We start from the raw sequence: 266,887 nt of genomic DNA, 5'->3' as shown, positions 1-266,887 counted from the left end.
TATTAATTTTAGTGTCTCTATTCTTATAAATAATGCTTTATGGAATTTTTGGGAAAACTCAAACTGTATTAGAAAACAAAGGATACTATTTAGGAATTTTAAGCTATATTTTAATTAGGAAAGAATATACATTTGAATGTTAGAGCAACTAGAGCATAATATAGATAAAAGTATATGTTCCTATTTTAAATTTTATAGCAAAAGACCATATGTACTTAATGAACCAGTGACTCTGCACAGGGTAGAGTCACTTAAAATAATCCATAATTTTGATACAGCTATAAAACACATTTTATTAATTACTTTGATTTCCAGTCAAAGTTGTTGTGAATTACTTCAGGAGAGAATTGTGTTTTATAGGCTATGCTTACTGCAGATTCTTTAACATGCATATGTATGTGAGATTATGGTTTATAGTGCTTGAATAAATAAAATATGTACTGTGATAAAATGTAGTCACGACTAGGTTGTCCAGCAAGGACAAACATCTGTAGTGAAAGTGCTTAAAGAAGTAGAAGGAATTGAACCAACCTAACAAGCCGAGCAAGAGAAGAGCAAAGAGAATTCGGTGGGTTGATAGGGAAGGGTTAGAATCTGATAATGAGGAAAAGCTCTTGTTATAGCCTTCCATTTTTATTTTATGGTTATACGGACTTCTAAGGAAAACATATTTCTTGAATGCCTTCATATATAAGTGCCTCATAGTGTAGTCATTGTTCATTTGATCATGATTTCATTTAACCAGTCATGTAGAAGGTTGACCATTAAGCAACACAGAGGGTAAGGGTGCTGATCCCCTGTTTGGTTGAAAATCCACCTATAACTTTTGACTCCCCCAAAACTTAAGTACTAATAGCCTACTGTTGACCAGAACCCTCACCGATAACATATATAGTCGACTAACCCTTATTTTGTATGTTACATTATATACTGCATTCTTAAAGTATGCTAGAGAAAAGAAAAAGTTGTTAAAATCATTTTCAATACTGTATCAAAAAAAAATTCTAGTGTAGGCGGACCTGCACAGATCAAACCCATATTGTTCAAGGGTCAGCGGTATTTACTGTGTGGCACTATTCCATGCAATTTCCAAGGCTCTCGATAGTCTAGATTTTTCTCACACGCTGTATATCCACTTTGTCTCAAGTCCTTTGGTTTCTTACTGTTGAATCCATCCTTTTCACTGTTCTCAATGCCTATTCCTTTGCTCAAGCTCTTACCACCTTTCATGTGTATTACCCCCACATCAACTCTGCTTCCTCCCCAATCCTACTTTAACCCATCCTACACATTGCTGTTAGAATGATCTTTCTAAAATGTACTTCCATGATTTAAGTCCTTTCATGGTATCCTATACCTTTAAGAGAAGTTCAGACTCCTCACCTTAACACATAAAACCTAAATAGCCTGGTCTCCCTAAGCTCAACTCCCTCTCCACACTCCACTCTCCTTGTCCCCCCAGCCATTTTGAGCTACTTATAGTTTTTAAACTGGATTGTGAGGCGTCAAACCTCTGTGACTTCAGAACTGCTCTGCTGCTTTTGTCTAAAATGGTTTCCTCCATTAGTGCATCGAAGTTAACTCACACTGATTTTCTAATACTACTTCAAGAACCATCTCTTCTGGAAAGCTAAAGCAGAGAAACTCTTGAGTCTGATATAGTTGTCCTTCTTGGGATCTCAGAGGCAGCCTGTATGAGCCCTTCATCCAGCATTTATCACTTCATACAATAGTTATTACTTCACTTGTTTTCCCACTGATTTGTAAGCTTCTCGAGGGTAAGAACCATATCTTATTTCACTTTATGAGCCTGGCATGTGGTAGGTGTTCAACCAAAATTTGCTAACTGGGTAAGTGTGATTTTGAGCAACAATTGTTATGGTTCTTACATTTTAACACTGTTGCTTTAAAATACTGTAGCATAGACTATTGAATAGTACGAATGTGCACTTTAGTGTAAGCTTCAATTATGGGGGCAGTAAGTTTCCCTAATAAAGAATGCACAGACTGGAGGTGGCTCAGTTAGCACTTTATCAACAAGACCTCACTACTCCAGGGGCTACCATATTCACTGCAACTAGCTGGAATTCAGTCAGTATTTGATGCCTATAGAACTAGCCTCCTAAGCACAATGGGTTTAATCCATAAAAACAGGGCATCATTGAATCCCTAAATGGTCTTGTGTCCACCTGTGGATTAGAACTTCTGGTTGCCCACCTATAATAGTACGGTAACCAGATGCCTCCCCTTGCATGTGCTGTTGCTGCTTCTGGGGAGCTTTTGTGCGCTGGGATGGTTGCGGCTCCCAATGGGACAAACTACTGGGATTTCAGTGAGTTTACAGATTAGGTCGTGTCATCTCCTCATGCCTCCTTGCTAAGAAATGCTCGTTTGTTTGTTAAAGATTTTATTTATTTGAGAGAGAGAGAAAAAGAGCATGCGCACGGGAATGTGAGCAGGGGGATGGGCAGAGAGAGAGAGAGAGAGAGAATCCTAAGCAGACTCCATGCTGAGCATGGAGCCCAATGCGGGCTGAATCCCATGACCCTGAGATTATGACCTGAGTGGAAATCAAGAGTTGGAAGCTCAACTGACAACCACCCAGGTGCCCCAGAAATGCTTGTTTAATAAATGTCTGTATGTGTGGCAGAATTTGGTCTGATTTCATCATAGTTGGGTAGGAGGAGTAGCTAATTCTCACCAATCTCCAAGATTTTTGGCTGGGGGCCTCTGGGGGGAGGTATCACAGTTAACTACCATAAAAAACCCTATTGTACACAACTAAATTAGCTATTCCTAATACAGTTGTCAGTTTGCAGCTACAGTTCTCTATCAGACACCACATCACAGGTCCAAATAGAGCATGGCACAATGCCTGAGGGAATAGACTTAAAACTTTAAATACCCCTAGTTCATGATTGTTATAACACAGACATAAAGTAGGCATAGTGGAACATGGAAGAACTTTTTGTGTCATCTCGGGGAGGTAATAATAATAATTCATCCCTCTGAAACCATATGATATATTAAGATATTATTGAGATGGCATTTCGAATGTCCTATAAAAAAGCCGAAATGGTAAAAATTTTGGAGATTTGATTGTATAGATTATAAAAATGTATTAGCAGATACACATTATCAGACTTCTTTCTTCAGTAACCTATGTGAGCTAATTTGTGTAGTTTTTGGATATCTTAGCAAGGCAAAGTTATTTGGAAGGATTTGAATAAAAAAATTACCCATCTGGTGACAAATTTTATGCAAGGAGAAAACAGTCAAGGTCTCTTGTGTTTACGTATTCCTTTTATCAAGTTAGGATGGGATTTCTGAGCTATGGCTGAATAAGTTTAGATATAAATGAAAAGATTTTCACCTTTGCAACTGTATGTTGAGTTTCCTGGGATTTTCAGATGATGAGAAAGCCAATATGGAACAGGTGACTGCAATTCAAGGAAATCATTATATGTCACTTATGAAAGTTGCACACTTATCCAGTAGTTGAAGAGATTCATGTAGAAGAACTTAAGAAAATATATGTTGTCAAGGAAAGGTAATTTTGAGGATATATTCAGATGACCATTACATCTAGAAAAAGCATGTACTTTAATAATATTTTAACATAAATGATGTGGAAAGGGCACAAGCTTTGAAGTAACTGAATAATGATTTCAAAAGTTGAACTCTGCTACAAATTAGGTATGACTTTGGGAAGCTACTGAATGTCACTGTCTCTACTGAAGGACTGACTGACTATAGGTGTAAGTATGGATATACTTAGAGATGTAGATATAGATATATATCTAGGTATAGTGCTTAGCACAATCTAGCAGACAAATGTAACTCAGTATACATTTATTTCCTTTGTGTTTTTTTGCATGAAATAAAAAATTAATGAAGAGTTTTATTTTTTTTCTGATTAATCCCAAATGGCCATCATTAGAAACATTATTTTATAAAGAGAGATCAGTTCTCTTCCTTCATCAGAGCGCATGCAGGAAATCAAAATCTTATATGAAGGCTATCAGTTCTTTTCCTTTAAAGCTTATAGCAAGGTGACAGGTTGAAAGAGTAATTAGTAACGGAATTTAGGAATTAATTGGAAGATGATATATGTGGAAGACTAATTTTATAACTATAGAGACGTAAGGCAACATTCCTAATATCTTTGGTGTCTACACTAAGACAGTCGATTGCCTTGAATCCAATAAGAGATTGTGTTTTCCAAAGATGGCTGGAACAGTATCTCATCCCATAAAGTGTTGTTACATAGTGAACTTGACCTCACATCAAGAGGTGGGGTGTATGTCTTCTCTAGTTGGGTAAAGTGATTTGTTAATTGATTGTTACAATAGATTGGGGCTGCAGTGAGGCTGTGTGACTTCTCAAACTAAGCAAGAAAAAGCCATAAAGTGTCTTCATTGCTTGTTGCAAGACTTGAGCCACCAAGTAAGAAGTCAGACTATATGAGACTGCCAAACTGGAGGGGCTATTTGAGGTGTTCTGCTCAACAGCCAGATCTGAGCTTCCAGCTGGTACCTAGCTAATATGAATTGTCTACCATGTGAGTGAGTCATCTTGAGTTGATTACAGCCCCAGCTAACATCTCATTATATTCATGGGACAGACCCCAAGTGAGAACCACCTCGCTTTAGGCTGCTAAGTTTTGGGGCTATTTTTTAATATAAATATAGTAAGTATAACAAATTCTTAATTAGAATTTGAATAAAGCAAGGATATTAAAAACATTTTGTCAAATATTCAGGAGATTTAGTTAATATGGCCACAGTTTATAAAATCCTTTTGAGACATTAAAGGAAGTGGGCACAATAAGTCTATGATCTGAGCTGGGTGGACGAAAGTGATCTGATGGAATGAGTGATACACAGAATCCAAAAGTTACACTTTATTAAAGATAAATGAAATTGGACTGTCATATAAAGTCAAAGCTTTGCAGAACATATATTTTACCCTTGCAACAGTTACTCATTATATTGTTTTAGTTCTGGCAATTAGTGGGTTTATTTATCACTGTCTTAGGTTAAGTATCATATACTTTTCTTGCTGAAAGACTTTGTCCATTCCCTCTGTTTCACCAAGGACTCTGATGAATATGGCAAGATAATTTGTAGAGATAATCATTTATGTTTGGTTCCTATAGCTATAAGACTCAGAAAAGAATAAATGATCCCTCCAGCCTCATTCCAAGAAGACAGGCCTGCTTTCTGTTTTTACGGTGCCAGGGTTGGAAGCAGAAATGCCAAGAACTTAACTCAGGATCTGAACCTCACCTGTCTTTGAGTGGTGTGTGTGTGTGTGTGTGTGTGTGTGTGTGTGTGTGTTAGAGGGTGTGTGTGTGTGTTTAAGTAGATGGTAATGGATATAGGCCCACCTGAAGTGGAAAAGGGGACTTTAGAGAGTTTCTACTGAAACAGAGAAGAGAGGGGTTTTCCCTGGCCCTGATGGTCCAAAGTAGAATAAAACATGCTTTCTTTCCTCAAGAAGCCTTTTGGGTCCCAGAAACTGCAGTCATAGAAGTCAGTGACTGTTAAGTATGAGAAGTGGAATAGGAGTGGAAATGGAAGTGTAGGAGTGGAAAGGCTGTTGGAAATTGGCATCTCTAGAAGCTCCCATAGCCACCATGTGATAGGGACAGCTTGAGGGCAGAGCAGCCTCGGGCCACACACTTTCTCTGTCAGACTTTTGGACATGTCACTCCACTGTCTGGTAGTCTGAAGCACTCTTGACTTCGGTTTCCTGATAGTAATCTGTTTACTTTCCTTCTGCTTTTGAAGTGTAGAGAATTCTTGATTATTTCTTGAAACTTAAGGCTTTTATTAGGACATATCCCAGTATTGACTTCAGCTTGTTCATTTGATACCACTTTATATTATGTTGATTATCAATTTTGCTCTATGTAATTCAGGTGTTTTCTTCATGTGTTTTAAGGTTTGATTTCAGTGGTATAATATCCATTCTATATTCTCTTAAATTATTGCTGTTCTCCATATTTTTCTTGAATCTTGATCTTCTGTCTTATAAATGGCATATTTATATGTCATTCTATCCTTTCCTTGTATTAAAGATTTTTTTTTCTCAATGGAGCCAGGTTAATGTTTCTCCATTTTCCTCTGTTACCTTGCAAGCTCCCCTCTCCCATCCTCAAGGTAGGACTTATCGATTGTATTTCCTGAGACATCTTTTCCTCAGAACTCAGTAAGAAGAAGTTATCTTCTTCTTAAATGGAAGAAAAGAATCTGTGCTATGTGTGCCCTGGAAACAATTATTTTTTCCAGTCCCTGTTTCAGTATTATTTTCCAATTAGATGAATGAATTCTAGTTTCTTCATTAGGAGTCTCACTGGTGTTCCTTATGGTTGGTTAATTCTGAAGCTAGAGATAAACACTAATCTTAATTGAAAGTATTTAGCCTAATTGCTTTTTACCCTTAAGCAAGCCCGTAGTTCTCCTTTGTTCTTTCCTTCAACAAATACATATTGAGTACTTACTATATGTCAGGCACCGTGCCAGACACCGAGAGGATGCAAACATGAATGACAGACTCATTACACTCGTGTGATGATTTGTCTAATGTAGGAAACAGTCATATTATAAAAATATAAGCCAAATTATAAAATATAAGGAACTATGGAAGTCCCAGCAATTTTTGGTGGTGGCTAATCAGAGGAAAATGCTTCTCAGAGTTGAAGCCAGAGATGGCCTTAAAGGATGAGGGGGAGAGGGGCCTGGGCAGCACAGTTGGTAGAGCCGCCGACTTTTGGTTTCGGCTCAGGTCATGATCTCAGGGTCCTCGGATCGAGCCTCATGTCGGGCTCCTTCTATAAAAGACAGGCATGGAAGGAAGTTAAGAGGCTGGTGAGCAGGCTTAACTCCCTTCCTTAATTGTCATTAAGGTGACAAATGAACGTTAGGTCAGATTTATATCTGGAGAGGAAACTGAAAGCCTTGTTGTCCAATATTTTAGAAATATCAACAGTTAACTATTGAGCCCTTCCAGTTAAACTTGGCAGATTAACCATCCTTGTGCCTCAGTTCTACCTCTAAAAATTTCATTAAAATAATCAGTGAAGAATAGTGGATGAAAGAATTTTTTTTAAGTTAGACAACAAGCTGATGGAGGAAATTTAATGGTCTTAGCAGACTAGAAAAATAGGATTCCAAATGCCTACAAGAAATGGAGTACCTCTAAGAATTGATCTGATTTGCCTTACAGAATGCTTAGAACATGGGGTGAGGTATGGTTGGCAACATGATTGGTTGAAAATCTGTATACCAATAGATTGAACTTCCCTGGTCCTTTAAACTTTCTGAGCAGTCAGGAAACCACCCCACCCACATCTGTCATAGGTAATAATACGCTTAGTCTGGAGAAACTGAGCCAAGCTGCTTCTGGGTCCAGAGACAACAGGCACAGGATAAGGTGGGGAGCTAAACACAGTAGGAGCTAAACATAGTAGGATGCAAAAATCTGCATACTGAAATGCAAGACCAGCAGGCTGCTTCTCCTGCCTAGCTCCTAGAATTCTAGACAGCCAGGTTTATACTCTCCACCCACCAACACACACCAGTGCACTTCTTCCAGTTAGCTTCTCACTTATACAAATGAAAGGAAAGCCAAGAATCACTAGACAGTTAAAACAGTTTAGAAGAGACAAAAACAGGGAAAGAAAACTTACACGAAAACAGAGACCATCAGTGGAACAGAAGAAATAAAACAAAGTGTAGTTAATATCATCAAGGATATGAGAAAAGATATCTGCCAATGAAACAAAAATGGGGTCCTATAAAAAAAATCAGAGAACAGTTTTTAACTTCAGATATTAAAAATATGATGAACCAAAAGGGGTTTGCTTCAGCCTCTGCTGATGGCATAGCATGGCCCCCGAGGGGCTAGGAGACCTGCAGCCCCAGAGTCTGCAGGAGAAGATGCGGCCAGCAGGAGGGTAGGCATGGGCAGAGGCATGAGGCTGAGGCGGAGATGTCAGCGCCAGTGGAGAGTTGGATGCCTGTTGGGGGCACTGCTAGACTGGTGGATACCTGAACCAGGGTGGAGTCCATCAGGCTCCTCTGTGCTCAGCCATCTCAAGGCCAGAGGCTGCATCTCCTATCTAGTGAAGGACCTGGGGGCATAGGTCTTGGCAGTCTGGAGTGAGTCCAGCTATCTGAGCTGTTGAAAGTCTACCTGGAATAAGAACAGAAATCCCAACCACAAGAAAAAAGGGCCGAGCCTGAGGAAAGTTACCCTTGAGAATGATAACATTTTGTGCTGAAGACAGGAAAACGTCAAGATCTACGGGATTTAACCAACATTTTGGGGGGAACTTGCACATAAACTTTTATCCTAGCTGCCAGTATTTTGGACAGATCCTTCATTTTTTATGAAGGTGAACCTAAAATTTGCCTCACATTGGAGTCTGTTGTTTTTGCTGGCTTGCCAGAATAGTTGAAGAAGGATGCATTTCCCACTCATGAAGTAATCCAGATTAGTCAATGTAAATGCACTGCTTCTGACAGAAAATGAAGGGAAAATACAATTTTGGAAAAAAAATTCAGAACTATGAAATGGAACACAGTGCTGTCTTAAAATTTTTCTACTTATATAAGGCTGTTGTACTTCATATTTCAGAAAGGAAAGAAATATTGAGGCTTGGTAAACTGGAAGCTCAGCTGAAAGCTTGCAGTTTTCAACTAGTCTTTTCAAAAGCAAAGCCATCTGCATTAGCTTTGTGCCTTCTCAATCTGGAAGTACAAACATAATTCATTAAATTATCACAGGTTCTCCTGCTTGTGATAAAGCACTTGAAGATTAATGACACTGAGTTCTTTCATTGGAGAGAGGTAATTTCAAATGTCTAGCTGACTATTTTCTCTCGAATGTTATAAGAAGTTGGTTTGGATTGTTTCTAGGTGCAGAGCCCAGACCGCCAACACAGCAACTGTGGTGTTCCTGAGTTGTAAATGATACCAGCAGACAGTGCTTTGATGAAAGTGAGGACTCTGAAGAGGTGAATTCTAAAGAATGAGGTCTCAGCAGCTCTCTCTCCATTGCAGTGATCAAAGATGCACTGTCTTTTTCAACTTGAAAGTGGCACAGTCTCTGAGCTTCCCATTTTAGAACTCTAATTGTACTGTGTCAGAATTTTAAGTATGTGGTTTATAAGCAATAAATGGAGGACTGGGTAATATTTCATCTAGCTCCCATTGAGGCAGGAATACATAGACTAGAGCACCTGTTGTCTATAATTACTCAGACCAGATCTGGTCTGTTTTAATATTCTAAGCTATCAAATGGGTTAGGACCTCTCAAATGATTGAGAATAACTTAAATATAGGCACTTTGTTTTTCACTTTAAATAAAAATGATCTTGAGCTATTTGTTAATATGATAATAAATTTTGTGAGAAAGGATGTAGGAAGTTGAAGGAGAGAACATTTGTTTTCTTGATTGAAGTATGAAGTAGGAGGCTGAAATCTACTGAAATAAAAAGAGTCCTGTCTGAGGGGAGAAGAGGTTTGATGGGAGCATGTGCTGAATGGGTTTTGAGGGGAAGCTGGAGGGAACTGAGTAGGACAAGTAAGATTACTGACATGAGGCTGAGGTCCTAGCTAAGGTTGGAAACCATGAATTCATAGTCATGCAAGATCAAAGAACTACGGGCTTTTTCTCTAGTATTTTCAACTTCCAAAATGCAGAAACAGAAAAGAGTAGCTCTTACTGCTCAAGGATTTGGGTTTAGCAGGTGGCTTGTGATGTCGAACTTCAGATGAAAGACCTCGTCAGTGAGAAATGAAGTAGACTAGGTTGAAACTGATAAATTCAAAGACAATGGGAGAACTGGGACTGGAGGGTTTGTTGTGATTCTTGTGCATATCTGGTGGGAAGGATAGGATGAGAGAGGTGAAAAACCAAGAATTTGTTTACAATATATGGAATGCAGAACTTTGAGGTTTCGAGTGACCTCTTAAAGGCATGTCCCTTGGAAAAGGGCTACAGTGCAGAGGAGGAAAGGGTAAGGTGATAGAGGTCTGGGGAGTTTGAAATTAGAATGTGATTTTTTTGTTGTTTATATAAACACCGAAATCTCCCAGAATTGTGGTAGAAGTCTGGTAGAAAAAGACTGAGCCATGTCTGAAAGTCCACATTGAATAAAGTGAGCTTAACAAGCATGATATGAGATAAATAGTCTTAAATGAAGATCAAATTTTATAGGCAGATGGAAAAGTAGAGGTCAGGAAGTAGAATTAGGGAATGAGGGGGGAATGTCACCTCTACAATCTCTCAATATATACATGTACGTTCCCCTGGACAGGAGGAAAAGAAATAGCTTCAAGAAAGAGGCTTATGGGAATACTGAAAGTCATAATTAATCAAAGCCTATCTTCCAGTAGCATCAATTTTCAATGGTTGGTAAACAATTTCATACATCTTAGATTCATACAAACTCAGATACAATTGACGTAGGAAGCAAAATTTATGCACATGCTAATGATAACACAGCAAATGTGAAAGAAAATTTACACTTCTGAAATGCTGCTTTGGGCTAGTCCTCTGGCTCCTTTGGAAGACTGTCTTTCCACTGTCATCTGTGTGGGAAAACTTTGAAGAGGTCCTGGGAGAAAGCTTAGGGACACAGAACAGTTCATTATCCATTGGAAAGAGTCTTGCATGACAATGGATAAGGTGGGGGGAGGGGGTTGGGTTGTTCAATAGAGAAAAAGGTCAGGAAGAGAATTCTGAAAACAGTACAAGTCAGGTGCCCTGGCAAAGAAAGGAGGAGGACGTGTGGGATGTTGAAGACTTTCAGTGATTGAAACAGGAATGAAGAGTGTTCATAAGCGATCACCCTCAGATATTTCCTATTCTAAATTTTGCACACATCATTTTTGTGCAGGCAGTACTGTACTCTGCCTGTCTCAGGGAAGCAGTCAGGATCACGTGTGAGGAGATTTTCAGCAAGAGCTCTTGTTCTGGTAGATTCTGGGCTTTTCCATGGTGCTGGAAGCAGTGACAAGTTGTTGGTCCCCTCGTCGTAACCCTCCCGGTAGCTTATAATTAATTCAAACAGTGACAAGATAGTCTTACCTTATGGCTCTGTAACTCTTTCTTCCAGGTCAGAGACAACCAATGAAGACCCCAAAACGGGAGTTTACTTTTTCTCTATTTGGTTTCCATGATGCTTGTCTTTTCGACCTTTTGACAACAGCAAATACGTGTGAACTGCTGAACAGCACTGGGCACCTCAGCACACTTGACTTTTAAGTCCCCAAATGTTTTGGTCTTCCACTCACAGTGTCTTAGATCCTGGTTCTTTTGTTAGAACTATTTATTTTTTATCAACAATTACAGTAACACTGGTTTTCCCCCCACCTAGGGCTTTTCTCCCTCAGGGAGATCTCTAAAAATGCATCCGAGGAAAGACATAGCCCAGAATCCTTGAAGCTCGTTTCCTCTGTTGCCAAAATGATTCTGTTATTTTGAAATTATACAGCACTTTTTACCCAGAAAGCTTTGTGAAAAAATACTTCCTTCTTCAAATGTTATTGGATATTGAATTACAGTCCCTGCTTTCCCTGTCAGTGAAAGTGATCACATTATCTTCAGATAAACTAATATCATGATTTATTAATGATCATGTAGCAGTAATTTGGCCTGCTATGGCCATGAATGGTGAAATAAAAGAAACTTTTTATGAGAAATTCTGGAATTTAAAGAATTATATTTTTGGTGTAGCCTGAAAGACCTGTAGTCATTTCCGGAAGAAACTGAACACAAGCCAGTTGGAAAAGACTGAGTTTGGAGGAATTGAAAAAGGAATTTTTCTAAAAAGACAGGCAGTGGCCTCAGGAAAGGAGGTTTGCTAAAGGCTCTGGGTACGGGCAGATGATAATAGGAATTGCCAAATTGGGTTTTTGAGGATATCAAGATGAGGCTTAACCTGGCAATTATTGAGTTTAAATCCAGCAGGAAAGGACAGAATAACACCCGGCGCTGTTCTCAGTGGTTTGCTAGTGTGGGCGGGGATGGGAAGGGGGCGGTAATAACAAAGTAATACTAACCCTAGGATGAACTGTTTAATTTTTACTTTTAAGAGATACTGTTCTCTCCTAGGTACAATAAAGCCTGTGTATCTACTAAACAAGATCTGAATTTATTCAGTCATTTAAGCATCAAATATTTACTGAATTTTTAAAAAGATGGATTAAATTGTCTTAGGAAATTTCACAACTGTTTTGAGAGGGGATGGGAGTTTGTGGTGGATACTTAAAGATGATGTGACTTAGTTTGAAAAAGAACATTTGTGACATAAGAACTAGGATAACGGTACAGGTAAGATGCTAAACCAAGATGACTTGGTTTGAGTACATGCAAGATACCTGGTGGGGAACCCTAGAAGGGTTTGGAAGGAAAAGGATTTTGTAGGGGATTGGTCCTAAATTATGAAATATGGAGAAAAGCAAAAAAAGGGGGGTGATATTTGAATTGATATGGATTGAATTTTGTGGTGGGTAGAATAATGGGTCCACAAACATGTTCAAATCCTAATCCTCAGAACCTGTGAATGTTCATGGCAAGGAGAAATTAGGGTCGAGGATCTAATCAGCTGTTCCAGGAAATTATTCTGGATTATCCAGGTGGGTTCAGTATATGCATAAGGGTCATCGAGGAAGAGGGAGACAGACAAAAAAGAGAACCAGAGAAATGGCACCATAAAAAAGACACCAACCACTGTGGGCTTTGAAGATGGAAAGGGACCATAAACCTAGGAATGTGGGCACCCTCTAGAAGACAGGAAAGGAAGGGAGGAGAGGAGAGGAGAGGAGAGGAGAGGAGAGGAGAGGAGAGGAGAGGAGAAGAGAGGAGAGGAGGGAAAGGAAAGAAAAAAGGAAGGACGGAAGGAAGGAAGGAAGGATTGATTTTTCCCTAGAATAAGTAAGGAATGCAGCCTCACTGACACCTTGATTTTAGCCCAGTGAGACCCATTTCAGACTTCTGTCCTCCAGATCCATAAGATAATAAATTTATATTGTTTTAAGCCAGTTAGTAGTGATTTGTTACAATAGCAATAAGAAACTAATATGGATTTATGGGGAATTGATATCAATGTCCAGATGAAAAAAATAGATTTGGATTTGCAAACTGACAAGATGAAGAAACCATGAGAATAGAGGATTAATCTAAAGAGTATTTTAGGCAAAAATAGAATGGTTTAGTTTTGGTGATTTTGAGGTTTAGGGGTAGATTAAAATTAAAAAAAAATAATGGAGCAATCAGAGAAGTGGAAGGGTTATCAACACAGGACAGGGATAAATTCTAAGAGAGTTTGTGGTATGTAATTAGAGTTCAGTAAACATCTGCTGAATGAATAAAACAGAAATATCTTAGAAACTAGACAAAGACTAAGATGGAGGTGGTTAAAAGTGGCCTTGCTAGTCAAGAGTGGTAAAACTGCTCCTATCCATTATTATATCTTCGGGAACTGACTAGGTTATTATATATTCCAAAAACACAGATTGGAGTTTAGGTCCTGAAAAGTATCATCTGACAGTCATACACATGAATGCTTGTTTCACTATGGCCTCACCCATGCTGAATGTTACAATTTGAGGAGGATCTCAAGGACACTGATTAAACTGAGGTGTATTTCTTGGTACATTATCAGTCAATGTCTGATAAATATTCATTTTTATAATTTTATGTCCTTCATCTCCCTATATGGTCCCATTCTCATATGCTTTTTGTCTACTTTGTGCTTGCTTTATATCCTTCCAATCCACACCCTCCATAAATTTCTTATGGGTGTCAGTGTAAAATATATAGTACTATTTCGCATAATGCATACATATTTGTATATATGTATGAATTGCATAAGTCTCATATAAATATCAGATTCATATATAACTACATGTGTTGCATTGTATTTCTTACTATTTTCACTCAAACTATATAGAACTGGAAATTTTATTTTGATAAATATTGGAATTATCCTTTTCAGTACCCCCCGCCAAGTTATCGAGTCTTCTGTTGACTGATATCTGGAATGCTTTCAACCTTTTACTACTATTGTACTTCAGTGAGCACTTTTATCGATGCCTTTTTGTGTACCTGAGCAAGGATTTCCCTAGAATTTTTTTTCTGATTATAGGACATGTGCATACCCTTATTCAACTAACCAATAGATTTTATTTCCAAAATGAATGCCACTGATTCCATCCAATAGCAATGCATCAGGGTTTTGTTTCCCTGCATCTGCATCAAAACTTGACATTATTTGAATTTTTCGCAATATGATGATCATGCAGCATATATCATTATTTTTATTTGCGCGTCTATAATTACTACTGTTAATGGTTTTCTCTCGTTATATACATGGTGTTGGCATGTATAAATTGCCTATTCATATCATTTCCCAATTCTTTCTGGTTTCCCCATTTCCTGATAACTTATAAGACTTCTTAGTATGTTCCAGGTCTTAATCCTTTGTCAGTTTTGGATGTTGCAAATAACTTCTTACTGCTAACTTCATCTGAGAGGCCTTTGCCTCAGAAAATCTTTACTTTTGATGTAATACTATAGATGATTTTCTTTTATATCATTAATGCCTTTTGTTCTTATTAAAAAATTATTCTCCATAGAGAGAGATAAAAGATACTAGGATACACTTTCTACTAATTCTGTGTTTTTTCTTTTCACAATATCTCTTCATTCCATGGAGCTTATTTCTCTGACATACGGTCCTAATTTCATTGTGTTTTCCATATTGCAAACCAATTATTTCAACATTATTTACAACAGAGTCCGTAATTCATCCACTGTAGGATATGCTCGTCTTTTATCTTTTTACGTCTCATGTTGTTTAGAAACCTTAGGTCAGTGATTCAAATTTAAGCTTACTTTTTTCACTCTAGAGGTGTTGAGAATTTCTCTTTGTGTTCGATGCTTTTAAATACTTCTGAACTACATATAAATATGGATTGCTTTATTTTTTCTACCCTGCTCTGTACTTTATGAGGCTTCTTAACTGAGGGTATGCATCTTTCTTTTCTTTTTTTAAAGATTTTTATTTATCTATTTATTTGACAGAGAGAGAGAGACAGTGAGAGAAGGAACACAAGCAGCGGGAGTGAGAGAGGGAGAAGCAGACTCCCTGCGGAGCAGGAAGCCTGATGTGGGGCTCCATCCCAGGACCCTAGGATCACGACCTGAGCCAAAGGCAGACGCTCAATGACTGAGCCACCCAGGCGCCCTGCATCTTTCTTTAGTTACAAAAAATTTATGACTGCTGTATCTTCAGTTCTTCCCTGTGTTCTTATTTATTTTTCTCTTTTTGGGATTTCTATCAGATGGAAATGGGTACTTCAACCTTTAGTTTTTGCATCTTGTAACTTCCATTTTTATAGAGTTAGGGTTAGGGTTTGTACAAGTTCATCTCATTCATTTCAGTAGCCATGTAATACGCTACAATATTATTATAATTATAATAATTATTATTATTTTAGAGAAGGTGGGGGGATAGTGGGGAGGGACAGAGGGAGAGAGAGAAATTTAAGCATGCTCCATGCCCAGTGTGGAGCCCAGTGTGGGGCTTGATCTCACGACCCTGAGATCATGACCTGAGGTGAAATCAAGAGTCAGACGCTTAACCCACTGAGCCATCCAGGTGCTCCAATATAAATAATTTATTGATGGATATTTAGGTTTCCAATTTTCACTACCACAACAAAGAAATCATTCTACTATGTGTATTTTGGTGCTCATCTGTGAATAGTTCTTTTGAATTGTTTTTTAGAAGTAGACTGCTGAGTCAATGGAGATGCGTGATTTTATTTTGATATACTGTCAACTCATTCTCCAGAATGGTTTCTACAATTTGTACTCCCACTAAGAATGTACAAAAGTACTGTTCTTCAGCTCTATGCCAAGGCTTAATATTATCATTATAATTCTTGTCAAACTTATGAGAAATAATTCCTTTTAATTTGCTTTTTTTCTCATAACTAGTCAGGTAGAACATATTTTTTTAATATATTTATGTAGATATTTGTGATTATCCTTTGAGACTTGTCTGCATATATCCTGTCCATTATTTCTATTGTTTTTTTTTTAATTGACTTTAGGATCTGTGTGTGTGTGTGCATGTGTGTTTGTATTGTGCATAATAATCTTGGCAAGTAATACATGGTGCAAGATTTTTCCCAGAACCTGTATGAAATTTTAACTTTATTTATGATTTATTTTGTTTTAGGGAGTCTTTAGTTTGTAAGACATAGTATCTGTCAATCTTTTTCTTTGGTTTTGTGTTTTACTTAGGAAATATCCCTACCAGTATTAACTTATAATTTCTTCTACTTTTGTAATATTAATTCACTTGCAATTTATACACACACACACACGTGTATTCTATTTTTCTTTGATGTGTAAACCCAATTGTTCAAATACTAGTGACTGAATAGTCCACATTTTCATTTTTATTTACAATGCTGTCTTCACCACAAACTAAATTAAAATAAATACATGGATCTGTTTATGGATACTCTTTGTAACATATTTTAACTTCTGTTATTCATGTCCTTCTTCACTAATTTCATTAAAAAATTTTATAGCTATATTTTCCATAGCATCCTTAGTTTATTCTTTTAATGAACTTTCGAATTCATTTCTTTAATTAGTCATCGATTGAGGTTATATTAATATATAGATTTATTTAATTGTTCCTCTGTTGCTCACAATCCATCTATCCCTTTTCCAGCTCTTCTTTTAGATCTGCCAGTAAACTTTCATAGTTTATTTTTGCACCCCAGTATTTGGTTTTTATGTGTTTTTTATTATAATCCTTGTTTATTTGTGTTTTCAAATGTTCTGATTCTTCTTTTTTTAAATTTTATTTTATTATGTTAGTCATCATACATTACATCATTAGTTTTTTTTTCTTTTTTTTTATTATGTTATGTTAATCACCATACATTACATCATTAGTTTTTGATGTGGTGTTCCATGATTCATTGTTTGTGTATAACACCTAGTGCTCCATGGAAAACATGCCCTCTTTAATACCCATCACCAGGCTAACCATCCCCCCATGCCCCTCCCCTCTAGAACCCTCAATTTGTTTCTCAGAGTCCATAGTCTCTCATGGTTCGTCTCCCCCTCCGATTTCCCCCCCTTCATTTTTCCCTTCCTGCTATCTTCTTCTTCTTTTTTTTTTTTTTAACATATAATGTATTATTTGTTTCAGAGGTACAAGTCTGTGATTCAAGAGAGAGCCTAAAGGTAACATAGACCAGAAAGGAGCACAGACAATATACAGTAACAGTCACCTTACAGGCAATACAATGGCACTAAATCCATATCTTTCAATAGTTACCCTGAATGTAAATGGGCTAAATGCCCCAATCAAAAGACACAGGGTATCAGATTGGATAAAAAAACAAGACCCATCGATATGCTGTCTGCAAGAGACTCATTTTAGACCCAAAGACACCTCCAGATTGAAAGTGAGGAGGTGGAAAAAATTTACCATGCTAATGGACACCAAAAGAAAGCTGGGGTGGCAATCCTTATATCAGACAAATTAGATTTTAAACCAAAGACTGTAATAAGAGGTGAGGAAGGACACTATATCCTACTTAAAGGGTCTATCCAATGAGAAGATCTAACAATTGTAAATATCTATACCCCTAACATGGGAGCAGCCAATTATATAAGCAATTAATAACAAAATCAAAGAAACACATTGACAACAATACAATAATTGTAGGGGACTTTAACACCCCCCTCACTGAAATGGACAGATCATCTAAGCAAAAGATCAACAAGGAAATAAAGACTTTAAATGAGACACTGGACCAAATGGACTTTACAGATATATTCAGAACATTACATCCCAAAGCAACAGAATAAACACTCTTCTCTAGTGCACATGGAACATTCTCCAGAATAGATCACATCCTAGTTCTGATTCTTCTTTAGAAACATTTGATAATTAAATGGAAATTTTTTTTCTTTTCATATTTATTGGCATGAAAAATGTACAATGTATTTCCTATAATTTTTATCTCCTCAGTGTATTTATTTTCTTTCTTATTTTATTTATGCTTGTTTCTCTCTCTCTCTTTTTCTTTTTTTGGCAAGGTTTATCATTGCATTTTTCACTTCCCTGTTATTGACTCAAAGAATCAGCTCTTGATCTTAGTCAATTATATTATTTCCCCTTTATTTTATGTTAACAGACTTATTTATGTTTTGTGTTTACTTTTTATTATTCTTTGTTAAGGTCTACTTTATAGTGAATTTAGAACAGGACATAAATATGTTTTTGAATTATTTTTATTATATATTTTAAACTGACTGAAGGGGTTCAAGACAGACCAGAATGTGACACTTCGGTATCTGGATTATCTTGAGCTGAAGACACTTGAGACTCTGAGGGCACAGGAAAACTTTTGTCCCTCCCTTAGTCACACAGAAGAACCTAAATTGGGGGTCTTTCCCAGAATAAGGGTTATTAACAGAGATAAATTTTATCTGAGTGACCCATCTGTATGGTAGGGCAAATATCTAATTACCAAACATCTGCTTTTTTTATTGCGCTGTGAAGTACATTCCTTTCTTCTGAAGTCCCAGACCCTACCCCGTTCTCTTCAGTTCAGAATGACATATATACCTCATTTTCCCTGTCTTTGGAATTTCCATGTCCATGTGGATTCCCCATACATACATCTATTACATTTGATTTTCTCCTGTTAATCTGTGTCATGTCAATTTTTTCTTTTCCAGCTAGAAGGACTTTTGAGGGGACAAGAATTCTTGCTCGCCAACATAACAAAAACTCTGAAATTCACACTTCTGTTTCAGTTTTAACTTCCTCCTATATAATTTGATATATGTTTTATTATCTTTAAGATGTATTCCTCTTATTTAAATTATAAGTGTATAATTTAGTATTCAATATTATTTAATTTAAGATGTGGACGCTTTAAATTAAACAAACATTATTTTATTCATTTGCTGACTATTTGAGGTTCTACTATAGGAAAAGTGTTGGTATATCAACTTATATGACTTTTGTAATAAATGAACTCATATGAAAGGGGAAAAATTATATCTCACTATGATTTAAAATTGCATTTCTTTGATTACTAAAGGAGTTTACCATTTTTCATGTACTTTGTTGCCATTTTAATTTATTATTTGGAAAAATACATCTTTTTATTATTTTTCCTTAATTTTCTACTAAGATGGCATCTTTTCCCTATTGATTCCCCAAATTCTGTTCAATAGTTAAGATTTTGACCTATTCATAGGTTACAATTTTTTTCAATTTGTTTTATTTTTTTTTTCTTTTTAACTATTTTTCTTTAGTGCGGATAGTTTTCATAACATTTTAAAATTGAGCTATAATTTACCTAGAGTAAAATGCACAGATGTCAAGAGTACCATTCGCTCATGGAAAATATGTAAATCCATGTGACCAACATCGCAATTATTGTATAGTTCAATTACATCATCAAAGAAAGTCCCTTTCTACTCCTTTCTTGTTGATCACCTGTCCTATGCTTCATGCTGACCAGTACTGTTCTGATTTTTATTGCCATAAATTAGTTTTCTGTGTTCTATAGATGCATATAAATAGTCATACTATATTTACCCTGCCTATATTTACTCCGAATGATGTCTGACTCCATTCACTCAACATAATATCTGTGAAATTCTTCTTTGTTTTTGTTCCCTTTTCTTACCAAATGGTATTTTGTTGAATAAATATACAAAAATTGTATTATCTATTTGGATTTTCAGCTTTTGGCTACTATGATTAATTGGCTCTGATAACGTTTTGTTAAAGACTTTTAGGGGACATATTGGAATTGAATTTTTTTTTAATGTAGAAAGAATTTTAATCAATAGAAACAACTCAGAAATTATGGAGATGAAGGAATTTGCAGACAAAGATATTACAATAGCTATTTTAATTATGATTCATATGAACAAGAAGGTAGAAAAAACATGATCATGAAAAGGAGAGAGCTGGGAGATATAAAGACTCAAATTGAACTTTTTGAGGTAAAAAAAAATACAATATCTGAGATGAAAAATAAAGTGGATCAAACTACAGACTGAATGCCTTGTGCCCCCACAACTCATATGTTGAAAGCTAATCCTCAATTTGTGGTATTTGGAGGTGGGGTCTTTAGAAGGTGATTAAGTCATGAAAGTGGAGACTTCATGAATGGAATTCGTGCCCTTATAAAAGAGATACCAGGGAGCCTCCTTGCCCCTTTTGCCATGTAAGGACACAATGGGAAGGTGGCCATCTGTGGACTTGGAAGTGTGCCCTGACTAGACATCAGATCTTCTGTGTCTTCATCTTGGACTTCCCAGCCTTCAGAACTGTGAGAAATAAATGTTTTTGAAGCCACTCAGTCTTTGACATTTTTGTTCTATCAACCTGAATAGACTAAGACAACGTTCACATTAAATTGGACCCAGGAGCAAAAAAGATCAATGAACTTGAACACAAGCTGTAGAAATTATACAAATTATTTGTAGACACAAATATGGTGGAAAGAATGAAAAGAGTATTAGTACCTGTTGGATAATATGAGGCAGTGTAATATGCATGCAACTGCCATCTCAAAAGGAAAGAACAGAGAGAGAAGGGATGAGAGAAAAAAACATTTGAAGAAATAATGGCAAATTATTTTGCATGTTTGAAGGAAACTATAAATCTCCAGACCCAAGAATCTCAACAAACTTCAGAGTAAACCTTATGAAAACTACACTAAGGTACATCTTAATCAAATTGCTGAAAACCCGTGGTAAAGAGAAAATCTCAAAAATATCCAGAGATAATAAAGACAAAGGACTTCACTGTGGTACAATTTAGATGAATATAATATTTGTGATCAGTACTATTTAGTTGACTTAACACATTCAATATAGATTATAATAAAATGATAGAATATTAATCCTCACTTTTGAAGTGCTTTACCATTAATCTCTCATAAGATCATCATTAAATTATCAAGGAAATTTAATAATAGTGAAAAATCTGTATCAACAATGAAAATTAGAAAAGAGTGTGGATCTTGTTTCAAAGATTTGAGGAGTCTCCAGGCTCTAGAAGAGGGGACAATGTATTGGGGAAACCATGTTATCCTTTAACTCACCTGCATATAAAACTATAGCCTAATTCAGAAAGAATTGAAAAAAACTATCACTGCCCCTAATTTTGAATGGCAAGAGCTGGATAAAAGTGTGGGTTGCACAGCATTTGGTAATTAAATCTTACCACCAGAAATTTTCTGGATGCCAGGGTTAATGCAGTGGAGGGAGCCTGCTGTACAGATTATTCTCATATTACACTTGTAGCTAAATCAGGGAGACAGCTGAGGGTAGTTCCCAGTGAGAGCTGTCAAGCCAATGAGAATACTTTTATAGAAAGCATTGGGACTACTCCATAATTACAGACAAGAAAATCTTCAGTAAAGAAGAGAAAACCCATGCTTTTATTTCATTTAAGTGCAGTGTCCTTGACCATTAACTTTCCAAAGTAAAATCATAGTAAATCTAAGTTTTTCTCTTCTTGCTTTTGTGACTTACATAGGACCTCATTCTATTTCTTACAATCCATCTTAACCCTACTACTGTTCAAATATAAGCTTCCTTCTCTAAGGTTAAGAAAACCAAAAAGTTGACCAATGTATTGAAAATGGTACACTTTTAAATGAGACTACTATGAGGAATTAAAACAAATGCCCACCTGTAAAACAAACTTACTATAAGAAAGTAGAGAAACTTTAAAAAAATCCATGATCTGTAAATGTATTAAAGTTCAAGAAAACCAGAGTAGAGAGTCATTAAAGATCCATGAAAGATACTTAGAGATTAAAAATAAAACTGCTAGGTTTTGAAAATGCAATTAAGGAAAATTGTACAGAATACTGATTGGATTGTACCAAACACTGAAAAATGAGTTAGTACTTTTATCTTCCCAAATTAAACAGAAAAGAATGTGATGATAATTGGGACAATGAGATTACATGAGAAGACAGATGAGTAAATTTATACTGCCAATTCTTTTCTACGTGTCTGTTGCAGTTTGATGTTTTAAGATAATACCTCAGTGTTTCACTATGTTAGTGATGATAGGTTGAAACTTCCCAAACTGAAATGCACAGAGAAAAAGATTGACAAAAAGAGACCAGAATATTCAAGACTGTGGGGGTACTTCAAAAGATATAACATACATATAGTTGAAATACCAGAAAGAGAAGAAGGAAGACAGCAGAAGAAATACTTGAAATAATAATCTCTGAGAACTTTTCAAAATTAATGACAAACATCAAAGATCCAAGAAGTTCATAGAACACAAAACAGGGTAAATACCCAAAATCCACATCTAGGTGTATTATACTTAAACTGCAGAAAACCAGAACAAAGAGAGAGTCATGCAAATAGCCAGAAGGGATGGATGGGGGAATCTTAACATAGAGCAATAAGTATAAGAATTACGGCTGACTTCTTGTCAGAAATTATGCAGGCAAAAGTGATGTTAGCAAGAAGACCAAAGAAGACATACCTAACTCATATCCACCTCCCCAACAACAACAATAATTTGGCATCCATCCACAGACAAAAGTGCCTTTGTGGGAGCTTTGGGAATCCAAATAAGACATTGTGAAACCTTTCTGCCATCTAAGGCCAGGAGGAACTGTTTTGAGAATTCAGGCTAACAACGAGGCAGCTGACTCACCAACCATGGCCCCACCATAGATCCAGAAGCAGTTCCATAAACCCTGAGAATTTGGCTACTGACCCACCTGGCTTTGGTTCTGTCACCAGCACCACATGTCAAGGGACCTGGGGACAGTCACGTTCACTTGTGTGTTGCATAACAGGCATGCAGGACTCAGTGCTGGCTGTGGACCCTGAAGTGGTCTGTAAACCAGCTCCAGCCTCTCTTGGCTACAATCTAGAAGGCTGTAGATTCTAAAAGGGCCCTGTAACTGGAATTTACCCTATCCTAGCCATAGTCCATGAATAGACCTACTGGGACAGGGACCCAGCAAGAGATATATCTATAGCCCTATATGGGGCTCCAGCTCCTCATAGCTGCAGGCTACCTGCAGACCTGAGAGTCTAGGATCTCAGCAAGAGACATGTCCATTTGCACCCCCCAGAGATCCTGAAAGGGCCCTTTATTGGACTCCAGTCTCCTCCCAGCCACAATCCATGAAAAAGCCTGCTGGCAAAGGGAATGGGCAGGAGAAATTCCCAGGAGATCTATAATTTGCCTGACAAAGAATTCTAAATAATTATCTTAAAGAAACTCAATGAAATGTAAGACAGATAAACAATGAAAAAATTTTGGATGACAAAGTGTTAACAAAATGAGAGATTTATTTATTTATTTATTTTAAAATTTTTATTTTTTTATTTTAGAGAGAGTGACAGCAAGAGATCACAGAGGGAGAGGGAGAAGCAGACTCGCTGTGGAGGGGAGAGCCTGACTCAGGCTTTGATCCCAGGACCCCTAGATCACAACCTGAGCCAAAGGCAGATGCTCAACCAACTGAGCCACCCAGGTGCCCCCCTTTTTTTTTTTAAGATTTTATTTATTTATCTGACAGAGAGATAACATAAGCAGATAGAGTCACAGGCAGAGGGAGAGGGAGAAGCAGGCTCCCTGTTGAGCAGAGACCTGACATGGGCCTTGATCCCAGGACCCTGGGATCATGACCTGAGCTGAAGGCAGACGCTTAACCAACTGAACCACCCAGGCGTCCCAAAATGAGAGTGTTAATTATAAAATAGAAACCATAAAAAAAAAAAAGAACCAAACAGTAATCCAAGAGCTGAAGAATACAATGATAGAACTGAAAAATTCAGTAGAGAGATTCAACAAGACTTGGTCATGCAGAAAAAACAATCCGTGAACTCAAAGACAGATTGCTTGAAATTAGCCAGTTAGAGGGAAAAAAAGCAAACAGCAAAAAGAATGAAGAAAGTCTACATAATTATGGGAACATTATAAACATTATAAACATAGGGATCAGAAAGAGAGAGAAGAGGCAGAAGATTACTGAAAGAAGTAATAGCCAAAAACTCCCCAAATTGAGGGAGAGATATGGACATCCAGGTACAGGAAGCTCAAGGAACCCAAACAAGATCAACTCAAAGAACATCACTATATTCAAAATATTAAAGACAAGGAAAAGATTTTGAAAGTAGCAAGAGAAAAAGAGCTATCATATGCAAGGGAACTGGCAGAATGCTATCAGTGATTTCTCTGCAGAAACTTTTTTGGCCAGGAGATGGAGGGATCCTAGAATAGAATGCAGAAGGTGACAAAAGATCTGTCTGTGCTTCCAGTGTATGAAATAATCTCACTGAAGAGGATGGGGAAATACCTGTTGACCTAAGTAAATAAGTAGAATCTATAGGACTAAAGGCAAAGCAACCTTTAGGTAAGCATTGTGATCTGCTCCAGTGGTAACATTGTTTCCCACGTGTATGAGTTAACAGTTCTGAACCACTATACCTGTATACTGGGTTGAACAATTAAGTAAACAAATGGTGACCAGTGGGAGCCAGGTTTCTCACTGTTGGATTAGGAAGTTAAAGATAATCGATGTTAAAATAATTCATGTGGTAATGGGTTAGACTTGGAGACCTCAGTGTGAACTCATATTTAGCTTAATATAGTACAGATGGTTACATATAAAAGTGTTTATAGATATGTGCATGTATATGGGTTAATATACATACATATATTTCCTTATTCTGTCAGCTGAGGGAGCTTTGAAGCAGTAACATCCAAGTAGCAATGAACACACCTAGATCTTTGTTTCAAATACCATTCTCCATTAAAAGAAACCAGGCCTTCTTGGGGGAAATGACTGATTCCAGGATTAAGGCAGGGAATATTAAAAAATGAGCTTGGGGTATCTTATAGTACCAGAAAGTCCTACAAAAGTAAGGAAGCAAAGGGTTCAAAAGCAAAGCAAAACAAAACAAACCTCCAAACCCCAATGATCAATACTGGTTCTTTAATTGTGACAAATGTACCATAATAACGTATGATGTTATTAATAATGGAAGCTGGGTATGGGTGTATGGAAACTCTCTTTACCACCTTTCAATTTTTCTATATATCTAAAACTATTCTAAAGTAAATATTTATTTAAAAAATCTGTTCCAGGGGTAAATTTTTTTCTTTTCTTCCCCCACAGTAAAATGTTTTCTTTGATGTGTAATTCTCTCCTGCATGTCATTTATATAGTAGCCTAAAATAGAAAAGCCACTAAGATAGACTTTTACTAATGTAGTTTGTAACTGAATATGCCCAAGAGAAGAAGATCAATGGGAGAAAGAATGTCCTTGTGATATTACAGTCAGAGACCCTGCAGAAAATCACAAAATTCTTGGAAAAATTTCCTATAGGGAGAGCACAGAGAACCTCATGAACCCAAACAGCTGGGAGTGGGGCCCTGAGTTTATCCTTTTTGGCAAGTACAAAGGTAATTCTTATTCACACTAAAGATAATGAATCACTGTTTTATCATGTGATGTACTACTGGGCACATAATATATACTGTCTCTCTAGATTCTCTTTAATCTCTATCCCTGGGAAATAGTCATTTAATCCAAGGTTGCTGTTCAATCTAACTGAACCATGACCAGCTCATATTTCTCCATCTTTTCTTAGAGGTTTCTATAAAAGACCTTGCCTATACCCACAAACTGTCTTACAAAGAACTTATGACCAATAAATTTCCCTGACCTGAATGCTTAGAGTATAGAGATAAACAAAACAGACATATTCTTCATCCTGATAGAAGTTACAGTCTGGTGAGAAAGAGAAATATTAAATAAATAATTATATAGACAACTAATCGATTGTAAATGTGGCGAGTGCTACGAAAGACTAAGGATATAATGGGACAATCTGTCCAGTGTTTGTGTTTCTGGGTGGAGGGGTGTCAGGAAAGGATTCCATAATGAAATGGTTTTGAATCTGAGACATGAAGGATGAATTGAGTTAGCTGGATTAAAGCTGTGGAGTGTGGAGTTTAAGTAAGTGTCAGTCAAGAGAAGGAGAGGTTTACAGGCAGAGGGAATAGCATGTACAATAGCCCTGCGTGGGAAAATCCATCGGATGATACCGTGTTAGAGACATCAATAAATGAGAATTGGATTATCCATTCAACAAAAGCTTATGGGATTTCTATTATGTGCCAGGTTTTTGGATGAAAGGGAGCCCTCTGTGGCTGGAGCACAGACAGCAAGAAGAGAAGGAAAAATATACTAGGATTAAGTCTCTTAAAAATTCCTTTCATAAAGTTCAAAAATTATACCATTATAATCTTTTGTGGAAGTGTTCTTCACATGAGACCATCTTTAGGATTTTTCACTTTTTTTTCTGCCTTTTTGAATATTAGAGATCTTAGATTCTCTACAGGCTTGTAGTGGCTCATGTATTCACAAAAATTTCTCAAAGATTAATGTCTATCATATATCTTCAGCAAACTCATTGGCAAGTTATTTTACCATTCTTGGGATGATTCACCTGGTCTCAGAGAACTGGCCTCGTTTTGAGATGTTACTGTGTCTCTTTAAATATCTTCTGCTCTGGCTTTCCACTCCCTCTTTTTGGTGTGTTTATTCTATAGTAATTCACCTTGCAGGAGAATACAAATGCAAAATAGTTAAGTTTAATTTTCTTCTCGTAATACATGAACATATTGGCAAGCTGCCCCATCCTTGGTTGTCTTTTTGCTCCAAAAGTGAGCAAAAAGTTTTTAAGTAGTTTTTAAAAATATTTTTATAACTTTAAATGCATTGTGAACAAGACTTCCTGAAAACATTCTTAAGTGCTACTATTTTGTCATTGTCATGAGTTTGTCTTTTTAAATCAAGTGTATCAGAAAGCTTCCTTTGTGGAAATATCAGCTTTATTATTTCTGCCCCCATATTCTTCCTCATCAGAATCTCTTCCATAATGATGTAAGCAGAATTACATTTTTAGGGGCATTTTGAAAACTCTTGAGGTCTTCCCTCTTAGGTTCTGACTGCCTGAATCCATTCTCACTTTGTTCTTAAAATAATAAAAAATACTTCCTTCTAAAACGTAAAGAATGTTGGCTGAATGTGCCATAATTTTCTTTTGCTGTTATTTTAAAACCGTAAGTCAACATTTTTTCCTGTCTCCAAGGTTCTTGTCACTTCTACTTTACTAACCGATTTTTCCTTCTTGGTCATCATTAAGTTCAGAGTAGCAATTTCCCACAATGCTCCTACAACCTTTTAAGAAGTAAAATTGTCAGTAGAAACCATCTAGTCACTAACTATTTTGATAGTCCAGGCACTCTTACCAGCTTAGTAGCCTGAGAGCATTTTTTTTAAAGATTTTTATTTATTTATTTGATAGAGAGAGAGAGAGAGAGCACAAGTAGGCAGAGTGGCAGGCAGAGGAAGAGGGAGAAGCAGGCTCCCCCCTGAGCAGGGAGTCCAACGTGGGGCTCCATCTCAGACCCTGGGATCATGACCTGAGCAGAAGGCAGACGCTTAACTGACTGAGCCACCCAGGAGCCCCTGAGAGCATCTTTTGGTAGCCACTTGGGTAGAAGTATTATGGCAGTTAACTTAGCTATAGTTCAGCACCATAATTAATATTGTATTTTATTTTAAAAAGTTACAGAACAAAAATGAGTTATTGTTACTACAGCCCACAAGGTTCTACATGATTCTGATATTGTGTTCCTCTCAAATTTCAACTCATACTAATAATACCCAGCTCACACTCTGCACAGGGATTTCCTTCTGAATCTTTAAGTTTCAGCCTACCATTTCATTTCTATAACAACCTATTTCCCTTCATATCACTTATTATAACCTGAAATTGTAATACTTATTTATGTTTGCTTACTATATTATACCAATGAGAAAATAAATGCTAAGAGGTAAGAAACTTTTGTATCTTTTCATTATGATATGCTCATGTATACGTGTGCTCGTTCATAGTAAATCTTTGACAAATAATTGTTAATAGGTGAGTAAAAGGTATCCTGAAATGTGAAGTTCTTTGCAAAAATGAATTAAATAAAATTGTTGAGCAGTTCTTCGCCATATACAATTACTAAATCAGAATAAGCAATACATACTTCTGGGGCGCCTGGGTGTGTCAGCTGGTTAAGCTACTGCCTTCGGCTGGGGTCATGATCTCAGGGTCCTAGGATTGAGCCTCCCCATCAGGCTCCCTGCTCAGCCTGAGATCGAGCCCACGTCGGGCTCCCTGCTCGGCGGGAGACCTGCTTCTCCCTCTCCCACTCCGCCTGCTTGTGTTTCCTCTCTCGCTGTGTCTCTGTCAAATAAATAAATAAAATCTCAAAAAAAAAAAAAGCAATTCATACTTCTTTTGAGTAACCTCTAGTAAAAGGTCATAGAAAAGTGATTCTGGTAATGAGAGGTGAAGAAATACAGACCATTTAGATCATCTAGAAAAGTGGACAAAATGTTATATATCTCTGTACATGTAATGCATGACAACAATATCATTTAAATCTAGAGAAATAGATTTAAAATATTCTAAAATCCTTGCATTTTCAAGAAGAGGCTAAAAATATTAATTATCTTAGATACTCATAAGTCAAGAATACCTGTGGTGATTTCCATGGTAAACACCTTCTCAACTGACAGAAGAAAAATATGAAATATTGAGATATGCTAATTCATAAAATAGCAATAAAAAGGAGAAAATGAACATAGAATAAGTTTGACCAAAAGAAAATAAATAAAATACAAATAAAAATATGTGGTAAAGACATTAAAAGTAAAAAGAACAAATGTTTCAATCAAAAGATTATTAGAAATTAATGAATGAAAGTATCAAGAGAAACAGGTTAATTACCTTGTTTCAAGATATCTCCCTGCAAGGTATCTATTAATAACAAAGAAAAAAACTAGAAAATATCCAACGGCAAACACCACTTAACAAGTGATCCGAGTTTGTGGTGCCTGGGTGGCTCAGTTGGTTAAGCATCTGCCTTCGGCTTAGGTCATGGTCTCAGGGTCTGGGGCTCGAGCCTGGAGTTAGGCTCCCTCCTCAGTGGAGAGTCTACTTGTCCCTCTCCTTCTCCCTCTGCCCCTCCTCCTACTCATGCTCTGTCTCTCTTTCAAATGAATAAATAAAATCTTTTTTAAAAACCCCAAAAAACAAGTGATCGGAGTTCATATCACAGGTAATAAGAAAAATTGACTTCTTGCGCTTTCTACATGGTGCAATGGGAAGGTCACAGCACCAATTTATGGGATTACTGTCAAAATCATCTGATCATCTCAGTAGATGTAAAGAAAGCATTTGTAATACTTAGTATCAATTTATGATTTAAAAACCCTCTTAGGTAGCTAGGTATAGACAAATTCTTTTTTAATGTGCTAAAGGGTGTTTTGAGACACCTACAAAAAATATCATACTCACTGGCTAAATGTTGAAACCTTAACCCCTCAGAAGCAGAACAAGATAAGGAGGGCTCCTATCTCAACTTCCCTTGGACATTGTATAGAGTATTTGTGAAATTGCAATAAATAAAATGGTAAGCAAAATGTATAAAAATTTGGGGAAAGTAATAAAACTACCATTATTCACAAATTAATACTAAATTGTAGTCATTCTATGTAATAACTACTAAAAAGCAATGAATGAGTCACTAATCCCATCTTTTTTTTTTTTTTTTAAAGATTTTATTTATTTGATAGAGAGAGACACAGCGAGAGAGGGAACACAAGCAGGGGGAGTGGAAGAGGGAGAAGCAGGCTTCCTGCAGAGCAGGGAGCCCAAGGCGGGGCTCGATCCCAGGACTCTGGGATCATGACCTGAGCTGAAGGCAGACGCTTAACAACTGAGCCACCCAAGTGCCCCTCACCAATCCCATCTTAACAACAAGTAAAAAGCTGAACACAGACTGAAAAATCAACTCTTCTTGGGTCCATAAGAGAGGGGAGGACACAGGGCAGATTGTTGCCCTCAAGGTTGGAGAGACAGACAGGTGAATACAGGGAGCTGTGGCTTGGTGGAGAGGAGACTCAAAGTCAGAAACCACCACAGGATCCAGTCTGGGTGTAGGAAAAACTCACTATATATTGTTTAATATGTAATTTAAATTATACATACATTTATGTATGCTTACATGTAAGTGAAATTAATGAATGACAGCTATATACTATATCATGTTTTGGAAAAGACAAAACTATGGAGACAATAAAAAAATCAGTGATTGTCATGTGGGGTAGAGGGGAGATGAATAGGCAGAGCACAGAGAATGTTTAGGGCAATAAAATACACTGTATGATATTATAATGGTGGACATATACCATTATACTTTTGTCCAAACCCATAGAATGGACAACACCAAGAGTGAACCCAAAGGTAAAGTATGGACGTTAGGTGTTTAATGATATTCTTTCAAGGCAATAAAGTCATTTTTTGGGCAACTATTGTGTACAGCTTGAAAAAGCATGCTTATTTGTTAGGATGTCATATCATCTTGCTGCTCACCAGTATGAACACTTAAACTTATACATGATTATGTTATCCAGAACAGTACATATTATTATAAATATAAATAAATAAATAAATAAATAAATAAATACCAAACCAACCTGATATGTGAATGTCCCACAGGCTTTTTAATCTCATAATTTTATAATTTTCATAATTTCTGGATCATAGGAATTCAGGTAAAAGACAAGCATTTAAAAATATAAGATATTGGTTTTATTATATATTAGTAATGAACATTTACTGGTATGTTGTTGGTTTGCAACCTTGGGAGTTTCCTAAGTGAAATCTAAACCGGCCCCATATATGGAAAGAGGTAGACCACTCCCTACTGGTAGGTGGCAGTATTAACAAGCAAGGAAACTTAGGAGGCTTGTCTTGGGCGGTGCAAGACGAGTAGATCTCTGCACCCACCTGCCAGAATCTTGAAAGTTTTTTTTTTTTTTTTTTAAGATTTTATTTATTTATTTATTTGAGAGAGAGCGCGCAGTAGCACAAGGTGGGGGCGGGGAGGGGCAGAGGGAGAGGAAAAAGCAGACCTGAGCCAGCAGCAGATGCTTAACTGACTGAGCTGCCCAGGCACCTCGGAGAATCATGAAAGTTTATATAGAGGCCTTAAGTGGGTTCTGTCAGGTATAGGGTTAGATGGTCTCAACAACGCATTGCTTATTCAAGGCTGTGTCCTTGAAAATGGCTCCCACTGTTGGAATGGTGGGCAGAAGCATGTTCCAAAGATGGGAGGGAGTGAGGGGCATCAGATTGCCTGGATCCAGCTAGTCCTATCCACGACCTCCTCTGACATGGTAACAATCTCTATATCCACATTTTATGTCAGTTATTTCATTTATTACTCACAAAAACACCACAAGCCAGTGCTAATATTTAACTCACTTAACAGATGGAGAGATTAATAGAGCGGTCAATTGACTTTCCCAAGGCTATACAAATAATGAAAGAGATGAGATTGAAACAAGTATATATGAATGGAGAATATGTTTTAATCAGTAGGCTACATTTTCTTTAATACTCTAAAAATTGCTTTTATTTTTCCACCTGTTGTTTCTTTCTTTCTTTTTATCCCTGGCTTCATTAATCAAGTATTTAAAATTTTTTCCCCATTTTTCCTTCTATTAACTTTTAGTTAAAAATCACTTTACTGTTAAATTTAGTGGTTACCTAGGAGATTACAGTATACATCTTTGATGTATTTTAGTATAAATTAGTAACTTTTTTAAAGATTTTATCTATTTGGGAGAGAGAGAGAAAGAGAGCACAAGCAGTGGGAGGGGCAGAGGGAGAGCAGACTCCTCACTGAGCGAGGAGCTGATGCCACCGAGGGGCTCCATCCCAGGACTCTGAGATCATGACCTGAGCCAAAGACAGCCACTTAATCAACTGAGCCACCCAGGCACCCCACAAATTAGTAACTTTTTAACCATATACCAAACAACCAAGAGACATTAGAACATGTAAATTCTCTATATTTCTGTTTTATAGTATTTTTATTTTGTTTTTAATTTTATATACATTTTAGACAGCATATGATATTATTAGTTTATGCAGTCAACATTCATTTGGATTTAGTTACATATTTATCTTTCTCATTGCTCTAGATTTACTTCTTTCATCCCATTTTTCCATCTGGGATCCATTTACTTATGCCCAAATAACTTCCTTTATTATCTCTTTTAGGAGGATCTGCTAGTGACAAATACTTTCAGGTGTGTATATACCTATGTGTGAAAACGTATTTGTTTCATCTTCATTTTTGGAGAGTATTTCTGCTGTATATAGAATTCTAGGTTGGCAGTTATTTTCTTTTAATACTTGGAGTTGCTATATTTTATTTTTATAACATTCATTGTTTCTATTTATAACTCAGATTTTGGTTCTTATAATGACTCATTTGAAGAGATTGTGCCTCTTTTTGGCTATATTTAAATATTTACTTTGTCTCTATTCTTTAGCAGTTTTACTTTGATGTGCCGAGGTGTGTGTATGAGTGTGTGTGTATAGTGAATGTGTAGATGTATAAATGAAATTAAACATGTATTTAATTAGTGAGTTAAATTCACCAATAATCAAATGAATAAAAAGTAATACAGCAATAATAAAGTATTTTCCTTCTATTTTAATAGACAACATAAATTATGCTTCTTACTACATTCAAAGGCAGAAAATGTGAAATACATTTTAGACAGCTTTTCATAAAATATTGAAAAGTAAATATTTGAAATCTAAAGGAATGACTGGTACATATATTGAAAATGTGAATAATCAGAACATATACCAGCTAGCCTAGATATTAGAAAAAAATCTTAATGCACTTATATGCTAAATAAGAGGTGCTACATTTTTCTGGAAGTAAAATGTCCAACCCTGTGGGGTCCTCTTATCTCTTCCAGGGTAGCATATGTGTAGTGGACATGTTATAGTATCATTCAGCAAATTTTATTTCCAGTTGTCCTTTATGGCCAGAGTTTCTTCATTTCATTTTCCTTGCAAGTATTTTTGCTCCAATATAGTAATTTTATCTTCACAGGAAGAGATTCAAGACTTTTATTCTGTTAGCCTGAGAATGGGGCTTCTGGGTACTCTTCCTTAATGAGTTGTGCAAGTTACCAGCCTTGCCTATGCTTTTTTAGTCCAGCAATGGCACAAAGATATTTCTGTATTGCTTTTTTTCACTGCATAATAGAATCTAGTAAGATTCCCATGAGTTAGAGTCTGTGGAAGCATTTTCCTTACTAAGAAAAAATGCATGTGAAATTCGTTTGCTTCTAAATCCTACTGGAAGTGATGAAACTTGATGTTCCCTTGCGATTTGGACTGCACATTTCTAAGACTGGGACAAGACTACAATTAAATTTCTAGTTTTCCTTATTGCCTAGAGGGAGAGTTCATCCAAGCCAATCCAGGCATTGCTTTCTAATAATTTCTTTTGCATCTTCTATGACAACACAACACATTTTGTTCTCTTACAACCATTGAAGTCAGAACTTTCTCCCTATGTCTAACAAAAATTCCTAAACTTACAATTTCATTTGGTATTCTGTTGTTCAGATGAGAAATGAGAGTTTGAGACACATTTTGAATGAATAAAAAATGAAGAAGCATTTGTTTTATACTGGACATTTTCTCTGTCCTCTATTTATTGCTACTGTTACTCAGAGCATGGAAGTAAAACATAACGGGAAGATGGATTAGGTAGGGATGATTGACACAGTTGATGGGAGAAGGGTTGAAGGATTCTAAGGCTGGTGATTCTGCTCTCTGATCTTAACATTTTAAAGCATGGAACCTAACTTATTTCTTCTGTTTAAAATTATACATTCTCCAGACCTATAGGTGAAAAACAAGAAAGAAGATAGATATGAATTAGATTGTGAATAACTTTGCTTTTCATAAAATCACGAAGATTCAAGAGAGGAAAAATGTCAGGAAAAAAAAATTGAGCCATAAGTAGTTGCAGTAGCTCAGCATATGCCAAGGAGGGTTCTCTCTGTTTCCTCTTGATCTCTCCACTGCACACCCTGCATTTCATTAAGGAAAGTGGTATGCCTCCCTGGATTCTGGGTGACTGATGCAGGAGATAACTATGTCAGGACAGTCACTACGCAATGATGAGTCTGAGCAGAGACTGAATGACATGAAGAGCCATCCAGGAAAAGATCCATAAGAATAGCAATTTAGGCAAAGGAAAGAGTAAATGAAATGGTCCCAAGGCAGGAGTTAGTTTAATACATTAGGGACTAGAAGTAAAACCACTGGTTGGAGCTTAAGGTTATATTTGCAGCATCATAGGAATCCTTGTAGTTTCTACCATGATCTATAGGATCTATTGCCTTCGAAGCCCTGAGCTTCAGTGGAGAGTGCTTTCCCTGGCCCGCCCTACTGGAGAAACTATGTTGAAACATCCCATAGAAAGATCCTGAAACTATGGAAATGGCAAATTATCAGTCAGCCTCAGCTGATCGAGCCCACAGCCATTTCAGTCTTTCCATCTAAGGCCACAGATATCATGGAGTTGAGGATGAGCCTTCTTTGTCATGTTCTGCCTAAGTACCTGAACGACAGATTTGTTAGAAATAATCATAATATGTTGTGGTTTTAAGCCGCAGAGTTTTGGAGTAGTTTGTGAGACAGCTATACGCAGAACAGAATTTGGTTCTAGGAGCAGAGTGCCGCTATAATAAAAACCCAGAACATTTGCCATTGACTTTGGAACCCAGTGGTAGATCAGAGCTGAAAGAATCTCAAGTAGACTGTTAGAAGCTGGAAATACCTTGGGGAAACTGTTTCTAAGTGCTTGGAGGAAAGTGAGAAAACTATTACTGGAGGATAAAAAGAGCATCTTGTTATGTAGTGGCAGAAAGTTTGACCATACTGTTGTCTATAATCGTGTGAAAAATACAAAAGGAACCCAATAAACTCATGAATCGGCAGAGGAGCTTTTCAGGCAGAATGTACAAAGAACAACTAGCTTCTTTTTGCTGCCTGTAATAAAATATGAGAAGAGATGCACCAAAGAAGAAATCTCTTAAGTTTTTGAGCAGAGTTTAGAGAAATTTTGTAAGCCGGAATTTGCTGGATTTGAAAATAAAACTCTCTTTTCTCAATCTCTCCTAGCAAAAGAATGAAAGTATGAAGAAATCAAATTCAGATGGGGCTGTAAAATTCTTTATTAAAATCCCCACAAAGGTATAGTTGGTGTGTTTTGCAGACATTTTCAGTTAGACAAAAGACACCTAAAACATGTAAAGGCATGCCTCCTAGACCTTCCCTGTTAAAGCAATGGAACTCCTCAGTCCACCAAAGGTTTTGTATCACAACAGCCTCACAGAGGACCCAAGGTTTAGATGGACTTTGAGAAAAGATTTGGGAATGTATCTTTTGTTTAATGGAATATATTATTTGATACACAAAGATATTAAAGGAATTATATTAGCTTGGACTGAAAGGGGCAGAGAACGTACAAAATGAAGCGAGGCTTTTGGACTCTACCTACTTCAGATAAGAAGCAGACTAAGAAGCTTCCTTATTTTTAGGAAGACGTTTTCTTCTTATTTTTTAAGTATAGATGACTAATATTAGAACAGGGTATTAACTGAAAAATAGTGTCACTAAATTAATTTAAAAATTAGGAGGACATTGATCTAACCCTCCAAATACTCTTTAAAAACCTTTTAGCTTTTCAAACTTATTGTATATTATGGGTTTTGTAATTACCCAAGGAAATACCACATTTAGAAGTCTTAAGAAAAGGAAGCAGAGATGAAAGCATTAGAATTACATTGTGAATAAGGTTGAAACCTCAGAAATCCAATAAAATAAGAATCCAATACCTAAAATTCTAGTTATAGAAACTCAGACTCATAAAGAACAATTTCTTCCACATTGCCTACAATATTCAACAAAATTCAGTACAAATATTATTGAAAAAGACAACCTTTGCAGGCAAAACACCTGGATTCAAGTCTTATTTACTCCAATTACTACGGTCTTGATTTCAGGCAATTTAAGTAACTTCTCTATATGTACATGCCCTTATCTATAAAATGCAAATGATCATAGTACATATACTAAAGCGTAGTTGTGAGAATCAAATGGAAGAATACATAGGAATCATTTAGCACAGAACCTGGAAGATGGTAGGTACAAATAATGATAACTAGGATCACCATTTGCAATATAATCACCACTGCAATTATTTTATCATCGTCATCATCTTCTTTATTATTATCATCACAGATCATTGGAAACTGGACACTAAACTGGACATTGGGGGATATAATTGTTGCCAAAATAATCTTATAGTCTAGATGGGAGACAAACAATTAAACAAGGAACTGGGTTCTCAGTGCCCTGATGATGGAAATAAAGGATGCTATGTGCATGCACACAGTACTGAGTACATGGAGTACAATAGATTTTAGTGCATGAAGGAAGCTTTCGAGGAGGTAATCATGTTTAAATTGAGATTTGAAGGTTGACTAGCAGTTTACATGTGAGGAGGGGGCAGAGGGCTCCAGAAAAGGAACAGCATATGGGAATGTCCCCAGGTGGTTTAAGGAAGAAGAAAGCATCAGGAAGACATGACCCAGGTGAGATGGACAGGAACATTTTAAGGAATTTGGATTTACTGTGAGTGCAAGAGATAGCCATTGATAGGTAATCAATCAAAACGGCAAGGACACCTTAAATATCTCTATTCTCTGAAAGACCATTCTGACCGTGCCTTGCAGAATAGATTTTGTGGCATCATACTGAAGGCAGAGAGCTCTGTTATGGAGCTGTGGATAGATATCTTGCAGGTGAGAGATGTTGACTGCTTGGACAATTAAGAATGGAAAAAAAAAAAAGAAAAGACTTGAAAGATGCTTAGGAGAAAGAACTTTCTGAGCTTGGTAACAGAGTTGACTTTGGAGAGGAAGCAGAAAAAAGTCTGTCATTAAAGTCTTCCAAATTTTTAGCTTGAGCATTTTGCTGCCGCTCAATAGATTTCAGGAAGACTTGGAGAAGGCTGAACTGGAGATTGAAGTGATGGATGATGAGCTTAGTTCTAGGCATTCTGTTTGCTCTGCTGGAACAATTTAGTTACAGTGCTCAATTATGCTTTTTAACTTGCCTCTACTACCTAATACATATGTTTGGTCATTGCCTAAAAGGGGACAAAACTATCTGTTGAAATGATTACTAGTAAAAGAAGGAAGTATTATGTTTAGGATTAGGGAGGAATGTGTATTGTGAGTATTCTTTTGGCTTATATTTCATTAATAAATTGTATCACCCATCACGGTAATGAAATGAAATCAACCAATGCTGCTCTCAAATCAGTTTAACTAAATGTTCAAATTTAATTATGGCAATAAAAAGATTCAAGACATTCAGAGAATACTGGATTCTTTTTAAGATTATGTATCTAAAGAAGGCATTGAAACTGATGTTTTTCCTCTAACAAGAATTCAAATAATGTTTTATATCTCTTGAAAACAATTAACTGTGTGTTTTGGTGTGAGGTATAATATTTTTCTTGAGAGATTGATTTTGTCATGGTAATCCATACTGTAGTTTTATATTGTTTTTCACTTCTTTCTCACAAATTACATGATATTCTCTGTTATCCCATAGTTCTATTTCTTTAAAAAAATAAATAAAAATAAAAATGAAAAGCAGGTTTCCACGGTCTGGTTAAAGGAGAAGAATTTTAATGTTTTCCTCTGTCTGTATCCTCTTTAGAATTGCTCCTTTGCCCTGACTGTTATTTTTACTTGCCTCAGTTCCGTTTGAAACCTGCATACAGTAGCTTTTCAGAAGCCTGCTTTTCCACCTGTCTAGATGTTTTTCTAATAATGAAGCTAAACTGGTGTGCCTATATCTGCTTTAGTTTTATTGCAAGTTTCTTTCAACTTCCTTATTTCTTGAGCTCTTACTTTTTATTTCTTGGGGAAACCAACCTGATTATTTCCAATCTTTTACAGAACAATATTTGTGACTCATGGTTTCCATTCTTCTCCTTTTATATCAAACAAACACAGAGTCATTTTAAAATAGCTGCCTTACTTACCTATTTTGATTATGCTTTTATCATATGCTGTTTTTTTAACAGAAGGAAGAGATATAGCCCTGAGATATTTTGATAATGGGTTTTCAATTCACTAAACAATTGGTATCTTTCAAGTTTGTTTATTTGTTTGTCATGTCTGCAATCTTCTATTTCCTATTCAAATCATGGTTCTACATATATTCAAATCATGGCTCTACCATTTACTCTCTGGGACACAGGCAATGGAATTAAACACCTGTGGGTTTGAATGTTACCAGCTGTCTCTTATTAGCTGTGTGATATTGGGCAAGTTATTATAACATTTCAGAGTCTCAGTCTCCTCATTAGTATAATGCTGGTAAAATCACAGGCTGAGGATCAAATGAGTTATATTTAAAGCTCTTGGCATTTTATTTTGTGCTTAAGTACTTAAGAAAGTTTTGACTACTGCAATTACTAATAATTCTTTTTCCTTAATCACTGTAACAATTCCTTGCCTAATATGAAGAAAATGAGTATTTCAACACTTGCTTGTTAGACTTATTGTAATGAATAATAAAATTATATATAAGTATACCTATAGTTTATCTTTAATAAATGTTAGTTCTCTTCCTGTCCCATCCCTCCTTGAAATAGTCTGCAGATACAATGTTCAGCTAATTTCTTGTCATATTTTTATAAAAATTCACTTCAATATAGCTTCCCATGGACATTTCATAAGGTGAAAGATGTTTCTTAAAAACACGGATTTCCAATTGCAGAAATTGGTGCAGAACAAACCAACTGAATCAGAATCCCAGGGTGGAGACTTGCATTTTAAAAATTTTCTCAAGGGAGTCTGATATACTTCAAAGCATAGAACTCTTCCAAGGCTGGGAAGTTATAAAGAAAATGTAAAGACAGGAAATCTGGTAATGTATATAATGTGATAGAGTAAGTCATACAAGTGTGAAATAATTATCAATAGAAGGCAGGAAAGTACTAAAAATACAGATTATAAAATTTTAATGAAATGTCTTATCTAGCATCCATGACCTATTGAGGAACAAGAACATTAGAAAGTAAAGTGCACTTTATTGATATCTGTCAATAATTTAACCCTGAGTGGTAGAGCAGTCATTCTAGAAAAAAACTACTGCTTATTGCCCCTTATGTAAGTTACTTACAATGACTTCAAGTAGTATGGTGGATAATGCGTTGCTCCATTTACTAAGGTTATCTATCTATCTATCTATCTATCTATCTATCTATCTAATCTATCATTATCATCCATCTATCATCATCATCTATTAAAATGAATGGCTGGTGCAGAGGACTATGACCCATAATTTTTCAAAACAAGAAGGTTATTTTCAACTCTTGCTTTTAATGCTCATCAGTCAACATCATCCTATATTCGTGGAAAATTTTTCTCTTCCTTCAACCTAAAATGCCTTTCTCAGCACTCTTGCACATTAATTTTCTAAGTATACAGTAAGCTCAAATTGGCTGTCTATGTTGTTATGCTGGGTATTTATACAGAGACTCTTGCTCTTGACAAGCAATGCAAATATATATTTCTGGCAAATCAAATGACCAAGTTGTAAAATTAGTAATCCATGAATTTGTCATGTGTACATCTATCTTATCATAATTGTCATAAGTAACTATGCTGGGTAGTTAAAAAAAAAAGTGTATTGCCTAAATTAGGTCATTAAAAATGGTTAATACATACATTTTCAAGTTAAAATAATTTGAGAAGGATGCAGACTTACTGCAAGGATTCTAGGGTTTTCACTTCATTACATCTCTAGGGACTATCCAGCATTTGACCTACTTTTGACCTCTGTACAAAGCAGGATGGTAGAATAGATAGGGCTTAGGATTGTCATCAGAGGATATGGTTATGGCCCTGCTTCTGTCAATTATTAATCATGTTATTTTGGTGTGAGACTTCGTCATTTGGCAATAAAAGTTACTATTAGTAGATGCCTAAAATATTCCAGAAACTTTCTTAAGTGTTTATTGGCCTTATGTCATTTAATCCTCATATTAAGTATGGTGTCATTCTCCCCATTCTGTAGAAGAACAAATTGAGGTCCAAGGAGTTGTGCAATTTTCTCAAGGTCAGACCTCTGGTGAGTAACACTCAGATGATGAACTCCAGTTTACCTGTCTCCATGGCCCGTGGACTTAACCACTGTGAAATACTGCCTCTCAAAATGTATGGAATAAGGAAAATATATCTCATATATTTTCTTTTAGAATTTGCAATACCTGATATAAATGTTATTGTTAAGAGGATAGGTAAGTAAGCTCAATTTTTTTTCTTTTTTTTTTTATACTTTTCAGATAAAGGGAACTTAGAGGATGAATCAACTTGGTAACAAACAACTCCAAAACTTACTAGCCTAGATATAGTCTTGTTTTAGCTCATAATCTTGTGGGTCAGTGCATTTGGGCTAGGTTCAGCTGGACAGTTCTTCTGGACACATACATAAGAGCAAGGCAGTTCTGCTCCTGGGAATTAGCCGTGATTCATCTGGGGCAGAGATAAGAAGTTTTAGCTGTCAGGGTCACTCTATTTCTTTTAGGTATTTATTTCTTTTAAATCCTTGCTCTATTATATCCTCTGACTTGTTTCCTAATACTGGTTCTCTTTGTAGCAAATCTGTGTGTGTGTGTGTGTGTGTGTGTGTGTGTGTGTGTGAGAGAGAGAGAGACAGAGAGAGAGACAGAGAGAGAGAGAGAGAGACAGAGATTGAGAGATACTGGCATATATGTCTCTCATCATCAAGCAGGCCAGTTAAGACTTATTCTCATAGCACCAGGGTAAGGTTCCAAAAAAGAGAGAGGACAGAAGTATGCAAGACCTTTTGAAGCCAAGGCTTTAAACTGGTACAAGATCACTTCCACCTCATTCTGTTGGCTAAGGCAAGTTACAAAGCCAGTGCAGATTCAGAGGTTAGAGAAAGAGATTTGATGGGAGAAGATGCAAAGTCACATTATAAAGGGGGCATATCTATAGGGTGGGATGGGCAATTGTGGCCATTTTTTAATCTGCAGAGGAATTGTGTCCATGAATATATGGCTCTTTGAAGGTGAAGAATATTTTTAAAATCCTTATACTGAACTTTAAAAGAGTTAATTTGTTCAACTGTTAAACTTTCACAAGTATGTCCTCCTGACTGTCACAATGTGGCTTAATGAGATCAATCCACGTTTCTGGTGGTGATGTAGTGCTCCCTGTCGGTAGTCCTTCTGTGATGCTGACTGGAGGACATAAAGAAAGCAGCATTTCAATTACTTCTCAGCCAGGGGTAATGTCCATGGGGTCTTTTAAATCCTTGCTCCTCACAGGCCAACAAAGGAGATCACAACTGTTTGTTCCACCTCAGTTTTCCATTGCCATCTTTCAAAAATTTGCTTTCTTTTCACTTTTATCTGTCTTTTACAGAAGCATCAGGGAGTTAGTTAGCTGGAGGGGTTTTCTGTTCTCTCCTGTCTTATATAATGAAGCCTGGATATTTGTCTTAGGATTTTCCCCTCTTATACTGACCAGAAAAAAAAAAAAAAAAAAAAGAGAGAGAGAGGGAGAGACTGTATTTCATTCACTGCTTTGTTTATCAAATCTCCATGGGTATGCACATCTCTTCCTTCTATCTTTCCACGTTCTTATTTTCAAACTTATCTGAAATGTTCTCTAGTTTCACATCTAGTGCTTTGTGAATCACAAGAAAAGTCTGAATTCTTCTAAAAGATGATCCTCTTGTCGATGTGATTATTTCTAGATAGCTTATATAACCTTAGGCTCAAATTGATTCATTAGACCTTTGTTTTCTCATTTCCCTTCCATGAGTCTTTTGCAGCATTCCCCACCCCCCCCCTTTGGTTTCTCTGTAGATCCCTCATAATACAAATTTAATTTTATCAAGCTAAAGGCTTCCATTATTGATTTCTGCCATCTGTATGAGTTATCTTTCTGGAAGTCTTATAATTTAATGTGAATATTTCCTCCATTTAAATTAAAAGGGGTAATTCATGTAAAACATTTTGCACATAGTAAGATCTCAGTAAATGTTATCTATTATTATAAATGCTTCTGTTACTACACTTACTATTGCTAATTTATTTTAAAGCAAACCATATGCCTTTTTCTCCCTATTGAATTTACATTAAGCTATATAAGGAACCATCTAGATAATATGAGAATGTATGTTATAATTTGAATATAATTTTTCTTTGGAAATTTTCTGGCAGTTGAAATTTACTATCACTTATTTTAAGAAATGCCTCAGAGATTGATAATAGTACTAAACTAGAATCACTCCCTCAGCAGTTAAGCTTTACACTTGTGTGTGTGTGTGTGTGTGTGTGTGTGTGTGTGTGTTAGTAAAGGCAAATTTCTGTTGTCACAAGGCTGGGTCCATATAGCTGTTCCTGAGGTTATTACCACACATGGACTGACATACTGTTAGTAAATTTCTTATGAGTGGATACATATCGTATTTTCTTACATTGGTTTCCTAGACATTAATAACCTTCCAGACACTTTTTAGTTCTTTACTTTGTTTAATGATCTACTGTCATAATAGATAGGTGTTCTCTTAAGGAACTGTTTATATTTAACTGTCCACCCTACAGTCCTATATATTGTGAAAACTTTCTTATATAGTAATTCATAACTCTTGCACTTTCTCAATCGCGGTGTCAATATCGATATGTTTTTCAAAGAGACTTCTCCCCACGTACAACCTGGTGTTTTACCTACTCCACAGATTTCAATCCTTTCAAGCTATACCTGTGGAATAGAGTCTCTCACTCTCTCTCTCTCTCTCAATATACACACAGACACAAAAACACACGCTCTGTTTGGTGGTGTGAAATGGTATGGGTTGAACTGTGTCCCAGCACCATCCCCCTCCCCCCACCAAAACAGAAAGATGTTGGAGTCCTAGCCTCCAGTGCCTCAGGGTGTGACCTTATTTTGGAGATAGGGTCTTTACAGAGGTGATCAAGTCAAAATGAAGTCATTAAGGTGGGCCCTAATTTGTTATGACAAGTGTTCTTACATAAAAAGGGATACACTGACATGCATAGAGGGAAAATGATGTGAAGAGACACAGGGCTAAGAGAGCCATCTGCAAGCCAAGGAGAGGGGCCTGGAATAGGTCCAGTTCTCACAGCCCTCAGAAGGAACCAACCCTGACCACACCTTAATTTCTACCTTTTGCCTCCAGAACTGTGAGATCATAAATTTCTGCTGTTTAAACAGTCCAGTTTGTGGTACTTTGTTATGGTAGCCCTAACAAACTAATACAAGGCCCAATAAAAATTTGAGAGGAAGAAATTGGCTAATTAGATAATTGCTTTGGTACTTGGATATCTGTAGCTCGCCTCTGTTGCTTCTGATAAAGAAACCTGAATTTTCACTTGCTAGAGCATTATGTTCCTGGAATAAACTTTTTAAACTTGTTTTGTTTTATATAACCATGATGTGGTGACTGGAGACCTACATTTGACTGGAAAGAGCAAGCCAGAGCCATGTGTAAGACGCGAGAAACAAGACTCACTTGTCACCTGTAAGTAGATCTCTCTCTCCCATCAGCTGTCATTAAGGAAAAAAAAAAAAAGGAATTGGTCTTAGAGATGCTCTCTCACTTGTTGGGAGGGGTGGGGCAGTGGGAAGAGAAAGGGTGTGGAGAGTGGGGTGTAAACAAGGCAGGCAGAAGCTCCAGAGAGGGTGGGGATAGAGCTTCACGGAAGAAAAATATATGAACCTGGTTGGTACAAGAGAGCTTCCCCAGACCCACCCACCCACCCACCCTTTCCTGAGCTCTGTGCTCTGGCGCGGGTGGTTGACGGCGAGTGGTGCGGAAGGGACAGCTCTAGCAGCGGCTGCTTTCGGGGGAGAAACAAAACCTGCAGGTCCGGGTCGGAGCCGGGGGACTTCCCCTTCAAGTGGGTGAGCCCTCCTGACCTCCGGTCAGCTCCGCTGTGGCCGCGGCCAGCCGCTGTGCCGGCTCCCGGCGGGGTCGCGGAGCGCCGGCTGGACCCGCCCCGAGCTCCATGGTTTGCCCAGCCCTGCGCGATGGTGACTCGGGGCGCGGAGGTTGGCGCGGGGCGAGCCGGCAGCTCGCAGAATGAAGGCGGGGAGCGCGGCCGGCGGCCGGCGGGGGCTGGCTCCGCGACCCCAGCGCCCCGAGAAGCGGCCCAACCACCTGAACCCGGAAAACGCCAACAAGTAGTTTCTCGTTGGAGAAGGGCGGCTCGGCTGGGTGTCAGGACTCAGTCCGGCTGCCCGGAGAACCTCGTCCACTCGGAAACCAAAGCAGAACCACTTTTCTGTCGGTCTCGTTAAGGTATCTGGGGGCGGGAGGGAAAGGGGGTGATGTGCCGGGAAGGGCATGCTGACCCTGCAGACAGGCATCCCCCCCACCCCCCTCCCGTTCCGCAATGGGAATGTGGAGGTGAAGCCCTGGGGAGAGGTGGCTGGGAGACTGGAAACGGGGACACTGTCAGCTCAGGGATCCGGGGGGGTGTGCCTCCAGCGGCTTTTCCCAGGGCCTCGCCCCTCCTAGAAAGCAACCCCCCCCACTCTGCATCCCCCAGGCGTTTGTTTTTCTTGGGAAGGGGGATGGGGTGGGATGCACTGATCATTCGTATTCTCAAAAATGGAACCTAGTTAGTGGTTTCCTTTCCCAAGTAATAATAATATTAACAACAGCAACAACAACAGTAATAATGTGAAAAGGAAATTGGATCAGGAAATTAGTCACAGGTCTCCTTGGTGAAAGGCAACAGCAGGGAGCGTTCAGTCTTTTTGCCTGGTCCGTGAGGGAGAGTGGGAGTGAACCGAGAACAGGGCACGCAAAGGGCACTCCCCGAGTGCCAGGGCGCTGCGAGCCGTCCCGAGTACCGAGGGTACGCGTGGAATGGGGGCTCTCCGGCCCGACTGGGGGCTCTCACCCAACACTGCCAAGTTGCCTCAGCGGAGAAACTCCTTGGCTAAGGGAACTGCCTCCAGGCCAAGGAAGGAGGAAAGAGGGTTTAGGGGAGGGGAGCAGAGGGGCCAGGGCAGGGGGAGAGTAAGGAGCAAGAGAGGAGGAGAAAGGGTCTAGGAAGTAGAGATAAGGGCTTTGGGGAGAGGAGAGGAGAGGAGTGGGGGTTCGGGCCTAGAAGCAGGTTCTCTGTGAGAGGGGACGGAGGGGAGGGAGGGTGAAGGGTGAAAAGATGAAGTAGGAGAGATCAGAGGAAGGGGAGAAAGGTGTGAGGCAGGAAAGAAGGTGTCCTGGAAGGTCAGGGAGGCTGGGACCACTTTCCTTGGTGTTCTGGAAGCCTGGGGAAGGTGTGCTGCTTGAGGCGGGGACAGGGCTGGGCGCGCATCTCCTTCTGGGAGGGTCAGTTGCCCCTCGCCTGTCTCCAAGCCTGCATCCTGGGACTCGGGCTCGGCGTGGGGGTGGGGGTCATGGTGCGGCTCTGACGGCCGAGATCTTTAACTTGGCGCTGTGTTCGCCTCCCCCCAGTCATGTCTGAGCCACAGAGATGGGCAAGATCGAGAACAACGAGAGGGTGATCCTCAATGTCGGGGGCACCCGGCACGAAACCTACCGCAGCACCCTCAAGACCCTGCCTGGGACGCGCCTGGCCCTTCTCGCCGCCTCGGAGCCCCAGGGCGACTGCCTGACGGCGGCGGGCGACAAGCTGCAGCCGTCGCCCCCTTCGCTCTCGCCGCCGCCGCGACCGCCCCCACTGTCCCCCGGGCCGGGCGGCTGCTTTGAGGGCGGCGCGGGCAACTGCAGTCCCCGAGGCGGCGGCGGCGGCGGCGGCGGCGGCGGCGACCACCCCGGGGGCGGCCGCGAGTTCTTCTTCGACCGGCACCCGGGCGTCTTCGCTTATGTGCTCAACTACTACCGCACCGGCAAGCTGCACTGCCCCGCCGACGTGTGCGGGCCGCTCTTCGAGGAGGAGCTGGCCTTCTGGGGCATCGACGAGACGGACGTGGAGCCCTGCTGCTGGATGACCTACCGGCAGCACCGCGACGCCGAGGAGGCGCTCGACATCTTCGAGACCCCCGACCTCATCGGCGGCGACCCCGGCGACGACGACGACCTGGCGGCCAAGAGGTTGGGCATCGAGGACGCCGCGGGCCTGGGGGGCCCCGACGGCAAGTCTGGCCGCTGGAAGAGGCTGCAGCCCCGCATGTGGGCCCTCTTCGAGGACCCCTACTCATCCAGAGCCGCCAGGGTAAGGCCAGAACCGCCCCCTTCCCTGCTGCTCCAGCCCCTCCAACTCCTTCCCCAATTTTCTGTTCTTTTCCATCAAAGGCCTCTGGGACGCGGGAGGGGGTGGGCGGGAGAAGAGAACAGGGCTCCCTAAGGAGGAGATTAGAAGCCCATCTGGTGTCAGGTAAACTCAGGGACCCTGGCTGCCATCCTCCCGGTCCGTCCCCTTCATCCTCCTCTTCTCCTCCTCCACTCAAACTGAGATTTACTTTAGCAGATGGGAGCTAAAGGGCAAATATCGACCTCTCGGGGAGCAAGTCTGTCTGGAACCTTGTCCTGAAACTGGTATCGTGCTTCGTCCTGATTCTTTTTTTCCTGACTCTTTTGTTCCAACTTTTCCTTTAGTTTGGATGTTTCTTCAGGTCATCACGATTTGACATTTTCAGTGAGGCCTGACACTCCTTCACATCTGACTCAAAGCAGTGGCTCCAATTAGGGATCTAATCTGAAGACAGAGGTGGGGAAATGGAATCTAGTAGGTGGCTGGGTGGGGAGAGGGTGTGCCGGGGGGGGGGGGGGGGGGTCATTTTGTGAAGAGAATCTCCTTTGGTCCTGTCTCCTTCCAAAGGAGAAGACTGCTGAATTGTTTGTCCCAGTGAGTTGACCAGAGAGCCCACCTGCACATTGAATTGTGGAGTCTGGTCCTTTCCGCCTTGGGCTGTATCTATGTTTCTTACAGGTTGAATGTGAATCGGTCACTTTGATGCTAGTTTAATCCAGTTGTCTAAATCTGGGTAATTTAGATTGTTGCAAACTTTATTTTACTCTTTAGATTGTGACTCTGTCCTCAATTTTTCTTTTCAGTTTCTAGCTTGAATGACAGTTTAAATTTAGTCCTTGACACTCCCAATTAATTCTTCAGAATCCCATGAAGGGACTGTAAAAGTTACCAATAATAGTTTCTCCAGTTTAAAGGAAATAAAAGAAATATAAATAACCAAAAATTATACAGTATGTGAATGGTTTTTAATTATACCCAAGAATGGAGTAGTGTATTTAGTTAAATCTTTGCGACTGCATGTTTCTGGTTTGCTTCTGACACCCAGAAAAAATAACCCCTAGGCAGCCTCACTTTGGCTCCATCCTCATTATTGTCTTCTTCTGTATGTCAGACGTCTCTGCATCTGAGATATCGTGCAGCTGTCAATCTAATAACTTCTCAGAAGATGTGTTCTTGATACCACTTTAGAAGGCTGAGGATATGTTTTGTTTTCAGTTTGAAATAGAATATATGAAAGAGACAATTTCAAGCATTGCTCCTCTGTTGGATCTGGCATTTAAATGCATACATAAATTTTAGTATATCCACATTATTATATTTGAATATAGAATCAATAACTTCAACTCTGATATCTTCCTTTTAAGACCATTCTATAAATTCAGCAACAGTTGGATTTAAAGCAAAAACAAAAACAAGTGTGTATTTACTTAAGTTAAATCACAGACTCATGACAATTACATCTGTGTTTTTTTCAATTCCAGCTGAGTGCCACAGTGCTCTTTCCACTTGGTGGCTAAAAAGATAATCTGAATTTGTTTTCAGGCTCATCATGTGATTTTTTTTTTCCAGATAGCGCGCTATAAAAGAGACAGAACGTTTTATTATCTTTCCTCATGATAATATAATGTCTTTTATTGTAGGCTAGATTGCATAGCAAAAACTTTATGATGGTATTCAATTTTTATTATTGCTATGGAAATTGATTTTATCGATTATTGGTCAAAGGGTAGATTATTAACTTGAAAATAGTTTTTAAAAAATCTTACTAAGATTTCATTTTAACAATATTCAGGGTTTGATATGCATCCATTTCAGGTGAGGAAAGAACACAGATATATTAGAGATTAACACAAGGTCAAAGAGCCATTAGAAGCAGAATCAGCTGAGAATCACAGACCTGGAAAATTTCCTTGAGGTCACTTCATGAAGACCCTTTATTTTATAGATGAGGAAAATGAGGACTGCAGATGCTAAGTGATGGCCAAGGTCATACAGCAAGTTAATAGCAGATCCAAAATTATGCTGGAGGTCTCATGACATCCTCCCCAGGTCCTTCTTTACCACAACCACTGATTATAACTGACTGGCTTATGAAATCTCCGCAGATCATGTTGCTCTTGAGATTTAATGCAGCATAAGACAATTCCTAGAATTTGAACTTTGAAAGGTCATCTATGACTTTTTAAAAAATATATGTATTCCAGGACTTTGACTGGTAGAATTTTTACCCTTCACTGCCCAACATTAGAGTGAAAATATGGAATTCAAATTGACTTCTTGAACGCTGTTTGAACTTTGCATTTTTATTGACCAGTCGATGTGTAGTGTTTTTCTTTCTTTTAGACTGGCTAACATTTATGGGACTTGTCTTCAGGGAAATCCCTTTTCAAATTATTAGGGGTTGCCTAAAAAAGAGTAACCAGAAGTTGCCGTTCTACTTAAATGTGATTTAATATTTTTATATGAACTCTTAGTTCAGACTTAATGTTATCTGACTAGTTTGATAAATAGAATTACATTGGGAGGTCACAGAATGAAATTATATTTTCCATGGACATGATTCTAGAAGACATAAATCAATTATCAAGTGTGGTAATTTATAGGTAACTTCAGCTGTGGTCTTACTGCCACAAGTCTCGTTCTTAATAGAAGTTAAGTATTTAACTTTTATAAACCCTCTTTACTTTTTTTTACATTAGTTCATCTTTTATTGATATACTTGAGATGAACATTTTTAACTGTCTGAATTCCTTTTTCAGTTTGTTATACCTGTCATCATCATCTTTATCTTTTCCCAGTATTGAGGATATTGACTCAATTATATAGTAGAAGTGTTTTATTTCTAACTTTTATGATCTTAAGTGCCACACTGAAACAACAGTGATAGGAACGGGATAATTAATTTAATTTTATAACATTGTATTTTTGCTTTCTGTTTTGGTTGGCATTTCCCTCTTCTATTGCTTTATATTTATGATGTAAATACATATTTGAAAGGTCAAGATTGTCCAGGTTAACTTGGTAAGTAAGTTTATATTTATACTTAGATGAATTCTTATCCTTAAGAATAGTATTCCAAAATAGAAATTTATAAAAAAAATCACATATAAGTTGTCATGGAAACCTGTTCTGGAGAAAATGAGATCAGGAAAGAAAAGGAGAGATTATGCTGTTGATGCCATTGAGTGATATTTACAAATAGCAAAAATCAAGGATGCCTAGATGTATTTGTGAAAATGTTATGCATTGTATCTTTCCAATTTAATATCTAAGTTTAAGAGGGAAATGAAGCTTGTATGTGCTTTCCTCTGAAAACATTAGATCATAGGTAAGTAGACGGGTGTCAAGGAGAAATTCTTTGATAGAACTTCTAGATTATTTAGAAGTTAAAAAAATAAGATAAAGGCAAAATACTAGAATCAAATTATTTTAAATAATTTCCTCCCTATATTAAAGAGCTGAGAGCTGTTATAAGTTCTCCTTATCTCTCTTCTTTTTACTTATTTTTTGGGAGGAGTGAAGGTGATTGAATTAGGTTCTACTTTACAGGGTGGCTCTTCCTTGGTGACTTGTATATAGTTGGTTAGCTGATAGGACGTTTTTTTAATTTAAAAGAGCATTTTATTTTATTTTATTATTTATTTATTTATTTATTTAGAATTTTATTTATTTATTTAAGAGAGAGGGAGAGAGTGAGTCGGAGGGAGAGAGAGAGAATCTGAGGTAGACTCCCTGATGAGCACAGAGCCCTATACTGGGGCTCGATCCCATGACCATAAGATCATGACCTGAGCTGAAACCAAAAGTCAGATCCTCAACCGACCGAGGCACTCAGGTGCCCCCAAACAGTAAAAAGAATAACTGCTATGGAACCACATTTAAGATGTTGGCTTTTTGGTCTTTGGGTCTAGATCATTTTATATACATTCTCTGGATCTTTATCTAATGTATCATTACGTGCAGATCATCCTGAATCATACATGGGTTGTGATAGTGAATCCATCATTTTTTTAATCTTGAAAATCTTCACTTCATTAGCATTTTAAATTGGTTTATTTCCACAGCATTATTAAAATATACTCCTCAAAACTATTAAAATTCAAATTTCAACATATAGAATTGGATTCAGAATTGCACATACTTTATTTACTTTTTACAGATCATTTTTTCCTCTTCCTCAAACCACAAAACAAAATAGTAAAGAAGTGATCTAAATAACCACTTGCTAGCTTAAAATGTAACATTTAATTTAAAAAAATTAAAGTAAGGATAATTGAGGCATATTTTAAGATTAAAGAAAAAAAGTATTAATTTTTCTTTTGTAACTATTGCTCCAATTCAAAGAATTATTGGCCAAATACAGCTTGTTCATATAATATTGTTGTCAGTTATTACAAATTTTAGAATATTTATTTAGTCAACAAATATTGGTTATGCAGTCACTCAACTATGGAAGTTACTGGGAATGAATGGAGAAGATATAGTCCTTTGCCCTCAGTAAGCTCACCACCCTATTTATAATAAAACATTTCTTAAAAACATTATCTATTAAATTAAGAAATGCAAAAAAATTCCAGAGATGTTAAAGATAAATTTTCCTCAAAAAACAAACAACGAAAAAAACAACTCAAATGGGAATATTGCCTGACACATTAAGGAAAACATTCTATTTAGAAATGATGATAAGATATTGTTAGTCTTTTTCTTATTATGAAAGTGTTAGGCTGTTTTAATCTTGATTTTTCTGTTTGTAAGGTGATTTATAGGCTCTGTCTTTGCAATATTATTGGAGAATGTGATGAAGGCTGTACTTATACAAAACAACCAAACTATTTAGGGTGTGGTCACGTGTCTTCATACCTTCCATTTTAATTAGAGGTCATGGCCAGTTATATGGCAGTGCAAATCCAAACTTCGGATCTCTGAAAAAAGTCTGCTATAAGTAGTATGGTGTTTTTGCATTTGCGCATATAAATATCTAAGTAACTTTTGACCCTTTTCAGGCCACTAATTGTACAGATCACAGATTAATTTAATTTTTGCTTATATTCTGAGTATTGGATAGGTTCAGAGAGTACCTAATTAAATACGTCATTAAAAGAATCAAGGAAGTTCATTAGAAAATTGTATTTTGAGTTGTGTATTTGGTCGCAAACTAGGTGATTTGATCCATTGCTGGGCATTAGGTATGCCAAAAGTGAATGTAGTTGGACAGATCAGGTATGATCTTTTTTCTGTGATATTTTGTTAAGTGCTCATTTGTAGACTTGGGTTGACAAAACTAATCAGAGTCAAGGAAATTCTCTGTCAAGAAGCTTATTTTCAAAGCAACTGAAAATAAAGAATGTGTAGGCTTATATAGAAATGCAGGTCAACCTTTCCTGTTTGAAAATGTATATCATTATCACTTATTTTTACTACTACTACAAAAAAAAAGTAAATGCAGTAAAGTCTCATATTTTTTGAACTTCTGAGTCATATACTTTTATTATGGCAACCTTTAAAAATATGTCCAAATTGGGGCGCCTGGGTGGCTCAGTCGTTAAGTGTCTGCCTTCCGCTCAGGTCGTGATCCCGGGGTCCTGGGATCGAGCCCCGCATCGGGCTCCCTGCTCAGCGGGAAGCCTGCTTCTCCCTCTCCCACTCCCCCTGCTTGTGTTCCCTCTCTCGCTGTGTCTCTCTCTGTCAAATAAATAAAATCTTTAAAAATAAATAAATAAATAAATAAAATAAAAATATGTCCAAATGAAATGGTAAGGGCTCTAAAGGACTAATAAAAGCAACACGGATCTCCAGAAGGAAATACATAGTGGCAGCATAGTCTCAACAATAACCATCAATATATTATACAAACTTAATTCAATTCTTTTTGAAATATGAAGGGGCTTTTTTTTTAGAAGACCAGTCTCTCCTCCCCATATATATAAAAACAGTGCTATCTTTTCTGTTGTGTGTATATATGTATATCTTACAGGTTGAACGGTGGTGATTAATTTTAATATTATGTAGTCAATAGTTTCACAGAAAGTGACTAAAATGTGGGTGTTTGGGAGGACGAGAGAGCAAGAGTTGAGAATATATGGAAGTAGCATTGGAAAACTGTCTGGGGTGGGATATATGAGACGTATACACTAACCTAGATTTTACAAACCAGCTGTGTGACCTTGGAGAATTTACTTAATTTCCTTGAGTCTTGATTTCCTTTGATTTATTCTGAAAAAAAGAAAATGGGAATGACACATTGACTAGCTAGTATCCAAACTTCTTTCCAGCTCTTAGATTTTGAGGTTTGGAGGAAAAATAATGATACTAATTGCTAAAAACCCCTGGTAGTGGGGTGGTTGAGGAACAAAATGTCTGCCCTCATTGTGATTGTACTCTAAGGACCATTACACTAATGAGGTAAACCAGTATTGATTTTTTTTGTGTTTGTTTTTTTTACGCTTATAACTTTCTGCCCTTTTTTTCCTACAGCTGTTGGGTAGCTGCTGCTCTGGTTACCATAGAAACAGGTTAGCTCCTAGCTTCCTGTTTCCATTGAAAACAGCTTTCCCTCAACCACATATTGATCTCAGGAAATCATTTTGCTGTGGCTCTGTCATGAAACCCATAAAGATGATTGGCTCTGTCATTTCCTAAATCTAAGTTTCAGTGCAGGTGTATATCCATCCACCACAAGGATAACTGATTAGATAATCTCAGTTTTATTTCCATTTGAAAAGTGCCTTGTCAAAGACCCCATCCTTTTCCCTTTCCTGTATCTTATACAGAAGGGAAAGTCTTACTCACTTGAGGATTTACAGATATGCCTAACACATCTAAGTGTTTACAAAATAATGTCAAATTATTCAGCTCTAATCTCTTTCATAACTCATTCTATCAGAATGAGCACAGAGAACTGTATGCTGTCTAGCACACTTCAAATAAATTTATATTTTAATGTACTCATTAATGAAGAATATTTCAAGGTAAATGTATATATGTATTATAGTATTCCATATTTCTCTTTTGGGAAGATAGTTTTTCTATTTCAAGATATACATATTTACATAAAAAGATATACATATTTACATTCACTGTCATTAATACATACACTGTCATAGATACATACTCAGGGAATATGTTTGTAAAATTTTACTATGGTTAAGCCATGGAGGAGATTTGTAGGAATATGGCTTAAAATTTTGATTTGAGAATATTAGTGTGTGTGTGCATGTGTGTGTGTATTATGCATATCCATCCAAAATATATGCTCTTTTAATGAGATTGATTACTGGCATATATGACAGACTTCTGGTATTCATGAGGCATAGAACTGGGAGGAAACTGGTGATTACCTGGCACAACTGCCTTAATTCACTGGTGAGACAGCTTACTTGTTCATAGCTGTGGCTAGCTGTGATGGTAGCAGGGCTAGAATTTAGATCTTCTGACTTATGCTATTCTTCCCATTCAATCTCAGTTGCTTAGTCTGGACTGTGTTTAACATCAGATGCACAAAGTTTAGTTCTTAGGAAGCAGCAAGCATGTTAGGAATAGTATGGGGAGGGTCTGCCCTCTTCTATGTCCTATTGTTCAATAATAGCAGGGAAATTGTTACTGTTTTATGTATTCACTTTATTTCCAGATCCCAAGTCAGATGCAGCCTTCCATTGCTGCCTTCTCTACCAGTTCTAGATCTCACTGTTCTGCTACCTTTCAAGCCTCATAACTAACCTGTTTATGCATTTACCTCCTATTATTTCCCTTTATCCCTTTGTGTGTCTGTGTGTGTGTGTCTTTTATAATATGTTTTCTACTCTTACTTGATTTATCGTCTTTGGAATTTGTCAGTGCAAACCTAGTTCAGTCTATTGGTAGTGGTTAATGTATTTTATAGAGCATTGTCTTCTCACATGTAATTAACCAGATTATGGTGATTTCACACGGGGTAACTGGTGAATCAGTGGAGTGAAAGATATTTGGAGCTGTTGTTAAGATCTGCAAATGAGATTGGATGTTGTTGTGAGGTCAGTAAATACAGAACAGAAGAACTTTTTCAATGGATACTTAAGTCATTGGTGGTGCTTACTGGACTGTGATGAAATGTAAACAACATTAAAATTTGGGGGAGTGTTTGGGAGAATGCATTTTACAGGAATCAAAATGAAGGACTTGGGCCAAAATGTCACTGGTAGTATTGGGAAAAAGACACTCCATAATTTCTTAATCACTTGATTGACATTTTCTTTTGAAAGTTCATAATAAAAGGACATCTTTGTAATCTGACATTTCCTTAGTATTCCATGTATTAAGAAAATTCTATGCAGACACCTCAGTAATGTCTTCTTTGTTGCTTGTTTGAAGACCCTGGTGATTTGTTATCAGATCTTAGAGCTTTGCCATTCTTTATGTATCTTACAACATTGCTGACATCTTTGAAAATTGAAGCAAAGGTCAATATCGCCTTTCTTGGCTAGTGTTCTGTGATTTCGTCTCAGCAATGGAAGTGTTCTCTCCTTTTAGATGTCTCTATGGAGAGAGTCCCAGAGATGAAAATATGCCACCTTTTGGCCAAGACATTCTTTTACTTTACACCAATAATTTGTCCAGAATTTTTAAGTTGTTCACTAAATGATAAAATACAAACACATTTTAAAATAAAATAAAGTGATTCTAAGTAATTTTGTCAATATATCCAAATAATATTATTAACTCTAAATTTAAGACAACCTGTTTAAGCAAAAACTATTTGGACCAATATAAAATTTTTTTTGAGTAGTTTGTCAGATTGCGTTCAATGAAAACACAGAAACTATTCAGAAATTATGTAAAATTTGTGTCTGTGTTTGCAAATTATACAATAGAAATTCAGGCATAGTGTTGCTTAATTTGGTATTTTTATGTTTATTGATAAAAAGCTGTTTGCTGAAACTGAATATTGTGGAATAATTGTATTGGAAACAATAGCAGAGTAATCATAGCAAGAGTAATGTGGATAAAATTAATAAAATTTATATTTAGGAAAACAGAACAATACAGTTATTATAGTTTGATTTATCATTCAAATTATCATGCTTCTCTCTTGAGATAAGCAATGAGAGGGCCATTATGAATGTTATTAAAATATCTTTAATGAAACCTGTGTTTCATATAAATTGACTAGCAAGTGGACAGAATAGAGCCTTAGCTGTCCCCTTCTTTGTGCAAACAGAATGTAAAGTAGCAAGTATCCTTTTTTTTTTTCTTTTTTAAGCTATTGGAACTTTATTATCAGACCTTAGTGAACTTATCACAGTCATATAAAATGATTAGTGGGTGTATGAAAGTTGAAGAACTATAACATTTGTATCATGATTGGTAAACATTTATGAGCTTATGCTTAATTTCCAGGTTTGTAATGGTGTTGACTGTGCTTTGATATTTAGAGTAAAATGTTAGAGGTATAAAATTCAAGAAAATTAATGAAATCAAACATATTTTAATGCACTAATGAGCTTCAATGACATTCAAAATTGATTAGTCTCAATGCAAAAACAGGGTTCTTTATCTGAGTGCCTCAATTTCTTCTGTGAGTGTGCTGTTCAATTTTTATTTGTAATGTGCCTAGTCTCAGCTCCTCAGTTTTGAGTAGTTGACTGTGGGCTTCAGTGCTGGGTTTTTTCATCAACAATCTTTTGTGTTTCCTCTACCTTGGCTTATGTTGATTGGTGGATGAAAGAGCATGTTGTCACCAGGCATTATTACATTTCTCTTTTAACTAAACAAACTGGAATAGAACCAAGAACCAAAGACAAAAGCTTTAAAATGCTTTTGAATCTCTCACCTGACAATTATTGAGCTTCAACTATTGGCCAGGACTAGTTTGTACTGAAAATGCAAGATGTGTTAAAATTTGACATTTACCTTTAAGACAGTTGTATTCTGTTGAAAAGACCATAGATCCATAGTTATAATATGATATATTAAACACTATAATAGAGATACTAGTATAGTGTGAACACACAGACTGGGGAGGGACCCACTTTCCTACACAGAGGAGATGACATTTTAGTTAACTTCCAAAAGATAAATATTCTCCAGCAATCAGGGGAAGGTCAACAGAGTAGTTTGCAAACATGGAGAAATACCATGCCATGTGATATGAGGTAACAGAGAGACCACAGGGCAGGAGTAGAGGCTTGAGAGGTAGGGTAGATTGAAACTTGGAGTGACAAGACCTCTGGGCTTATAAAGGAGATTTCCTGATGAGATGTAAGATGCTCAGTCCAGGGCAAGACTGAACACTATTACTTCAGTTTATTCCAAAGTAGTGGTTCTGAGACTTAGATGTGCCTAGAAATAATGTAAGTTGATGACTAAAATTTTGCTTCTTGGGTCTCACTCCAGAGCCTCAACTTCAGTGGGACATAGATAAGATTCAGATCAGGTGAATATCTTTGGGGCTGTAGTTGGCTCCTGGAGAACTTTGATGTAACTGCTGCAAAAGCAAATACAATTTAACAGTGAATTAGGAGAATCATCATGCTTAGACCGGTATTTCCCAAAGTGCATTTTAAAGATCTGTAGTCCTTCAGAATGTTGATGAGCGTTGCTCCTCAAAAGAGTTCCAAGGACAGATGTATTTGGAAACCTGTTTGTTTATTTATTTATTAAAAGATTTTATTTCTAAATAATCTCTTCACTCAACGTGGGGCTTGAACTCACAACCCTGAGATCAAGAGTCTCATGCTCTACTGACTGAGCCAGCCAGGTGCCCCTGAAAACCAGTTTAAAACAAAGTTAACTAGGTTTTTATTTTTGAATTTAATTTATTATTATTATTATTATTATTATTTTACTACAGATATTTTTAGGGTCAAAGAGTTGAGAGACTGGCTGAGTGCCTGACATTTGGTTTTGAAATGGGAATGAATGCTAAGGGCTAGACTCAGTTGGCTGAGTTTGCATCCTGACTCCATCACTTGCCTGCTGTATAACTTTCACCAAGTTGCTTCTCTAAGCCTTCTTCTTTTCATCTGGACTGGGTAGTAATAGTATCTGACTCAAAGGATTGTTATGAGAGTGAACTGAGTATATTCATGTTAAGAATCCAGCATAGTACCTGGTTCTATGAATGTCAGTCCTATCATCATCATCATCATCATCATCTATTATCATTCCTTAGGGCAAGCATTAGTTTTTTTTGGGAGGGGTATGGTGTGGTTGCAATATCACAATTTAAGGAAGCTTTCTGGCATTTAGAAAGTCCATGAAAATATAAGTTATCTGTTCCTGAGATTTTTCTTTTTTTTTAAAGATTTTATTTATTTATTCGGGAGAGAGAGAGCAAGGCAGAGAGAGAAAGATTGAGAAAGTGAGTGGGGGAGGGGTGAGGGAGAAGCAGACTCCCCACTGAGCAAGGAGCTCTACACAGGACTCGATCCTAGGACCCTGGGGTCATGACCTGAGCCGAAGGCAGACGCTTAACCGACCGAGCCACCCAGGCGCCCAGTTCCTGAGATTTTTCATGTGGATACTGGATAACTGTCTGGGAAATTGTAGTACTTAGTTTTATCCCTCATGAGTAAGTAGTGATTAATTAGAACAATGTCTAACACATATCTATTATATACTAGACACATTTTGCGACTGGCAAGGTGAAAGTATATTTCCTGCTTTTTAAGAAGTTTGTGGTCTCCTGGAAGAGAACAACAAAAGGGAAGGGACAGTGCAAGTCATGAGATCTCTAGGAGAAGCATGCACGGGGTACTTTGGAGGTTAACATAGTCTTGCTAAGGTTGGAAAAAACTTCCTGGGGGAAATATGTCTCCCTTGGTACCAGAGGATGAAGAGGAGATAGCCAGACTTTTCAGATGGAGAGAAAGCCTTCATGAAGTTCTAAAAGGGAAAGAAGGCGTGGTGCAAGATACTATGAGTAACTCAGGACACCTGCAGCACTGTGTAAGGGATGGGGAGATGTGGCAGGAGACAGAATCTGAGATTGGATGAAAGATTTGGTAAGCCCTGTTGAGAAGGTCTGGCCTTCCTCTGGTGGTAATGGGGGAGCTTTTGCAGGAATTTTAGCAAAGCAATGGCATGCAGATTTGTAACTGGGAATATCATTCTGAAGCTTTTGTATCTGAAAAGGGGATTGGGCTGGCAAAGATGAGTGCAAGTTTGTTAGGAGGGCTATAGTTTAGCATGTTATTGTAATAATCCAGGTAAGAGATAATGGTGACCTGAGTTTAAGGCAGTGGCCAGGCGGATGAACTAAAAGCAACATAGTTAAAGTGGAATTGTTGATTGATTAGGTGCAGTGAATGAGGCAGAGAGGGAAATCAAGAATGTCTTCCTAGTTTCTGTTTGCACAATGAGACAAGAAAACCTTTATGGCTCTTCTAATTCAAGCTTCTGTGGTTATATGATTTCAGAATCTGGTTTATCAGTAGTTATTGTTTCATGAGATTTAACACTATAATATTTTGTATTATGTTTTGTGAATTCTCTTTTATATTTCAGTACCAATTACCCAATTACAGACAGCCATTTCATAGATTTTATGGTTGTGAAATTAGATGCAAGTATGTCCCTTAAAATTTTTGGTTACAGTAATTCATCACCATAAAAAGGTGGTGAGGAATAAAAAGTCCTCCACAAGAAATGTTAGCTTTGCATTGTTATTATTTTGTTTGAAGCCCAAGAAAATATTAATTTTTGCATAATTTCTATGAAATGGAACTGACTATCCAATGTAGACTCCAAAGCTAGAAGCTCAAATTGAACTGGGGATTAAAAAAATACTAATGAGATTCTGTGGCTCTAAATACTCCTTGGAAAATTGCTTCAGATAACTATTTCCTTTAAAAAAAGTCTAGGAAGGAGCAAATACAGTGAGGAAGCAAAACAAAAATGAAAGCAGGGAAGAAGATGGTGACTTCAGATCCAAGGCAGAATAATTCCTTCTAAAGCATAATATACCATGCCACTTTCTTGCTTAAAATTCCTTTATTTCTTTGGCTACCATATTATGATATTCTTTGTTTTACCTGGCTCTTCAGAATCTGTCCACTGCCTATGCTTCTAATAATACCTCTTATAATCACCAGTAAAATACCACTGAAGTCATAGCACATATTTTGTCATTCCTGAATATAAAAGATGTGTTCACATTGTTGTGTATTTGCATACACTATTTTCATGGCCTGGAATACTTTCTCCTCCTGGCTTTAATAGGTTGATTTAATCATCTTTCAATAACCTGTATGATTATCAAGTCTTACTTGGCACCTTCTAAACTCTCTCAAAAGCAGTTAGTTTCTTCCTCCAAGTTTCCATATCACTTTGCAGACACAGTATTATAGCACTTAACTGACCAGATTAGTTTCCCAGAGTTACTCTAGCAAATTACCACAAGCCTGATGTTTTGAAACAACAGAAATTTATTCTCTTACATTTCTGGAGGCTAGAAATGTGAAATTCAGCTGTCAGCAGGATTGGTTTCTTTTGGAGTTTCTGAGGGAAATTCTGTTCCTTGGCTCTCTCCTAGCTTCTGGTGGTTGCTGGCAATTTTCAGGGTCCCTTGGCTTGTAGACACATCACTCCAATCTGTATTTTCACATGCCCATCTTCCTTTGTGTTGCTGTGCCTCATTTTTCTCTTCTTATAGAGACACCAATCATTGGGTTATAGCCCATAATATTTCCAACATGACCCCATCTTAAATTAGCTAATTAACTCTGCAAAGATAATTTTTCAAAATAAAGTCATGTTTTGAGGTTTGGGGCAGACATGAATTTTGGGGAGATACTATTCAAACTGGTACATGGCCCTCACCATTTTGGCAACACATTTGTAATGTCCAATAAATCTTTTATTTTCTGATTTCTCCTTTTCCATATCAGTGTGCTCTCATTTCATGGGCACAATATAATAATGTCTTTATGAATCTTTCTGAAGATACTAGTTAGACAATTTTTAAAGTTCTATTACATTTCTGGTGTTAACTCTGGTCCCTCGATGGATTTTTTTTCCTATTCTTTCACCTTTGTTCTTTTTTATAGTATTGATTTCCTTCACATATATTTTTCTTTGAAAGAGGGTGCGGGTACTATAGTGTTATGTGGGTATATAGGCAGGATCATGTAGAAACATAAGATTCCCTTCAGAGTGGGTGGGTAGGAACAGGTGGGCAAACTAGGAACCTTCTCAAGGTCTGAGAAAAGAAGCTCTATTTGGAGACAGGACTTTACTGTATTTCAGTTAATGGGGAGTGATCTTTCCCTCTCTCTTTCTCCATGCAATTTGAGCAAATCCGAGGTACTTAGAAGTTTGCTTCACTTTTCTCTATCACATCAACACATCAACACACCTAATCAGGAACGTCTTCTTTGTTGATTCTCCACTTAGAGAGCTGCTCTTGCTTGCTATATCCTGTGGGCAAATTCTGTAGCCAGCCAACTAAAGGAAATGGGGGACTTCCAGGTTGCTCCACAGCCAGCTTCTTGTCCTAGTGCCTGTTGCCTCTGACTTTGAAGTTCTTCTGAATTCTGGATTCCTTGTGAAGAATTGGACCAACCCCAAGAAATGCTCTCTCTTACATTTATATTGAATTCCATTCTCCTCCTCTCCTCAACCTGCATTTCCACTATTCCAATGCTGTTTTCCTTATTTTAGTATTTCTGGTTAAAAAATAGCAAGGTTTTCTGTTTTCCATCCCTGTGATTTTTTTCATCATTTTTAATGGGACTTGGCTAAGGAGATGAGGTGTACTGTCTTCTACTAGAATTTAATTATATGTATATAGGCTTCTTGTGCTTACTAGTTATGAACATGTGCCATTTCTTCTTGTTGTTGTCCAGAGTTATGAACAGCATCTGGTAGTTTTCTCAGTGAGTTTTTATCACCATCTAAATAATTCATAAGTTTCCTTGTCTACAAGGATGCATTTCTGTATGATTCTTCTCTACGAAGTCAATGTTTCTTCTTATCCTCTTTGAGCCCACCTTCTTTATCTACTTTTTATCTATTACGGTGTCTGAATATTTAACTTAGTAAAGAAATTCAAAGCCTAAATGTAAGATATATTTTTTACCTTTGCTCTAAGAAGCTTATTAGACTAACATTAATACAAAATCCTAGAAAATTATCCCTTGGAGAACAGTGACCCTTTAATTTGTTATCTGCCCACTGAGAATACATTTGTAAGAACGTGAACTTTGATGGTTTAACAGATGTTTGTGGTACTTAAAGTCCCCAAATAAAGTAACAGCATTTAGCTGAAATAATATTTACATATTAGGGTGCTTTAATTTTTTACACAAAGCCTTTGCCGGTGGGACCAAATGCCTGGTCCCTATTATGTAGAGAAGCATCTGACGGATGATAATAGATGGCACTAATTGTCCCACTAATTACATGGAAATGTGGCCTTCAGTGAAGGCTGCTGTGTCCTAACAAAAGATACTGAAGAATGGATGTTGTGGCAGCAAGGAAATTAGCCAAGGAGCGGAGAAAAAAAAAAAAAAAAAGATTCCTATTCATGACAGTATTGTTATCTCATTTCATTTAATAAAATAGAAATATCCAAAGGTGAAATTTCCCCTATTGTATCTAGAATACACTTTACCAAACTAATGCAGTAATGAAGACCATCATATTTAAACCTAATTTTGTCCAGTTATTTCCTCTGAGCTGTGGCAAATAGAAGGACTGAAAAAGACATTTAAAGAAACATATATATGCTCTAATGATCATGGAAATAGAAGGAACAGAAAAGACTATTTATACAAATATACTCTATATATTATAGAGATCAGGTAAAACTGTATTGTTTTTTAGGAAAAACCATTGTAAAATAATAAAGAAAAATTATAAAATACATTAATAATATTCAAAACAGCAATATTAGAACAAGTTTACATTTTTAAGATAAGGGATCATTGTAGTTTATTTATTATTATTTTTCCCTTTTTTTCTTTCAAGTTTATTTAAATTCCAGTTAGTTAACATACAATGTAATATTGGTTTCAGGTGTAGAATTTAGCGATTCATCACTTCCATACAACACCCAGTGCTCATCACAAGTGCCCTCCTTAATCCCCATCACCTATTTCACCCATCCCCACACACACCTCCCCTCTGGTAACCATCAGTGTGTTTTGTTTCTTAAATTCCATGTATGAGTGAGATCATATGGTATTTGTCTTTCTCTGACTGACTTATTTTGCTTAGCATAATACCCTCTAGTTCCATCCATGTCATTGCCAATGGCAAGATTTCAATCTTTTTATGGCTGAGTAATATTCCTATTCATAAAATGGGTATATGAGGATTAAATGATATGAGAACTAAATAAAATAATGCATTTAATCTGTGTAGCCAAATGTGTAACATAAAGTAAGCCCTCTATAAATGGTAATTACTATTATATGAAGCTTAAGGGGAGGCTGATGTGCAAGATCTTTAGTCTAATGACTGGTGGCATCTATCAAATGCTTGTTGTATGTCTAGGTCAGGAGACAGGAGAGCCTCTTTCCATTGGATCACAGGTAGAAAATCCAGGAGGCTGTGATAGAGAGTTTTAAAGATTATTTGCATTTTTGTCAATAGATTGTGGAGAGCCCAGCTGACAACTTTCTATCATTGCCTTGACCATAATTGCACTAGGTCTGGACTGTGTTCAAAATGAAATAAGATAGCATTCCTAATACCATTGCCTGCTTCTCTGAATGAGGGGAAGGGAATGAATGATCAAGAGGCACAGGGGAGACTGAGGCCACTTTTGTTTAATGAATTACCAATGTCCAGGGCAGACTGGCACCTGGTAGGTACTCAAAGAAGTGTTTCCTGACAGACTGGCTGACTGATGATTTCCTAAGTGGAGAGATATACATCCCAGAATGCAGCACTCCAAAGGCAGCCTACATGCATCTCTGAAGGAAACAATTGTAAGCCTCTTTCTTCCTTCAGCTCTGTTGCTCCCTTCAATGGTTGTTAGACGATAAGGAACAAGGAGCAGCAGTACCCCTCGTCCATTGTTACACTGCTGGTATTGGAGAACATGACCGTGCTGGCAATTCTGTCCACTTCCTGAGCTATCAAAAGAGTAACAACTACGGAAAAATATTGTTGCAGAAGTAGAGTTCTCCCTTCTTATTAAGTAGTTCCCATTCTTTGAAAGATTATTGGTGGGATGATTCCTGTATAATGTGGCTTTCCTAGTCAGAGGTAAGAACTGCGCCAATGATAACTTTTAAACTCACGAGAGTTTTTAGATTTCCCTAATCTTGGTCAACGTTCACCCCCCTCTCAACAACCATTTCAAAAGTTTGACCACATGTTGCTATGAACATCAATTCTTAACTATTCTCATCAATAGGTATTTTAATTAGTGTAAACTCTTCCTGGCTTCTGGTATGTTGTTCTTTTTTGTCCTCAATCTTCTGGGCTATAGTAATGTGGTATCGTTATTATATGTTTTTATGGCTACCGTGTTGCCAGATAAAATACGCCACCTAGCTAACTTTGAATTACAGATAAACAACAAATAAGTGTTTTTAGTATAATACCAAAATATGGGTCATTCTTATACTAAGTAATGTGTTTCTTACCGGACATTTAAAGTTAGGTGGGTATCCTGTTTTGATTTGCTAAATTTAGCAACCCTATATTGTGTTTTAAGGAGAATTCAGAAAGAAATCTTTGGTTTTCTCATTTTGTAGGCTTTCTCACTGTTTTAGCATAGTCTCTACTCACAGTTTTTGACTCAACATATTCATGGTGCTGTACAGTGTCTACTGTAGCTCTCGTTCTAATTTTTGAAGCAATTAGTGCTCAAATAGAGATAAATAACTTCTCAAGCCATCCAGTGGCACCACTACCAGAACAATAGCAAAGATAGTTGAGTCCTTGCCAGAGGTGATTTTTGTGGTCCCAGACCTGGAGGAAGGGTAAAATTTAATACCATTTTCATTCAGATGTTATTGAACAAAAATACTTTAAATGACTCTGTATTTTTTTTTTCTCTTCTTGTTGGCTTTTATATGACTTCTATTTGCCTGTTGGTGACCTCTTCCTAGTACATTTTACTCAAAAGAGGTATGACTATTGCAAAAAAGAGGGCTTTTATTATTATTAAATAATTGCGCACAAAGGCTATGTTCTTTGAGGAAAATTCAGAAACTCTTAGTGTACTATATAGAGATCCATCTTGTTATTACAAGTGTGTTTTTAAATATATGGGTATATGAATTCTCAACTTGTTACAATTTGATTTCTCATAATTTTCATTTATATTCCTTAGGCTTTTATATTTATGTTATTGTTTGTAGTATTTCAGACAGGCAATAGTCAGTGGGCAATTAAATTAAGCAGTCAGCTCCATGATACTCTCTGAGCAAGACTGCTTCTTGCCTCTGCCTTCAATTTGGTTCCACAGTCATTCCCTTTGGCCTTCACTGTGTCTCTTCTGCAAATAGCTGTCTTCACAAGCAGTGCCAGCATGCCCCACTGTGAGCTCCCCATGATTCAGTAGCCGAGGAACAAGCAGGTGAAGGAAAGCAGCCGAGAAAATAAGGGCAAAGAAGGAGGTTGGAACAAAAGAGCATATCCTATCACTATTATTCAGTAAGACTGATTTTCTAGTGTTTGGTAAATTGTCTCTTGAGTCCCTTCCAACAGAGGACTTCTAAAAATGTTTTAAACAATGTCAGTGTCATACTAAGGGCATAATCTTTCCAAACAGAAGTGTATTCTTCAGTACACAAGTCCTTTGAGATGCTGCATCATAAAAAACAAATTCTGTTTGAGAAATGAGTCACACTCTACCTTCACTTGTTGATTCAACATGCACATTGTATATTAAACCTCTGAGACGTCCCATTTAAAATAAAAAGGGAAATGGCCTATTTTCAAATTTCTCCCCCCAGAAATATCCAGCTTTATGAAACACGTTTTGTAAAATACTGTCTGTCCTTCAGGTACTTTTTAAAAGGAGGTGATTATATCATTATTTTATCTGAGTTTTGATTTGTGTTTTTAAAGCCATTGCTGTAGAGTCAAATATTGGAGTAAAAGTGTTAAGATAGCAAATGAAAGGAAGATGACACCTGTGACCCATGGTTTTAAGTAAAACTGCAGGCCTGGGAAAGGAAAACACCAATTTTGTGAAATGAGGATTTAGCTCTAATCTGTGTGCCTTTGAATTTGGCCACCATTCAAAACATTTGAGGTTTTGATCACCTGATTCCATAATAGTGGAAGGAATCAATAACTAAAAAAAAAATAGACAAAATTTTTTCTCAATCTAATGCTCTTACTTTTAGGAATTAATTATAAAAAAGTGTATTAGTTATGAGGAAACTAATTTTTCCATGAAAGTATTTCATGAGCAATGTTTTATAGTAATAAAAACTTTTAAATAACTTTAATTTCCAACAAAGGGAGATAAGAGATATATGTAAATTATGACAATCCATATGATGGAATATTATTCTACTGTGAAAAATAATATTTATAAAATATCTTAGCATATGGGAAAATATGTATCTTAAAATATTATCATTGCAGGTTTAAATTTTACTTATTTGATATATTATTAATAATTTAAATGAGTATGTAGTGAATAAATATTCTGAGAACTAGTAAAATGTTATAACTTACATAGCTGAATTATATAGACTTAAAATCATATATATTTCATCCTAAAATATTTTATGTTTCTAAATTTTATCCAAGAATCATTTATTAATTTTGTAAAAAATATGAATGTAACAGCTTTAAAAAGCATCTTTCTAAGGCACAGCAAGGTATGCAAATGAAGCTCCTAGCACTGAAAATGTAACAGGTTGGGAATCCCATAGTTTTCTGTTTTAAAGGATTTGTGAAATTACAAAAAATATCACCTTTACTATCAATTCTAATGCACACCACAGAGAGAAATTATCAATGAGACCGATTAAGTACCCTAATCAATTTTCATTATTCATTTATTAGATGTTTATTGAGCCTTGTGCCTCCTAAGTGCTATTGGTGCTGGAAACCATCTCTAGCCTGAAGAATCATAAAGTGTACTGGGGCCTAGGGGTGCAGCAGAGAGGTAAGCAGACAGTTATGCAGTTTGATAAATTCATGAGAGGGATATACAGAATGTCTTAAGAACCCTTGGGATGAGCATCTAACCCAGACCTAGGAATCAGGATAGATTTCCTGGAGGAGGCAACACCTGAACTGAGTTTTAAATGACAGGTTCAATATAGGCAGAAGTGTAAGAAGGAAGATGTTCCTGGTAAGGGTAGCAACACTGGGAATGTTTGAAGTTTGAGGGAACCCCACAAGTTAATCATTTTGGCTTGAATAGTGTGCAGAGGCACAGAAGGAGTGGTGAGGGAAAATGCAGTACTTTTCTTCAAAATGCACCGGATTGTTCTAGAACTCCAAGAAGCCTAAAGAAAATTTCTGAAAATGAAGGATTTGTAGACCCTTTTGTACTGTGAGATTCCACTGAAGGTATACCTCTGTTTTCTTTACTGGCATTACAATGAAATTGGAATCAACAACCAGAGTAACTTTTATAGGACACTATGTATTTAGTAAACTGCACATTTTACAATATTCTGTTTTCAGAAATACATAAAATTGAATAAGTGTGTGAACTAATAAATCGCATAAATGTAGTTGCGTGTGTTACCATTGTGCTGGTCCAAAGATGTTTTTCATAATTCTATCCCTTAGTATCTGATTAGGTATGGTATCTATTACCATTCCTATAAAGAGTTACATATTAAGTCCTTCTTGTAACTCTTGATTCTATTTCTTCGATGAAAAACTCAATAGATCTTAAATCATTTCAGATGTAGAATCTACTCTTCCCTTTCCATATTTGTTCTCTGTATCTTTCCAGCTTTACACCGCTGTTCCCTTCAGATAGAGCCTGCATTCACGTGTCCATTAATGTATACCTACATAGTAAACATTTCCCAAGAGAATATCACCTGTCTCAGCCATTGCTCAGCCCTGGTCCTGAATAGGGAGAACTGGGCATATAACCACCACAGACATTTAAACTCTGTTCTATCTCTGTGGATTCACAGATCATTTCACAAGCAGGCACTTAGGTACATGAATGGCTCTTTAATCAATGCATCATACAGCACTGGATGAATATTTTGAATATAATCTTTCCCAGGTGCTATGAGATAATTAAAAGAGATCACTGTGCCTGGTGACCCTTACCTTTCCTTAATTCAAGAAAGAAATACTGTGTGGCAGTACATACTATCAGGCAATGTAAGGTAGTGAAAAGAAGTGCTTGATGGAATTTGACTGGGGTTCACATACCAGCTCTGCCAATTAAGTTATTGACTTCCAGGAAATTACCTCCCCTTCTCTGCTGAATATGGAGCTGTAGTAAGAGTTAAGTGAGAAAAGTATGTAAATTGCCTTCACATAGAAGGTACTTATCCAATGGTTGATATTACTATTAATGATTAAATTTAGTGTTGCTAATCCAGGTTTCCTTAGCTTAGCCAATCAGCATCTGTATGGAGACTCTCAACTAGATGATTAAGTTAGTATAATAGGTATATGTTCTTGAATAGTACAAAAATGTCCAGATCCTACAAGTCATAAATAATTTTTAGAATTATTCATTCTTTGTGTTTCTACAAAAATGGAATACTCTTTGTTAGTTAATGAAGCTATGCAAGATAGTACACAAATCTTTACAGAATTTATATCTAGAAAACCTGAACCAGTCATTAGGATCAAATATGATAAGTGTTTTAATAGGGGATATACAGGGAACATATAGAAAGTGGATCTAACCAACACAAGGTGATCAAAGAAAACCTACAGAAATGGAAGTTTATATAGAATCTTGAAGGAAAGTGTGGGTTAGAAGTGGGTATGAAGAAGAATGTGTCTGAGCTATGAGATGAAGGGTGTCAGGTGCACCAGTAATGAGGAAGAGAATGAAGTTGAGTAAGGCTGGAACTCTGAGCATCTGAGGGGAAGATGGGCAGAGAGGGTGGTGAGTTTGCAAAGGCAGATGGGGATTGTGGAGAGCCTGGTAAGCCACCTCAAGGAATTTGGACTTTATCCTGAGAGTGAGAATTTAGCGAAGGATTTGCAGGAAGTTGAGTGACAAAATCCATCTTAAATATTAGAAATATCATTGCTACCATTTGGAGAATTGATGGATAGAAGAAGAGCAAGAATGGAAGGAGAGCAACCAAAGGGGCATTACACTAATCTAGGCAAGATTTTTCTATTTGAGTATCTTATTGTCATACACCTGATTGTTACACAGTTTTTGCCTGTATAGAAGTGTACACAAACTTGAACAATTACAGGTTCCTTGAAAACAAAACAACTATTTACATTTTTACTGGACATTCTAGCCTTTCTTTTTTTTAACTGGGAAGAATGGTAGCAGCTTCACTTTTCTTTGATCAATAAAATATTTAAAGACAAAAGTGTTGTTCAATTTATTTTATAATTCCAGGGTAAAACAAATTTCTGTTATTAAAGTTGTGAGGCCATCCCAAGGGGAACTGACATTCCATATTCTTACACCCCCATTGTGGTGAAAAGACAGAGATGTTCAGTTGGACTTGAAAATTAACATAGTGATTAATGTTAAAATTCCTAACATATGTAGATAATATTTCAAAGACAAATCAAAGCCTTACAGAATTTTCAAATGTAGTTTGCTTTTATCTCTGGGGTCTTGTCATTTCCAGGTCTTTCCAGTAACTGATTATTTCATTCCTGAATATGACTGATAATTTTGATGCATTAAGCACAGTGGTTTTTATATTTTTAATTTTTTGGATTGGACACTGAAAAGAAAGCTTAATATTTTTATTATGCTGAGTATCTCCTATAACAGACTAGAATTTGTTTTAGAGATGATCGTCTTTATGGAAGCTCCTACTTGTTTAGCATAAAGGATTTATCAAATTGCGGCTTGAGGTCCCTGTGTAGATAGTCCATTAGTGGAGAATATTTGAGTTGAGGGACACCAAATCCTCTGTACCTTGTTACTTTGCTACAGTGTTAAAAAAAAATAAAACAAAACAAAAAAAAAACTTCCAGTGGTAGGGTTACTCCTTTCAATGAATGCAGTGTGATTTTTTTCAGTGACTCTGTTAACATGGAAATATGTTTTCTGAGAGGAGTAACCCATTGGGCTCTTCTCAGCCACAAACACTACCATGAATTAACAATCAGATTACTAACTGTGCCATTATTGAGGGTCTGGGAGAAGTAAGGAGCAGAGAACAATCTGTTTTGGGATAAAAGGTTGGGATGATAATATATTTATTCTGTCTCTACTGCTCTGCTGTTAGATATCTCGAGTCCCTAGCACCCAGGAGAGTGCCTAGCATAAAATAGCTGACAATCTCTGGTCCTCAATTCTCAAATCCCCAAATCTCTGGAAACAGAACATTTTTTTAGTAACTGATTTGCAGTAAAGCTTGTCCTGAAGTGAGGTGAGGCTATTTATAGTCTTCTTTATTTATCCCACTTAGTGTGAATGTTCTGATTGCTGTAGAAATATTAATGCACTTGATTATGGGGTGCTGCCCCAGACCCTGCTGGAGGTTTCACATAACATGTGTTCAAGGTACCATATTGCCTTTCTAAAATCTGAAAAATTTGGAATTCTGAAATACATGTAGCCCTCAGGGTTTTGAGTAAGAGACTGAAGATCTTAGAAAATACTACATATTCAGTACTTCCCACGAGTCAGGCAGGCATTGTGCATTTACACACATCACCTTGTTAAAGCATGCATGAGAGGCGGCTGTTGCATAGTGGAGAGAGCAGGGATTTGAAAGTCAGACTGCCTGGGTTGGAATTCCAACTCTATCAGTTAAAACTACCTATATGCCTTTGGGTATGGTCCTTTCCCTCCTTTTACCTCCATTTTCTGAAATCAATACAATAACATTTCTTTCATAGACTTGTAATGGGGATTAAATAATTTAAGAGATTTAGAACTATGCTTTCACAGAATTATTATTGTTAATCATTTTGATAAAACTGTGATATTGGCACAATGATACCCATTTTATAAATGAAGAAATTGAGATCCAAGGAGGTTAAATAACTTGTTCGTGTTCACATAGAGGGAAAATCATTGAGGAGGGTTTGAATCCATATCTATGAGGTCACCAAATCTGCACTTGTTGCCATTGTACTTCCATTGCTTCTCTGTAAAAGGAGTTTTAGTGAACGGGTTGGAATGTAAAGGTTGAGAGAATGAGAGGCTGCTTGGGGAAGTTCAGGTGACACTCTGGTGGGATGCTCTCAACAGCTAGGAAAGGGATCATGCATAGGCTTAGTGGGAGGAAGGAGAAATCAAAGGCTCAGATGAAAGTATTAAGTATAATTTTTCTACTCTACAATGCTGTTTGGGATTGGTCATATCTTCATTGCTATGGATATGCAGATATGTCCTGTATAATCAGAAAAGTGACCTAAAAAAGATAATTTAAACGTTGAAAAAAGTGAAAAAATAATTTTGTTAGAAGTCAGGAAGCAGTTTACTTTGTGATCAGCGTTAACTATTCTTAAAATAAGGATGAGGAATTATTGGTATTTTCTTCTTATTATTTTTAAAAATTTCAATGAAGTTCTCAATTCTTACACCCGATATCGTAACTCAGTTGCTTTAAAAGAAAATAACTCCTCTGTTTTTTAATTGAATTGACCTTTGAGTTTTGCCTTCCATTTCCATGGGGATCCTAGAAACTAAATGGTCAAGTTCCTCACTTTACCTGGGCATCATTATCTTTAGTTTGATGATTGTCCACTGAAGCTGTCTTTTAAATTATATTTTGAAGTATTGTACTCAATGTGTTAGAAGAAAAAAAGGTATGAGAACAATTCTACTTACAAATATGTGTAAGTAAATTGTGAAGAAATTGATGTTTTTGGAAAGGCATGAATTATCAAAAACCATTAACTATGGAAGACATTAAAAATTACCAAAATTATACCAAGAAGACTTTGAACCTGGCTAGTTTCATGGCGAGTAAATTGCACGTACTGAATTCATTAGTTTTCCTTATACCAGGAATAATTTGTGATGAAACAGAATTAGTTTATACAGAAACCCAACATATGATAAAAGAGGCTACACATGGTTAGAGATTAATAGCAACCATTCAACAAACATTTTGAGGTCCCAGTATGTGATAAGGATTTTATTTATACAGTTGTTAACAGAAGAGACGTGGTCTTTCATGGAACTTGTAATGTTAGAAGCAGAAAAGGAGTGTGATACTAACTATATCATATAATTATTGTTAAAAATAGTACAGATGGGGGGATGGGTTAGCCTGGTGATGGGTGTTAAGGAGGGCACATGTTGAATGGAGCACTGGGTGTTATAGGCAAACAATGAATCATGGAACGCTACATCAAAAACTGAGGGAGACGAACCATGAGAGACTATGGACTCTGAGAAACAAACTGAGGGTTCTAGAGGGGAGGGGGGTGGGGGGATGGGTTAGCCTGGTGATGGGTATTAAAGAGGGCACGTACTGCTTGGAGCACTGTGTGTTACACGCAAACAATGAATCATGGAACACTACATCAAAAACTAATGATGTAATGTATGGTGATTAACATAACATAATAAAATAAAATTAAAAAATAGTATAGATATGTGCCCAAAATATTAATATAAAAAACTTTGAGTATTTAACATTTTATATCTCTATATTTTAAACTTACTATATTGAGCATGTATTTCTTTGATAAGAAAGAAAAAATTAAGAAAGAAAAACAGTAAAATTTTGGAGTTTTTATTTTAATGCCTTAATACGATTTTCTATTCTTGGTGGTTAGCACAAAGTCTAGAAATAGATAATATTAAATAAACACTTTTTGTTGATGAAGATTAAGATACAATGCAGTTTAGAGTTTGTGTGGAATGCTAAATTAAAGAGACTCTGTGTTAGTGAAATAGTAGCAGAAATATCCTTTGCAAAATCAAGTTCACATATTTTTCAATGACAGTAGTAATAAAAACTATCATTTATAAAATACATATAGACATATTTATTCTATACATTTGTTTTTATGAAAACATGGAGACTTACACATTCATAAATAAGCCAAAATATATCAGTAGGTCTAGAGGAAAAAAACATGCTTACTTTAAAACTTTTTTCTTATATACTTGGAATTCATATCCAGTCTTGTGGGATTATTTTAAAGGTTTTAGAATCTTCTTCTTATTTGATTTAGGAACATTTCTTTAAATGTCTGTCAGATTCACTGCTTATATATTTTAACCAAAGTGAAAAAAAAAAGATTGAAAGAAATAATAAACAGTCTTTTTCAAAGTGCAAGTGATTTGCACTTTTTAAAAATTATTTGTCCTCTGAATGTTTATAGATAAATAAAATACTGTATCATTTCCAACAAAAGTCCTAAGTTTTAACTGTACTCTGATTCAGCCTCAGAATCAAACTGTTTAATTATATAGTAGTATGTATGTCAAATATCGTTGGAACATGTGGATGAAACTTTTTAGACTGATGAGATTTAGTTCTTATTCCTTCACTGTCTTCTTTTCTTTCGTGTATTTCAGGTTTTTGTACTTAATCTTTTTTTTTTAAAGATTTATTTACCCATTTTAGAAAGAGAGTGAGAGCACTAGTGGTGGGGGCAGAGGGAGAGGGAGAGGGAGAGAGAATCCCAAGCAGACTCCATGCTGAGTGTGGAGCCTGACATGGGGCTCAATCCCATGACCCCGAGGTCACAACCCTGAGATCACAACTCTGAGATCAGGACCTGAGCCTAAACCAGGAGTTGGCCGCCCAATTGACTGTGCCACCCAGGTGCCCCTCATACTTAATCTTGAAGTGAGATCTCCTTCTTGTTTGTTTGATTTCTATAGGGATGAAACATACACGCCCAAAGATAGAATAGTAATGCACTGGTAGCCATTGCCTGATCTACTAGCTCATTGGTCATGGAAATTTTCTATGCATGATTTGTTTTTTCTCTTATCTGAAGAAGGAGGGCTGAAATGCTTGCACTGTTCTGAAATGGCAGTCTTAATTTGTGTTACTTGCTTCATGCGGGCAGTTTGGATCCTTCTGTACCAAAGGCAGAAGTGTCTCCTTTGTGCAAAGCTGCAATCTAAATGCTTTCATATACATTTTCTCACTTCACTGCAGTTCTGTGACTATTTTTGAGGGTGGTGTATTTTTGTTATTGCTATTGTTTTGTTTGATTAGATTCCCATTTGAGGGTTACCGGGCTCTGAATAGTTCCATGTTTGCAAAGTTGGTAAGCTGCAAAGCTAACGTCTGAACTTGGGATTTTTTTTACTCCAAATCTGGGATACTTTTCACTCTGCAAATGAGGTCTTTGAAAAGATTTTTAACAGTCAACAGAACATACTTTCAAGAAAGAAACTTTTCACACTGCCTTCACCAACAGTGACTCTGCTGAAAAACGTGATGGGCATTCTTTTAAGAGCTTCAAGAATCATTTTGCCATCTCTGTAGATATATATTCCAGTTTAATTTTTACTTACCATCTGATTTCCTTTTGAAAAGACCTGGTTTCTACTGACTATGCATCTATGCTAATCTGTGTGGTTCATAGAAGTGCATCATTAGGCATAGATATAGATAGTGATGAAAGCAGAAGAGTCCACTTAGTATTTCATGTTTGAGCCGTGCCTTCAGTGCATTTTTGCAGTTAAGTTATATTACAAAACTGAGAGGATTATCAGTGTTCTCACTGAGTACTCCACATTCAAAAAGACATGAGCATCAATGGTAGGCCTCATCACTCAATTCTTGGACAAGGTATTTATTTATTTATTTTTATATTTTTTTATTCTTTTAAAAATTTATTTATTTTTGAAAGAGAGAGAGAGGGAGAGGGAGAGAGAGAGAGAGAGCAAGCGCATGGAGGGAGGAGCAGAGGGAGACAATCTTCAAGCAGACTCCCCACTGAGCATGGAGCCTGACTCGGTGCTCAATCTCATGACCCGTGAGATCATGACCTAAGCCAAAATCAAGAGTTGAACACTTAACTGACTGAGCCACCCAGGTGCCCCAATTCTTGGACAAAGTATTTAATCTGTCTGGATTTTACCTTTAGTGTGTTAATATATAAGACAAGGACATTATTGTTTACTTCTGTTTCCCACTTCCCTTCTTCATCAGAGAATCCGATTGTTGTTGGGCTAGCCACCATTCTCTGTAGGTAGCTATATGTCTCGGATGACATTGACCCCAACCCAGACACCGTGGTGGGACTGACTGGTCCAAGAACAATCCTACTCGCTTATCAGTAAATCATTCAATAAAACAATGAAATTTTAGGTCACATCCCCAAGAAAAGTTGTGGAGAGAACATCCTCTTTCCAAACAATACATTTCAAGTTGAGAACTTAGTTTTCCTTTTTCGTATGACATTATATCTGGATGTTATGACTAAAACTTTTGTTTGATGAAGGATGAAATGAACACAAAGGATGTTAGAGCAGACCATTTGAATGAACCTGACCACTTGATGACCTAGCTGAGCTGATGATACAACCAACCTCGAAGCCTCTCCTTTCTCTGGTTTTCATAAAATTTAAGATCAAAGTTCCCTATATTTTAAGCTAGCTTGATTCCTTGATGATTGCAGCTGAAAGCATCTTAGTTTATACAATTCCCATATTTCCTTTTAACTCAACAATTCTTCAAAAATATGTTATATGTAATAATTATATATAAATATAATACATAAATATATAATATATAAACATATAAAATAATCATTGAGATTCCACAGTAAGTTTATAAGGTTGTAGGCACATTTCCTGAACCCTTTGTCTATCAGTGGAATAACCTTACCTCTTCCTGATATTTCTTTACTGTTATTTTTGCCAGGAAGTGGGGGAATAGATCAGACTTTATTCAATTTCTTAGTGTAAGTTCATTAAATCTTCCCTTTAATTCTTACTTCATTTCACAGCAACTTTTCTTGGAAATTAGCTCTTATTTTTTACATCTTCAAGTTAAAACTTGATTATAATTTTAATAGGACTTGATGATAAAATGATAAAAAAATTTCACTTATAATTCTATTACCCTATATTATAGGCTGAATTGTGTCATCCCCAAATTAATATATTGAAGCCCTAAGCCCAGTACCTCAGAATATGGCTGTATTGGAGATAGGACCAGTAAAGAGTTAATTAAGTTAAAATGGGGTCATTAGGGTAGGTCTTCACCCCCAATATGACTGGTGTCCTTATAAGAGAAGAGATTAGGACACAGACAACACAGAGTGAGGGATGACCGTGTGAAGACAAGGAGAAGATAGCCATCTACAAACCAAGGTGATAGGCTTTAGGAGAAACTAAATCTGCTGACAACTTGATCTTGGGGTTTTATCCCTCAGAACTGTGAGACAATACATTTCTGTTTAAATCACCCAGTCTTTGGCATGTTGTTATGGCAGCCCTAGGAAACTAATACACTCTAAAACAATTGCTTTCATTTCTTCCTATTTTCCAAAGTACAAAATTGAAGCATGGTGCATAATAACTTGGTGCATTGTCTTAACTTTCTTAACACATTCATGTTGCTACAGTCTTCTTCTTCACACTTTTTAACAAGACACAGTATTCAATGAATATATTTCTTTTGTCACGATTATAAGTTATTATTGGACACATTCTCAGGACTTGGATTGCTGTTTCAGAGGTCACAAATGTTACAATGGCTTTTAATAAGAATTGCTAAATTTATCTTCAAAGAAATTATATAAATCTACAATATCATTTGAAATGAATCATTCTGTTCCAAAGTTGAGGTGGTAGTATTCATTGTTAACTAAAGCAGGAGAAAGACACAGTTCAATTGGATCAATAGATCACTCTTACTCTAATAAGGAAGACGGGTTTATACAAATTAAGGCAAGAATGGCGGTAGGGAGTTAGGAAGCTCCCCCAGTGATTTACAGAGCTATGATGATTTCAATTAAGGCAATGCTAGTAAATATGGAAAAGGGACTTGTATTTGAAATGTGTTTGGGATGTAAACACAATGTTGAAGCTCTTATATGTAGAAAATGAGGGAGTCAAATGACTCCTAGGTTTTGGTCTGAGTGAAGATGGTCATTAACTGAGATTAGGGTTGTAAGAGAAAGATGATAAATGTAATTTAGGCATGTTGAATTTGGGGTGTTTGTGGGACATGTAGATGCATGCATTTATCAGGAATATGACAATATGCCTGAAGCTCAGAAGAGAGGAAGGGCTAGAGTGGATTAGAGGACCTAACACAAACATGTAGAGTAATGAGAATAGTACCCAGGTATAGAAGTCTCTGACATAGCAAAATGTAAAGAGTGGGCAGAAGAGGAGTCATAAAATAGCTTGAGAAATAATGGCTATGGAGGTAAGATATGGTCATACAAGATATGCCCAACCATCAAACTATGAGTATAGAATATTTACAGAGTATCCAAACAAAGGCCAACATGCCATGTATAGTCTGGAAGTCTAATAATATAAGGCCTGAAAAGTGCCTATTCAATTTATCAACATAGTGATCAATAACTTTTGGGATGAGCAGTTTCCATATGGGAAGATTCCATATTTCAGTGAGCTGAAGTGTCAATAGGTTGAGAGAAAAATAGGAAAGTATAGTATAAAATACTCTTTCAAGAAAATTGACTAAGAAGGGAAAGTGAGAGTTAGTGTTTTAGTAAGAAATAATTGCAGAGTCAAATAATTGTGCATTTGGATTCAAGGGAGGACATTGTTTCAGTTTGGATATGATTTGAATGTACTCAGCCAGGAGAGAGCAAGACATTGAGAAAAAGGAAAATAAATAGTTTTTGAAATGAGTCATAGAAAAGGCAGAAAATGAAATGATTCATAGTAGACACTCATTTAATATTTCCTAAATGAATGAATGAATGGATATAGGTGAAAAGATTAATGAATGACATAAGAATCACATATCCTCTGAGAATAAAGATAATTAGATAGTATTATGTTTAAATGTAGATAAAATTCTAAATGGGCCAGGAGATGAGCTGGTTCATGTCTGAGGCCTCTATTTTTACAATGAAAAATAGGAAGTAAGAAGTTGCATAGGACATTTGAGAGGATGTTAAAAGCTTGTAATACACACACACACACACACACACACACACACACACACATATATATATATTACATATATATATTAAATTACTGAGAAAAAGAACTTATCAGAAAGAAAGATGGCTACACAATTATTATAATATTGTCTGGGCTTGGTGAGTTTTCTCAATGAACAGACGTGTGTGGACAGGGGTGGGGAGGGAGAGTGGGGCAGATCTCTTGTTTCTCATCTTTCTCACCGGGATGAGAACTAATGGGTACTACCATGGAATATGATATGTTGTATTCTTTTTCTTCAATGTATAGAGTTGTTACCAATTTTTTTTTATGGGGGGATCTGCAAAGAATGTGAATAAGTTTATCTTTTTTTTATTGTGGTAAGATGTACATACTATAAAAATTAACAACTTTAGTAATTTTTAAATGTACAGTTTATGACATTAAATACATTCATATTGTTGTGCAACCATCACCACTATTCATCTCCAGAACAATTGGAAATTTGTACCCATTAAACACTAACCCCCATTCCCCTCCAGTTCCCAGAAACCACCATTCTACTTTCTGTCTCTGAATTTGGCTACTGTAGAAATCTCAGTATGTGTCCTTTTATGACTGGCTTATTTCATTTAGCGTAATACTCTGAAATCTCATTCATGTTATAGCATATGTCAAAGTTTTCTTCCCTTTTTAAAAAAGGCAGAATAATATTCCATTGCTTATATGCAGCACATTTTGTTTTTCCATTCATCAGTTGATGGGCACTTGGATTGCTTCCGTATTTGGCTATTGTGATTAATGCTGCTGTGAACATGGCTATACAAATATCTGTTCAAGTCCTTGCTTTCTATTTTTTTGGATTTATACCTGGAAGCAGAATTTCTGTATCATATGATAATTCTGTGTTTAATTTTTTGAGGAATCACCTTACCATTTTCTGCAGTGGCTGCATCATTTTACCTTCCCACCAGCAATGCACAAGGTTTCCAGTTTCTCCACATTCTTGCCAAAACTTGTTGACTTTTTTTTAATAATAGCCATTTAAAATGAGTATGAAATGGTATCTCATTGTGGTTCTGATTTGCACATTTTAATGACTAGTGATGTTGAACATCTTTTTATGTGCTTCTTGGCCATTGTGTATCTTCTGTGGAGAAATGTCTGTTCAAGTCCTTTGCTAATTTTTTGATCAGGTTATTTGCGTTTTTTGTTGTTGACTTTTAGAAGCTTTTTATATATTCTGGGTCTCATGTTCATATCAGATATAAGATTTGAAAATATTTTCTTTCATTCTGTATGTTACCTTTTTTATTCTGTAGATGATGTACTTTGACGCACAGAAGTTTTCAATTTTGATGAAGTCCAACTTACTTATTTTTTCTTTTGTGTCCTGTACTTTTGGTGTCATATCTAAGAAATGATTGCCATATCCAACATCATGAAATCTTTCTCTTATATTTTCTTCTCAGACTTTTTATAGTATTTTTATCTATTTTAATGTAAATCATCACATGGATTACTTTTTAATAGTATGAATAAGAAAATGTAGTGCTTAAAATGAATCTATAATAACTAGCTGGTGAAAAATTAAACTATAAAAAATGAAAGTAGATATTTTATGAAAGAACTCTTCTAGTTATTAAAAATTAAGATATAGTAAAACTGCTCTTATGTTCTTAAGATAATTCCAAGAGTTTGCTAAACATTGATATGTGATAGGGATGAACAAAACTGATGGAAATATGGTCTGCTAAAGGAGATAAAGTAGATAAAGGAGTTTAAAGGGTGATTAAAATAATGTAGGAATAACGCATCAGGATTAAAAATTCCAACTCCATAAAATGTTTTGTTGATTTTACATCACAATCACATGGGTCTCAAGCCCTAGTTATCTTGAAAAATTTTCTACACTTTTCTCCTTATCCAATTGGTTGCTTAATTCTAAAATTTTTGTCTTATTTTATTATCTCTTACATATGTATTCTGTGTGTGTGTGTGTTTTGTGGGTTTTTTTTTTTTTTTTTTTTGAGAGAGAGAGAGCATGAACAGAGGAAAGGCAGAGAAAGGGAGAGAGAGAATCTTAAGCAGGTTCACTCTCAGCATGGAGCCCAACTCGGGGATCCTTCTCATGACCCCAAGATCATGACCTGAGCTGAAATCCGCCACTTAACCCACTGAACCACCAGGGCACCTTCTCACATACATATTCTTCCCATTCTCACAACTGCTGCCCTTTTATTGTTATAGAAATAATTTCCACAATGAACTTATCTCCCCACATTATTTATGGGATTACTCATGGGAAGAATATGGCACAGGGAAAGTAGGAGCACATATTTTTCTTATAAAGTTTGGTATTAGATGTTTAAAAATACATTGAAAGAGACATTTTAGAAAAAAAAATCATAACTTCATTGGACTTACCAGCCTTACATTATGGTTTAGTTTTTTGTTTGTTTGTTTGTTTTGTTTTTTTAATTAGGGGTATCGCAATTCCTCTTACACTGTTGTTGAAGTAATCTTGCTAAAGCAGAACTCAGATGAAATGGTTACTGACTTCAAACCATCAAAGGCTGTTCTTGTCTTCTACAATATTTATGCATTTATTCATTTAAAAATATTCATTGAGCACCTTCTGTGTGCAAATTGCTGTTTTAGGCACTAGCGATGCAACAATGAACAAAACAAAAGTGTTTAACCTTGTGGAGTTTACATTTTTTCGGAGGAGTAGACAGTAAATAAATAGTTAAATATATTGTATATTATGTGGTGATATAAGAATGAAGAAAATACTTGATTAGAGATGAGGGTTGCAATGTCATAGCCTCCAGGAAGGGCTTCATTGGAGAGGTAATATTCAAGCAGAAGCCTGAAGGAAGTAAGGCAGCAAACTATGCCAAAGAATAGGGGAAAAGTATTTTCAGGGAGAGTCAAGAGCAAGTACAAAGGTTCCATGCTGGGAGTGTGCCTGGTGCTTTTGAGGAACATCAGGGAGGCCATTTGGCTGGTGCAGGGTGAGAAGAGAGCAGTAGTAATTGAAATCAGAGAGTTTGCAGAGCACAAGATCTTCTAGGGCCTGTAGGCCAATTGTAAGGGCTTCAACTTTTACTCTGAGTCAAATAGAAGCCATTGAAACATTTTGAGCATAAGAGTGACATGACCTGGCTTCTGTTTTAAAATGATTACTGTGGTCACTATGTTGAAACGCGTCCTAGGGGTAGGAGCAAGGGTTGCATCAGGGTTAGGTGGCTATTGTAAGAATACTGGCAAGAGATGGTGGCTTTCACTAGGGAGGAGGTTACAGAAGTGAGTTATCACCCAGTCTACCTTTCTAGTCCCATTCCAGCTCAGATGAGAGAAAGGGCTGGAGTGGATGATAGTGCTTAGGGCAAACAGAAAAATGAGAGTAGGATCACAGATGAAACCCTAGGAAGTAATAACAGGTAAGGGTGCCTGCCATTCCAAGTACATGGAGTTTCATCTAAGTTAGACTTCCTGATCTTTGAACATTCTGTATTTTTTGGCCTTTGGCCCTTTGCCCGAGCAGTTGCTTATCTTTTTATACATGTCACAAGTCTATTAATTATTTAGAATCTGTCTCAGATACTACTGCCTTCATAAATAGGGACGCCAGATTGAGCAAGTAAAAGTATAGAAGGCCCAATCAAATTTGAATTTCAGATAAACAATGAATAATTTTTTAGTATAAGTATGTCCCAAATACTGCATGGAACATAGTTATACTAATTTTTTTCATTGCTTATTGAAATTCAAATTCAACTGGGCATCCTGAATTTTATCTGGCAAACCTACTCATAAACTGTTCTCAAACACTGAAATTAGATGTCATTTCAGTGAGGATAAGGTTATGTTATTCCACAGTAAAACAGAACCCCAAAGTCTTAGAGGCTTTAGACCACAAAGTTTTATATCCTGCTCTTACTACACGGCTTTATGGGGCAGCAGAGAAGTCCTATTAATTGTAGCTCTTCAGAGACTACCATTTCAAAATGGTACTATGCCAGAGGGGAAAAAAAGAGAGTTCTGCTGAGTCTCACATTAGCAATTAAATGCTCTGGGCTGGAAGTAACAAACACCACTGCCACTTACAACTCATTGGCCAGAAATAGTCCCTTAGGACTATCAACCAAACAGGAACCAGATGTTCAGTCTTACCGTGTCCTGGGAAGAGGGGGGTTGGGGTGGGAATGGAGCTATGTAAAGAATAGCAACCATGATGTAATTCCTAGATACAAATCATCATAGGTGCAATCTCCCTTTTCTTGAGCCAAATGGGAATTTATTTGTAATTCTTTAATGATATTTATCTTATTTTAACTTACAGCTTAACCATCTTTCACTTATTTAATTCTTTTGGGCTAAGAAAGTGTTTAAAAGGTAGATCCCAGAATTATATTGACAGAGAGTAGAACTTCAATACATGTATGTTAAGTTGATGTGACATTTTGTGTTGAAGGTCAGTACCTCACTCACCTTACTCTTGTCCCAGCCCTCTATGAAGATATGAAGATGAGTACCTCACTCACCTTACTCTTGTCCCAGCCCTCTATGAAGGTGTGATTTCATCTTAAGCTGAGATGTCCATTCTTGTATCTGTCATTGGTCCTTCAGGTACACAGGCTCTTCTCTTCTTATTTGCCTGTCTCCTCTTGCTGTTTCTTCCTTGAGGTTCTATATGGCAGGCAGAAAGCAGATTCCTTTACCCCTGGACACTATAACTTCTCTGCTCTTTGCACGTCTTTATTACTGCTAGCTGGGAAGAATTAATATGGTATTAATTTCTTTTTCTTAACCTTTTTGTTCTCTGCTATCCTTTCAACCAGACCAGATAAATAAATGTTCATACAGATAAATGTCAAAACCACAGGTAATTAATACATAGGGAAATATATTGACTACTCAAATGAAAGACTTCTTTTTGAATCTATTTGGAATAAATAACCAAATTTTGGTAGGTTTCTGCCAGGAATAGACTTCATTTTCTAACAACCAAGAAGACACATTCCAATAACTGCCAAGAAGTGGGAAATGGAAGGAATTTGAGGGATTCAAACGCCAAGTGAGGGCTGAATTTAAATGACCACATTAATATCTGAAAAGGAATGGATTAGAGCCGCTGATCTGTACTATGTCAAGGAAAATCTATTTGTGTCACTTTCAGACTATACAACAGTGCTGCAATGTTTCCATCTCTCTTGTGGTGAGAATGAGGCAAGATCAGATAGACTTTTGCTCCTATTTTATATTCACTTAGGGGGAATTCATGCGTTATTGAGAACATCAAGAGTGATTAAGATGGTCATCCAATTATTATATTCTGTAACATTTGAAAAATTAGTTTTTATATCAGCACCCATATTATGACACTTTAGCTATGCATTTAATAATATTTAAGAATTCTGATCAAGTTTAATTAATGATCTAGAATATTCAAGTTTGCTATTGTTTCAATAACTTGATTAAATTAAAGAACCAGGTTGGAAAAATGTTAGAACTATGAGGCAGAAGAATATTTAACCCAATCAAAATCTGTATTAAAGAAATTACTACCTTTAAAATGACTTTGTTGTTGTTGCTGGGAAGGATTAAGTATATACTAAAGATTAAAGAAATGGAATTCAGAAAAGAAATGAAATGCATTATATTCCCAACTGTTTTTTTTTTTTTTTACCTTGAGGCTCAGTGAAGAGAAAGTACAAATGAAGTTGGGTTGGTTAAGAAAATTATATATCTATTTCTATATCTTTTGATTTTATAAATTTCGAAAGAGTGTTTTTATTTTGCACTCTAAAAGACATTATATTTATCACTAGAAATGGAACATCATTGAAGATCTTGTTATAAATCTTGAATAATTTGTACCAGTTCATTAATTATTATTAATTCAACTAATTTTTCAGAGTTGTTAAGTTTTATATCTATTTTATGCTAGTCAGTGATTCATCTGTTTATTCAAATAATATTTTTGATCAGTGCTCATATGTGCCAGGCACTGTGCTGGGTGCTGGAATAGAAATTTACCTGGTAAACACTCAGGGTTTCAGACAAAGGCAATTCCAACTAGCTTTATGCTTGAAAGAAATTAATTACTATGATTTATTTATGATTGCATTGCATTCTGGGTTTCAGAAAGGGAGGCTACCTGTTAAATTAATTGCCTGGTTAGAGATGACTTTGACAAAAAAATGTTTGCTCTTTTTTTTGGATGCCTTTCTCAATGGAATATTGATGATTAAAAACAACATCAACCTGACTTCTGCAAAGGGAAGTCTTTCTGTTAGTCATTATTTAGATTATATTTGGAAGCAAATCTTCACAAATAGTTATCGCTATAGCTATGGCCTAAATCAAGTAAGAGAACCTTTAAATAAAGATTATATAAACTTTGCCTCCAAAAATACTGAAACATTTTTAGTATTTATTTTGGCTGATAAAATACCTTTGAACAGATTTTAGCCAATCATAGACTGATGCGTTATTTACAACTCCTACTGATTACAAATTATTTAGGGATTAGTTGGATGAAGGAGTGTGTGTGTAAATATATATATTTAAGCAATTCCCCTTCTTCTGCCAATATGGTTTTAGTCAGAAAAGAAAATGCAGTTGTCAAAATAAAAGAAAATCAAAAGATTATGTTTTTCATTTGTGAGTCTCAAAACAATTGTGTTTTGTTTGGTTTTTAGTTACTTTTATTTTTCCTGGTAAATTTATGTGAAACTTACTGGTTAATGGAAACCATGCAATTGATAATTATTGTAGCACAGTAATTAGACCAACTCTCTGGGTCTTCAGCTTGGCACCCACCCTTTACAGCTCCTATATGACATCGGGCAATCAGCTTTTCTGACTCAGTTCTCTATTTTGCAAAACAGGGTTGATGATACATGTTTGCTCGTATTTTGCTTTAGTAAAGGACTAAACACAATACCTGGCAATAATCTATAGTATATATTTACTATGTACACCTACTAGTCTGACACATTAAATACTCAGAAAAGAGATTTAAAAGTCATTATAAAATTTTGTTTTCAGTGCTTGATTGATTTTCCCAACATAGCCATGCTTTTCATTTTTTCTTAAATCACGCATTAAAAAAAAAAAAGCAGCATTCATTTTAGCAGTTATGGGAGGGTGAATGATGAATAACAAGAAGAGATTAGATTTTTGGAGAGGGGAATTCCAAATTACTTGGCTATGGAGCTCATTTTGGTCTTTGACAATCTCATATTATACATTTTTAACAAAGAGTTGTCATTCAAATATGGAAGATAAAATGCAGAGATTAAAGCAAAATTGGAAATGATGATTGAGGATTTAAGATAATTTTTTTATGCATTATTCATTTAAGGCCATTAGGGTGTCAGAAAATCTTAAGATACTGTCCATATACAACTATGATTAACTTCTATTATAAAATAGGAGTTATGTGAAAAGAGAGGATTTTAAAAACGAAAATAATAAAACAATTTATCCAATAGAATGTATGATTTAATAACTCAATCTTTCTCAGTGGTAATTTTGAGAAAACAGAAGAGCCAAAAACATAGAGCTATAAACACAATTCATCAATTACAACTCAGATTGGTGAAAGAGCTCTCTGCTAAGATAACTCTAGTTATTAACCTTTATTTATTTTTAATTTCATGCATCTTTACATATGTTAACCTCAAGGTTATTTTCTTTGTGCATTTTCCTCATTATGTCATTCCACTATTGACCTATGATTTCCCTTTTTTTTTTTACCTATGATTTACTTCTCATGCATTATATTTGTGAATGATTTTTTAGCTTGTAATTATCACTACTTCTAAAGAGAAAAATGTGACTCATAAAGAGTTTTACTTTATATGTTTGGGAAAAATTCTCAATTTTTTTTAAAGGTTTTATTTTTAAGTAATCTCTACACCCAACGTCGGGGCTTGAATTTACAACCCCGAGATCAAGAGTCACATGCTCTACCGACTGAGCCAGCCAGGTGCCTCTAGATTATTTTTAATCCTTCAAGTTACTCTTTGTAGGATTTATTAAATGAATTTTATCTTACAAATGAAAACATTAAATAAGTATTCCATGCTTGTTAAATGGAAACAAAAGGAGAAAATAAAAATACAAACAATAGAGTAAAAATTCATTCAGAACCTCTATGCCTACTGATAGCCATTGTTACTATATGGATGTATATTGTTCTGTATTTTTCACACGTTCACACATCCTTACCATATGTACACAGAAATACCTACTGCATGTTGTATTTCACAAAAATTAAATCATAATATAGCTTTGTTCTCTCTTTTTTTTACTTAACAATATACATATGCTGTCATTTCATATGCCTGAATATATGTAGATCTATGTAGTAATTTTAATGGTTACATAATATTCCATAGAAAGCTGCATCAACCAGTTCCCATTTTGAACATTTAGAATATGTATGAAAAGCAGTAATGAATGTGTAAAGGTTAAGAGCATGGCTCCTAGCTCTGGACTTCCTTGGTTCAAATATCAGCTCTGTGACTAATTAATAAATGATCTTGGGAAAGTTTCTTAATTACTCTATTGCTCAGTTTCCTCACAGATAAAACAGAAATTATAATAGTAGTGATCTCAGGGTTGTTGTGAGAATTTAATGAATTAATGATGAAAATTGTAACATTTGTGAAGTTAAGATTAATCTTGGGCTGTAAAAGCAGAGTGAAATCTCATATGCTCTCTCATTGCTTATGTTGCAAAATCCTGCTAGTGGGAGAAGCTCAAAACAAACATTCTGCAGGTCTTACCCTTAGACACTGAAAACTAGAGATGCATTGAATCATACAGAAAATGCAAAGTATCCCGGTTCTATCTCATGTCCTTATTGGATTAAGTATTTAGCCCCTCAAACTATCTACCTAACAGTAGAAAGGATGAATCTGTTCTGGGGAAAAGATTTTCAACTTCAGCTATTATGTTGTTGTTGTTGCTGTTTTAAATACACAATGTTTGATATATAAATGAAAACTTAAAATGCAAGGGAAGAGACAAGAAAATCAAGGGGAAATAGACAGTGGAAGCAGGCACTCAGATAATCTAGATGGTAGTCTGAGCAGACAAGAACTTTAACTACAACTGGATATATTAAAGATAATAAAGAAAAGATGAATTCAATAAATAAAAAACATGGAGAATTTCTTATAGACTTTCAAAGTATAAGATTTAAATGGGTACTCTACTAATACTAAAGTTAAGAGCTCACTTGTTAGGTTGGACTGACAATAGACTAGAGGCATCAGAACACAGGTTTAAAGAAATCAAATGAGAGATGAATAGAAAACACAAACTAAAACACATGGGGAAAAAAAGAATAAGAAGAACAGGAAAAAACTTGAGATATTTAGGGCGTAATCAAATGGTGTAATCATTGGGAAACTATGGTACTAGAAAGAGGACAATGAATGAGGGGAAAATATAGTGATAGTGGTATATAGTGATACAGTAAAGTGATAGTGGCTGAGGATTTTCTAAAGCTGATAAAATTCAGGCTCAAAAAGGTTAAAGAGCCCTAGATGGGAAAATGAAACCCATGTAGGCACATAAATTCAAATTACGGAAAATTACAGATACAGAGAAACTCTTAAAAGCATCCAGAGAAAAGAGACATTGCCTTGATGGAGTAACAGGAATTGCTCACATTTTAAGAGATTATGGAAGACAGAAGACAATAAAATGACATCTTCAGAGAATGATGGAAGACAAAAACCCACTGACTTAGAATTCTATTTTCAGTGAGACTATTATTCAAAAAATTCAAGGAAATAAATACATTTCTAGATAAACAAAAGCTGAACATATTCACTATTAGCATACTAAAGGAAGTTCTTTATACTGAAGGAAAATATTCCAGAAAGTAAGCATTGAACTGCAAGAAGGAATGAGAACAGGAAGTGGGTAAATATAAAAGAATATTGACTGGAGCCACAATGATAAGTATGTATTATAGGCCTCTAACTTATGTAAAAGTAAAATATAGGACAATAATAACACAAAGGGCAGGAGAAGGGAAATGGTACTATTCAATTTAAGGCTCTTGAATTATTTGGAAAGAGGGAAAAGTAATAAATTTAAGAGAACTTCAAAAAGTGAATGAGGCATATTGAAATTCCAAAGGTTACCATTAATACAGACAAAAATGCCTAACTAAAACATTAATAACTACATACAGAACAATTTTAAAAAATACTTGATGAATACAAAAAGTGGGCAAGAAGGAAGAATTAAAGGGACAAAGAGGGAATAAGAAAAAGAGAAAGAAAATAGCGAGATGGTAGACCTAAAAGAAAATATATCAATAGACACATTATTCATATAATATACAGCAATTAACATATTATTTAATTAGATTTGAAAAATAAAGAAACAAGACTTAACTATATGCCAGACACTGTTCTGTGTACTTGTATAGCATCTAAGAAGCCATTACTTAACCCAAGATCACAAAGCTTTACTCCTGTTTTCTTTTAAGAATTTTGTAGTTTAACTCGTCCACTTAGAACTATTATCCATTTGGAGTTAATTTTGATATATAGTCCAAGTTAAAGGACCAACTTCCTTCTTTCGAATGTGGATATCCCAGGACCACATGTTGGAAAGACAATTATTTCCCCCCAATTGCATTGTCTTAGCACGCTTGTTAGAATCAACTGACCATAAATTTAAGGGTTTGTTTCTGGAATTACAATCCTATTCCATTGATCTATGTATCTATTCTTATGCTACTACTACACTGTCTTGATTATTATAGTTTTGTCATTGAGAAGTGTGAATCCTCCAACTTTGTTTTTTCTCAAATTTTGGCTATCCTAGGTTCCTTGAATTTCCAAATGAATTTGAGTATCAGCTTGTCAATGTCTGCAAAAAAAGGCAGCTGACATTTTGATAGCAATTTTGTTGAGTCAGTAAATTGACTGGGAAGTTTTGTTATCTTAACAGTATTAAGTCTTCTAATTCATGAATATGGATTTATTTATTACATTTAGCTAGAGATCTTTTAGCTTAAAAATATTTGTAATTATTAATGTACAAATCTTGCACTTCTTTTATTAAATTTATTCTTAAATATTTTAGATGCCATTTTAAATGGAATTGTTTCTTTATTTCATTTTTTGAATTGTGCATTTCTAGTGTATAGAAATACAGTTGATTGTTGCATATTTATCCTGTATCCTGCAAACTTGCTAAACATGTTTATGAGTTGTAACTTTTTGAAGTGGATTCCTTATCATCATGATCATATCATCTGCAAATAGAGATACGTCTTCCTTTCTAATTTGGATGATTTTTTAATTTCTTTTTCTTGCATAATTTTCCTAGTTAGAACTTCCAGTGCAATGTTGAATGAAAGTGACAAGAGTGGACATCCTTATCTTGTTCTTGGTATTAGATTTTGTTACTGATCTTAGGCTTCTGCCATTAAGTATGATGTTGGCTGTGGGTTTTTTATACATTTCCCTTTAACAAAATGAGGAAGTTTCCTTCTATTCTTAGATTATTTCAGTGTTTTTATTATGAAGGAGTGTTCAGTTTTGTCAAATGGCTTTTCTGCATTAGTTAAAATGATAATGTGGTTTTTGTCGTATATTCTATTAGTAGAATATATTACAATGATTAATTTTCAGATTTAATTTAGCCTTCTGTTGCTGAGCTAAATCCAATTGGTTATAATATATAATCCTTTTTATATTTTGTTCAATTTAGTTTACTAGTATTTTGTTGATGATTTTTTTCTGTATTCACAAGGAATATTTTGTAGATTTTTTTAATGCTGTCTTTTTCTGGTTTTGCTATCAGTATAATAATGGCCTCAAAGAATGAATTGGAAAGTGTTCCCTCCTGTTCTGTTTTTTGAAATAGTTTGTGAATAATTGGTATTCTTTAAATGTTTGGTGGAATTCACTAGTGAAATATGTAGATTGGGTTTTGTTGGGGGGGTAGTTTTAAAAATTACTGGTTCAATCTCTTCACTTGTTATAGGTCTATTGAAATTTTCTATTTAAGCCATTGATAACATACAGGAACAGAATCATTAAAGGGTAGATATTCTTAATACTTAATAGTCAGACTTAGAGATAATACAGACCTCCTTCTATCAGTTTTCCTTAGAATTTTTCGTGAATGAGATCCATGGTTTTGTGAAATGTCACTAGGGAACTGTCTAAGGCACTATCTTGATCTCAACAAGTTGGAATCACTGAGAAATGAAATAGAAATGGAAACATGTGTAGCAGTCATGACTTGGCCTAAGCTCAATGGTTGAAACTGCAGTAGGTTGGTAGATCCTTTGGTGGTAAATTTAGGGAAGGACAAACTTGAAAAACTGACAGATTTTGTTAAATGAGCTTTTGTGGTATTAATAAATATCCAACAAATATTAATTCTATTTTGAATAGTTCATGCAAATGAAGAAACATTTATTCCAACCATTTTTGACCTATGAATAATACATAGAAAACTCCAGGCACTTTTCTATTGGCAATTTTCATAGATCAAGAATAGATTTTGGAGGGGAAATAAAACTGCCATTGTTATAGGTTAGTGTTTAAAGGACTGTAATCTACTTACACAGAGAACATTCATTCTTTCTTGCAGATACCTAGTGAGCCTGTTACCAAAATCCTACCTGGCGGCAGTTTAACCCAGAGGAATGCATTCCAGTTAAGGATCAATAGTTATGCCCAAATGCGTTTAGTGAGAGCCTGCGGGGACAGTGGCTACTGGCAAAGGATCAGAAATCTGAATGGTCTCTAGGAACTGGTATTTTCTAGTTAGTGCACACCATGAAATGTATTCAAATATGTGGGGCTGAGGGTAAAATCTGACCTGTGATACCTCAGATATTTATATGATAATATAACCTCTAAATATCATCCTCAAAATGGATGCTGATTTATTGTGAACAAAATGAAATGAGTCAAATTCAGTTTTAGATGGTGGTGTGTTGGACTGGGCTGAATGCACATAGGCAGGACCAACACATACATGTGTTGAGAATCACATAAAGTCCAGATCAATTTCCCCACTGAAAATATATAGGAAAAAATACAACAACAACAACAACAACAACAACAAAATATCAGGTTAATAATGGTCAGATGCTGGGTCTATATTCTCCTCAAGTGATCAAAGAGAAGCTAGTCATATAACAGGGAGCTTACGTCATGTATTAAAGGTAACTCTTTAAAGAGACAGTTTTGAGAATTCCTGAATCCAGGTACCATTCTGTTGTTCTTGTTTCATACTGTTCTTTAAAATTCCAATAAAGAGGAAGTACCTTTTTCCCAGGGTAGTTTGGGAACAACACCTGGGGTCTGTCTCACAGTAGCAGCAACAATCTTTTCAGGAGGGGTGTCTGGTGGCTCAGTTGGTTAAGCTCCTGCCTTCTGCTCAGGTCATGTTCTCAGGGTCCTGGGATCAAGCCCCAAGTCGGGCTCCCTGCTCAGCGGGGAACCTCCTTCTTCCTCTGCCCCTCCCCCTGCTTGTGCTCTCTATCTCTCAAATAAATAAAATCTTAAAAAACAAAAAACAGAAAACCCCCAATCTTTGAAGCAAGTCTCATGGCAATTTTGAAATGGGGTCATAGGAAATGCTTACCTAACAGAAGGTCTAGCAAAACTCTGTTTTTAACATAAACACTTAGCATTTCAAATTTTTAGGCTTCAGCAAACGAACTCATCTTTTGCTTTATATAAGTTAATCTATATTTTTTAAGTCATTGAAGTTAGAGTCTCCAAGTATGGTGGTGAGATTTTCTAAATTGCACTCAAGATTGTGTCACCAGCTTCCTTAAAAACAAACGGAACAAAAATGGTTGGAATGAGTAAGTAGCAATAGATATTTTTTACATGGGTTATGTATCTCATATTTTTGAAGTTTAACAATCCATAGAAATTTGTGTGTGCTTGATGCTACATTTACTGCTCATTATTCTCCAACTGTAAGTGGCTGGTATTAAAACAAATTATTAATTTGCAGGAACTTAAATGCATTTGTTCCAAATGAGAAGTGTTCTTTTTCACCATCTGGCTGACTTTAAGCTTAGGAATCCCATTTAAAAAATAGGTTCTCCCAAGAACTCTTTGTTTATTCCCCATAATAATTGTAAAATAATATCTCTCTTACCTGGATGACCCATCAGTCCTTTTCCCTTTGGGGTTTTTGTTCAAGGGAACTGGAACAACAGACAAAAAGGAAATAAGACAGACAAAAAGGAAATAAGACATCAGCTTTATTAATTAATGGGAAAGCACATGAAAACAGCAATACCTACTTTTCTTCTTTCATCTCTTCCCCTCCTTGACATCCCTCTCTCCCCTTGATAGGTTTCTCCAGGAAGCTGTAGTCCCAACCTTAGGCTTTGGGGCAAACGGAGCATGCCATCCTCCTCTAACTGAACATTAACTCACATGCTCAGCCTTGCCTGTGTGAAAAAAGAAAGACAGATCTGGGTCTGTAGATCCACTTTTACAACCAGTCAAATAAGTCTGCTTTGTGAGGACAAATTAAAGGAGGAAAGATCCTCCTACTCTCCAGTTCAGGAAAAAAAGAGGAAGTAAGTCATGCCCTTAGCCTTTTCAATCTCTAGTAAAATATGTCTCCCACGTGAATGTCGCAGATGGGGACTGCTCAAAGGAGCTGAAAATATTCCCTTCCACTAATCTGTAAATAGGGAGAGGGGGTGAAGTTACCTCTTCCAAAAAATGAAGCCAAAACAAAAGGAGAAAGAGAGGTTTTCTGATGATGAGTAGGCAACCCAGATGCCATTAAGTCTGTTCTCTCTACTCAAAATCTAACATTTCACAGGGAAGCCTCTTTTTATAGGGTTTTTAGCCAGCTTGATTGTCTGATTTTAAGTCTGCATGTAACCTAAGGTGGGAAATCAGTCAGAACAAAGGGATGTAATGATGTTCAGCATAGCAAGACATAGCCTCTGACAGTGTGAGAGCAAGAGAAGAGAGAAGGGAAGTATATAAGCAATCAGTAATTCCAAAGGCATAGTAGCCGTTACGTGCCATTTTGTGTGCTTAAAGGAGTTCCATAAACCTGAGCAGACCCTTTGCTGATGGTCTAAGTATGTCGTGAAAAAAAGTCATCCTTTAGGTTAAAAGCAACAACTTCGATTATTTGGCAAAACTCAGTGAGCAGATCTTGGAGTCCATATAGTCAAATCCCTTATAAATGATGAAACTGATATCAAGTATTCTGTCAAAGAAGATGAGAAGGGCATTTAATATATTTTAGAAAGGTGTTTATATGGCATGATTTTTTTTTTTAACAAAAAGCTTATTTTTGAGACAAGGTAAACTGACTAAATGGAAAACTTAACCATACAGAAAGACTCACCAGCACGGAGAGAAAGAAAATGAAAGATCGATGGACTAAGAGAGAGAGAATGTTTTAGTCTGTTCAGGCTGCTGTAACAAAAATATACACTTGGTGGCTCACAGATGACAGCAATTTATTTCTCACAGCTCTGGAGGCTGGGGAGTCCATGATGTATCGGCAGATAGAGGTGTCTGGTGAGAGCCTGGTTGCCAGCTCATAGACGGCCAGCTTCTCACCAGGTCCTCACATGGCAGAAGGAATGAGAGAGCTCTCTGGGGTTTCTTTTGTAAGGGCACTAATCTCAGTCAGGAGGGCTCCACCTTCATGACCTAAGCACTTCCCAAGATCCTTACCTCTAGATATCTTAACATTGAGGATTAGGTTTCACTGTATGAATTTTGCGGGAACACAGACATTCAGTCTGCAGTAGAGAATGAGAACATGACTTTAATGTCTTCATGTGTTTTTCTATAATACCAAATAGTACCCCACATAGCATTCTGTCCATGGTGGGTCCAATCACTGTTGGTTGATTGAATGAATGGTGTACATGTTGGGGATATTATAAGCACAGAATTCATAACTTCGAAGGAATTTAAGTTACTATAAGATTTCAGTGCTAATGATGGTATCATCTCCCTCTTTAGCATGTTTTCATACTTCTGCCTGCATATTGCTTCTTAATTGCCACTGCCTCCCCCCTCCCAGTGGAAAGACCCTCATGGAGAGGGGTATAAGGCTGTTTTTTCCTAGTTAAGAAACTTTAGAGTAAAAATGTATTCCCTAGTCAGAAACAGTATTGCATGACTCCACGGAGGTTCAATTTACATTCAAGTCCCTGTGGATGACACTGTAGAATTGGTCAGTGGCCCATCTTCGTGACTGTACATGGCAGCTCTAGATTGTAAAACTTGCCAGGCCATAAATTTTACCAAGGTGACCAGAGTAATTTTTCTTTCTTTATAATGCTGGAGGAGAAGATGGCAATAAAGGTCTCTACTAAGCAGAAATTGAGACGCCTCAACTTCATGCTGTTAAACTTTGCAGAACTTTATTCTTTAAAAGAACCTGATTCTGGATAAAGTGAATTTTTCATTTAAAAGCTATCAGAGGGGCGCCTGGGTGTCTCAGTTGTTAAGCGTCTGCCTTCGACTCAGGTCATGATCCCAGGGTGCTGGGATCGAGCCCCGCATCGGGCTCCCTGCTTGGCGAGAAGCCTGCTTCTCCTTCTCCCACTCCCCCTGCTTGTGTTCCCTCTCTCTCTGTGTCTCTCTCTGTCAAATAAATAAATAAAATCTTTAAAAAAAAAAAAGCTATCAGAGTGCTCCCCTATTTGACAGACTGTTTTCGTGTCTTTGAACTCTTCGTTTCTGCACTACTACTTGAAAGTAGTTTCCCATGTGGTTTTGGGTAAAATTAGTTTGTAGATGCCATTTGTGTTTTGAAAGTGTGTTTGTGGGTATAAATCCATAGGTGTTTACAAAAATATTTTAGATTTAATACTCTGGTTTAATTCGGAAAATATAAAGTTTTACATAATATTTATTATTGTTGCCATCATGGCTCTTTTTGAAAGCAAAAGCAAACCTGAGTTTATACTTTAGGATATCTAAGTGTCCATTAATCTGTGCAACATACGTCCTAATTTATGGACACGCCTACAACCTTGAATGATAATGGGCTCATTAATACCCAAATATGTTGTGTTCCCATTTTACATAACTGAGTAATAAATGGGAATGAAACTTAATCTGCTTTAGTGTACTTTTTAAATTGTAGTTCCTGTTTAAGAATAGACAGAAAACACATATTCTGGTAAATTTCTTTTTTTTTCATTTGCTTTCCATGGGAGATGCAAAATTTCCAAATCAATACTACACTTGAAAATTATGTTACATGTTTAAAACTATTTCTTGGGGCACATGGGTTAAGTGTCTGCCTTCAGTTCAGGGCCTGATCCTGGGGTCCTGGGATGGAGCCCCGCATCAGGCTCCCTGTTCAGCAGGGAGCCTGCTTCTCCCTCTCCTCCCTGCCTCGTGCTCTCTCTCGCTATCTCTGTCTCTCTCAAATAAATTAGTAAAATCTTAAAAAAAAAACCTATTTCTTGTGGTTATTATGGCTCACTGTACATATCACTTATGAAACTATGATAGTGCCTTTTAACAAGACATTAAATGCATGTATTTAAGATCTTAAAGAAGCCTTTAGTATATTTATGATTGGCAAATAAGATTCTGACTAGAGATGATATCAATGTGTATTTGACTTATCAGAAAAGCATGCTGTTTCTAAAGAAATAACCCTCATTTTTTACAAATTGGATCCTGTTTTAGAAGTTATAATTCTAGATTCATTACTAAAATGAGCATTGTCCAGTGCTGTGATATAGTGGGTAAATCGTTTGATATAATTACATAACCTGCTATACCTGTATTCAAACCCCGGCCTTGCAACTTGGATCCCCAGACCTGTGAGCTTGAGCAAGGTATTAAATTCTTCAGCTTATGTATAAATGATTAATGTGATTAATAAATGTAAAATAATCCTTTGTCAGTTTATAGCAAATTCTAATACTTATAATTTTGTGAGTGTGTAATAAATGCATTAGTTTGCTAGGGTTTCTATAACAGAATACCACAGACTGGGTGGCTTAAACAACAGAAATTTATTTTTTTACAGTTCCGGAAGCTAGAAATCTATGCTCCAAGTATCAGCAGTTCTGGTTTCTTTTGAGGCCTCTCTCCTTGCCTTGCAGAGAACCACTTTCTCGTTGAGTCCTCACACAGCTTTCTTGTGTGCAGATACATCCCCCGGTATCTCTCTGTATTTCCAAATTTTTACTTCTTATAAGGACATCAGTAATATTGGACTAGAGCCCACTCTCACAATTCCATTTAAATTTAAATGGTATATTACCTTTTAAAAGGGCTCTATCTCCAAATATAGTCACTTTCTGAAGTACTGGGGGGTTAGGACCTCAACATATGAATTTATGTGTATGGGGGGAAACAATTCATCCCATAACAGTAACTTAAGAATGTTTTTATCATCTCTTCATTCATTTATATATTTTTCATTTAGCCGTCACTTATAAAGAACTTATCTGGGGCAGATACCTGTGGTAGGTGCAGGGGATTAAAGGTGGTCAGACACTTTCCCTGCCCTCAGTTAACTCACAGTATAGTTACAGTGAGTTGCAAACTTGACTGCATAACAGAATAACCCAAAGGACTTTAAATGTATAGGTTCCTGAGTATGTGGGCATCTCCAGAAGTGGGCTTTGAATATGTAGTTCTAAAAAGCTCTCTGGGAGATATAGGGGTTTGGTTACCTCGGATAAAATGGAAAATGGTAACTATATATGTGTTGCTTTGTAGTTGATTGAGCTCTTTTGTGATCATTATGCCTTCTAGTTCTAATAATAGTCCAGTGAGGTTAGAAATTGAGCTTAAAAGAGTCTCAAGTGCTTTGCCTAAGATTACACACCTGGTTTGAGTAGGGGATTGGACTGGTCCTTCTCACTGCATTTTCCCAACACAAACGAGTCTTTAACTATTTCATGAGATAATCTTAAACCTCTTGACTTAAGTCCACTAGGGTTCTGTATACAACTGCCAGTCATGCTAGTATTCCCAAAGCCACCAGTGGAATATTTCTTAAGCTTTACTGGAATTTAAGGAATTTTTTATTGGGAGAAAAACAAAAACCAAAGCAAGACCCACACTGTTTTGCAACTTAGAGTTATACAAATGGCATTTCCACCCCATACTGCCAAGCCTTTTAAAAGGTAAGTTTTGTCATTCCTGTTGCATCTCTTGGGTCTGATGAGGACAAGACCAAATTAAATTTTGCTCAGTATTGACTCTATACCTTGATTATATTCAAGGTCTCAGGGGACTAAAATTAAATCTGTAGAAGAAGATAACCCTGCTGTTAATAAAAACCCTCTTAGATGGACTTTGCCTTTGAAGTGTTACTAGATCCATTTTCAGATAAAGCTTCTCAGAAGATTTTTGGGCAAAAAAAAAAAATCAAAGTAACTTTTTTTGGCTGATGCCTTGTTATGGTTTCCTTGTTTCACAAGACTGTTTCCAGTGCTTGAAAAACCAGATTGATTTTTTGAGTAAATGCCATGGGAAGTGTCATAACCAGGAAGAAACCTTGTTTTAGATTTCAAAGCACCAGGCCCTCTTGGTAGGGAAAAACCAAGGTTACCCAATGTAAAGTTAAGGGATATAGATTGTTACTTTGTTTTTGCTATTAATTAAAAATGTGTGGCCCCTTTTTCCTTCCCTTTGAAGCATATCTAAAAATACCATCTTCAGTGATTTAATGAATGATTTCCAAACATATGTGTGGTTTCATTCTTTTTAAAGGTGGTCAGTAAAATTGTTCAGATAACTTCTTCCCACTTTCAATTAAGATGAAGTTAGATTCCATTAATTCAGAAAATTAGAATGAGATTTTTTGGTTTTCAAAGCAACATTATTGATTTTTATTACCGTTTTATTTCACAGCTTGAGTTTTGGTGGATGACAGACTTATTCAGAGAACAAATTAATAAACTAAAAGATTGGTAAAATTTATGTATCCATTACTGAACACTGAGAAAATGTAAATAAGTCTCCTACTGACTTCTATTGACTTCAAATGTAAATTGTGTAAATAAGGTCCATAGGATTCAACTAATGACAGAGATTGGCCAAATACAAATGCAACTTAAATAAGTGACCTGTCTGAGCAAGTTATGACTTAAATGGTCTTGACATTAATAAAGACTCCCGGCCATTTAATCTAATCTTCGTAAGAGAAAAAGTTTCCAGAGGGAGTGGGTGAACCACAGGTTTATGAAGTTTGAAGTTTCTATTTAATGCCTTTAAGTGATCATGTAATTGCATTGCTGATTTGCAGCACAGAGTTCAAGCTCTGAAATCAGAGATGCTGTCAATTAAGATCACCACTGTCAGTAGTCAGCTGGCAGGATGTCTCATTCAAAGCTCAGCGGCTCAAATTCCTTTTCTCCAAGGAATAACACACCTTATTTCTTTATCTTTTTCTATCATTTTTGATGATTGGTGCTAGCTGATTACATAATGTTACTCAGGCACAAATGATAAGCTGAATAAGATTGCTAAACCGTAGTCTTGATGTTTGGGTGCCTGAGCCCAAAGAAGTATTCTATATGGATCAAAGAACTCCTTGAGGGTGGATATATTAGTTAAGATTGGATTTGGCTATAAGAAACAGAGAAACCAAAAGACAAATTAAAGACTTAATTTTTGATTTATCAGGAAGTCTTGAAATAGGTAGTTGCCGGTTTAGCTGTTCATGGATATCAAAGTGGAGGTTTCTGCAATTTTTTAAAAAAATATTTTATTTATTTATTTGATAGAGAGCACAAGCGGGGGGTGGCAAGCAGAGGGAGAGGGAGAAGCAGGCTCCCCGCTGGGCAGGGAGCCCAACGTGGGGCTCAATCCCAGGGCCCTGGGATCATGACCTGAGCTGAAGGCAAATGCTTAACTGACTGAGCCACCCAGGCGCCCTGGTTTCTGCAATTTTTTAAGCTTTTTCCTCATAACCACAAAATGATGGCTAGACCTCTAGCCATTATGTACACAGTTCAGGGAGAAGGAAGGGCATGGACTAAGGACAAAAAGTAGAAGGGGCAATCCAGCCAAAATGGAAGACTCTCACCCAGTGACTCCCACTTACTTCTCATTACCACTCTCTTCCCTACAGTTAAGGTAAGTAAGAAAATGTAGGGCTTTGTTTTAACTGGGCACATTGCTACTCCTCACAAAACTGAACTTCTGTCAGTGAGGAAGAGGGAGGATATAACCATCAGGTTCTGCGCAGGGAGGAGCCAGGGCAGCACCTACCATTGTCCCTAGACCATGGTGGACTCTCAATAAATATTTCTTGAACAAAGTTGATTTATATGGCATAGTTGATACCTTGCAGAGCTTTAGTTTTGGCTAAGCCACCCATTGGCTCATAAACACATTAGCCACTTTATTGGAAAATGAAAAGATAATGGTAAACTTAATTGGGTATGATAATGATACTGAAAAATTCTAAATGGACTTATGGAACACATGATATGTAAAATCATGAGCTGTAAAGTTCACAGGGAGTCAGAGTTATCTGGGCAGAGTATCTGTAGCTATAATTTCTCTTAAAGTTTTTATTATGTGCAAGACACTAGGTTAAGTGCTTTAGATAGTTTATCATTTTGTTTTACAATAAACTTTCAAGGTACGTATCATTTAAAGAGGACGCTGAGGTTTAAAGAAATTAAATGACTTTTTTTTTTAAGATTTTATTTATTTATTTGACAAAGACATAGCGAGAGAGGGAACACAAGCAGGCGGAGCGGGAGAGGGAGAAGCGGGCTTCCCGTGGAGCGGGGAGCCCGATGTGGGGTTCAATCCCAGGACCCTGGGACCATGACCTGAGCCGAAGGCAGACGCTTAATGACTGAGCCACCCAGGCGCCCCAAATGACTTTCTTAACATCACATAGCTAGACAAAAATCAGGATTTGAATCAAGACCCACTGATTTTAGAGCAGGGTTCGCAAAAATTTTTGTAAAGGGCCAGATAATATTTTAGTTCATGGCGACCATACTCAGCTCAGTCATTTAGCATGTTAGCAGCCATGGACATTATGTAAAAGAATAAGTGTGGCTGTGTTCTAATAAAACTTTATTTACAGGCATTGAAACTTGAACTTCCTGTAATTTTTGTGTATATGAAATATTATCTTTCTTTTTATATTTTTCAACCATGTAAAAGTGTATAAATCATTCTTAGGTTGCAGATGGTACAAAAGATGGTCATGGAGTCAGATTTGGGCCATGGATCTGAATGCCATCTAAATCTTGTGCATTTGACTTCGGTGCATTATCTAACTGCTATAGATATATCCAACTGACATTTCCTACGTGTCTCTGTGACTTCTCCATCCTCACAAACTCTAAGGAAGAGATATACAACCATCTCCTTTGGTAACTTGAGATCAGACTATTAGAACATGCTTTCTAAACACTGAAGCCCAAACCCATCTCCTTTAAATAAATAGTGCTGCCTCGTAGGTACTTGTTCATGTTCTCTGCTGACAACAGCTCCTCCTCTTTTAGATGTAAGTGGTCCTATTTCTTTGGGAATTCCCATTGTCCTCATCTGTAAATGATACCTGCCTCAAAGCTTTATTGTGAGAGAAAATGATAAACTGTATCAAAAGCATTCGGCCCAGTGACCTGAGCCTCCCTAACCCCATCATTATGGAACCATGCTCCGCTTCTCTTCAACTGCTCAGGCAATGTCTAACATCAGTTCTTCTCTTGTCCTCTCCTTAGCCAAGCACCCTCTCAAGTTAGGTCTCTGGAAGACTTAACAAGTCTTCTCATTTTCTCTCATCCTTGGCTAAATACAGCACATGAACTCATACATCAGGGCTATATAAAGCCTTGCCAACATAAAGACAATTTATCTTCATTTTTCCCTATCCCAGCCACAAACTCTGACTTTGAAGGAAAGCTACATTAACCGATTGGTACTGCATCTTTGTGCCATCATGACGGCCTTCGTTCTCTTGAATGATTGTGAGTCTACTCTTCTTTGTCTTACTTTTCCCTGACATGTGATTAAAGCTGGATTTGAGTCTAGCTTTTGGGGGGAAAATATTGCTATTCTTAGTTTTCTGTTTCTACTTTGTTCTACTGCCTCCAAATCAGCTGTTAAATAGTAGAATACATGAGAGAACCTGACTTCATTATAGGCACCGTAGAGCATAATTTCCTCAGTTTATGTAGTCAGGCTCTAATTCAGTTTGTGTATTGATAGTTGTTACTGCAATATTTGAGCCAGAAACTTTTGCAGACATGATGAAGAGGGGCAGTTTTCTTGGGACAGAGGGTTAGAAGACAGGATTGAATCTAGCATCTTTCAATTTTCCTGAATTTGTGTGGGCCTCAAACCGTTTAATGGTGGTTATGGAACTCTCTTTATACTTAGCACACTGCACAGTGTATCAGTAAAAAAGTGTGTTGAAACTTGAAAGGTACTTCTTGATAGAGTCAATAAAGACAGGAAAACTGACAGAAACAAATTTTAGTTTTCCAAATGCTTAAAATGTGAAAGAAATCTCACATAACCGTTGCCATGTTGTAACTATTGTAGAAAGCCGCAAGCTTTTCTATTATCTATTTATATACTGTGTATTTAGTTTTACAGCACCAGTACCATATGATTTATGAAATGACATCAAATGAAAATAGCTCAGAATTACAGAAGTTTTAAGTGATTTTTTCCTCTCCGGCTTATTTGGGTGACCAGCTCACACATTCCATGACTCAAGACACACCATTGCCAGTCAGATTTCTTTTTAAAAACATGATGGCATCTATCTATGTAGCAGTGGCACCATATGGGCTTGGGAAATTTAGTCAGTCTGATTTATTGTAGCTTACCTTCCACACACCATAAATGCCAGAGATGAAGAGTCCTGTATGCTTCACATTTGCCAAGGTGTAAAGGCTGCATAAAGTGAGAGCCCCTGACCTTCCATGAGAGCATGGCTGGGAGTCTGGAAATAGACAATGACAAGGACAGGTGTGATAATCCCTGGAAGGGAGATTCTGACTAAGGCTTCCAAATCTCAGCTGCTCCTGCTGGAACAGCCAGTTTTGTCTAAAGAATATGGCTTGTTTGAGATGCCAGTCTTTCAGATGTTCCCATCTAAATCTTCCACAAGTATTTCTCCTGATACAACAAATATAGTAGTATGTTTGCTAAATAATTAAATATCAGGGAGCGGAGGGACCCCTGTAGATGAGGGACTCAGCTACTTCAACATGCTCCAGCCAGTTCTTTCATGAAAACTACTCAATGGAATTAAAGTAAGTTTCCTTTATAAAGAGTCCTGATAGTAAAAGTAAAATTTTATTGTGAGATATACCATAGTATATGTATAAGAGTATATAATATTGCATGCATACTTTAAGAAAGATAATAAAATAATCGGGCTCCCTGCTCGGCGGGAAGCCTGCTTCTCCCTCTCCCACTCCCCCTGCTTGTGTTCCCTCTCTCGCTGTGTCTCTCTCTGTCAAATAAATAAATAAAATCTTTAAAAAAAAAAAAGAAAGATGATAAAATAAACATCATTGCTACATCACTGAGACTAAGAAATTGTCATTACTTAACTGTTGGGAACCCTCCATGTCACCCTCTTTGATCACATGTCTCCATCTCTCCCTCCCAATAGCTTTTATTTCAAATAATTGTTCTTTTATATGCCTCCCTATGGTTGAGTGTTGACCTTCTGTGAACTTTAAACATATGAAATCATACTATATTTATTTTTTTACTTTACTTCAACAGAGGATTTTGAAATTCACTCATTCTTTAAAAAAGATTTATTTATTTCAGAGAGAGAGGGAAAGAGAAAGAGAGAGCGCATGGTGGGAGAAGTAGAGGGAGAAGGGGAGAGGAAATCTCAAGCTGACTCCCTGCTGAGCGCAGCACCCCCACGTGTGCTCAATCCCACAACCCTGAGATCATGACTGGAGTGGAAATCAAGAGTCGGACATTTAACCGACTGAGCTACCCAGGCACCTCTCATTCGTGTTTATTGTTGCTATTTTCCCCACTCCTCTCTCTCCTCAGTCTTTTGGGGTAAATTGAAGTTTCAAATGTTTCTTTCTTATGATATCTTTCTTCTATAATTTTTGGAAGTTATGTACCTTATGACCAGTTTCCTAGTGGTTCCCTCAGCCCACAAAACATGCATACTTTGCTTGAGGCCTCTGTTATTAGTCCATGTCTTTACTCTTCTCTGCAACAAATCAAATACCTTAGAATTCCTTAACTTGATCACTCTTACATCAACTTATGTATTATTATTATGTATTATGTAATAATACTTATATATTATTGTATTATTATGCAGTATTTTAACTCTAGCTTTTTCACTCCCTCATCCCACACAAATACACAATCAAGGATTTTGTTGCTAATTTATACAATCAATATTTGTTTAGATTTGCTCACATACTTACCAGTATGTTATCTTGCCATTCTTTTTTACATCTCAAATCTTACATCTGGAATAATTTTCCTTTGGCCTGAAGTATATAAATGAAAATTTGCTTTAGTGAGCATCTTTTGGCAATATGCTTTCTCAATTATTGCTTGTTTGAAAATGACTTGAAATCTACAATACCGGAAGTAGAATTGTGTTGACAACTATTTGCTCTCAGTATCGCAGGGGAACCATTCTTTTCTGGTTTCTATTGTTGTCCAGAAACCAGCAATTACTTTAATAACCATTCTTTTGAAGATTATCTGTGTTTTTCTCCCTGGCAGATATTAAGATCTTCCCATTCATTTTGGTAATTTTTATTTTACTCTGATGTGTTCAAGAGTATATTTGTTTTTGTTTTTGTGCTTAGGATTCATATAGCTTCCTGGATCTGAGGATTGAGTCTTTCAGCCATTGTCTTAAAATTATCTTCAGCATTATGTCTCCAATGAACACTTGCTCCATTTTCTCTTTATTGGCTGTTTTTTTTTGACCTACATTGTACATGGATTAGACTTTCTTCCACTACTCCATGTCTCATATCCTCTTTCTCATTTCCTTCTCTTTGACCATTTGCACCATGTTTTGAATAATATTTCAGACATTTATTCCAGCTCACTAATTTTCTCTTGAACTAATGCTTTTAGTTAATCTGTCAAATAAGTTTTATTTCATTATTATATTTTCCCTTTCTGTGTGTCCTATTTGTTCTTTTTTTCCAAATCTGCTTGATTTCTCATCATAGTATCAAACCTTGCTTTCTTAGAGATTGAATTGCTTTAAATCTGTTATATAAGTACACGATAATTCCAGAATCAGTTGTCTGTTTTAAGTTTTGTTCTATTATCTATCTATCTATCTATCTATCTATCTATCTATCTATCTATCTATCATCAATCATCTATCATCTGTCTATCATCATCTACTTATCTATCTCTATCACTGCCTTTACTTCTCCCTCTCTCCCTTCCTCCCTCCCTTATTTGTTTACCTATATATATTACATTCTAATGGTTCTTATCGATTGGGTTTGGTTTTTGTGCAGGTTGTGAATTTTGACTGTGAGCTATGCATTTCTCTTGGAATTTTATCTGTGGGAATTCTTTGAGGTTTGGTTTGGAGTTGAGCTTTTCCAGAGAGGGTTTACATTTGTTTCTGCCAGTTGTCTGGCATTTCACCAACCCAGAACACCTTTAAATTCTCCACCTGAGGACCTTGGGGATGAACAGGTGGTATGAATTCTAACTGCAAACCTGTTGAAAGCTAGTCTGTGGTTATAGATACTCAAGGGAAATTGTGTTTTCTCTTCACCCACATTCAGGGTTTAGACAGTCATGTTTGTCTGATGTTTTCAAATAGAAGGGTTTATTCCTCTGTATTTAGTTTTCTATACAAGGTTTTCCTATAAGTGTCCCTGCATTGTGAGGACCTTGGGTTTGTCTTGTCTTTCTATCCGGTTATTAAAATGGACACTGAAAGTCTTTTGGCTTCAGAGAACACTGTCAAGGTAAAATTATCTTTGGTATTTACTCACCTCTCCAAGTTCTTGTTTCCTTTTTCATATGAGCTCAGTGATGTGTTCAAAATAATATGTATATGAATGTTATAATTTTAATTCTTCAGGAAAAAGGCACATGCAGGGTATATAAACCACTGTACTGAAGGAAATAGATATCCTGAGTGTTAATTTAAGAATTGCAAGTGCATAGAAGATTGAATCTACCTCTACATTTTACTGTAAGGGTTTGAAGGTTATGCTTTACATAGTTCAATTTTCATTATAACATATATTTTATTCCTTTAGCCATACAAAGACAAATTTAGTGAATGAAGCATTGTTGATATTCAGGAAGGCATTATTTATTAAAAGTGAATGTGTCAAATGTTGATGTATTATTTATATTAAACGTAACCATAAAATCTTGATTAGAATAATATGCTGATACAATATTTTCTTCCTGAAAACTGAATTTCATATGTATATGCAAAGATACACGTGGCCAGTAAGCCTTTCCAAGATTTAAAATAAATCTTAAAATTCAAAGGGTTAGGACGATTACAGTTTCTTTTGTTTTCCTTTACGAACATATGTTTATGGTGCTCATAAAAAGACGTTATTCCTATGGTTAGATTCAGTAATAAAAATAGCTAAGAGTTGTTAGCACTTCTATGTGCTAGGGTTATTCTAAGTTTTTAAAATGTATTTACTAAGTTAGTTCTCATCATGATCCTTTAAAGCAGTTATTTTTTTATACCTGTTTTACAGATAAGAGAACTGAAGTCAGAGAGTCTAAGTAATTCACCCATGTTTACACAGCTAGTTGTAGCCAAGTACGAATTAGCACACAGGCAGTTTGGTTTCAGAATCCAATTTTCTTAAATGTGCTATTACACTGATTCTCGAAGTGACTTGGAAATTTGATGATGTTATTTATGCAACAATTTTTTTCCTTTGAAAAATATTTATTGAATACTTACTATGTCTCAAGTATTTCCCAAGGCACTTGGGATATTCCTGCTTTGATGGAGCTCACAGTTTAATAAATGGATGGCCATGCAATCAAATAGCTACAATATAAACACGAAAAGGTATGCATATATTAATGGTGTTTAGATGAAGGATCAACTCAGTCTTCCTGTGAGAGTTAAAGCATTCCTAAAAGTGGCCTTGACATTTGTGTATTAATAGGCATCTACCAAATGAATAAATTGGAGATGGTGGTGGTGATGGTTCTAGCCTAGAGACTAGACATGGTAAAGGCATGACAATATGATATATTTCATGGAACTATAAGCTCACTATTACTAGAGAGTATAACATGTATTAGTGTGGACGATGAGGGTGTAGTAACAATGAAGTAAACTGTTAAACAGAGGAAATTGAAGTTTTTGTTTTTCTGAATCATCCAAATGAATGAGGTTGAGTGGTTTTCTGAAATTTTAAAAGTAATATAGGTAATAACATAAAGCCTAAATATAACAATATATATTTAGCAGAAGCTATCTCTAGTAGACAGTGGATAGAGGTGCAGAATATTGCTTTAGATTTGAGGTTGTGCAATCAAATGCCTTCAGGGGTTGGGAAGGTGACAGTGGCTTAGAGTAAGATACCAAGGAGTGTTGGGCACTGTGGCAAATTCTAATGTTTATGCCCAATCTGAAGATGTCCAAAGTTAGTGTTTTAAAAGCACTGAGACTGCTGGTTGAATAAAACAGGAATTCTTTTTTTTTTCAATTTAATTTTATTATGTTATGTTAGTCACCATTCATTACATTGTTAGTTTTTGATGTAGTGTTCCATGATTCATTGTTTGCGTATAACACCCAGTGCTCCATTCAATACGTGCCCTCTTTAATACCCATCACCGGGCTAACCCATCCCCCACCCCCTCCCCTCTAAAACCCTCAGTTTGTTCCTCAGAGTCCATAGTCTCTCATGGTTCATCTCCCCCTCCAATTTGCCCCCCTTCATTTTTCCCTTCCTATTATCTTATTTTTTTAACATATAATGTATTATTTGTTTCAGAGGTACAGGTCTGTGATTCATCAGTCTTACACAATTCACAGCACTCACCATAGCACATACCCTCCCCAATGTCTATCACCCAGCCACCCCATCCCTTCCACCCCCACCACTCCAGCAACCCTCAGTTTGTTTCCTGAGATTAAGAATTCCTCATATCAGTGAGATCATATGATATTTGTCTTTCTCTGATTGACTTATTTCGCTTAGCTTAATACCCTCTAGTTCCATCCACATCGTAGCAAATGGCAAGATTTAGTTTTGGGGGTTTTTTGATGGCTGCATAATATTCCATTGCATATATATACCACATCTTCTTTATCCATTCATCTGTTGATGGACATCTAGGCTCTTTCCATAGTTTGGCTATTATGGACATTGCTGCTTTAACATTGGGGTGCAGGTGTCCCTTTGAATCACTACATTTGTCTCTTTGGGATAAATGCCCAGTAGTGCAGTTGCTGGGTTGTAGGGTAGCTCCCTTTTCAACTTTTTGAGGAACCTCTATACTGTTTTCCAGAGTGGCTGCACCAGCTTGCATTCCCACCAACAGTGTAGGAGGTTTCCCCTTTCTCTGCATCCTTGCCAACATCTGTCATTTCCTGACTTATTAATTTTAGCCATTCTGACTGGTGTGAGGTGGTATCTCATTGAGGTTTTGATTTGGATTTCCCTGATGCTGAGTGATGTTGAGCACTTTTTCATGTGTCTGTTGGCCATCTGGATGTCTTCTTTGGAAAAATGTCTGTTCATGTCTTCTGCCCATTTCTCGATTGGATTATTTATTCTTTGGGTGTTGAGTTTGATAAGTTCTTTATAGATTTTGGATACTAGTCCTTTATCCGATATGTCATTTGCAAATATCTTCTCTCATTCTGTCAGTTGTCTTTTGGTTTTGTTGACTGTTTCCTTTGCTGTGCAAAAGCTTTTTATCTTGTTGAAGTCCCAATAGTTCATTTTTGCCCTTGCTTCCCTTGCCTTTGGCAATGTTTCTGGGAAGAAGTTGCTGTGGCTGAGGTCGAAGAGGTTGCTGCCTGTGTTCTCCTTTAGGATTTTGATGGACTCCTGACTCACATTGAGGTCTTTCAACCATTTTGAGTCTTATTTTTGTGTGTGGTATAAGGAAATGGTCCAGTTTCATTGTTCTGCATGTGGCTGTCCAATTTTCCCAACACCATTTGTTGAAGAGACTGTCTTTTCCATTGGACATTCTTTCATGCTTTGTCAAAGATTAGTTGGCCATAGAGTTGAGGGTCCATTTCTGGGCTCTCTATTCTGTTCCATTGATCTATGTGTCTGTGTTTGTGCCAGTACCATACTGTCTTGATGATTATGGCTTTGTAATAGAGCTTGAAGTCCGGAATTGTGATGCCGCCAGCTTTGCTTTTCTTCTTCAACATTCCTCTGGCTATTCGGGGTCTTTTCTGGTTCCATACAAATTTTAGGATTATTTGTTCCATTTCTTTGAAAAAAATTGATGGTATTTTGATAGGGATTGCATTAAGTGTGTAGATTGCTCTAGGTAGCATTGACATTTTCACAATATTTGTTCTTCAATTCCTGAGCATGGAACATTTTTCCATTTCTTTGTGTCCTCCTCAATTTCTTTCATGAGTACTCTATAGTAAAACAGGAATTCTTATTGAATTTGTTGCAGTAATCCTTGGTAGCAGCTCTTAATTAAGATGTCCAAAATTTGAATAAGAAGGTGTTGAGTTTTTTCTGTCCAAATTTAATAACCATATATATGTATTTTGATGTATTATTCTCCTTTTTATATTATTAGATAATTATACTAGACTTCTTGTTTCTAGGCAGATAATTAAAATGCCTTACAATGAATAATTTAAATTCTGGGACACAGGTCAAAACCTAAATGAAAACAAACATTAACTATTTAATGTATAAATATGAAGCACTAATGAAGATTAAAGATGCCTAATATGAGATTTGAGCTAGAATGTGTGTAGAAATACATGTCACATCTAGTGATTTTTTTTTAAGGTTTTATTTATTTATTTGACAGTGAGAGAGAGCACAAGTAAGGGGAGCAGCAGAGGAAGAGGGAAGAAGCAGGCTTTCTGCGGAGCAGGGAGTCCGATGTGGGACTCGATCCCAGAACCCTGAGATCATGACCTGAGCTGAAGGCAGAGGCTTAACCAACTGAACCACCCAGGCGCCCCTAGTGATTGCTTTTTCATTAGTATAGCTTCTTAGAAGCCTGGCAAAGAAAACTATCTTCCACAAATGAAGGCTCCAGCTGAACTGGAAACTTTATTCTCATTTACAATGATACGCATTTTCTTGGCTTTCTCCATGTTCCTGAACATTTTTTTCAGGGAGAGGCAAATATGTGGTCTTCAGAAGACTAAAAGATAATGAGAAATATATAATATATAGTCTTGATTTGTGAATGGAAGTTTATGGACCCAGAATTCACTTTTTTTCACATTATATTACTAATACAAGGAAAATCATAAAATAAAATGCACACTTCACACACAGACACACACACACACACATAGTTTCTCCAACTTTTCCACACCATTTCATTTTTAAATGACTGTAAAGGTTTCTTTAAATTTTGCATCCTTGGTTCCTTAAGTTACTGGGAATTGGCCATTCATCTCTTGTATCTCACATTCTAATATTTTGGTAGACAGTGATTAAGATGATATCAGTTTTCAATTTCCACCAAGTTTTTTTTAGTTCATCGGTCATCAAGAGATTTTCACACTCATTTACATCATGAAATGCAATATGACGTAGAGAGTGTTATAAGAAATAAAACCATCTTTAAAAATGTTTGTGTTGGCAGACAAGAGAAATCTTCAAACTGTTGAGTTGGAACTGAGGCAAAAAAAACTGAATTGGGAATGCTGAATCATTCTTTCTTCCCTAGATAGATATTAAGGGAGAATTGAGTGAAAAAATGTTTGCTCTTCTTTGGAGAATTTGGTCCAAAGTTTGATGAGAAACTATAAATCCACAGTAATCCTTGCCAATGACCTTGCATTATGCTTTTGGTAAAAACAATTAAATAATACGAATTTATTGTATATATAAAATATAAGATACACAGAAGAAGTCTTTCTCTTTTAATCTGTCAAATATTGCAGTTATAGTCACCAAGTTAGTTTTTTTAAATTCAAATGACTAGTTGTTTTTCACAATAAGAAGACATATAGAAGAAGACAAACAGATAAAAACCCCACTTTCTCTATACTACCTATATAATTAGGACCAGGTAGACCTTCTGAGCTAAATATGCATAGTTTAAAAGATAGTCAAGGGGGGAATGTCTCCTAAAAGCTCATTTTAAATGAATAATTGTTATAATTTGGATGCCAGCCATGGAAGACCTATAAAAGTTTGTCAGTTTGGATGGAGATTATCTCATTTACTATTTTATAGCCAAGTAAAGGATAAAATTGGGATTTTATTAAAAGTGCATGTGACAATGAATCATAGATTTTTATCCTTTGGAGGATTTTGCACTTTCATTTACAATTAGGATGCTATGTTCTTTACTAAATTTTTATGCAACAGGTACAGTTTCACTAAGTTTTGCTGGAAGTCTAAATTCCTAAGCATGGTATTTAAGAGCTCTTATAGTTTGGGTGAAATATTTTTTTTAAAGACTTTATTTGTCAGAGAGAGAGCACAAGTAAGGGGAGCTGCAGGCAGAGGGAGAAGCAGGCTCCCCACTAAGCAAGGAGCCTGATGCGGGGCTTGATCCCAGGACCCTGGGATCATGACCTGAGCCGAAGGCAGATGCTTAACTGACTGAGTCACCCAGGTGTCCCTTCGGTGAAATATTTTTCATATTTAATTTCTCTCTCTCAAACTGTAAATCTTGGCTGTTTGTCCCAGAAATACATTCCATTCCACAAATTGTTGTGTACCTTGGTTATCTGAAAACTAGGCTACTTTGTTCTTGTCAAGGATGGAGCTTGGAAGCTGGAGTAAGTAAAGTGCTAAAATAAGCCCAGGGCTCCTATCCCTGCCTTTTCCTTAAAGTCCCAGGTTTGTGGTCTTGGCCAAAACAAATATCATGTCTGTGCTGTGTTCAGGTCACTTCACCTTTCAGGAAGGACTCTTTACCCTTTTGTTATCTCTTCAAATTTTATCCAAATTCCAGGCCAAGCTTAATCCATATAAACATCTTTTCTGACCAAGGGTATAATTACTTCATTGCTTTGCCATTTCTCCCATCAAGAGATAGATGTCTGTGTTCCCTTCCTTTGAATATGGGCAGACTGACTTATGCCTACAACAGAGTGTCAGTCCGTGACTTCCCAAGCTAGATCATAAAAGATAATGCAGTTTCTATGTAGTTGTCTTGGGATTCTCACTTTTGGAATCCAGCTACCATGCCATGAAAAGGCCCAAGCAGTCCATGGAGGGGCTTGATATCCATGACTGCTCAGCTGACAGATGCAAGTTCTTTCCTAGAATAAATATTACATTCATTTTTGGTACTATTCTTTTAAAACTGTCCACTTCTTTAATTTTTATCATTTTATTTTCATGTGCAAATGACTTTAAATAAATTAGAATCATGGGTTGATTTAGTGTAAGGCCTTAATCTTCCATATGAATATGATGATAAGACAGTAAAATTTTATGAATACCCCATTTAGATAGGCATCTGAGCAGCATTGAAATGATATATTAATGGATTAATGATAAATTAAGGATTAAATGATATATTAAAGATTGTCTTCTTTCCCATCAAAAAAGCCATTGCAGGATTCTCTGATCTTACAGTTACAAAAAAACTTAGAACATACATATAACACTATTTGCCAAAATATACGGCAAACAGAACTCTGGAAATTATCTTTCTACTATCTTTGACACTGATGAAATCCTTTAAATCATTATATTCGGTTTTGGTCTCAGATTTCACAAATAAAAAATAAGATCATCAAGGAAGTATCAAAACTGTATATTCATTTAGTCATATGAAGTAAGATTAATGACTTAGGGAAGACTTAGGATGTGATCAATATCTTATACAATTCTTAAAAGGATGATACTTGTCATTTTGTTTTTCTACAAGAGAAAGGAGAATAGGTTAGGTACTTAGTAAAACTGGCTTAGACCCACTATGTAAATAAGCAGTAGCCAACATAAAACTCATAGAATCTATGTATAGTATGTTATAAATCATTACCCAGACCTTTTAAACTGGGAATTGTGCATATCTTAAAGAGAATATAGGGAAGTTCTAATAAAACATTAAGATGCTAGTAGATACTCTACCAATTCACTGATTATATCTGCTCTATCACATATGAATTCATGATGAGCCTACCATGTTGCATTTTAAGGATATTTGGGGATAATACCCATGTGTTTCAATAACTTGTATTTCAAAATATTTGGTGCCCTGTGGATATTGTGACATACTAATTTAAAGAACAGATGATAATTAAAAAAATAAGTAATGGTTATACTCATCAGGCAGTACATTTGATGAATCTATCTTTTTACACTGAAGTTAGTATTCTGCTTTTTTCCCCTTCTGGTGACAAGTAAAACTATTATAATTATTAACACAATGTCAGTCATATAAAAATGAACATTCACCATGAATTGCAATGTTTTCTTAGGCAATCTTTACTCCTACACAATAATTCTTTACCTTCTGTGTGTCATTTTTATTATCAGATGAAGAGTATGTCTACATGCATATTCGAAAAAATACTGCTGACACTTAAATTAGTTTTATATGTCTAATTAACACTCCCATCAAAACATATCATACATAATAGGAGTTTTCAAGTTGACTTACAGAAGATTTTGTAGAAAGGTTTTGCTACTATTTTGCAGAAAGAAGCGAAAATCAAGGTGAAAAATATAAGAGCTCACTGGGTACTTTTGTTAAAGGCAGTTAAAAAAAGAGAAAGGCATGCAGAATAAACGCGAGAACCCAAGATCAGATGGCAGTGGGGATTCTAAGCCAGAAAATCAGAGATTATCTACTAGAACTTTTTTGATCAGGTGAAGGTCAAGGAGAGTGGGTGATCAAGGACAGGGTCTGTTATTCTAGGAAAAGCTATGCAGGGCCTGAGTCTAAAGATAAATCTCTAACAAGTCAGTCTCCAGGAGAGACAAGTAGCTATAACTTCATCTGGATTAGTTACCAAACACATCTATCTTCCCAGTCCGGTGGGGTGGCTGAGAGACAGAGTTACTTGTAACAGAAATCCTGGAAGGCAGGATGTCCTCTGAGAAGGTTGTAAGAGCAGGTACTAGGAGCTTTGTCACAGAAGTAGATTTTTAGAGACAGAAAAATGGTGCATCTGGATGGGCACTAGGGCATGAGTTATGAGATGTAATTATGGGGGAATAGGTGGACAGAGGGTTACTTTGATCATAAATTTCAGAGGCCTTGGAGATCATCTAGACCAACCCCCTCAATTTACAGGTGACAGAATGGAGGTCTATTTGGGCTTTAAACACATATCTTAGTTGGTAGAACCTCCTGGAATTAGATCTTAGAGCTCCTAACTTCCAGAAGGAGTGTTCTTTGAACAACATCATTATTTCTATAGACCTGCAAGACTGACTCATCATAAAGCTGCTGACCTGCTTGAATAGGGACTTGTATATCCTCTCTGTTAGAAACAGAGTTGGTTTCAGAATTGGGAATAGGGCTAAGGTTATGAATGAGGGCTAAAGAACTGTAGCATTTAAAGTAAAGTAAAAGAAGTGCAAGGGTATAATCACTTCATTGCTTTGCCATTTCTCCCATCAAGAGATAGGTGTCTGTGTTCCCTTCCTTTGAATATGGGCAGACTGACTTATGCCTACAACAGAGTGTCAGTCCGTGACTTCCCAAGCTAGATCATAAAAGATAATGCAGTTTCTATGTAGTTGTCTTGGGATTCTCACTTTTGGAATCCAGCTGCCATGCCATGAAAAGGCCCAAGCAGTCCATGGAGGGGCTTGATATCCATGACTGCTCAGCTGACAGTCTGCACCTATCTTCAATTTATATGACCATCTTTTTTTTTTTTTTTTGTAGTTTTTAATTTTATTATGTTATGTTAGTCACCATACAATACATCATTAGTTTTTGATGTAGTGATCCACGATCCATTGTTTTCATATAACACCCAGTGCTCCATGCAGTACGTGCCCTCCTTAATACCCATCGCCGGGCTAACCAATCCCCCCTCCCCCCTTCCCTCTAAAACCCCGTTTGTTTCTCAGGTCCATAGTCTCTCATGGTTCATCTCTCCCTCCAATTCCCCCCGCCCATTTTTCCCTTCCTTCTCCTAATGTCCTCCATGCTATTCCTTATGTTCCACAAATAAGTGAAACCATATGATAATTGACTTTCTCTGCTTGACTTATTTCACTTAGCATAATCTCCTCCAGTCCCATCCATGTTGATGTAAAAGTTGGGTATTCATCTTTTCTGCTGGCTGAGTAATATTCCATTGTATATATGGACCACATCTTCTTTATCCATTCATCTGTTGAAGGGCATCTCGGCTCTTTCCACAGTTTGGCTATTGCAGACATTGCTGCTATGAACATTGGGGTGCATATGGCCCTTCTTTTCACTACATCTGTGTCTTTGGGGTAAATACCCAATAGTGCAATTGCTGGGTCATAGGGTAGCTCTATTTTTAAATTTTTGAGGAACCTCCACACTGTTTTCCAAAGTGGCTGTACCAACTTGCATTCCCACCAACAGTGTAAGAGGGTTCCCCTTTCTCCACAACCTCTCCAACATTTCTTGTTTCTTTCCCTGTCCATTTTTGCCATTCTAACTGGTGTAAGGTGGTATCTCAGTGTGGTTTTGATTTGGATTTCCCTGATGGCTACTGATGATGAACATTTTTTCATGTGTCTGTTAGCCATTTGTATGTCTTCTTCAGAGAAGTGTCTGTTCATCTCTTCTGCCCACTTTTTGACTTGATTATTTGTTTTTTGGGTGTTGAGTTTGAGAAGTTCTTTATAGATCTTGGATACCAGCCCTTTATCTGTAGTGTCATTTGCAAATATCTTCTCCCATTCTGTGGGTTGCCTCTTTGTTTTGTTGACTGTTTCCTTTGCTGTGCAGAAGCTTTTTATCTTGATGAAGTCCCAAAAGTTCATTTTTGCTTTTGTTTCACTAGCTTTTGGAGATGTATCTTGAAAGAAGTTGCTGTGGCCGATGTCAAAGAGGTTACTGCCTATGTTCTCCTCTAGGATTTGGATGGATTCCTGTCTCACATTGAGGTCTTTCATCCACTTTGAGTTTATCTTTGTGAATGGTGTTAGAGAATGGTCGAGTTTCATTCTTCTGCATGTGGCTGTCCAATTTTCCCAGCACCATTTATTGAAGAGACTGTCTTTTTTCCATTGCATGTTTTTTCCTGCTTTGTCAAAGATTATTTGACCATAGAGTTGAGGGTCCATATCTGGGTTCTCTATTCTGTTCCATTGGTCTGTATGTCTGTTTTTGTGCCAGTACCATGCTGTCTTGGTGATCACTGATTTGTAATATAGCTTGAAATTGGGCAACGTGATGCCCCCAGCTTTATTTTTCTTTTTCAACATCTCCTTGGCGATTCGGGGTCTTTTCTGATTCTATACAAATTTTAGGATTGTTTGTTCCAGCACTTTGAAAAATGTCATTGGAATTTTGATTGGAATGGCATTGAAGGTATAGATTGCTCTGAGTAGCACAGACATTTTAACAATGTTTATTCTTCCGATCCATGAGCATGGAATATTTTTCCATCTTTTTGTGTCTCCTTCAATTTCTTTCATGAGTGTTTTGTAGTTCCTAGAGTATAGATCCTTTACCTCTTTGGTTAGGTTTATTCCAAGGTATCTTATGGTTTTTGGTGCTATTGTAAATGGAATTGTTTCTCTAATTTCTCTTTCTACAGTTGCTTTGTTAGTGTATAAGAAAGCAACTGATTTCTGTGCATTGATTTTGTATCCTGCCACATTACTGAATTGCTGGACGAGTTCTAGTAATTTGGGGGTGGAGTCTTTTGGGTTTTCCACATAAAGTATCATGTCGTCTGCGAAAAGAGAGAGTTTGACTTCTTCTTTGCCAATTTGAATACATTTTATTTCTTTTTGTTGTCTGATTGCTGTTGCTAGGACTTCTAGTACTATGTTGAACAACAGTGGTGAGAGTGGGCACCCTTGACGTTTTCCTGATCTTAAGGGAAAGGCTCTCAGCTTTTCCCCATTGAGGATGATATTCGCTGTGGGTTTTCATAGATGGATTTTATGAGCTTGAGGAATGTTCCCTCTATCCCTATACTCTGGAGAGTTTTAATCAGAAAAGGATGTTGTATTTTGTCAAATGCTTTTTCTGCATCAATTGAGAGGACCATATGGTTCTTCTCCCTCCTCTTATTAATGTGTTCTATCACATTGATTGATTTGCGAATGTTGAACCACCCTTGCATCCCGGGGATAAATCCCACTTGGTCGTGGTGGATGATCCTTTTAATGTATTGTTGGATCCTATTAGCTAGGATTTTGTTGAGGATTTTGGAATCCATATTCATCAGGGATATCGGTCTGAAATTCTCCTTTTTGATGGGGTCTTTGCCTGGTTTGGGGATTAAGGTAATGCTGGCCTCATAGAATGAGTTTGGAAGTTTTCCTTCTGTTTCTATTTTTTGAAACAGCTTCAGGAGAATAGGTATTATTTATTCTTTGAATGTTTGGTAGAATTCTTCAGGGAATCCATCAGGCCCTGGACTCTTGTTTTTTGGGAGGTTTTTGATCACTGCTTCAATCTCGTTACTGGTTATTGGCATATTCAGGTTGTCAATTTCTTCCTGTTTCAGTCTTGGCAGCTTATAGGTTTCCAGGAAGGCCTCCATTTCATCCAGATTGCTCAGTTTATTGGCATATAGTTATTGATAATAATTTCTAATAATTGTTTCTATTTCCTTGGTGTTAGTCGTGATCTCTCCCCTTTCATTCATAATTTTATTAATTTGGGTCCTTCCTCTCTTCTTTTGGATAAGTCTGGCCAGTGGTTTATCAATCTTATTAATTCTTTCAAAGAACCAACTTCTAGGGGCGCCTGGGTGGCTCAGTCGTTAAGCATCTGCCTTCGGCTCAGGTCATGATCCCGGGGTCCTGGGATCGAGCCCCGCATCGGGCTCCCTGCTCCGCGGGAGGTCTGCTTCTCCCTCTCCCACTCCCCCTGCTTGTGTTCCCTCTCTCGCTGTGTCTTTCTGTCAAATAAATAAATAAAATTAAAAAAAAAAAAAAGAACCAACTTCTAGTTTCGTTGATCTGATCTACTGTGTTTCTGGTTTCTAATTCATCGATTTCTGCTCTAATTTTAATTATTTCTCTTCTAATGCATGGCTTAGGCATCATTTGTTGCTTTTTCTCTAGTTTTTTAAGGTGTAGAGTTAGTTGGTGAATTCGGGATTTTTCTATTCTTTTGAGTGAGGCTTGGATAGCTATGTATTTCCCCCTTAGGACCGCCTTTGCAGTATCCCATAGGTTTTGGACCGATGTATTTTCATTCTCATTGATTTCCATGAATTGTTTAAGTTCTTCTTTGATTTCTTGGTTGACCCAGACATTCTTGAGCAGAGTGGTCTTTAGCTTCCAAGTGTTTGAATTTCTGCCAAATTTTTTCTTGTGATTGAGTTCCAGTTTTAGAGCATTGTGGTCTGAGAATATGCAGGGAATAATCTCAATCTTTTGGTATCAGTTGAGACCTGATTTGTGACCCAGTATATGGTCTATTCTGGAGAAAGTTCCATGTGTGCTCGAGAAGAATGAGTATTCTGTTGTTTTAGGGTGGAATGTTCTGTAAATATCTATGAGGTCCATCTGGTCCAATGTATCATTCAAAGCTCTTGTTTCCTTGTTGATTTTCTGCTTAGATGATCTGTCCATTGCTGAGAGTGGAGTATTGAGGTCTCCTACAATTAACGTATTGTTATCAATATGACTCTTTATTTCGGTTAACAGTTGGCTTATGTAGATGGCTGCTCCCATGTTGGGGGCATAGATATTTACAATTGTTAGATCTTCTTGTTGGATAGACCCTTTAAGAATCATATAGTGTCCTTCTGTGTCTCTTATTACAGACTTTAGTTTAAAATCTAATTTGTCTGATATAAGAATTGCTACCCCAGCTTTCTTTTGAGGTCCGCTGGCATGGAAGATGGATCTCCATCCCTTCACTTTCAGTCTGGATGTATCTTTAGGTTCAAAATGAGTCTCTTCTAGACAGCATATGGATGGGTCCTGTCTTTTTATCCAATCTGCAACCCTGTGCCGTTTTATGGGAGCGTTTAGGCCATTCACATTGAGAGTGATTATTGAAAGATATGAATTAATTGTCATCATGTTGCCTGTGAAGACTTTGTTTTTATAGATTGTCCCTGTAAATTTCTGTTGTAGATCACTCTTGGGGTCTTTCTCCTTTTATAGAACCCCCCTTAATATTTCTTGCAGGGCCGGCTTAGTGGTCACATATTCTTTCAACTTCTGCCGGTCATGGAAGCTCTGCATCTCTCCATCCATTCTAAATGAAAGCCTTGCCGGATAAAGTATTCTTGGCTGCATGTTCTTCTCATTTAGTACCCTGAATATGTCTTGCCAGGCCTTTCTGGCTTGCCAGGTCTCTGTGGATAGGTCTGACATTATTCTGATGTTCCTCCCTCTGTACGTAAGGAATCTCTTCCCCCTAACTGCCCTTAAGATGGTTTCCTTGGTTCTAAGATTTGCAAGTTTTACTATTACATGCCGGGGTGTTGGCCTGTTTTCCTTGATCTTAGGAGGGGTCCTCTCTGCCTCTAGGACTCAAATGTTTGTTTCATTCCCCAGATAAGGGAAGTTCTCAGCTACGATTTGCTCAAATACATCTTCTAGCCCTCTCTCTCTCTCCACTCCCTCCGGGATTTCAATTATTCTGACATTGGAACGCCTCATGGTGTCACTTATTTCTCTGATTCTATTTTCATGGATTCTGAGTTGTTTTTCCCTGGCCTCCTCTTTTTCCTTTTTATCTATTATACTGTCTTCCAGATCGCTTATTCTCTCTTCTGTCTCAGTTACCCTAGTTGTTAGATTATCTAGATTGGATTGGATCTCATTGATAGCATTTTTAAGTTCTGCCAATTCACCTTTTATTTCTGCCCTTAGAGACTATGTTGCCATTAATTGATTTCTCCATTCTAGCCATTGTCTTCACAATTGCTAGCCTGAATTCCATCTCCGACATCTTGGTTATATCTGCATCCATTTGTAAATCTGCAGCATAAGTCATAATCTCTGAGTCTTTTCTGTTTTGGGGACTCCTCCTCCTAGTCATTCTGTTGACAGGTGTTTGAGGGAATGTATAGAGTCCAAATTATTGACCAGGACCCAAGCAAGATGCACCTGTTTTCTTGGGACCTTAGGGTTGCTGGCCTCTTGTTTTCCCAGCCTGTCTTCTGCAGGAGGGGCCTGCCGCGCTGTTACTCAGGCAACCCCGTTTGGGCGGAGTTGCCCTGCGTCCCTGTGGCGGGGGATGGGCTCAGTGGGAATCAGTCTTTGGGGCTTTGGTTCTCTGGCTCCTTTCCCTGGCAGCTTTCCGCGTCTCTTCCGCGAGTCAGAGCAGAAGAGACCGTTTCCAACCCTCTGCCTCAGAGCAGAGAGACCTCAGTCTGTTCTTCAGTGAGCTCTCCAGGCCACACCGTCTCAGTTTCTGTCCGTGCTGCTATAAACTGCAGCGTCCTGGGTTGTGCGCCCCTCCGCAGCACTCCCAGTCCTGCCTCCAGGTCGGGGCATGTCTCTGCCCTTTGTGCTTCTAAAACCGCCAGCTGCTCCCAGTTCTCGTGCGCGCAACCCCGCCACTTGGGGTTTCCACCCCCCGGGGGTTGCAGTTCCCCAGCACAACCCCGGCGCACTGGGTTTCTGTCTCGGAGGCTGCAGTTCGCGTGCGCAGGACCGTCGCTCCGGTTTCTTTCCGGGGGGCTGCGTTTCGCGTGTGCGCGACCCCGCCGGTCTGGTTTTCCGCCCCGGGCGCTGCCCTAAAGTCCTTTCCCGACGCTACCGGTCTGCGAGTCTGTGCCCCGTCCCCAGCGGGCGAGGCTGTCACTCACCGGCGGTGTAGGATCCCCACAGCCAGGCACCCTCCCGCTGCTGTTTATCCTCCGATATCTGCCCACAGAATCACGGCTCTCCGCTTCGTACCTCAAAACCAACTGCCTGCGATATTCTGTTTGTAGAGTTCCAGATCTTCTTACATCTCAGGCTGGTTTCGTGGGTGCTCAGAGTGGTCTGGTAGATATCCAGCTCAATTCCGGGGACCAGTTGAAATAGGGTCCCCTACTCCTCCGCCATCTTTCCCCCTCCCCACCTATATGACCATCTTTAAAGTGGACTGTCTCCCTCTTTTTTCAAACCTCCAACAGGTGATGTCATGTGGAGCAGGAGTAACCTGTTCATCTCTAAACTGCAGATCCATGAGCAAAATAAATGACTTGTTTTAAGACACTAAGTTTTGGAAAGTGAAGTATGCTTGCTTTTTTGAGTAGTAGTGATCAGTTGAAATCATGTATTAAAAAGAGCTTTAAAAACTGTTTATCATACAGATTTTCTACTTCTATTATTTTTCTTTTCAAAAACTTAATTTTAGGTTTGTGAATGACGTCTGTCTAAATAGCTTAACAAGAAATTCACATTTGCAGATTTGTACTTTCCAGGACCACAGTTGTCTTATGATTTTTTTTTTTTATCCTGAAGTCAGACTGTCTTGGGTTCAAATCTTAGATATGCCAATTATGGTGGAGTCTTGGACAAGTTATTTAAACTTCCCTACCTCAATTTCTTCACCTACAAAATACAGCCAGTAACTCTCACAGGATTACTTTGTGGCAGTTGTACAGGAAGTTTATCTAAGGATTAGGTATTCAAGTTCTAGATTCTGAGCTGGATTTGAATTCAAACATTGACAATTATAAGATGTGTAGCCTAAAGCAAGTTACTCAACCTCTGTAGGACTAAATTTCCTCATTTGTAAAATCAGAACAGTTATGAGTACCTACTACACCATTACATTTTTGTGAGAATAAAAGAAATAATTCATGTAAATTACATTGCACAGTATGATGCATAGTAAATGCTCAATACATGTTAGTATTATTTATTATTATTATTGGAATTAAATCAGATAATCCTTCAAAGCACAAAGCTATTTCCTAGTCTGGTACTACATAGTAATACTCACTAAGGGGTGCTGCCCTTTTCCCAACTCCTTTTGACTTCATGGCTCACTCAATCCACTATAATAAATGTATATTAGTTACAACTTTACCCAAACATGGAAACATTGCTTTGAAAGTGAGAAGATAGATTCAAATTGTGAATAATTTTGAAAGTTGAATAAATTTTAAGAAATGGAATGCTCAATTGGAAATCATTGACTCTGCTTGAATGAAGGTGAAGATCTAGTAGTCATAGTGGCTGAGAAGCTATGCATTAGTCAAGAATATAGTACAGTCAGTAAAGTGGCAGTACATGAGAATGTTTAAAACGTAAGTGTCAAACTACTGCTGTTACTGCTACTATAACTACTACTTGCTAACCATATTTTATACTAATTATTTTAAGCTTATTCTAGGAAAATTTATCAATTTTTTAAATCCTCAAGACAATCTAATGTTGGAGAGATTAACTGCATTATATTTGTCTCTGGTTAATCAAAACCTAGGATGAAGGAGCCTTATTCCCTGGAGATAAGTGTTGAAATTTTTGAGAGGATTTAGGAGTGTAGTCAAAGTGGTTCAAGGGTTTGAAAATAAAACATTTTGAGAAGCAGTTTAGAAAACTGAAATTTAACCCAAAGAAAAGAAAAGTAAGAGATGTCATAAAAACAGCCCTGAAGTGTAGGGAGGGTTATGTGATTGTGTAAAGGAGGTAACTAGTTTTCATGCAGGTTGCCCAAGGACAGGAACAAAGACAATAAGCTCAAGTTTTACCATGAAGACCATAGATTAGACACAAGGATCTTTCCCTCAGCAACAGTTAATAACTACTGAGTGGAGCTAATGGGAGAAATGAATGACTTTTTTTCTCTTCACTTCTTCTTAGATTTTTTTTTTTAATTCATTCGAGACACAGAGATACAGAGAGAGAGAACATGAGCAGGGGGAGAAGCAGAGGGAGGGGGAGAAGCAGGCTCCCTGCTGAGCAGGGAGCCTGATGCGGGGCTCGATCCCAGGACCCTGGGATCATGACCTGAGCCAAAGGCAGACGCTTAACGATCTGAGCCACCCAGGCACCCCTCTTCACTTCTTTTTAAAGCATAGGTGTATTTTTTATTTTTTGGAATGACATTAGTGTTCTGAAAGATATATAGACAATCTCATTTTTTTTCATCTTTTTGAGTCTATGACCCTCATTCCATTTAAAAAATGATAAATTATATATCTCTACTTCCAACCTTTATTTCACTGAGCCTGTGATTATTCATTTGCCTAACTTTTTTTTTTCTTTTTTTGCCCACTAAGCATCAGATATTCTTTTCTGTCTTCCTGCCTCTTGGTCCTTCCATTTACTCTTGAGCAGACATGTATCCCAAATGTGTCTCCATTGATACGTACTTAAAAGGACATTTTTAAAAAATGATGAAATTGAAATCAGTCAAATTTTCTACATGGTAGCAAATAAGTTCGATGGTCAAGGGGGGAAAGGCATTGATAGGCTTATTTTAAATTTACTTTTATAAATTTTACTATTTTTATTATTACTTTTACTATTTCATTACTTTTTTCCCATTTTTTTTATGTTATGTTAACCACAATACATTACATCATTAGTTTTTGATGTAGTGTTCTATTATTCATTGTTTGCGTATAACACCCAGTGCTCCATTCAATACGTGCCCTCTTTAATACCCATCACCAGGCTAACCCATTCCCCCACCCCCCTCCCCTCTAGAACCCTCAGTTTGTTTCTGAGTCCATACTCTCTCATCGTTTGTCTCCCCCTCCAAGTTCCCCCTTCAATTTTCCCTTCCTACTATCTTCCTTTTCTTTTTTTTTTTTTTAACATACAATGTATTATTTCTTTCAGAGGTACAGGTCTGTGTTAATATTACAGTTCTTATATTTGTATGATTCTTTACAGTTTATAAAATAATTATAATACACTTTTGGTAGATTGTGATAATAATGGTCTCTGATGAATCATATCTCTGGCATCTACATCTTTGTACAGTCTCCTCCCACAGTGACTTTAGGCTTGACCATATGATTTGCTTGGGCCAACTGGGCATTAATAAATGTGATGCAAGCAGAGGCTTGATAGATGCTTGCATATTGTGACTTAACTCTCTTGGAACGTGCTGGAGAAATCATGTGGAGAAGAACAGAAATGCCCAAAACAGAAGTTTTAGCAAAACACCAGACCCATGAGTGAGACCGTTATAAACTATCCAAGCCCAAAATATCCCTCTCATGAATGACTATGGGGGACACCATTAGTACGCCCCTCAGCTAAACCCAGTCCAGGCAGAATACTAAGCTAGTATATGGTTTTTGCTTAGATTCCTAAATCGTAGGGTGACTTGTTAACAACAGTAGGTAGCTGATACACATTTTGCCATTTGGAACATATGGACACATCAACCCTGTGAAGCAGTTAGGGAAGATATTGTCTTGTGTTGCATATAAGGAATCTATGGCTCAAATATGGATTGCTGTTAGTTTTTCTTCTATGATACTTTATGAATTCCTTCAGCCGATTTAAAAGAAAAATAAAGTCTAATAGCTATGTTGTCATGTGCTCTTTAGAAATTAAAAAGATTCTAAGACAAAGTAGTCATATTTCCAAAGTCAAAATTATTTTATTTTATAGTTTAAAAGAGAGCATTACCATATTTCTGCTTACACATCTCCTCCTTGGTGCTGAAGAAGAGTTATATTAGTCACTACCAGAAAATGCATTTAGAGAAAAAGATGAAAAGCCTGAATAAGGGTAGTATTTATGGATGTGGAATAGCAGTTAGAGCTGAACTAAATTCACACAAAAATTTTTGTCCACATACGACAATTTCACCCTCAATCGTGATCTCTTTTTTAAGAGAATTTTGTCTTCTTCCTCCTGGTTGCCAAATTGTATTTCGCTTGCTGCTGTTTTTAAAGCAGAGCATCGCTTACAGTTTTATCAGCTTATTTCTAACCATAATTCACAGCTTCCTTTGAGAAAGAGGTAAAATTTTGGTTCATGTTTTATTCTTTTTCATTTCCTTTCCAAGACTTGGCCTTATTGTTATATCTGGGCCAACTTGGATGCTTGAAGTGACCGCTTTTTGTACGGCAGAATGAAGTGAAGTGAGTTGGTTATTTTAACTCTAAAGAGAGCAAAGGCATTCAAGCTGATCTTAAAGATGTAGACAGTAAATAATGTGATTTATTAGGTCCCCGAGGTCTCTGAACTGTCCTGCTAGAATGCCTTCATTGCTTTGGCATTTTCACAGGTGAGTAGCACTGGCTTGCGTCTCCTTAAACCTTTTCTAAATAAGATCCCCCTTTTTTTTTTTGAAGTAAAATATCTTTGACAACCTCCTCTGCTTTCAATCCCTCTTTCTGACTTCTTGTTCAAAGTTCAAAGTCTTGGTGAACTCGGTAAAAGCAATAAAAATGTGTCTTGTTGTCAACTTAATGTCTATAAGGATCACCTTGAAAGTCTATTAAAACATAGACTTGCTCTACTGAAAATGTTCTGATTCAGTGGATTTTTGGGGGGTTCCAGGAATCTGGTTTTTTATTTTGTTTTGTTCTGGTTTTAAGCAGGCACCCAAGTAATTCTGAAACAAGTGGCCTAACAACATAGTTTCCTAACTTCAGGTATACTGATATTGTTATTCCTTCTTCCAGCTGATATTGGTAATTCACACATCTGTATAAAAAGATATGTTAAGGGACGCCTGGGTGGCTCAGTCGGTTAACCATCTGCCTTCAGCTAAGGTCATGATCCCAGTGTCCTGGGATTGAGTCCTGCATCGGGCTCCCTGCTCAGCAGGGAGCCTGCTTCTCCCTCTGCCTGCCGCTCCCCCTGCTTGTACTCTCGCTCTCTCTCTCTCACTATCTCTCTGGAAATAAATAAATAAAGTCTTTAAAAAAAAGATATTTTAAGACCTATGATAATGAGAGTGAGAATAATGAGTGGTAGAGCTTTTTGCAGTGGGTACAAGACAAGTAAATGACTAAGTAGTGGATTATTTCCCTTGGCAAAACCAAAATGCAACAGCAAAGAATTTAGATGGTTGCTGTCACTCAGGTCAGGAAATATTCCAGATATGCAATCCTCCTAAAATAAACATTGTTTTTTAAAATGGAATTAGCAGAATTCTGTTTATGTCCATTCCAGTGAGTCTGTCCATGTGAAGTCACAGCATGGGTGATCATTGATTAATGACAACCCATTCTAAGCAGCCACTACATTTCCATAGTGGGCTTCCAGTGATGCTCACAGTCTTGATGAATTAGATTTTTCTCTTCAAGAAATGAACTTAACACTGTATTTTCATTTTGGTGGCTATTAAAATAAATGTGAACTGCTAATAGGCACACTTTTGTGTATCAAGGTTAAATCAGAGGTATTGGTGTTCTGTTCCTTCCCAGGCTGAAGAGAATATTCGGTGATGATGAATATTTGTTAATGGGAATGTGAACTGAGCAAGAGAATTTAAGTTGGCTTTATGTCTTCTTCATATCTTCGTTTCCCCCCTCCCCCAAATCATAATGACTTTAAAGATTTCTTCATTCAGAATGGACATGATCTATACAGAAATGTTTTAGCATAAAGATGCATGTGTAAACAGTGCATTGGGACAAAACGTTAATTATAATCCTGCTATTCTTAATGGATGTGATTGTGACATCATTTCTTTTAGCCATCTTATTTTTTGAGAAACCTGATTAGTCCATTTTTTTTCTGATGAAGAATTTGATTATGACAAATAAATAAAATATATTGTATAGATCATGTGCAGCTGTACATAGGATCCTGGGACTTGGCGAAGAAGCCAGGAACACAGATGCAGTTGTAAAAAGTATTTATTATTTAGGTGATAGATAAAACTAGAAGATTATATGAGACTTTCCAGGAGGTGTGCACAAAATGTAAAAAAATGTCAAGGACAAGATCCTTGAGGAATTGGTATTTTTAAGATAAAAAAGGAAAACATCTACTGCTGGAAACGTAAAAAGAATGTTCAGTGGAGTAGGACAGAGCTAAGTGAGACAGTATCTTGAGGATCAAAGAAAAGCCCTAAAAGTATCCATTAGATTTAGCAATTAGGTGGTCACTGGTGGTCTTGGCAAAGGCATTTTCAGGAGAAACTGATTGCAGTGCGTTGAATTAAAAAAAAAAAAAGAAAAAGGAAGACAGCTAGAGGAGGCTATTACTGTAAATTTGATTGAGAGGGGAAGAGGAGAGAAAATTGCAGTGTATTGGGAGGGTTGTAGTGGGAGCATGCCAAGTAAAGCAAAAGTTGTTTTAAAGAATGAGAAGGACTTGGGTTCATTGTAGTAATTTCATTGAAGGTGACAGTGAAGAGAAAGGTCACATATACAAAAGAGACAAAGGATAATAGATGGAACTGAGACCCAGTTGTTATGGAGAGAACTGAGTGTTTAAATTGACAGATTAGTCTTACCTGGAAGGGCATCTTTCCTCTGAGATTAGAGAAAAGAAGATGAAGGTAAATTTAATGTATATAATGAAAAATTCTTAGTTCCTTCTCAAATGATTACAAATTTGTCATAGGAAGAAACCATATTAAATTAGTATATCATCATGCTCCAGGTGTATGTAGGGTGCTATTATCCATAGCACATAATTAATAATAGAAAATGTGGACTTAAAATGAACCTGCATTATTCCAAAGAGCAAAGATAGGTCATTGGCACGAGGAAATGAGTGGGCAGAGATAATGTCCACTGTGATAGCCATAATTCTATGAGGTGTGGGGAGGGGAAGTCATTTGTCACAAAACCAATGTTGAGTGCTGCAATTACAAGACTGTTCTGTAACATTATTATATCCTAGCTTGTCAATTCTCTCTTATACTAAAAATATTTATTTTCAAAGCAGTGTCTGAAGCTTGTGCATATGTATGTATTTATTATTTTTTTTATCTAGTTATTTTTAAAATCTCTTATTTTCTCCAGAAAGAACTTAAGGACATTAATATTAGGAAAGTTATACATTGAATCTACACACAGCAAATGTTTGAATGCATGATTGAAATAACACAGATCTGCCCGATAGCGAAGAGGGAAACATTAATTTAACCACCATCATTATCACATTCACACAAAGCTGTGAGTGCATAACGGTTAGGAATTCAGTGGCATATTTTTTTTATCTTACATTTTTGCCAGAAACAAACACTTGGAATGTTGCCTAATGAACCTAGCTATTCTCCATCTGTTTGGTCCTGGATTTATTCCCATTTGCTTTGTAACTGTGGACAGGGAATCTAAGGAGAACAGGTATTTGTAACCCTAGGTCATAAGAATCAGTAAAATCTTGGGTTAGTGACTGGGGTTATATAACATTTGAGACTGCAAATAGGAAAATATTCTGTTTAAGGCAAGAACTATGTCTGATTGGTTCATTATTCTGGCACTGCTCTCTAGCCCAATTTCTTGCATTGGGCACATTGTTGGATGAATGAATTCCCATTTTATCAAAGAATGAATTACAAAGAAGTTAAAATATTTGCTTAGAGATTTCTATATCTTTATTTGTGGGTCTCATTTCTCCCCTCCCCCACTGGACCATTTCCATACTGTTTAGCCTTCTATCAGAGTGCCCAAAATGGTAACCAAATTTACATGCAGCACTTAGTGATTGACACTCAATTGTTGAAGGACTCTCACAGAGAAAATAATCTTATTAGTCATCTCAACTGAATGAAAATTAAGGGAAATGTTTCCATTCTAGCATTAGAAATGTGAGGGAATATATAAGATTTTCCTGGAAGTGTCTTATCATAAACTTTAGAATTGGTTTGACTAGCTTCTTGTAAACTTTCATTTTATGAAAATCATTACAAACGCAGTAGATGTTCATCTGTCCTAAATGATGGGTAAGTAATGCCATTGAGCCTCTGAATTTAGCTACAAATCTTTCTTAACAAACAATGATCAATCAATATTAAATACTGGTTTACAAATCATTCTGTTATACATTTCTTAATTTCTATGATACCTAATAGCCAGATCTTGAAGTTTTGTGGGTTTTTTTTAAAGATTTATTTATTTATTTTAGAGAGATAGCACAAGTGTGAGGGGCAGAGGAAGAGGGAGGGAGAATCTCAAGCAGACTCTGCACTGAGCATGGAGCCCAGTACAGGGCTTGATCTCACGATCCTGAGATCATGACCTGAGCTGAAACCAAGAGTAGGACACTTAACCAACTGTGCCACTCAGGCGCCCCATGAAGTTTTTTTTTTTTAACATGAAAAATAATTACTAGACAAGAATCTTTTCCTCCTCTGTAAATTTGCATAGGTTATTTGATTTTAAGTTATTGAGTCTTATAGATCTTTTAAAACTGAAAATATTAATTTAATAATTTTTATTACTGAAGGCATATCTGAATAGATATTTCTGTGGCAATGGATGAAGTCAGGAAGTCATTTATAACTTTGAACAAATGTTCATATTTCTCCAGCTAGTAGGAGTTCTTGGGAGAATAAAATCCAGTCAAATAGAAAAATTCATTGTTGGAAGTCTGTTATGCAGTGTTGTTAAAATTCTCATCACTTGGTTAAAAGATCATGATTTGTAGATGAGGCCTCCATGGGCCTTAGACATGTTGAAAATCTCTAAAGGAGTCTTGCAGCCAGAAATGAGAAATTGATTAGCCAGGAAAAAGTTTTGGCACTCTAGTCTAAATGTAAGTTGAACTCATTTTCCTTTGATAAGGGATAAAAATTTAGACTGGGGCAATTTTGATGAATTATAGTCTTCCTCTGAAACAGGAACTAATTTAATGGTGCTTGTTGCATTTGGAGAAGAAAATATTGCAGTATGGGGAATTTTCCACTCCTGTCACATACTCTTTCTTTCCTTATTATTTTTTTTTTTGTCCAAAACATCTTTGAAAATTCTTTTCCTATTGGCAGTACAGAAAAGAATATCTTATTTTAAAATTTTGTCTCAACTTTGCTCTAAATATAATGCTTAAGAGAGAGTCATCTTTTAATTTAGTTTGTTCAAAGATTTCAACTCTCTTTAGGCGTCTTGACTCTTCTGCCAAAACCTCACAGATGAACTCAAGGTAGAGGAAAGTTGATCTGCACTGGCTTCAAAGCAAACATTTGGTGTATCCAAATTTGAATCATGCTATAATTTAAATAGGATGACCAAAAATTGGGTAATTATTATGACAAGGGAATTACTAATGAATGAGGATTTAGATAAACTTTGTAAGGGATGAAAAAAATCATTGACTTACCAAATTCCAACTTCTTTCCACTATATTAATATAGGAATACTGAATAAAATATAATGTCTACAAATACCAACAAGGAATATTTTGAGGTCTTAATGCATTTAGCTGTATATCACATGGGATGCCTAACAGTGTATATTCTAAATTTTAACCACTTAGCTTCTTCCCCCATTTAAAACCAAAACAAAACAAAACAAAACTCCTCCTCCTTTTGTATTTTTTAAGCTTTTCCCTAGAATCATTATCATGGACTTTCTTAAGCTATAAAACCTAACGTCATCCTGGACTCTTTTCTTTGTGTCATTCTCTAGATTTAATGGTATACCCACTAGAGCAATTCATTTCTAGAGTGATTTTTAAAGGCAATCTTTCACCCTGTCAAAAATTTCCACCCATTTTAGTCCCCCATCATAATTTTGGTCCTGTAATCCTTCTTTCACAGTTATTTGGTGATTTTCTGATTACCTAACTAACTAATTGTATACCCTTTTGGAAAAAACAGCACAAAAACAATTTAAAAATAACAGGGATAAATTTCTTAGAATGGAATTTATGGTTTCTGACTTTCTAAACTTATTTTCCAAACTCTTGATTTTCTTTTATTTTAACTATATCCAGGCCACAGGGTAATGGTCCCTGAGAGAAGGAAAACAAGAAAGGTGAATTCTGCCAATGTCCCAGATGACTCCCTGAAGATAGCTTCCAGGCTACTGGGCAGGGAGAGAGAATCTTGAAGAACCCAATAATCTCATTCAGTAGAGGAGACAAGAGTCTAGTGTGTGGGGAGGTCAGAGCTGCTGTAATTTTCAGAGTAAAATATGAAAGAGGATGGAACTGTCTATATTGCTATAGATATAGGCAAATGAATTTCTTTCAATTTTTGGTTGAGTACTCATGTGCATATGCAGGGAAAGAACTATGGAAAGTGGAATGTGAAACAATCCCAGAGGTCACATAGGACTGGGGATAGCTCATGGTCCAACAGGGAGCTGTAGAAATACCTAAGACTCAGGGAATTCAGTGAAATCATCAAAAGTCATGCAAAGAAGCAGAAAAATACAGTGCAATTATCAGGAGAAAAAAAATCAATGACACAAGGGAAATAAATATAGTGAAAACTAACTTATAACACTGACAAGAAAGATGAAAGGATAACCCACATATTAAATACCTATTTGTAAATCATATATCTTATAATGGACTGGTATCCATGATACATAAAGAACTCTTACAACTCAATAATAAAAAAGAGCTCAATTTAAACATGGGCAAAGGATCTGAGTAGACATTTCTCCAAAGAAGATATACAAATGGCCAATAAGCACATCGAAAGATTCTCAACGTTGTTAATCTTAGGGAAATACAAATTAAAACCACAGGGAGATAACCACTGAACATCTAGGAGGATGGCTATAATAAAGAAGATGGACAGTAGAATGTATTGATAAGAATGTGGAGAAATCAGAACGCTCATTCACTGTTGGTGAAAATAAAATATGTTGCCACTTTGGAAAAGAGCTCGGTACTTCCTCAACTGGTTAAATGCAGAGTTATCCATATAACCTAGCAATTCCACTCCTAGCTATATACCCAAGAAAATTTGAAAACATATGTCCATACAAAAACTTGTACATGAATGTTCATAGTAGCATTACTCATAATAAGCAAAAAGTGGAAACAGCCCAAATGGCCATCAACTGATGAATGGATAAATAAAATGTGATATATCCATATAATAATATATGATTTGTTCACAAAAATGAAGTATTTATAGGCACATGCTGCAACATGGATGAACCATGAACACATTATGCTAAGTGAAAGAAGCCAAACACAAAAGACCATATATTATATGATTTTATTTATTAAAAAGGTCCAGAATATGTAAACCCATAGAGACAAAAAGTAGATTAGTAGTTGCCATGGACTGAGGGGAGGGAAAAATAGTAAGTTACAGATAATGGGTATGATAATGGGTAATTTTGTTGTGATAAAACATCCTAAAATTAGATAGTAGTTACAGTTTTACATTCTGTAGTATACTAAAAACTACTGAATTGTACACTTCAAAGTGGTGAATTGTATGTAGTGTGAATTAAACAAAATAAACGATAATATTAATAGTCTGAGATTTATTAAAGAAATTGAATTTATGTCTAAAATAGTCTTCCTATCAAAAAGAATTGCAGACCCAAATACCTTCACTGGTAGATTCTATAAAACATTTTAGGAAGAAATAATATCAATTCTGCAAAAAACTTTTCTGAAAAATAGAGGAAGAGGGAATGTTTCCCAACTCATTTTATGAGACCAGTTTTATCCAGATTCAAAACAAAATACATTATAAGATAAGAAAACTATAGATCAATATCTCTCATGAGTATAGACTAAAAAATCATTATCACATATTGGTAAATTGAATTTAACAATATATGAAAAATTATAATGTATCTTGACCAATTGGGGTTTTCCCCTGGAATGCAAGGTAGGTTTATTATTTGAAAACAAAACAATGTAATTCACCATATCAACAAATTAACAGAGGAAAATGATAATAGTTTTCTCAATAGATATAAAAAAAGCAATGAGTATTCATGATAAAAAGTTTTTACAAGTTAGGAACAAAAGGAATATCCTCAATCAGTTAAGGTGCATATAAGAAAATCTTACAGCTAGTATCACGCTTAATGGTAAAAATCTGAGTGCTCTTCACTCAGATGGGGAACAGTTCCCTTTTACCACTTGACTATTTTACCACTTTGGGAGAGCGCTGACTTGGCTCAGTTCACATTCATGGAATTATTGAGCCACTTGACTCAGCCACTGGTAGAAAGCTGTAGGGAGTTCTGCCATGTTTTGATTCCTTCTCAATATTTTTGCTCATCCCTCTCTTTTCTACTGTTTAAAATAATGAATTGTGTTGCGTGGTATAAAACATATAGGATATTCTTTGCCTTTCTAGATCCTCTCCCCACCTTCTTTGTGCTATAGAGGTGTGTTCAATGGGCTACTTTCATAGCTCTCTCTATTCCTTTAGAGTTCAGTCAATCGGAGGAACTGGCAAGAGACCAGAAGGAGAAGACCTAGAAATCTCTGTATTTATTTCTCCATCTCTCTCCCTGCTGGACCTTAGATTGGCAACAGCTGTGTTCCTTCACCCCTAAAGGGGCAGCTCTTCTTGATACTGTCCCTTCTTTTGTCTCTTCATGACTAGGGATGGTAATCACTTTCTGCTATTGCCAAATCTGGGTTGATTCACCATCCCTCATGAATTTCCTTAACTTTTTCCACATCTTTATAAATAGATCCTCATTCCTTCATTAAATGATTCTCAATTATCCATTTTGATTGGGCCATCTCACTGATACAGAGAGAAATTAAGATATCATCTAGTTCAAATGCAGAAGGATTAATTAAAATTCAAATACATTTGGCTCTGATGTTAATTTTGCTACTGTTCATATGAAAATGTGATTGAAGAGGCCAGGATATCAGGGATATGTTTATTCCATGAGCCTCTCCCTGACTCACTCGCTAAAGGTGTTTTTGGGGTCAGTACCCTCTTGGGACTCTACTTACTTCTCCCCTTGTCCTCCTTACTTACTTCCTACTCACATAATTAGTACTGCTGAGCCAGGGAATAGAGCTGATTTGCTTGGCTTATATGCATCATCTTTCTACATACAGAATGATTACCGACTTGGTCTTAATGATCCCCGTGCAAGTGAAATGTATTTGATACTGGAAACAATTTGAAACATTTTAGAGCATCTACACTCAGTTTTAGTAGCTAGGCTATTTCTGCTCATTATGATCATCTTGAACTTTGTAGAATCAATGGGTTTCCTCAGCACTTCTTTAATTATGATGAAATACATTGTTCTTGGGGTTAAAATTTTTCTTTACATTTTAGCTGATTATGGAGATGCATATTTTAAAGACAATATGATGAATAATCAGTCATAATCACTGTAATATAAACACTAGAAATATCAGTTTCCCCACTCATATGGGAGAGCAAGTAATTTATTATAAATGAGTTAGAAAAAATGTCAATTTAAATTAGTTTTCTCCTCATGTATCTTGAAAAGAGTACACAAAATTTTTTTTTTCTTGCTAGGTTACACTACAACTAAGTCTACTGAGTATTACTCTAAGGGTTATTGTTGGGAACCAGGTGCACATCAAATCCAGTGCTTAACACTTTTTCATTTTGACTTGCTGGTGCAGTCTTGGTGTTTTACTCATTTATTTATTAATTCTTATAGCATCCAGAACATATATTACAAAGAAAGAATTTTATAATTATCATCTCATTATTAAAGCCTATAAACATTTTCCTAACTTCCATTTTTAGAATATATCGCACCTGCATACAAGGCCTAGATTCTATACTTTTAGGTACTAAATTTCAAAATTACATCAGATTTAGTAAAATCTGAAAGTAAAATTTTGAATTTTATGTAAGAATACTCATATCAAATGCAACTGCTAATTCATAGAAATTTTATATATATTCTAGACTTGATAAGATATTTACAATTTCACAATCCTTAACCATCTATAATAAGTGTAAATTAAAATTCTTGGCTATAAATAACTAATTACTAAAAGAAGGATTATTAAACTTTTTGATATCAATAACTATATAGTGCATACTACATTTGGTAAAGTCTATAGTCAACCTTTGTAGTAACTTTATTAATCTTTCTTTAATGATTCAGCATTTACAGTGATTCAAAATTCAAAGCAACCTCATATGCTAATTAACCAACTAGAGGATGTGGATGTCAATGTAAGAGGGAGTCAGTGAGGAATTAATGAAAGCAATACTGAACAGCGGTGATAATGCAGTGACAGGTAGGGAGCATGGATTAGCAGGGGAGCTGTCATTAAATTTACGTTACATTTCTTCAGCAGTGTTGTGGAATCATTTAATTTGGTTTAATAAGTCTATTTTAAAACATACCAATGTACTACTTTGTGAAGAATTATTAATTGTATAGTAAAAATATATCATATAGCAGTTTCGTTTTGCATTGAGGATTTTCACTCCTTATATATTTGATTCCCTTAACATCTCAGCGACAGGGCAGAGAGAAATAGCAAAGGCTAAAAGCAAGGTTTCTTTTCAAAATTTGTAATTTTGCTAATAATAACTATCTGTTTCATCTTAACATAAGGTGTTTTCTTTTTTTTTTTTTTAAGATTTATTTATTTATTTATTAGAGAGAGAGCATGAGATGGGGGAAGGGCAGAGGGAGAAGCAGACTCCCCGCCGAGCAAGGAGCCCGATGTGGGACTCGATCCCGGGACTCCAGGATCATGACCTGAGCCGAAGGCAGTCGCTTAACCAACTGAGCCACCCAGGCGCCCAACATAAGGTGTTTTCTTACTGAAAAGCTGCTGGCATGAATTTTGCTTTGTTCTAATATTTTTATAATAAAAATTATCAAGCAGACAAAAAGTTGAAGGGATTTCACTATAAGCATCCATATATCCACCACTTTCATTCTGCCATTAACACTATAGTGTACATCCTCTGTCATATATCTATCTATCCATTTATCCCACACTTTCTCTATCCGTCAATCCACTTAGTTTTGATATATTTCAAGGTAAATTACAGACAAATACACATCTAGCTAAATATGTCAAGAAATGTATTTGATTTTAAATGGCAATAGCTAATATTTGTTGAGCCCATACTATATACCAAACACTAACCTAAATGTGTTACTTGCTGTATTTTAATGATACCCCCAATAAAGCTATGAGGAAGGTATTGTTTTTATGAAATCTACTTTCCAAGTGAAAATACAGAGCCTTGGAATGGAGGCATAACTTTCCCAAGGTTATGCTTAGCTGTAGCGGTGGGTCACTTGCAAAATTGATCGGAAAACTTGTACAGGTCAATTAGTAAACTTTCTGAAATTATGTCTTTATGGTAGGGCTGGGATTTGAACCTAGAAAGTCTGATTCCCGAGCCAGGGTTTCTGTATTAGTTTTCTATTGCTGTTGTAATAAATGACCACAATTTTGGTAGCTTGAAACAACATCCATTTATTATCTCACAACTTCATGGTCAGAAGTCCATACAGAGCATGGCTCAGCTGGGTCCTTTGCTCAAGATCTCACAAGACTGAAATCAAAGTGTCATCTGGACTGGGCATTTCTCTAGAGGCTCTGTGGAAGAATCTGCTTCATTCGGGTATTGGCTAAGTTCAATCCCATGTGGTTGTAGAACAATCTCCTTGGATTTACTGGCTGTCAGTCAGGGGACCATCTTTGCTTCGAGAGGCTGCCTGGTTTCCTTCTCTGCTTGCCATGTACCCCCACTCCAGCAATGATGAGGTGAGTTTCTCTCACACTTTGAATCTAACTTTTCCTTCTGCTTCATCTCTCTGCTTTGAGCCAGAGAAAGCTCTCTGCTGCTGGCATATCATGGATATGACACAGAATTTAAATAGTTTTATATAGACTTAATGATTTTAGGACACTATGTATGAGATTTCAAGTCTTAGCTTCAATTAGGTCCATCTCTTCTATGTTCTTTTTATACTCTTGATTATAGCACTCATTACTGTATGATAATAATTTCTTTACATGTTGTTCTTTTCCAATATTCCATACACTTTTTTTCTATTTATTTATTTATTTACTTATTTTTTATTATGTTGTGTTAATCACCATACACTACATCATTAGTTTTTGGTGTAGTGTTCCATGATTCATTGTTTTAAGAATCTGTTTCCTCTTTCTCTCTCTCTCGTCCCAGGACTTAACCATAACTAATATAACATAACCCCGTGCAAAATAATAGCCCTGTGCAAAATAAACGAATGAATAAATGATGGTACTAATGAAGTAGTCAAAAACATGAGCTCTTGTTTTGTGCTAGAATCACTATTATGAAATGTTGGGGCTATAAAGATGAATCACATCTTGAAAGATATAAATATTTGTTCATTCAATTATATTAACTAAGACTGAAAATGTGTTATAAGCAATTAGATTTCTACCTGCCTTGGGAAATATATTATAGCTTATTTTAGAGTGGTGTGTACAACTACTCTAGCACCTCAGAACTGACTAAGAGAAATTCTACTTTTAAAAATTAAGGCTATTGGCATATCATGGATATGACACAGAATTTAAATAGTTTTATATAGACTTAATGATTTCAGGACACTATGTATGAGATTTATTTCTGCATATGTCTTTAGTTGTTTACCGTGTCAAACAAATACATAATTAAATTACCATTCTGTCATAAATGTTTCAGCTTTATAAAATATATTAACGTACAGGAAGCTCTTGGGCACCATACTATTCTACAAACATTTTGTTAGCATACTGATTATCATGACCATTCAGATTGTCTCTAGCAAATACTTCCCATCTCCACTTTTCTGCATGATTTCCATGTTATAGTACGGATTCAAGAAAATCACTTTATTTCTTCTCCTGGTCCGTTTTCTGCTTTCTTTTCTGACTTTCCTCTATTTCAATCATATATGTGGACACTTCTTGTGCATTAAGCACTGTGGTATGCACTGGAAAGGGAACCAAAAGGGTAAGCCCTTAAGGAAATTAGAATGTAAGTAAAAGAACAATTATAGACGTTGATGAAAGCATAATGATCTCTGCTATTTAATACCTAACACTTGCTAACCTGAGCTGTAAGGAAAAGCAAGCCACTTTATCCAGGAAAAATATCACCGGATATTTGTCCTGACTTACTATCAGGCTAACTGGCAACCATGGCAGAACTCTGGTGGGTAGGGCTCTGTCATAGAATGTCAGTGTCCTGACTGCCTGGCGGGGCCTGTTCTTGAGGAGTTGTTCATCTAGTGGAGTCAGTGTGCTGGTTTGTGCTGATCTGCCACCGTGTCCATTTCCCCTTGAGCCCCATAGCCTGCCTTTAGAAGACATTAGTTTGGGGTGAAGCATGTAACCACAAGAGAGAGCTAGCATAAACAGCTTATGAAGATTTCAAGTTGACACTTTGGCAACCTTAGTATGACCCATGCTTTAAGGCTATTCAGCCTGCTTTTCTTACCTGAAAATAACTTGGCTTGTAAAAGTCAATGAAGATTTTCGTATTTGGTGACCATTTGACCTGAGTTTCATAAATCAATATCAATTGAAATGCTAAGAGGCATGAAGCCATACATCTGATTAACAGGTGAGAGGCTAATTGCATCTTCTCTGGAGAAAACATGGGAATAAATATAGCATGAATCAATAGCTAATGGGACTCACCACTGGTGACCATCTGATTGTATGCATTCCCTATACCTCCTATATGAAATTAATGATTTTAAAGCTTAATCTGCTTTTTGAATAACATAACCAGGCACTGAAAATCCTCTTGAGGTTTGAATATCTTTTTTTTTCTTCTTGTAGGACTTGAAGGACAAAATCTTAGATATGATTTTCTCTTCCTCCTATGAACAAAGGAGATTGGTATTGGGTATGCATAAATGTAAACGTCTAAAATTCCTGACATGCAAATATGAGCTACTCTTTTTGGTAACAAAGAATGCATTCTGTGAGTCTCTAAATAGGTAAAGTAGGTTCCTACACTTAAAAGTACAAGCGACTTTCATTCTTTAAGTATTCAGTTGTTTTACTTTTTTAAATTTTTTTTAAGATTTATTTATTTATTTATTTGATTGAGAGAATGAGAGAGAGAGAGAGAGCATGAGAGGCGGGAGGGTCAGAGGGAGAAGCAGACTCCCCGCCGAGCAGGGAACCTGATGCAGGACTCGATCCTGGGACTCCAGGATCATGACCCAAGTGGAAGGCAGTAGCTTAACCAACTGAGCCCCAGTATTCAGTAGTTTTAAACAACACCTATTTAATAGTGGAGTTAGTTGATTTGCTATTTTAACTGAGTTTGTAAGTTAAGTGTTGGATTCAGGGAATTATGAGGAACTTTAAGAGGTCCCCCCATATTCCAATCTAGTCTTGCTTTACCCTGACATGTTTTAAAGCACACTGGGTATGAAGCTGGCTTGTAAGAATTTCTTTACACCTTTTAATCCTCACATTGCTTCAGTCATTGGCAGTGTTCTGCAGAAATAAAGCTATTAGATATTTATATGCATATCTTTTTTATGTTAAATTTATTTCTACTTTCGAATGAGTATAATAAAGAGAAAAGATTTCCAATGTTGGCCTCAGAGAATGAAACATAATTTTTGAGATATTTTCTTCATTGGCTAATTTTGTGATTATTGTACCAAAGATTTTCTTTTAGCATTCAAATGCTCATTAAAAAAAAATCTATGTTGTAAATATTTTCAGGTTAAAGATATTATAATAAGAAAAGTAGGTTGATCAGGAGAAAAAGTAATAGAAAATGGATTGCAAAAGGTATTCTGCAATAAGAATTTTCCACGATGTGTTTGAAGCTGGCATGTCCTATTAGGACATTTTCCTGGCTAAACCACTTTAATATTAAAAGGATATTCATCACTATGATCTTTATTAATGGTTTTGGCTTGATATGTTTCTTTCTTAGTTTGGAGAAAAGTCATATCCATATATTTTTATGATTACACTGTGTTCCTCTATCAGTAAAGACCATGAAAAAATCTTTAATATTTTACTTAAGGATGAGAGGGGAATTCCATTAGCAGTTCCGTAATTGATAACTTATTTGAAAAGCTACATTGAATTGTGAGACAGAAATATTTCCCTGTGATTTTTTTAATGGGTTCAAACATCTTCCCATTACATTTGTTTTTTTTTTTTAAGATTTTATTTATTTGTCAGAGAGAGAGTGTGTGTGCACAAGCAGGGGGAGGGGCAGAGGAAGAAGCAGGCTCTGAGCTGAGCAAAGAACCTGATGTGGGACTCAATCCCGGGACTCTGGGATCATGACCCGAGCGGAAGGCAGACGCTTAACTGGCTGGGCCACCCAGGCATCCTGATTACATTTGTCTTTCAAACATGCTCACGTATACATCTTTATTTTGAATGTTATGTTTTATTTACTTAGCTCCTCTTTTTAGGTAAATACTGTTTGCTACCTTTTTTCTTTTTTTTTTAACTTTTTCATCGTTTTTAGTTTTTATTATTTTCATTTTTAAGGGCAACGTGTTATTTGCCTCATTATCCTCTTTGATGCTTTCCAGTTTGGGGATGAGAATTTATGTGTTTTGATTACCTTGTAAAGGATTAGTTTCTTTCCCATCCTTTTTCTTTATATTTTCCGTTGACATATTTAATTATTACTTCCAAACCATCACTAGAATTAAATAAAACAGACCACTGAGACTGCCAGTTTTCTCTATAGTTCCATAAAGCCATAGGCAATTTTCCTTAAATATCAAGCTCCTTTTTCTCTTCTTGTCAACAGTTGGAGAACTGACCTTTTTCTCTGAAAGCAAGTGAAGGATCCTATAATTTTCAATATTGCTTGAATTTAATTTGAGCTACATTTTCAACTAGTGCTGTCATGTAGCTACTAATTCTCCCTTTGTTAAAATGTGGCTTTCACCAGAGCACAGAGATTGTTACTACCTGTCTTCTGTAATTTCCTCACTGAGTTCTCATTCATAAAATCTTTGAGACAAGTGCCAAACCCAAAACATTAACTGAGACAAACTGGAAAGCAGAATTCTTTAACAGTATACGGTGCATTAACTAGAGTAGGGAATGTTTAACACAGCACTGTTTAAGTTGGCATGATGGAAAACTTTTGAAAAGGTTCGTTATTATACATGAGTTTTTCTTTTAATATGTCAGGGTCATTTGGAAGAGTTGGCTCTCTGCCATGTGATTTAAGAACATTGGAAAGTCCTTGCTGCCCCCAAATGCTTCTCCAAAGGCGTGCTTCTAATTCTCCTTACTGCTAGAGTAACCTTTTGGTAACAAAAATCTTATCCTGAACTTCTTTGCTTATAATCCTTTGATGGTTCCCCTTAGAATTCAAGATAAAGTTCAGAATTTTAAGCTCAGTCTATGACCCTTCATTTTCAGCCTCCTCTTTGTGCCTTGCACATTGTCCGGGGCCATTCTGAATGACTTGGGGTTCTTGCCTATCTCATGCTGTTTCACACTCTTTCATGCGTTTAAGCTTTCTTCATGTAGTCCTGGATGTCAACAACATCCCCCCTTTCTTATCACCAACTTCCTCATTTTACAAAGCTCACTTGTCACATTACACATGAAGCCTTCACAGAGTGCTCTTTCCAAACTCTTTTTGTGTCCCTAGCCTCCTGTGTAAACCCTTCTTTTATTATTTATCATTTCACTATAATCAATGGTGTTTAATTGCCTACCTCCCCTGACCAAAATTTTTAGAGATGTATAAATGCTTTATACAAGCTGCAGTTTTAGCACCTTAGACAGTGCCTGGCACATTATAGGTGTTCAGTAAGGGTTTGTTGAGTGAATGTGTGAATGCATACATTAATGTTTGATATTTCAAAACTGGAAATTCTTTTTTTTTTTTAAAGACCTAACTTACCAAGCTATTCTCTTTTAAAATGCACATATTATAAGTGAGATAACACATTAACTCACTATTAATTTTATCCCCTTCAGTACAGCAAATTTCCACTTAAAACTAGTTCATGTAGCACTGGGCTAGTCTATAAAGATGCATTTCTTTGCTATGTTGTGAAGTAGTAGGGCCATGAGATTGAGACAAGAGGGAATTGGCTTTTATTCTTGGCTCCACAACCCACTAGATAACCATCTTGGTTTTAGTTCCCTTATCACTTGGAAAATAATATCCATGAGGTTATTATAAGGAACAAAATGAGATCTATCTATGTATCTATCTATGCATGTATATATCTATCTGCTTTACATGACTAAATAATCATATTCAAGAGGAAATTTGTATTTGAAAACTTGATTTTCCAGTGGATAAGTCTAGGAAAGGGAGTGCCCAGAATTCTGATAAGGAATGAGAAAAAGAAATGAATTTAGTTTAAAGGTCCAGGCTAGTAGCATGAATATATGTGAGTTTGATAGCCGTGCATTTTGTAAAAGGGTAAAAGGAGTACAAAAAGAGTGTTTGACACATAAAATGGCAATGACATATACCTACTTCACAATTCTTCCCATGACTGACCCTAAACATTCTAATAGTCTTGGCTAAATGCCTTACAAAAGGTGATATTAAAATAGAAGTCATAGAGCTATGACTCATGTTCAGAATGATTACTTTCTGAAGTAGAAAGAACCAAAGGAAAGATTCTATCATTCCATAAGGATATGCAAATAGTGCAGTTAAGAAACCCATCTGTTCCTTTGTTTCTTTACTTGGTTTGGCTTTTGTGTTGAGAAACACAGTTGTTTACATTTTATTGTAAGTATATTGAAAAGTTTCTATTAAGATGAATAACAGTATAATCATGTGGCCCGGAATTTTTGGTCCATTGGCTAAGATAGGTTGGTCTGATTTGGGCTCAAGTCAAATATAGAGATTATTTTCCAAAATACTCAATTTAGATGTGTACTTTTGTATGCTTTGTTAATCCATGTATTCCGTTTATCACCCATACTATGTACAAATTGCTGCAGGAGAATGTAGCCTCATGAGTCTGCCAATTGGCATAATTATTCCCCACCGTGGGGGAATATGCACCAATCACATGAACCTATTTGATGTTCTTTGCCAGCTTGGTCATCATTTTTGCCTACATCCTTTGATGCATTTTGATTAAGGTCTACTCAATAGGAATAGTAACAAAGATATCAGGGTAGGTAAATTTCAGCGAGAAGATTATAAACATTTTTGCAGAAGATTGTAATCACTAATGAGAAAGCAAAATATTTTATATTTTTAAAGTTTTATGAGCTAGGAGGTAGAGATTTAATCACAATAATGCAAATTTGACATTTTTAATCCTTCTTCAATACATAGAAAACATCTTTATCTTCAAAGACACCTGTGTCATGGCTTATTTCTACAGAATCATAGGTCTGCAAGTGATCCCCAAAGCTCATATTTTGTCTCTGTGTATGATTAAATATTTAAACCATCTCAGATAGTTAATCTTTAATAACCTGTTAAAGCATCTTAAAAGCCCCCTCTACCAACAATTTATATTTACATCTCATAAAGTCCCTCTCATTGCAAACTAAATTCTTGTTCAGGGCTCAGTGATGGTATGAAACAGCTGGTTTTGTTCTATATAATAAATCTTCATAAAGCTGAAGATTATGATCAAGTAAACCCATAGCTTTTTAACTTAAAAAAACTATGGTGTGAAGGCCTTTTTGGGTGTATAAATCCCCTTGATAAGTTTTGTGAAGTGGGAATAATCATGTCTATGGGTTTTTTGTTTTCTTTTTGAAGCATAAAAGTTGAACAGTAGAGGAGAGATTGTGTTTTCCTCTGGTCTTATACATAATGTGAAAATTGATTTGGGATGAGCATGATTTAAGTTCATATGGAACTAAACCCGGTAGACAGAAAACAAATTTCATGTAGCAAGATTAGAAAGGTTTGGGCTCTTCTACAGAATTTTGTACTATCTTCCTTTAGCAATCTTAGGTGAAATTTTATTTTCTAGACTAGATGAAGGGGGAACATACAAGGCTTTAGAAAAGGTAATGTTTATTGAAGAATGGCTCCATTGTGTTGCAAAAGTGATATTTGATTTTGGTTTTTGACAAATAACCTTTGGAATTTCCTCAGGTCAGTTTCCTTTGTAACCAATGTATCTAGTGCTGGCTGATTTGGAACTTTCGCCTGGTTTCTATGTGATTGTCAGAGATGTTCACTGATGCCAGGATCCCTAAGAGAATCAAGCCCCTAAGGGTTCTGCCATGGTAGGAAAGAACTGAAGGGAGAAAAGAGTTGGAGTGGTACACACCCTGGACGCAGAGCTATAGTCAGACTGTGTTGGGCTGACATGCAGGTCAGGGAGCCTGGTACCTTTCATCCATGGACTCTATCGGTCTAGACTCAAGACCTTAAAGCTGTCCTCAGATATAATTGGGATCTTCTCATATGAAAAGAAGGATGGATGCTGCTATATCCTGATATGCAGGATAAAGAATTTGGGAAGAGAACCTCAGGCAGAACTAAGGATTACAAACTCACTGCCTCTTCAGTCCTAAAGGAGGCATTTGGGAAAGGTAGTTACTTAAGATGGTGGGTAGATACTAAGCTCTTTGTTTTGCTTTTCTCCTTAAGTGTATTTTTAAAACATTTAATTAAAAGATAAGTATTTCATTGTATCTATTTTTGTACTATTAAGAATAGAATTGGGGGCGCCTGGGTGACTCAGTCGGTTAAACGTCTGCCTTCGGCTCAGGTCATGATCCCAGAGTCCTGGGATCGAGTCCCGCATCGGGCTCCCTGTTCGGCGGGAAGCCTGCTTCTCCTTCTCCCTCTCCCACTCCCCCTGCTTGTGTTCCCTCTCTCGCTGTGTCTCTCTCTGTCAAATAAATCAATAAAATCTTTAAAAAAAAAAAAAAAAGAATAGAATTGGTTTTAAGCGATAGCCTACTAAGATTTACATATCATTGATTCTAAGTTAATTAAAATAATCTTAGTGTTTAGCTTTAATCTATGCAGTAAAAATTGCCTTGAAAAACTGAATGTTTTGTCATCCATGTCTCTTCTATACCCAAATTTGAAGCTGAAATCTTATGAAACTGCTCTACTTTTGTCCTGAAGTGACACCTTAAATTCATATAATGATGTTAGAGAAACATTTATCCTTTAAAAATGAGCAAGGACTATATGCCAATCTTCAATTATTTCTCTACAAAATTTGTATTTACTCTTTGAAGGAATATATTTAATTCAATATAAGTGTTTGATCCTCTTAGATAGGGATTTTGTTTCACCTAAAACTTGCTAAACACTCAATTTTTTTAAATATAACATTTGGTAAAATATCCTTATAAATTATCAAGGCGGGATTGGCCTAAGACCTGAATTAAAATATCCTCTGATTAAAATAAATCTTGAGTTCCAAAAAATAAATTTCTTTTAGTAAAACCATGACCTCCAACACTACCTGGTATTTTCCCAGCTTTCTGGTTTTAACTAGTATCTGATGTTTAATTATATAGTCTAAGCAAACGTTAGATGATAATGAGGAGTCTACAGACGAATACAGAAATGTTGTACTTGCTGCTTTGCCTTGGTGTCTTTTAATTGTATTAGTCCTTATTTGCCCTAAGAGATCAACTAAGACAGTTCTTGAATTTTTCTGTTTTATTTACTAAGAAAACATACTTATTAGATTTTCATATGCTTTGACATGATCTACTTTGATATTGAAGCCACATAGAGGAGGTGAATCCTATTTTCTTTATGTTAAACATGGGATTACTCATCAGTTCATTAGAATTCAGTGGATGTCTAACCATGGATGGGAGTTAAGACTTGAACTGTGGTATTTTTATTACATGGTCATTCTTATGTTTTGCTTCAAGGACTTGTGAGCTAGGTTTTCTAGAAGGTTGATACTTAAGCAATGGAATATGAAATTTAAAGACCCTTAGGATATGTGCTATGGATCTGAGCATTGATTAAAAATGTGTCATCATATGTACTCGTTCAGCTTAGCTTTTTCAGTCACCTAACACAGCTTCAAGAAACAATTCCATTCATATGAATATAGACTATGAAAAGATAGCTACCATTTACTGGATATGTGTCAGACATTGAGTTAAGCAATAAGCCTGCATTAGTCAGTACGATACTGGAAAAATTCCTAATGGGGGAGGTACTGTTATTAACCAGACTTTACAGGTGAGAAAAAGTCAGGAAGATAGTAAAGCCAGTGAACAGCAGCAACAGAATGAAAACCCAAGGGGTGCCTGGGTGGATGTCGTTTGAGCATCTGACTCTTCATTTAGGCTCAGGTCATGCATGACGTCATGGTTGTGAGATAAAGCCCTGTGTCAGGCTCCACACTGGGCATGGAGCCTGCTTCCCAGCACAGAGCCTGCTTAAGATTCCCACTTCTGCACCTCCCCTCTCTCTAATAAAAAAAAAAAAAAATAATGAAAACCCAAGGATGTTGGACTTCAGAGCCCTCAGCTTTGAACTATTATTCTCTGCTCTTCAGATTTTTTAAAAATAAAATTTCTGTTGATAAATCATTATACAAAAAAGGACATTCCTCAAGGAAATTTAATGGAAAATGTTACATATGTTAGAACAAACTTCACTCTTAATTCATATTCTATTTTTTTCAACATTGGTAGGTATAGTGGGAAGTTTAGGGGTTTTGGATTCTCACCTATATGGATTCTAAAATGGACTCTGTCTCTTTCCACCCTATAAATGATTCTGGGACTCCGTTTCTGCCTCTGCAGGACAAGATCCTGTGCCCACCCTATAGGATTGTTGTAAGATTTGGATAGCAAATTTTGTAGGGTGCCCCTGGTCATGATTGTATAAAACAGCTCTTGTTTCTCTTCTCTTTCACACTAACAAATGAACTTTATTGAACTCTATCCCTGAGTCTAGGAGAGCAGAAATTCTGATGAGAGGACTAATGTTCTTGCCTTGGTGATGGTGGAATGTGGCTTTTGATTTTGCCAAATGGTCTTTCTCTTTCATGCATCACCCTCTTAAGTACTTTGGATGGGTTACTGCAGGGTGTAAGGCTTGAACGGTGTCAGCAGCAGCCTGCATGTGAGAGTTCAGGTCACTCACTAGAGACAAGAGTCAGTGTTTAAGAGCTAAGAGCTACTAACCTGGAGCTCTGTGTTCTGACTTTTTCTCTATCACGAACACGTAGAGGCCTTGGGTGAGACCACTTAAACACAAAGACTTCACCTCTCTCCGCTATAAAGTGGATGTAACTGAGGATCACAGGGAATACCAGACGTGGAATGGAGAATTTTGCTCTGACATTACAACTGAGCTGACAAATGAGTAGCACTTATTTTAATCCATCAAATATGGCCATGAGAAATGAATGCTTCTACTCCACAGGAAATTCTGAAAGAAACAGGACCAAGCTCTCTAGTCACAGCTGCAGAAAGTATCTGAATCACACGCTGAATATTAACCAAACTAATACAACATTCTGCTTTCAATAACTAATCAAAAAGCACAATTAAACAAAGAGTGATTATGGTCCTGTGACAATGGCAATCCCTTCCTCAGGGGCCTTCCTTGACACCCTCCCACCCCCATATTTTTTCCTAGCACATATACAGCTTTCATTTTCTAGTTATATGTGTGATTACTTGTTTAGCATCTGCTCCTTCATGAGGGTATGGATCCTGTCTATCTTTTCACTGCCATGTCCTTAGTATCTCTCCCTATGCCCGACCCTGTGCTCAGGAACTAATTGCAGAGTGAAAAAGGAGACTTGTTAGCAAATTGTCCTAATTGTCCTAATGCATCTGACTTGGTAGACACAATTTTTGGCTTCTCTAAGACTCCCAAAAGGGAGAATTTTGGAAACAAAGCAAGTGCAATGAATAGGAAATCCATCGAAATCAGATATACATTTAAGAGCCAAATGGGGAAGTCAATAGTATTGGTCATAGAGGTCTGTAGAATTGGGAACTAGGGGTAGATGAATTAAGAACTGGAAACATTATATGGGCTAGGAATGGAAGACTAGAAGGTATCAAGGCCAATCTTGGCATGGTAGATCATGTGGCCCAGAGAGAAGTGTCCGCAGAGGTCTAGAGTAGATAGAAGACAGACTCTGTACAGAGGCCGATGGCAAATTGTTCATATTAGCTGCAGAGATGAGTAGAAAGGGATAAAATCCAACATCACCTACTGTTAAAAAATTGACAATTTTTTTGGATTCATACCTACCACTAGGGTTTAGAAAATGTTGCAATGATTAAAAGGAAATGAAAAGATGTATGCTGCTAAGAAATGGGAGTGTAATCTCAAAGCCTCTGAAAAACATACAGTGGAACCCCTCTCAAGTCTTTCCCACATCTCCCTTCAAAGACATACTTTCTGAGGACCAGCAACTGCCTTTCCTGGCAGGATAAGTAATAGCCACGTGCCAGGCAATGTTTCGTAAGAGACTCTCCTTGTTGCCAGAATATTTTGTCAAATTTAGCACTTTTGTGTCAGGGTAAGGACAATCCTTTGTGGCTTTGGCCGTATTTGTGGCCTCAGTCCAAGCAGCTTTAGAATCTCAAAAGGATGCCATTCCCTAGGACTTAGGACATAGCATACCGATTTGTTCCAGCTGTGAAAAGAACTGGCTGGGCTGGAGGAATGGCATCATAAAGAAGTGCTGCCACATGCAATCCCAGCTGTGTGTCCTGCTCGATTTAGAATATGGGGTTGAAGGAGGCTAGCAGGGGGAGGCCACAGCTCCTGGTGGAAGGCCAGGGCAGGATGCTGAGTATGACAAACTTCTTTGCCCAGGATGCCCGGAATCTATGGTCTGTGCTCCAACATAAATCAATCCTGAATATCGATGAGACACCGCTGCCATATTGTGGAATCTCTGCAAGTATTGAAAAGATAAAGTATTTGGCGTGAATGGGAAGTGAGTTGTTTTGAATACCCATCAAACAACTGTGGGCAGCCTCAGATCCCAGAATTGCAGTTATCAGGTTGTGCATTGAATCTTAATCTGTTCAACAGGGCCATTGGGTGAGAAAGAAATGCCCAAAAGGATGCAGTGGGAGGGGTTGCCAAGCAGACATACTCTGTGTGACATTTCAATGTTGTTTTATTCTTTGTAATTTCAGTGTCTCGCTGTGATTTAGGTGGACTCTCACTAGGCCTGATAACTTACAGTAAAGTGAATCAAAATAAGGTACAGGTACTATATTTGGCTTATAAGTAAATTCCCCTTTCCCGTGCTCTTTGCTGTGCTTGGAAATCAGGAAAGCATAAAATTCAAGGAGATCATACTCACTTCTTCCTTAGATATTCTCTCTCTGACAGAGGTTGAAAGGGATGTAATGCATAATACAGTCTCTTTCCTGGGTTATTGCACTGGGCCCTGAATTAACTTCTGCCCCTTTCTTAACTTCTTTTCTACATATTGGCTGGAGTAAGTTTTCTGAAGCTTAAACCAAATCCCACTGCTTCCCTGCTTAAAGCTAGTTTCCAGTGTAGCCGGAATAAAATCTATCCTCGTCACTTGCAATGCCCAGCCTTTCCTTCTGACTTAAAATCTCCTGCTTACTCACAGCATTTTAGCCACTCTGGGCTTCCTTCTGCTGTTTACCAGCTTGTTTTGAGACTTGATCTTTGATTTTGTTCTGCTTGGGATGCTCCTTCGCCTGATTCTTACAGGGCAGCTTTCTCAGCATTGAGGTTGAAATTCAAAGGTCACCTCTTCAGAGAGGCCTTCCCCAAGTATGCTCTATAAGCCTGTCACCCAAGCCGCTCTAGACCCTTGACCCCACCTTGTTGCTTTCCTTTTGCTCATCAGTAGTATCTGAAGTTATTTTATTTATTTGCTTACATGCTCATTATCTATTTCTCCTCACTGGTTTGTTAGCCTCTCCACGGCTATATCCTTGGGGCCCGGTACATAGTGGTTATTCAGTAACGGTTCTCAGTAAATGACCAATGATCATTTAACTGAGAGTTCTTGGTTTAGTCATTTACACTTTCTGAGATTTGTCTTGTTCTGTTTTATGTGTCTAAAAAGGATAATAACATCTGCTGCATCTAATTCCTGGGGTTTTGTGAAGTTCTCTACAAATATTCGCATTGACCTTTTAAGGCCTTGTGTTAGGCCTGAGGTACAAAGATGAACAAGAGGTCCTGTGTTGAGAAGAATACAGTGTAGTGAGGTGGGCAAGTACATTGAGAAATAACTTCGGGGGCTGTTGATTACGATGTGGGGTGCTGTTCGATTTGTAGTATGCACTGCTTAAACTTCATGGCCCTAAAGTTCATTCAGATGACCTTCATAAAAAGATGATAAAGGTACTATAATTTCCATATATTTAGTTCATTATAATGTGGAATATATCTATTTTACTATATATGCTATTATTATTTATATATTTTATGAATTTAAACTTGAATCATTGTCCTCTCTATCCTATTCTTCCAAGCCTAGGAGTTCTCATTTTTAGTTTATTCTCATATATTGCTGATTTCTTCCTTTCCTTTTTTATATTCTCTGAACATTCTTCAGCATTAGCATTGTTAAGGAGCAATGATGAAAATTGCAGTGAAGTGGCTGGAGATGTAGAAAAATAACATTTGACTGGAAAAGTCATTTGGACTTTCCAAGACTACTCATGGTCCTAACAATTCCCACAAAAGAAAGTCAGCATTACAGTCTTTTTTGGGACAGTTGTTGTAAGTAATTTATGTAAATTGTCTGCTGTCTTATTGGTGGCCCTAGTCAAGATAATAAAAGCAATGCAGGGCCAGCCTGTGTTGACAGTGCAGCTTGTATCTTCCCCATTTTTTCTCCTTTGTGTATTTTGAAAGGAGCAGGAAACAAACCTTCTCAGTGCATCAGAAAGAACAAAAAACATTAAGCCTTTAAACCCAGAAAGTTCTTAGAGTATGATGACAAATGTGTAATTAAATCTGGAAGTTATTTTTTTCTTTTGGTCTTCTCTTTCTTTCTTTTTTTCTTTTAAACTGCAATGCAAAAAAAGCCCAATTACCAGTGATAATGAGAGTCAAGGAGTAAATGTGTCCAAAACAGAAGAAAAAATGTGTTGCTATGTGAATGGAATCTTAGGGAGACAATTGTAGAGGAAAGCTTTCTTATGCTGGGCTGGAAATTATAGCAAGAACAAATGAGATGCCATCCCTTAAAGTTAGAAAATTCAGGCAAGGCTGTTTCTTTGGAGGTGGGTGGGCTGCAAGGGGTAAGTTGTATCAACCGTGAGTTGCAGGTGTGTGTATGGGGACTCAGCATGCTGGGTCCACTGAGAGAGGGTCCAGGGTCTGGGCTGAGATTGCCAGAACAGACAGTGTTAGGAATGGGGCATCTTGCAGCCCATCCTTTCCTCCATTACTGTTTTGTTCCATTCCTAAGTATCCTTTTGTTACCTAGGGATCTAAATTTCAGGATAAAATATTGTGTTTTGTCTTTCATTCCCACTGTTTCTATTTGGCTACTTTAAAATGTTGGTTTGCTTTTACAGCATTTTCCTCTATTGGAATGTGTATTTGCAGCCAGTTCCTTTAGAATATTCATTTTATTTGAATCTGAAAAAAAAGATGATATTATGTGAATTAGAAGAATTCATAACAGTGATTTTTAGTAGCTGCTTTTATACTCTTCTTTTTAAAATCTAATAATATTTACTTTTACTTTATGATTATGATGATGATTATTATTTTATAATGAGCAATTCCAACAATATCACTAGGAGAAAATATTCTTTTGATGTTCTCTTTGAGGTAGGGAGCATGAAGTCCTAGTTGAGCCCAGCTGTCCCTCCACTTCCCTTCGGACACTCCTCTTCAACATGTAAATCCAGATTCTTCAGCCAGCTTCAGAATTCGTAGCTCAATAACCCCAAAACAGTGTGATTGAACCACATATGCTCCCTTTCTAAAGTTATAATCCCTGACCTTTGAGTTCTGCAAAATGCATCCAACATTTTTTATTCTGCAAAATGGAATTAGATGGGTTTATGCTAAAAACCTATCACTTTGCATAATCTAAAGCATAGGTTCTTTGACAGGCTAGTCACTTAATATTTGTTCAGCACTGTGCTAGGCACAGCAGGGAGCTCAAGAGAAAATAAATTATAATTGCTGTTCTCAAGGAGCATGTAATTCTCTTGGGGAGTTTAAATAAACGTATTCAAAGAATTTAGTCCAAGGAAGAGTTTCAGGTCTGCACAATATTGTCATTATATTCATTATTTTTCTGGGGAGAGTATCTGGAGCTCTCAGTAGATACTTAAATAATTATGTTTAGGAAAAATATAGAGTCACAGAAATGGAGAAATCAGTAGGTCTTTGTAACTCTGATTCCAAGTGTACCAGGAGTTCAGAGAAGACTCCTGGCTTTAACTAGTTTAGAACTCCTGGCTTTAACTAGTTTAGAAAAGCAATACAGCATGCTGGGCCCTGGAGAATCTGATATGCAGAGGAGAAGGTGAACAGAATTCCAGGCAAAAGCATTGAAAATCTTCTACCTCCTAAACTTGGAAACAAGACATGAGACATTGTGTTTTTGATATAGAAGCATAAATTAATTAATTAATTAACTAATTAATTGATTAAAAAATGAAATATATGAAGTTATATGAAACTGGGTATGAAAATTGGCTTTGCCACTTACTAGCTGTGTGGTCAGAATCTCTCAGAAACTCAGTTCTCTCACCTGTGAAATTGAATAGCAATACCTAACCTCATAGAACTCTCACAAATATTAAATGAGATAATATATAAAAGGCCACTGGCAGAGATCCCGGTTCATATTAGAATTCTATAGGTATCAGTTCGCTTCTCTTTTAGATTGCAAGTGTGATCATATTTGGCATAGATCACAATAAGTGGTCATGAAAGGCAGCAGTGAAGTGTTGACTGGGGTTTTTAGAGAAGGGGTCAGGGAAGCATGCAAAGAATTTATTGGATTCCAAAAGACAGATAAAGTTGGAGGGCATTTTAGGGAGAGAATGTGTACAAGTAAAAGTGTATCTAAAGTATAGATATAGTATGATGTAAGTAACTCTTGGAATAGAGAAGATTCCAGGTCCTTTGCACAAGATGGGAAGAATGCTCAGTTCCTCACATCACTTAGGCTTTGTTCAAATGTTACCTCTTTGGGATGTAATCCCCTACCTGAAATACTATCTTCTAACATTTCCTTGTCGTGATTTATTTTGCTTGCAAGCATTTATAGCAACAGTACATTGTAGAACACAGTCTCAAGAGGGCAGGTTTTAGTCTATTTTGCTCAATACTATATTCCTGCTGCCAGAACAGTGCCTGGTGTCATTTATTAAATATTCCCTATTTATTCATTGAATAAATGAGTGATCCCTGTAAGATACAGTATTGGGAATAAGAATCTATGTATTTGCTGACAAAAAAAGGAAGGGGCCAATTTGGCAACCATCCACAATTCTGTTTTTTGATTTTGAGTTTTTTTGTTTAGTGCTATCTTTTATTAAAATATATCTATTCATAACTGGTCTTGAGTCTCTAAGCCAATGTCAAAAGAACTCTCATTTTGGTCAAGTATTTTATATATTATTCCATTAGATTTTGAGTCTTTCATTCTCCTTCAAATTAAATACTTAGCTGAGTGAGTTCAAATGTAAATTAGATTAAAATTTCTGATTTCTCTTTTGTTTTTATTGTAAGCCATGGTCTATGGAATTAAACTTTCATAAACAATGTGTGTGTGTGGTGGGGGTTACTTTGGGTAAGGAAAAAATAGATTTACAAATAAATAAGCCATAATTAAGTTGAATTTTGTTGATTAAAAAAAAAAGCTCTCTTTCCTAGAGGAGATGTTGAATGGCCAGATGCCCCCATGTCTTATGATCCAAGGTAGAAAAAGGACTACATGCCATGTGCTGGACATGAACAAGACTAACTTCAGGATCAAAACACAAATATATTGTGAATTTACAAAAATGGGTTTCTGAAATTTAGGTGACAGTTTCTTATAAATAGTGAAGCAGCCCATGTATTCTTAGTATTCTAAACTTCATTGGAAAAGAAGGTGGGTATGACCTTTGGAGCTGGAGGCACAGAGTTTGGCAGGCAGTGTGGGGAGGTTAACAGGCCAAGATTTCTGGCATAGGATGGTGTGATTCCTTTATAAATACAAACCCTAAATTCCAGAGTATTTTGGGAGATTATACTGAACTAAATTCGCCATCTTTTTTTTCTTTGGAAAATTATAGGGGAAATAGTGGTTTCAATGTTTGGATGGTCAGAGGCTGCATATTCAAATGACAAATACATTTGGATCAAGGTTGGGAATTCAACAATCAAAAAATAATGCTCTTTTACTATGAAGACATAGTACTTTCACCTTACTGGTCCAAATCTCTTGATATGAAAATTGTGATTAATGTCAGTACATTAATTTTAAAGCATTTAAATTTGTCAAATCGTGCACCATCATGTGTATATATTCACCTTGAACACCCCAGATGTTCAAATGTTGGGAGATCTGTAATTGTAAGTGTAATTTTCCATCATATAAAGTGCTTCTCACTTTCGGTGTCTTCTGAACTACACTTGGTTGCTGTATGCTTATCCTTTAATGTAAATTGTAAATTGAATTCAGGTTTCCTAGTTAAGCTACATTGATTCTGTTTTGTTTAGATCTGGGAATTTTTTTAATGGAATTTCAGTTTCAATTAGGATAGCAAGGCAATGCTGATTGTCAAGGAAAGACTTGATATCTGTGTACCCTAAGCCACATTTGTTAGCTGTATCTCCCACATTTTCAAGTTGCTAGTTTTGACATGGTGATTTTTTATCAGTATTTGTCCTTCTCATGGTCACAATTTATCAAAAGTAATGTACTTACGATTTCTATTAGACTGGTGGTCACTTTATGCTCAAAACTGGATCAAAGATAAACAAGAAGGAGAAAATGGGGAAAGGAGGAACATAGTAGAATTTTTAGATGAGATAGAATAAACATGGGATGACCAGACTTGAGATAGTAATAGAGGACAAGGACAGGGCAATTGTAGAAAGGATTGACAAAAATAAAAAAAGCACAAAAATTTTTTAATATTTTAAAAATCTGTTTCTTAGAAGTCCTATTAAACTAAATTTAATATTCAGGAGTCTTTGCTATCAAGGAGGAATTATCTTTATGCTTAACTCAGAACTTTTCAATTGAAATATTTTTCCTTAATATTTGATCATTGGAGAATAATTTGTGAATTATGAAAAGTGTTTTATAAGCATAGAGTAGAGTTAGATACTCTTCTTTAAGATATTAGTACTCTTTTGTGGTAGTTTTTTTTTTTTCACATTACATAAAGTGATACATTAAATTTAGCCAAAAAGAAATCATAACAAACAGTTTCTATTTTAATAGAAAATCTTTCTAAAAATTACTTAAACAAAATCTAGTGTGAATTGGATAGAGTATATTCAATATTTCCATAATTTTTTAATCTTATCTATAGAAAGCCTGTTTTTTTAAACAACAAGAGTATTTAAAATTTGTCTAATTTTCCACACAATACATATGGGATAGCTTGTTGAGGAAACTTTAAAAATGAAATCACTGTGTTTGCTCTTTATAGTTTTTTTTTTAATATTTTATTTATTTATTTGAGAGAGACAGAGATAGTGAGAGAGAGCATGAGGGGGACGGAGGGAGGGGGACAAGCAGCTTCCCACTGAGCAGGGAGCAAGATGGGGGGACTCGATCCCAGGACCCTGGGATCATGACCCGAGCCAAAGGCAGATACTTAACCAACTGAGCCACCGAGGCGCCCCTTTATGGTTGTTATAATACTCTTTGGAGCATTAATTTTTAGGTTTAAGGCGGAGGGTGTAAACAAGTGGCTCATGGACCAAGGTTAGCTGTAGATTTGCTTTATTTGTCCCATAAGCTTTAGTTAATATAGTATAGTTCCTCACTGAATTTTAAAATTTTTAAGTTAGTTGCCAAGTAATTTCACACGAAAGCAAAATGAAATAAAGCAAAAGTGACTTAATAGGCAACTTTTGAAAAGCTGGAAGATGTGGCTGCACGGGGCTGGCACTCCCACGTGGCAGTGTTTGCCTGAAGCTGGTGGTGGCCCCTTTAAGATCAGCCTGTGTGTTCCAGTTCATAGGAGTGCACAGCCTTCCCTACCGTATCCCTGCTTATCTCGCTGCACTTAATTATGTCACTTACCTGATCCTTTCAGGCATTTGAGTTTGTGACCTGTTTGAATAAGCTAAATTAACAATGATGAATTAATTATGACCATCTTTCTTTCTAAAAACTCTAAACCCCTTATTATTATGAATGTGTTATCATAGTTAATTATAAAATATAATTGATGGACACTTTGATGATAAAGGCAGCTAGAAAAGAAGATCAAAAGATATTTCGGAAAGTAGAAGTTCCTTTTTTATCTTGTACTTCTTTTATTGTAGTATTGAATCTTTATTGTACCTTTCCTAGACCATTTATTTGTTTTTTGTCTTCCTATTTCTTAAGATAGGTACTCAAGTTACTGTTTTCAGTTCTTATTTATTGATAATGATGATACTCAGATCTATAAGATTTCCTCTGGAGTAGATCTTCAGCTCTTTCTAAAATAAAACTTTTTATTTTTAAAATACATTTTGTAAATTTTGTTTTGATTACTTTTTTTTGGCCAGGGTTAAGAAAAACAATTAGAAGATGCCATTGTAGTAAGCTTGTCATTTTTCTTCTGATCATTTCCAAATGTATTTATTGATAGCATGTAAGATTTTTTAATTTTAAATTTTAAAAAATATATTGTAAATTTTTATTGTCAAGAACGTGGTGCATTATTATAAATATTATTCGGTCATAAGACATGAATAGAAATTCAGTATTAATAGTATAAAACATTATTAGATAGATACAAAGGTGGTTAGAAAATAGGGATTGACATAGCTAAGCTTTTTAGTTGTATTTTTCAGACCCCTCATTCCTTAAAAAATCTTTTTGCTCAGTATTCTGTCCTATTCAGAATGATGTAAATTAGCATATCGTAATATAGTTGTCTATTTATCAAGGTTACCTGGCATTTTTATTAAATTTAACTTTTTATATTGAACTGCAAACCTTATAGAAGATCTTTGTAAATTATGTCTTTTATGATTACATATTGTGCCTCTTGTCCTGTTTAATGCTTGGACTTTAAATTCTACTCTACAGATTTTGCTTCTGTTTGTGTTTGTCTAGTCCCTGACCATCATTCTCTTTTTAATTCTTTGCTTTATGTGTGCTATTAAAGAAAAGAAAAAGAGTGGGGTTTTGGTTTGGTGGTTTTTTTTGTTTTGTTTTGTTGTTGTTGTTGTTGTTATTTTAGTGGTCTCTCTTCTGTAAATAGGGAAAATTAGCCAAGTCAGTCACAGTCACATGGTGTACACATAGTGTAACTGACGATAGCTTTCTTGCATGATTTTTATTTCTACTTTCTGGATTTTTCTAGTTACTTTTCATTCTTATTTCTTCTCTTACAAATTGATAAGAAATTTCTTCCCTTTAAACTGATAAATTTAGAGCTTTTAGTTCATCTTTTTATTTTGCTCAAGCTTACTTTCTTATTTGCATTGCTTTCAAATTCATATTTTGTGATTATTATTTTAAAAAAGAAACAAGTGTCTTGGATTTCCCTGATGCTGAGCGATGTTAAAAAAAAAAAGAAAGAAAGAAAGAAACAAGTGTCATGTTCCTCTGTCCACAAAAGAAGATAAATGCTTAGAGTGTATCTATTTCTCACCTTTCCCTAACTCTCTTCTAGTCTCTAGAGATTGAGGAGATAGCTTAATATTCTTAATTCCAGACTTATTAAACGTTCTCCTTTAATGTATTGCTTTAGATTTTAAAAATAGGAGGTGAGGTTTAAGGAGTGCACTTGCTGTCATGGGCTCTGGGTGTTGTGTGAAAGTGTTGAATCACTATACTGTACACCTGTATGTTAACTAACTGGGATTTAAGTAAAAACTTTAAAAAAAAAACTCCTTACTTAGTGACAATACCAAATTTTGGCAACTTCCATAGAAAACTCATATCCTACTGGTGATAATGAAAATTGGCATTACCTTGTAGAATGGGTATTTATTAATACACAATAAATTGATATGCTTACCTAAGTATATTCCCTAGAGAAACTATTGCACCAGGAAATTTGAATAAAATTTTTCATAGCAATACTGTTTGGAACTGCTAACCACCAGGATTCTCCAACAGGAAAATGGACAAACTTTGCAGTGGGTTCATGCGATGGTTGTTTTCCTGCAGTGAAAGCAGATCATCTATAGAAAAACATGCATGAATTTGAGGATCGTATTGTTGCATAAAAAAATAAGTTCCAGAAAATTGCATATAATCCAATACTAGTTTTTATAAATCTCAAAAAAAAAAAAAAAGAAAAGCAGAGTATATCATACAGAGATCTATATGTTTTAAGAAAACATTATTTCAGAAAAAGCAAGAACATGATAGTGGTCACTGCTGATAAGTGAAGCAAAGGTATTGTAGCCTAGAGTCAAGGTGTGGGTGGGGACGGTTGGATGGTTGTTCATGAATATTTATTTTCGTATTATGCTTTATAACTTTTATATATGTAACATACTTTAGAAGTAAAAACATTACATTAAAAGATTTCAGAAAAGTAATGTATATTTATAACATAGCATATCAATTGTCAGCCTCTTTGGGGGGATCATTCATGTAGATTTATCTATGTGCTTTACAAGGCTATGGTTCGCCACTCTTTCGTCTCTTCTTTCCCTATCCCACAGTCTCCCGTCTTGCTTAATTGATTTTTGGTAACTTCTCACATATTTCCCTCAGATGGGAATGCGTAGGTGACCTATTCACAGAATCTCTGCACATCCAGGGATACACTTTTATTTTCCCAGGTGATAGATGTCACGTCTGGGTATGAGTTCTTGATCACAGTCCTTTTCTCAGTGATCTGTGAATATTAGCTTCTTCACCCTTTGGGGATGTCAGGTAAGTTCGAAGGCTAGTCTGATTCATTTTATTGCGAAAGGTAATTACTTTGTATGGAAGCTTGAAAGAGTTTACCTCATTTTAGAAAATCAGAACAATTTACAGGAATACATATAAAAATAAGGGTTTGTTTTTTTTTTTTCTATTAGTCCTTTCTGGGATGTGGTGAATTTTTCAATCTGCAGCTCAAATGTTTCTTCAGTTCAGAAAACATTTTGTCTATTGTTGGCTTGATTATTCTCTCTCCTCCATCTGTTCCTTTTCCTTCATCTGAAACTCTTATTATTTGCATATCAAATCTCCTGTATTTTTCCTTCAGACTCTTAAATTTTGTCCCATGATTTGTTATGTTCTTGTATTTTTTTCTGTTTTGAGGTATTCCTGTTCATTCATCTTTGCCAATTCTTAAACTTTGTCATCTTCTCTTTTATTTCCTATACTGTTTTTTTTTCAATTCTAAATTACTTTTTAAGACCTAAGGGATTCCCTTATATGGTCTTACTGCCTTTTATTAGCTTCAAGTTATCATCAGAGTCTTCTTAGTGAACTATTAAAAATAAAAGCCTTCAGTTTGGGATCTTCTGTTTGAATGTCCTCCCACAGGTGTCTGGATTCCATTGCGTATTGGTGGCCATGAGGTCAGGTTTTGAGGGCCAACATGTGCTGACCAACCAGGGAAGGATAGAAGCCCAAAAGATTTTTGTTCTTTTGGGTCTTCAGTGGATAGACATGGACTGGAAATCTGATGAGGCACCATTAAGGAGCTTCTCGGATGCTTCCAGACCTGCTGGGGGGCAATGCAAGCCTTAATACTGAACTTCAAAGATGGTTAGCAACATGACCTTAATTATGGTTCCGCTATAGGTTCTCAGACCCCAGAAGCATGACATCCCCAAAACAACTCAGATCTTCTCAGAAGTTATCTCTGGGTGCACCAGGGTCCACATAAGCACCTCAGACCATTGGTTTCTGGACTCCCATAAGACACAGGAGAGTGAGCAGTTTGTCTTCACTGGCTGCTGTCCTGAACTATAGAACACAGGCAAGATGGTGGGAACATTAAGGTTTAAGTTCAGGACATGCTGTCTCTCCATAATCTCCCAGGTCTTTCTATAAGACTGATTAGTTATACATAAAAGGTAATACCATATAGGGACGCCTGGGTGGCTCAGTGGGTTAAGCGTCTGCCTTCCGCTTAGGTCATGATCTTAGGGTCCTGGGATCGAGCCCCATGTTGGGTTCCCTCCTTTACAGGGAGCCTGCTATTCCCTCTCCTCCCCACTACTGCTCTCTCTTGCTATCTCTCTCTCTCTCAAATAAATAATAAAATCTTTAAAAAAAGATAATACCATTTATGAAGTTTACTATGTGTCAAGTGGTATCTACTTTTAAATCATCACATCAATCTCTCCAGATATATAATAATTGCCCCATTTAAGGGAAGAAACTGAGGTTTAGATAAATAAGTAACCTACCCATAGTTGCATTAAGAAGTGCCTAAGATTTCAACTCCAATTTGTCTGGACTCTAACTTTGTGCTATTTCCAACAGATAACTCTTTCCAAGTTACCTTAACCTTGATTACAGGTAAATTGTGAAAGTCCCTCTTTTCTTTCTAGCACATATATGAAAATATTACTTTGGAGTGATATTTGCTGTAAAGTTTAATGGCTGTATCTAATAGTTTGAATTTCAGCTGAACTGCTTTAGGAAAAAAATGCTTGAATCTCCATGCCCAACAAAACTATCTCAGCCTTGAAACTACCACATTGGATTCGTGAACACACCACTTCCTATTTGGTTTAGAATGGATTTAAGGAAAGAATCCATTTACCAGAAGCTATGAGGGCTTGTGGGGGCAAGTTGTAATTGCTGGGTTTGTGAAATTCAGCATCTGTTTTGGAATGGATAAGGGGAGTTAAAGGTTTAGTCATGGTAAATAGTAGTCCCAGTTCTGAGCTTATTTTCAAAATAATTACTTCTAAGGTGAATGGTTAAACAACAATATTAGAGAAACTGTTCTAGAGGCTTTGGAGGGCTAAAAGGAATAAGATGGCAGGGTTTCCTGTCCCTAAGCAGTCTCCAGTCCAATGAACATAGAAAAGACAGAATCAACACAAATATGCAAATATACATAGTTATTTTACATAGCTATAATCTATTTTTTCTTTCTCTGGTTTTTATTTTTTTTTTAATATTTTATTTATTTATTTGACAGAGAGAGACACAGCAAGAGCGGGAACACAAGCAGTGGGAGTGGGAGAGGGAGAAGCAGGCTTCCCGCTGAGCAGGGAGCCCGATGCGGGGCTCCATCCCAGGACACTGGGATCATGACCTGAGCCGAAGGCAGACGCTCAACGACTGAGCCACCCAGGCGCCCCTCTTCCTCCGGTTTTTGATTAAAAGTTGCTCTCAAACTCACTGCCGTAAGATAAAGTATTAAGGAACTAAGCAGTTGGGGATGTAGAAATGGGCATGGATGTTTCCAAACGTGTTAAAACTTACGCAGCAGGAGGGAGAAATGCTTCACGACATGACGGTTAGGAAAGGCAAGACAGGCAAAGGTATAACCACCACAGCAGGTATCTCTTTTTGTGTTGTTCCAGACCTCTGTCCACTTTATTTGTATTATCTTGTTATCCTTAATAACTCATTAAATTTCAAACAAATTTTTCCTATTTGGTGGATGTGGAAACTAAAGATCAGAGTAGTTAAGTAGCTTGCCCGAGGATCTGTTTTTTAAAAATTCTGAGTCAAAATCCAAACTGTTAATTAATTTTCTTGGATATATCCAGTTAGCTACGGAGAGGTCATTTTACAGAGAGGTGGGTGGAAAATAACCCAAAATACTGTACCAAATATCTGCTTGACATTTGTTTATTAATTTATTCAGCAAACACTCTTACTATTGATTAAAATAATGCATCAGCTCCCAGAGGTCATAGGCCTAAGGACGGTTCAAGTGACTTTCTTTTCTAACTCTGCAATTGTTTTCTTTCTCATCCCTGTCCTTTTTTACTTTTTTATCTTTTGTGATGTGAATACAGGATTTAAAAGTAAATTAGGTTTATATGCAGGATTCTGCTTGCTACGTTCAGAAAATAAGAGTGTCTTGAGAGCTCTATGTTTTAATATGCATCAGGTAAAAGTAATTCTCTTGTAGCTTTTCCTGAATATTTTAGAAAAGGTAAAAATCAATGACTTAGGCCTATTTTTCTCTATTTGCTCTTCAGCTTACTTTATTTTATTTTTTTAAATTAATTTATTTTTTTAAAGATTTTATTGATTTATTTGACAGAGAGAGACACAGCAAGAGAGGGAACACAAGCAGGGGGAGTGGGAGAGGGAGAAGCAGGCTTCCCGTGGAGCAGGGAGCCCGATGGGGGCTCGATCCCAGGACCCTGGGATCATGACCTGAGCTGAATGCAGACGCTTAACGACTGAGCCACCCAGACACCCCTTCAGCTTACTTTAAAATTTATATTCTTTATGGTTGCCATCATCACATTCCTTTTACTTTTCTGATTTTTGCCCTTAAAAATTATAGCTATGTTACATGATAGGTATTTGCAGGAAACATTTTCAAATAAACAGGTGCATTTTCTTTTCCTTCCACTCTTTAGCTGAAACCATAAATCTAGAAGAGATTTGAAAAGATTGACTGGCCATGCCATTAATAAGAGATTAGTTTTAGAGAAATCTTTCTTTTTCTGACAGAGGTTGGTAAAGTAGACTAAACACTTTGTATAATACATAAAAGATGGAAAACATTATTTTACTTCTATGTGTATTTGATTTTATGATAAATTTCATATTAAAAGCTTTTTATAATGATTATCCCCACTCTTTCAACTCTTATCATATCTTCATGTTACATTATTTTTTGCTTTATCTTGTTAACCTAAAGGAAAAAAATTAACTTTAAATTTGCTGACAGAAAATGGACTTGATTCTAAAAACTATTATTCATTAGTATATATTGGTGTTTGCTTAATATTGGTTTTCCCTAAATATTAACATGTGACGTATCTTTGATATTGAAAATATGAATTGCTTTTTTGCCGATATAGGCTTTCTCCATAATGATGTAGGGATAGTATGTAAATTATGAAGTATTGAAGGACACAATTAATGGACTTAGCCCTGTGCCTACTACATAGCTGATAATCAGTATTAGTGGTGGTGATGGTGATTTTTTTTATTACTTCATGTTTCATTGTGAAAATAGGAACAATCTGAAGAAACCAGTGTGGGCTTCTACCCACCTATCTGCATGGATTGCCCATCTCCTCATCCTTTGCTTTCCCTCCTGTTCCTATGAATGAACTTTTCCTCCGATCTGATAACAATTTTCTCCTCCCGTTCAGTACATCCATTTATCTCATCTCCTCAATGACACCTCTCTAGCAATTCTCCCTTCTCTCTTGCTCTCTTCTCTCACTGCTTTCTCTCTTACCTCTGGAATAATTCTCATCAGCATAGAAGCATACTATAATTTGTTTCAGCCACCACATTATTTCTCTGCTCTCTTTTATAGTAAAATGCTCAAAGGTTGTCCATATTTCCTCTCACATTCCCTGTCCTATCAGTCTTGCTTGTACCTACCACTCTCAGGCTTTCAGCCCTCAATTTCACAGACACGACTGTTTTTAAGCTCAGTGCCCTCTAGCTGCTAAAACTAAGGTGACATCATCAGTCCTTGACAATGTCAACATTTGTCAACAGCATGTGGTACAATTGATCATTCCATCCTGCTTGAAGCGATTGTTCTACAGATCATCTGGTTTTCCTTCTACCTTCTGCCTGCTCTTTCTAGTCTCTCTTGCTGTTCTCTCTTCAACCCAATGTCCTAATGATTGAGTTCTCTAGGAACTCAGTCCTTAAAATGTCACTCTATTTCCCTCTGTGGGTGATGTCTTCCAGTCTAAGAAATTTGAATTCCATCTATACGCTGATGCATATAGGCCCCTTCTCCAAACTGTAGATTCTTGTATTTAATTGCTTTAATTGACATCTCTTCCTGGCTGCCTTATGGCAGATTTAACATGCCCCCAGATTGGTGATCTCTAAACCTGCTTCTCTAAAAGTCTTCCCCATCTCAAGATATGGCAACTTTATTCTGTGATTTGCATGGGCTGAAAATACTGGAGTCAAGTTTAACCTCTGTCTCTTTTTTACTCCCTATATCCTATTTCTTAGGAAATTTTATTTGCTGTGCCTTCGAGATTTATCTAGAATTTGACACTTACTTTTCTCTATCTCTACCACCACTACCCAAGTACAAGTCAACATCACCTCACTTTCATTTGTATAATAGCCTTCTACCAGGCCTCCTTGCCTTGACATCTTTCCTCTTAGTCCATTCTTAAAGAAAATATCTGTCGGCTCAAAATCCAAAAATGGCATCTCAGTATTCTCAAAGTAAAAGCCAAGTCCTTCTAAGGCCCTATGGACCTAGGTTTCCATTTAACTTTGATTTCACTTCTGTTTGTCTATCCTTTTGTTTATACTGCTTCTTCAACACTGGTCTTCTTGATGCTACTCATAGAGGTTAAGCATTCTTTAGCTTCAGGGTCCTTGCACTTGCTGTTTCCTTTGGTAGAATGCTCTTCCCCCAGATATTTACATGTTTCATGTATTCATTTCCTTCAGTCCTCTCTTATTAAATGTTGTCTCTGCAGTAAGGAGATATAAAATAGTAAATATTCTCTCCTTATAAACCTAGACTTTCTTACTTCCCTGATTTACCTCATTTTTCTCCAAAAGACTGATATGCTATATATTTTACTTGTTGATAAACCTGTTTTCTGACTTCCCCGCTAGAATACAACTTCCCTAGGCAGGGACTTTGATATATTTTGATCCTAGCTTCATCTCAAGCACCTAGATCAGGCCCTGACATAAGGTAGGTTCTCAAAAAATATTTGTTGAATAAATTGATTATAATAATTGTCACTTATATTGAGAACATGCTTTTATTACTTAAAGGGCAATACAACCTACTGGTAAGATTTTTGAGTTTGGAGCCATACCTTCTAGGTTTGAATCCTGGCTCTATCATTTACTTTGTCTGGCCTTGGTCAAGTTATTTAACTATTCTGTATGTCAGTTTCTTTATGTATATATACTGCACAAAGATGTTATAAAGGTAAATAGCTGATATTTGGAAAGCATTTAGATATTTGGAGACCATTTAGAACAGGACCTGGCACATATAAATCCAAGGTAAAAGTTTATTATTATTAAATTCATATATGAACTGGACACATTTCAAAACTATGCTCAGAAATAAAATATATTGCTATATTTGGATTATATTTTATATATTGATATATTTGATTATATTATATATATTTTGATAGTTTGATTATACTCAATCCGTAATATTGACTCTCTCAGGCCATGTTTTGGAAGGGAAATGCTGTGCCAATCCCTACATATAAGTATTATATTGTTCAATAAGTGTGGGATTTTAGAATCAGATTTTTGGTTCCAGTTCTCCCACTAGCTGTGTGGCTTTAGGTTACTAGTGTTAAACTTCATGTACTTCATTTTGAAATGGGATATTTGTGCATCGTAAAGGTCTGGCATAATAAGCAAATGAGATAACAGATATAGAGTGTTCTGCAGAATTATTGATATTAAGTAAATCAATAACTCAATAACCCTGGCAGTGAAGAATAAGGATCAGTCCCCAGGTCATACAAGTATTGCTTCAATAGCTTATAGAAAGTTACCGGTGGAATTTTATGAATGGCTATGTTTTCAGCTTTCAAGCCAACGGATAAGGACAAATCATAGCCTTTCCTTAATAACTCTACTTAACAACAATAAGGAAAGGAAAAAAAAAAACTCACACATTTGGGAACCGTAATTGTTGATATAGAACCCATACATCTAGTCTGACTCACATTTGGAAATTTCCAGTAACATTCATTGGCTTGTTTGTTTTCCATGGAGTTAGATTTAACTCTTTTAATTGTCTTCATTTAGAGAGCTACTGATTTGTCCTTGGAGATTATTTTTCAAGCAATTCAGTACCCTCTTAGGGAAAGCTGGAACGTGTCTCCAACATTCTCAATCTCCCGTCCTGGCATCCCGGCTGTGTTTGTCATTCTAGCACTCACCGATGCATCTCATGTCCCAGGGCTCTTCTTCCAACTATGAAGCCCTGCTTTGAGAATTACTCACATTTTCATATTATATGTGAGATTCAAATCAAAACATTCCATTCCATTCCATATAGTGCTGTTTAAAACAAAGGATCTTGTAAAATTGAAGGCATTGCTGTCTGTTAAAAGATCTATTGTCAGTAAACATGTATAGGAAGAGAATGTATTCCATAGGCAGTGGGCATTTTCTAAAAACTTCTGAAACTCACCATGTTAATGAGAACCTAATTTTTTCTGCACTGCCCATTAAGATACAATTAGCTCCATTAAGATACAACTCTTTGATCTTGAAAATAAAAACACACACACACATATATATATATAATTAGAAATGTGTTTGCACATACACATAAGCATACATAATTAGAAATTCTACTTTTCTTTGGCCAGTGGCAATAAATATTATGGAAGGAGTTCTAAAAAAAAAAACCGTGAGGAAACATCCAGACAACATATAGCTTTTACTGAGGGCCATTTTGGCCACTGGCACGTTTTATTCCTGGGCTAGCAACTGGGGCTCTCCAAAATTAGAGGTATGTAACCAGTGCAGATGTCACCTTAGTCATCTAATTAGCATGTAATGATTATATTTGAAAAACTATTCCAAGTGATGGAATTTTCCTCTGGAAGAGAAAAAGAGTCAAATCTGCCCCACTGCATATTTCTCTCTTTTGTCCCCACTCACTTTTGGAAAATAGCTTATTTTCCTTCTCTCTTGATTCCTATGAATACACAGAAATATGACTGTTTGGAAAAAGCTGCTACCACTACCTCTTAGAAAAGAGCTGCTTGTTTTAGGAAAATAACCTGATTTCTTCTTCCCACATAAAGAGGCTGGGTGAGAATAAAGATCCAGTCTCATTGCCTAAGAGCTTCATACATTCTCTACTGATGAAACACCCTGTGAAAGCACAGCATGAGAGAAATGCATGTGAAGAAATTATTCTTGACATATCTTTTGGGCCATTGACTTTCTTGTGCTGGGCAGTCCATCGAGATGTACTATTATTATTTCCCATTTGATTATATGTGTGCATATGCTGTCAGTTTGCATTGCTAGGATAAGCAGTTTGAACTTGATGATTTGGTGCTTTAAATGCCATCTCTCCCTTTTAAATGAAATCTCATTTTCTAGCAATTTCAAGCCTTGTTAAATTTGGCCACAGAGGAATATATATGCAATTTTTATTTTCCTTTCCTGCTCATACTCTCATCTTTTTCTCCTGGTGCTGAAAATAAGGAAAAACTCCGCAGAATTACTAGTACTGCACCTGAAGCTTTGAAAAATTTGTATTGAAGTGGACAATGTGGAACCTTTACTTTTGGTCCTTTTGATTTCCTAAGGGAGAAGTATATTTATATTAGTTAGCTCTTAGGAAGAAAAGGTGATCTTAGGGGCTAGTTAAGTTTTCTCTCTTTTTTCAGAGATGTTCTTTTTGTGGAAGTCAAGGTTATGCTCACACAGTGAATCAACTAATTCTTTTTTTTACTGTTGTTTTCATGTTAAATTCAGAGCTGCACCTCTAAGAGTGTAACAAACCAAATGGCCAACTCTGAACCAAGGTGTGGCTTCTTGGCAGATCACATCAAAACTTCCTTTAGGTATTCACAGTATAATACCAGCCTGTGATACTGCTCCAGAAGGAAATAGCAAGTCTCTGAACACTGTGTGACCTGGAGTTTAACCATTCTCATCAAGGTAAAAAAAGAATTAATTATGATAGCCATATTTTATCAAGTAAAATATGATAAAACTGCTCTCCTATCTGTGTTGGAATGAATTTTTGAGTACGTATTAGGCACATGGGTTGTAAATTTTAATTAGGAAGCTTATCTTACCAATTTTGTAGATTGTGTAAGGTTTGAGATCCCAACAAAGGGGCCTAAAAGTATGTGGATAAGTCTCAAGTCCAAAATGCCAAATGAGTCCGCCACTAAAATAACAAGTCAGAGTTGAAACATTGATTTAAAATTATCAATCCTCTTGTAATGGAGAAGAAGAAACATTCTCCTTTTAAGTGTAGTTTCTTTCCCTAAAGCAAATTATCATACATAATTCAATGTTATAATTAACTAACATGCCAGAATGTGATTGAAGATGCCTTTCAACCAGCTCCACTCTGAGGACAAGGCTGATTTCCTTGATCGATACAATAGAAAACTGTGTAGGATATATGTAGGCGAAACTGGCTAAATATTCTTCCAAAGCAGAGCTAAAACTACAGTTTTCCAGAAAAATCAGGAATCATCATAAATCATGGTATATTGACAACATACAGGATATGTTTATTCTTTAAGCTATCAGGTAGTGCATTCTCACTAGTAAGTTACATTGATAAATGTATGGTAAATATATATTCTATATATGATAAATATATGTAGTTCTAAATATATATAGTTTTTAAAATATTTATTGGTTCTCACTAATACATTGCTTAATATATGAAATCAAAAACAATTTTTACAAAAAAATATAAAACAGTAACTTTGTGGACTAAAAATTTAGTGATGTATACGAAGTTCTTTTGAAAAGTTAAAGATTTTTATGATTTTAAGATTTTATAAATAATATAATTTAAATTCAGTGTCATGACATAGTGGCTTAGAAAACTATATTTTCTTCCTTTTCTTTTGTCATCCAGTTGATTCAGGAATTTTAACATTTAAAGAGCCCTTAAAAAGAAATTGAGTGCCATTGAGGTTAATTGATTTGGTCAGATTTGCAGAGGTTATAAGGACTTAAATCTCCTGACCCCCATTTAGCAATATTTCCATATAATTTTCACTTGTGACCAGACCCAAGGTTAGAAATCCCATAAATAGGAGAAGGATAGGAATTTGATGCAATGTGTTAAATACCTAAAACTTGAGGGAAAAAAAAATCTTTTTTTTTTTTTTTAAGACTTTATTTATTTGAGAGAGAGAGAGAGGACGAGCAGGGGTGGAGGTTGAGGGGATGGGTAGAGGGAGAGAGAGAAACAGACTCCCTGATGAGCAGGGAGCCCTAGGCAGGACTCTATCCCAGGACCCATGAGTTCCAGGACCCATAAGATCATGCATGACCTGAGCCAAAGGCAGACGCTAGCCTAGGCGCTCCAGAAAAAATTCTTAATGCAGATGGTGAACTATGTGAATTAAATCTAATTAATCCAATCTTTAGCAATTACCACTTAAGCATTGATCTTTTTGTGGTTACACACTGGTATGATCTTGCAGTTTCAGAGTGATCTTGATTTATACCTTCTAGAACAAACATTCTCCGTTTGTTCAAATCATTTGGAAAGAATGTGTTTTCATGACCAATACCAAATTGTCCATATGATCCCACCCAAAAAATATAGTATCATGTTTATATGTGAGTGTATGCCAAGGGAAGCTGTATGCACCTTTTTTTTTTCTTGTATTTTTGTCGGAGACATCTGTTTAGCCACTCCAGGCATTTTGGGCTTTATACTGAAGGGCAAGAATAGAAGCTTCTTCATAAGATTTTCATTATGCTTCACCCAATCCTGTCTTTCCAAGGACTTCTCAAAGCACCATATCAGCAGTAATTTTATAAGGAACAAACTGTATGAACTATGCTCCCCAACCCAATTTACCAATAAAGAAATAAGCAAATAAATTAGTAGAAGAGTCCATCAAATCTATGATCCTCTAATCAACCAATCTGGATTGCTTACTCTTGGAACTCTGGTCTGAGTTGGAAGGCCCACTGTGCTATTCCTTAAGAACTATGGGATGAGGGGATTAGTAAATCCCATGAGAAGATGACCTTCTATTCTCAGCAGCCAGGTAGGCCACAGGAAGAGAAGTGTGGTGTAAGGGACACCCCAGAGTTAATCAAGTTAAGAGTCCTGAGAATTAATGCTGTCTAAAGCCATATTGCTCTTTTAATATGCCTTATAGTTCCAACATTTATTGTTTTATGGTTTCTAAGTGTCTTTCTTACCAGATTTTCTTGTTTGGCAATATTCTTTTCCTTTTTTAATGTTTTAGTTCCCTATAGGTTCTCCCAAGTCCAAATCATACATAGCTCTTTAAAATAATACGGAAAAGCTCTGATTAACTGAATTATTACATGAATCTTATATCTATCTATCTATATATATATCTTTCTATAATGCCTTTTTAAAAAACTAGCCCTCTATTATTGAACCATAGACCTATTTTTTAAAAATATATATTTATTGAAGTACAATTTGCATTTTTAAAAAAGCATCCTTTTAAGGTCAGAATTTAATGAGTTCTGATGAATATATACAGTTGGAAGCAACACCTTATTCAAGATATGGAAGAATGTTATCATTACAAATGTGATGCCCCTTTATATTCAGCCTTCTCCCCACCAGGCCATCTCAGCCCTTGGAAATCACTGTTCTATCTATTCTAGAGGTCATATAAATGGCATTATACAATGTGTACCTTTTTGTGTCTGGTTTCTTTCAATTAGCATGATGCTTTTGAAATTCATCAATGTTGTTGCTTTTTATTGCTGTATACGTTTCTACTGTATGGATCTGTCACAATCTATTTATTCATTCATCTGTTGATGGAAATTTGAGTTCTTTCCAGTTTTGGGAAATTGTGAATGAAGAATTTGTGTATAGGACTTTGACACAAGTTTTCAATTCTCTTAGGTGATTACCCTGTGGATGGAATTATTGGGTCATATGGTAGATATGTTTATAACTTTGTAAGAAACTGTCAAACTGATTTCCAAAGTAGTTGTACCATTTTGCGTTCTCACTAGGAAATGTATGAGTTCCAGTTTCAAGGCATCCTTGTCAATACTTTGCATTGTATGTTTCCTCCCGCCCCCTTAATTTTATCCATTCTGGTAGTTTTATAGTAATATCTCATTGTGGTTTAATTTGCATTTTCCTAATGACTAATGATATTGAACATCTTTCCTTGTGCATATTCATTGTCTTCATCTCTTGTTAGGTGAAGTATCTGTTCAAATATTTTGTCCTTTTTTAAATTGGATTATTGATTTTCATACTATTAAGCTGTAAGAGTTCTTTACATATTGTGGATACAAGTCCATTATCAGATATGTATATATATCACTTTTGTGACTCCTGAGTTTTGTGTCCTATCTAAGGAAAAGGTGTCTACCCAATTTCCCAAGGATTTTTTTCCATATTTTCTTCTAGAAGTTGTATAGCGTTGCTCTTTCATTTAGGTCTATCATTCCAAATTGAGTTGATATTTGTATATGAAGTTTGGGAATCTGCTTTATTTAAACACCTTTACTGCTTCATAATTCCTCTTATTTTCTCTGCTATGCTTCTTTTAATATCTGATTACTTAAACTTCTGATTTCACCTTGATCACTAACAGAGCTTATAATTTATAATCTAAGAAGATTAAGTAATATTGTTTTTATATTGAAATTTATCAGGTTTGTTCCTAAGACAAAAATGTTTAAAAATGTGCAGTCAAGGTTTTGTGTTATAGTTCTGGACTTGTTATAATCATTGTCAGTATACTACATTAAGACTTTCTAAATGTATGGTAACATTATTCAGTAAAGAAGGGAGAACAGTGAAGTGGTAGTAGAAATATGATCCATGAAGAAAAAGTAAGAGTACTTAATGACATCTAAAAATGTGTGTGTTGTTTTACATAAATATTATTTCCACATAACATTCTATTTCATATTCACCCTGTAAAATTATATACCCAACTTGTAATGTCTTTAGGAAACTTTATTTACTTATATATTTTTACTTTTTCTTATGGCCTTTGTCAATTGGTTTGGACTGTCAGTATGTTTTGCTATACAGACACACTGCAATTTGTAAAGTAATTCCATCATAACATAACAACAACAAATAAACCCATGGGGAGGCGAGACTCTGATGTGTAACTGCTTGAGGGACAGACTGACCATGTTTTATCTTCAACTTATCAATTTTTTTTTCTATTTTATCTCTTCGATATGCAAAAGACTATAGAAATCACACAATTATTTAGAATGTGTGTAGGAAAAGAAATACTTTTATTAAACTAAATCTTTTGATGAACCTCAAGAATAAGAAAGTTGTGTGCAGAGTGGTTCTAACAGGAAGGGGAGTGAACACTTTCAATTTTTACGTATAAATGGAGGCCCAGATATTTTCCCAAAGTCACTCTATCCTTGGTGTCAGAGAAAGCTCTTCTGACTGTGGTCTATTGCTCTGGTCCACAGCTCACAGTTATTCTGTTCATTCTGACAAATGTTACTAGTCCTAGAAATGTGGTATTTTGTTTTCCTGTGGTGTATGTTTTATTTGTTTATTAATTTGAAGTTATTCAATAGGGACTTGAGATTGAAATGGGAATAATAGTAATCTAGTACTCGAGCAAAAATTAAGTTCTTTCTCTTGAAATGATTAACCATTCAACAGCTATGTAATGAAGTCATAATAACTCAGGGTTGAATTCTTATAAATGCCGTAAGTTTGCATAAGAACCACCAAGTAATGTCTCCCTTGTAATCTTTATGTTCATAGAGTCAGAAGCAATATATATGTCTAACCATTTTTAGTTCCAGAGGAAATATCAGGAGTACAGAATTCCACTAATAAAGCTATGATCAAGAATGACTGATAGACAGCTGGGCAAGCAGCTGGGCCTTTCAGGGACAAAACAAAGCAAAAGTGTGTTGAAAAAGTGAACTTTCTTTTAATGTGAACTAAATTAAAGTCCAAAATCTCTGAATGCTTTGTACAGTTTGGGGTTTGTGTGTGCAATATTTAATTTCCTTCTCTCATTTGAGTCTAAGAAATAGAAAGTAAATTTATTTCAGAACAAATGGCACCTTGCATTTGTGCCAGCTTTCTAGATACTACTCATAATTTTTTCATATTAATACATTCCAGTTTTCCCATCACGTTTTGCACAAATAATTGTGATGCTTTGCATTTCTTTTTTTTTTTTTTTTTTAAAGATTTTTTATTTATTTATTTGAGACAGAGAGAATGAGAGAGAGAGAGAGCACATGAGAGGGGGGAGGGTCAGAGGGAGAAGCAGGCTCCCTGCCGAGCAGGGAGCCCGATGCGGGACTCGATCCAGGGACTCCAGGATCATGACCTGAGCCGAAGGCAGTCGCTTAACCAACTGAGCCACCCAGGCGCCCATGCTTTGCATTTCTTAGCAGTTCTTTTTTTAAGTTTTGATCTTAAGGTTATTAATTCATAAGAAGTCATTAAAGAAGGTAGAAGATATTGACACCTTTTGCTCCTTTGCTACATGCAATGAGAGAGAGTCCTTGAGCAAGGTCAAACAGTGAATCAGCAGGACACTGAGAAGAGAACCTTTCCAGGTTCTGTGAGGGCTCAGCCCCGCTTTGTGTATCAGCAGCTCTCCCAAACCTTTCTCACACCACACTTGGCTTATGATTTTCAGAATTCCTCCTGTATGATTGCTGAGAAACAATTCTTCATACCAGATCAACACAATTTAAGAATTCCATGGAGAAAAGGGATTTAAGATAGGCTTAGAATGTTTGAAAAGCTTCTCTGCAGTTCTCGGTGGAAATAAAACCTGAAGCAACCAACCAGAGTAATGTGAAATAAATATTTCACAAATAGCAACAGATTGCACAGTAATATAAGTGCCCGGTAAAACTTGTAAGTACTTAAAGAGCTGCTCATGCTTCTTATTAGGAAGAACAGAAGCAAACTTTTCTTCTATTAAATGTTGGTAATGTGTTTTAACATAAAATATTCAGCAAGCTAATCGTGTTCTTAAATTGCTCTTATCTAGATAAGAACAGCATCTACTTGTGAAGTTCAGATTGGAGTCTCATTGCTCTTAATTCACCACCTCTTTAAGGCTTGAAAATGAGTAAGACTTCTTAATTATACATATTTATAATAATGTAAATAATAAACTTTATTATTTCAGAACTCTAGTAGGTAGAAGGTAGTAAATTTATACCAATGGTTCAAACTAAACCCTCTCATAACTTGACACTGTTCTTATTTCTATAAGAACAAATAAAAGGACATCATTAATTTTTTAATACTTCATATAAAAAAACAAAAACAGGGATATGGGTACAAGTATTATCTCTATTTTTAAATAATGAAACTTAGGTTTTGAGAGGTTAAAAAATTTTATTTTCAAGGTCAGGTCCTAAAGAGCAAGGCTTAAATTGAAATGCTGGTCTTCAAAGTCCTTGTTAAAAATCATGTTATGTGGCTTCTAATGCTTTTTTATAAGATAGAATTACTTCACTAAGTATTACTTCTGTTTTCTATTCTCATTTCTTGAGCCCTGGACAGACCGAGATTTTTTCTGTTTTTGAGCAGTTTTGGTTTACAGAAAAATTAAGCAAAAAGTATAGAGTTCCCATATATGCCCTCATTCCCCTCCTTCCATTGTTTATTACTCACCTCTTTGCTCCTGTTCTTCTATATAATCACTTGCTTTTTACTGTTATTCAGTCCTTCTTCTGAAGAACAATACCATGTCTTTCTTTGATATAGATCCTTTGAGTAACAAATTGATCATATGATTTTTCCTATACTCAACAAAAATATTTTATTTAAGCATTTAGAACTATAAGGGAGCTTATACAATTTTTAGCAGAAGAATATCTTAAACAAATGTTATGAGAAAATTCAATGAAAGGAAAGTAAATGCAGATTTGTTCTGGTAGAACGTGGAGAATTCACTGGGATTCTTTCCTACTTTCCCCACTTCCCCCAAACTGTTCCTAAAATATTTTTGTGAAATCAACACTATTAGAAAGCATTCATCTAGTTCATTCTTCTCAGTTTTCATGTGTAAATTGAATCTCCCACAAGCATGGGGAACTTGAACTGTATCTTTATTTCTAAAGGGAAATAAGATTGAGCTGAGCTGTTTGCAAATGACTCCGTTGGAAGTGGTGTAATGGAAGTACAAACTGTGGGATTTATCCATTGTGGTATGTGGAAAAAATTAGGGACTTCGATCAAGCAGTAAATGTCCTGTGGGATGGAGAGAGTAAAACCTGAATTCTATGGAGTCGTACATGGCTTTACTGTTTTACCAAAAGCCATTTTAAATTACTTTCTCAAGTAAATGGACCACCACCATCTTACCTGAAATAGCTTCCTATAGTTAGTGAAATCACAAATAAAGAACCCATCCATATTCCTTTCTAATGGAATAACAATAAAGTATCATAATTATGTAGGGAAGTTGAGATTAGAAAAAAAATTTTTTAATATAAGATTACTTGGTAGATTATATAATCAAATATTTTTAAAAAATGCTTAGCCTTATTCATTCATTCTCTCAACAAATATTTATTAACTGATTGCTGTTGAGGTCTGAGACTCCTAAAAATAAGACTTTTTTTTTCTGAAAAATAAGACAAAGAATGACTATATGGAGATCCAAAAATATTACCTCTAGTACTAATAAAGGTGGGAATGGGGAATGTGGCTCAAGTGCAAGGGCAAAATGAGTTTCCTAATACTGTATCCCAGAATTAGGCAGATTTGTTGGCCTGCCACCGGATGGAATAGACCAAGCTTTGGATAGAACTCATGTTCCCTGGGGGTTAGGAGCAGCTTTAGATAAAAGGAAGAAACATTCACCCAATTTAACAGGAGACCCAAGTTTATATGTGTATAGATACAGGAAGGTGTTGAACATAGCTGTAGGAAAAGGTAAAAAATTGTCTTTTGATTATTTTCATTTTCTTGATAGTAAAATGGGACATCCAAACCATCAAACTGAGAGCAAGAAAGAGGGAGAGGAAACTGGAGGAATGCAAGAAAATAATGTGTGGAGTAGTCATTTGGAGGAGTAGAAGAGTATAAAAGTGATTTGACTAGGAATAGCACTGGCAACATTAATTGCAGGATCTGAAGAAAAATGCAAAATGTGAGTTTTGTTAACAAATTATTTAAAAATTCAAGATAGTGACATCTGAGCATTAAGCCAAGCATGCATGGGCCCTTCTAAGTGTGGGCCCTGTGCAGCTACACCCGTACACTTCACCTGATTAAGGATGATAATGTATATTATAATGCCATATAATAGAATTGCTTGCCGGCACTAAAGGGCCGCTTAAGGATTAAGATCATAAATTGTGTCATTTTTTTTAAAGATTTTATTTATTTATTTGACAGAGAGATAGAGAGAGAACACAAGTAGGCAGAGAGGCAGGCAGAGGGAGAGGGAAAAGCAGGCTTCCCGCCAAGCAGGGAGCCCGACGCGGGGCTCGATCCCAGGACCCTGGGACGGTGACCTGAGCCGAAGGCAGCCGCTTAACCGACTGAGCCATCCAGGCGCCCGGCTGTGTCATTTTCTTGATTAATGATTAGCCATAAACCATTCTCCATGCTTACACTTCTCTGTCGTTATACTTTTGTTATCTGTAAAATATACTTGAATGTGCTGACAATGTATAGTCCACTCTATGTGAAGCATGAAGACTTTAAGCCTCTTTTTTTCAATCAGTGGGACAGTAGGTGTTAATTTCTGGTTTTACCAACTGTTAGACTTTAAAAAGAGCTAGGTGTTCCTAAACTTCATCGGTGTGTTTCCAAGCACAGTGGGTCATGTATTCTTTATCCCATCATAACAGCACTTTCTATATGTCTTTGCAGTGGGGATTTGCATTTGAGAGAGATGCAGTAAGTCTGAAGTCTTTATCACTGTCAATTTCTGTTGACAGAGCTTTCATTTGATTGTTCCTAAATCAGGACTGTCATGAGGACAGATGTAGCTAATTAATCCTTATCAGTTCTGATTCAATTAAAAAATTCCAGGAAACTTCTCAGTGTCTGCTTGAATTGTCCTTATGAAGACCTTGCTGTTAGAGGGGGAAGAGTTCTTGTTAAATGTAAGGACTCTGTAAGCCAGACATTTCCCTGGGTTGGGAAGGGGTTATGTTTACAACTGATTTAAATGAGAAGACAAAATACTATTGCATATAATTTTGAGGGGTTGGGGGAGAATTTTGCTATTCAGGTTCAGTTTTTAAGCTAGGAGAATATGAGAATTGGTGTATTTATTTATAAGCATACAAGAGCAGAATAATTTTTGCTATATTGTTATATCGCCTTTAACAAATCAGGCTATTACTTTGCTCAACTTGAAAATAACAATTCATTCAACTATGTATTTTCTTGGTAGAGCAATGTTTTATGGTGGTCCATTTATAAAATGTTAGTTGATGGACTATTGAAGTTAGTGTAGGAGGAACAGATAACTTTTTATTTTTAATATGTACTTTGTGTACATTTAAATTTTATGTAATTGAAAATTTGAAGGACAACTTTAAAAAAGAAATTATATTTAACGTTACTTTTTTTTAAAATTTTTTATTGTCATGTTAATCACCATACATTACATCATTAGTTTTTGATGTAGTGTTCCATGATTCATTTTAACGTTACTTTTAACAAACAGAAAGTTGTACCCACCCAAACTGAACAGTAACTAAATGTGCCTCACTGATATTCTGAATCTCATCCCAAAAGAGAGGCAAGAGTGTTTTTTTGTTAACTGGAAAATAAGCAAAATTGTAAAAGGAAGACCTGGTGAAGCACTACAATGAGCCTATGCATTGTTATAAATTCCAAAATCATTAAACTAAGCTCTTTAAGTAGAACTTTTTAGTAAAGCAGTCTCACATTACCTCCATTTTCTTTTCTTTCTTTCCTTTTATTTTACTTTTTTTAAAGATTTATTTATTCCAGAGAGAGAGAGCATAAGTGGGGAGAGAGGCAGGGGGAGAGAAGCAGACTCCCTGCTGAGCATGAAGCCCTGAGTTGAAATCAAGAGTCAGATGCTTAACCAACTGAGCCATCCAGGTGCCCCAGTTTTACCTTTTTTTTTTTCTAACATTACTTCAGTTTTCTTGCACATCAGTATATATATGTTTATTACTGGAGGTAATAAGGATGTTAAACTTAATTTTTCTGGAAATCTTGAATATTTTGTGGAAAACCATGGGTCTTAGTTGCCATTGCCCATTTAAATTGAAGCAAAATTAGTGCACTAATCTCTAGTCAGTGTCAGGGTGTGCTCATATCTCCCTACTCAAATAGAGCCCCAGCTGTAGTGTAAACATCTTTGACAGCTTCATTAACTCTTCAACTGAAGAATAACTTAGTTTGTCATGTGTTGTTACCCATACTTCTAGATGAAATTAGTGCTTCCATTCCTGAATAAACTGGAAAAAGGCTTCAAGTCCTTTAATATCCCACTGATGCACAGGTGATCAATCCATGGTGAAGAGTCAGTCTGATTTTCTACAAGGATGGATGTTGCATCTGAAAAAAATCAGCCTTCTGGGCCATTAGCTTCTTTTCAGAGATTGATTTTCCACAATCACATGAAGGAAGGAACATGTTTTAACATAATTTTTTCCATTTATGGACATAAACTGATCTTGTAAAATATGCAGAGTTGACACTGTGGAGACCATTGGCATTGTGAAAAAAGAGAACAGATTTTATTTTTTATTTTTTATTTTTTTTAATTAACATATAATGTACTATTTGTTTCAGGGGTACAGGTCTGTGATTTATCAGTCTTACACAATTCACAGCGCTCACCACAGCACATACCCTCCCCAATGTCCATCACCCAGCCACCCCATTCCTCCCACCCCCCTCCACACCAGCAACCCTCATTTTGTTTCCTGAGATTAAGAGTCTCTTATGGTTTGTCTCCCTCTGCGGTTTCATCTTGTTTCATTTTTCCCTCCCTTCTGCTATGATCCTGTCTTGTTTCTCAAATTCCTCATATCAGTGAGATCATATGATACTTATCTTTCTCTGATTGACTTATTTCACTTAGCATAATACCCTCTAGTTCCATCCACGTCGTGGCAAATGGCAAGATTTCATTTTTTTAATGGCTGCATAATATTCCATTGTGTGTGTGTGTGTGTGTGTGTGTGTGTGTGTGTGTGTGTATATATATACACACATAAAGAAGATGTGTATACATATACACACATCTTCTTTATCCATTCATCTGTTGATGGACATCTAGGCTCTTTCCATAGTTTGGCTATTGTAGACATTGCTGCTATAAACATTGGGGTGCAGGTGCCCCCTCAGATCACTACATTTGTATCTTTGGAGTAAATACCCAGTAGTGCAATTGCTGGGTCATAGGGTAGCTCTATTTTCAACTTTTTGAGGAACCTCCATACTGTTTTCCAGAGTGGCTGCACCAGCTTGCATTCCCACCAACAGTGTAGGAGGAGAGAACAGATTTTAAAAGAAGGCTTTCCTGAATTTTATTTAATTTATGAACTGTTGTCATTCCATCTGAATACGCACGCTTCTTTTTATGTTTATGGTTGACAGTATTTTGGTTCTATGAATTAACAAAATGATAAAAAGGTACATTTCAGTTGCTGCACTGGTTTCTTTCCACTGTCCACCTTCCTTTCCTTGAGAGGTTTTAAATAAAAGAGGAAGGAGCAGATAGCTATTCAACCAATTAAAAAAATCTGAAGGTCAAATTACAATCACAAACTGGATTCCTGACCTTTTAAAGTCATAGGCATATATTGTGATAAAAATTAGTGATGAACTGATTGAACCATACAGACAAGAATGACTTTTACTAGAATATAAGCTTAGGCCCATATTCTATTTAATTTCAAACAAAGCTATTAACTTGTGCCTCTTATTCAAAGGATGTTGCTTTTAGGACTAAAATGTAATACTTAATATGTGTCTCATTTAGAGATTGTGACAGAAATATGAAAAGGTGGGGGAGGGAAGACTAACAATTATTCATTTATTTCCTTAACTATAAAATTTTAATTTTTTTATCATTGTTGTTTAGAGTTTTATACAATTGATTACCATAATCATCACTTACCCAAGGGAGAGTCCCATTCTTTAGGAATAGATGTCTTTATTTAATATGCCTTGAAGATATTTATACAAGTTGTCATCAATGAATTTTAATGCAAACTTGAGTAAAATATATTTGAATATATTTGCAAGGCAATGAAAAATAAGCTTTTTCCCCCCCAGAGAAATGTTACATTGATTAAGATATTTTTACAAATAAGTTTATGTTGGCTGTATAAGCATTAATTTATTTTACTATTTAAACTACTGAAACTCTGTCAAGAAAATTTGAAAACCAGATCTGTTACTCTAAAGAGTAATTATACAGACTGACTATACTCTGTATCTAAAGTAAGGACTTCAGTTGTTTAGTATGGCTTTGGGAAAAGAGATGAAGTTCCACATTCATTTGCCATTCATCTGCCTTTGGCTTTGTCATTCAATTGCTTTCATTCTAAATAATATAGTGCAGTGTTTTAAAATTTTGAGTTATCTAGGGAGATTGTTAAAATGCAGATCAGACCCCACCTCCAAAATTCAGATTCTTCCAGGCAAACAAACTTTTTAGGTGGATCTGAGACTGTTGACTCAGAGAGCACATTCTGAGATACATGATTATAACAGAATGAATGCTAGTATTTGAGAGAAATCATATAGAAATGCAACATGTATATAACCACAATTGAGTTGTTGAATTTGCCATAAATGATGTAAATGATAATAACAGATCTTATAAGTTTTGGCTTACAACCAAAATGGATAGTGTTCACATATATCTTAAAGGACATAATTTTATATTTGCTTACAGTCCTCATGGCATTCTGTTTTCTGAATGCAACATATTTTTTATACTTGAGCACTGTATAGGGACCCACTCATTTGTAGGTTATTTTTAAGAACCATAAATATTTTTACTACTAGTGAGAGAGAATTCTCCACATATTCTAACAACTTCTAAACTATGTTTAGAAAATAAAGCAAAAGACAACAAAAACATAGTTTGTATCATAGAAACTGAAGACTTTCTAATTAGAGCAACTTAATACCTGACTTTCCACCTATTTTTCATGAGGATAAAAGTACTATTTTTTAAGACCTCTCATTTTATAAATTGTTTTTCCAGCATTATTTTACTCTTTCCCAAAAAAGAACTGTGTGTGAGGAAAGCTGAGATTCCAGAAGGTTAACTTTCTAGGATGGACTCACACAGATGCTATGGTCATTCAGCAAATGCTTTGCTTTTGCTAATAACAAGTGCATTTATTACATCAAAAGGCAGCTATTTTCATTTAAGACTGTTCCTAAATTGTTGCCGCATGAAGAGCTGAAAAAAATAAACTCGAAGGATTAAAAGGCTCAAATGAAAGTTGAGAATGAAAATTGAGGTAAGCTTTATAGTGATAATACCCCAGTAATTTTTACTTACAGGTAATGGAATAATATTACCCACTGAATAGGTTTGTTATTGTAATGCATCTGGGCAATAAGTCATGCGACTACAGATAGGAGCTTTGCATCAGGAGATAGAAGAGGTATAATGAAAATCTTTGCACTAAATTCAGAAATCTTATAAAAACAATTTAAGGTCATTTATAGCATGGATTTCAACAGCCTTTGAGTAACCTTTAGTGGTAATGAGAAAGTCATTGGTATCCTGAGGCTACTCCTCAATGATATGATTGGTCATGGCAAGTAGATGGTGCCTTGTCTGACCCATTTTCCTTCACCAGTGAAATGAAACTTAGGGGTCTTTACCAATTTGTCTGTGCAGACTTCTTTGAGAATGCAACTAAAGACTTTCAGGCCAGAGGGCCAAATTAATAATAATGTTGAAGAAAATGATGATGTTAATGTTATTAACAGCAACAATTTATTACATGCTTTAACTTTAATCACTAAATTATCTCTGAAAGTAAATATTCTTTCTTCTACTTTATGATGGAGGAACTGAATGTCACAAAAATTGAAGACTTCGAAATTATTTTTTAGGTATTTGGAATAGGCTTCCAAAAATCCCAGGAGTAGTTCCCAAGGCATTGTGAAGGCATGGGTGGTGGCATGTGTGAGGGTTTATGCAGTCCCTTGATGCTCTGCTAAGGAGTTTGCACTTTATTCTGTAGTTGGATGGGTCATCTTATCTGTGCTTTAGGAAGGCTGCTATGGCTTTTCTTTGGAAGACAGATTGAAGTATGAAAAGGATTGATAAGGGTGGCAGTGAGGGTGGTGAGGGGAACAAGTAAAAAAAAGAATTATGCAGAAGAAACAGTATGATGACAATTTAGAAGTAATTCCAAAGGTAATGAGTTTGAGAGTATATAGAAACTTCTGGTAGAGAAGACTTAGACTATTGGAATGTGATTGGTGCTCCTTATAAGATAGCGTCCAAAACTCAACTGGTTTAATAATAATAATAAGATATTATTTAAAAACATACCAATTCACCTTATTGGAAAGCCTTAAACTGGACCATTATGTATGGAAAAAAAAATCAAAGATAAAAATAGTTGCTACCTAAGCCTGTTTCACAGTTGTCTAATAGAACTTTCTGGGATGTTGGAGCTGTTCCATATTTGCATTCCCCAATATGGTAGCCATTAGCCACATGTGTTTATTAAGCATTTGAAATGTGGCTAGTGAAGCTGAAGAACTGAATTTATTTTTATTAATTTTATTTTATTATGTTAGTCACCATATATTACATAATTAGTTTTTGATGTAGTGTTCCATGATTCATTGTTTGCGCATACGTGCCCTCCTTATTTCCCACCACGAGGCTAACCCATCCCCCCATCCCCTCCCCTCTAAAACCCTCAGTTTCTTTCTCAGAGTCCATAGTCTCTCATGGTTTATATCTCCCTCTGATTTCCCCCCCTTCATTTTTCCCTTTCTACTATCTTCTTCTTTTTTTTTTTTTTTAACATATAATGTATTATTTGTTTCAGAGGTACAGGTCTGTGATTCATCAGTCTTAACACAATTCACAGCACTCACCATAGCACATACCCTCCCCAATGTCTATCACCCAGCCACCCCATCCCTCCCACCCCCCACCACTCCAGCAACCCTCAGTTTGTTTCCTGAGATTAAGAATTCCTCATATCAGTGAGATCATATGATACATGTCTTTCTCTGATTGACTTATTTTGCTTAGCGTAATACCCTCTAGTTCCATCCACATTGTGGCAAATGGCAAGATTTTGGTTTTTTTGATGGCTGCATAATATTCCAGTGTGTGTGTGTGTGTGTGTGTGTGTGTGTGTGTGTGTGTGTGTACCACATCTTCTTTATCCATTCATCTGTTGATGGACATCTTGGCTCTTTCCATAGTTTGGCTATTGTGTGCTGCTATAAACATTGGGGTGCACATACCCGTTCGATCACTACATTTGTATCTTTGGAGTAAATACCCAGTAGTGCAATTACTGGGTCGTATGGTAGCTCTATTTTCAACTTTTTGAGGAACCTCTATACTGTTTTCCAGAGTGGCTGCACCAGCTTGCATTCCCACCAACAGCGTAGGAGGTTTCCCCTTTCTCCACATCCCCGCCAACATCTGTCGTTTCCTGACTTGTTAATTTTAGCCATTCTGACTGGTGTGAGGTGGTATCTCATTGAGGTTTTGATTTGGATTTCCCTGATGCCTAGCGATGTTTTTCGTGTGTCTGTTGGCCATTTGGATGTCTTCTTTGGAAAAATGTCTGTTCATGTCTTCTGCCCATTTCTCGATTGGATTATTTATTCTTTGGGTGTTGAGTTTGATAAGTTCTTTATAGATTTTGGATACTAGTCCTTTATCCGATATGTCATTTGCAAATATCTTCTCCCATTCTGTCAGTTGTCTTTTGGTTTTGTTGACTATTTCCTTTGCTGTGCAAAAGCTTTTTATCTTGATGAAGTCCCAATAGTTCATTTTTGTCCTTGTTTCCCTTGCCTTTGATGATGTTTCTAGGAAGAAGTTGCTGCAGCTGAGGTCGAAGAGGTTGCTGCCTGTGTTGTCCTCTAGGATTTTGATGGATTTCTGTCTCACATTTAGTTTGAAGAACTGAATTTAATTTTATTTGATTTTGAATACCTTATAGTTAAACAGTCAAATATAGTGAGTAGCTACCAAGATAGATAGCTCAGGTCTGCATGATCTTAATCTGAAATACAGCACATTGTTAACAATTTGGAGATGATAACTCCATTTGTAATAATCCTACCAACTTCATCACTGATAAAGAATTTGGAAACTAAGTGTCCAATTAAGTGTAAAACTGTTAAATGTTGCATGTCCTCTTAACTTTACATCTCCCATTGACGTTAATGAAACATAGGCAAGAACATGTTCAATATTTAAAAATTCATAAATCATACTTTAGATCTAATTAGGTTGCATTTTTATTTTCCTGGTTTCACTATAATAAGAAACTCTTCCAAATAGCCCAACTCAATTACTGTTGGAATTGGAGTCTATTTTATTGAGAACATGCTATATATTTTTAATCATATCATTTTATCCTCCAAGTAGTCCTGCTGGTAGGTTTTATCAATCCTATTTTGCAGACTCAGAAGCTGAAACTTGCCCAAAGTCACACAAGGATTTGAACCTAGAGCTTTCCTGACTCCTGAAAGTCTATACTCTTTCTAGCACTCTGAGCCAAGGGAGCCAGCTGGAGTCTATTTTATAGTTATTTTACACAGCATTCTAATAGACAGTATTAATTTAAAAGTATTACAGAGTGAATGCTCAGAATGCATGACAGTTTCTTACTTAACATAAAAGCCTATGCATTGATTGAGGATTATATTTCTTTAGTGTGTTACAACAGAACTATATAAGCACTTAATTTTCAGTAGAACGTTAACAGAGAAAATAAATCACCAGATGTACCCAATCTCTGTTCACTTTTTTCTTTAGTAACTAAAAAAAATATATATACATGTACACATATATATGTATATTATATATTGATGGAATGCTGATATAGAGCATCGTGATTTAACTTTAATTTATGATACTGTTTTGTTATAAAAATTTGTAATCAGTCTTCCAGAATTAACCAGTTAAGACTTTTGGGCTTAAATTTTAATGGTGATATTATATTTTCTTGCTGAATCTGTCCTTTATATATTGTTTTTTCATTATGGGGATGAGGAACCTGTTATCTAGTAACTGAAAGCAAGGACTTCTGTTTCAGACACGTTTGGGTTTGTGATTCTGTACAGTTGTTTATCAGATGGGTGGACTTGGACAAATTATTTCCTTGCAAGGTTACTTTGAGCCTTCATTATAATATATGTATGTGAGTATGCATCTACTGAAAATTTCACATTTTCTTTTTTGCATTCTCTACAATTTTTGCTCTGAGTTTCTCTGAATTAAAGCAAGAACTTAGAGAAATTTGGGGAAGTAATGTGTACAGAAACTTTTACATTTTCAAAATCTCTCTAACTCCATCTCTTAATCTTTTAAAGTTTTCTCTCACATGTACAATACTATACAGTTTTTCATTAATTTATGTAGATTTTTAATTAAGTTATATGTAATTCCATAGGATTTAAATCAGTTCATTTAAATTTTAACTGAATTATTAAGTTACAATAATAAAACTTGCAAAAATAGTAATAATAAAACTTGCAGAGACAGCATTGGGAACTAATAGAGGGGATGCTTGGTAAGCATACAAATCTTCTGGCAGGGATGGAGGCCATAAGTATATTCATAGGGTGATATGTCTTCTTTCTGAAGCTCCAAGTTCCATAAGCACATGTTCATACCTCCAGTCCATAGCAAAGTACTTGGTACATAGAAAGTATTTTGATCATTTTGTTGGTGTTGTTGAATGACTACATGAATGAAATAAAATGAGTTGAAAGTGCTTTTGAACGTTAAAAATGTTGTAAAATATATTTTATAGCTATGCAATTATTATTATTCAATTCCATTTTACTAGTTGAGCCAATTACAAAGTAAGCCCACTTCTCTTAGAATGTAATGTAATGTCTAATGTGTCTATACTCTTTCTAGCACTCATGTGTCCTCATGTCTAATGTGAGGAATGTTCATTTTTCCTTCAGTTCTTGAACTATGTCTTTATCATTTATCTTAAGTCGCATTGAATGAATGCTAAATGACTCTGCTTTTTAAGGGATTGCTAAATGAATCTGCTTTTTCGGGGACAATATTCTTTGCTTGAAGGTGAATTAAAAATACCGCTTTGTCCTGAAGACTAGTGCTGAATCACTGAGCTTGTCTACAATATGAGCAAATGTAGGTTGAAAACGAATTGGAAAAATCTCACTTACTCATATGCATTTTAGTACTTTAAGACATCACCAAGGAGGTAAAATATACCAAGCAAATTAAAGTAGAAAAATGCATCTTATTTCTCATCTCAGCTAAATTATTTTAATTATTATTTTGTTACATATGTTCTTCCAATTTACCTAAACTGCACAACTGACATATAATAGGGACAGCACATGGCTCAACAGCCACACATTTGGCACAAAGTCTTGCCTTCCAATGGCCAGATTTCTCATCCATTGACCTTTCCAATCTTGCCTCCATTCCACCCAACACACACACCAAGAAAAAGCCTTTCCAGGTAGTTTTAAAGCAAAATGGTGTCTTCTCGAATTAGGGGTTAGAGAAATTTTAGAGTCACTGTTGATACTTCCTGCATCTTAAATCTTCCCTAGAATATGAATGGAACATACTCAAGGGGAAAATATGTTTGTCTATAAAAGCTAAATTATATTAAAATTATAACTTTTAGAACTGGTGTGGGCATGGGTCAGGCTCAGGCTCCTACCTTCAGCAGAAAAGAAATTTCACCAAGAAAGGTTTAGAGGGTGGGAAATCAGGTCTTCTGAATCTTCATGTAATGTTTTTCCATCACAATGACACAGCTCTAAAATCATATTTAATTTTCTAATTTTCTTGTTCTTTATATTTCGAGACATGAATCTTTATTTGGAAAGTTACTAGATAAGTGATCATAATCAGTTAAGTGGAATCTGTCATTGGAAGTACTACTGTGAGAGACTGATGATAAAGACCCTTTATCAGGCCCATAAACTCTCCTGGGACACTCATATGCCATTTGAGAAATGACTTCTTAAGCACACTGAGATATATATGACCTAAGAGGGTTAATGGAGCTTTCCAATGTTAACCCCTCTGTAGTGGCTAAGAGCATAGGCTCTGAAATCAAATGACAGAGATTTGAATCTGCCACTTCCTAATTGTAGGAGCCTAAGAGTGGTACTTAATCATTTAAAAATAGTAGGACTGGGATGATGTCCTATGTTTATAAATTCCTATGGCATTTTGTTTTTTTTTAATTTTCTGTTTTGCATTAAGTATATATTTATATATGTTAATCTGTGCATATTTTATTATGTATTATATATATATATGATATATATGATATATAATCAACTAGATTGTGAGCCCCTTGAGAGCAAACTCTCCATTTTATATTATCCTCTACTTGGTAGAAGAGATGCTCCTTAGATACTTTCGGGTAAATTACTTTCTTTGACATCCACATTTTCCAATTTTCTTTGTGAATACACTTGAAGTGTTTTAATTCTTGGATACTTCAAGAGAAGTGTGGGGTTCTCAAATCAAAAATTAAACAGAAGATTCTAATTAAAGAGATGCAACCAATTTAGGAACCTCACTTCTTATACATATTCTACTAGGTTCAAGAATATAGAATGGAGGGAATGGAAGTAATATATTTATTCTTTGAGTTTAACTAAATGTCATTTTATTTTATATATTTTTTATTTTATTTTATATATTTATTTTATATTTCTGAATTTTTACGAATTATAGTACAGTGTGTTCCTAGTCTATTAAAAAAAGAGGAGTAAGAAAACATTAGAAAACCATGTGTTTATTATAGTAAAATATCTTCCTAAAAGCTTAAAAATGCTAGATTTAAATATTTTGTACTGATATAAAAACATGATAATTAACTCAAGTTAATTTCCTGATTTATTTTTAAATAATAATAATCTCACCGACTGTAATGCTTATATAAACCTTTATAGATTTTATGCATATTATCCGAGTCAGTAATCACATACCTCTGTTAAGGTTTATTTTTAGTCTGATTTTATAAATGAAAAAAATGAGTTATGGAAGAAGTTTTTGGAAGCATTTCAAGGTCTCATACCCAGTAAATAGCAGAATTTAGAATTGGAGCTCTTATTTTCATGACGTCTAATTTATTATCCTCTTTTGGCTTTAACATGTAACCTCATTGATTTTATCAAATTAACTAAATAATTCCCTTCTCCGCACATTCATATTTATAAATTAATCTTCTGAAATGTTGTACCAATATATACTCCAACCAGAAACATGCACCTAAGGTGGTTGTCTCTAAGGATTTTTCTTTAAACCTGGAGAATTTCAAATATGATGACAATTACCAATACAGTTAACAAACAGAAATTAGATTGTTATTGGAGAAGATTAAAAGGGTCTTGATTCTTCTTGCTATGAATTGAAACAGCTAATAGAAAACAGCAGTGACACTGTTCTTGGTAAGATGATGCCGGCCTTTGTTTATGACTTTTTTTTTTTTTTTTTAAGTAGGCTCCATGCCCAGCATGGAGCCCAATGCAGGGCTTGAACTCACAACCCTGAGATCAAGACCTGAGCTGAAACCAAGTGTTGGATGCTTAATTGACTGAGCTACCCAGGAGCCTGTGTTTATGACTTCTTTTGTCTTTACAAATATATTTTTAAAAAGTATTACATATTTACATTAGAAAATGTCTAAGTTTTCTAAATTTCTAAATAAAATAAGACAAACAAAATAGAAAACCTCCAGTCTTCACTACGTATAGATAACCACTTCTAAACTTTGGCTGAATATATGCATATCTATATCTATATATATCTGAATCTGTAATTCTCTATTTATAGATACATTTCTATTGCTCTATGTAGATATCTCTATCTCTATTTTTATCTCCAAGTCTATCTCTGTGGGATATCTCTAGTTCTCTATCTGGACAGATCAGTTTCTATCTCTCTATGTAGGTACCTCTAACTCTGGATTCAAAAATGAAATGAATGCTTCCTGTATATAAACAAAAGTAGAATGACCCTCAGTATTCTTTTATAACCTGATTTTTTCAGTTAACTTGTGAATATCTTTCTATATCATTAAGTATTTTTCCAGAATATTATTTTAATTGGTTACAAAGTAGTTCAATATATGAATGCACCAAAATATACCTTAACTATTCTTTATTACATAGGTATTGAGGTTACTTTCATATTTTTACAATGAAAAGCAGAACTGCAATAAACATTCATTCTCATAGCTTAATTTTTTTTTTTTAACACATTGATGCTTAATTCCCTTAGGTGATTTTCTGAAAGAATTTCTGGATCAACTAGAATTTAAATTTTCAAGATTTGGGGCTCATATTTATAAATTAATCTTTGGAATATTGTACCAATTTACACTTTAACCAACAAAATAAATATCCCTAAATCTTATTAACACTGGTTCAAATATGTCAAATATTGATTGACAATAAATACCTTATTGTTTGGAATTGAATTTTTTTATTACTAGTGAAACTAAACATTAAAAACACATAATGGACATTTGTATTTCTTTTCTGTAAATTCACTGCTTGTGTTCTTTGACTTGTATCTCACCTTTTAAAAAACTGTATAGTTTTCTTTTCTTTTAAATAGAGTTCTTTACATATTAAGGATGCTAATCCAGGTCACATATATTGCAAATGTCATTTTCTTCCAAGACTGTTTTCATTTTACTTGTATTAACAATCTGAATTGGCCTTCTTCACAGGGGCATCTACAAATAAATTTCAACTGTGTACCTACACATACAGTAGTATCTACCTGCACACAAGGTAATATCCACTTTCACACAGGGAAATACAGCAATCTCTCTCATTTTAGGAAGTTTAAATTTTCATTAAGTAGGAGAAATATTAGTCATATCTTGGTCAATGATCAATAAAATAAATATTCACAGCATGTTGAAGCACAAAGAGCAGAAGACAGGATGAAAATCCTAGCTCTGGTATTTAGAAGCTATTTGATTTAAGCACATTATTAAATATGTGTGAAACTGTTTCATAATTTCTAAAATAATTAAAATTATATCCATATACCTTAAAAGACTGTTGTAAGATTTAAATGAGATCGGTGTGTAAAAGCATCTGGCAAAGGATCTGGAATATATTATAGTACTTGATAAATAATGCTGTCTGCCCTTCCTTCATATGTCTATCAAGAGTGCTATTAATTGGTGTATTTTTATAGTGGTTGTTATCTATCAAAAATTTGCCTTTTACTACAAAAAGTTGGTGTTGGTGGTGGAAACAGCATCAGGTGTAGAAATCTTACTTCCATTGTCATTCTATGATTTTATTATTATATTATTTTTATTATTCCTTCATGGATTTTATAGATGATTCCAATAGCTTCTGATGCATCTTTAATTTCCAGGATCTAAAAATTCTTGAGATAACTTCTTATTCCTCAAAATCACATTACCTTGTGTTTATATAGCACTTTTCAAAGTTGTCAACAAACAGTGCTTTAATTGATCTTCACACCATTCCTATGAGGTAATAGTAAGAAATAATATCATTGTGCTTCTTTTACACATTCTGAAAATACTTAGCAGAAAGGCAACTTGTTCAAGCTTAAACAGAAATTAAGTGGTTCTCAAGAGATTAAATGAAAATGTATACATCTAGGACACAGGAAAAATCATTTAGTTTTATAAACATAATCATTTTGAAGGTGTTTGGTATGAGTAGAAACCAGTAGAAAGGTCCATAAAGGATTGGCTTTGGGTTCAGCACAGACTTCTAGGTACTAATCAGTTGTATGAGAGAATATTTATTAATATGGTTATGTTTGTTTTCTAAACATAGCAAATGTGCATCATGATTTTCAATTTCTGTGTGTTTTCACTGAAACATTTTTGCTTCTCTTTTCTGAGGTATAAATAGTTATCATATTCTTCTTATATTTTCAGACTATTATATAGGCATGACTCCATTACCTGCAGTGGAAATTTTTATTGCTAGCATTTTCCAGAGTAGCTGAGAAAATTTATTACAAGAAGTGAATCAGCCTGTTGGTGGATAAAATATTTAGCAAACTATCCCCAGCAACCAAATGATTATGTTAAAAAAAAAGCTGTAAATCTGTCGAATAAAGGTATTTTGAGGTTGGTCACATCAGTCTTAGGTCTTGTTATTATACTTTATTGTCTGTATAAAGCTGGTCTTCAGCCAAAGGTGCTCCTAAGATAAAAATGAATGTTTAAAAAGTAGCGGTTTGGAAAAGAAAAAAGAATAGACAGTGTTAGATTATGCTTCTACATTATTCCAGTAGGAACATACTGGTATTAAACAAAATATAAGTTGCCCAGGAATTGAATGTGAAAAAATACATTGATAATTAAAATGTATTGATATACCAGAGCCCTGATATAAAAAAAATTCTCTAGGATGGGAATTTATTCAGTTTGAATGTTTTTCCAAGAAGTTTAATGATGGCTGAGAAAAACTTGTTAAAAAGATACACTTCTAATAGGATGTATACTGAGGATATAGTTAGTATGTGGAGTTACAAGTAGGCTATAGAATATAATTACAGAAAATAGACATTCTGAAAGTCACCATTTTTACCCTATGCGCTAGGGTAACTATGCTAATATACAGTTTCCAGAAGGAATCTGCTGTGAGAAGATGAGGAAACCGTAATTAGATCCACCAATCTCTTGTCAATTAATATATGTAACCTCTGATCCGTGCTCAGTCCTGCGCTCTGTGCTGCGGGTTATGGCATCATGGAGTGGTCACATACAAACTCAAACAACTATCTGAGAAGGAAATTCTGGTATAGACATGACACGGTGCTTTGAGTGCACACCAGGGTGGGAGAGAGCACTCCATGACCGGCACACTGTTTGAGGATACAGAAAGATGTGGACGAGAGGGGCCAGGGAAGGCTTCAGTGCAGAACTGGTCTTTGAAGAATAAACAGATCTTGAAAATGGATCTGTTATGTGTCATTTGGTAGAATTCTAGCCTGGTATAACATTTCCATTATAGAGATGTTACGTATATTTTGTTGTAAAGCTAAATCGCTAGTGTTTGAACTCCGTGATCTCTTTATGCATGGCTAACTGGTTTGTACCAAGAGACAACTTGAGTAGTTTCTTAGGTTTTTCTTTTCTTCTGTATTACCACTCCAAGTGGGGCTCATGTATGATCGTGAATACACACATTCACTCTCTCACATGTTCAAAACAAAGCGGTTTCTGACCCTCACTCTTGATGTACGAATGCGCCAGAGAAAGACTTATTTGCACAGTGCATCTGCTTCAGCCTTCGCTATTTAATTATTTTTTTATGCACTTGTGATTTCAAAAATTATTTTCAATGAAATTCTTGTTATTTTGGAAGAACAATTCATTGTCAACAGAACCGATTATGAGGTTGAGCAAAGAAATAGGAAGAACAAAAGACAATATATTTTGAAGTTAAAGGAAAAGAAAAAAATTTCTGTAAAATTAAATTGGGTGGAAGAAAGTCTTTCCTGAAGGACTGTGCAGTCATAGATCCAGACTCCTTCTCCTGCAGTCACTGCCAAATCTAGCATTTCTTTTATTCCTCCTTATTCTCACTGCTGATGAAATGTGGAAAGGCTCCGAGACAAGAACAGGAAAACACATTATGCCTGCCTCCCCACTTCCAATGAATTGAATCCATAAAGGAAATGCTATGTACCACAGACAGATGTTATATATTTTTTCTCATCTCTAAAATGCTAAAAAATGTCTTTTTAAAAAAGTTTTTATTTAAATTCCAGTTAGTTAACATGCAGTGTAATATTAGTTTCAGGTGTACAATATAGTGATTCGACACTTCCATACATTAGCTGGTGCTCATCACAGCAAGTGCCCTCCTCAATCCCCATCACCTATTTCACCTATCCCCCCACCCACCACCCCTCTGTTAACCATCAGTCTGTTCTCGATAGTTAAGAGTCTGTTTCTTGGTTTGCCTCTTTCTCTTTTTTTCCCCTTTGCTCATTTGTTTTGTTTCTTAAATTCCACATATGAGTGAAATCATATGGTATTTGTCTTTCTCTGACTTATTTCACTTAGCATAATACTCTTCTAGCTCCATCCACGTCATTGCAAATAGCACAGTTTCATTCCTTTGTGTGTGTATACATATATATATATATCACATCTTCTTTATCCATCCATCAGTCTATGGACATGGGGCTCCTTCCATAATTTGGCTGTTGTAGAAGATGCTGTTATAAACATTGGGGTGCATGTATCCCTTTGATTTCATATTTTGTATTCCCCATAGGGTTTCCCTGAAAACTACAGGAGTTGACACATGTACAGAATTTAGAACAATGCTGGTTTTATTGTAAGCGTTCTCAATAAGTGTTGATTTTTATGATGGTGAAGACCAAGTATCCTGAAGGAAATTGCTATTACTATTCGATAGCTCTTTCTGCATTCTCTACTCTGGTATCACATTGCCTTGAAAGTCATTATAATTATAGAAGATAGGTTTATGTGAAAATATTGAACTGAATGCTCAAATACATGAGTTTGAGCAAAGGGGGCAGTTAAATTTCTTTATACTGATGTATCCCAACAACCTGAGTTATAATGCAGTGCCCTCCTACCAGGCTTGCTCTCCCAGTGCCACTGGCCTTCTGTCCCCTTGACGGAACACACCCAGCCTTCTCCAGTCTTCATTCAGACTACTTTCTCCTGGTACTTATTCACAGTTTATGGTTTCTTACTTTTGACCAATCTCCTTAATGAATATTATCTACAAGACACCTAAGATGGGTATTAAGGAGGGCTCGTGTTATGATGAGCACTGGGTGTTATACATAACTAATGAATCATGGAACACTACATCAAAACTAACGAGGGGCGCCTGGGTGGCTCAGTCATTAAGCGTCTGCCTTCGGCTCAGGTCATGATCCCAGGGTCCTGGGATCGAGCCCCGCATCGGGCTCCCTGCTCGGCGGGAAGCCTGCTTCTCGCTCTCCCTCTCCCCCCCTGCTTGTGTTCCCTCTCTCGCTGTGTCTCTCTCTGTCAAATAAATAAATAAAATCTAAAAAATAAAATAAAATAAATAAAATAAAACTAACGATGTACTATACAGTGGCTAACTGAACATAATAAAAAAAGACACCTAAGATGGGCTAAATGTATTATCTTTTTATAAAGCTATTCACACAAGAATGGAAGTGTAAGAGTAGCCACACAGCATGAAAACAAGTGACAGAAACAATACAGAGAGAGCTTGAGTCCTGAGGTAGAAAGGGGGATGTCATAATAATGATAATTAAGGATCTCCTCTTACAACTCAGACAGTAACTGAAGATGCAATATATAGTCTTTTTCCAACACCAGGCTCCTACTGGGATGATATATGCTATGTACTTCTGCTTCTAAATGTGCTGTTGTCCCTCCTCCTTTCCTGTCAGAATTACCAAAGGAAATGGGGGTTCAGCTTATTTGCTTCTTTATTTGTATTTTTGTATAATATACTTTGGCAGTTTTATCCTGTCATTACTTAGATACCCTAACAAAGACATTACCCATTGAATGGGTCCGAAATTACCTAAGCTCCCTTCTAAGATTCTAATGGTTACTGTGTTTATTTTAAGATTGTTGACAGATGCATAGTTACAAATTAAGGTATATCTTGGAATCCTTTAGAAGAGAGGAAATTTTTGTCCTTTAAAGCTATCATGGACTAGACCTGTACCACTGAAACAAATAATACGTTGTATGTTAAAAAAAAAAAAAAAAAAAGAAGAAGATAGTAGGAAGGGAGAAATGAAGGGGGGGGGAATCGGAGGGGGAGACGAACCATGAGAGACTATGGACTCTGAGAAACAAATTGAGGGTTCTAGAGGGGAGGGAGGTGGGAGGGTTACCCTGGTGATGGGTATTAAAGAGGGCATGTACTGCATGGAGCACTGGGTGTTATACGCAAACAATGAATCATGGAACACTACATCAAACACTAATGATGTAATGTATGGTGATTAACATAGCATAATAAAAGAAAAAAAAAAGAAAAAAGTTATCATGGACTAAACAAAAAAAGGAAAAAATGAGTAATGCCAAGAAATTGGTTTGCATCAGGAACCTTACCTTGTTTTCTCAGTTATAGTTACTAGGAGCCTTGGAATATCCCATTAGGAAGCAAACTTAAATTTGCTCAGACAGCATGTGATAAGATATTACCAAAATAACCATGTGTGGAAAGTAATTATTGTATGAGTCATTCAGATCCATAAAAACAAGCATTTATTAAGTCTTAGAAAATTACTGATTTTAATGGGGTTTACCATATAGAAAGTATATGGTTGCATTCTTGTTAAAATAATGATGCCAAAACTGATTTTTCCTCCCAGCAAATAATAATGACACTAGCTCTAGCGATAACATGGTGTATTAGTGATATAATAAATCTATTATTAAAAGTTGATGAAACTAAAATTTTATAAACTGATGTATGTTTTTCCCATTGACTATATTAAATTAGAAATATTTCCAAACACAAAAAACCTTATTCTTAAGTTTTATTAATACCTAATTAATAATGCTTATAATATATTTTTATAGGTAGAGAGAAATAGATACACTTAACTGGAAAATAAGATATTAAAATAAACAAAGCAAATCAACAACTTCCCTGCTGAAAATACAGTAGTGTGCTTTGGGGTTATTAAGATGAGAGAGGATCAAGTGTCTCACATTCTAGAGGTTAATCATAACATAAATAAAAAATCTTATTGATAATACCTAATAATAATATTATCATTTATTATACAGAAGGATAAATTAATTGAAAAACTCTGAGCATATAAAGAGGCTTTGGCACTATTCTAGAACTCTGTATCAAGAAAAAATTCTCGGAGCGCCTGGGTGGCTCAGTTGTTAAGTGTCTGCCTTTGGCTTAGGTCATGATCCCAGGGTCCTGGGATCCAGCCCTGCATCAGGCTCCCTGCTCCGCGGGAAACCTGCTTCTCCCTCTCCCACTCCCCCTGCTTGTGTTCCTGCTCTCACTGTGTCTCTCTCTGTCAAATAAATAAATAAAATATTAAAAAAAGAAAGAAAGAAAAAATTCTGGCATCGGTTATCCATTTTGATATTCTTAATTCTTCTAGGTAGGCAGGAGCCAAATTGTTTAAATGTATATTAGGCCTTAGTATAGCATGTTCATCTAAAAGCTTTTTAAACCAGTAATTTGATGACTAGGAAATTGCCATTGTTTGATAGTTAGAGTAGGTCATTTGCAAATGTTAAATAGAAAGTCTATCTTTGTTAAGACAGGTTTAAATAGGAAGTAATTAATTTATTCAAATCCATTCTAAAGAAGGCTTGTAGAAGGATATTGAAAAAAGATCCTGTACTTTGCCTTATTGAGGAGCTAACGTGAGTATTGGTATACAGTTTCTTTTATGTGGAGCATGAATGTAAGTATAATTTATTTTCTAAAACTATAACATCAGAAGTTTCAACATTTAGTTTAGAAATTATCAATGCAATCATAGCTGTCATCTGCCTTCATGCAGCTCCAGCAGCTTCACGACTTCAAGACTGGTTATGTGGTTTTCTTTTACAGAGGCTTCCCTTAATTCCTTTTCAGTCTTCAGATTAGAAGGTTTGCATGCTGTAGCACTTTTGTGTTTTGCTCTCCTGAGAAGATGATTTAATGTTTGAAGATATTCAACTTTTCTCCAAAGAGATTAAAGAGATTATACAGATCCCAAATGGGTGCTTTCTTTTGAAGGGATAATGGGATGAAGAATCATAACATCTCTTGACTGGAGCAAAGTGTAGCCACCAACATTGGCTTAGTGTGGTGGGAGTTGGGATAAATGAGTAAAACAAGACTAAAAACACACAAAAAATCATGACATATGGCTATTTCATGTTTTAATAGAATTCTAAAGTATAGATCTGATTCTGTCACTCTCTTGCATGGATCTTCAGTGTTGTTTTGGGATTAAAGTTCAACGTTCGTAGATTAACATTCAGATTCCTTCAATGATTTCTTTTTGTCTAATCTTTCTAGACTCACATTCTTCTACTCTTCCATGTGAAACTTCCATCCAACAAACTTCCATCCAACAAATAGCATCTTGCTATTTAACATTTCTGCCCCTCCTTTTTGTCCTGCTACGGGAACCCCCTTCCCTCCTTCAGGAATCTGGAATTTGATTCAACTGAGACCTTCACTGTCGTCCTGAGTTAGATATGCCTCTTTCTGTGCTTCCATAGGCACACTGTTTCTCTAACACAACACTCATTACATCATTATACTATTAATTTACCTGTCTCTCTTGTTTTGCACTAGTTTAGCACTTCAATCTCTTTGAGGGTAGGGGATATAAAAATACATCTTTGTAGTGTTAATATCTCACACCTAATATTTGGAACATGATAAGTGTATAATTAATGTTTATGAAATGAATAAAAATTGAGCAAAGCTCAGTTCTTAGGCCAGGCTCATGATTTTAAACTTGAAAGTGGTCTCCAAGATCATATCCAAATTCAGAATTACACATAGGACCCAAGAGAGCAGAACTTCAGTGACAGACCAGGACCAAAATTGTAAATATAGCTGAACTATAAGGGTTAATGCAGTTATTGCCTTGAGGCAACTTAATTTGATGCTAAATTTTCAGAAGGGTAAGGGAAGTAGAATTGATCAAATAGCAAAAGCTTCATAAAGATTTGGATATCAGACCCTCCTCACCTCCCTCCTCCCTGTGTTGGCCTCAAATCTGCTCATGGGATTCTTCTACATAGAATCGACTCCGGGAACAGGCCACTGATGAGTTTTGCACAATTTCAACATCAACTTTACCCAAACAGCAAAAAAATATTCGTGAGCCAGCCTTGGTTAGATTCTTTTTCCCAGCTTGCGGATTTCCTACCTCATTTCTCATATAACTAATGTTGTAATGGATTATTTTCTTTCTTATTTCAATAGATTATTACAACAATCCTAAATGAAACCACCATTTTAAACTCTGAATCTATTTTTTGTTGATGATTCTTTTTTCTGACACCATCTTTCCTCTCAATATGCTTACGATTTCAGAGGCAGACAAGTTGAAGAGTTATGGCAGAGAATGGATGATCCATCGCTACTATATGTGAAACTGACATAGGGAGAGGTCAATTATCCAGAATATTTAGGAAGAACTTCAGTACAAAGTAAAAACTTTACCTAGGTTAAGTATACCTAGTTTATTTGGATTCATGGAGTCAAAAATATCATAAATTGAACGACATAGCAATATCTTAAGAATAATTACTACCTAGATCTAGGTAGCCCATAAATTTATATACTCTCTGGAATTTCAAATCATTTCTATAGTTTATTCAATAAAGGCATTAGAAAATCAGCTATCTCCGTACTTTGGGGGTTTTATATTCTTTCTCCTCTAAACTGATATCTTAATTGCACATAGTTTAGATGAATAATTCACACTCTCCAAATTTAGGTGCAACCTTGCTAATTGTGCAGAGTATTTTAAGCAAGAAAACAAAGAAAATGCTCAAAATAAGATAATCTGTATCTATCGGAAACAATGTAATATTGCAACTATAGAAAGTCTTTATTAAACGTGTTGACAGGCCTCTGTTCTTTCCTAAGTTTACTTTTCTGAAAACCTTACCTACCCAAAGAAGTGAGAAGACACACAAAATTACAAAGAAAATGAGTTCCAGAAGTTGGCACAGAGATACTGCTTTAAGTTTTGACAGCCTTTCAAGTATTTCCTACTTATAATCAAAAGTTCTTGTCAGCAGAATTTAGCCAATCAAGAACTTATTTTAGAATTATGTTTATTTTTAAAATAACAGTATTATTGTTGTTATTGCTGTGTGGTGACATTTGTTTCAGAGCTGCTTAGAGAGTCATGCAGACTTACATGGTTAGACTGAATAGGCGAAGAAATGGTAGTAACTCTTTTTTGTTGATAGAATATCAGGTCTGCACACATAAACAACCTGTGCAGAATTATGAAGCTAGGGAATGAGCTTTACATTCTTGGTTCAGTTGCTGCGATTTATGTGATACTCATTTTTCTATGACATAAATAGACATTTTTGTAACAAGGGGTGTATTTCTATGCCTTGGAATGGGCACCATTCTGTGCACTTCATTGGAAGCTGTCTTATTGAGAGATCCTAAATCCCATAATAGTCTGCAAGTTATATTTATTTGGCAATTTGGACAGATTTGTGTCTTAAAATCATGTCAGATCAAAGCTATTTCAAGATCTTTAGTTCAAAAACTTTACTTGATGTAGCATTAAAGGCCTGATTTAAACTGACAAGAGAAAGACAATTGCAAGTTAAAGTTGTCATCCCCAGGCACTCCCAGGAAAATTCCAGAGAAATTTTTGAGTTCTATGGAAGAATTCCTGAAAAGCTAACCATAAAATGACTTTTTGTATATAGGAACTAATTGATTTTTCTATTGGTTTCCCTTCAAAATATCCTAACATTTCTGATCTTTGCGTTTCCCAGATGTTACCTCTTATCAAGACTTCAGCTATATAGAAAGTTTAAGCATCTGTAATGCACATATTTAAATAACAGAACGTCCTGAAGTATCTCAAATACATTTTTGAAGTATCATTTTTTTTTTGTAATTACAGAAGCATGAATTCCTTTCCTTTTACTGTCGTATCTTTTTATTTCCTTGAACATCAGTTTGAATTACCTATGTTGGATCTACTTGTCACTGATTAACATCACTTAAAATCTTTTTAAATTGAATCAAATTAGACATCGCGTTTGTCTTCCAACAGTGTTCACAAATGTCAAGGTCACTTTAATTCTTCTCCCTTTTGAGTACATGATCTTTAGTAACAGCTCTGAACAAAGGCTAAGCAACAAAGGCATCAACAGAAAGACAAAGAGAGCAGTATGTAACTTCATAATTAGCTCCATGACCTATTAATTCTATATCATCAAAGTTACATGTATCAAATTAGCATTATATTAGAGAATACAACTATTTGAGCTTTCACACCAAGACATTTATATAAACAGAATCTCTGTGTCTGGCCTTCTATTATCCAACACCTAGTAACTAACTCACATTTGTTTGGAGAGTTAATGTTCTTCATGATGATAGCCCTGAGGAATTATTCTGAAGTATCTGCTGAATCACAAAAGAGTTGTATTGGGAAGGGTATGGTTTTAGTAAGAAGAATTGTTCATTGTTTTCTGCTTCTTTGAAAACTTAAATAATATGCATAAGGTATGTGGAATAATTCTCAGTAGGAATAAGTGGTGAACCAAACCATTGAAGATAACAAAGAATGGGTTGGGTTTCCTTCTGAATTGTTTATACAGGAAAAAAAAGATAAATTTATGAAAAGATGTGTTCCAATATCTTTAGGATACTTCTCTATTTCTAACCCTGGTATGTCTAAGAAGGGGAGATGACACTATTTATTGAGTTCCTTGTCAGTAAGTGTGCAGGGCTGTGATGTGGTTTTGCAGGTTGGCCCTATGCAGTGCTTCCTGTCGTCAAGTGCAGATGGTGATCTAAATCTCCTCTCTCAGTTCCATAAACCACGAAACCTGGTGAGGCATGGGAGCATTTTTAAAATTAGTCTACCCGGAGCAAATGTTTATCTAAATTGCTTCCAAGATGCCTCTTATGCTAGAACAGACCCTGGCATTATACACTGCCTTTTACATAGATCACATCATTCGGAGGACCAAATAGTCACTATAAAAAGAGTTTTATTATCTCTCTCATTAGGGTGGGACACAAATATAGTCTGAGTAAATCGCCGAGTTAACACAGATAGTAAATGGTGAAGATATGATTCAATTCTAGTCCAGTAAAATTTACTTTGTACTATACCATGATAATGTAAAATTTACTTTGTACTATACCAGGAAAACAATGAGAAAGATGAAAATAAAAAACTGAGCAAAATAAATATAATAGTTAGTATGAAAAATATGTCTGTTGTTAAGTAAATGGACAATTAATTTTAAAGCATTTATTTTTAATATGTAATTTCCAGCTCTGCATGTATATGTCCTCTGGGTATATTTAGTGCCTTAGTCTGAAAAAAATTAATTTTTCAAGGTATTTGTACTCTCCATTTATTTCCCACAAATGCTGTTTTAATCAACATTTACAATTTATAAAGTTATTTTCTTTTAAATTAAATTAATACATATATATCTGATAAACGGTGCATATAAATTAAATGTCTTATAAGTGCATTTACACATTTATATATTATCATTTTATAGAATGAATTTAAGAATATGTAAAGATTTTTTTTTTTTTTTTTTTTTTTAAGATTTTTTTAAAAGGTCTATTTGTGAGTATCTCACCTTGAGGGTTGAGATGAAATGATATCGTAGGTATTAGACCAGGGGAATTTTCCTCTGAAAATATTTAATTTTCCTTGAAAGAATTTGCCTTTGCAATTTTTAATATTATAAAGTTAAAGAGTGACTCTCTTTTGCTTAAAAATGTATCATAAAAATATTTTTGTACTGAGCAGAATATTCATATTTATTAATATTTGATTGATTCAGTACCTTTCCTTAAGTTAATTCATATAGTTTAGCTAATGATTATTAAAAGCTACATTTCTATGCATGAGTGGAGGAGCCAGAGAGAGAAATCTCTCACCTCGCCTCGCATGAAATTTGTTGCAGGGAAGTTGGTTAGATCCGGCTTACTGTTTTCTTGATGAATAACAGGGCCACTGAACTTGACTTCACAGCCTCAGAAATCGACCTCCTGAGATCCAGCCTTGCTCTCCTGGGTCTCCCTGAATAGGAAAGATGTAGACAATATATATGAGGCAGAGAGGAGATATTAACTCCTTATCAGCTTCAAGCTTTATTTATCCCCAAAGTTTGTACATTTAGATCTGCAAGAAGCTTCTACCCAGAGGCTGGAGGTGTGGGAGGGCATGCTTTCCTTTTCTTGATACACCCAGTAAAGTGACTTCTCTTCCTCCTTTTAAGTGTTTGGTAATAAAGAATGATTAATTGAGCCCAGTTATGCTTGGATGGGAAGAACTGAAATAAGACCTCTGTAAACCACTGAAACTTGTTCCTGGTAGTCATTGTGCAACACCCATACTGTGTAATGAAATCTTAGGCCACTGGAGTCATTCAATGGAAATGATATACTAAGTATGAGATGCAAATTGTTTTGATTTATAGACTGTATACAACTGAAGCTATGTTTTAATTCTTTTGACATGTTTCAGTGGTTCTTTAATTTTAATTCCCTGTTAAGAAAGTTTCCCAGGTAAGTATGTTTCCTCCCGTATATTCAAGCTCTTTCCACTAATGTCTCCTTTTGCCTACGAATATACTTCAAATATCTTCTAAAGAAGAGCAGAACCAAGCAAAGACCAATAGACCTTCCTTTAACTGTTCCTCTTCTTCAAGACTTTGCTTTGAATTTCTCTTTTATGGTATGGGGAGCTGTGTGAAGAACAGGTAGCCCTTCTTTCCTCCACCCATCATTCCTGAACCTGTTACAATTTGCTTCTGGGCTCAAACCTCCCACGAAAGAATTCTCATTCCCATGTTCGATTACTTCCCATTATCCAAGTCCAAACACCAATTTTAAGTTTTTTTTGATTTCTCCCTGATCTTTATAACTGTCAGTTACACTCTACTTCTCAAATTTTTTTTTTCCTTCTTTGGCCTGTTGGAAATCAAACTTGTGAGTACAAATATAATCTTTTTTTGTGAGTAATTAATCCCCATAGGAATAAGACACACTTAGTTGGTCTATAAGGCTTTACCTCTTGTCATTTCTAACTTCTGCTTTTTTTTTTTTACGAATTATTAACCTCATTAAATAATTCTCTTTTTAAGAAAAAAGATTTTATTTATTTATTTTAGAGAGAGAATGGGGAGAGGGGCAGAGGGAGAGAAAAACCCAAGCAGACTCCGTGCTGAGGGCAGAGCCCGACTCATGACTCAATCTCACGACCCTGAGATCAGACCTGAGCTGAAACCAAGAGGGGATGGTCAATGGACTGCACCACCCAGGCACCCCCCTCATTAAATAATCCTTAACAAAATATATTCACAAATACCTGTTTTACCTCAGAAATATATCTGGAACCTGTTTTCTTTCTCCATCTTATGTCCTCATCTTCTCCTGTTTAATTGATAGGACTACACCTCTATTTAGTCATTTCTCCCAGAAGTTCTTCTTTCTCATAATTAAACTTCATAAAATTCAAAAAATAAAGACTGATTACATCATTACCATGCTTAAAACATCCCTGGGATACCTGAGGTGAACAGAGAATGACACAGTGGTAATTATGGCATCTAAACTCACTCCCAATTTAAATCCAAATCATCACCCATCATTTACTCTATAAGCAACATGCCCTCGCTTTCCATACCATGGTCTACCCCTCCAGGTGTGCAGACTTTGCCAAACTTTACCCCAGACTTACTAGTCTTTTAAAACTCTGTGCCTCTTACATTTATTTTTCCTTTCCTGGAAAGTCATTTTCCCACCTCCTTTGTTTAGGAGGTAAATCCATGATCATTCCACTGGATCCAGTTTATTTTAGTTCAACGGAAGTGTTATCAGGGGCCCTCTGTATGCCTAAGATTGAGAACATAAAGAATAAATTATTTTCTCTGCTGTGAAAGAGTTTATAGTCTGCCAGGAGTGGGGCAGGGAGGATGTGAGAGAACCTGACAAATAGGTAAGATAGTATGGGAACCCAGGAAGGGCGAAGCTACTCTGCTCTTGAACACATTCTCTATACTGATGATTTTTCAGATCTTTATATTCTAAGAACAGGTAAGTTAAAGGGTGGAATCTATTTTCAGTGCTGCCTTAGTAGGTTTGGGATACGATTGTTCTAACACAACTCGCCATGTAGAAGAGTCATATAAGGCTTTCTAAAGGGATAAGTTGAGTTCAATATCTCCTCCTTAGTGAGGACTTTCATATCCTCTGGAAAGAATTCATCTTTTCTGTCTCTCCATTCCCATAGGATTCTGTTTATATTTGTCATGTTTGCTGGTCTATCATGGGTCTTACGTATTGTAGGTATTCAGTAAGTGTTAGTGCAATGCATGTATAATGAATTTCTTGAATAGGATATAATATACTATAATGTTTTGTAATTTATCTGCCTACTTGTTGTGAAAATTTAAATAGAACTGCATATAAATACCGCAGTGGGTTAGAGACTCTGCCACAAACTCTCTAGGTGACTATAAACATGTGACCCAACTTCTTAAGCTTTTTTGTCATCCATAAATTGCAGAGATTAAACAAAATGATGTTAAAGTTTTTTACAAGTCTAAAATTCCCTTTTCTATTAATTTGTAATAGATAGAATTGGAATACATTTATTTGGTGTATTTAAGATAATGATATCACTTTTTTTTAAATTTTTTTAAATTTTATTTTATTATGTTATATTAATCACCATACATTACATCATTAGTTTTTGATGTAGTATTCCATGATTCATTGTTTGCGTATAACACCCAGTGCTCCATGCAGTACATGCCCTCTTTAATACCCATCCCCAGGCTAACCCATTCCCCCACTCCCCTCCCCTCTAGAACCCTCAGTTTGTTTCTCAGAGTCCTTAGTCTCTTATGGTTCGTCTCCCCCTCCAAATCCCCCCCTTCATTTTTCCCTTCCTACTATCTTCTTCTTTCTTTTAACATATAATGTATTATTTGTTTCAGAGGTACAGGTCTGTGATTCAACAGTCTTACACAATTCACAGCGCTTACCATAGCACATACCCTCCCCAATATCTATCACCCAGCCACCCCATCCCTCCCACCCCCCACCACTCCAGCAACCCTCAGTTTGTTTCCTGAGATTAAGAATTCCTCATATCAGTGAGATCATATGATACATGTCTTTCTCTGATTGACTTATTTCGCTCAGCATAATACCCTCCAATTCCATCCACATCATTGCAAATGGCAAGATTTCATTCCTTTTGATGGCTGCGTAATATTCCATTGTATATATATACACACCACATCTTCTTTATCCATTCACCTGTCGGTGAACATCTTGGCTCTTTCCATAGTTTGGCTATTGTGGACATTGCTGCTATAAACATTGGGGTGCACATACCCCTTCGGATCACTACATTTGTATCTTTGGGGTAAATACCCAGTAGTGCAATTACTGGGTCATATGGTAGCTCTATTTTCAACTTTTTGAGGAATCTCCATACTGTTTTCCAGAGTGGCTGCACCAGCTTGCATTCCCACCAACAGTGTAGGAGGGTTCCCCTTTCTCTGCATCCCCACCAACATTGGTCATTTCCTGACTTGTTAATTTTAGCCATTCTGACTGGTGTGAGGTGGTATCTCACTAAGGTTTTGATTTGGATTTCCTTGATGCCAAGTGATGTTGAGCACTTTTTCATGTGTCTGTTGGCCATTTAGATGTCTTCTTTGGAAAAATGTCTGTTCATGTCTTCTGGCCATTTCTTGATTGGATTATTACTCTTTGGGTGTTGAGTTAATAAGTTCTTTATAGATTTTGGATACTAGCCCTTTATCTGATATGTCATTTGCAAATATCTTCTCCCATTCTGTCAGTTGTCTTTTGGTTTTGTTGACTGTTTCCTTTGCTGTGCAAAAGCTTTTTTATCTTGATGAAGTCCCAATAGTTCATTTTTGCCCTTGCTTCCCTTGCCTTTGGCGATGTTTCTGGGAAGAAGTTGCTGCGGCTGAGGTCTCAGGCAGCAACCTCTTCAACCTCAGCCACAGCAACTTCTTCCTAGAAATGACATCACTTTTAAACCACACCATGTTAAATTTGAAAAATCTTTATCTATTTGCAATTAACTAGTAAAAACAGGAATACATAGATCAATTCCAGGTTCCAAATATATTGGATTTATTAAAATTAATATTTTAATTTCATTTATTAAATGGTGAGAGGAGAAAGTACACATGGCTCAAATTCAGGTCCATGTAACATAACTATGTTATTTTAATAGTAATAAAGTGTTATCAATTTTAGTAAAATTAATTGAAGTGAAATGAGTTATTTGATTAGGTTATTATTCAAATCTTTCATTTTTATATGGAAATGAATTATTTCAACTGAGTAGCAATTTTAGCCTTAAGGCTTACATTATCTAAGAAACTTTAATTCATTCATAGGTTGTGACATCATATAATCCAAATTTATAAGTGATTTTGCTCTATTGAAAGAAAACAGCTTAGTACTTCCAATGGTATGAGGAGCATATTGTAGTTCAAGCTTTGTTTTTGTAGGAAAATACTAATCTTAACTGTATTAGAATATATAAAACAAAATTTTATAGCAGAACTTAGTGATGCAGAGAACAAATTTTATTGTGACACTTTATACATTGGTTAACCATAAAAAATAGTGCCAAACAAATGTTGAAGAAATCAAAAAATAATAAGGAAAGCTGAAATGAAAATATTACTATCATAAAATTAGGTCTTCTTGAATTATTCTTATATTTATATAAATGAAGAATAAGGCCTTACTTTTAATAGATATTTGATATTAAGTATTTCAAGATATGGTTTTGATATATTTCACATTTTTCTTTGTTGGTGCAAATGGGATTGTAGCAAATTGAAGATATGAATGTAATTTTACTTAAGAAAGTAAGAGAACACCTGATCATATCAAATGCTTTTTGAACATTTACAAAATTAAAATTTTACAGAAAACTGATAATTGGTAATTAAATATTTATAATATTATAATTATAATATTTATAAAAACTATAAATATTTAACTCTAGGTAAAAATCACATGTTCATCAATTTCAAAAGTGTTGTTAGAGTTAAATCAAAATAGGATTTCACCTGAGGCACCCCAATATGTTGAATTACTACATTCTCACTGCTCTTGGGGTCTTTTGAAAAAACGGAACCAATAGTTGACTGTTACTGTTTGAATCCCCAGTAGGAATTTGCTGAATTCCTGGGGTTAAATCTTTTGTTACCATTAAAATTATTTTTCATGGACTAATAATTACATTTAATTTTAATTTAATATTGTGTTTAATTTTGTATTTAGGTTTTTGTCACCTAAATGTTAGCTTATAAGAAAATCAAATTAATTAATAAAGATTATTAGATGCTCAAATAATAAAGCACTTCACTGCTATTGGTTTCTCTTTTCCACCTATCTAGTTGTTTATGTTATTGGGGCAAATACACTCACAGTTCAATCAATTTTCTATAATTTTTATATAATATTTTTTGGTGCTATGCCACACACCATGGACATACATTGGAGTATATACACAACCTAAATAACATACACGAAATATTTTCACCTAAAGTTGTAAAAGGCATATTTTAGTGGAGAGTTAAGTCCACAACATTCAAGCATGAAACTTCAAAAAAAAAAAAAAAAATGGAGAACATTTTCTGGTTAGTCAAGTTCAAAATTAAAAGGCAATATACACTGTCACAAGAAATAAACTTGGAAATGACATTTTTGAGTATAATTTCTTTTGTCATTCCAAAGTCCACTTTTGAAATCCTCCATCCTGTTGAAAACAATTGACATTGCTGACAAGAGCAGAGCAAAAATTCAATGGGAAGAAATTTTAAAGTATCTCCTAATAACAGCAATAGTAAAAAAAAATCTAAATGTCATTTCTATATCATTTCTGTAACACATATGATTTAGAGAAAAATTAATTTGGTCTTCCTACTACAATTACATGGAATACTTAACATACTTCTTGATCAGCAGAATTTAATGTACTAAAGCTTTTTTCCCCTGGAAGTGAAATGTTATAATTATTTCAAGAAAAATTGGGACATCTTATTAAAATAGTCATATCCATAACATGAAGCTGCATCATGAAAGATAAAAGGTATTATGGGGCAGTGATATTGTCCATCCAATATTTAGCTTTTTTTTTTTTTGGCTTTAGAATCTTTAAGAATCTAGTAAGAGATTGCATTTTATAGCATCTTAGGGTAGTGTAGTAACGGAATAAAGGAATAAAGGAGCTAATGAAAGGTATTTTGAAATCGAATTTAATAGAGATTAAACAACATATGTATCAATTTTCCTTCTGACTATTTATCTATCTGGAAATCAGTTTTAGAAACAATGAAAATTTCAAACTGGATGGGAATTTTTTTTTATTGTATTCCACTTTTAGTTTAAGAAATCATTTTAGGTACTTATAATTTAAGAAATTATTTTTGTAACACCAAGAAAGTGAAAATTATCTAATCTCTTGTTGTAGAGTTTCAACATTCATCCAAATCGTCATGAATCATTTGTTGGGGAAAAATCATAATTAATTGTGATAATTAACATTGGCAAGCTAAGGAAGTATGGGCATACTTGACCGGTCTTGCCTTTGCATTTTATTTTTCTCATTAGCCACTCACCTGCCTAGACATGTTCATCATAAACTGTGAAAGGATATGTCCCATCTCTGGTCCATATGCATGTTCTGCTGCCAATATGTATAATAAGAAACTTAAGGATAGGAGCCATTTTATTGAATTTACCGCCTGCATTGTCAATGATTGTGTATTGAATGAAGTATTTCAGGTGATTTAGTACATGAAATGACAACCCACTGCCTATTCAGCTCTGCTTCCACTCCCACCCACCCTCAGCCTTTGCTAACATATACCTATCACGGTCCTCCTCTCATTCTTGGTGTTGAAGGTCATTGTTGCACGCAGAAAATTGTCCTTCTGGGATCAGACAAGCAGTTGGATACTCTGGGAAGCCTAATAACTTGGCACCCATTTGAACCAGCTTTCTTAATATATGACTTGAACATTTGATGACTTCTAATTTCCAACTTCTCCTAACACTCACCCCACATGCAGTTTTCTCCATCTCATTGCACAGCCTGTAATTTTTTCTTGCTTGTAGACCAAGACCCCAGTATTCCTCAGCTACCGCATCCTGATCTGACACTGTGTCCTTCCTTTCAGATCTCCTTCCCCACTCTATGTTCCCACCCTCCTAACACCTATCCTCTTTCCTCTCCTTACATTAGCCTGGGCCATGATGCTCTTCTCTTCTTTCACCTGGTATCATGAAACCCACAATCTGTTTTTACTATGAATTAACTAATTCAGTGTTATGGACTGAATTATGTCTCCCCTTCATCTCCCAAGTTCATATATTGATGTCCCTAACTGCCAGTGTGACTGCATTAGAAGAAAGGGCCTTTGCAGAAGTCATTAAAGTCAATGAGGCCATAAGGGTGAGGCCCTACTCCAATAGGACTGGTGTCCCTATGAGAAGAAGAGATAGTAGGAATGAGCACACATAGAAGAAAGGCCGTGTGAGGACACAGAAAGAAGGAAGCCATCTGCAAGCCAGGAAGACAGGTTGTATGAAAGCAACCCTGCTTGCACCTTGCTCTTGGGCTTCCAGCTTACAGGACTCTGAGAAAATAAATGCCTGCTGTTTTGTTTAAGTCACCTCGCCTGTGACACTCTGTTAGGGCAGTTTGAGCCGACCAACACATTCAGATTATGGTTCACTTTCCTGTCAATTCTGCACCTCCTTGCCTAAGTGAAAGTGCTTCCTTTTGCCATTTCTTGAAAAGGAGTACTTTTCATTTCCTCTCTGTTGCTATGTTCATACCACTGTTCAGAAGCTTTCCTCACTGGAAGTAATTTGTCTCTGTAGTCTATGCTTTTCGATAATTTCTTCACATTGAAAATACCCACAGAATTTCTGAATCTCCTCCAATCTTTCGTGTTAGCATTAGACTTTTTCACCTAAACTTTTTTTAGATGCTCTTCTCTCTGTCAGTATCCACACGAACTCACAATTCTCGAATTTACTCATTTGCTCAAACCTTTCATTCCATTTTACCACATGTCACAATGGTCATGGAGTTGTTTTAGGTAAAGGCCCTGCATTCTAGGCAAAGGAAGACAGTGGTGGTTTTAAAATACTTCCCTGTTTCTTGATATTCCTCCCTTCAAAAGGTGGAGTTTAATTTCCTGCTTTTGAATGTGGGCTGGCCTTAGTGATTTGTTTCTAACAAATAGAATATGAAGAAAATGATAGTACATAAAGTAACTTCCGAGACTAAGTCATAAAAGGCATGACATTTTCTTCTTTGTTTTCTCTCACTCTCTTGAATCCTTCACTCTGGGAAGGGCAGCTTACATGTTACCACATTGTAAAGACAGTCCCGGAGCCCTATGAGAGGCCCACATGGTAAGAAACTGAGGCCTTCTCTCAACAGACACTAAGCACTTGAGGTCTCCTACCAATGGCTTGTAAGGGAGCTACCTTGAATGCAGATCTGCCAGCCCCTGTTAAACATTCAGATGATCACAGCTGCTGGCCAGAATCTTAACTGTGATCTCATCAGAGGCCCTGAGCCAGACCTATGCAGACCCACCCTGACCAGTATGAAATTGGGATAATAAGTATTTGTTGTTTTAAGTTGCTAAGTTTTGGGTGATACTTACACAGCAATAGATAACTACAGCAATGTCCAGAAGCATGGGGGACAAGGGAATTAATTAGAATACTATGGCAATTTCTCGAGAAGATGATTGTTATCTGGCCTCTGGTAAGTTAGTGAATTAGACACTGAAGTGAGGAGGGAAATGGAAGCACCAAGATGACCTCTCAGTTTTGACTTGAATAACAGTGTTGTATTTACTGAGATAAAAAAGATGAGAGGAAGAACAGATCTGAGAGGAGAGAAATAAAAAACAATTGGTAAACTTATTTGACATCATGTCCTATGACAATTACAAGAAAGCAACTGATCAAGAAAGCAGTCTAGAGCTCAATGAGGTTGAGGCTGGAGATATAAATTTGGAATCATAAGCAAATGTATGTAGGGTTTTTTTTCCTAAGATTTTATTTATTTATTTGAGAGAGAGAAAGAGAGTGCGTGCGTGCATGAGTGGAGGTGGAGGGGCAGAGGGAGGAGAAGGAGACTCTCCGCCAAGCAGTGAGCCTGATGCGGGACTTGATCCCAGGACCCCAGGATCCTGACCCAAGCTGAAAGCAGCCGCTTAACCCACTGAGCCACCCAGGCGCCCCAATGTATGTAGGTTTTAATAATTGGACCATATCAGGTCACCTAGAAATAGAAAGGGGTCTGGAGCCCAGTTCTATGCCACTCCAACATTTGGAGGTCAGAAGGAAGAGAGGACCTAGCAAAGAAAGCTGAAACGTATTATCCACAGAAGTGGGAGGATAATAAGAACGTGGTATCCTGGAAGTGGTTTGGTGAGAGTGTCTCAAAGGGAGACAACCTTTAGTGACCTTCAGGGCTTACTGCTTTTTGAGAACAAGAACATCCAATATCCACTGGAATTGGCAACAGGTTTGCAAATGATGATCTCCCTAAGAGCTGGCTGCCCTCCTTAGAGAAATATGAATGGAAGGCAGACCAAGGTGGGTTGATGGCTGACTCTTAAACATTTTGTTTCTTTCTGATTGGATGGACTATATTTTACCTTTATTTGAGGCATTTATTTTCTTATAGAAATATAGAGTACATGCTCCTTTACACAAGAACTTGTTTAGGTTTCTCTAGAATCTCACAGCAGAGGGCCTGCAACTTAATAGCTGGACAAGAAATATTTATTGAATTGAATTACAGACTCTTGAACAGCCCATTAAGAAACTGCAGAGCAGAAAAAGCCAAACTCTAGGGCATTTTTCAAAAATCCTGTGAAGGGTTATTACCATTTGAAAAAGACTTTGAGGTATGGAGGTTCCTTTTCCAGTCCTGGTTCTTTAAAATTTTACCCTATCTAGAGGAATTTTCCCATTTGTAAAATCAAAATCAAGGCATATTGAATGTGCAAAAACTGTTCAATGGTAGTTGGTGTCTGATTTGCTTAGTATTCCTAAAATTTGTGCCTTATTCAAACAAACAAACAAAAACCCAAAATGACAAAACAGAAGAAAATAAAGTTCAAAATTTTGGCTGTTGCCAAGTTGTTGAAGTTTTAAGAAGAAGAAATAAGGTGATAAAAAATAGAACATGGATGAAAAAAGTAAATAAAGTACAGTCCACAGTTATTTCTTCCCAGTTAACTAAAAGCTTTCAGCACATAATTTAAAAGACATGTTTTACCGTTAAGAATAGAACCATTCAAGTTGTGGGTGTCATTCTAGAGAATGCTTTACTGACTGCATTTTTAAGATTCTGCATGTGAAAAAGAGACACTTTATGTTTCCTTCTAAGTCAGCACTGTGCAAGCTCAAGAGAATATTAAATGTAGTATTTTCTAGCTCTATTAAATATTCAGAAGCTTTCCTTCTGTTATCTCTATATCAAGGACAAGTCCTGTAAACCTTGCTCTGAAAGCCCTGAAATGAGCTAAATAATCTATGAAAACAACCATTTCTTTCTTTAGCTAGAAAATAGAGATTAAAAAAAGTATGTCAAGGAGGAGAAAGAACCCAGCTCACACTTGTCCATTCATGCAAATTTCAGATTTTTTGAAGATACTTTAGGCCCAAAATGTATAGTTAACTTTGTCCAAACAATGAACACACAACTGCTTTCTAGTCTGATACCCTTTGGTTTAGTTATCTTTGCCTGTGTAGTAGAATCAAACTTTGGCTATTATACCATTTATTTTATAAGGACCTTGAAAAAGTACTATATATACAGATCCACAAGACAAATCAGGAATAAAACTCAGAAATTTTATTTTCCTGGCTTTATGCTTTTGTACTATTGATGACCAAAGTTTAGCATTCATGTATGTGTATTTCCATGTATATATGTGTATAAAACACTCTAGGAATATTGTAATATATTTTTTTAATATTTGTGCTCAATAGAGTTGAAGATTCTTATTTAAAAAAAAAAGACGAATTCAGATGCAATTTTTGCTACAAAACAGAGAGCTTTGACCTTAATCTCTATGCCTCAGTTTACTTTTCTGTAAAATGGAATAATAGAAAGTTTGCGGGATTAAATGAGATGAAAATTATTTTTTTAGGACAGATGTGCTTGCTGAATATTACCTCTTAGTATTATTTTTTTTAATTTTTAGATTTTTATTTTTAGTTGCTACTTTTTATTTATTTATTTTATTTATTTTTAAAGATTATTTATTTTTTGACAGAGAGAGACACAGAGAGAGAGGGAACACGAGCAGGGGGAGTGGGAGAGGGAGAAGCAGGCTTCCTGTGGAGCAGGGAGCCTGATGCAGGGCTCGATCCCAGGACGCTGGGATCATGACCTGAGCCGAAGGCAGACGCTTAACGACTGAGCCACCCTGGCTCCCTAGTTGCTACTTTTTAAATGGCAAAGGCAGTATTGCTCCTGCCATATTAAAGCTATTACTAATTTTCCTATTATCACTTATTAATCCTTTAGAACTGTTATAAATGTCATGGTCATGAATTTCTTACTTTCCTGATGCCTATTAGGACACCAGATACAGACTTAGATTTTGAGGGTAGAACTAGTTAAAAACAATACAAAACAATCATAGTTACCATAGATTGCTGATTCATTATGGACTGAAAATGTTTGGTGCTGTATTAGCTGAATAGCTTTTTATATTTTCTAGAATTAGCATATTTCACTTATTCTTAAAGCAGAGCCAAATTTTTTTTAAATTTGTTATGCTCTCTGTGAACAAAACTGACTTAAGCCCTTGAGAACGCAGTAGTGTGTGTGTGTGTGTGTGTGTGTGTGTGTGTGTGCATGTATGCATGTTTACTTGCCACTCACACTTCTCAGCACCCACTAGTTTGTTAATCCCTTGAAATCTGTATTCTTTCCCATTTCTTTACTGAAACCGCTTCATCAAGGAAAACTAATGTTGGCCTAATTATCTCATCCAGTAGACCTTTCTCCATTTTTATCTTCTTTGAACTCTGCAGAAATTGACATTGTTAATCCCTCTTGCGTGAAGCCTTGCTTTCTTTTTTATCTCTCACATTGCCCTGCTCTTGTCACTCAAACTGACAGTCTGTTCCCTTATTAGTCTTCTTTTATACTTTTCTTCCTATTCTGTTTGTTGTTTTTATAGAATCCATTTGGAGGAAGTGATTGGGTATAAATAAGTGAAACAAAATTGAGTTAAACCTTACTTTTGGTGTAGCCATAATCTGTTATTACTTCTTGTCAGTATTATTAAGCACTAACAATGTCACTGATATAAAATGCAAATAAAAATTCCTGCTTGTGTCATAAGCTTGTGCTTTACCAAAGAAGCAGAAAATAAAATATTACAGAAACTAGATAATTGCTATAGTAGAGATATGAGCAGGAAACTAACAAGAAAGTGTTTAATTTTGCCTCAGATTTCAGGAATTTCAGAGACCAACTGATTTCTGAGTCAAGTCTTAAATACTAAGTAGTTCTTTGCCAGCCATACAAAGGAAAAAGGTATATTTGGCAAAGGAACTCCATGAGGACTAGAGCTTCTGGTATATCAGGCAAGATGGTGATATTCACAGTAGAAAGGTATGTAAGGTCCACATAAAGAAATTTCTTGAATGACGTATTAAGAACATTTTGTATCCTGTGATAGGAGCCATTAAACTATTTTAAGCAGATGAGTGACATAATCACATTTGTTCCCTTGAAGGAGTACTTATTCCTAGTAACCCAGGAAAAACTAATGAAAGGTAAAATAAAAACTAGGCCACTGGCACTGGGAATGTAGAGAAGGGAGAAAAACACTAGAGATATTTCAAGTCTGAGAATCTATAGGATTCAGTGATACAACAGATGAAGGTATTGGGGAAGAAAGAAAAGTAATCTAAGTACTAAGCTGGTTAACTGATAAATGATGGTTCAGAATAAAGAAATATATAATAGAATAGCAAGATCAGATTTGAGTGATATATTAGGCAAGTAGACTTTGAAGTGTCTTTTAAACCTTCACTAATAAAATGTATAATAGTCACTGTGATGGTTAATTTTATGTGTCAACTTGATTGGGCTAACAGATGCCCACATAGCTGGTAAACATTTCTGGATGTGTCTGTGAGGGTGTTTCTGGAAGAGATTAGCATTTAAGTCAGTAGACTGAGTGAAGAGGATCTCCTCACCAGTGTGATTGAGCATTATCCAATCCGTCAAGGGCCCAATAGAACAAAAAGTTAGAGGGAGGGTGAATTCACTCTCTCTGCTTCAGTGGGAATATCCATCTTCTTCTGACTTTGAACATTGGAGCTCCTGGTTCTTGGGTCACCAGACTCAGACTGGGACTTAACACCATTGACTACTCTGGTTCTGAGGTTCTTCAAACTTGGACCAGTACTACCCCACTGGTTTCCTAAGCCTTCATCTGGCAGACAGCAGATGGTAAGACTTCTCAACTTCCATGATCATGTGAGCTAATTCCTCATAATAAATCTCTTTCTGTATACTTATATATATCCTGTTGGCTCTGTTTCTCTGGAGAACCCAGACTAATAGAGTTATTATTTTGATTGTCATTATATCATTTATTATTTAATTGAGACTGAAGAACTTTGTGGACTTGGGGGAATTATGATAAATCATACACAAAAAAGGTATAAGTTGGAGATTGACACTTGAGCTATCACTGTTTCATTGACGGCAATTGGAATCATAGAAGTAGATGAGATTATTAAATTTCAAGAGATTCTAGTATTTGAGCAGTTGATGCAGATATTTCTGATCATTCCAGATTTCTGTGACTACTGAGAATTCCTTAGGTTAGTGTTCATTTCATTCATGACAGTTTTAAAATTATTAACATAATAAATGCATGTTTTTATTTTACTTTATAATCTAAGAAAGCAGCTGATTGTATTGAAGATTGCCTTGGAGACCTTGTGATCTTTGCATAGAGTTACCGGTGGGCCCTATTAATATTTATAGAAGGCCTAGGAAATACTTATTTTCCTGGATTAGGACATAACACAGTAATGTGAGCAAACATTTTTAATGAAAATAACTTTTTTCATTCTTCCCCTCCTGCTATCTTCTTTTTTGAATGAAGGGGGGGGAATCGGAAGAGGAGACGAACCATGAGAGACTATGGACTCTGAAAAACAAACTGAGGGGTTCTAGAGGGGAGGGGAGTGGGGGGATGGGTTAGCCTGGTGATGGGTATTAAAGAGGGCACGTTCTGCATGGAGCACTGGGTGTTATATGCAAACAATGAATCATGCAACACTACATCAAAAACTAATGATGTAAAGTATGGTGATTAACATAACATAATAATAAAAAAAAGAAAAAAGAAAATAACTTAAAAAAATTTTTTTTATATTTTATTTATTTATTTGAGAGAGAGAGTGAGTGAGAGAGAGCACAAGATGGGGGAAGGTCAGAGGGAGAAGCAGACTCCCTGCTGAGCAGGGAGCCCGATGGAGGACTCGATCCCAGGACTCTAGGATCATGACCTGAGCCGAAGGCAGTCGCTTAACCAACTGAGCCACCCAGGTGCCCCTAATGAAAATAAATTTTGACTGAAGTATAAATGGCATACAATATCCTATTAGTTTCAGGTATACATAATAGTGGTTTGATATTTGTATACATTATGAAATGATCCCCACAATAAGTCTAGTTGCCTTCTGTCACCATATAGTTATTACAATATCATTGACTATATTCCCTATGCTGTACATCTCCGTGACTTAGAAAAATAAATTTTTAAAAAGAATATAATTTCTAGAAGAGGAAAAGTAAAGTGAGAAAAGTGGCATTGTTTTACATTTTTGCTGATCTTTTCCATGTCTGATGTAATAGAAAGTGGACTGGATTCTCATGTCTTTTTGGTGCATTCAGTCTGTTGTAATACCACATCATGTAGCGTCTGGAAAACTCTTCTGTAAACTGATATGACAATGAAAATGAAAAAAGCAAAAAATATTTTAATATTATTTCAAATTAATTTTGATTTTATAGACCTAAGAAAAGGGTCTCTGGACCACTAGAAGTTCCAGGCCACACTCTGATAGCTGTTGATATAGTTCAATTGCTTAAGCAAATGACATCAAAGTTGACCCTATTGGATTTCCAATTACATAGCCAATCAATCCCTCCCTATTTTAAATATGACTTTTTTGCTTCTTGTAATGAAATTACCAGTTACCCAGGGGCTTTTGTTTTGTGGAATACAGAAACTTTGACGCTGGGAAGAATCTGCAACTATTTGTAAGAGCACCCAAGATTTTCAGGCAGAAGAGGAACTGAGACTCCAGTATCTTCTCTTCACATAGGCATACTTGCTAAAGTAGACTAAGGTAGATTGGAGGTGTCCTGACCCAGTCTTTGTAGCAAGGAAGAACAAATATCCATCAAACAAAATGATCTTGAGGAAAAAGGAATGCTTACTAAAGCCCTAATTTAAATATGTAAATGTGGGGAAGAAGGGGGAAAGGCCCACTCCATTGGAGATATGGAGAGTCTTGGAAGACTCTCAGGACTTGGCTGTCTATGAATATGGTTATGTTTTAGAAAGGATTACTGATCAAGCAGATATGGAAAAAGAGAATGATAAACATTTGGGACCGAAGCTCGTACAGGGATCTGGACCAGCACAGGTGCCCCTGCAAGCTAGACAGGAATACATGGCACTCTGTAGAGTAGGTTTTAACCACAGTGCCATTGTGTTGAAAAAGCAGACTTATCAGAGTCAACAAATCTTTAGCAAATGTTTGTAAACTAGTCACCTCCCTTCACCTTCAACTAACATTCTCTTTACCTCCCTCACTTGCAGCTAAGTTAAACCAAGGATTCTTGGATAATTTAATTTGGAAAGTGACTGTTAGCCTAGGACTTATAGTCAATAGGGTTTAAAAATGTGACCTCCTACGTATTCCTAGATCATGGTGGTATAGGTCATATTATTCTAAGACAAAATGAATCAATTAAAAATAAATTTAAGACAAATTAATATGTGTTAAATATGGACATTTTGGAGGGAGTTTTCAATAATTGGAATTTAGGAATTACAATTTTCCTATTTTTATGTTTATGTTATGAAATGACTATATATAATCTGTTATTCTTATGACTAAAAGTGTAAAATTCTTCTTTATTCTAATAAAAAATTGTAAAAATTATTTTCATGCAAAAGATTAATTACACTTTTATTTTATTTATTTTATTTTATTTTATTTTTAGAGAGAGAGCATGCACATGAGCTTGAGGGGGAGAGGGTTAGGAAGAGGGAGAGAGAGAATCTTAAATAGGCTCCATGCCCAGTGCGGAGCCCAACAGGGAGCCCAATGTGGAGCTTGATCTCACAACCCTGAGATCATGACCTGAGCTGAAATAGAGTTAGATGCTTAACCGACTGAGCAACTCAAGTGCCCCCATATTTGATGACTTTTAAATTTAGTTACCTAACTTTGAACACCAGTAATTTGTTGTGATAATACTAACGTTATGTATAGGCCTCACTTGCCTGGATCCTGAAAAATTACACTTGGGTGTGAGTGGATAGGCCAAATAAAATTTTCAGTCTGTGGCATAGAAAAAAATGTAGAGAGAATGATGTGCATTTATATTGGATAAGATAAAAACATGGTGGAAAATATTTATCAAGGATCATAAAAGTTTCAGTGGCCAAAAATAATATTTGGGTACATTTCTTGATTTGAGAAATCTAAATCTTATATTGTTTTATTTCTACTTTATACCTATCTATATAATATATTCATATCTATATATAATCTATGCCTATGTATATCATACATATCTATCTATACATATAAACACATTTTACACATAGATATAAATATAAAACATAAAATGTGTTTTAAACACACATATGATTATCTACAGTTACCTTAGCTTAATCTTCTTCACCTTCTTCACTGATTTCTGCATTTAGTAATCATGTATGTGTGTGGTATCCCCATTGAGGAAAAATCTAATTCAATATCAAAAATAAAATAAAGTTTGTGAAACTGCTTTTAAACAGTAAAACTTGAATGAAGAGAAGTTGATTTTACCAGGCTCAAAAGAGGCTGAAGTAATTGTCAACTCTGCATGGAACCAGCAGACACCGGGCTCTAGTTGTCGCTACTTGGTTGGCACTTGAGGATAGTCTTACTAATGAAAGAGAGTATTTTCTTTCTCTAGAGACCACAGTTCTGTGAACAACACCACATTCCTGTTAATTACAGCAAAGCTAGTATATGAGACTTGAATACATACATAATTAAGAGCATTTGCTAAATTGAAAGTGCTGTAGAAAAGAAGAAAAATGGCAATCTGCCAATAAATAATTTCTATGGAGTAATAAAGTCAGCTTAACGGTCATCGAGAATGAAGATCCAAGTTTAATCCTCTCTTGGTTAGTATTTTCTTTGAATTTTGTTTTAAAATAAAACATAATACATGATTAAAAATTTTGTAAAAATTTTAAACTTTAAAGATATTTATAGACTCAGTTATAATTCTCCATTAGCAACACATTCGCAAGATGCCACTCTTACACTCAGACATAACCACTGCTAAGAGTGTAGTGTTGCTATTTATTTGCATGCATTAGTTGTACACAGAGAAAGAAATGGTATTAGACTCTGGATATTATGCCACAGCCATCTTTTTGTTTAATGTTTCATTGGATATCATTTCATATCAGGACATATTTATCTTCCTCATTCTTTGTAATGCTATATTATGGACATAACATTGACTCGTGGACATTTACTTTTTTTTTTTTTTTTTACAAATAATGCTTTAGTGAATGTCTTTCTACATATATCCTTGTACTTTTCTATACAAATTTTACCAGAGTAAATTTCTAAAAATGGAAATTTTTGATTGGGAGGCACTGTGGGCTCTGATTCTTCATTATTGGAAGTCCTTGTTCATGTCTTTATTTAATTATTTAAGAGAGAAAAGCAGAATGGGCATAATAGGAGTGAAGCATTTGGAAAATCCATAATGTCCTTAAAATGCAAGCTAAAGGTAGATATACCTCATGTGGAATTGAAAACGCTGAAATTCCTTTGTGTATATATACATACATACACATATATATTAAACTAAATGTTACAATTCATTCCATCTTTATGATTACAGGGCAGGGTGGGCACACAAGGCAAATAAAGCAAACTCTTCGCCTATTTAACCAGATGTAGCATTTTAGCAGTTTTATGATAATATAGGTTGGCTTAATTGACTTGGGTTGAAAGCTGGTAACAGCAAACCTTTGCAATTTAGGATCTTCCTCCATAGTTGCTTCAAGGGTCTTCATTCCTACACTACACTATGAACTCTGAAATGGTGTTTACTGCAACATTCTTCAGGCTTTCACAACTTAATCTGAAATCTGACACCTCTTCTTAAGGCAGACAACTGTCTGTTAAAGCTGTCTTCCTCTTGGCTAACCCAGTCCACTAGCATATTATATAAAAATAAAACTGTTATTATATAAAAATTATATAAATATAGTAGTATATAAAAATAAAACTGTCCTCCCAAGCATTGATTAAAACTATTGTGCTGGGATCCCTTTTCAGAGCATTAGCTCCCTGAGAGAAAAGAGGGATCCTAACCAATTCCTCCCATGAATCATATCCCCAGTACAATGTACCTAATGCCCTTCGCAGGAAAACTCAAGAGGTCAGGCAACCTGATCATCATCCAGACAAGTTTATCAGTATTTACATACAAAGAATATTTAAAGCTGATCTCAGACCAAGTATTGCAACCATAATCCAAAGAACTCATTTAGTTTTAGCACATGGAGTCCCTGCAAGATGCGAGAGCAAGTGAGAAATCATCTCAAAGCAAAGAGTGATGGTTCATCATCTTTTACCAGTGAGAGGAAATCAAGGAGGAAAGAAAACTCCACCCTTCTAAATGTCTTATTAAATCAATGGCTATTTTCACAGTCTTAATTGACAAAATTCAGTGTCCTCAATTTCCTGATGTGAGGAGTCCATTTTCAAGGTGACTGTCAAGGTCAAGAAGAAATTTCAGGCTTTTCTTTGCCATGGCCCATGAACTCCAGTCCTTCAATGGGAATCTCTTTGAAGGATTGGAATTCATGGGCCATGGCAAAATCTATGTTTTAGGTAACTTGTCTTAAAAATGTTAATTTCTAACTATTAAATTATCTCATTGACTCTTATTTTCAAATAGAGGTAAGTTTAATTTTTTCTTCAGGTTTTTTCCCCCTTTAAGATATAGGTTGAGGTTTTTACTTGTGAAATAATAGGATGACTTTTATTTTTTATTATTTTTAATTTTTAATTAATTATTAGAGAGATAGTGCATGCATGTGCACGAGAGGCAAGGGGCAGAGGGAGAGGGAGAGGAAATCTTAAACATCTTCCACGCTCAGTACGGAGTCCTTCTTCTGATCTCACGACCCTGAGATCATGACCTGAGCCAAAATCAAGAGTCAGATGCTTAACCAACTGAGCTACCCAGGCTCCCTCCCTCCCTTTTTTTTTTTCCTTTTTGAGGTGACTTTTAAAGGACAGATTCTGTGTTGGAGCCAGTGGAATTTTTACATACCAAGTAAACATATTTCAAAAACATGTTCTTTCACTAATTTCACAAGAACTGAGCACCTACTTCTTGCCATCAGTGAAGCTCTGTCTTTGGCTCTAGGGAGAGGTATTAAGTTCTTCTCTTTGAACAATTTGTAGACGTGTGAAATCAGTAACAAAATTGTGTGGAAATTGCTACATCAGTGATCCTGGGCTATGGGAGCACAGAGGAAGGCCACTTAATCAGTCTGGTCCTCATTATGTTTGACCCTTTTGAGCTAGTTATAGATAGAGTTCAGTTATATCAGTTTTAATGCTAAGAGGAAAGAGAAAATGATGAAACAAAAATATGGCCTGCTTTTCCCCCTCTTTCTCTTAGCCTATTATATGTACTTGGAGATCTACTTAAATCTTTGCACTGAGGTAGATTGACATAATATCTTCTATGTAGAACTGCACTCTGAGGGCTTTCTTTCCATGGTTGCTAATTAGAAACAAAACAAAACTAAATTAAAACAGAGTATTGAGCATTCTAGCCAATCATGGACACTGGGCTTATGGAAAAAAAAATGGCTACTCATTGGATCCACAAGCCAATATTTTAGCAGGACATATATATCCCTTCTGAAACTGCCTGAGATGATACATCAGTTCTGTGAATTAAGTCAGCATGATAACACCTTCTAGAAAGCTTTCTAATATTTTAATTATTTCATTATTTCATTTAATGCCTGTAAGAGTTTCTGGTCTTATCACAGAGGAAGAGAAAGAGAGAGATGGCAATGTGCTTTTCTTCCCCAACCCCTTGATAAGACTCCATTAACAGAATTAATGGAAGCTACTAATGGCAATGTTTGGACCTATAGACCAGTTCAATTTGCTTCTGCTGTAAATTTGGCTTTTTTGCCTCAATATGCATATTTTATTGTTTCATTTCTGTCATTTCCTTTTTCTCAAATCATTTAGATTTCCACTAGAATGTGGTCTACCTTATTATTTTGTTAATGTATTTGTTCTTTCATTACTTCTTTCATCGTTCTATCCATCCTTCCAGCCAGCCATACTAAATACTAACCACTGCGCCAAAAGCAGGAGGTACAAAAATGAATATGACATCATTCCAGTCCTTAAACAATTCCCAGCTCAATGAAGGAGACAAACAAATAAAACCTTCTTTTTTCCCCATTTTTTCCTTTTTAATTTCTTTTCCTTAATATTATTCAATCTAACCTATTTACCCAGTTCAGCTTAACTTACTGAGTCAGAAAAAAAGAAGACATTTTCTATATCCAAGTCTCTTAGAATTAAGTTCAACTGAAGTGTACAAATTCCTTGATAATGGAGTCCAAGTGTTGCCTCTGGATGACTCTAGGTCTTCAAGGCTTCTGGGGTCACTTTTTCATCTGATACTCAAACTAAGTTCCTAATAAACTGAGCTCCTATTCTTCATTCCATTGGGAAATCCGTCTCTCCTGATGTCTCCAAATATTTTCACAAGGGCTATATTTCTCCTGATTTCCTTTTACTCTTCTATGTTTTTGAGCTTCACTGTGTATCTTGCCTCCATGGTTGATCGCTCCGCTCTTTTTGTCCTCCCATGGCCCAATACCTTCATCACTCAAAGCACCATCAATGCCAGGCTCTTGTACAACCACCTTTTACTGAAGGCATGACAGAGAAAGCATCACCTTAAAATTTGATACACTCCATCCGTATTCCAAAATTCCTTTGCTGTACCTGAACAGGGATTTCTCACTTGCTTGCCCCCTCCCACTATGGGCCTTTCCTCCTCCTTAGAGACCTTTCCCATTTCTTTCTCTCCAGATTTCAACTTTCTTCCAACTTCCCCACTTTTAAGCTGACAGAAGACAACTTCCAATTTCCTACCACGTTATCATGAAGACTATTTTGGTTCTCTGTTACAGCCCTCTCATTCTAAACCATACCTAGTAGTGATTTTAGACTTTATTAATAAAAAAAAATGGCCTATCTAGCTTGTTTTTTAAAGCAAAACACTCATGTACTTCTGAGATGAGTATCTCTCTCCCAGAATGACAGTTTCTTTTTTTACACTCTTTTTATTTTCCTATTATACTATTATCACACTCTGGCAGATTTACGAAGTCCGTAAAAGCTAAATATATATGGAACTATAAAAATTACAATGAAGAATAATACAAATACAAAACCATGATGTGGTTCTTTAAATAATGCTAATAAAAATATTGATAAATTCAAGTTCCAAGTGACTTGTAAAAACAGACAACTTTTGATTTTCAAAGTTTTGTGTCTTAGAATTGTGTATATAGAGAGGTTGAGTTGCTTTGTTTACTCACCAATACTTGTGTAGAAGCCAGAATTATGTCACAACACGCACACAAACACACACATACACACACACACACACAGGCACAAACGTCCTATAATATAGGAGGTAGTGAACTATTTTTATTAAGGTTTAGGAAGATTCTACAAATGCTTGTAATTTAGAAACTTCTCCAATTCATTTAATAATGAGTTATCAACCTTGTATTATCGAGTTGAAAACACAGTGAAACAGTGTTTTTCAAACTTTAGTATGTATAGGAATCACCATGAATGCTTGTTAAATGCAAATTCCTTCTCCCCAAACAAAAGAATCTGTGTCTGATATCTGGTGTGGACAGTGAGGAATTCACATTTGTGTAAGCTCTCCAGGTATGTTCTAATAAATATGACCAAACTCCTTTTCTAGGTATATGGGTGGACAAAATGGGCAGTTTAACAAGATGATTCATGTTACTTAAATTCCAACCACCAAGTGTGGTGGTACCTTCTGACTCTCTTGACCTTTTTCTGACAACATAATAACTCATTTAATGAACATAAACATCAGGTTCTAGTAGTTCTCATTGAGATACTAATGATATATTTTTAAAGTATACTAAAATATATATAATAATGATTTCTAGTGTTTATATAGTGCTTTACATTAAAAACCACGTTAACATATATCTTTTCTTTTTACTGCATTCCAAACAATGGGGCTGATACAATAATTTAAGATAAGTGAATTCTATCGCTCTCCCAATAGGCCAACAAGTCTAAAGGAGTACCACCAGCAACCAAACTGCTCTAAGGTCACCTTACAGCCTCATTTTAAAACCCAGGTAATATTTCTGGTTTATTTATAGCTCTTCAGAAAAAGAGGTTAACTTCGAAAAAGTCAGGGTCTCTGTGCTAGGTTGGGCTTTAATCATGACAATTCGTGCAGAAGAGGCAGATTTGGAAGGACCTGCTTCTCCTGTGGTGTTTCAGTAAAGGCATCACTTGAGAAAGTGAGATGGAAAAAGTCCAGACTTTTTGTTAAAACTTCCTACTGTGCTATAGACCAGTCTCCCCTTTCCATCGGGTCAACCTTCATTTATCCCTCAAATTTCAGTCTGTAGTTATTTTGTCAGAGGTTTCTATGACCCCTCAGTCTTAAAATAAAGCCCCCCTTTTTTTGATCCTTTCTATCCTTCATTGCATTTATCACAATTGTAATTATATAATTTTTGTGTGGTTAATTATTTAATGCCTGCGTCCCTAATAGATTGTGAATTACTCAAACACAGGCACAGTGTTTTGTTAACTATGGTTACATTAACGCCCTCGTCCTGTGGCCTGGCATAGAGAAGCACCTAATTCATACTTGCTGAATGAATAAATGAAGAGTAGGAAAATGTACGATCGGAAAAGATCCCAGTGTTTTGTGTTGACAAGCATCAAAGTACACTCGAAAATTGTCTTTGTTGTATGAGAGGTAGTCTGGGAAGCTAGAACAGATTCTGGAAGAGCAATGCTGGGAAGTCCCAATCAATTCACTACATGAATGTGGGTGGACAGAGTTTGAGACTGCAAAGTTAGCTGAAAAAATGCTGACTGAAGAACACTAGAAGCATAAAATAAAATTGCAGCTTACTTTAACTGCCTAGTATTCTGTACCTGCCTCATAGATAGAATGTGTGCACTAAAACTTTTGACACTCAGTCTGAAATGCTGGAGACTAGAGTGTGGGGAGTCGCTTGGTGGGGGAGTCAATATATATTATACCAGCAGGGCTCTAAAGACAAAAAAAGATTTCAGGGGGAATCAGAAACAAAGGTGACTCTCAAATCTATAGATAAAATTGTGATCAGATTAAGAAGTAATGCATGAATCAAGGATAATTGATTCTTCCTCCAAAAGATATCATCTTTTAAAGTATCTAAAAGGTCTTAGTGATCCTGTTACGACAAGTAGTTGATTTTAACAGAGCTGTATATTTATTTGTACAAAGAGAAAGCTGAGTGAAAACATGTTAACATCTTGCATTATGTCTGGGAAAGATATTATGAAACCATAATGTCAAAACCAAAGGAAATGGGAAGATATGCATGGGGAAATAAGTCAAAGCCATAAAAATGGCATGCTGTATAATACTATATGAACAATGTACTCACTGCTACATTGCATAGGAACAACTTCAGAATTTGAGGTGGTTCTTTAAGGCAGATAATCACCATCCTAAGATTTTTTTTCATCCTTTTGTATATCGCTTACATTGAAACTCTACCAGGAAAAAATGAGGTAGTTTTCAATCTCTTCTTGAAACTTAGATCTTTTCAATGGCTTGGTGAGGAATAGGTATTAGGGGACAGGTTTGGGATTTGGATACACCCTATTATTTCTGAAAAGGGCTATCCTGCACTTGACTGATGACCTCTTGCTCCTAAATGATTACTTAATTTGGATATTCAAGAGGCAATCTCTTGGCGCTCATTACGCGTGCTAAATCTGAGAGCATTAGCAGAGAGCACCAGGAATCTGCTGGCTTCTTTGGAAGCCTCTGGTACTGTCTGCAACAGTACCATTCACTCAAACTGGGAGTTAAGTTTTCAGATCTTGAATATTAAGAAGTATGCGACCCCAAGATAAATAAATTTTTCAACATATTTGTGTTCAACATGCAAGAGTTTGGTAGTTAACAAAACAATTGGGGGCGAAACTTGTCAGGTTAGTGTCTTAGTTCTATCACTTTGTGTCTTATGACTTGGAAAAGTAGCTTAATTTCTGTGTGAATATTGCAGAACTGTAAAATATGGTAGTCATAGTGCTGTTATGAGTATTGATATGAGTTAATTATGTAATTTGCTTTTATGAGTGTCTGGCACTAGTAAGAACTATGTAAGTGAGAGCTTTTATTATTATTCTGTGTTAGTAGATGTGTGTATTCACATATTATTGACTGAAGAAATGAAATAAAAACTTGAATAAAAAAGAAACCCTACAGTTTTATAGCATGTTCCTCTAACACTTGGAGTTCTTTTTCAGGTGAGAAAGAAAACTGTCTTTTAATCTGTTCCTTAATTCTGTTTCTCTGTCTTCAGTCTTGTTGCCTACTCTTCATCTCTAGATTGTTCTTTTGGACAAGTCTCCACCTTAAGTTGATACAATTTAACTGTAACATAACTCAAAAAAAATTTTTTTTTCATGCTCATACCTCATAACAACTTGAACATTTTATTTATGGTTAAAAACCTACAGTTAAATGCATGTGGCTTCCAAATTTTCATCAGTGTGGACTGCACCTTATATTTATAGATGTAAAACATGATCTAATACATGAAGATTTGTAGGATCAGAAACAATATCTGGAACCACTGTGTACATTTATTATTTTTTTTCAGTCTATTGCCCTTTAACATTGTTTTGGATTGATTGTTATGCTCTCTTAACAGGTATATTTTCTTATTCAAAAGAGTCAAGAAATTATTTTCCAACATAAAGCAAAAGGTTTTACCTATATAAGCAGAAAACAGAACTTGAAACACATTACGTGTGCAACTCTAATTAATGATACCTACGCATCTCTTCTTTCACTTGAGTGACATCCCAAGCAAAATTTCCAAATATGCTTTTATTTTTTTTCATCTGCAGGGATCGATGCTCTTAGATTTGGATCAAAGTATACTATAGTTCAGATCACTCTCTCTTTGTTTCTTTTTTTATTTCTTCTTTTCCCCCTACAGTTTATTGCTTTTGCTTCTTTATTCTTCATCCTGGTTTCAATCACAACCTTTTGCCTGGAAACACACGAAGCTTTCAATATTGTTAAAAACAAGACAGAACCAGTCATCAATGGCACAAGTGTTGTTCTGCAATATGAAATCGAAACGGATCCTGCCTTGACGTATGTAGAAGGAGTGTGTGTGGTGTGGTTTACTTTTGAATTTTTAGTCCGTATCATTTTTTCCCCTAATAAACTTGAATTCATCAAAAATCTCTTGAATATCATTGACTTTGTGGCCATCCTACCCTTCTACTTAGAGGTGGGACTCAGTGGGCTGTCATCCAAAGCTGCTAAAGATGTACTTGGCTTCCTCAGGGTGGTAAGATTTGTGAGGATCCTGAGAATCTTCAAGCTCACCCGCCATTTTGTAGGTCTGAGGGTGCTTGGACACACTCTTCGAGCTAGTACTAATGAATTTTTGCTGCTGATAATCTTCCTGGCTCTAGGAGTTTTGATATTTGCTACCATGATCTACTATGCCGAGAGAGTAGGAGCTCAACCTAACGACCCTTCAGCTAGTGAGCACACGCAGTTTAAAAACATTCCAATTGGCTTCTGGTGGGCTGTAGTGACCATGACTACCTTGGGCTATGGGGATATGTACCCCCAGACATGGTCAGGGATGCTGGTGGGAGCCCTGTGTGCTCTGGCCGGAGTGCTCACAATAGCCATGCCGGTGCCTGTCATTGTCAACAACTTCGGAATGTACTACTCCTTGGCAATGGCGAAGCAGAAACTTCCAAGAAAAAGAAAGAAGCACATCCCTCCTGCCCCTCAGGCAAGCTCACCTACTTTTTGCAAGACAGAATTAAATATGGCCTGCAACAGCACACAGGGTGACACGTGTCTGGGCAAAGACAATCGGCTTCTGGAACATAACAGATCAGGTAAGGCACAATTTCAAATGCATGCCACTAAACACTTTATAGACCAGTATGTCCCTCAGGTAGAAGGCAACCATTTTCATCGTCTGCAAATGTTCCTGAGTTTTCAGTTCTACCCCTTCACAGTACATGTGTTTGTGTCAGGCTTGTAGACAGCTAGACTGTAGCTTTTCTCAGTCAGATTCCAAGTAGAAGCCTGCATAGCTGGTCTATAGAGTTTTCCTGCTTTAGTGGGAATGCCCTTTGCTGATGGTGCCAATATTTTCTTTTGCCTGTTTGTTGCTTTTGTGCCAATGTTTCTTTGTTCCCCTGCACGATGTGATGGTATGATACTGACCATTTTCCATCTTTCATCCTCGAAATGTTGATTTCCTTATCATTTGGCTTGGTGTGTTTGTCTCAGTTTTATCTCTGCCACATAGGTCCATGCATCTCAACCTATTTCACAGGAAGCAGTTACTTAAAAAGAATGGATGCTTATATTTCAATAGCCTGAACACCAAAAAGGTGATATGGAAGATAGCCTTTTTGATAATAAAAGTCGTCCCTAGCAATTTTCTAGAGGATTGATTAAATTTTCATTATTAACTTAGGATATTCAGTATAATACCTTTAGATTGGGTAAGATGCTATGTAATATAATAAATTCACCATTTTCCTGGAGGTAGATGATCTGCTTTGTCTTATCAATGGCAAAGTTGAACTTCCCTGTGGATTTCCTTTTTTACACACCATGCATTGGGCTCTGTTCCCCTCCCAAACTGAATTTTGGGTGATCTACTGCTGAATCCCTACCCCTCTCCATTGCCATAGTTAATCTGGAGGACACTGACTGTAAATTAATGTTCGTTTTGCCACAGTGGTAGTCAGTAATGTGCTCTCTACTCTATTGTGTCTGGTACAGATGAAATATTTTATAGATTGAACGATTTAATTACCTTTCAGCCCACTCTGAAAATTTAAGATATGTGCGTTCCCTATAACGTAGATATATTTAATCTTTTTCTTGTAGAAAAATGATTTATGATAATCCCATGTGAATACTTTCGCATGATTTTGAAATAACACCAATTACACAAAACAAGCAAACAAACAAACAAAAAAGGCAGGTAACATTTTCATAGGTTCCTTCATTAGCTTCCAGAAGTTTATACAAAGTAAATGGGAAAAAAATGTGGCTGGAACTAAACTGCTTTTTAAAGATTTTATTCATAAAGATCCCTATGCTTACTTAGTACATTGTTCTGCAAATTCTGTCAATATATCTGAAAACTGTAAGGCAAAGAATGTCTTTATGAAAGGTGGAGTTTAGTTGGTGTTGCTAGTCTCATCGGGCTGTTGTCAGAGTACCTGTGCATAGTCCTTATGAAGGGCATGAGAAACAGGACACACTCTCAGCCTGGGTAAATAAATATTATTATAACAAGCTAGCATCTAGGCCAATAGGATGCAGACGTCTTTGGCAAGCATATAGAAGTAAACAGTTGTTTCAAGGGCATTTGGAGAAGTTAATCTTATTCCACTGTTATGCTCAAAAATATTTTTCACTTCAGAATGGAGACCCTGGACACAAAGTGAGTTTTGGGATTATTTTTATTAAGATTTTTTTGGAAAGTTGCTTTCTGCAAATATTATAAGCATGCGTCTTAAAGAACTCCAAAACCAAATACGTACCTAGGAGTTTTTCCTTAAATAGGTTCCACTTTTAAAGATTCTTATTCACAATAACTAGATAGCATGTCAAAAATCATAAGATATTAATGTGTGTGCTACGTCATTATCACACTTATTTTGAATTTATATTAGTTCTGTGAAAGTCCATTTCCTATTAGGTAGAATCCAAAATGGAATTAAAACTTCCCAAAGAACATTTCTCTCCTTTTCAACACATTTCCATTTTGCTCCATGTAAATTTTTGTAATGAGTGATGAAAACCCTTTTTCTTATCATGATGTGATTATTGTGTTTTGTATATCGAGTGACTGTACTATGGACATTCCGTGTAAACTCTTTGTACTGTCTCATTTCCTCATCCATCACTGTCTGTCAATGGGCATGGTGCTGTGACCAGTGTTATCAGGTGACGACAGTACAGGAAGTGAGCCGCCATTATCACCCCCAGAAAGGCTCCCCATCAGACGCTCTAGTACCAGAGACAAAAACAGAAGAGGGGAAACATGTTTCCTACTGACGACAGGTGATTACACGTGTGCTTCTGATGGAGGGATCAGGAAAGGTAGGCATGCATTTAATCAGCTCCTAACAGGTGACTTAGAAATTAAGTGCTACAAATATACGGAGTGATATAAATGCTTTTTCGTCATTTTCTAGGAAAGCCTGCACGCAATGTTCTCTTGCATTCCTCATCACCTCTTTTCTCATTATAAACATTAAAGTGCATATCATAACAGCCTACTTGATTGTCCTATCTGAAAGGCATTTCACCCTTATTTCTTTCTTTATAGTTTTGGTTTCCATTAGTCTATGGGAAGAATTGTAATGGGGTATTTAAAAATTAAGTCACTCTGCTAATTTCTTTAATATAATGTACTCAACAGTCCTTAAAAGTTATCTTTTTAACTACAGGTAATAAAACTCACTAATTGATTCTATGCATATATTTGATAAGTAATTGATAAAACAATAAGGCTTTTTTTCCCCCAAAGAAAAGTTCTAAACACACTGTAATTAAGTCTCTTATCCAGTATTTATGCAGTTTTTGCCATGAATTATCCGAATGTCAGAAGGCCAAAAGGTCCAACATCCTTGGCCATATAGTATAGTATACCCCATAACTTGAAAGGCTACTTATGTACTTATAAATTGTGCTACAGAATTTCTTTTTGAGGCAATAATAATACTTTTACGTTCATTACTGTTTTCAACCCACACTCAACTGTGCCTGGCACACAGAAGACAATAAATGTTTGTTGAATGAATACATTTTGTTGGGTAGGCATACTGGTTAAGAAATATAACAGAATATTGAATCTCCACTCCATCATGTCCTTCCAATTTTCTAGATGATGCCACCGTCTGTGACTGTTCCCTAGATACTATTTTTTGTTTTTGTTTTACGTAAACTTGACAGATCTCAGGACAATTGGACCCTTTTTTCCCTCCTTTAGAAACTTTGTGACGTCTATTACCCACGCTTGTCCAAGGGCTGATATGCTCTTTGATTACCTCCTACTTTGATAATTCCAGTTGCTTTATTGCCATGGTTCTCTTTCTCTGCTTATTGACCAAATAGAGAAAGAACTATAATAATTTCTTATCCAATGGACTGAATTTTAATGAAAAGCCACTCCGAAACTTTCATATTAGTGCAACTGCATTAAAAATACTGCACTTTTTTTTGCTATTCATTGTAGTTTCTCCCTGTTGAATACTTTAACATTTTAAGCCTTAAATATTTATTTTGTGATGTCTTCTCTCTTTGAAATGTCTCATTACCCATATTGTACTTCTCTTTCATTGCTTCTGAACACTTTGTATTGTCCTTTCTGTCTCCATGCCTTTGAGTCTCAAAAGAGAAGACAGACTCTTCTTTTCTTTCTTCAGTATGTAATATTTTACATACTTCTTCATTTCAATTACTTCCGTTCCTCAGCATCTATTATTTGCACAAAATGTATTTCAATGATCTGAATAGATTTATTTGGTTGTTTGCTATTTTACATTTAAATATTAAGTGCTAGAACAATTTTTAAAATATTTTATGAAGATAGTTAATGTCCTATCATAGTACTTAAACAAAATATATATACATACATAAATAATGATTATAATATGTAACTAATAATTTCTTGTATAGAACATTATATTTTAAGTACATTACATATCTTTACTCACTGTATGTATATATATATTTATATGTAATATGTGGTTACATTCACATACATTTTTGAGCATCACTTAATAAATTATCACATGCAATATTTATACTAACGATGCATGTTTAAGAACTTAGCTAAAATTTTTTCCTTCCACTCTTAGACAATACTTTGGATTTTAAACTGTCAAAGGTGATCACATAAGAAAAAATACTTTGTAAATTATAAAGCACTATGTAAATATAGAATTTTTCTGTAAAAAGGCAAAGTTTCATGAGCAAAGCAATTAATAAGATATTTAGTTTCTATAGAGAAGTTATACATGAAATCTTATTTCACAAATGCAAAATTCTGTTTATATCAATGAACATATCTTTGAAAATTCATCTATGGGCTTTTAATCTTTGTCATTTCTCACCATAATCAAATTTCTTTTTCATTCTTGCTTAATTACTTTACACCTTGTGTTTTTTCTCCCAGGCCTTGTAGCATTTTTGGTTAATTTCACTTAATTTTCTTAGTATGTTGTCTTGTTATGTTTATCAGGAACCCATTCATTTCTTCTCTTGTTCCTTTTATGTAGATTATAGATTTCTCCTATCATTCTTAGTCAGACATATTTCCTATATGATACCTTTTTTATCTTTCAAGTTGGTCTCTCTACTGATTTGATTTTTAGAGTTCTGAAAATTCTCCCCTATATAGATGAAAAGAAATTACCAGATTCCTACTGAATTCTTTTTCTATCAACAAATATGAATATAGTTGGGCATACATTAATAAAATTTATGGATTCCCCATGAGAGTGAACTCCCAATACTTGGAACCTATGTTTTTATTTATGCAGTAGTTTTTAGGAAATCATCTTTCATACACAAAAACATACCCACTGATAGTGCATGGGTAAGCAGTTTCAGTATTGCCCCAAATAAGCACATGCTCTGTGCACCATGTATTTGGATGTCAATTCCAACTAGGTTCAATATTGTTTATTCTCATAAATTATATTTTTAACCATTCCACTCAATAAAAGTTTGCTTAAGCAAAAACCTTATCAAATTTTCTATCACAAATGAACCTGCAGAATAAAAAAAATACATTCTTTAAAAGAATAACTTATAATTTTACTAATTAAATACTTGTTATTAAATTAGAAGGGAAGTCTTTTCAAATGAACACTGAAATTATAATTATTAAAAATAAAAGGACTTATAAACAGAATGGGTAATATTTGTGTTGAAGACTGTAATTCAGAAAAATAATTGAACATTTAGAATGGCAACCAAGATTTACATATAACTAGTGTAATTAATAGAAAACTGTCAAGAAAACTTTTACCTTTTGGAGGTCCTGTTGGGAGCTTGGAGGTTGTGGGAGACAAAATGTAAATTTTTATAAGGATGAATGATTTATAGGTGTTAACAACCTCTCTGGTTCATGCATATTCACCAGTTTACTTTTAATCAAACCAAATCAATCTTTATAGTGTAGTTTGCATCTTTAGATTACATGGTCAACTAGGATAAATCTTCCTATAATTCCCCAAGTTATATTTCCAATCACTTTAGAGAAGAGCAGTAACAACTAGCTCTCCAGGCACACGGAGGTCCCTATGTAAGGATAAATTATCTGCAATTCTTTTTTAATTATTTAAGACATCATCTTATTAAGTATTCCATCATCCACTGGAATAGGATGAAACATATATCACCTCCTGCGTTTTTTTATCTCTGAATGCTAACAAAACATATTGGCGGATAATTCTCTCGTTAGCAGAAATTATGTCCTAGAGAACCTTACCATGGTTAATGGATGGCATAAATTTCCATCTACAAAAATCTCAGAGAGGACATCAAGCATGCTGAAAGTTTATGTGTGTGTGGGGAAGGATGTTCCTATTCAGTGCAGCTTCACCCCACAGTAGACCAGTTACTGCAACCCATGTCCATCCTGGTCTCTGGGCCCTGATAAATCAAATAGTCACTAACTCGCTTAATTTCTCCTTTTCTAGTGAAAGGAGGAGAGAGAGTATTAGCTTCTTCCCCAGAAGTCCATGAAAATAGAGAATTAGAAAAAGAAGTCGTTGAGAGGAACATGGGGAAGCACAAAAGGCCCATTTTCTTTCTCAGATAGTCATCATGCACACTGAGGGCCGCTAGGAGCCCAAGGAATGTGCCCTAAGTCTAAGGGATAACAAAGTTCACTGAAATTGGATGTCCTTGCTCAGCTTTAACTGCCCAACAGAGAATTTCATTTCCTGGTTCTACAACACTTTTTTTCAGTGGGCCTGTCAGAACATTTATTTCCTGGCTACTTTCTCAGTCAATGGTTGTCCTGCTCTTAAGACAGTTCACTTCTAACTTTGCAGTGTGCCATCCACCCCACTTAACCACCTCTAATCTTTTCTAATAAATAGTACTACAATATATGAGTCCTTCCAAAGGTGACCTTGATGAGGATGTTGCTTGAGTGGCTAAGGAAAACCACTGGGTTAAAGCTTGTGAGATGGATCTTTTATTCTGTAAATCCATGACTATCACACACGAATGATTAGAAAGCGAGATGATAGAAAGAAAAAATGAATCAAGATCAAATAGTTCTCAATTCCTGGCAGTGGAGAGCCAACTGAAAACATCAGATAACCAAGTTCAGACTCTAATTCACTGAATTATGACTCAACTTATATTTCATTTCATTTCTTTTTTTTTTCTTTCCTTTTTTTTTAATCCAAGGAACTAGAAATGGGCATTCATTCCACATTGCCTAGATAATGGCATCCAATGCCATTATTTGAGAATCATCCTTTTAATACTGTAAAGCTGGCAGATTAAATATGCTTGAGAAAAAAAGCCATCCACTTAAAGTTAATCCTGCTTATTAGCTTAGTAAATAACAAAAAATGAAAAGAAAAAATATCCACTTGTTTTTTTTTCAGAAGCATGTTCTGAAATGTAAAAATATTAGCCAAGTTCATATCTTACTTAAGTTGCTTTGCCTAATTCTTAAAAGATTTCTAGTATTTTATATGCCAAAATGACATCAATGCAAAATATAATTTGGGAAAGAATAAATTTTGAAATAGTACAACTATAATTTGTGATAGCTGGTTTAATCTTCTGGGAATGACAGCGCTAGTGAGCTTTATTATTTTTTTTAAGTTACAAATGGTCTCAATATTGAATTCTTTGTAAAAAAAAAAAGATTCTTCCTTGAACTCAAAATAGCACTTTTGATTATCCTGCATGGTATTGTTTGTCTATGTTTATTTTCTGGTTGAATTCAACTGATGTCTGTGCATTTTTTCATAAAAGGATATGAAAAATCCCGAAGCTTAAACAACATAGCGGGCTTGGCAGGCAATGCTCTGAGGCTCTCTCCAGTAACATCACCCTACAACTCTCCTTGTCCTCTGAGGCGCTCTCGATCTCCCATCCCATCTATTTTGTAAACCAAACTGCATCAGTCGGCTAAATTGTATGAATTCAAGTACTGTCTACCCCATAATGGAGATAATTAAATGTAGAGTTACTCCAGGCTCCATTAAATACAGTTTAAATCCTGCATGATACTACTATTTGAAGTCAGAAATGCCACTTGGGTAGCTAATAAATCTTATCCTGGCTTTAAAGATTACCTAAAGTAGTGCTACTTCTCCATGTTAATTGCCCTGGTCTCCTTTCGCAATAAAATGACAGATAGTGTCAGCTATTGGCCAGTACACTAATACATAAACATATCTTCAGGGAGATACATTTAGAACAGTGTGCTTCCTAATGCCAATCACTTCATTGGACCTTCATTTCTCGTGACTCTTAACCATTTTGAAGATGTTTGGGATCCTCTCTTGATTGCACACGACATGACTCTGGTCAGCTCATTTGCATGGACCATCTTGTCTCTATCACCTGAAAGCAATGTCACAGAGTCCGGGGACCGTGGATGGCTCAGGATATGTGTACTTGCATCGAACCATCCTGCTGATATGAAAGCCCTGGTCAACTGTTCTGCACGTGGAATTGTGGGGCAGGGAGGGCGAGTGTCTCCTTGGCATTTTTTTTTCCTTATTCTTTGAAAGAAATATTTGTCTTAACTAGTTTAATTTCTTGATTGATTTGCTTTTCTTCAAAAATGCTGTATTGGAGTTCTGAATGTCTCTGGTTGTTTGCACACAGATAACTGCAAAGAGGTTGTCATTACTGGTTACACGCAAGCTGGGGCCAGAGCTCTTACTTAATGGCTTGGGGAAGGCACAAAACATGACAGAAAGGTAACTGCCAGCCAGGCTTGCATTGTTTAGCCACGAATTGCTGCTTGGTATTAGAGTCATATATATATACATACATATATATATATATTTTTTAATCCCAGGATTTGTCATCATTTTCAGAGGCAAAGTGCCAAATATCACCCAAAGCTCTCATGTCCCTTTTTTTTTTAGCCCCTTCCTTTATTCTTATTTATTGATTTTTGTGCAAACATCAAAGATTATCATGGTTCACAGGAGGCTTTTTTTGACCAGCCTTAAATTTCTGACTCACAGGATTGATCAGATTTTCAGGCAGTGTTTAACCAGGTGCTTTGTCCTGTATGTTGTTCTGTCTGTCTGTCTCAGCTCCCTGTCTTAAATGTATATGCCATCTGTCTTCATGTAGCACAGAAATGCCTTGATAAGATGTTCACGATTTTAGTCCTGGGTCCTCTCCCCTGCCCCGGCCTTCTCCGCTCTTTGGAACAGCCTCTCTGCTTTGTGTACAAATGAATGACGCCCTGTAGACTACCTAAGCTAATCGGTACTGTGAACCTTTTTTGATAAGCAGGATTTAAGCAGCAGTGTCACCATCACATTGGTTGCTTGCTGCACTGTCAGTTTCTACTACCTAGCAACCAGCATTCATCACTACACTCCAGCAAAACCGCGAGGGAGTTTTGTTCAGTCCAAGTGGAAGAAATTCTGTTTACAACATCCCTGTGAATGCACTTGTGATAGTGTGTCTGGTGTATTGGGCGCGTGAGGGAAGAAAAATGCCATAATATAAATTGAGGGATAAACAATATTTCTAAGGCATTCAGGATCCTTGAGACTGTTGATTAATTCTTAATTCTCATGTTTATTTTTTTTTTTTTGTTAGGAAGACAAATGTCATTTTTATTATTGGCCACATAACACCTATTACTCTCTATCCCTAAGTCCTAAAGCATGAACTGCATGTCAGAGATCTCGTACAGCAACGGATTTACCCAGACGTACACATCTGATATTTAGAGATTCAGTGATCCTTTTAATAAGACCACACTTAGGAAGTTATAATGACATATGGCGTTGTGGTAAAGGAATTAATATACTGTCTGGTGCTGCTGTTATTGACTACAGTGTTGTACAGAATCTGTCATGGATTTCTGACTGCTGAAAAAGGGACAATGGGATTTAGCCACACCAAGGACTGTACCGGAAACAGACTTCTGCTGCTGAATGTGCCCTGATGCGACCAGGTAGCACTTGGAAGAGGTCCCTGCGTTTTTGCGAGGCATTTAAAGCTAGAAAAGAACTGTGGCTGGAACTCATTTGGTGCTCCCCATATGAGTGGTCTGCTGTGGACTGGCCAGTAGCTGTGAAACAATTGTAAACACCAACATGTGGGCATGGGTCGACAGCATCAGCCATCTCACATCCAAGGACGCCAAGTCCACAACCAATATCTCTGAAGCTTCGAGTAAGGCCTGTACCTCTGTGAATTGCCCCTCTTGGGCCTGCAGTAGATCGTGCTGTGAATCATACAAGGCGGTGATATTGGTGTAGTATAGACGTGTCCTAATTTCCCTTCTTTCTCCTTTGTTGTTTGAATCCATGAATATTGACTGTATCTTTTTTTTTTTGTAGACCACTTATGTTATCAGCTTGTCTTTGTTGTGAAATTTTCAGTGCCTATTTATCAAAACTAACCTGTTTTTTGTCACATGTATGTTTAGTTCTGGAAAATCATTATGACTTTAAGAAAAAACTCACCAACATTATTCATGGTTTAAATCCTTTGTCATCGTTACCTCAATTATAAATATTACAGAAAATAAAATTCTGGCGATGAGAGTATTTTTTTATTAAATGATCAAGGAGTAATGTCAGTATATAGTAGAGTATTAATCAAATTATATCCTAAAATGTATATTTTGCATAAAAGAGATATTCTTCAATCAATTACTTTTTTGTGAGTTTTGTGGCAAACGAAACTTGTACTTGTCTTTAAAATTGTTGTAGTCGAAACTGTGTAAGAATTCTTCATCTTGCTTAATCAGTATTTCCAGAATCGATTAGTTCCCCTGGGATTCTGAATATAACATATAACCTAATTATGAACCTCTGTATCGTGGACCTTTTGTGAACATTTCAAGGTGCATGCACAACCTTGGCGATAACAGATGGATATGTAACTAACTGAAATGAAGAGAATAAAAGGCAAATAAGCTGGGGATAACCTTGACTCCTATCTGATTAAATTATTCATATTCTTTTCTTGGCTCCTCTCTTTGTTTTGGAATTTTCAACAGGCTGTACTATTTTTATGTTTCATGGTACCAAACCAGCCAGTCACACATAATACAAAGAATTTGGGATAAAAGGATTTATACGCATACAGAAGTCTCACTTTCATTCAAGTCTTGGGCATGTAGCCAGTGTTTTCCTCTTCTAAGTGCTTTGCCTGCCTAAATTTCTCTTATAATTCTGAGATGGAAAATTATTAATTATGTTGCTCTCCAATATTTATATGGTACTTTATGACTGATACTGAATTTTCACTCATACTTTCCAACTTAATCATCACAGCAGTTCTGGAAGTAAATGTGCTTTATTTTCATTTTATTGATGGTGAAGCTAAGGATCAGAGAAGCAGAACTGTTTACTTATATTTTTGCCACAGATATTCTTCTCTGGCATAATTTCTTATGGTTTTAATATTTACCGAGCCTCTTGTAAATGCCTTATCTTCTAAAGATGGCTTCGGGCTCAATATTGGGTAATGGACCTCTGTTTTGGCAGCACACCACACCTAGCTAACATTCCATTATATTGTGGGGTTATGTGTAAATTCACCCTGTAAAATCTATGAAACTATCAGGATTAGGGGAAGGGTAAAATGAAAAAGAGAAATCAGGTTGGCAAATCCAACACTTTCTTATTATGCACCAATAGAATCTTTCCTACATCTAAAAATGCTCAGTGTTGATTATTAAGAGTCTATTAAGAAACTGAGTTCATAAAAGGGAATACGTCTAGATATAATTACTGATAAAATGTTTTTAACGATGGTGTCAGAATGTAAGATTTACTGTAAAGAGGAAAAATGTACAAGAAGGGGGAAAGAATGCATTTTAATAGATGATAATTACCATCAAATTTTGATTAAAAAAATCAAGATTAAATAGTCATGAATTAAAAGTGAAGATACTCATTTCATCTTTGAAATAAATCACAAAACAGGCTAATGGAATAGCAATAGTGAACTTATCTTGGAAAGAGACAATGAATATGTTAAAAGGCTATATTACAAAGCAGGGCCTCTGGAGGATTTATAGCGTGCTTGAAGACATTTAGAGCTAAATGAATCTATTAAAATATTGAAATCCCTGGCAGTTTATGATGATTAAAATATGCGGCTTAAAATTTTTCCTTACTGACAAAAATTGTCTCCCTTCCAGTTTCCCCTGACAAAATTCAATTAATTGTTTAAATTCTTGAACATTATTAAACTATAGATATATATTAATTTTCTCTAACATGGATTCAGTATCATTAATATTGATCCTAAATTTAATAATTTCCTGTTTTCCCCTAAACTGTTTCAAAAATATATTTTTCATTATTGTCTAAAAATTAAATAATTGTATTGAGTAAGTATTACTTGATTTTTTTCTTTAATTATCATACTGTCATTCAAAGTGATGGACCACTGAATATGCGTTTTTAAAAAGATTTATTTATTTAAGAGAAAGAAAGCGCGTGTGCATGAGAGCGGGGGGGAGGGGCAGCAGGAGAGGGAGAGAGAGAACCTCTAGCAGACTCCCCGCTGAGCACAGAGCAGGATATGGGGCTCCTGGTGGGGCTCCATCCCACAACGGCCAGACCATGACCCAAGGAGAAATCAAGAGTCAGACTCTTAACTGACTGAGCCACCCAGGCACCCCTGAATATGCATTTTGAACAGCAAGATCTTCAAAGACTATGGCGACCTCATCTAGAATCCCGCATAAACTAATTTTATAAAAAAATAGATTATTTTTTAGAGCAGTTTTAGGTTCACAGCAAAATTGAGCAGAGAGCAGAGAGAGTTCCCGTTTTCCCCTTGACCCCACACACGCACAACCTCCCCTTCTGTCTGTGTCCCACACCATGGTCCTATATTTGCTACAATCTGTGAACCTATGAAGACATATCATTATCACCCAAAGTCCTTAGTTTACATAAGGATTCACTCCTGGTGTTACACGTTCTATAGATTTGTTAAACGTGTAATGACATGTATCCACAACTGTAGTACCACAAAGAGTAGTTTCACTGCCCTAAAAATCCTCTGTGCCCATCCCATCTTTCCCCTTAACCCTTGGCACTCACTGATCTTTTACTGTCTCCATAGTTTTGCTTTGCCAGAATGTCATGTAGTTGGGATCATACTATATGTAGTCTTTTCAGATTGACTTGTTTCACTTAGTAATATGCATTTAATGTTTCTCCTTGCCTTTTTGTGGCCTGGTAGCTCATTTCTTTTTAGTGCTGAAGAATATTCCATTTTTTGAATGTATCCCAGTTTATCCAGTCGCCTACTGAAAGACATCTTGGTGGCTTCCAAGTTTTGACAATCATAAATAAAGCTGCTATAAACATCTGTGTGAGGATTTTGTGTATATAGAAGTTTGTGATTCATTGGCTAAATACCAAGAGCACAATTACTGAGTCATATGGTAAGAGTATGGTAGCTTACACTCATTTTTTCGTTTGGACCTCTTACATCGTCAGCAAAACTACAGTTCTAATCCATCTTTTCAGTGCCAATCATGTGCACCACATGGATTACTTATAAATTTGCTGTTCATTTCCAGATATAAACATATTGGTTGATTATTCACCAGCAGATTCTTTCTCTTTAAAAATACAATTTTGGGGGGAGAGGGGGGCGCCCGGGTGGCTTATCGGTTAAGCCTCTGCCTTCCGCTCAGGTCATGATCCCAGGGTCCTGGGATCCAGCCCAGCTTCGGGCTCCCTGCTTAGCGGAGAGCCTGATTCTACCTCTCCCTCCCTCCCTGCTCATGCTCTCTCTTGCTATTTCACTCTCTCTCACAAATAAATAAATGCAATCTTTAAAAATACAACTTTTAAATAAAATACAGGAAAAGTTTCTATAAAATAAAAAAAAGAAAAAAGTTAACTATAATTCCATAATTTTCTACTCCACAAACTAGTTTCATTTTGTCGATTTGCCTTTTTTCCTTTTTTTATCCTCATTTTATAATTTTAGCATACTGTGGGAGTGTGTGTATGTATGTGTGTATTTAACCTGTCATTTCAGTCATGCTTCAGTTTGGCCTTTTACCTCTCTTGCCTCATTTCATTCTTCCTCATGGATGGTGTTCTAACTCTGCGCATGCTCAGGGAAGCACCCCAGGGCCCCACGATGAACACAACATCACCTCTGTCATTGAAGAACTCCCATCTAGTGTTTTGGTCCCTTTTTGGCTCTGCATCAGAAAAGCTGTTGGTGCCCTTTATTTTTTTTATTTTTTAAGATTTCTTTTTAATCATTTGAGACACAGATAGAGCATGAGCGGGGGCGGGGGGGGGTGGGGAGAGGCAAAGGGAAAGGGAGAAGCAGGCTTCCCGCTGAGCCAGGAGCCCGACGACATGGGGCTCCATCCCAGGACCCTGAGATCATGACCTGAGCTGAAGGCAGACGCTTAAGGACTGAACCACCCAGGCGCCCCTGTTGGTGCCCTCTAAAACTACACATGGCTGTGCTCAGCTTGAAATTATTTCTGGGGATGAGGTCTGGACATATATGTTGTTTTTAAAAAGTAAAGTCTTATGCATATGTATTATTAACAAATAAAACAAAACAAAGAACAAACGCCCCACAGGTGTTTCTTCTAACAGGGTCTAATGTAAGATAGATATTTGAAATTACTATAATAGAATAGCATTTTTCCTAAACATTTTGCACATAGGTATATTCTTTTAGCAATTAAAATGTGAAAAGGATGCATAATATCCCATTAGGTTAATGTTCTATATATATTCATTCCCCTCGGCTATTCATGATTTCTATTTCTTTTTCCTATTTTCTATTATAAATCAAGAAGCAGTGACCATTTTGTGTATGTGCATTTTTATTTTATTTTTTGACAGGGAGGGCTTTTCTCAAAAATTTTTCTCAAAATGGAATTATTGGCCTAAAGAGTATGAAAAATTTTATGACCATACTCTAAAAACTACTTTCCCATAGTCATATAATGTTACATTTCATCAGCAACAAATGAAACTGACATTATCAGGACAATTTTCTTAGCGGCATTACAATTTGAAAAAATTTTCTTTTGCTTAGAGTAATTTTATGTATATGATTAAATTAGCATGAGTTGAACCGTTATAGATTTTATAAATATCATGTCTCTACTTACCTTCCAGTTTAGCTAGTCATTTACTAGCAGGCCAGCCAAGTATCTTTATTAGGAAATTCTTTTTTTTTTTTTCATTTTGGAGCCAGATTTCAAATTTGGAATAAAATTTGATGTATTACTGTTTGTAAAATAGTGCATATATACTGTAAACCCATAGAACTTACGTCTTCATATTTCAATATATTTCTCATAGTAAAACAAATGAGATAAGGATATTCCATGTAATTCAAAGTCAAGTAACTTTTTTAGGGGGGAATAAATTTTCCTATAAGCCAGGAAGAGTTGTCACAGCAAATGATTTAAAATACTTTGGAATTAAGTGAAATTTTCACATTTTTATTAAAAGTCAATAGTGACATGAAATGGCTAAAAATAACCACCATATGAAAAGGATTCTTAATTTAATTTGAATGTGGCAGTTCCTGAAACCTTTCTTTAACCAATGGTCTCAGGGTTACATAACTAAAAGGTTATATAAAACCAATTCTTTCTTAATGGCCCAAAGAAGCTATATTAAGATGTGCTTAATTTGCTGATCAAAACCAAACCAAACCAAACCAACCTGTAATTTCAATGCAAAAGATTCAGCATGAAGTCTGTAGCTAAGGAATTACTGTATATGTATATGTATTTTCCTCGAGAGCTCACATTTGTCAGTAACGGTTTCTCTGGAAACAAGGGCGCTAGTTTAAATGCTCTACATGATCTTCCTTCTTGTTGAAGTCACTCTTCCTTCTCACTTCGGGTGCTGGCAAGAAGCTTAAAAAAAATTATAGGAATTCTGGAAGGATGCTGGTAGAAATTTCCAGAATCTAAGATAGTAACGATTAAAAAACACACTGATACACACAGCTGGATATACAAAGAGAAAGAAAAGGCATAAGATGAAGTAGCAAATACTGAATATGGCCTGAAGCCAAGGTCATTTCATGTGAAATAAGCAAAAAGACAAGTCAAAGATAAAGAAATAATTCTGTAATTCTGCTTTACAAACCATGTTGGAATAAGTTCGTCACAAAAGAGCCTGACGTTCTTTTCAACGGAGACCTTGAAAGGTTTGCATTGCATAACAAGGAGTTAGAAGAGACCCAATTTTCACATTCCCTAGCAAAGAATGAAGTTAGCAACTTTCTCTTAGATGCCCTGTTTTTATTTTCTTCTTTTAGTTTTGACAAAAAAAAAATTCTTCCTTTACATTAATATTAAGGTTAAATGCTTTCAGAATCAACTAATGACTTTAAAAATATAAAATATTACTGGTTTTATTTTATTTTATTTATATAATATGTATTTGTACAGGCTTTTGGTCTGATTTATTGCAGGGGCAAAATATAATGACAAAATACCACTGAGAACATACTGCTTTTTAATGTGCACCCTCTTAATGATACAAATGAGATTCCCAGGGCAAATATCATTAAAAGGTTTATTTTCCAAAATTAAAGTTGTTAAGGTTTAGATTGATCTACTTATATTTTTGGAATGGATAATTCTATGCAGAAAAACGATTACATTAAGTATCAAAATATTAAGGTGGAAGAAGACAGTTTGCCTTTTAATAACAGCTTTTCTTGGTCCTGAATGTCCATGTATTGACGTGTGGTTTATTGGACACATAGAAAAAGGACACACAGAATTAATACTTACAAGCATTCTCTGACATATGTGGTCCACTAGAGGGCCAGAGGCAGAAATTTCTGTTGCCTCACACCATCAAAAAATCCTTTACATAACCATGCCTCATTAAATATGAGATTGTTTCTCATGTAAAATATCGGGTTACATATTACCTAAAAAGCACTGAATTACCAACTGGTAGTTATGACCAAGATGTCTTAACATTCTCCTCAGCTTGACTAAACTTTAGACTTATTTTTTCTTGACTGAGGCCCTGACCTCCCTTTTCTTAAAGCATTTACTTTAGAAAACTTGATGTTGTAAGTTCTTTCTCTGTCCCTTGAAAATATAAATTTTCTTCCAGCTCTTGCCAGTTACGACCCAAGTATGTCTTGTCTCAAGTGCTTGGGAGCCATTCCTTTAAAAGATAATAATTATGAAAGTGCCCCTATCCACCAGTGTCTGTGGGGAAGATAGGAGCTTAACTTCATAAATACCAGTTAGCGAGCACAGATGGCCCAACCCCACTGACCAACCTTTCCCCAAACGTCCTCCAGTATTTTTCCTCTCACTCACCCCAGTGCTTAAAACTCTCCTGCTTTTGTTTTAACAGAGTTGAATTCAATCTCTCTTCCTTATTGCAATAGTCCTGAGTCCTATTTCAACCATCTTCATCTTCCTTGCTTGTTTAACTGGCATGACATAATTTGTTTTTGACAGTTCCTTGGTACATATTACATGCTGTGAATCACAATAAAACAACTTTGAGGACTTACAGGAAATGGGTAGGGGTGGGGAGGAATTCCAACGACTCTGCAACTTACTTTAATTCTGAAATAGATCTTTAGAAGATTTTCATAATATTATAAATATTATTTAAAAATGATTAAAACTCAATTGCTTGCTTTCCTTTTTGGAAACAGTTAAGTGCCCTCTTTCTCAGATGGTTAAATTGACAGGGGGCTGTAGTCAACTGATAAGTTGCTGCCATTCCTCTCTTCTCATTTCACTGTCAAGGAACATGATAAAATGAGTTAGTTAGGCTTGTTCCTTTTCTGGACACTGACCCTTAGGGTCCCCAGCAGGCATTCATCACCCCATTTCTACTGCCTGGCACATTACTGGGCTCATAAAAGAATTTTAACACTTTTTTTTTTAAGATTTTATTTATTTATTTGACGCAGAGAGAGAGACAGCGAGAGAGGGAACACAAGCAAGGGGAGTGGGGGAGGGAGAAGCAGACTCCCCACTGAGCAGGGAGCTCCATTTTGGGATGCGGGGCTTGGGGTTCCATCCCAGGACCCTGGGATCATGACCTGAGCCGAAGGCAGATGCTTAACGACTGAGCCACCCAGGTACCCCAACACATTTTTTTAAATTGAACTGTTACTTAGACTGATTTTTCTGAAATTCATTTCTTACTGTGTTCTCCCCTAGTTATTCATCTATCAAAGTCAGAATAAAACACAAAATTTCGAGCTTGCCATTTTATCATTTGGCTCCTTTTACTTGCCTAGGGTCAACTATTTATTCTTTTCACTTGGTTTCTTTGTTCAGTATCTCCAGAGCCTCACAGGTATCTGGGATATCCAGACACTGTGTTTATCACTGTCCCTGAAGCCCTTGCTGTCCTGCCCCACCCATTGGACTGGACCTTCTCAGACACTGATATCAGTCTAGATTAAACTTCAATTTGCCACAGACTCTAGTTATAGTATTTTAAACCTCTTCTATAATTCTTTAAACCGTTTCAACAGCAAATGCCAGAGTTAATTCACTTTACAGATCTCCTCTGGGGCCTCATCTCCATAATTAGCACAAGTAATTAGGTCCCATTGTGCTGTGATAAACCCAGTTAAGATAGATCACTTGACCTATGGTAAAGAAAATGGGGTTTAGAGGCAAAGTAAATTTGAGTTGGAATCTTGTTCTTATCCTTTACTAGCTATATGTCTTCCAGCAAGTAATTTAAACACTAAGTTATATAGAAAGTTGTCAACTGGTAAGAATAATAATACCTACATCATAATTTTGTCAAGAGTTCTGAATGAGAAGATGCATGTAATATGCTTAGTACAGTATTATGTACAAAGATTCTGCTCAGTAAATGTGAACTGCTATTATGATTATAATTATTATTATATTTTCATTGATTTTTTTTTTTTACAAAGAGTGTAGCAACTTGTGATTTTTGTTCTCTAGTATTGATTTTCTTTGCGGTAGATCTTATTGAACAAAATGTTGGCTACAGTTTCTAAACCCATCTCCAATTGCCTTTAAAGATAATGAAATCTTCCTTTCGTATTTATCCTAGCATCAACATGAACAGACTTTCAAAGGATTTTCTTATTTACAGACTGTCTCCAGAGATCAAGGTATTTACATTTTATAACAATAAATAGAAATTAGCAGAATATCTTTGGTAATTTAAAGGTTCAATATGATTGGAAATTTTTTAACATAATTCCTGAAGTATATAGAAATATAATATATATAATTTCTCTTCTATCCTGTAGAATAAACTAAAGAGATTCCAAGATTACCCCAGGGTCACACCACTATCACCCAAAATTAACTATAATCTTTGTGGTGCCTATTGAGGATTCTTCAGAAAATTACCAAATCCACAAAAGTGCTTCATCTAGTCCTTCTACAGTAGGCGTAGCTTCTACTCTAAACTGCTAAAAGATAGTGGCTATGATCACATGATTATTTGCTTAGCTTTTTCTCACAATCCTATGAAAATGGAAAACATGTCTGCGTTTAGCATGAGAAAGGGGGGAAGCAGTAATCAATGTTGTTAACAATAGGAGTAACACAAGACTTTGGGATTGCTCTTTTTTGAGATAGAAATGAACAAAGATAGGATAACTCTTCTTTAGGAAATAACTTGGCACATTTTTTTTGAGTTGAGGAGAATAGAGTTGGGAAAAGAAAACTTTATTTAATGCTTCTGAAACACATTATTTCATAATTCAGAAGTTACATTTGGAAAATTTATAACATTGTTTCTAAAATCTGCATATTAATATGTGAAAGATTCAGTTATTGAAAAAACTAGCTAGGCTCAAAAGGTAGATAATACATTTATGTATTTGTAGATTTCTCTCTTAGAAAATAAATTGATGAACTCTATTTTTCATTCCCAGGCAAAAGCAATTTTTAATTCCTTTAGTTCTATGTATGTTAAATATGAGACTTCCATTGAATATCCAAGTGGATATTTCAAGTAGGCAGGTGGATATATAAGCCTGGAGATTAGGTAAGCAGTCTGGGCTGAAGATTTATATTTGGCAGGTGCTGGTAGAAAGACGGCGTTTAAAACCATCATAACAGGTTAGCAGGTATGTGTAGGCAGAACAGAGAAGAGATCTAAGGACTGATCCTTAGGGCACTTCCACATTAATAGGTAAGGAGAGATTGTCAGGACCAACATATGAGATTGGGAATGAGAAAACACTGAGTTAGGAGCAAAACTAAGAGAATGCAGGGAACTGAAATCTTATAACTAAAATGAATGATAGAGAAGGGGATAATCAACTGTGAGAACTGGCTGTTGGATTTAGCAATAAAGCCATTGGCAACCTTGACAAGATCAGTTTTGTTGATGCTGTTGGAACTAAAAACCTGACTAGAATAGGTTTAGGGGTATGGAAGAGAAGAACCGGACGTAGCAAATGTAGAAACTCCTTTGAGGAGATTTGTTGCAAAAAGGAACAAATAGGGAAAATATGAAGTTGAATGTTTCTTCTCTAAGATGGAAGAAATAAGAGCATATTTCTCTATAACCAGAAAAAAAATAAGGCAATGTTTTTAACTATTTTGCAAACAAATTCTGCTTATTTCTAGACAGAGAGAAATATTTTTAAATAATACTTGATATGAACGTAATACATGGACTCTGGATTGAAGGTGATTTCAGGTGGCCAAGAAAGAGCTGAAATGGGACTTTTCTTTTATTCCTAGTAACAAAATCTGCTTTCAAATTAAACTTTGGTTGTGTTTTTAACTGTTTTTTCATAGGAGGGATTGAAATGTGGAAGTTTGTCATTTGGTATCTTAACCAACAATGTATTGGGGATGTCCATCATTCAGCTGATTGATTATTGGTAGCTGAGACAAACCCTGGAATTTAAAACTGATCTTTTGGATGACTAAATTAAATATTTACCCCCAGAGAGGATAGGTTATAAGAGTGTAACTGAGAAAATTAATAGGAATAGGAAAAAAGTACCTGACGTTAGCATCTTCTTTCCCTATTCCATTCCTTCCTCTATTTCATCCTTGAGAAGAGATGCTAATATATGGGTGTAAAGTCCCATTCTCAGTGAATATGCTTGATCTTTCCAAAGAGGAAGAAAATAAAGTGCTTATAGGGAAAAGGCTAGAACTGCTCACTCTGGGGAAAGGCAAAATTCCCCATGACTGAGAAGGAGGCAGGCTTTTGAAGTGTTACTGGGAATAAAGGGTAACTGTACCCACTTCCTCACAACAGCCTGGACAAACAGCATCAACTGTGGAAAATGATATACCTAGAGATGTGGGGTCCTTGGCTGCATGGCTGATGTGATAGACGAAGAGCCCTTTAACCAAAGTTGATATTTCAATTAGAGATGTTTTCAGCTATCGGAAAGAGAATTTTTAAATATCTTAAAACAAATAGGTGTGTATTTTTTTTTAGGTGTAAAATTTAATTCATAGGTAATTGGTTCTTAGCATTATCTCAGCTGTTTAGCAATGTTATTTGGCTCTTGCTATCTCCCCATTTTGCCAACCTTAGCATGTTGGCTTTTATCCTTTTGCTTTTCCTATGGCATCTGTCCAGCAGCCTCATGTCACTGTTTCAGGAAGCAGAATGGGGAAGTAGCCATGGCAAAAAGCAATACCAGTGAGCTTCTGCTTTTAACTCATCGCTCAGACTCCATACCATGGCTTCCAAGCTTCCATAGAGCTTGATAAATTACGTCTTCAGTGTTTATAGTTTCTTTTGTTCAAGGAAGGCTAAAAAGAATAGGTGGAAGTAGAGCATGAGTCAGGGAGCCTATAGCTTCTGTTGCACTTGACGTATTACCTTCCCCCAGGGAAAATGTTAGTTTGAAATACAAGCATGCCTTCAGCTGTTAGTGAGAATGAAACACTAGGAGACAGCATAAAACCCTCAGATCTTCAGAGAAACTTAGACAAAAAAGAAGAAATGCCTCAGTAACGACTGTAATTGAATTTTTTGCCACAATGGCAAAGAAAGGCATAGAGAGAGAGTTAACCTGATTGCCAAAATACAGTCATGTGATGTGTCTTGTGCCTGATTTATGTGGTAGAATGAAACTACATATGTCATCCGGCTTTATGATGTGGTTCTAATAATGACTCTGATAACTTGAAATCTCAATCACAGGGCGCCTGGGTGGCTCAGTCAGTTAAGCATCTGCCTTTGGCTCAGGTTATGATACCAGAACCCTGGGATCAAATCCCCGCATCGGGCTCCCTGCTCAGCAGGGAGTCTGCTTTTCCCTCTTCCTCTGCTGCTCCTCCTGCTTGTGCTCTCTGACGCTATCTCTCTGGCAAATAAATAAATAAAATCTTTAAAAAAAAGAAATCTCAATCACAAAGCATAATCAATTACTGGTCTTTCAACTGATAGTATAGAAATAAATACCTAAAAACTTGCACGTAGGTACTTCAATGCGTGTTGATTTTACTGGCATGCTTTTAGCTCCAAATATTTTAAATTAAACAAGAATCAGATGATTAAAACCTCAGTCTTCATTTCGCTATTAAAGCAGTAATTAAGAATAATTTATTTTTTTTATTTTTTTATTTTTTATTTTTTTTTTTAAAGATTTTATTTAAAATCTTTAGAGATTTTAAATCTGCTTTAAAATCGAGCCCCGCCGAGCAGGGAGCCCGATGTGGGGCTCGATCCCAGGACCCTGGGATCATGACCTGAGCCAAAGGCAGACGCCTAACCAACTGAGCCACCCAGGCACCCCAAGAATAATTTAAAGTGTTAAAAACCAGAAAAAAATTTAATAATGTCTTTTATTTTATATAAAACATTATGCCTTTTCAGGCATTTACAGAAACATTATGCCATTTTCATTCATATGGCATTACTTCAGAATTATAGGATTCAAATTGCGACATGCATGGTACTTAAATTCTCTTTTTAAAATTTTTTATTTTATAGATTGAAATTTATTTTTATTTTGTATCTCATAAGGATCTCCCCCAAACCTTTGCAGTATCTAGGATCTCTGAAGTTCTTTTTTTTTTTTTTTAACTGGATAAATTTGACATGTAACATTGTGTAAATTTAAGATACACAGCATGTTACTTAGATACATTCATATATTGTAATATGGCTGTTGTTATGACATTTATCAAGTTATATACTTATAGTACAGTATTATTGTCTACATTCAATATCCTGCACATTAGATCTTTATGGCTTATTTAGTACTTGCTACAAGTTTGTACCCTTAAACACCATCAATCTTATTCCCCTTCCCCATCCCTGGTAAGCACTGTTTTACTCTTTGTCTTGTTTTTTTTTGTTGTTGTTGTTTTTAAGGTTTGACTTTTTTTAGATTCCACAAATAAATGATGTCATACTTGTCTTTCTCTGATTTATCTCACTTAGCATAATGTGCTCAAGGTCCATCCATGCTGTTGCAAATGGCAGGATGTCCTCCTTTCTCATGCTAAATAATATCCCATTATGTATTTTTCCACAACTCTTTTATCCATTCATCTGTTGATGGGCATTTGGGCTGTTTCCATATCTTACCTATTGTGAATAATGCTTTGATAAACATGGTTAAATTCTCTTTTGGTTTATTCATTAACAAATAATTATTGAATTTCCAATCTTTTCCCCGGGCACAGTGGTTCAGCAAACCAAGGTCGTTGCTGTCATGGAATTTAGATTCTAGTAGAGAAAGAAAGAAAAATACATAAATAAATAAATGTCTATCATATAACAGATGGTGATAATTGGTATACCATAAGTAGGGATGTGGAGATAGGGAGGGGATGGTAAAGTGCCATGTGTATAGGGTAGTGAAGGAACGCCTGGCACCAGAAGAAATCTGGGACAAGGTTGTTTCAGGCTGAGAGGACAGAACACCAAAGTGTTATTGTTATGATCAAGGAGTAGCAAGGAGCCAGTGGGGCTGAAGCTGTGCAAGAGAAAGAATGTGGGGAAGGAGCTGAGGCATAGATCACATAGGGGCATTTTAGGCCATGGTAAGAACTTAGTAGAAAAATAAACAAAAACTCAAGGTTATGACTTTGATATAATTAGTTGGCCTAATTCTTTTCATGTGATATGAGCACATAGTACAGAGTAAAACATGTTAACATGCTTTTATAATGTATCTTGGATATAATTAAGTTTCATAGTAATCTGTTACATAAATAACGTATGTAACATAAGCAATATGTGTACAAATGCACATGGTTTTCAATGGCTCTAAAAGTGTTGACATTTTTCATCTTTTGAAGTTGAGTCTTGAGCTTCTACATACCTAAAAGTTTAGGCTGACTACTGTTAAGTTTAGGCTAACGGGCTGTGTGGGTATTGTGAGCAGAGCTGCCTACACAGGGTGATTCAGCTCATGTCAAGCCCAATTCTTGCTACTCCCACACCCCACGTTTCAAAACCATTTCTCCCACTAGCCCTGCCAGAGAGCTGGAAATTACCACATTATTCATTCCCTTGAGTTAAGGCATTGGAGGCTGCTGATAATTATTTAAACACCCTTTGAGAGGGAGGTAAATTAATCCCTATCTACTTAAAAATCCCCTCAAATCCAATGAGCTGGGTAATCATCTAGTAAGACAGTGTGGGAAAGGGACAGTGTGGGATGTGAGGTTTTATAAGACGGTGGATGTTAAAGTTTGTGAACATGTCATTTCTATGCAAGTTGTGCCAAAAGGGATCCCTGGGCACCTAGAATCTGAATAAGGACACTGGAAGTAAAGAGAAAATTGGTTAACTTGTATTATTAATTTTACTCAGAATTACCTCTGCTCACTCTGTATACTCTAGGGGAAAGTGTTGAGACTCTGGAAGCAGAAGACCTGAGATCTAGGGTAGGTTATTTCACCTTTTGTGAGGCTGAGGAATCATACAAGACAATGTATATGAAAGCACTTTCCTAAGTGATAAGCAGAAGTATGTTTCAGTGTTTGGCTCACAGCAGATAATAAACAGAGACACACTAACGTATAAGTTAGAACAAGGACATTTTTATGCAACTTCGACTCAGTTTCACGAAGGCCATAATGTCAAAATATTTTAAAAGTTTTTATGTTATATATACAAAAACTATCCTTGAAAATTATTCTATCTCTGAGTATCATCCTATTCCTGACCTTTTCCATCCTCACTTCAGGATACTCATTGACATTTTTAAATTCTAAATAATTATTAAGTGATATATAATATCCTTCTGACCTTAATCATATTTCTGAGCCTCAACCCATGCTATCTGCTATTTTTCTTAAAATTTTAAAGAAATAGCAACTATTTAAAAATAGGATTGGAAGTATGTAAACCTCTTTTACTTCTTCTAAGGAGAACTGATAAAAGTGAATTGAGAGAAAGAGAGACTCAAAGAAATTAAGTCTAGCTCCAGGTTCTGAGGAAATAGTGAAAAACATAGTCTTTCCCAAACCCACCTCCAGAGATGCCACAGAAGCCAAGGGAAGAGTTATTAGGTCTCGTGCTGGATACAGACCATTTGAAACTCCTGAAACTCCTGTGGAGACCGAAGCTATTTGGGTCATGGTGTGAGGAGAAATTGACAACCAAGTAGGTCATGGATGAAAGGTCTGCTGAGAAGGAAGCTTTTACTGGGTGTTTTTTTCCTCCCCTTGGGAAGATCCTTGCCTGCCCCGTTGCAACTGAGAGGCAGAAACCAGCAGTGCCCATTGGCGTTGGCCTGTGACTAAGGGACAACTGCGGGGTAGAGTTCAAGCCTTGCTGGAGTAGTAAAAATATAAAAAGAAATATAAGCATACCCACCAGCCCCTGAATGGTTTTCTTCCCCAACTCTTCTCCATTAACACTCAAGGGCTAGGTGATAATCACCATGGAAGAACGCTGGAAAAAAGAGCAAAGCCTGCAGCGTAAGTGAAGAACAATTCTCAGCCAAGCCTCAATCCCAGGGGGTGCCTAACCACTATTGCAGCGCTGGTTGTCATGTCTCTCCCTTCGTGTCTCATAGACACACAGTCCCACGAAAGACTCTGCATAGGACAAGTGTAAAACGTGGGATGGGAGCTCAAAACATTTTGTATAGCAGAATGAACTGCACCAAAAAAGTAATACTCTGGAAGATGAAGTGTGGTAATTTTCCTAGATGGTATCAAAAATAATGAGGAAATGGAAAATATAAATGAAACATATATTTCAAAAATAAAAGTAGCTTTCCAATATTTGTGGGAATCTCTCTAGGAGAAAAATATTGAGAGATGGAAATATTTATAAAAGTAATGACTAGGATGCTCAGAAATAAATGTAAATGAAATACCTCAGACTGAAACACCCTAGAGAATTCCAAAGTCAAAAAACAGAGGAGAAAACCTACTAAAAACTTCCATAGAGAAAGAGAAGATCTACTAATGAACAATAATCAAAATGACATTGGATTTTTCACCAGAATGTCTCAATGCAAGAAATTGATGCAGTAATATTTTTAAGGATTTGAAGGAAGGAACTTAGAACCAATATTTGCTATTCAACTAATCTATCATTTAAATGTAAAAGTGAAATTACAAACATTCTTTCATGTAAGTCCTCAAAGAATTTATCATCCAAAGGCTCTCTTTTATATCATTCTTAGAGGAAGTACTCAAACAAACAAACAAGCTTTAGAAAATGAATTCAGGGATATTGACTATGACATTGAAAGTAACATTGAGTGAATGACTAAGAAAATTATCTTTGTCCACAAATATAGGGATTAAATGCATTTTACCAATCTGTATGTTGATATATCTATCTATAGCTATCTGTTTATAGTCTATCTACATATCTACATATCTACCTACATTCATACCTACCTACTTACTACCTAATTTTCTATATAAAACAATCCAAGACTCAATTTATAGGTGATAACAATGTGATGAGGTGGTGGGTGTTGGGGGCTGCAAGGAGATTAAAAAGGTGCTGAGTAGTAGCAGAATGTTAAGAGTAGACACTAGATGAATAAAATTAATATATTTAACTTTCAAATCAGAAGATTAGTTATGTAATAATAGGCATAAAGGAAGACAAAAGAACTAAAAGGGGTGACAGATAGAAATAGAAAATAAGATGACAAAAATAAGCCCTAAGAGAACAATAATCAACATAAAAGAAAATTCTTTATACATCAATCAAAGGTTCAAGATTAACTTGAAACAAAACAACAGGAGTTTGAATATAATGATATAGAAAAAAAGATATTCTTAGCCAAAAAGAAACTGGTTTAGCAATTTTAATTTTAATAATAGATAAATAAATTTAATATGACTTTAAAAACTCCATAAAAGAAAAATAGATATGTTAGCTCTTATTTTAAAAAATGAATCTAGAACACAAGAGCTGGAATGAACATATAACTTCCTACTTTTTTTCAAGCCCACTCACAGAAATCAACATTGTTTTAGACCTCAAGGGAAACTTCATAAATTCGAAGAATCAACATCTCAAAAACTATCTTCTTTGATCATAATACAATAGAATGAAATCGGTAGCAAGGGAATACCTTAAAATTCAATCTATCTGGAAACTAAAACATAAATCTAACATGAAGGAGTATCTCATAAGACAAATCAGAATAATACTTAAAAATGCATGACAATGAAAACACAACATCCTGAAACTTCTGTGACACAGAAAAATTCTGCTTAGCAAAAGATTTCTAGTTTTAAGTAAATTTACCAAAGAGCAAGAAACTGTTAATAGAAAAAATCAAGACAAACATCCATTTCAAGAAGTTTGTAGAACACTGACAGAATGATAAAGACATCCAGACAAGCAAGAAGGAGATAAGGAAGAGATCACTGAAATTGAAAGCAATCAAATAAAAGAAGTTTAACCAAGCAAAACCTGGTTCTTTGAAAAGATTAATAAATAGACGATCATCAGGTAATTGGTCAAGAAAAACAGAAGCAATTTAAATATAGATGAAATCCAGAATGAAAAAGAATTGTCTAACTATAAACACAACAGTGATTGCAATATAGCAAAGGAATATTATGAACAATTATATGATTAAAAATTTTCAATATTAAACAGGAATGTTTAAATTTTGGATAATATATTAAATGCCAAAATTGGTGCAAAACAAAGTAGAAAACTTCAGTAGATCATTATCTACTAAAGAAATCCAGGTAGTGATTAGAGCCCATCCTATAGCCATCAGTAAGTCACAGATTTATTGTGACTTCAAACATTCAAAAGAACAGGTTACCTATATATATATTATTGCAGAAGATGGAAATTTAAGAGTTCTCCACTTAGTTTCATGAGGGTAATATAACCTTGATTCCAAACTGGAAAAAGAAAAAACAAGAAAAAAAAGACTGATAGACTCATTGAAGTTATGACACTTGCAAAAGTCAAAAAAGTATTTAAAATATTTTATAATGATCAGAGTTTAGTCCAAGAGTACAAATGTTATTCCACATCAGAAATTTATCATCTTATCACATTAATTGAAGGAAAATAATTATTTCAATAGAATCAGAAAAAGAAGTTGATAATATTAAAAATTATGTGTTTTGTTTTCTTTAATCTCTCAGGAAGCCAGAGATAGAATCTTCCATAGCTTATAGAAAGCTATATACCAAACTCCCACAGGAAATTTAGAGAGAAATATTTGCTTTTTTTTAAGATCAGCATGACCACAGATAAATCTTAGCACTGTTACGTCACAACATTTTACTAAATGTCTTGGCCAAGTTTGTAAGAAATGAAAAGGCAATAAAATGTATAAGGATTAGAAAGGAGGAAAAATACTGTCGCTTTTTGCAGAGTACTTTATAACCATACAGAATCACTCGGAACACTATGGAACTAATAAAACAATTTTTAAAGCTTCTGGATAAGAATGAATTTGGCATAATTAACTCATAAAAATCAATAATGTCCTTTTATACCACAAATAACCAGCTAGATGTTATAGTAGAAAAAGTATCATTCATAAATAATAAAAAAAAAAGATTTAGGTATTAGCCCAAGGAAAGATGTAGATGTAGAAAAGCTTTATGGAAAACTTTAAAACTCTATTACAAAACATAAACAACACATAAATTTATATCAGCATAAATATAGATCTCTCTGTGCCCAAAGACAAAATTTCACTATGGATGAAGTAACTTACTGTAAACATGTTAATTCTCAACAAATTAGTATTTAAATTAAATCTGATCCCAACAGAATTTTTAAAGAATTTCAAGAGCATATGCTAAAGTTCATATAGAAGCACAAAATGTACTTGAATAACTGTCCATTTTGAAAAAGAAGAGCAAAGACAGGGACTCACTCTACAAAAATTAGAAGATACAACGTGGTATTTGTGAAAAAGCAGACATAAAGACCAAGGGAATAGAATAAAGAACACAGAGATTGACCCTGTGTACTGAAAAGATAGACTGTTTAATAGGAAACAGTATTGAAAAAATCGATTCATTACATGGAGAAAATGGTTGGACCACTGTTGAATTTCAACTGGATTAAAAACAGTTTGAAAGGGATAATTCTGAACTAATAAAAGAAAAAGTAGCTGACAACCATAATGCAAATAGATGATGGATTTTGCTACATTTAAATAAAACAATTTCAGTACCAGAAATGACACTTTCCCCAAAGTCCAACAAATGGATTATATTTTGAAATGTCACTTTTAAATTCTAAAACATAGTTCTCAAGGAAATATGCAAATGTGTGCATACACACACCAGTGACTTCTATTGAAAAATAGGCAAAAGTGGTAATTCATGGAAAGAGAAACACTAATGTCTAAAAAGCATATGAAGAGATGCTCATAACCTCATCAGATGACAATGCAATGCTATTTCATTCTGATCAGTTGGTAAATTTAACAAGAGAGATTATTTCCAAGCATTGATGAAGTGTGGAAAGCCTGCATTTCTAGTAGAAGTGCAAATGGACACAGCTGTTCCATAGGACAATCTTGCCTTACTTAGTGATGGTAAGTGTGCATGTACTGTGCAATCACACGCAGTTATAGATCCCCCAAAATTCACACAAAAGTAGGTCAGAGGACAAGTATAAGGAATGTCATTCTAATACTAATTTTGGTGGCAGACAACTGAAAGTAACCTAGACTTGTATTTCTAGGGCAATGGAAAGCAAAATATGGATCATTATGAAGCAGTTAGAGCAGTAAACAGGATACCATGCAGCAACATGAATAGATCTTAAAAATTAAAAACATAATGTCAGGGGAAAATGTAAGAAAGAATGAGATCTACAACACCACTTACACACACACACACACACACACACACACAGGACAATGTCATACGTTTTCCATGTATGCAGTATTTTTCAGGTCACAAATTAAAAATTTGACAAAGACTATGTGGGACACTGACCACATGTAGATGCTAATAAATATACAAAGTAAAATGAAATAAAATAGAAAGCTGCATACTGTTGAGAGTGACTAACTCAATTCTTTTTGTCCAAGAACCAAAGGAAAAAAAATAACTTCAGATAATACTTATATGCAAAATAATGCCCAAAATAGCTTTTTATCAGGAACAATGAACTGATAAAATTTGAGGTGATGGAATTAGCAAGACAACATTTATTTGTTTGAAGATCCGCTGGTACACAAATTAAAACCAGTAGCAGTTGTCCTGGAATGTTGTCTGATAGCTTCTTTTCTGGACCTATTACTTGGAAGTTTACAAGTGATTTAGCCATTTGAAGTAGCCCCAGAGATTGGTGGCAGGAATGGGGTCAGAATTAGGGATGAGGGCAAAATCAAGGAAAAGAGACATTTTTTGTTTCCAATGGTCTCAAAATATAACCATAAAAAACTGGTATCTAAATGGCTTCTGTGAAACTGTCTCAATATTAAATAACTTCATTAAGAGAGGAAATAATAATTTGTCAAGAGAGCAGAATAAGAAAAAATAGCCCATGTCATAAAATGATTGGCTTAAAAATATTACATAGCTTTAAAAATATCATATAGCTGTCTGAGGCATATACGTTTCATTTTTGAACAATATCAGTTCAACCGATGTGAATAATAATCATATCCTACAAGGAAACCACATACTAGGTAAGTGAACGTTCACATTTGTGACTAAATAAGCTTACATGAAATACATTTCTTTAGCATTTTTTCCAACATATTCACACATATAAACTATTAGAACAACTTGACACTATTAAAAAAATTAGTTGTACTGGAGGAATAAAATATTCTGTGAATTTAATTATGTGGTTTCTCAAATCAGATTCTCCATATTAGTAATAAAATATACACCCACTCTCTTTTATCTAGAACTCTCCTGTGGTGGTGAAATTATGTTATAAATACTAATATGAATAAACTTTGGATTTATACAGTAAAGTATAGAGTTTCTGCATTAAATATCGATGATAAAAAGGTGTAATTTTTTAGGCATATATTTTTCAAAGGACTGTTGTAGCTTTCAATTTGAGTTTTATTCTCAAGTCCTAGTATCTTTATTCTGAAACAGAAGAAAACATGAAGGAACCAGATGTCTTAGTTTAAGTGTCATTTTCTTTGGGAAAACAATATTCGCTCTCATTCTCTTGACATTAGAGGGAATATGACAGGTGTAAACCTAAGCCAAAAGCAAAATCTCCCCTATATTCACTGGGTATTTAATATAAGTGATGAATTACTAGAGTGTAGTATATTACACTGTATGTTAACTAAATGGAATTTTTATTTTTTATTTATTATTTATTTTTTAAAGACAGAGAGAGAGAGAGAGCATGTGCACGAGCAGCGGGGAGGGGCAGAGGGAGAAGCAGGCTCCCGGCTGAGCAGGGAGCCCAATGCAGGGCTCCATCTCAAGACCCTGAGATCAGGACCCCGAGATCATGTAAATCCAAAGGCAGACGCTTAACCAACTGAGCCACCCAGGTGCCCCCTAAATGAAATTTAAATAAAAATTTGAAACAAGCAAACAAAAAACCGAAGTGTGCTAAATTAAAAGTTCAGGTATGTTGCTGTTAAAGATGGAAGTGCCCTCAAAGGTAAACTCTAAAAGTCCTTATCTTTTGAAATTTCAACTTTAGAAAACTCTTTCTCTTGATGTAAACTGCTTAGGTAATTATAAATCTATTGCTTTTTTATTTTTATTTTTTTAGATTTTATTTATTTATTTGAGAGAGAGAGAGAGAGAGAAAGCATGAGCAGGGGGAGGGGCAGAGGGAGAGGGAGAAGCAGACTCCCTGCTGAACAGGGAGCCCCCATGGGGGACTTGATTCCAGGACCTGGGATCATGACCTGAGCCCAAGGCAGATGCTTATCCAACTGAACCACCCAGGCGCCCCAAATCTATTGCTTTTTAAGATACATCGTTTGAACTTAAAAGATAGTTGGGCAGTAATTGGAAAGTAATATTGAAAGCATACGGTAATATTATATTTTGAATCTCTGATAAATCACATCAAAAAGAAAAGAGAAAAATTCAAAAATAATTATTCCAAAATGTGTATTATATTTTTATTAAATAAAATAAATTTTATTTACATAAATTTGAGCAGAATGAATAAACATTGGTATATTGTTGGAAGATCAGAGAGATGAATGACTTTTCTGAAAATTTTGTTGAATACGTGGTGGCTTTAATTCAGAGCATGGTAAAAATATTTATGGTTTGCTTACTATTTCACAGGCACCCTTCAGACTGCTTTGGTTATACCAGTCCTCAAGACAGATGAAGACTGTGTCCTTCATGAAGCTGATGTTCCAGATTACTTAAATCTTTTAAACTTGAATAACTTTAATAAATTTAAGTAAAACTTTAATGTAGTTTAAAAAATAAATGAAAATAATCTCAAATTGGCTCTATTAAAAACTCAACAAAAATCAACAACTACTTGATCTTCTCCCAAAACACTGATTTTTGTATTACAATTAATTGACAAAACAATCAAAATAACAGCTAATCTTCTAACTTGTTCAGGCAAAGAATATAACATGAAGCTAATACGAAATCTTAATGATTATATTCTAGACTTTTTCTCACTTTACGTAAATTTATAATGTTGGAGCATAGTTGAAAACAAGTTGGGTCTTTTTTATTCCATGATTTAGTGATGAGATTTTTAGATACACATTACTCTTGTTTTTCTTCTTTTTCTTTAAATCCTTCTCTGGATTGGAGACTATGGAAATGTATGGTAGTAGTCAAAAAGGAAATTTCCCCAAATTTACAGTTGATTATGTAACTCAGAAGCAAATTTATTCTATAATCTTGTGGGCAATATACCATATTTGACATGAGCAGTCTCTTTCCTCAAGGGCATGAGTTCTCAAAAATAAAATTGGTATTTTAGCTCTTGAAGTTATGTAAACTTCGAAGGATTTGGGGGCTGTTAAATTCTGTAAATGAAAATGTAAAAAGTTGCATTTGTCCTTAAGGTGGACATAAATAATAATTTTATTTCTATGACCGATCCAAATTACCGTAAAAAACTTCAGATGGGGCACCTGGGTGGCTCAGCTGGTCGTGTCTGACTTGTGATTTCAGCTCAGGTCATGATCTCAGGGTCATAAGATTGAGTCTGCTTAAGATTCTCCCTCTCCCTCTCACCCTCCCTGCACCGCCCCTCCTCCCCCACTGCTCATGCTCTCTGTCTCTCTAAAAATAAGTAAAAAAATAAAACTGTCTTAAAAAAAAAACAAAACTTCGGATAGTAATGAAACTTCACTTATGTTGTTTGACTTACAGGAAGCTTCATAAAAAAATTAAGGAACCTTGACTACTGAAATAATATGGTATAAAAACGTAATATGTTATTTTCTAAAACCTCTTTATCTCAAGTGATGTAGACTGTTTAATGACTCAGTGTCAAACTGTGAACCTTACATATGGCCTCCATTTTTACCAATGGAACATAAAGGATATTGTTTTATGTGGCAGTTCAGATGAGGTAATTGGGCACCAAATATTCCTGTTAAAAAGTATAATGAGACACCAATGGGGTATCTGTATATAGGTAAAAAGACCTAACTTTGGGGTACTTATTTATTTATTTAAATCATCAAACCCACTTCCATTCTGTCACAGCATTCATGTGTTGTGTGTTGCTCTGTCTCTCTCACATTTGGCCATAGGGTTAAGGCTCTTAACAAAATAGTGTAATGTTTAAAATAATTAAAAACCAGTCATTTGGTTTTTCAATATATTTCATTGTCTAACTATTGTAAATGAACAGCTGTTTTCCACAAATAGAATAAAGCTAAGATGATTTGCTTGAACTTTCCAGAAGAAAGAGTAAGCAAAAGAGATTGAGAATATTTTTGCTAGTCTCTGTTGTTTTTTGATTTGATCTGTTTATTTCATCCTGGCTTGCCAGCGTGTTAGATTCCTTTAAAGGCTACCAGCCCAGAAGTAAATATCCCTTAAAATATTGTGATATTGTATTCTCTGAAAGACCTTTTTCTTTTTTTAAAACCTTTTTTGGTTTAATATCAGTCTAAAGAATATATTCCATCCTTGGTGGCAGGAATTAATTAATTATTATTTTGGTGTTGGTTTCTCTATTCCTCACGCTTCTTACAGACTATAGCATGGTATTTTTTTTTCCACAGGAAAAGAACTGGATTATCCATATGTTAATTATTCCAAATAGATGGAAATTATTCTCTGAATTATACAATTAGGGTAATAATTGTCCTTGTTTTCTAATTAAAACATTCTGCCTGAGAACTTAGGGCTTGTGTGTTCAAAGATGAAAAAATTGAAAACTAGGATGATCATCATTGCTAATTTGAATAGGGTGCTTCTATCAAACCCTCATCCATGTTTCATAATGCAGGGCTTCTGCCTGTAGATGCTGCAGCCTAGTGTAAATACTTTATATATGGACAAACACACTGTACATTCGTTTCATAAATAATAACCCAATCAACTGGTTGCTCATTAACTTAGAAACTACCATCTCTGGGCAAACAAACTTAATTTTCTACTTGCTCGGAAAGAAAAAAAAATGATGAGAAAATTGAGTGACTTTCTAGAGGAATATATAATTTTTCTTTTTAGAAAAACAAGCTATTTTCTCACACTCTGGAAGCATCTTTAAGCATAGATAGTCATAACTGTGATGTTATTTTAAGGCAAACAGCTCAATATTTGACAACTGCACGTTATAGTAGGTTGAATGATATGTATTTAAGACTTTATGTTTCATATGCATCTGATAATTCAGATTTTCTCTTTTTCAGATGGGTCTTCATCTTTTTAGCATTCAGTACTAATATGGAAGGTTTTATAACAATTTAAGTTATCATTATTAGAAATTATTAAAAGCTTACGCATTTGGAAATTGTTATTAATTTAGACAAATTAGATGATCAATATGTCTTTTCCAATCTGTTGTGTAAAACCCAGGGAGAAGAGATCCTTCATGAGCTGATTTAATAAGCAGCAACAATAAGGGTATTACAGTCCTGGGATGTATCTTCGATACAGAATTAGGGGCACAAATGCAGGTACATTCAAATGGGCTTTACTCTGGATCTTATAAGCAATAAGAGAAGAGAATATGGGGATGAGGGTAAAAAGAGCCCTACAGATGAGATAGCCTGGTGAATGGCAAGAGCAGAGATTGAGGAAAGTGATAATTTTCTGCAGTGTTACTAGAAGTCTCCATCATTTCTAATGCTGGGCTTTCCAATGTTTCCTTTATGGGAACACTTTTTAGTTTTTTCAAAATTATGATATTGCTTCTGAGTGATGGGAAACCCAGACAACCGTGCAGTAAACTAACTGACTTTGATTACAATGCTAGTCACTGATGTGGATAGAGAATCTGTCCAAGTTATTGATGAAAATGAGAATTCAGAGGCAGAAAGTTGCTAATAGACACATAAGCAAAAGCTTGTGTTTAGTTTTCTATTACTCTAACAAGTTTTCACAAACATAATGGCTTAAACCATGCAAATTTATGTTACAGTTCTGTAAGTCGAAAGTCCAAAGTGGGTTGTGTGGAGCTAAAACCAAGGTGTTGGCAGGGCTGTGTTCCTTTTAGGGTGTCTAGGAGAGAATCTGTTTTTATATTGGTTAGTTTTTCTTGCCTTTTTTTTTTAACTTCTAGAAGCCATTTGCATTCCTTAACTCAAAGCCCCTTCCATCATCCTCAAAGCAAGTAGAGTAGCATCATCAAATACCTCTGATTCTGATCTTTCTTCTGCCTCTTTTCATTTTTAAGAACCCTTGCAATCACATTGGGACAATCCAGAATAATCTATTTTAAGATCAGCTAGTTAGCAAAGTAATTTCACTTCCAACCTTGTTTCCCCTTTATCATGTAACATAACATATTTATAGGTTCCTGGGATTATCCCATAGATATCTGTGGGGAACCTTATTCTGCCTCCCATAGCTTGGAAATCTATGGTGGGGTGCTGAGATCAATCATTGCATTTTACTTCACTTTGGAGAAGGAAAGCATTCAGAAAATTGAGGAGGGGTTTTGGAGAATATCAGAGGTAAAGTCTGCACAAGGACGATGATATAGCCAGGAGACAAATGGAGACAAAGCTGAGGGTACAAACAATCTGGGATTGAATGTGGATTATATTGTAAAGCCAGGGACAAAGGTAAAAGTGTGTATATAGCATGAGGTAAAAAGAATTTTGTAAATTTTTTAAAATAACATTAAATGTGAATTGAAAGTTACTTATAAGAACTCTTCAAATTAGATGTTTGAGTATAAAAATTTTAATTCCCACTTATTTTATGGTTACATTACTTCAGATGCTGCCAATAGCACATTTTATGATGATATAGTCTTTATTAGAGATTCTTACCTAGCTCATTTTGTGCTTCCAACCAGCATTTTATTTTATTTTATTTTATTTTTTTAATTTTTTTATTGTTATGTTAATCCCCATACATTACATCATTAGTTTTAGATATAGTGTTCCATGATTCATTGTTTGTGCATAACACCCAGTGCTCCATGCAGAACGTGCCCTCCTCAATACCCATCACCAGGCTAACCCATCCTCCCAACCCCCTCCCCTCTAGAACGCTCAGTCTGTTTTTCAGAGTCCATCGTCTCTCATGGTTCCTCTCCCCCTCCGATTTCCCCCCTTCATTCTTCCCCTCCTGCTACATTCTTCTTCTTCTTTTTTTCTTTCTTAACATATATTGCATTATTTGTTTCAGAGGTACAGATCTGAGATTCAACAGTCTTGCACAATTCACAGCGCTTACCAGAACACATACCCTCCCCAGTGTCCATCACCCAGTCACCCCATCCCTCCCACCCCACCCCCAACCAGCATTTTAATATGGGACCTGAAAATTTAGCATTCGAGTTTTCACAGGCCAAGTCTTGGTAACCAGTGTCTTTAAAAAATCCGATTACATTGTTCTTAAGCGTTTCCCTTGGCTTGCCCTCCATAATTCTTGAAAGCGTTGACATAGCAGCTGTAGTTCTTTCAAGTACATTTCAGGTAGAGGGAAAAGCCCTCGTTTCCATTTTAGAGCTGGATCTCTGAGAATGATTAAGGTTTCAAGTGAATATCACAACTCATAAAAAAATCGCTGGCTGGAAAATAAGATCTGGAAATAGCAACAGCAGTGAAAGTAGATACGCTCTAGAGAGTGTATGTCATTAAATTATTCAACATCTTAATTACATTTCCTTTCTCCGTCCAAGAGCCTACTAGGAAATATCTTGTGACTGTCTTTACTGCTTCCTAATGATCAAAACTGTCAAAATAGATATTTTTCTGTGTTATATTTTCTGTTTTTGTGTGTATATGTGTGTGATAACAGGAAGCATGGGTGTAATAATAGCTGGAATGTGAAATATACAAAGGCACTAGGTTCTGACGTACAAATATTTGGCACTGAGAGACCCCGAAGTGTTTATTGTCATAATTGTTTTAAAGCTCCTGGAATAGCATATGCTCTCGTTTCTTTGATATTCTTATTTGTCTATCTATCTATCTATCTATCTATCTATCTATCTATCTATTTATTTATTTATTTATTTTTAAAAAGATTTTATTTATTTATTTGACAGAGAGAGACACAGCGAGAGAGGGAACACAAGCAGGGGAAGCGGGAGAGGGAGTAGCAGGCCCCCCGCCGAGCAGGGAGCCCGATGCGGGGCTCGATCCCAGGACCCTGGGATCATGACCTGAGCCGAAGGCAGATGCTCAACAACTGAGCCACACAGGCACCCTCGATTCTTTGATATTCTTAAGCAAGGAAATATTATGTGAGACTTTGTGATTTTATTACATAATCCTTCACCCTACTTCTTTGTTATTGCTTTGGGGGCATGCAGTGTTCACCATGCAGCTTCTCAGCAACTTGACATCACTGCCGATGAATTTCTTTTCTAATCCACCACCCCATTCATTCTTGGAGTGTCCTACAGCCACCTATAACTATTTTACCTTCAATCAGAATTAAAGCACACCCCACTCTCACACTTCTCCCATTCCAGCTGCTTTTATCTATGACTTCATTGGTATCTCAAGCCACTGACCGCCTTTCCTTCTTCGCTGCCTCAAATATCTCTAATTTCATTACAGTCCACTATCCACATTTCAACACACTCTCAGTAATACTCTCAATTCTCTGGCCTTTTTTACTATTTCGTCACATCCATCCAGCAAAGCCCCAGCTGTGAATAAGTCCAACCACTTGCTCTCTCAGTGAAGGCACTTGATTGATCACATGCTCTTGAGAAAATTTTCACAATACAGCACAGTGATTGCCAAATTAAAATAAGTCTGAATGCTGTTCAATGATTCTACTATGGAATATATGCAAATCACTCACAAATTTATATTTATAGTCCTGAAATTTCTGGACTCCAGAAACATATTCCCAACGACAGTTACAATACAATATGCCAACATTTCAAAGGCACCTACAAGTCAACATGTGTGAACTCATTATTGTACCCCCCAAATCGGACCTCTTCTGGTGTTTCCTGAATCAACATCCATTGCCCTCTCTTTCTCTCCATCATAGTGCTCAGCACTGTGAATAGATTTTACATCCTAAATACTTTTCAGATTAATCTCTCCATCTCACTATCATGTACTAGTCCATACACTTTTGACTTCTTCCTACTGCAGTAGTCCCCAACTATTCCCCCCATAGCCAATGTGGCACCATTAAATCCCTTCTTCGTACTGAAGTCACAATGTTCTATGAAATGCAAATTTAGACTTCGTGCTTCAAAACCCTCAAAGGTTTCATTACTTATAGGGCCAAACTACTTGGCAGGGCCCACAAACAGGCCTTTAACCCCTGACCTGACTGATCTTCGCAGCTATGTTTTTCTCCATTCTCCCCCTGCTCTTAGTACTCTAGCTTTACTTACCCTTCAATGGGTCTAGACTGTTCCTCTGACTGAATGCTTCCTCCCTATTTCATCTTCCCCATCACAAAACTTCTTTCTTCCTCTTATTTCAACTCAGTTATTACTTTCTTGGGGAAATTTCTCTGGCATACACAAATAAATAAATGCCCAATTTAGAAGGTTAAGAGTATCACTTATCACAATTTTAATTGTACAGCCTTGTATGCTTCTTAGATTAATGTCTCAATGCATAGAAAGCTCACTAAAGACAAGAAATGCAATGCAGTTGAATGAAGCTCTTCTAACACTAGTAGATTAGCCTATTAATGCCATCTTTGGTCTCATCCTGAAATGTATGCAAGTACCAGACTACAGGTTGAGAGTGTGGCTGGTAAGGAGTCGAAGGATTCTTTTCGACATTGCAATAAGACCAAATATCAAATTTGCTCTATGATTTCTCCACCAGAGATTTTGACTATTCTTTAACCACTGCACTATATTTCTTTAAAACAAAACAAAACTAATTAAAAAAATTTTTTTTCTCATTAGCTAATTATACTATTAATTGGAACTTTTTCAAATGTTATTATGACCAGATTGAAATTGTACTATGAGATTCCACGAATGTTGGCTGCCCATAGGCTTGCCTTGACTGCTATCAGTTATATAGCTCTTAGCTCTTTCCTGATTATTTGCTCCATTTCTACCTGGACAGACCTCCTGAATTTTGGACACTGATTGAATATTCAGGTTACAATCATAATAACCACTATCATATTATTTCTTATTTCAAGTATCACCTATTGCTTTCTCCACATGGAATTTCCTGGTTTTGAACTTATTTTCAAACTTATTTTGTTTTTACATATTCACCATTCCAAATATAACCCTGGCCTCTTTCTTGTGTATTCAAAACTGTATTTTGGCTCTGCATAATCCCATAAGTCGGTCAGTATACTTGACTTTTATTCTATGTATCTTGTCCTATGGATATTCAAGACTAGTGCCAAATATAAGGCTTTGGTCATCATTATTCATGTTTAGCAGTTATACTAGGAACATCTGCATAATGTTTAAAAGCTTGCAAATATTTTCATTAAAGTATTACATTTGATCCTCTCAATTACTCTTAGAGGGTGGTGGCATTATTATTACCATACTATGTGTATAGGAATATTAAGCTCAAAAAAGTTACGAGACTCAACAAAAGTCATATCATTATTAACTGACACAACTGGAAGTCAAATTTAGATCTCCTGA

General features: G+C 36.0%; 1 protein-coding gene and 1 pseudogene across 25 annotated transcripts; both read left to right on the top strand.

Annotated features, from left to right (window-relative positions):
- The first annotated feature begins 7,995 nt into the window (after window positions 1-7,995).
- LOC118535318 (cyclin-G2 pseudogene) lies at window positions 7,996-9,132 on the top strand (annotated as a pseudogene).
- A 34,481-nt stretch (window positions 9,133-43,613) lies between these two features.
- On the top strand, window positions 43,614-237,248 carry KCNC2 (potassium voltage-gated channel subfamily C member 2). 25 transcript variants are annotated; one of them, XR_013449281.1, is made up of 7 exons: window positions 43,914-44,461; window positions 45,626-46,346; window positions 226,018-226,945; window positions 227,346-227,449; window positions 229,014-229,139; window positions 234,951-235,045; window positions 235,908-235,951. XR_013449281.1 is itself a non-coding variant. In XM_078076310.1 (6 exons), exons 2-5 carry the CDS (start codon window positions 45,645-45,647, stop codon window positions 229,131-229,133), a joined length of 1,854 nt encoding a protein of 617 aa, XP_077932436.1. In that variant the 5' UTR covers window positions 43,914-44,461; window positions 45,626-45,644; the 3' UTR covers window positions 229,134-229,139; window positions 235,908-235,951. The 25 variants fall into 25 exon arrangements, 24 of the variants coding, with proteins under 24 accessions (XP_077932426.1, XP_077932436.1, XP_077932435.1 ...); XM_078076310.1 differs by lacking the exon at window positions 234,951-235,045; XM_078076309.1 differs by having other exon boundaries at window positions 234,951-235,951.
- The last annotated feature ends 29,639 nt before the right edge of the window (window positions 237,249-266,887 follow it).

Source organism: Halichoerus grypus, chromosome 6, assembly GCF_964656455.1.
Source record: "Halichoerus grypus chromosome 6, mHalGry1.hap1.1, whole genome shotgun sequence".
Classification (NCBI taxonomy): domain Eukaryota; kingdom Metazoa; phylum Chordata; class Mammalia; order Carnivora; family Phocidae; genus Halichoerus; species Halichoerus grypus.
This window is presented reverse-complemented; position numbering and strand designations above follow the sequence as displayed.

Bases quoted from the DNA above. Each gene is read 5' to 3' on its own strand.
- KCNC2 (XM_078076300.1), top strand. From the start codon at position 45,645: ATGGGCAAGATCGAGAACAACGAGAGGGTGATCCTCAATGTCGGGGGC. The intron at 46,347-226,017 runs GTAAGGCCAGAA...TTCCCCCTACAG, and splicing joins ACTCATCCAGAGCCGCCAGG to TTTATTGCTTTTGCTTCTTT. The intron at 226,946-229,013 runs GTAAGGCACAAT...TGCTGTGACCAG, and splicing joins TCTGGAACATAACAGATCAG to TGTTATCAGGTGACGACAGT.